Source organism: Bos taurus, chromosome 4 (assembly GCF_002263795.3).
Source record: "Bos taurus isolate L1 Dominette 01449 registration number 42190680 breed Hereford chromosome 4, ARS-UCD2.0, whole genome shotgun sequence".
Classification (NCBI taxonomy): domain Eukaryota; kingdom Metazoa; phylum Chordata; class Mammalia; order Artiodactyla; family Bovidae; genus Bos; species Bos taurus.
The window spans coordinates 51,601,184-51,862,062 of NC_037331.1; the positions used below are offsets into that span (position 1 = coordinate 51,601,184).

The following is a 260,879-nucleotide window of genomic DNA, read 5'->3' on the forward strand; positions in this document are numbered from 1 at the left end:
GGCTCCTCTATCCATGGAATTCTCCAGGCAAGAATATTGGAGTGGGTTGACATTCCCTTCTCCAGGGGATCTTCCCAACCCAGGAATCAAACCTGGGTCTCCTGAATTGCAGGTGGTGGCTCAGATGGTAAAGCGTCTGTCTACAATGCAGGAGACCCGGGTTCGACCCCTTGGTCAGGAAGATCTCCTGGAGAAGGAAATGGCAATCCACTCCAGTACTATTGCCTTGAAAATCCCTTAGACAGAGGAGCCTGGTAGACTACAGTCCATGGGGTTGCAAAGAGTCGGACACGACTGAGCGACTTCACTTTCACTTTCTTTAGAATTTAAATCTGTCTTCCCTTGTCCATCTTCATGATGCCATCCTTATTTCTACTACCCCATCCAAAGTGGGTCTCTCCCAATCCATCTTCTTACCTATGGTGTTAATTTCCTTCTAGCATGTAGGCCATGCTCTTATCACTTGGTTTAATTTTTTGTGTATTTGTTTATCTTTTGTTCATATATCTCCTCTAGAATGTAAGGGCTTCCCAGTGGCTCAGCAGTGAAGACTCCACCTGCAATGCAGGAGACTTGCAGGAGATGCAGATTCGATACCTGGGTTGGGAAGAACCCTGGAGGAGCGAATGGCAACCCACTCCATTCTTCTTGTCTGGGAAATCCCATGGACAGAGGAGCCTGGTGGGCTGCAGTCCATGGCATTGCAAAGAGTTGCATACAACTAAGGGACTAAACAACTGGAATGTAAATTCCATCAGAACAGGGACTTTATTTAGATTATATTGTATTCCCACTGTTTATTATGAATGCCACAATGCTGGGCATATGGCAGATGCTCAACAAATATATTGGTACTTGAATGAAAAAAAGGAATGAAAAAATAATTTCCATGTGATTGGCAGAGAATCAAGGCAATAGCCTCAGCCAACTGTGGCTGGCAAAATAAAATATAACAAAAGCCACAGTCATCAAACTCAGGCTCTCCCTGTGTCTCACAACAAATACTCACTGGCTACCTATTTTACATATGGTAATGTACATGTTTCCACGCTATTTTCCCCATTCCCCCACCCTCTCCTTCCCCTGCTGTGTCTCCAGTGTTTTTGAGCCACTGAGGCAATTGGGGTTGACTCCCCACTAGTGGCACCCTTTCCTTCTTCTTGTTCTGAGTGAGCTACATGTATATTAGTCTTCCTTGACATGGCAGTAATACAAACAACAGCTTATTGTTTGGAAGGCTTCCCTGGTGGCTCAGAGGTTAAAGCGTCTGCCTCCAATGCGGGAGACCCGGATACGATCCCTGGTCGGGAAGATCCCCTGGAGAAGGAAATGGCACCCCACTCCAGTACTCTTGCCTGGAGAATCCTATGGAGGGAGGAGCCTGGTAGGCTACAGTCCAAGGGGTCACAAAGAGCTGGACACGACTGAGCGGCTTCACTTTCACTTTCACTTCTACAAAGCACATGCAGGTATGCTACTTTCATTACCTGTGAGATAGGAACTATGTTTTACAGATGGGAAGTTTGAAGAATAAGAGCGTATGTCACAAAGTTGGTAAGAGGTCAAACCAGTGTTGGGTCTGAATCTCTGATTCGAGATTTCCTATGCATTCCACATGCTATACTTATATTCTGTATCTAAAGGTCATCATCCCCACTTTTAAAGTACAGTTGTCTTATAAGGTCAATGCCAGGTGATTTTATCTAACTATAAACACTTCTGTTGAAAAGATACATCTACTTTGGAATTTAACCTAGGATGCATCTTACTCGGGCTTCTCTGGTGGCTCAGTGGTAAAGAACCCACCTGTCAATGCGCGAGACATGGGTTTGATGCATGGGTTGGGAAGATCCCCTGGAGAAGGAAATGTTAACCCACTGCAGTATTCTTGCCTGGAGAATTCCATGAATAGAGGAGTCTGGTGAGCTTCGGTCGATGGGGTTACGAAAGAGGTGGACATTGCTAAGCAGCAGCAGCAGCAGCAGCATCTTTCTCATTTCTGAAAACCAGAAAAGAAATTGAAAACTGTAATGATTTATAACTTACTGAGACTTTTACATATAATGATCTCACTCCTCAAAATGACCTAGGGAAATAGGTAGAATAGGTTTATTATCCTCATGCTTCAGATAAGTTATCTAATTCCTAGGAAGGAAAGGGCTGAAGGTTACCCACTTATAGAACATTGATTAAAAGCATGGATTCTTGGAGTAACACTGCCTGTGTTTGATTCCTAGTTTAACTATTTATTAGCTATGCAATCCTGGGCAAGTTCTTTAACTCTCTGTGCTCCAGTTTCCTCATCTGTAAAGTGAGGATAATGATAGTATGTACCTCATCAAGTTACTGTGAAGAGTGCATCTGCTAATCCATGTAAAGCGTTATGTGTTATGTCTGGCACATAGTAAGTTCTCAATAAACACTGGCTATTAAAAAGTGACCCAGCCAGGCCTTTGACCTAATTCTCTGACTCCAAGTCTAGCGGTCTTCCTATCATTCAAGTTAGTCCTCTTCTCAGAAAAACAAGTTGAAATAACTTTTTTTTGAAATGCTCTTTTCAGGAGTAGCTGAGCCAAGAACATTTTGTTTAGATTTTTACTTAACTCATAACGGGATTACAGAGCAGTGATAAGAACTTAATGTTGTTGTATCTTCTGAAATCACTTCATAGAATGTAATTTTGGGAGAGAGTACATTGAGGATCCTAATATCAACATAAAGATTTGTTTTTTTCCATTTTAAACGTTTTCTCCAGAACTTCAGATCTAGAGCAAATGTGTCATGTCTTTTTGTTATGAAACATGCACAGATTTATTGTGTGTCAAAAGAGAAAACTTCTCTTTCAACTGCAAATATTTTACATGATATTAGAGGCTGCCCAATTAGGGCTGTATCCTAGAAGGATAAAAAGCTGGTATATATGTGTGAGAATTTTTTTGCATTAGTTTGTAATGCTAAATAAAACAAAAAACCTGGAAACCACCTGAATGCTTAGGAAGAAGCGTATGATTAAGTGAATTTGGAAATACCCATTCTAAAAAATATCAGGCAATGAAAAAGACTGAGCTATATGCCAGAAGAATACCTGTGTTATACTGCTAAGTGAAAAAAAAAGTCATGCTGCAGATTATGTACATAGCATAATCCTATTTTTGTTTAAAAGCTCTAAAATCAACATAAATGTTTATATTTCTATGAAAGGCATGAAAATATGGAAGTGAGAGCATCTATTTTAACAGGGTAGCACTGGAGAGGATTGCTAGAATCTGCAAGAATGCTACCTTTTAAAAAATTACATCTTGAGATTATTTTACACACAGAAAGCATACATTACTTATGTAATAAATGTTGAACAACAACAAATTAAAAAGTTTTTCTTTAGCAGTGGCCAACTAACACAATCACTGTCCCAAAGCCCACTGAGGAAACATTGATAAGATGCCTAGAGGGACCCATCATTGAAGCTGTCTATTTTGTTTAGAAATCAAACTTCTGACTTTGGTTGCAAGAGCAAAAAGCTCCAAATGAATTAAAACTCCCAGTCTACAAATAATCATAGCAAACTCAGAGTCTGCTTGCAAATTGTATAAATATACACTGAAACAGGATCACACACCTTCTTAATTAAGCACGATTCAATTATTTGTTAGCCTCTCAATTCATAAATGTTATGATAATCAATTTCAGTATAAAGTGAAGCTAGCACTGTAAAATCTCAACCTCAGCTATAATAAATGTAATTGCCCTTTTTCCACTGATTTACCGGTATTCTTTAAAATTTGTGTTTGATGTCATCTAAGCCATATCTGCTATTGTCACAACCGCCTATAGGTTTCAAATTAGTAAAGGCTTTGAAATATGACTCTGCTCAGCAGAAAGGAATCTGCAGCACTTGGCATAAAGATTATAATCTTTGGCCTTTCTGTGGCAAGATTTACAACTGTGACCTTGGGCTCTATTTCACTTGGAGTGTAGTCACTTTAAGTTACCAGTGATGATTGCTTTGAGTTACTAGGTCAGTGTGAATTGCCTAATATAATGTCAGATTCGTGCTTCCCAAGGGCTGGGCAGTATTAGGGACATGAAACAAAGTGAATTTTAATGTCTGCAAAAGGCAGTGCTCTGATATATGAGCCACCTCAGTAACAATGAATTTCCACAGCAGGAGACTTTAACACCAGTTCTTAACCTCTTCCGTACTATTCATCCTCTAATTCATGAAATATTATGAGTTCACTTTTAATTAGGTGAAATAGTCTGAAACTAGTTAAAGATAAATGGTCTTAAACTAGTTTGAAACTGGCTAAAGAGATGAAGAGTGAAAATCTAGCTCTATCTTAGGGCCAACTTTTTCCTAGAAAGATAAAAACAGAGAGTTGTATGAGGGATGATACAAAGCTGCAAACTGTGCCCTCCAGTTCTATTAACACACCACTCCCTGGAAGCTGAACTGAGGCCTTTGTCACGATGAAGTTCCAAAATGAGTATTTGTTTAAAATTGAGAACTATATTCAGACGACAAGCAGTAAAGGCAGTGGAAGAATTTGCTCTTTTAATAGTCAGACATTTGTTGCTGTTTGGCAGAAACCAACACAATATTGTAAAGCAATTATCCTTCAATTAAAAAAAAGTCAGATGTTGCCTAGCTTCTAACAGAAAGAAGCTGCACACAGTACCTGAAACCAGACCTTTCTTGGATTCACTGTATTTAAATATATTGTGAACACTAGATGGCACTCTAGGGTCGCTTTTCCTCTTCCACTAGCAGGAAGGTGCTTCAACATTAATTCTCTCCTTTAAATAGAGCAAACATGCTATTTAAACAAAGGTCCCTCTAGTTGCTCTGTAGTTCTGTTTTTATATTTATAGTCATGTAATCAATATGTTGGAAGAGTAATTAATTTTTAACCTCAGTCCATGGGGAGATCAAATGTTAGTGGAGTTAATGGATTGAACAGGCTTCATTATTCTAAAGTAACACTAATGATAAGGCAGGGAAGAAAGCAGCGGGTTGTAAACAATTGTGCCATCAAACACCGTCATAAAGCAACAGTGCAATGTGATCATGGGCTGCTGACCTGTTGTCACTCTCCTTCAGTACAGCTGTAGCTTCTGCTTTAGTTAACTAGACAAAATGGAGTCTCTTAACAGAGTGAATACATTTCCTTTTCGAGTCAATGCTGTTGGAATTATTATTACAAGTAATGGTCCTGATTTTGTTGCCCCTCTGTTTTGAAAGCCTTTTGTCACTCCCCATTTCCTAACTTAAGGTGTCATTAAAGGCCTTTGATGATTTGAGTCCTCTCTGGAGGAGGCACCTTAGCTTCACGCGAGTCACGCGAGTCTTTATTCACAATGTGTTTGCAATCCTATGTGCCTGACTGTGTACTGTGTTCTTCCGAGAGAGAACCACCGTGTGCAGCGTCTGCAGCTTCTGTATTGCATCACATCTATGGGCATGGAGGGTTCTGGATGGGCTCATTCCCAGGACACGAGTTGGGGAAGGGAGCATGGCCAGAGGTGAGGGGCTGGAAGCCAAAAAGGACAAAGGATGCCCCACTCCTCTTTTATCCTGATTGTATCCTCCCATCACCCAACCCCATCTTGCAATTTCCAAACACTTCCCAGAATCATGAGAGAATAAGAAAGTTCATTATGTTGAAGGCAAGGAGGCTCACAGTAGATCACACATCAAGGCTTATTATTACTAGACATAGTACTATGTCTTGTACAAATACTATTATGTTCAAATTAATCTCTCTTGTTCCTTAAGCATTCTTGTACTTTACTGACATGACTGTCTCCGTTTGAAATATCCTTTTCTTGTCCATCCATCTGGGCCCAATTCATATGTATCTTCTTTTACTAAACCTTCTTTAAAGCCTTCTAGAATAATGAATCTCATTATGTGCTGAACTCCCAGATTTCTTAATTTATATGCCTATTATAGCAACCTATTGCAGTTAGGATTTCTGTCCTTATTTTTCTTTTCTAATAAAATTGTAAATTAGGTGAGGATTTGTAAATCTTTGTATCTCTTACTTTCCTTAAGCAATGCCTCATACAACACTGATGGTGCATAAATGTTGAATTTACTGAAATTGGTAGAATAAAACTTGATCAAAGTTGGCTGTGTATATCAAAGTATGCCTGTGTATATCAAAGTATGGCTGTGTCAGGGATAGATCTTTTTATTGGATTAATCATTAAAAGAGAAAGATGAAATGGTTTATTCCATAAAAAACACTAGTTGATACTGGTCTTATAAACACATTGTGTAGAGACTATTAGTGGCCTATCAACATCCATTCTCTCCTTATTCCTTAACAGAACCCTGGCTTTTAGCTGGGTATACTGGGGACAAAAAATTAAAGACTACATTTTCCAGTCACTCCTTGCATCTAGCTGTGACTCTAAGACTACATAATGACCAAATTTAGCAGGTGAACAGGTTTGCAGGCCTTTAAGGAAGGTTCTTAAAGAATGTTGATTCACAGGGACATAGAGAACAGACTGGTAGTTGCCAAGGGGGAGTGGGAGGTTGGGGTTAGCAGAGGTAAGCTTTTATATATAGAATGGAAAAGCAACAAGGTCCTACTACATAGCACAAAGAAGTATATTCAGTATCCTATGCTAAACCATAATGAAAAATAATATAAAAAATTAGATATATCTATAACTGATTACTTTGCTGTATAGCAATAATTAACACAATACTGTATGTCAATTTAAAAAATGCTGATTCAGCTTTTCCTCCTTCTTCCTGAAACTCAGGAAGCCATCTGAACCACAAAGGTGACCTTGAGGAGAGAAGCTGTGCATTGGGATGGCAGAGCAGAAAGATGGGAGTCTGGGTCCCTGACAACATCTTGCAGCCTCCATCCCAGGCCCCACACTACCTGTCTTTCAACCTGTTTTGTGTAAAAGAAGGAAATTCTTTTCTCATTTAAGCCACATTGTTTTGTGCTTTTCTGAACCTAATTCTGATGTACAGAATCTAGATTAATTGTGGACCATTACTTTTTTTTCTTTTTGTTTCTGGGGATTTTCTCTATGTATGATAATGATCGTATAAACTTGTCATCTAAGGAAGAGCAGGAGTTGAGGTGCTCAAGATGAACAGGTAGGTGCAGGATGTATAATTTCCCATTTCAAAATGAAAGAAGAGAAGCTTGGATATAATTTGTTAATTATATCTGGATGGTGGGAGTCATTGAATGGGGAGAGGATTAAAAAAACGGGAGAAATTACAACTACTGAGTGTCTTTATCAGGTAGTTACAAAACATACATATTTTTACTTAATCTTTCTAGATAACTTTGCATTTTATAATGAAGTAAGTAACTCTTTCTCAATCTCAGCTTCCTCACCTTTAAACACTGTGGTGCCCTGAGGTTCCATCCCTGGCCCTCTCTAGCTTCCATGCCTAGATGATCTCATCTGGTTCCACAGCTTTATACCACCAAAGATTGATGCTTTTGCCTCTCCATGATTTAGACTTACATATTCAAATGTCTACTTGGCATTTCCACTTTTTTTGTCTAAAACTCACCTAAAATTGACATGTCCAAAGTAGGACTCCTGATCTGACCTGTGACTTTCCCAGCTTTCTCTCTTAGTAAGTAGGGACACTATCCATCTAGTCGTCTAAGCCAAAAACCCAGGAATCATTTTTTGATCCTTCCCTTCCCCTTCTTACCCACATACAACTCAGGACCATGGTGCATTAATTTTCCCTTAAAACTCATCTCAAATCTATCCACTTAGCTCTACTTCCAGTCCCTCTATGCAGCTTCAAACCTGCCTTGATTTCATGCCTGGAGTTACTCAATAGCCTCCCTGCTTCTCCTCTTGCATTGCTATATTTTCACTTTGCAGCCAGACTAAACTATTAAAAATAAATCAGGTCCTCTCTTACTTAACTCCCTTCAGTAACTTCCCACTGCTGTCAGAATAGAAGTCTAACTGGCTCTTGCTTTCATTTCTAACTTTGCCTCACACCTTGCTTCTCCTTTAACATATTACTACTGTGAAGGCTGTTTTACTGGGTCTCAAAAGACAAAGCCCATCTCTCCCTCCAGAAGCAGGCTTTGCACTTTGTGTTCTCCCTGCCTTGACTGCTCCATACCAGCTCTTCACACTGTGGGGTCCTCCTCATCTTCAGGTCTTAGTTCATGTTTTGCTTTCTTACAGAAGCCTTTCCTGATCACTCTGTCCAAACAGTCATTTAACCTTAATCGTTATTATCCTATTTGTTTCTTTTGTAGTATTTGTAACAATTTGAAATTAACTTTTATATAGCTAGCTCTTCTGTGTATCTATCAGCTACACACCCATCCATCATTTGTTTATCTGTATCTATCATTTTTCTGCAGATGACACCACCCTTACGGCAGAAAGTGAAGAGGAGCTAAAGAGCCTCTTGATGAAAGTGAAAGAGGAGAGTGAAAAAGTTGGCTTAAAGCTCAACATTCAGAAAACTAAGATCATGGCATCTGGTCCCATCACTTCATGGGAAGTAGATGGGTAAACAGTGGAAGCAGTGTCAGACTTTATATTTTGGGGCTCCAAAATCACTGCAGATGGTGATTGCAGCCATGAAATTAAAAGACGCTTACTCCTTGGAAGGACAGTTATGCCCAACATAGATAGCATATTCAAAAGCAGAGACATTACTTTGCCAATAAAGGTTCGTCTAGTCAAGGCTATGGCTTTTCTAGTGGTCATGTATGGATGTGAGAGTTGGACTGTGAAGAAAGCTAAGCGCCGAAGAATTGATGTTTTTGAACTGTGGTGTTGAAGAAGACTCTTGAGAGTCCCTTGGAGTGCAAGGAGATCCAACCAGTCCATTCTAAAGGACATCAGTCCTGGGTGTTCATTGGAAGGACTGATGCTAAAGCATCCAGTACTTTGGCCACCTCATGCAAAGAGTTGACTCATTGGAAAAGACTCTGATGCTGGGAGGGATTGGGGGCAGGAGGAGAAGGGGACAACAGAGGATGAGATGGCTGGATGGCATCACTGACTCGATGGACATGAGTTTGGGAACTCTGGGAGTTGGTGATGGACAGGGAGGCCTGGCGTGCTGTGATTCATGGGGTTGCAAAGAGTCAGACATGACTGAGCAACTGAACTGAACTGATCATCTTTCTCTCTACTTTGGGATTAATGCCCTGTGGGGGCAACAGTCCTGTCTAGTATATTTGTTGCTGTATTTTCCCTTCTTATAACAGTGTGTGTTATGTAGAAGGCTCTTAGTAACATTTTAACATGGAATAAATGGACAATCATATTTATTTATAGGCAAATAGTGAGTAGATGGCAGAGATGGGACAAAAACCTGACCCTTTCTTGCTTTAAACACTTATTCATTCATTATAAGATCTCCCTAAGTAGGACTTAAAGAGTTCTTCTCTGAGCAAGACAATTTTATTAAAGCAAGGACTATTTTAACTAAATATACCGAAGAAATGCAGTAATAGTTTGGTTGACTTGTGTTCCCTCTAAATGAGTCTACCTAAATTCCACTGGTGCTTTAATCACACATATTTTATTTGAATTATTTAAATAATTGCCTCATCTCTCACTTTTTTTGGCTATCATTTATTATTCTTTCTATGTATGAAGAACCATTTCCTTTTAAAAATAATGTTGTCCATACCCTTGTGAACTGGTTAATTTTCTTTCCAACATTTTCTTTTGGGCTGTGTAGATATGACCAAACAGTCACCACAATAATGCTGTTGTTTCAAAGGGTAAAGACTTTTTTCTTATAAAAAATTGAATGTGAAAAAAAAATCCACCTCATATAGTGTGAGAATGCCTGTTTTTCTTGGTCATATTTCATTTCCTTAGCAAGACTATTTTCTTCTGCTTTCCATTGTCAGCAGACAAAAAAGATACAATTAAATCAAGGAAACCTGGCAGAGCCGATTTTGGAAAATAAAGTGAATTCAGTTTCTGACTTGAACAAAGAGTAATTTATTATGTTGGAAAAATACTGCTGTGATGAGATTCAAACTCACTGTGTCTGTTAGCTCAGGACACCACTTTAGATCTGCATTTGTATTATCTTTGAGAAGGGGCAGTGATTTCACCCCTAAACTTTAAACACTGAATAGGACGCGGAGTTGTTTAAGGGTCAGCAAGCAATTAGCACCCAGAACTTCTGTCTGGAGGCTGGGGCCAGATTTGCAGACTTTTCCAGTCTTGAGCACTTTGATTCTAAGTATAGATGTCTGCAAACAACCCCAGACATTCCGTTGGAGCAAATGAAGAACTAGAGTAGGTTAGAGAGAATTTTACGAATCAGATGAATTCCAAGATATATTTAAAATTAAAAATATATTTTGATGTGTCTAACAACCATAATAATACCTTATAAAACATATTAAGTCATTTAATATTTATATAAAAACATTATTTAATATTTACAACCAGCATTGTGAGGTATAATTATTCTCATTCTTTATAGACAGGAAAAGTACAACTTGAAAAATTAAGCGACATTGAGAGTCACACAGGTAGTAAAGTCAGCCAGGACTAGGTTAGGACCCTGTTCTGGTATTACTAAAAAGATGAAGAAAACCAGTGTCAGTTTTCATGAATTTTTCCTTCACATATTTCTGCTGCTGCTGCTGCTAAGTCGCTTCAGTCGTGTCTGACTCTGTGCGACCCCATAGACGGCAGCCCACCAGGCCCCGCCGTCCCTGGGATTCTCCAGGCAAGAACACTGGAGTGGGTTGCCATTTCCTTCTCCAATGCATGAAAGTGAAAAGTGAAAGTGAAGTCGCTCAGTCGTGTCCAACTCTTAGCGACTCCATGGACTGCAGCCCACCATGCTTCTCCATCCATGGGATTTTCCAGGCAAGAGTACTGGAGTGGGTTGCCATTGCCTTCTCCGCACATATTTCTAGATTGTGCTAAACTTTTTACCTGTTTGGTAGTAATTTTATCCTAGCATTTTCCACATAGAATGTTTTTGTGGGACAGGTAGGTAATTAACAGTTAATTATAGTAAAAATCAAGGTCCCCAGAAATATTACTGCCACTTATTATTGAGAGTTTTATATGCATCATTTCATTTAATCCTCACACAGTCTTATAAGAAAGCCACTATTCATATTTTCATTTTACAAATGTGTAAAATGAGGCTTAGGAGAGTTAAACAACTAGTCCAAAATCTCACCACTGTTAAGTGGTAGAAATGATTAAAACCTAGAGTATCTGATTCCAAAGTGTGTCCATCCAAGCTTTATACCATAGTACTTCTATGCAGAATAAGATGGGGGAGGCTGTGCCTGCCAGGTCACTGGACCCTGAATTATGACTGGATTAAGTCAGTAATATGATGTCAGCTGATTCAGGTTTCCACATGTGGCTCCTTATGTAATGGACAAAATTAGGTTTGGTAAGCTTATGCCAAAAGGACAGTTGCAGTGAAGTAAAGTAACTTGCTACAGTAAACAACCCATCTCTGTGGTGTATGTTTACCACACGTAAACAGAGGTCGAGTCAGTTAAAAGTTGTGCCCTGAAATTCTGAAATAATCCCCCGCAGAATGCTTCTTATCAGGAATGGGTGGTTTGGTTTTTTTTTTAGTTTTGGGGGATATTTGTTTTTATTACCTAAGTTTAAAACTCTTTTAATTTCCAAGCAATTTAGTTTGGAATACTGGGAGAACTAGAATTTTAGAAAAATACAGTATTTTGTTGATCTTTTTAGTGCATTGATTCTGCTTTGTTAAATGGAAATAAGTAAATTTGTTCTTTAGATTTTTTTTATTATGAGAAAATCATTTAAATCTCTTCTCTATTTAAATAAAAATTGAGAAAACATTTAAAGAATATCAGTTTGAAGGGACACCAAATTAGAAGCCAGCTACGGAGTAGGGGGAAGGTGTCCCCAAGAGCACAGTGTAGGCCCTCTTTGCATCAGAAAGAGGATACAGTTAGTAGAACTTCAGTCACAGAGGTTGAGAGACAGCCACCTTGACTGAGGAGATTATGCTGAGTAGTAGTTTGGTCAATAAGTGTTAGTTGCTCAGTCATCAGTCGTGTCTGACTCTTTGCGACCCCATAGACTGTAGCCCACCAGGCTCCTCTGTCCATGGGGATCCTCCAGGCAAGAAAACTGGAGTGGGTTGCTGTGTCCTCCTTCAGGGGATCTTCCTGACCCAAGACTGAACCCGGGTCTCCTACATTGCAGGCAGATTCTTCACTATCTGAGTCAGCAGGCAAGCCCCAATAAGATGGGGACTTCTGAATGATGTTCTGAAGTGTTTGGCTTAGTTGAGAACTAATGCAGGGTGGAAATTTCTGGAAGAATATACAAGAAAGTGTTAATATTGATTACTCTTAGGGAGTGAGAATGGAGAATTGGGAAGGTGGTCAGAGGATATTTCCTGTACTGTGTATTTTTTAGTCTAAGTAAAATATTTTTCCACGAGAATATATTTTGTAATTAAAAACAAAACAAAACAACAAAAAATATTAATGCAGAGACCATCTAGGAATGGGCAGAGGTTTTCAAGCAGGAAGATGACCAAGTCAGATATATAATTTTGGCAGATGGTTTTAGACTAGTGGCTCAGACAGTAAAGCATCTGCCTACAATGTGAGAGACCTGGGTTCGATCCCTGGGTTGGGAAGATCCCCTGGAGAAGGAAATGGCAATCCACTCCAGTACTCTTGCTTGGAAAATCCCATGGATGGAGGAGCCTGGTAGGCTACAGTCCACAGGGTTGCAAAGAGTCAGACACGACTGAGAGACTTCACTTTCTTTCACTTTCATACGAGCCAATATAGAGACAGCAGAATCAGGAGGTCAGTTGTTAGAACAATCTTGGAATCAGATATTCAGTAATAACTCCTAAGCCAACTATACTTTGGAAGCAATATTCTAAAGCCCACATGGAGCATCCATTTTCTTCACATCAGAATACTTAAAATGGTTCAAAGTAATCATAATTTAAAGTTTGATATGTCTGCACTAGAGGGAGTTACATTTTTATTAACAGCTTAAATCTCTGTCAGTATAACAATCCTTAAGTAAACATATCCTCAGAGTAAAAGTAGGAGATAGATGTATGAAAGAAAAAAAAAACAAAGGATACATTACAAATGAATAGAAAAAATGAGTAAGAGCAGCACATGACACATTAACTTTTTTTTCCCCTGTGTATCAGGCAGGCTCGATGGTGGCAGCTCTGGTTTTTTACTTTCTGTCATTATAAGCATCCGTTTACTAAACTAACAGCATTTCATTAAGCAAGACTAATTCCTGAGAGCATTACCTTAGCCCATTAGCTTCCAGACAGTCATTAATTCCTCTGACATGTCTTGGGATGAGATCATTATTATTATCATTATTGTTTTTATCAATTAAGTTCATTTGCAGAAAAAAGTATCTATGTAGTTTCAACAGTGGGTATTTTCCTTCTGAAACATGTTTTTAAAAAAAAATATTTTATTTTTTAAAATTAATATTGGAGGCTAATTACAATATTGTAGTGGTTTTTGCCATACATCGACATGAATCAGCCATGGGTGTACATGTGTTCCTGATCCTGAACCCCCCTGCCACCTCCCTCCCCATCCCATCCCTCAGGGTCATCCCAGTGCACCCACTCTGAGGACCCTGTCTCATGCATCGAACCTGGACTGGCAATCTGTTTCACATGTGGTAATATGAATGTTTCAAAGCTATTCTCTCAAATCATCCCACCCTCGCCTTCTCCCACAGAATCCAAAAGTCTGTTCTTTATATTTGTGTCTCTTTTGCTGTCTTGCATATAGGGTCATCGTTACCATCTTTCTAAATTCCACATATATGTGTTAATATACTGTATTGGTGTTTTTCTTTCTGACTTACTTCACTCTGTATAATAGGATCCAGTTTCATCTACATCATTAGAACTGATTCAAATGCATTCTTTTTAATAGCTGAGTAATATTCCATTGTATATATGCTGAAACATGTTTTTATAGTATCTTTTTGATAGTGATTTTTTGCTTTACCCATGTATTTCCATAGATCTTTTGGCTACCATTGAAGCTAGTTCAAAATTCTTATGTTTAATTCTCATAGTCTAACAAAAAATCAGAAACAGCTTTTCAAAAGTATCCCAACAAGATATTTTGGTTCCTCTGTAATTTTTCTTTATTGGTAACTTCTGAAAGAATCTCTAAAGGTGATCATGTGCCTGATATTAGAAGTGCGAAGCAAGATTTCACAAGGGTTCTGAATTTGAATTTCTTGTTCACAAGAATTGTTGCCACTGATGCATATGGTGGTTACTGAGCCACAGTTCCATGGAGTGGGTGGGGGGGGGGGTGGCGCAGCTTGACTGTAATGGAAAGAGCAGCCACCGGAACACAGTGGCAAACGTCAAAGTGACTGCTTGGGCTGGCAGACAGTAGTCTGTCTGTTACCACTTTCCAGCACTTCCAGAATTAGGGACAGAAAGACAACTCATAAAACAACTGGGGAAGTATAAACAACCAAGAAAGGTAAAGGAAAATGAGATGAAATAGAGTGTTTAAAAATTCTAGGCTGCCCAATAAAAGTAGGAACAGACATTAGATATCATGGACCATAGTGGGGAACACAAATGATTTGGGGAGTCAGTGAAAAACAGTTCTGACATGTTTGGATGCCAAAGATTTTTAAAGTTGATCTCTTTTGGCCTGGTAAGATTTTATGCATTTTTGTCGTTCCAGTCCAGAGGTCTAAGGATTAGTGGATGTTTCTGCCAGCCTGGAACTCATGTGGTGAAAAGAACGTATGCCTGTGACAGTGAAAGGGTGAATACATAAAGACAAAAGGGCTTCTTTTCAAGAAAAGGAAAAAAATTAATTATCACTGTAATCTGGGACCAGTGCTTCAAAATAATGTTAAATTAGCACTGTACTTAAAATTTTCCATTTATATATCCTAAATATGGCCATTTTCATCTCAGTTGATTTTTTTTTAATGCTAACTAGCTTTCAGAATGCTTAACCAGGTAGGGTTTAACTGCCCAGAAGAGTGGGACTTGAGCCCTATTCTAAATTGATCTATATGGGGAACTAGCTCTTCATTTAAAAAAAAAAAATTTAAAAAGGATTAGAAGCTATTTGGATATCTGATGCTAATTTTATATGGAACTAATGAACAAACTAATTCATGTAAGTTTTTAAATAAATCTATAATTTCATTGATAAGAAGGAAAACATGTTTATCAGAATAGCTCAGAAGCAAGCAATGGAAATAAGTGTGAACACAAAAGTACTTTCTGTTTTTAGCATTAGTTAAATATTTGCCTTGAAGCCAACACAGTACTAGTTGGATGACAGGATAGTAAGTTCTATTAATGATGGACTTTTCATTATCATAGATATGCTTTTGCAATTTTCCTGGATTTCTGTTCCAGGGTCACATGGTAAGTCAATAGTAGTTATAAACCTCTCAGCATTGTGATCAATACCTTTGGCTGACGTAATCTAGACCTCTGGTGTAATTTACAACAAAGGACAGTTTGGGCAAGCCTCTGTTTTATTACCTTCAATTCACCAACTGAAATATTTCACTGGTTTATGACTGAAGTTATTTCCAATTTTTGATAGATAGGGAATTGAGATAGTCTTGAAGAAAAATGTCAAGTATGAAATGGAAAAACACTTTATGGAATTAAAAGCAATAAGCATTTCTTCCTTTGGGGCATAGTGTCTGCATACCTATCTCCTGAAACTGTCTAAAGCACCACAGGAGTGTAACCTACTGTGTCTGTGTAGTCAGCCATGTATGTCTAGTCATCCAGATGGACTGGAATATTAATGAAGTATTCCTTATCTTCCAAACACACCCCACATAACATAAAACACCATATAACAATACTGCACGTAGTCTACTTTTCCTGAGTCTGAATAATCATTAACCATCCACTTGAGCAAAGTAAGGAACAGTCATACCCTAGACATGAATACTGAGAATTGGGATTCCTGAAATTTGTGCCTTCCTGCAACCTTCCTGTAATTTAGACAGGTTGTTTTTTCCCATGTCTGTTGTTAATTCTAGGTCTGAAGGCTAAACAAGAAAAAAGGAAACTAGTCATTGAAGAAGTAATTAAAGAAATAGTAGAGAGTCTGGAGAAACAAGAAGGAACAGAGGTAGTCTTTGGGTGAACCGCACAAGAGGAAAGATGCCACCATCTTGTCACTGTTTTGTCACGCTTTTCAACCCCCACCTGTACTGCAGCATCAATACTCAAGGACGAGGCAGAGAGCCTCGTCCAATAAACAGCAGCTTTATTTCTACTATATGAAACTGGTACGAGGTGATGGATGGGGTAAGAATTTGTATTTAAGCATCTATAAGGTTCTTTCAGGCTTAATTTCTCTTTCATCAACTACAGGCTACATTTACATGGGCTTTTATTGAAGATAATAATAATAATATCACAATTACCGAGCAACTATGGTATCTAGGTGAACTTTACACACTATTTTTAGTCTTTATACAACTTGCACAGTAAGTAGGATTGACCTATGTGACAGATGAAGCTTAGATTGACAGAGGTTCAGTATTTTTTCAAAATAAGTCAGAGCTTGATCTTTTTGCTTTATGAAGAAGCTTCACTTGGTATGTTTAATCTGTGATGCCCTCCTTGATTTCAAACTGTTTTACAAAGCTATAGTAATCAAAGCAATATGGTATTGGCATTAAAATTAGACACATAGACCAATGGAACTGAACAAGAAATCCCAGAAATAAACCCACACATAGGTGTTTGGTTAATTTTCAACAAAGGCACCAGAATATTCGTGGAGAAGGGACAATCCTCTCAATAAATGGTGTTGGGAAAACTGGGCAGACATATACAAAAGAATGAAACTGGACCACTATGTTATACCATTCACAAAAATCAACTCAAAATGGATTAAAGACTTGAATGTAAGACCTGAAAACATAAAACCCCTAGAAGAAAACATAGGTAGTAAGCTCCTTGACGTAAATCTTGGCAATAACTGTTTGAGTCTGACGGCAAAAGGGAAGGCAACAAAAGCAAAAACAAACAAGTGGGACTATATAAAATTTAAAAGTTTCTGCACAGCAAAGGATACCATCAACAAAAGGGAAAGTCAAACTACTGAATGGGGGAAAATATCCACAAATCCAAAATACATAAAGAACTCACACAACTCAGCAAAATAACAATCCAATTAAAAATTAGGCAGAATATCTGAATAGACATTTTTCCAAAGATGATATATAGATGGTCAACATGTACATGAAATTGTGCTCAACATCACCAAACATTAGGGAAATGCAAATCAAAATCCCAGTGACATGTCAGCTCACACCTGTTAGGATGGCTATTTATCAAAAAGACAAGAGGGGTAAAAGGCAAGAGAAAACAAATGCTGATGAGGATGTTGAGAACAAGGAACCCTTGTGCCCTACTGGGAATGTAAATTAATGCAGCCACTATGGAGAATAGTATGGGAGTTCCTAAAAAAAATTAAAAAGAGAAAACTTGCATACAATCCAACAAGTCCACTTTTGGACATTTATCTGAAGAAAATGAAAATTCTAACTCAAAAAAGATATATGCACTCTCATGTTCACTGCAGCATTATTTATAATAGCCAAGACATGGAAACAATCTAAATATCTATTGGTGGGATGAACAGACAAAGAAAAGTATATATATATAGTGTTACATGTTAGTCATTCAGTCGTGTTAGATGCTTTGTGACTTATGAACTGTAGCCTGCCAGGCTCCTCTGTCCATGGAATTCTCTAGGCAAGAATACTGGAGTGGGTTGCCATTTCCTTCTCCAGGGAATCTTCAAGACCCAGGGATTGAACCTGGGTCTCCTGCATTGCAGGCAGATTCTTTACCATTTGAGTTACCAGGGAAGCCCATATAAAATTTAGCCATAAAAAGAAGGAAATCTTGGCATTTGCTACAACCTGTATGGACCTTGATGACATTGTGCTAAGTAAAATAAGTCAGACTCTCTTATATGTGGAATCTAAAAGGAACAAACCATCAAAACACCCAAAACCAAATCACAAGATAACCCTACAAAAATTGCTCATAGATACAGAAAACAGATTGGTGATAGCCAGAGGGGATAAGACAGTGAGAAAAACAGGCCAAGGGGTCAAAAGCTACAAACTCCCAGTTATAGACTATGAAGCCTCTTCAAGATGGTTTACAGATCTAAGAAAATTCAATTCTAATATTCACTAACTGTGTAATATTGTCTCTTCGATTAAATTTCTTGGGGTGGGAAAGTGTTTATTTGTATTCCCATTACCTAGTATAATGCCTGACATATGTAGATGTTCACTAAATATTTAAATGAATTAAAAATCACTGTGGAATAAAAAAATCTTGTGATAATTAAAAATTCAGAGTACCCAGCAAAAATCTGCAAAGGGACATCTTTTTATCCCTCTCTCCCTAGAAAGGTTCCTTTCCAACCGCCATGTCGGTGATTCACTAAATATCATGGGACTTGCATACGCAACTCTGTTATCTATGATGGCTTAAAGTGACTGACTGAAGACAAGAAAATCCTGTTTCAGTTGAGCAATTGTTTGAAGATCTGCTACGTGCCAGATACTTGGGATGTAAGGATGACAAGTTATCTTTCGGGGGTATATGGTCTGACAACGTCCTATGGAAATGCATCTCTTGGCAGAGAAAGAGTCTGACTGGGTATGGGCATTAAATTCTCTCACTAAAGAATCAGCCCCCACCACACTTTGTAGGCATTGGTTTAAACCTGGACCTTTTTTTAAAAAAAAAAAAATCAGATTGCCCCAAGACTTAGATGACTGAAATTTCACCTCTGAATTCCTTTACCATTACAACAATACTCACAGATATAACCTGAAGATAGTTTCGCTAATCCCTGGGGACACCTGAAGAGTGGGAACTCTCCATGAAAAGTGAGGTTTTCAGGCGGTAAGAAGTTGTCTCTCCTCCAACACCCAACTGGGTATCTTTGTGCCAACTGCAGGTTGCAGTTCCATTGTCGTTATCTTCTGGTACAAGGATGCACCTTACTGGAGAAGAGCATCGAGCTGAAGTAGGGGCCAGGTGCTCTGGCAGCTGAAAGACTGTTAGGGAAATGCTAGGAAATGCAGCAGGTCAGGGGAAACATGGTTTAGAAAGGCAGAGACTTCCTGAAACTCAGGGATGCAAATTCTTTTAGGTAAGGATGCATTAACTTGTGGAGAAGGCAATGGCAACCCACTTCAGTAGGAGCCTGGTAGGCTGCAGTCCATGGGGTTGCTAAGTCGGACACGACTGAGCAACTTCACTTTCACTTTTCACTTTCCACTTTCATGCATTGGAGAAGGAAATGGCAACCCACTCCAGTGTTCTTGCCTGGAGAATCCCAGGGACGGGAGAGCCTGGTGGGCTGCCGTCTGTGGGGTCGCACAGAGTCAGACATGACTGAAGCGACTTAGCAGCAGCAGCAGCAGCAGCATTAACTTGACTAACAACACTCTTCTAATGGATGACTTGATGTAGCCAGGTAAAATCAATCTTAGGCTTCCCCTGTCCTTATGTAAACGGGCAGGTAATCAAGCATGACTAACAATAACCAACTTTCAGTATACAAGATGATACATCACTTTAATTGTATGATTTATCCGAACAACAACTATTAACATACAAAGTACCATTCAGCTCAACTGCAGGTATAGGCAGTGACAAGTATCTAATTCTTAGAAGAATCACTTAACTCCCACAGTCTGTCTAGACATATTAACCAAAGGACACGTTTATAAATAGCAAACATGAAATTCACATTGTAGCTTTTTCAAGCATATATACAGGTGTGCAGTCTTGTTGATGAGTTGTTTCCATAAGCTCTATTCTTGATGTATTCATTCTCCTGACATTAGTAGAAACGGTTTTTTCCTGCAGAGCAGATTTTTTTCTTCCTCATCCATTATTTACAATATTCTGTAATTAGTATCACTCTATACACTTCTGAAATAATAATATTTGAATTGGAATATCTCTGCAGTACAATTCCTTGGGTCTTCTGGTAAGTTCCACCACTGTCAAAGAACTTTCAGTTGTAATCACTGTCTCACAAAAAGAGCTTAACTCTACTATTGGGTTTTAACTCAACTCTACTATAAACACACCCTCTTTATAGCTTGCTGTGTTAACCCTTGGCTTCAAGTCCTGGTGATGTAATGAGGGTGGGGAGTTCTGGCAGTCAGTACATTTCCTTATCACTTATTCACAGCCATTTAAAATCATGCTGTTATGAATCCAAGTTCGACATACCTTTTCTGAAATGTTCACAGTGCAGTATTTTTGTGGCCTAACAAAAGTTTTCTCACATCATTAAAAATAAACCTTTTTATAAAAATATAATACTTTAAATGTTTACATCAACAAAACCAGTTTGAGTATCCTGTGCCACATGCATTATACAGTAGTAAGCACAAAATCCCACAGAACAAAACATCACAAAAGTCCTGACCAGAGTAACTGTTCATCCAGGCGAAATGGTCAGAACTTTCAATCAACATATTTTTTCTCTAAAATATGTTTTGCTTAATAACACATAATGTTCTAATACAAAACTGGATTCCCCCTGATTTGGTTGTTTCAATTGTCTGTGGGGTGGAAAGCTGCCACCTGACAAAGAGGCTGACGTTTCCAGTCCATTGATTCTTTCCAAGGCTCTACATATAAGCCATGGTTGGAACCAATAATGCTTTTAGTCAGAGGTATTCTGCTTCAAAAACATGCTGAGTTACCTTTAAAAACAACTGTCATCACAAATTACTTGTTTTATTTTCAGAGTTGTCATTAAAAAAAAGATAAAACTTCTAAGTGTCCACAACCAGATTAGCAAAGTATCATTCTTAAACAGTTGATTTTTAAATGACAAATATTTCACTGCGACTAAGCTATTTTATGAAAACGTAAATGTTGTTTATGTACAATATGTAAATATTCCTATAAAGTTATAAACATATTTCATGTCCTGCTGTTTTGAAATGTTGACTGTATTGTCTATGGATAGTTCTCCAATAAAAGGAATGTGTAGACAAAAATTTAAAAGGGAATGTTTACCTAATGAGCAAATGACAACATCGGTGATAAAAAAATGTGTTTTTCATACAACACATAAGTTCTTTGAAACATTTTAATTCTAAATGAGTGGTTTGGTTCCAGGGCTGCCATGCCCTGTTGGGACATTACCATTTCTTTTGAATTTTCTGTCATTAAGAAGTCTTCAAAATGCATTGCTTCACTTTCCCATATGAAATCAAGTGGGATCTTGATTTTAAAAAATTTCAACCCAGCATTTGGGTTTTGGCCTGAATGTGACAGAAGCATTATCACAGCTGCAGAATTGCTGTTGGTCACTGGTCTGCGAGACCAAGCTGCTTGCTCTGATGCTTTGTCAGATGAGAAATTCTGTAGAATCCAGTCATTTTAATAACAATATAAGGTCCTATAATAGTGCAATCTTGGCAAAAGCAAAAAGTACCCGGTGGCCTTTCAGTGGCCAGGCAGTGAAAAGAATGTTAGACAAAGGGTGGACTGTTGTTCAGGCAGTTCAGTGATGTTTCTCAGAAGGGGACTCAGTGGCACAGGTGCCTCCATCCATCATGTGTCATCATCATCCTCGCCACTGACATTATCTTGTGATGACAACAGAGAAGGATATGGAGCGACACATTTGACGTTCACGTAAGTAGCATTCACATGGACATAGTGCTCCCCAATGAAAGTAGAGAATATCACGGATATCCTGGAGACCAGTTCAGAAAAGGATGGGCGCAGTTCAGCTTTAGGGTGCCAGCATTTCAGCATCACTTCATACCTGTTTCAGAAAGGATGCAATGCTGTGAGGACTCTGAAGGCAAGCACTTCTGCAAAAGTAAAGAACATATGAGCTACAGAAGACACTGCTGGAATTCTTACTTACAAGGGATCTGGGCAGTATTCAGGTTGTAGGAGCCTTCTTCCTTGCAACAAGTAAACTGTTATGTCAAAGGTGTTGACGTCAGGATAAGGTGGTGCTCCTCTTGTCATCAGTTCCCAGAGAAGCACGCCAAAGGACCACTGGTCAAACAAGGGAAGGGAGAATCCAGGTAAGGGAAGAATGGCCGCACAAATATGAAAGGTGATCAGTAGGTCTTCATTACAAAACTTGGTTTAGTATTCAACACTATTGCTGTTTTAGGCAAAGTTTTCCTTGAAGACAATTAGTAACATAAGTTTATGACTTGTTTAAGCCAGAATTAAAATTTAGATTACAAGTAAATGTAAAGTTTTCAAAAAGGATGCCTGAAATCCACATGATGATTACAATTTCATCATGTAGTTAGCACAGTGCGTTTTCCAAGTTCTTTCTTATGGAGTCACAGCATTAACATGTTTCTATCCTTCTTTATTCAATGGCTTCATTACAATTTTAGACTATTAGTAAAAAAAAAAAAGAAGACAAGGCTTCCAAAATTTAAATCTGTGGAATTTCCAAATGAATGGAAATACTCCTTAAGAAATGTAACCATATCTAAAAGTTAATGTTAAAAGGTCTAAGTCAGTAAAAATAAAAATCTATATTAAAAATCAGAAGTAATAAGACTGCTCAGCATCAAGGCTCTTGAATGAAAATGAATTTCAATAAAATAACTATATTTTGAAAATGTTATAGGAGGAAATTAATATAAAACAGCTGTAACAGTACTTTATAGGATGATCACAAGGACACAGAGAGGTTGACTGATCTGCTAAAAATTCCTCAATAAATCTGAATTCACACAGGGATAAACATTTCAGAGTTCATGACTCTTGGGTTTTGCTTGGTCTACCAAACTTCACTAAATATGCAGTTTCTTGATTTGGAGCACTCTCCTTGGAATAGATCAGGTCACGCATGTTATCTCACCCTGGACATGTGCCAAGGTGAGAATGACACAATGAGAGTAAATCAATATGTGTGGGTCACCCCCCGGGCAGAGGACCCAGGAAATCAGTTCTCTCACCACACTTCCAAGACACTTGCACACAGCAGCATATAGGGGCAGAAATGAGGCCCTGAGGAAAAAGAAGCTTGGAGGGGAAGGAGAATATAGCCCAGACATGAAGAGCAGAAAACATAAAACTGAGATGCAAGTGTAGCTCATAACTCAGCAAGGAGACTAAAGCATGTGTTTCTGAAAGGAAGCAAGCAGGTAGACATGGTAGTTGCTGATACAAATCTCCATGAATGACTTTTTCCTTTCGTCCAAGTTTAAGAATGCTTTAAGGCCACTGACTTCCTTGATCCAAATAGAGAAAACAAACTCCTTGGGTGGGTGGGTGGGGGGAGACGGGGCAGAGTACTAGATAAATTTGCTGTCTTCTGGAGTCTTTCATGGAAAAGGCAATGGCACCCCACTCCAGTACTCTTGCCTGGAAAATCCCATGGATGGAGGAGCCTGGAAGGCTGTAGTCCATGGGGTTGCTGAGGGTCAGACATGACTGAGCGACTTCACTTTCACTTTTCACTTTCATGCATTGGAGAAGGAAATGGTAATCCACTCCAGTGTTCTTGCCTGGAGAATCCCAGGGACGGGGGAGCCTGGTGGGCTGTCGTCTATGGGGTCACACAGAGTTGGACATGACTGAAGTGACTTAGCAGCAGCAGCAGCAGCAGGAGCCTTTCAAAGTTTTCAAAGCCTCAAAATCTTCTGAGTCACTTCTGATGACACCACTGTGTTAAGTCCCAGAATTTGCATTAGAATTTAAATCAGTTTAACAAGTATCTATTGACCCTTGAGGGCTTCCCATGTGGCGTGGTGCTAGAGGTAAAGAACTGGCCTGCCAATGCAGGAGACAGATGCAGGTTCAATCCCTGAGTTGGGAAGACCCCCTGGAGAAGGAAATGGCAACCCACTCCAGTATTCTTGCCTGGAGAATCCCATGGACAGAGGAGCCTGGCGGGATACAGTCCATATGGTCACAAAGAGGTGGACACGATGAACGTGACTTAGCACACACTGACCTTTGATGATGCACAGGTAGGTTACTGTCCAAGTTACTGGACAGGCCCTGAAGCTGATTTAACAGGGTTGAGAGAATTATGCAATTAGTTATGTAATTAACTGTCACGTAGAACAATAAGATCTAATAACTACAATACAGAGCTATTATAGAAATGAGGTACAGATGTTGTGAAAAGGCTAAGGGATAATGGGGTAACTAAGAGAGGCTTCAGGAAGAAAGTGACAGTATAGTGGGTCCTGAGGAACTGCGAGAGTTTGTTCTGTAGATACATGTATTGTGAGGGCAGAAAGAGTATTCTGGATGAAGGCAGTGGGCCCAGGGATAAAGGGTAAGACACTCAAACGTGTTTTTTTGAACTGTAAGGACAACAGGTCACTCTGCTTGACGTGTGGAGCAGATGAAGGGATGAAGGACAGATAAGGTTGAAAGGGGACCGTGTTTTTGAATAAGGTTGAAAGGGGACTGTGTTTTTGAATGTTAATCATGGGTTAAACTGAAATCAATGGGACGTGACTGGGGTTGAGCTCCAGGAGATTGCATCTGTAAACACTGCTTTAAACAAACAGGGGAAGCTCATCCACAATATGGAGACCAGTTAGGACACTTTTGAATGGGGCAGGTGAGGGCTGCTACTGAATACTGGCAACATGGAACCTTATGAGACTGAACTCTCTCTCTCCTGGGAGAGACTGAACTCTGCCGGGAGAGCGAACTCTCTAATTTGCTTTCCCGAATTAAAGCGGTGGGAGAGAGCACGTGTCACCAAATGAGCTTGGCATGGGTGGGCATCATGCCCTTTAAAAAAAGATTGTCTTATTTAATCCTTATAACAAGTCTGTAATGTATTCAGTTTTGTAGATGTTTCAAGAATGAGGAACTGAAGTTCTGAGAGGCTGATTACTAGTATGTGATCGACCCCATGGACTGCAGCACACCAGGCTCCTCCGTCCATGGGATTCTCCAGGCAAGAGTACTGGAGTGGGGTGCCATTGCCTTCTCTGAGTGTGTGATCAGGTCTCCCTAACTGACAGCCTAGGTTACAGGAGGTCTGGAGGCAAATTTGCAAAAACAAGGGGGAAGAGTTGGATAAATTTAGTCCTGTAAGGAATTATAGTGAAAGTCGTTCAGTCGTATTCAACTCTTTGGGACCCTATACACTATACAGTCCATGGAATTCTCCAGGCCAGAATACTGGAGTGGGTAGCCTTTCCCTTCTCTAGGGGATCTTCCCAACCCAAGGATTGAACCCAGTTCTCCCCCATTGCAGGTGGATTCTTTACCCAGCTGAGCCACCAGGGAAACCCAAGGAATTGTAGGATTTAGGCAACTGATATCAGCGGAGGATTGGAGAAATCATGGGACAGAAGAGGTGAGAGGGAGGCAGTTTCATGAACAGTCTGCATTCCAAATTCCCCTTAACAGCTTGGACTGACTGGATGGTAGGGGGTGGGGAAGTGAAGGAAGAGAATGATACTGACCAAGAACAGAAAGTGGGAGTGGGGCATGTGAGGGAGGGATAGAGAAGGACAGAGAGAGACAAAGGGGTGGGGGAGGTGTATGATGCCTGTGCATTAAAAATGATTAGAAGCAAGTCAGTTTTAGCTTCAAGACAGGAGAGCACAGTCATTCATGCTTATTGTGTGAATGATCAAGGCTTTCTGAATATCTGAGCACCAGCAGTGAGCTCATCTGAAGAATCTCTGCCTAGTTTTACCAAAGACGAAGCTGAAAGCAGTTATTAGAGGTAAGAGACTATTATAAGCTATAAAAAGTGATAGGCACATTGCTGCAGCAATCAAGGAATAGATATAGCCAAATTTGAGCATTCAAAAAAGCAATTATCCTTCAATAAAAAAATAAATTAGAAAAGTAAACTGATATAATACCTTTATAAAAAAGCATAACTGATTTAAAAATGGATTAATTGATAAAATTGAGCAACTGGTAGGTTGATAATCTTTTCAATAAAACTGAAAACTTCTGCTCTTTGAAAGATACAATTAAAAGGGCAAGCCACAGACTAAAAAGTATTATTTGTAAGAACACATATCTGATAACATGTACCTATAACCAGAACACATAATGAACTCTTAAAAATAAAATAAAAAATAACCCAATTTAAAAAACACTAGAAAATAGAATACATATGATCCAGCAAACCTACTTATGTGAAATAAACCAGTTACAAAAAGAGAAATACTATGATTTCACTTATAATGAAGTATCTAAAATAGTCAAACTCTTAGAAAGTAGAATGGCAGTTGCCAGAGATGCTGGGGGAGGGAGAAATGGGGAGTTGTTCAGTGGATATAGAGTTTCAGCTTTGCAAGTTCTAGAAATCAGTTGCATAGCACTGTGCACACTGTACAATACACTTAAAATGGTTAAGATGGTCAACTTTATGTTTTTTATCATAATAAAAAAAGAATAACTGTGGAAACATTGATACTACTGATCCTCTGAAATGCATTATGCTATGTGAAGGAGACAGACTCAAGGGCTATCTACTGTATGATTCCATTTATAGAACATTCTAGAAAAGGTAAAACTACAGAGAGAAAATGAACCCGTGGTTTCCAGGTTTTAAGGTTAGGGTATGTTACACCATCAAGAGGTGTAAGGAAATTTTCTGGGATGATGGAACTGTTTCACATCCTGGTTGTGGTGATTTGGGTCATACAACTGATGCAATCTTTAAAACCTACGGAACTGCACAATAGAAAGGGTGAAGAGTTGGTATATTGCACAATGGTGATACCATTAATAGAAATAAAGAAGTGAGGCATCAACAGTTGGCAGAAAAGAACTTGACTTTGAACACAGTAAATTTGTGTTGCTGATGAAAACATCTCGTAAGAGAGATGCAAAGGTGACTGTTGATGGAAATGGTTGAAACTGTTGAGAGAGACTGACACCTTAAGACCAAAATCCTGGGGGACAGTTGTATGTAGGCTGTGAGAGAAGAAAGAGAAGCTGTCAAGGTAAAGAAAACACAGTCTAAAAGCAGGAGGAAAACAGGATGGTACAGTGGCCCTGAAAACAAAGGAGAAGGAAATTTCAAGAGCAGGACAGCTGATGATATTAAATGCAGCAGAATGATGAAGCAGGATGAGAAAGCCAGTTGGTTGAACAAAGAAGTCAGTACTGACTTCAGTGAAAGCACTTGTACTAAGCACAAACACTATGCAACACTGGATATGAGTAATTACATGTATAGAAGATACTTCAGTTGTTGGAAAGGCTTTCAAGAGTATTTAGATTTTAGCTGAACTGCATCTGGGCATTTGTGAGAAAGTACACCTTCCTACAAACAGGCAAGTTTTTGTCTGTAGGTCTCAACATAATACAGGTTATTACAGGTGCTTGGATATGTTCCATGTCAACATTCAAAAGATTGTGCTGTCCTAGAAATGAAAACTTTATGCAAATTTATAAATCCATCAATAACCATCAATAACCATCCAATCAATAACAATTTGTCAAAGCAGCATGGTATGGACTACTCAGGTTCACCCTTTATATAGTACAGTATAGAGTCTTTCAATGAGAGGGAGAAAGACATAGCACTTTGAATCTATAGAAGCCTGTGTAAATTTCCTAAGTATCTGAGTGACAGTTGCTTTACAAGAAGTGCTAAACTCTTGCTGTGCATGTGTATTTTTGTGGAGACAGTGGTGAGTGGTACAGGACTATCAAAAAGCTCAGAATCCCAACTCTTGCCTTGAGCATCCAAAATTTCATCACACTTGTATTAATAACTTTGCTGAGATATGATTTATATGTCAAAAAATTTGCCAACTGTACGTGTATAGTCAATGATGTTTAGTAAATTTATATAGTAGTGCAGCTATCATCACTATTCAGTTTTAGATCAATTCTAACATCCTAGAAACTTCCCTCATGCCTGTTGGTAGTCAATCTTTGCTCCCACTCTCAGCCCCAGGCAACCACTGATCTGTTTTCTGTCTCAGCTTTTTGCCCTTTTCTAGAAATTTCACATAAATGGAATTACTCAATGTGTAATAATTTTGAGTCTGCCTTCTTTCACCTGACATAATGTTTTTGAGGTTTATCCACATTGCAGCATGCATCAGTGGTTCTTTCTCATTACTGAATACCATTATTCTGTTGTATAGATATACCACACTTTATATACCCATTTCCCAGTTGATGGACATCAAAATTGCTCCTGGTTTTGACTATTCATAATTGACTATTATGAATAACACTGCTGTGAGCATTCATGAGCAAGTCTCTGTGTGGGCATATGTTTTCATGTGCTTATTAGCTAGGTATTCATACATCTCCTTGGTAAAATGTTCATTCAAATCTTCTGCCTATTTTAAAAAAATGGGTTATTTTGCCTTCTTATTGAGTTCTAAGAGTTGGTTCTCCTTCCTCCTCCTCCTCCTACTACTAAGTCGCTTCAGTCGTGTCCGACTTTGTGCGACCCCATGGACTGCAGCCTACCAGGCTTCTCCGTCCATGGGACTCTCCAGGCAAGAACACTGGGGTAGGTTGCCATTTCCTTCTCCAATGCATGAAAGTGGAAAGTGAAAGTTAAGTCGCTCAGTCATGTCTGACTCTTAGCGACCCCATGGACTGCAGCCTACCAGGCTCCTCCATCCATGGGATTTTCCGGGCAACAGTACTGGAGTGGGGTGCCATTGCCTTCTCCGTCTCCTTCCTAGCGGTAGTCAAGTCTAGATGAAATGTGTATGCTTTCAGGATGGGTTAAGTCTCCTTACCTGATGCCTTTACCTGTCACCATCACTAATGTTTTCTCAGCCTACCTCTCTAGCACCTTTTTATTTCCTCTTTTTCACAATCTTTCAGGATCAAAATCCAGGCAATAAGCTCTAGCATGGACTATCACATCCATTTACCAATCTTAACCACCCTGAAGTCCCATTCCTCCACTATGTCCTGTGATACATGTGTTCACTGAAAACAGGCTCTCAGTCACCCTCAGCTTATTCTCTAATGACTCTTCCACTTCCTCAGGAACCGAAACTCTACTTTCACTTAAAGACCACAATGTCTTCAAAACTCTTACCAATAGAGGCCACACCTCTCTCTCTTGCTGACTCTCAGGGAGGAGGGTAGACAACTTCTCACCTCCCAAAGCCACACACAGATCCCCATCCCATGTTACATCTTAATAGCTGCCAATCCTTTCTCTTTTGCAATCTATGTCCTCCATTAATGCTATTTCCTTCCCACCTTGTTTGCTGATGTCACCAGTTAATGCTTTTCTTGTTATCGTCAAGGACTGAGGCATTGCTGTTTTCCTACCTCCACATATCATAGTCCTCTTGATTTATGAAAGGCAAATAGAACATTCCATTCAACACCCAGGCTCCTCCACACACTCGCTCCTCCACACACTCTAGACCAAATCATTCAGGTTCCAAGACCCTTCTTGTGCTCTGAGTAGCAGGAGCCTCTGCTGACCATACCCCATTTCTTCTTGACACTTTCTCTTCCTCTGGGTCTCCCATCTCTCTGCTTTTCTCCTTCATGGCATGTATGTAGGTTCCTTTGAATAACTGTATTGGAGTCTCAAAAGCCTATTTCCAGCCATGACCTCTGCTATGGACTGAATTGTGCACCATCCTTTTCAAAATTCGTATGTTGAAACTCTAACTCCCAGTGTGATGGCATTTAGATGGGGAGGCTTTGGGAGAAAATTAGGTTTATATGAGGTCATGAGGATGGGATTAGTGCCCTTACAAGAAGAGACCCACAGAGCTTACTCTTGCTCTCTGCCCAGCATAAGGCATAGTGAGAAGGTGACCATGTGCTTGCCTCGCCAGAATTTGACCACACTGGAATCCCCATTTCCCACTTCCAGCCACCAGAACTGTGAAAAGTAAACATCTGCTGTGTAAGCCACCCAGTGTATGGTGTTGATTAAGACAACCAAAGTGTTTGTACAAGCTGCAGATCCACACTTCCAGTTGCATGAAAGACACCTCTGTCTGTATTTCCTACTCCCAGGTCAAACTCAGCATGTGCAAGGCACGATTGCTATTTTTCCTCTTAAACTGGCTTTTGTGCCTCTATCTCACATAATTGTAATTACACCAGTATATAACTTCGCTCAGCTATGCCTTTCATCAATTTCTTGCTAAATACTGATGTTTCCATCTCTGAGATGCCTTCTCTTCCATCTCTTCTGTTTTGACAGTACCTATGTTATTTCATACTCTACCTCTCACTTTGTCTTCCTGTGTCTACTCCTCTCAAAACATTTTGCAGAATGAAGAAAGGCTATAGTGTAATCTGATTACATTTTAATGTTTCCACATGGCCAGAGAATAAATTCCAGACTCCCTAGTTTGCTTTCCAAGGATCTCTATGATCTACTATGAAAATATTTTTCTCAATTTATTCTCATAACTTCCCTCTGTGCCTTCTATTTTTGCCAAATCACCAATGCTTATTGTTTGCTTAGAACTTTAAAGAAGTGTATACTTTCCTGCCCCTTTATCTCACCTGGACTGGCATTTTTTATTTTACCGTCCATTCCATCATCCTTACTTTAAAGCCCATTTCAAGACTCACCTTCTCCACCAGGTGAAAGGGCAGTACGGTAGATTCAGCTGCCCAGGTGAGTGTCTCCCCCACCCTCAGAGCTCTGCTGCACGCCCTCAGATGCTTGTTCTGTGAGAGGAGGATGACCTTTGCAGATAAAGGAGGGCTAGGCAAAGGAATAATGTCTTCACTGCTAGATGTGCCTCAGAGACAGCTTCCAGGTTTCTCTAGGTAGAATTTTTCTGCCCTTGAGCTACGAGTGACTAGATTAATCCCAGTCTACTTTGTGTGAGTTAGTGATGAAATGGCTTCCCTCTCCTGCTGAACAAAGCTCTTGGAGAGCAGGGCTTACACCTGGTTCCCAAGGACCTAACATGCTGTTCTGTTGGACATTTATTCAAACATTTTTTGAATAAATGAATGAATTTATGAGGCCATAGTATGGGTACCTGTTAGACAATCAAGCCCATTTTTACTTATTAAAAAAGCTGAAATTATGGTGTTGAAGATTTCTTTTTAAAAAAAATTAAGTTCCCATAAAATTAATATAAAAGTTGGCTATGAAAGTAAAGAGGAGGTTGAGGTGATGAATACATTACCACATCTGACTTGGTGGTAAATTTCTGAGTCTGCAGGCTTTCTAAAGCCATCCATTTCACTGGCAGTTTTGCACCTGTTTTGTTGTGTACGCTATAGTATTCCTTATCATACACGTCTCTGGCAAGACCAAAATCAGCAACCTTGACGGTGAATTTTTCATCCAGCCTACAGAAAAAACAAAAATTATTACCAGTGGCTAAAAGAGAATAATTTACAGTGATTCTGAATCTCTATTGATTAGAACAAGCAGCTTCAGTATTTGAAATCCATAATTTCTGCAGGAAGGGCTTCATCTGGCCTGTACTGACTAGCGCTAAATCACAATGGAATCCTTGAATAAAAATGCTTGACATTTACATTTCAAATTCAACAGGCCAAGGGAAGAGATTGTGAATGATGTGGCATAAGAAAATCTTTTTTGCTTTAATGTAGATCTGGAGAAGTAGTAAAATTGGCCACCCTCCCAGCTTTCTTTGGTTGCTAAATCGAGTATGCCAACTGACTATCCAAAGCAATCAGTAATTACCACTTGTCAACTTATTAGCAATACTTAGTTTTATGGGGGAGATATGACAGGGGACTGTTATTTCATTTTTTCCTTCTCAAAGGGCTAGGTAGTACCTACAACTCTTTTTACCAGTGAGGTAATAGAGAAAACGGATGCACAGTAAAGCATCTAGGAAAACAGCAGGGTTCCAGGAAAATCAATTCTTCTATCTGAGGCTATGTATCCTTTGTTTAAGATGGCTTTTATGTTGTCACACTGACCAAAACCAAGGTAGGAAATTAATAGCACAGTTCTTTCTTTCACACATACCATAAGTCATGAATCAGTGCTATGGAAGGGAAAGCACTGAATCAATTACCAACTGTTGACTGTTGTATTATACAGCCCAGGCAGCCAGACACAAATAAACCTCTTTGTATATTCATTCTCAAATACCATTTTTGGTAGGGTTTCTGCAGGCTGACTTCAAATCCACTCTTGGGAAGTTACAATATGTTGGTATTTGTGTTACCAGCCCCTCTCCGTTTCACTGTAAAATGCTGCAGATCGAATTGTCCCTTCCAAACACTAATGCAGTGTGAAACCACAACACTGGGGGCTATGGGCGGGAAGGAAAAAGAAAAGCTAGGGCCACAACAGCTGTTTAAGACCCCCCTCGGGAGAATTCCTTTTAAATTCTGTTTGATAAAGCCTGAAAGCTCCACCTACATACCCAGTGCTTACACATCGATTTAGAACTGTGATGAAAATAGAGGACTTTTACGTGAGAAGAGAAAACATCCTCACTAGCCTTGAAGAGTGGGAAACAGGTTCCACCCTGTCACTTATGGACTGCAGGCACAGAGATTCTTATACTTACATACAGTTTCTTGCAGCCAAGTCTCTGTGGACAAACTTTTTGCTTGCAAGATATTCCATGCCTTTGGCTACTTGAAGACCAAAGCCAATAAGATCTTTTACAGTTGGGTTCTGTAATCAAAGAGAATTGGAAACCCATAAACAATAAGCATTTACTGTTCTAGCTATGGTCTTAGAATTCTGAAATATTGATAAGAATTACCTTATCAATTTCTTATCAACAGCAAAGAATTACCTATTTCAAATAATAACTTGTTTCCTGTTGATAATCATCATTTACTTAGTATCTGTTATTTGTAATATACCATGTTAGAGGTTTTTTATAAATTTTGATTAATCCTTATACACTCACTTCTGTCCATTTTCCAGATGGGGAACTGGAGTTATTTTAAAATGTGGAGTTTATTATTATTCAGGTAGGGTACAGCCAACAGATGGGAACAAAGGCCATCAAAAAGACTGTTACTCACAATTCCCAAGAGGAGGCATGGCAGGTCATGCAAGGCCACACAGGGAAGCACCAGGGTTGGTTAGGAGGCAGAGGAAACAAGGGGAAAACATAAGCAAGAGCCTTTATGGTGATTTCTGTGGGAAGGAACAGGCGAGGCAGAGGAAGCAGCTTAGAATCAGCTGGTTTGAATAATTTCAATGGGTCTGGGGTGTAAGGACTGTCCCTAGAAGTCTAGTACCTGGTCTTGAAGTGATGAGGGCAGGTAGATGGTGGCCAGGGTGTTGGCACCCTTTAAAGGAGGTGGTTGGGGTATGGGCTCTGGAGTGGTTGGTTTAGTGATGAAAGGCATGGTCTCTGAAGGTGAGCTGTTTAATACCTCTGGGAATTTGCCAGTCCTGTGGGAACTGGGGAAAGCAGTCCTTCCAGGGTCGGCAGGTCTCCAGAAATACATGGTTAATACAAGAAGCTTTGAGAGAAATAAATCACTCTAAATCTCTCAGATGGTAAGTTGTGGAGTTAGGATTTTAGCTTATATCTGTTAAGACTCCAAAGCCTATATCTGTTAAGACTCCAAAGCTTAGTGAAATCAATCATATTAGAAGCCCTCCTACTGGTATTGAAGCAACAGTGGCCTGAACCCACACAGAAAACAGGAGATCTCATTCTCCATATGTTCAACCCACAAACTTGGATGGACAGCATAATGGCTTTAGTAACTATAAGAACTGTATCTGAAGTCACCCAGATGTCACTGCAGTGCCTGGTCATCAGGAACAGGATAACTCTTCTTCAGCAGCCACAGTGAAGTTTGTGAGGTAAAGAGGCAGCCAGTGGGGACCCTGTAAGGAGGGCTACAGCCCACCTTAATGCACCCAGCACGTAGAGAGGCCATTTCCTGTGTTTTTGGCCTCTCTTTAAGATATATCTGTTAGTGGTTGTAATAAGTACAGACTCCCTGGACTATAAAGGCAATGGTATTTTGTAAAGTAAATTCACCTTATTTGCAAAAATTCAGAGCTAGAGAGTATTCTCTTTTGACTGAATGCAAAATATTTCTTTACTATCCTAAAGCTCATTTCTCTAAGAATCTGATCCCATGTTTATGAAGTTTTTTTGATCCAGAGTAAAACTACTCCATAATGTCTAAAGAGGTCTGTTCACAGAAGCCAAAAAGCAGCCTGGGGCCATCTGTGACTTCAGTTCTGGAGACTTCTTCTTCCCTCCCTACTCCTGGTCTAGCCATTGTTTGCTCAGCCTTTTTGGAACTAGCATAAATGTCACTAACAAAACTGTCATTTGGAAACATCTAAGAATCTCTTTTGTAACCGTGAACTCATTCATTCAGCAGATATCTCCTGAGAGTTTATGTACTTAACTTTATTTTAGGTGTTGGAGCTATAGCAGTGAACAACATACAAACAAAATTACCTACCCTCATGTGCTTATACTCTAATAAGATACGTGTGTATGTGTGTGTATATACACACATATATACATATACACAGCTATCATTTATTTATTACCTAGTAGAGTACTGTTCAATAGAAATATGAGACAAGCCACATATGTAGTTAAAATTTTTCTAGTAGTCTCATTAAAGAATTAAAAAGAAACAAGCAAAAATTATTTTCAAAGTATGTTTTTCAACCCACATATCCAAAATAATATCATTTTAACATGTAATCAGTATAAATAATTACTGATATTTTACCTTCTTTTTTTATACTAAATATTGAAAACCTGGGATGTATTCTACACTTACAGCAAATCTCAATTTACACTAGTCACATTTCATGAGTGGCTTATGGCCACAGTTTTGGACAATTCAGGCCTCAGTATATGAGGGAGTGATGGATAGAAACAAAGCAGCGGAGACGAGAAAGAAAGAAGGCATGAGAGTGTAGTGGTCAGCTGCAATTTTAGACAAGTTGGGGAAGCTTTATTTTGAAGATGACATTAGGGCAGAAAGCTGAAATTAATAACCAAGTGAGATATGTGGATATTTTGGAGAAGAGTAGTCTAGGTGGAGAGACTAGGAAATGCAAAGGTCCTGAGGTGGAAGAGTGGGCAGCAACTTTGAAGAATAGTGAGATTCATTCATAATTAATTTTCAATATATTTCCTTCTAAGGTTAAAACTGCCTTTAGGCTGAGGCTCATTCTGGCTCTATGTCTCCTGTGCAGTGCTTTTTGTGGTGTATAGTAGGCATTGCAAGATGTGTACCTGTCTGGGGGATGGCAGAGCAAGGCTGCCTGCAGGGCAGATAAGAATCACCATCCCTGGAAACCCTTCTGTGTATCACTATCTTCCCACTAGGACACAGGATTTTGAGAAACCAGAGAACTGAATGGGCCTCTGTCCATTTGAACGGTGTCAACATTTCACATGGGTTTCTTTGGCTAAAAATTTTAAAAAGGTTCAAAATAGCACCTTTTGGAAGGCTGGCTGGCTTAAGGCTAGTTCATAAGTTAGTAAGCTTGGCAATATACTTACATGAGTCTCATTTCTAATGAAATTTCGAAGATCCCCGTGTTTCATGTATGGTAGGACCACCAGTGGAGACCCCTCACTTCGAAGGCAGATTCCCAAAAGTGAGAGAACATTGGGATGACTAAAATCTTTCATGATGATTCCCTCAGTCAGAAATTGGGAAACTTCTCCTATGTCAGTGATTCCTGAGAAAGCCAGCAGTGGAGACATTAACTTCATTACAGGGACAATGATTACTTCATCAGGTTCAGGGAGAGACAGCACAGAATATAAAGCCATTGGACTACATCTTGCCCTGATGCCTCATCCTCAGAGTGTTATTTTACAATACAATTGAGTGAATGATGTCACCTGTGCTGCACTTTTGAGTCACCACCTGCCCTTGTTTTTGAAAGAGTCTAGCAAGGCATGGGTTGGCAAACTTTTCTGTAAAGGACAAGACAGTAAATATTTTTGGCTTTCTAAGCCACATGGTCTCTGTTGCAAATACACAACTCTTGCCATTGCAGTGCAAAAGCAGCCACTAATGGCTGATAACAGTGGCTGAGTCTTGATAAACTGTTTACAAAAACAGGCAGCAGGCCATAGTTTTCCAGTCCCTGGACTAGGAGGATTTGAAGACCAAATGTCGCCTATGCTATCTAAGTAGACTCTTTTGTTATAATAGTTTCCAAATAGAGATCCCAAGGGCCTGATATTAGTCAGCACTAATGAAGAGTTAACATCCTTTAATTTATTAATCTGATTAGTATCAGTGTCAGTGATGATACTCTTTTACAAATGCAGTGCATCCAAGGCCTGGACATCCATCTGGACCAAATAGAGATCAACATACACCAGGGACAGAGAAAGATTTCTTGGCAATAGGACTTCTTACTACAACTGGCAGTAGTGCTCTTTATTGAGGCAAATTTATTGACAATTATACTTAATCCATCACAGTTTGTAGTTAGATTTCATATAAATTGTTGCTTTAATTATCTTGTGGTTAGACTTCCAACAAAATGAACCATACAGAACACTGTTCAGCATGCAGATTTATGTTCAAAAAGGCTGAAATATTTCTGTTGATAACATATCTTGTAGGAAAACCTTTCACACATGCATTGAAAACATTAATTCCAATATAAATTTGTAATGTATCTTGTTAACATTTTTTTAGGCTGCCTCAAACTATGAGCAGAAACTTAGAAATGAGGGTAGAAAAGGCAAGCACATTGACTTGACATGTGAGGCCTGTCAGCAAAGGTGAAGCCAGGCAAACTCGACTATAAGGAGTACGGTGGGTTGTACAAGATAGTAATTCATGCCATAATTATGGCTCTGGGTCAGTAATAAAGTCTTAGTTTATGTTTGGAAGCATTCCATATTTCTTCTCTCTTTTTTTAAACAGGAAAAAATTTCAAACTAAGTTTAATAACACATATACATGGGAAAGACCCAGGAAAACTGAGTAACTCTAGCATTCCCTGCTTCTTAAAAGGAGTATGCATTCCATTTTAAGCAGATTTTTCTCAATAGTAAATAATACTAAAAATATACATATTCTAGCTTTAAAAGGGGGTAAGTATCACTTGCTAAGGAAGTTCATTTAATTAATGGATTATCTCATTCATCAAAAATGTGGATAAATGAGGTATTACCACATTTATAATTTTTCAATTTTCTGCTGTTTTCTCTTGTTTGACTTATTTCATTTTTTATCTTTTTGATGGAAGTTGTGGTTAAAGAAATAATTATAGTAATGCCTCTGGGTACAATGAGTCATTACTACTGTATGCGCCAAAATGCTTCCAATAGTTTCCATAAATGTCACTTGCAAAACAAATATTATAAGCCAAACATATTTAAATGATACTTAGGCTCATCCAAGAATCTCTTTCATTCTTACTTATGAGAGCTCTGAGGGATAATTTCTGGGGAAATATTTCAATAAGAATTTCGATCACACATTTTAGGATTAGATCCATCGTTCCAGCTAGTCACTGATTTTTCCACAAGGGAGAGTGTAAATCAACATTTTATTATGAACTGTTTATTAGTCTGCAGCCACAGAAGTGTACTCCACTGTTAAATAAAATACAACTTACTATTCAAGGATTTCACAGCACAGTGAATTTTCTTATCATCGTTGTCCAACAAAGTTCCATGATATACACACCCAAAATGTCCTACGTGATAGAGGGAACTTGGTTAGTGCTGCATTAGTTTTATTTGTTTAGTATTATTTATTAAGCTCTTCATGATCTTCATTTCTTGTTTGTTTCCTACGTGGCAAAAAAGTACATTGTTTCTTATGCTTTTGATTAACAGTACCACTACTTGTGTTTGTAAAATATGTAGATATATTTTACTCAAAGATAAGAGCAGTATGATTATTTAATACATGGTAAAATATTTAGGTGATGTAATTGTTATTAGAGGTTAAGATAATAAACTATTCACTAACAGTGGAACCAGTGAAAACAGGAGTAACATCTGCCTCATATAAGGAACATTATTATTAAGGATCAAAAAATATCTTTTAAATATAAAAATAAAGTTTTATCCACATGAAGAACTATAATAAAATAAGGTCTCTATATTCCAATAAACTGAAATGAGATAAAAATGTCACCATTAGAAATAAGATGAGCATTATAGAATAAGGATTTCCCCCATTAGTCACTGGTTAATATGTAATCCAGGCTGGCAGAAACTGAAAGACAAGGGCCTGAATGAAGCAAATTCACTCTGAGTCATTTCATCCAGTTCTCTCTGGTTTTAGCCACATCACTTTCCCAATGGTAGCCTTTCATCCAGTGGCAGTAATTTTCCCCAGAGGTTCCAAATGTCTGATAGCCGTGTAAGTCACTAAGAAATTCATCCAGCTGGCTAAGACTCCCCGAGTGCCTAGCATGTGAGTGTTGGGCATTAGTCTACCCTCTGGTAATGCAAAGATGAATAAATAAAACCTACACTCTTGAGGGCTCACATTCTCTTGGGGAAAGCATATAAATGAACAGTAGTATTCACAGAATCATTCATATTACTACTTTATAAGAGAGATAACTGCCATTTTAGCACCTTTCATGATAAAAATACAAAATACTAATTTTAGAATATGTAGAATTAGAACATAATTAGTTTAGTCACACATTCTAAAACTGGTAGTTACTGAGATTTATAGACTGGTAAAAGAACTATGTATTACTCTGATGTGAAAGATGTCTGTTGACAGTGAGGCTGCTATTTGTGAAGGGGAGCATGCTAAGGACTAAAATCTGGAGTATATGATAGAGGAATGTGTTGATGCTATCACAGGAAAATGGGAAGGCCTAGTGAATGTCCCTTCAGCCTCCTCTGCATCATGCTGGCTGACATCTGTGCTATCTCTTGCAGCACATACTGAATAAAAGGATCAGAAGCCATTTGGTATTAAAGGTAAAACCTTTTTAGAAAAAAAAGGGAACAGTGGATTTCATTTCCTGGCTTCTGGTTGGTTTCTTTTCCTGCTCAATATTTCCTCCAGTACTGTATATGCTAGCTGTTATTGCTGCTCTGGCTGGCTTAATTCAAATATTCATTCCTCTTTGTATAAAGAAATTGGAGTGCATTGTAGAGATGATGTATACTGCTTCAGATCAAGGGAAGGCTATAAATTCCCTTTCTCCTGATGCTGTCCAGCAGTGTACAAACTGCTATAAACCAGGACTTCATAGAGTTAGTCAATATTCTCAGGGTAAAGAAAGACTGGAAGGAGATATGAGTGAAAATATTAGAATTTAATAGAATGATTTTTAGACAGAAGTAAAAGGCACTTTCAAGAAATTATAGTTGTCATTATGAAAAAGGTGAGGAAGGAATGTGATTCATTAGTAAGATGTCTGGGTGATTATCAAGTTGTCTCCATGCACAGGGGCAAATCCCCATGGATGTGATTTGCAGGGTTGTATTTCTGCAGAACAGAAATCAAGCGCACTTGTTATCACTACTCTGTCAGTTGCTTTCACCATTGTCTCATTCCTAATCTGTAAAGGCAGAAGATAAAATGCTTACTGGAAAATTGTGTTTAACAAAAAGCTGAGTGGAAATACTTACCTCTTCCTATGACTTCATTGAAATGTACAATCAGACTGCTCGGCCCAATTACTACGTGCTGAACTGCCTGGACCAGCTCTGGATTTAGAGCACTGAGGTCGATGTGGACGGTATTTTGCAGTAATGGACTGGATATATCAGAGTCCCCACTAGTTAAGATGGGGGATAGATCTGTCAGAGGATACTGCACTTGTCTGCATGACCCATTCTGAGATGCATTAGGAAACTGGTCTGCAAGATTAAGCAAAATTATTAGAGACAGTAGCAAAACCTCAATTAGTGGGGACTGCAACAGGAGAAGCAAACTGAATTAATAACAAAATCAAAATTTAAATGTAAATGTAAAGAAATAATTATTGTATCACTACATGAGGCTAGGAAAAACCTTTACAAAGGAATTGATCTAATAAAATAGTAAATTGGGAAAAGATATGGGTATGTGTGTATGTGTTTATAAAAAACATTTATTGATTTTCTTACATTAAGGAGTAACTTTGAAAGTTGGTTTTTTCCTTTTCATTTCCTTAGACATTTTCTTTTATATAGCAAAAGTCAAGCTTGAGGGTTGTTTTTTAACATTCTATACTCATAAGAATGAAAAGTGGCAAAAGTAGTCAAGCAACTGCCTTGTCCCACAAAAATTCAACTGAACTCTAGGAAAAGGAAAAAAGAAGCCTTTTGAGAGACTAATGTTTATTAATGGAATTAATTAGTATTGCTCAAATGTGGATTCCTGGTCAAAGAAAAATATGTATAATGAAATATATACCTTTCTCTCTCTCTCTTTCCTCTCTCTCTCTCTCTCTATACACACACACACACACACACATACATACAAACAACTAGACATGTGTAATGGTTAAACTTTTAGAAATGAAAACTTGCCATATTTGTGGTAAGTTTTCCATCCTGTGGTGGCGGCAGCAGATCTAGTATTATCCTTGTTTAGAGGGAGCAGCTAAGGACTGGGTTGGTGTGCCATCCTCATTGCTTAGAGGGCACTTGGAAAGGGATCACATCAACATTCCTTGTAAGTTGATCTTTATAACGAGTCTCAGGCAAGGTTCCCTTTTACTAGGTAGGAAATTGTGGGGCTGAGAGCACATTTCTTAATGTCAAATAGGGCAGAGAAGGCAACAGTTGCTTTGCCCTTTCCAATGGGAATCCATATATGTCAAGGAGAGGGTGTTATATTGGAAGCAACTGACTTGAAGATAAACTAGGTTGGGTATTGAAATGTATTAGTATATAACACAGAGAAGGGAGGCCTATGTGGGGGAGGGTCCTCATTAGCATCAAAAGAAAATATTGTTTGCTTGCAAATGATCAGGAGAATGAGAACTTAAGAGAGCGGCATAAAAAGAAAGTTGATGGTACCTCTGATTATTCTTAAACCCACTTAAACATGTTTAGTGTTTGCCACACTGGACAGTTTGGGTACTACATCAATTTGGCCAGAGCAGTAAACTCAGCAGTGGTTCCAGAAGAGCTTTGGGATCACCTGTAGTTATGAAAATTGTAAGTTATAGTAATCATTTGCTAGAAATGAGACAGATGCATTCTATATCCTTCTTTAAAGGATGTAGAACATTAGGGGAGTGCTTGAGATGTTAGATGGATGAGGGATGGAAGGAGCCTAGCTGGGTGTCTGTTGCTTTAATCCCAGAGTCAGGATTTTCAAACCCTTCCTAGGGGGGAAATGCAGATGAGCCAGATGATGGAAACTATAAACTCAGTTTCTCTGCCTTCACTTCTCAAACTTTTGCACCTAAAGATTAGGGTTCTAAATTCTCAGAGGTGTAGAGATGGAGGGAAATCCTTGATGAGGCACAAGAAAAAGTTCTCTGGCACAGAAATTGTACTGACCTTTCCGTTAAGTTCAAACATGTGCACAAACCATCAGTGTGATTCTGGTTTGACACACAGTGTATTCTAAGTCTGCAGAAAAGACTCATAAAGAGGCTGTCCCTACCACACACACACAGAGAAGCTCTCTAAGTGCCTCTTTCTTAGGTACTGGCTGTGCATTTCCTCATTCTTCTCTGGGTAACCTTCTTTTGCCTATTTTACTTTTCCATGTCTCCAAGGAGTAGGTTCACTGTAGGAAAGAGGATAAAACTCAAGTTCCTTAGCAATGATGACAGAGGTCTGGTGAGCAAAGAGGCTGAAGGAAAATTAAGTATACTTCTTCAAAAGAGTCACTTGTTAATTTTAAAGATCTCAAACTTGAGCCATTAAATGTGAATAAAAAATAATAAATAGGTCTACATTTCAAAACTATAAACTGGATTTGATTTTCCCATGTTGTTAAGAGCCTGGATTCTTAAAGGTGAATGGAGTCATGTGGGAAAAGACATTAATGGCATCTGTAGAACTAACATAAACTTGAAAAAGTAAGAGGCAGTAAGTGTTGAAAAAATTAAAATGTTAAGTGCCTCACTGCTCTTGTACTTGTTTTGATGAGCAACTTCTAAGTTCTGCAGTATCTTCAACAATCTGTGACTCATTTTATTTGTCCAGTGGTAAATATTCAACCAGGAAAATGCTTGTACTTGACTCACGTCCTGTAACTTCTAAAGATAATGGAGCAGATACAATACAGACATTCTGCCTTTACCAGGAGAGTTTAAATAAAACAATGTGAAATACTGTGCTTAATCTGACAATTATTAGGCCTAATGTTAACTCTCCTTTTTAAACAGCATAACTGGGTTCCTGGTGGCTCCGATGGTGAAGCAGGAGTCCTGGGTTTGATCCCTGGGAAGATCCCTGGAGAAGGAAATGGCAACCCACTCCAATATTCTTGCCTGAGAAATCCCATGGACAGAGGGGTCTGGCGGGCCACAAAGGGTCAGACATGACTGAGCAACTAAGCACACACTGGTTAAGACTCAAAATAAATTCAAGTCCTGGGATGCTGTGGATAAAAGACTGGGTGCTAACAGTTCATTGAGACTCCTTCAAAGGAGTGCTAAAGGTATAATTTAAATGTCTGAGGATCAGCAGGTAAAAAAAAATATAGCAGTACCAACTTCTGTTTCAATAAATATGTCTTGTATCTTAACTCTTCCTGGGTTGTTAAAGAGAGCTTCACAGTTTCTTAGCATTGCACTGAGATGATAAACAGCTTACCTTTGCTCAAATGATTTTTAAAATGAACTTTTTTGTGAGAATAGAGCTTAAAGACTCTAAAAAATCTCATATATGAGTTCATTTAAAAATAAGAGTCATGTAACTTTGTGTCAAATTAAATACTTCTTTGGCCAAAGAAGAGGTGACTACTTCTTTTATATTTTTATAAAAATATAAAGGCAAAACCAAAAATAAACAACACTGCCACAACCCACTGAGGTGTATGTATAGGTATTTTTCAGAAAAATAAACTGAAGTATACCTTCTGGAAAAGTAGCTCGGTAGTCTACAGATTCATTGGAAACCATTTCTGTAGTTGGGCTTACACTTCGGGCACTGACAAGCCTATCCAAATGTGGAGTGTGTACTCTTGCATCATAGCGAACTAATTCACTGCCCAGATCTTAAAAGAGAGAGAAAGACCTCGTTAAAGACTTGGCTATCATGGGTCCCAATAGACTTTGATCCGGTGACCAGAACTCATGGCTTTTATGGATTGCATAAGACCACACACATGAATCTATGACAATTTTAAACTGTAATGATTGTATTGTTAAGGCAACGCCTTTAAAACAGACAATAAAAAAATTATGCACCTTTAATTTGCTTCCTTTTTTTCAGCCACAGGAAAAGCCCGAGTAACAGTAAGAGTATTATTGATATTGAGACAACACCAACAATCAATCCTGTGAAATTCTGATCTGGTTGAACTATCACTTTTCCAAGAACAGTTGAAGAAATTGCTTGCTTCCACTACAAATGACAAATAAAAGTCAGAAATTAACCATGATATGTACAAAATACACTACACAGTTGAATTATAATCTCTCTAGGCTCAAAATAATACCTGGTTATTACTGTTCTAGAAGTGGAATAATTGCCTCCAGAGTATTAAGACATTCTTCAATTCTTGTTCAGTGTTCAAATAATTAGGGGCTACTAATCACTGAAATACTTACATGATGCCTAGCTGTTTGTGCTTATAACTAGGTACTAGGAATAAAAAGATAAAAATCAGTCTCTGACCACGAGGAACTAAAGTGTGAAAGGGACACAAACACAAAAGTAAATGATTAAAAAAAATAAAATAAATGGTTATAGTTCATGATGATATGTACTGTAGAAGTACGAACATATTGTAAGAAGCAGAGACAACAGAACATTAATTCTGTCCTAGAGGATAGGGTAGAGGGCACAGGAGACTCCCCATAAGAAGTGAATAATTATGTTATTATTATGGGATAATAAAATCTCAGAGTAGTTTTATTTGCTTTGTTTTGATACACAGAAGAAATTCTGATGCTCCTTCCAGCTCTAACACGGTATGATTTTTTGGATTTATGGTCCATTTGAACTCCAAACTCTGATCTCATGATTTAGCTTTTTATTTTTAAATTTTTTATATGTTCCCATTTCATAACTGTTTGAAAACTTCAAGACCCCTTTAAAAACCACATATATTTGGGTAAACAAAATGTGGTATATCTACATAGTGGAATATTACTCAGCCTTTTAAAGGAATGAAGATAGCTGTTTATATGAAAAGGGTTGCTATAAAATAGTTTCTTACTTCACTTCATCCAGTGTATACACATTCTTTTATTTATGGGACTATGCATTTGAGATCACTGTGGCTGGCAGTACTGTGTTGGCTCTGGCCTCCTAGGGTGGTGAGAGGTGGGAAAAGACACCATTGAATGTGTCCTCATCCCTCCTGAGGATTACAGCAAATTTCAGCAAGAGTGTGGCATGATGGAGAAGAGTGTAGCCAGCAAGGACTTTTGAGACCTACCTTTTGAAGCTTGGGAAGGAGACAGTGCAACAAAAACATCACTATTTCTAAAATAACAATTAAGAATCAAGCTGAACTGATGAGCTAAAGCCTACACACAAATGAGCTTTAATGATTTATTTTAAGCCTGCAAGTGACATAATTACACTGGCATCTTTATTTACATCATGAGAGGAAAGCAGGAATCCCACCTCTATATTTAGTTCGCTGTTCAATTTCAGCAGGTCACTGGGGACCGTACATAAAACAGCTTCAGAGTGTGAGTGTATATTTTCACAGCTCTTATTTCCAACTTTTAACACCTCCCCTTTAACTGCTTCAGGGTCAATATCATTTCCCTAGAAGGAAAAAAAAAAAAAAAGGAGCTAGTTAACACTTCACAATTTTGAAGGAATGCAAACAATTATGAAGGAATATAAATATACTGCAAACACAGGCCATGTTGTTTATCAAGGCACATGATTATCTGACACTCATTTTCATGGGGATTTGGATGGTTGAAATAGAGAGTGACCATTTCAGGGTACTAATTAGTCAGGAATCATAGGATCTAGCTTTTCCATCAAATTGGATTTTAGAGAAAAGGAGAGATTCTTGACTCATACCCTTAGGTCAAATGATGTCTTTTTCATAATCAACTTATTAATGTTTTCAGGGAGTACTGATGGTTGGCAAAAGGGAAATAATTTAGAGATTTAGTTTGAGCTGCCTAATGCAGAGACACTTAGCTCTGGCTTCACTTTTAGAATCACAATGAGGGCTTTATATAAAATACTGATGCCCAGGTCCTATCTCCAGAGATTTTGATGTATGGATATAAAAGTCAATGTATTTCTTTGGTGTTTGAGTTGGGCAGTTTCTTTTCATTCTTCTTGACCGTTGAATCCTATACAAAATGAATCCACTTTTAAAGACATTCTTGTAAGATGCCATAAGACCCTCATTATGATGAGAGCATGATTATATTATTTTGAACAATTATATAGTTACATGAGGACATTAAAAACATTATTCAATTTGACATATTTAGTTAAATGAAGTCACCATTATGCATTTAAAATATCACTGTTTTGTTTAAGAAACCAATAATTACCCTTGGGAAAGAAATGAAAACAGAGGTCCAATTTCTCATATGAAGACTTAATGAGTATGGTTACAGTATTTATTAAAAAGCCATTAGCCAGAGGAGAAAGGTATCAAAACATAATTGTATTTTTCTGAGGGACAAAGAGCAGCCAGTAACAACTATAGTACTGCTACCTTGTTTTCCACTTTATTTTACAAGATCTTTAATACCTGACAAACTAGTCTTATATTGCCTCATATAGATCTCGATAGAGTGCTAGGTAAGATATCCTGGGAAAAGAAGTTAGAAGAAAATTCTTCTTTCTAACATGAATTTGAAGTTTAAAAAAAAATTGATATAGACAAACTCTATCCTTACGATACTTCCAGAGGCAGTATGCGTACTCCATTGAACCAGGTCAGCCACACAGGGCAAGTCCATGCAGAAGCACATAAATCTAACAGGTCACCTTGCGGCTTCAAATGACAACTTGTTGGTTAGGACTGAGGAGGACAGCCCTGGACCACATATTGGAGGGAATTCAGGAAATGACAAAGGAAAGAGATTAAAGAGCTGGAGGGCTTGATTTATGAGGGAATGACTAAAACGTGTCTTGCCAGCTTAGATAATGATGAAGGCTGGGGGAAGGGATGAACATACTGCATCTACATTTCCAGTACTCCTTTAGGCTCAGGGTTGCCTAGGATGTTGCATAAAAGCATCTCCAAAACAAAAACAGATGACAAAGCTGAACAACAAAACTCTCTCATTTGTGCCTCCTAAGAAATGCACAATGATTAGTTTCTTATGTTAGAAATTACTATCAGCTTTGTATGCATAGTGATTATTTTAAAAGTCTACAATCCAAGATATAGAAAATGTGATACTGGAAGTCCACTACTATATAACAGAGCGGATTGAATCAGGAGGAAAAAAAGAAGGTATAGGCTAGTTTTTGTCATTTAAAAAAAACATAGCTTTATCAAGCTATGGGAAAAAATGTATATGTTTAGAAATTTTATTTACTTTTTATTATTTAATATTAACTATTATTAAATAGTATAATATAAATAGTAGAACAAAGTTGGATTAGTTGACCTTTCAGTCATTATATATAAGGTTTTTTTGTTTTTATTTATTTATTTGGCTGTGCCAGTCTTAGTTCTGGCATGCGACATCTTTAGTTGTGGCATTCAAACTCTTCAGTGGTAGCACATGGGATCTAGTTCCCTGATCAGGGATTGAACCTAGGCCTTCTGCATTGGGAATGTAAAGTCTTAGCCACTGGAACACCAGGGAAGTCCAATAGGTTTTTAAATAAAGCAATATAAAAGGAGATTTCTGGTCTTCAATCCCTTACATATATAGAGCAATCTAGAGTTGTAATTATCTCATTTTATCCTGTAAAGACACTTTCCTGAGGTAGAGATTATTGTCATTACTGCTTTACACATTGAGAACTAAGGTTCAAGAAGAGACTTGGTCTTGAAGCAAATCAATTCCATTTGATACAAAATTAGGCTTCCCTGGTGGCCCTGTGGTAAAGAATTCGCCTGCACTGCAGGGGCTGCAGGAGATGCGGGTTTGATCCCTGGGTCAGGAAGATCCCCTGGAGAAGGAAATGGCAACCCATTCCAGTATTCTCGCCTGGAGAAACCCATGGACAGAGGAGCCTGGTGGGCCACAGTCCATAGGGTCTCAAAGAGTCAGACAAAATGCTAGTTACTGAGAATATAACGATGAGTAAGAGTTGCTTTTTCTCACTGCAATGTTAAAATGAATACATTTTTAAAGTCAAAAAACTATTACTCCTAATGTGTCATATTAGTAAGTCTCTTGCCCTTTCCTCTGCAACTCTGGCCAGGTATGACATGTTTCTACCTAGGACTCAGGCCTGGGAACCCATGTCTGAGCTGGTTAAAGAACAAAGTAGATAGGAGTAGAAGCAGGACTTGAAAAATAATATCATTACACAAGGGATCTTACAAGTTTTCACGTGTCCAGGTGGTCACAATATTGAATCTGGGCAAGTCAGCTAAGGCCATGTAGGGGGATGGCAGTAGGACTCAGCCATGGTTCAGGGAGGCTGGCAGCAGAAAAATCAGTGAGGTGGTGGTAGAGGGACATTTACACTTTACCGAGAGAATATGAGCCTCCTCAGCTTGGGAATTAGGGCAAAGAACCTTGATGGGAAGCTTCAAAACTAAGTGCACCGGACATTAACAGGCATTTGGGGAGAAAAGTTCCCAGGTCATTTGAGAAAAACTGGGGGAACCAAAATCAAACTGGCTTCTTCACTGGCTACTTGGGTCAGTAGGATACCACAGGTGCTGTCTATAAGCCCTGGAATATGGCTTCCCCTACCTCAGAATGCATATTAAAGTGTATAGCACAAAGAAAAACAGTTGACCCCTGAATAACATGGGGGTTATGGGTGCTGATCCCTGTGTATTTGAAAATCCACACATAATTTCACAGTCAGCCCTCTGTATCTGAGGTTCTGAAACCATGGATTCTTTCAATGCTGGATCACATAGGACTGTAGTATGTATTTATTGAAAAAAACCTGCATGTAAGTTGGACCTGAGCAGTTCAACTTATATTGTTCAAGGATTAAGTGTCAGCTTATGAAAACCATCAATAAGAATAGGTCCTGACACTGGGCCAAATGACTTCTAAGAAAAGAGCCCTTCATTTCTACCCTGTTGTAGACAGAACTGGCCTCACAGTGGTTGTGAATGGGTTTTGGGCCTGTAATTCCAGGTTCATCAGCCAGAAGTGGGAGGAAGACAAAATCTGGTGGCTCTGGGCAGGAAGTGGACTTAGCGAACGACTCTCCCTTCTAAATCCTTCTAATGCCAAGACACTGACACAGACCTCCATCTGAGTGAGCTCTACCTGAGCTTTGTTCTTAGGCTCCTTCCTAGTATCATAGCCCAAGTTCCTGTTCCTTGACTTAGCTGATCTTCCTGCTCCTTTTCATGTTTTAATCAACTTCTCCAAACTGAATTTCTGAAGCATCTCTATTACCATGTATATCAATATGCTCTGGAATATGATATAGCCCCAGGGCAGTGTCAGGCAGTTCTAGTTCCAGCATTAAATACTGTGTTTCTCTAGTTTCCACAAAATATGAATAAAAAGTCATATAATAGGATAATTAGGAAATATCGGGTTTCTTTTCATCAGAATTGACTTTTCAGGTATTTGTAAAGAGTTTAGAGCTATTTTACTTAAAGGATTGCATAGACATCTACATACCACATGATAGAAAATTTCCCTATTATAAAAGGTATTTTGGTATACATTAAATGAAAGTTAATATGCAAAGCTTTGTAATGTAGTAGCTGCTGCTGCTAAGTCACTTCAGTCGTGGTCCGACTCTGTGCGACCCCGTAGACGGCAGCCCACCAGGCTCCCCCGTCCCTGGGATTCTCCAGGCAAGAACACTGGAGTGGGTTGCCATTTCCTTCTCTAACGCATAAAAGTGAAACATGAAAGTGAAGTCGCTCAGTCGTGTCGGACTCTTAACGACCCCATGGACTGCAACCTACCAGGCTCCTCCATCCATGGGATTTTCCAGGCAAGAGTACTGGAGTGGGGTGCCATAGAAAGAAGACCAAATATGGAATCAAGAAATTTGATTGTGAGCCCAAGTTATACTGTTTGCTCCCTACGTGACCCAAGACAAACTATCTAATCTTTCTAAACCTCTGTTTACTTATCTATAAAGGGGGACACTACTGAAGTGACTTAGCAGCAGCAGCAGCAAAGGGGGATAATCATCACTGACCTCCCAACCTCATATGTCTACATGAATCTCTAATGAAACAATATTTGTCAAAGTACTGTGTTAACTAAAATTTCACAAAAACGTGAGCTGTTGCTGACATGAACACTGTGCCTTCATGTGTACTCCCAAAAAGATGTTTATTTCTGATGACCACTGTCCACACTGGTGCCTAAGCCTTCGATACAAACTACCACACACCTTATGGAGTTTCTGATTCATGCTGAGGAAGACCGATACTTAGTCTCTATTATGTTCTCTTGATCCAAACTTGACTGACCCTCTTGGCCATGGTGTAATCACTGGGCTAAATACTGACTAAGGCAATTCTCACAACTAGGGCTGGAAACTATCACAATCTCTTTTTAGCCAAATAATTCTTATATGCATGGCTGCTTAAGCAGCACAAAACTCTTCCTGGCAAAAAGAAGCAAATCTCACTCTAAATACAATTCTCTCCATGGTGCTTTCACTGATGGAACACAAATATATTTCACATTCATGTTTTGAATGGTAATTGAACACGAACAACATGAAATAAAATAGCACCCTTTCTTTTGCTAAAAACAGTTTACTGTTTGTCCAGAAGAGACCTTTTCTCTTCTCTTGCTTTATGTTCCTTATTTCAGAGAGGCAGAGGTTTTAATATGGTCAACTTTAGAAACTGATAAAGGGTTAAACTGCTGTGACACAAAGATTCTCGTATAGCTTAGATTTTCTCTTACATATACATAAAATATGGGAGATGACTAAATCATGACACTCCCAAAATAGTCCCCCTAAACTGTTCCTATTTTCCCCAGATTGCCACTCTGTGACATGACAGGTGATAGACCATTGTTAGAGAAAAGAGTCATTCTGCATATAGACAAGAAAAGAAAGTCTCTTGTGTCTATTTCCAGAGACCTCTTGGGCCAGGTTGGGAACAGCATTAAAGGCTGAGGATGATGTCAAATCATATTTTTCTTGGTCCAACAATTTTGTAGGACATTGAATAATGGGTATGTAATTTATAGAAAAAGGAGTTTTCTCCTCCTTGTAAGACTATTAGAAAGGGTAGATAAAGAACCATTATTCTCTAATCCTTCCATGACAGATACAGGAACAGAAAAATAGAATTTATCTGGGTGTAGAAGTATTTGCAAATAAACCTTTGTTTTCATCAAGAAAAACCAAATGGAATCTTTGAAATGGCAAACACAGTAATTGTTGAAAGCAAAAGGTCACACTAGATTAATTTTATTGAAAAAAAAAAGTGATAAAAGCTCTTTTTCCCTTTCTAAAACTAATTAAAGAAGCAGATGAAAGAACTTTGCTATGGTAAACATGCTGTTCACTGAAGCAGGCTTCCATTTAATTTCATGCTGGGCTTGCTTAATTATTGTGCAAAACACAATTGGGAGGTTAGTAAACTTGTATGAGTGTGAATGTGTACATGGGTTTGGCTGTAGACAAAGTCTTGTTGAAAAAGCAGAACAATTTTAGTAAAAACATACTCTTACTTATATGGAGATGATCTATGGGAATTTATATTACATCTAAACAAGGACTACCCTATTACTTTGTGTTTGCTCATATTTGCATTCAGGCTATCTCTTGGGGAAAAATACTGCATGTCTAAAACATCATGTTGAAATATAAATATTTTGCTGTTTCTAGAGACTGAGACTATAGATAATTAAACTTTTGATCATATTGCCTCTTTTATTACTATTTGAGGTAAAAATGACTGAAGCAACATAAAAGAGTTGTATTCTAGTCTTTGTTCTGCCTCAATCTGATCACTTGTCAAACCATGTAACCTCTCTGGGGTTTTGGTGTTCTTTATTTGCAACAGGCTGGTTTAGAAAAGGTGATTTGTTATTGTCCAATTAAATTATATTTAGAGGCTTATATATTCCTGAGGTAGAGGAAATTCAGCTCCATTTATAAATCAGCTTAGAGGTGACCACACCCAAATGCAAAATTCCAAGTATTAGAAGGAAGTACAGAATTACAGTTGATGTCTTTACTTTTATGACTTTTACCTTTTATGTTGTAATGAGCACATTTAGGTGTCCAGGGAAATATGTAAGTAACATCGGCAGAAGAATAAATCACAGGCAACTTACTTAAAGGATTTGTGTCCTACATTTACTACTCTTTATTATATACATTAAGAAAGAATTTTTAAATGCTTCATTAAAAAGCAGTCCATGATTATGCATACCTTTTAGTCCTATGTCAAAAGATTTGCTTTTCAGAACTTAGATATTAGCTAATGTAATATAAGATAATGACCAAGCACAACAATTTTATTCACATAGCTATGAAGTCAATTAAGTGCAAGTTGATGATTTAAGAGAGCATTTTAAGCATTTCTTACCTTAATTTCCAGTACATTTTCATTGCCTACTGAGATCATCACTGGCTTTTCAAAAGGCTTAAACACAGGATTATGTACATAAATGAGATCAAAGTATTTGGAATGGATCCCATCTAACATGAAAAAGGCTTTGGTTTTCAGGGGGAGTTGTAGGTTCAGCTGTTCTATTGAAGGAGTTGTACAGCAGATTATCTCTGAATTAGAGCGATGTTGACATGCCTATAGTAAGACACCAATTATTCACTGTAAACAGAACACAGCTTGACATCATCAACAGCAACTTTCACATTTCACTGTTTCAATCAATTGAAAATATACATTATATGAAAAAAAATCTCCATTTAAAAACTCACTAATATTGAAGAACACATTTCTGGAAACGACGGATGTAAGATTATCTAAACAATCCAGCCTTAAAGGAGCTACAAAGCTTCACTTGCTGGGAAGATGTAAGCTATTCTATCTGAAGCTGTCTCGTTCCTCTGTCACTTTATCTTCCTTAAGAAGACAGGAGTCACCAGGAGGGTGGCTGCTTATGAAACAGCTATTGCAGAGTGGGAAGCTGAACTTTGTACAATTTAAGTCCTGTTCGCATCTTAGCTTTAAACCAACCTTTACGAATTAGGGCAAAGCCCTCACTTGGAAACTCAGTTGCCTCATTTAGAAATTAACATTAAAATGTTATTCACAGTGTGGAATACTACAAGGTAAAGTGCTTTGTCAACTGCCAAGCACCATATGGTTCACACTGTAATTAATTATGTAGCAAGATCATCTTATTAGTGTGTTTTAAGCTATCAATTACTGAGTGCCAGGTTCTGTGCAAAATATTTTACAAGGCTGGTGTCATTTAATTCTCACAATAATCCTATGAGGTAGGTGCTAGAGCTTTTTGAGCTGATATCATCAGACCAGGTCACAAAGCTCTGAGTAGCAAAGTAAAGAACATAAATCCTAGACCACTGGCTCTAAAATTCACATGACTCCCATGCTGTGTGGTTTCTTGTTCACTGTATTCTACATTGGTCAAACTTTTCCTATCCTATTTTACAAAGGTTCTGCTATCATTATTTCATGTCCTTTCATCTTTCATTAAAAATTTTCCCCTTTGTAATTCTGATTTATAGAAGTTTGGAAAATGTAGTTTCCTCTTGATTGTGCTTAGACGAAACCAGCAACACAAAGTGATGCATTTAAGGTTAAATGGTTGCATTTTTCCCTCCAAGGAAAAGACAAACAAGCAACAACATCCCTTAGATTTCCTTTTCTTTGACAAGTAGAGTTGGAGATAAAACAATTACTTATGTCCACAATAGAAAAATACTCAGGATATACAGAAAAAGCACAAACAAAACTGGATATTTGATATTTTCTTTTAAAAATAATTAAAAAATTGTTCTTTATTGAAAAATGTGTGCTATATGCAGATAAAGAAAAATGATATACAGACATAATATGTATAAAATATTACTTAGTTTTGTATCAAATTCATATTACAATGCTAAAAGCTATCCTATGATCTTGAAAAAAGGAAATGAACAACTTTACTGCTATTACAATAATTTTCTATGTAACAAGAAATTTGAAAATTAACAAACTTCTGGCTTCTGGGGCATAATGTATGTTAACAAATTAATATGCATTTTGTTAAGAAGGTGATCAATATTTTTATTTTAAATGATCTGAATTTGTTAGACTGGAAATTTACTCTGGCTGGATCAGTAAATCTAAATCAGACCTGACCAAGAGTTTTCATCTGTTAAATAATGAATGGCTTCAATTCATCATGGTCAGCTTCAGATTCTACAAGAATCAGGGAATATGGAAAGAACACGGGTCTCTTTATGAGATTTTTTGCAAACAATAGTCAAATAGACCCACTGAATTTTTCATTCCTGTCCAAATTGAATCCATTGTTCTATTTAATATCTTTGTGGCTAAAATAACAAAATTTACATTTCCAGATATGCAAACAGATAAGATTCTAATCTTCTACTGTTGTTTCAATCTTCTTTGTCACACCTAGGAGGTTTTTAAAAACTACATATTACAAATGAATGAACGATGTCACATGTCATCATAATGTTGGTGAGGCAGAGGAAAGAAATCTTAGGCATGATTTTAATAATGTAACCTCAGTGTGAATTAGATAATAATAATTTCTCAGACTTCTACTTTAAAAAGTTGCATGCCAACACCAAAGGGGGTTATTGTTATTTTTATTGGTTAATGAAAAATTGCTATGCCTGGTTGTGGAGAACTGATGTCCTTTAAATTAATAGTGGTGGTATTCTAACTTTGTTTGTGGCCATGTGCAGGGATTGGTTTCAAAGCTCTCTACTTCATATGGGGACTCCCTAGAGTATAATCTCTCAGGAATATTATAAAAATCTAATAATACTCTTTAGAGGTGATGCAATGTGGCTGATTGAGAAGGTCAAGAAAAATCTTATTTGAGATGACCTTATTGTTTGGTGATTTGGCTTGACATTTTTAGCCCCAAATTGGTTTTTGTAATTAAAGCACACTGCGGCCTTAGCCTTCAAGAAATATTGGATGGGAATCTAAAAGGAAGTGCTGTAATTCAATCTATTACCTCCCCAATCAAGACCCTGCCTGAGAGGGGGCACTTAGAACTTTCCTAAGTTGCGTGTACAAGTCTGACTAGATTATGGGTATTTTATATCAGAGAAAAACAACAAAATATATAATCTTCAAAATAACTCCAAACTTCCTAAAGTCTGAAGTAAAACTGCCACTTCAATGTGACCCAAAACTGTCAGAGCACAAAATAGGTCAATTTAAGAAGGAATTCAGATAAATTCTGATGGACCTTGCAAATAAAAGAAAAAAGGTGAAGAAGTGTTACACATCATACCCACTCTAGGACATAAGTATTTTAATGTTCTTTTTCATTATTTGATAACATGCTAACAAAAGGACAAGAGGCATGGTTAAGAAGGGATATGAAAGAAAACACCGTACCACTTAGGAAGACATGGATGCTTTGGCAAGATTAAGGGCTTTACCCAGGGGTTTTATTAGACCAAAAAGGTTGATGTTCTATGGGGCATTATAAAAAGGAGGATAGGGAAATGTTTTGGTTTGAATGTTTGCATCCTCCTCAAATTCATATTTGGAACTCTAATCCCTCACATGATGGTATTTGGAGATGGGGCCTTTGGGAGGTAAGTAGGTCATGAGAGTGAAGTTCTCATGATGGAATTAACACCCTCATAAGAGGAGACACAAGAGAGCTTGCTTACTCTTTCTTTCCCCTCCATGTGAGGATACAATGAGAACATAATCAGCTACAAACCAGGAAGTGGGCCCTCCTCAGAAAGCCAGATCTGCTGGCACCCTGGTCTTGGACTTCCCAACCTTGAGAACTGTGAGAAAAAATAAATGTTTGCTGTGTAAGCCACTCAGTCTATGGTATTTTTGTTATAGAACCCTGAACAGACTAAGACAGGGATGATGTAGTTTGCATTTGTACTGACTGTTTTTTAAAAAACACTGCCTCAAGTTGATAATCATTATTTGTGTCTAAACATTATGTGTGAGTGTGTTTTATGTTAGCCTGAGACTAGATATTTTTAGTTGTTGAATTAAAAAAATCCTATTGACTACATGCAAGTAAGACAAATAGCAGACATTAAAGGCAAAACTGAAATGTCTCTGGTACCCTGAAAGCTGGCAGTAGAGGCAGAGATGCAGAGTTCTAAGCACAACTATCACGTAGAGGACTTACCACTGTAAAGTTCCTTCCGGCTTCATGCACATTTATTACCATCCTTAGGACACTAACTGAATTCAGGTTTTTTCCAACACCTGTTATTGTACTCCCACCACTGGGAGCAAAATAAAATAGAAAAATAGCTATGAGAGGTTCTTTCTCTATCAAGTATTTTAAGAGAGAAATGAAATTAAATCACATGTAGTAACTACAAGTTACAGCCACAACTGAAGTCAAATGAAAGTTCAGTGGTAAATTTTCTTTGGAAATAACTTATTTAACCTGGAAATATTTAAAAAATTCATTATTTCCTAAGCTGAAGGAATGAATTTCTTTTTATTCACCAAACACACAAAAGAAATATTTTTTCCTGTCTGAAAAAAAAACAGAGAAAAATGAATTTAACTACTGTTGCTAGACTGATTGAAATAACAGAAATAAGGCAGACTGAAATGGGTCCAATGAGATACTGATTTGGAGGGAGTCTGGTATTGGCTCAGACAGTAAAGAATCTGCCTGCAATGTGGGAGACCTGGATTCGATCCCTGGGTCAGGAATATCTCACAGAGAAGGGAATGGCAACCCAATCCAGTATTCTTGCCTGGAAAATTCCATGGACAGAGGAACCCTGGCAAGCTATAGTCCACGGGATCACAAAGAGTCGGACAGGACTGAGTGATTAACACACTGGTATAGGGAAAAGCTGTGTGTAAATTAGGTAAGGAAAAATACACTGTAAAATGGACAGAAAAAGGTGATTCCACTTTTAGGCACTAAGGTTAGTAAAGAATTAAAATGTACATAATATAAGTGCTTAAATACTATGATGTTCAGTTAAATTGTTTTAACGAAATCTATTTAGATTAGGATAAAATGGCATGAACTAGCATTGATAAAGTCAAATTGTACTCAGAACCTGACTATAGTTTTCACTCCTGAATTGGAAAGGTATCCTTCAAAAGAAATGCAATAGTATCAAATCCAGAAATAAAACTATCTTCCTTTTGACTATTTGGCAGCCAATCACCCTCAAGTTCATTATTTTCTTATACCCGTCAGAAACTTTTACTTACCTAATAAAAGATTTGGTGGGATGTATTTCATAGACAATGGGGTCTTCCCGGTAAATGAAGCTGTTCACCTCTCGGTTGGCTAAGTCAATTTTCAACTTAACAGAAAACTCAGTTGGAGCACTTTGGGCTGGGGTATAACATTCGAGAATACTATGTGAAACACTGAACAAAAAATTAAGAAAATGGATCTTCATTAATAAGACACACATATATTAGAATTATATCCATAAGTCAAAAAGGACATGAGTCAATAGCACCTAAATGGGAATTTCTAGGGGGAAAAAAGCTCTTTTTAATGTGGGGTGTTTGCATTTGACTAGATCCCAGACTTAGCTTTGTTGTAGGCAAGCCATCCAACTTAAAACTATTTGGGATTTTAAGCAATTTTTAAAGTTTTGGTACTTGATTTAAGCTTTCCCATCTCTTAAGAAGCAGAAACGTAACTTCCTAACCTAGTCTCCCTCATGGCTCTCACCACCCCAAAGTGATCTGATCTAATTGTAAATCTTGATGGAAATGTTTATTGTCAATTAACAGAACCTCACAGCTTATAGCATAGGTGGGATACTAAGTATAACAATAAAGAAGGTGGATGGGAAGACAAACTTACAAGTGGAATTAATAAACCATAAGGGAAGGGTAGAAAAACAGCAAAAAGGAGTAGAGGGATTCGGGAAGGAAGAAGTTTTTAAAGGTTAGGACAGTAAATAATAAACCTCTTGTCTTTTTGCCACAAAATAACAATATTTTCTTGATTTGTTAGGTACAAATATTAATCCAACTTGACTGATGAAACAAAAGATAAACTACAACACCTTTTTAAAGTACATGTTTTTCCACCAATTGAAATGTGTCTTGAATTTCCACTGTTTAGGTGCTTTCCAGTTAATGTAAGTAAAGTGCCACCAGTTTTTGGACCATAATTTGGAGAAATACTTGTTATTATAGGATCCTGAATAAGAGATAAAAACAAAATAAAATAACCTGTCAATTTTATAACTCTAAGTAGATTAAGTAATAATTTAATATCCTAGTTCATGAGAAAATGAATGCCCAGACTTACCACATAGGAAAACGCACTATACTCTACTGACCCACGGCTGTTTGAAATAACTATGGACATATTGAAATGTTCATTCATTGCAGGACCAACTGTGCATTTCAACCTGAAAAAGCGAAGTTTTATATAAGTCCAAAGGCATTTTCTGGCTTGGTGTTTTATATTAAGAGTTATTATCTCCAAATACTGAGCTGACTACTCTAAATAGCAAGCAGAGTTTCCAAGTAAGCATCAAGACTGAAAATTGTATAGCTCTATTTCTGTACTATTATGCTAAACTTTATATTGACTGTCTTGTATTATTCATGCAGACAAAACAGGAAATGTTAAACATCATCGATGTAGAACTCACCAATCGAAAAGTTCATAATAATCTCAGTCTAATCCTCTACAATTGTAGGCATAATGTTTGGCATACTCATAGAAATGGTATTTTGATAGCATACAAAACAATGCGCTGATTACAACTAAGCAGAAATCTCCCCTTCAAAGTATGTCAAAAGATGCCTTTTTGTGGTTATACACATTTATTTAATAACGATAATGATAAAATAAAAATAGGCTTTCCACAAAATTACTTTTAAATTAATATTATTATAATCCTAAAAGTATAATTTGCTTTATTAAGAAACTTTTAAAAATGAGGATGAATTGTGTCTCACTTTTATAGGCTCTAATTTATAAGCAATGAGCAAGAACTTACAAGGGGGATTTCTTGAATGAATTTTTTTGCCATTAAGCTAAACAAGTATGACATTAATTGATGTTTTGGCCTCAGTAAAACAAGATGAGTAGATTTAGATCTTTGCATAACCCTGGAAGGAATTCTAGTAGGTATAAAATAACCACTTGAAAGAATAGGTCAAACTATAAAACGTCAAATGTTTGGTTATTGTTACTACATACTAAAAATTTCTGGGTTCTCTGGTCATTATGGGATTCAGATCTTATATAAGTTACAAGTAGGATATAGTAGAACAGGCACAGGTCTTGGATCAAGAGAGCTGAGTTTGAAGGCCTATTCAGCTTTTACTCTCTGAATTACCTCTACTAATCTATCTTTCTGAACTTCAGTTACCACTTTGTAAAATAGGGATAACATTGCTATTTCCTGAGATTTGGGAAAGACTACATGAGATACACTCCTTTCTGGCAAACCATTCCAGTATTCTTGCTTGCAGAATTCCATGGACAGACCATGGGGTCGAAAAGAGTCAGATACGACTGAGTGACTAACGCTTTAACTTTCCATTACAGTGTCAATAAAGATCAGCTAAATATAAACTCATCAAAAACAAGGAGTCTCAAAAGTGTGATACAGCCGCTTCACTATTTCTGAGATTCAGAAAGTGAATTTAGAAAAGAGGGTCCATATTGAGCTCTTCTCTGATTTTTATAGAAAAAACTGTTGGAAAGAGTCTCCCTATTGAAGACTTTAGATGGACCAACTCCAGCCAGTGCTACACTTTCAAATCTACCCAGACAATTTCTCGAGTTGTTACAAAAATGGTTGAAAAATTCCCAGATGCTAGATTTTTCTTTTCTTCATCTGAGTAATGTCACTTTCTCCCTCCTTAATCCTAGTGAGTAAATAGTTTTAAAAACAAAATAAATCCACAAGGGGAGTGGTGGGCCAAGACATTTTTTAACTCAAGAGATGGACTTTTGGGGCAAGTTTTACAAGTATTCATTCAAAACTAAAACCTGTTTTCCAGCCACACCCTGGCCAAGTGTTTTTAGGTCCTTACATGTTTGTTGTGCTCTCAGTTAAGGTTAAGGTGCAGCTCTCATTGCCAAGGAGAACTCTGGTTTTCTTCAAGTCAAATTTATTATTCCTCTTGAATCCAAAGTCCCAGCCACAAACAGTCAGTGTTGTCCCTCCTTCAAGGGGGGCACTAGTTGGAAAAACCTATAAGGACAATATAGAACTTAAAAAGAGCGAGTACATTATTATCTTTCATATGTGTGGAAAACAGACAGACAAAATACGTATCCTCAAAGAATCTGAAATCCTTCCTTCTCCCATTATCTAAAAAAACTGAATTTTCACTGAAGGAAAAAGGGACACAAATCTCAGAGTATCTGGAACAAACATTAAAACTATCTGTCAGGTTGATGAAACAAGTTGTTTTCAGAAAATTTAGAGATGAGAAAGAAGCCAAATTCAGCCTAGGTGGGGATGAAAGGCCTTTTTGGGATGAAGTAGACACACTTTGGGCCCAAACTTTACATTTTATATAACCCATACTTTTATATGCTTATATAATCTGGGCCTCCAGATTGAACTCTGATGAAAACTCCTTCATGGGTCCTAGAAGCCAAGCACCAATATATGCCTTGTTCTGAGTACCAGCTGGGTATATGCTACATGCATATTGTTGCTATGGTATTCCCTACCCAGAGGAGAAAGTCATGCAGTAAAAATACTTCTTTCTGTACCCAGTGTTTTCACAGTTGCATTTAACAGCTTTCAGAATATCAGTCACGTATATGGTATTTAATACATATATGCCATTCATTCATTCACTGCTGCTGCTGCTGCTGCTTAGCCACTTTAGTCGTGTCTGACTCTGTGCGACCCTATGGACTGTGGCCTGCATGGCTCCTCTGTCCATGGGATTCCCTAGACAAGAGTACTGGAGTGGGTTGCCATGCCGTCCTCCAGGGGATCTTCCCAACCCAGGGATCGAACCTGGCTATCCTGCATTGCAGGCCAGATTCTTTACCACTGAGCCACCAGGGACGCCCCTATTCATTCACTATTTATTTATAAATCATCTGCTATGTGCCAGGCATCAATAAATGAATAAGTGAACTTATTTTACTTAATAATTACTTATTCTTAATTCACATTTATTACTAACTACCATTTTTTTCCTTTAAATATAGTCACTATTTGATATATACCAGCTGGTTAGTTAACAAGCTAAAAATGATGTAACATTTAATATAGTCAACATATTCTGTTAGAAATAGATAAAAACAGAATTGGAGAGGGCCTCAAGTGTGATCTGTATTATAGCAAAGTTTCTAATTATTTCTTTTGGCATCATTGTATATTTCATTTCTAGGATTGACTTATTTACTTCAGGCTCAGTATTACATAATAATAGGTTCCTTTTATTATTGCAGGCTTATCTTTGGTGTATTAAAAGTAAAACAAATTCGTTAATAAAAATTTGGCAACTGTGATATAAGATAGCACTAGGCTCTTATGAAGTCTACAAGACAACTATTTTTAGGCTAAAACTATTAAAACAAAACAAATTTCCATGTTAAAAATAAGCTTCTCCTCAGCAGCTTTGTGACAATTGAGAAAGGAAATACTCTTTTGGGGGGACATATTGTAAATTGTGCTGTAAAGTACAATGGTGGGAAAACATAGCACTGCTATACAGGCAACTCAAAAATCAGTAAGGGCATTTGCTGAAGACTAGTTAGTGAAAGTGTAAAAGTGATTCTTTTACACTTTAGAAGAGCTTTTAGCAAAATTCAAATCTGCAAATGTTACCATCCCTCCCAAGTAAATAACCGCAAACCAATGTCATACCCTTGTTGTCAAACCCCTGTAAAAGTCTTAGCCTAATGCCTTTATATAGCTACTTTACCCATGAAATCCATTATACAGTTGTGCCTTTCATGAAAATTTACCTCGTCCATGTCTAGCCAATGAGAATTGCTAGAAAAAAAATCTGTTTATTATTATGTTAGAAATTCAGTAGGAGAGAAAAAGACATCTAACCGTCCAGGGCTCTCTTCAGCCTGAGGCAGGCACACAGCTGTTATTTCCTCTTTTAATGAGGAGTCTTCCCCACTGAAAACAGCTGCCTAAGGCTGATGTTGGCCCGATCCCACTGCCTAGATCTCCCCTTTCTATGTAAAACCTGAGGTCTGTCACTCCACGTTCATCATCACTTTCTATATAAGACAAAGGGATTGTGTGATGATTTCAGAAAAGACACTGAGAGTTGGTCAATTGGTGTGCTGGCAACAGATTTGGGTGCTATTAATATAAAACCTCTGTGAGATCATCAGGATTTGAAAGGCCAGCTTTTCTTAGCTTTTCTCTCCTGGCTGAAAATTAGAGGCAGGCAACTGAGCTATTCTGCCTTAGCTTACGGGGTAACGTTCACTCTTCCGGGGGAAAAGGAAAGACACAGTCTTGGACTACACACCCTGGGACAGAACCAACAATGGGCTGGCAAACTGTGTTATCCTGAGGGTAGAGAAACTCTGTGAGAAGGAAATGAGTGTACGGCATAAAGCCACAGAGGCTGGGTCTGGATAGGGTAGAAATAGCCACAAAAATAGCTATTGTCCTTAAACAGGTGAAAATGATTTAAATGATCATGTTTTCAAAACCCATCAGGATAATACATGAGAAAATTAAAATAACAACAACAACCTTGGAAAATTAAAATCTGTCTCTTCAGTAAATGTCACAAATATATTGGTGGCAGTGTACTGCAGAAAAGAGATAAAATATCTCATGTCCCTCATAAGATATCACTGCTGCTTCTTATCTGAGTCTTCTGATCAATTAATAAACTGTTTTACTGTCTCATGGGACTGAACTCTAATCCTACAAGATATGACAATTTTATCCTAATAAATTCAGAATATATTGGAAAGTGCTCTTTCTTTTCTGAAGCATTTTCATTGCTCTTTAAGTACAAGATCAGATAACATGCTTGAAACAAAATAATGGGCTTGCACTCCTGAAATATTTCATACGTGGGACTGCAGAGAATCTCAGCCACTGAACATCATGTACCTTGAAAAGCAGGTTGACTTACATTTATAGGAAAGTGAAACTCTACATATTAGCTGGGTTTTGTGCCTGCAGCATTTAAGACAGATAAGAAAAAGATGAATAATCTGTCTTATTCTTTGCAGTAAGAATGCTAAATGTCATGCTCTAGTGCAGCATGAAATCTTCCTAACAACTATGAACCAAAAGGGATTTATGGACTCAGCTGCACTACTTTCTTTCTAACTGTACAGCCCAAGCCTCAGTGAATTGTGTGTGATACAACCCAACCTTTTAAAAATTTCCAGTTAGAGTGCTGGAGTTAGGGAAGGTGGAGGAGGGGAGATTCAAACATTATGAGAGAGTCTAGTTCCAGAAAATTCTAAAATATTTACTGTTTTTAACCATTTTAATGTAGCTTTCATAAATATTAATAACAAAAGGTGGTAAACTGGTCAAAATTAGATGTTTCATTTGTATAGGTTCTCAACCTGCTTTTTATTTAAAACAGCAGGTTGGTTGTTTTTGAAATGAAATTGTTGTGATTTAATTGCATACGCATACATGCACACACACACACACACACTCCCCATGCCTTTCATGGAATAGCTGCATTCAGATTCCTGGTGTCTCAAACTGCCAAAGCTATGTGTTTTTAAAAGTATAAAACTGCATGTGGTTTTAAAAGTGTATTAAACACACAAACAAAAAGTGCATAAACACTATAGATTTAAATTTGTTGTAATATCTTCTCGTTTATTCTCTAGCTGATCAAGCTGAGGCTTAATAATTGTGTCACACCTAACAGAAAATGATTTGGCTTAAAACCCAGTCACCCAGTACAAATCTTTGCCCAAACCGTAGCTAAATGAAAACAGCCATGTGCTTGGGGGCAGATCCTGTTCTAACTTGCACACTCTGTTTACTTGGGCTTGAACCAGGCGACCGACCAAGATCTTTAACTCGATTCTTTCACATGCATCATTTATTATTACCGAAGTCCAACTGTTCCACATGCAGGCAGAGAAAACACACACTGAGTCCTTACCAGGTTAGTAGCTTCAAGCAAAATGTGTTTGAATCAAGAAAGAAATTTTTACAAATTGCCATGGAGATTTTCAGAGCACCAAATACATGCTTAAGCAAACAAGGCAACAGAGAGAGACTGTGTCTACAATATCATGGCTGAAGTGCACTGCTAGAAGCTCAGTTTTCTAAGAGCAGGAGGTACGTTTGTCTTGTTTGGGAATATGTCCCCCCAGTGTCTAGAAGAGAGACAGCTGTGTGGTAGGCACTCAGTAAATGTTTCTGGAATGAATTAAAGAATGAATTGGCTTGCAGAGTATAGAAGTTAGTGAGGTTATCAGCTGTGTCTTTACTTCTCTTCCATGAACTTTGAGAGAAGGCACACAGCTACCTATGTGTCCACCATCCACTTGCCTCCCAACTTGCCCTGAGAAGTAACCTCTACTCTCATCAATGATGAGACAGCCACCATCTATGCGTTGGAAAGAACAAAACCCCGTTTGCCTGCTCCAGCATGGCTTGGACCTCTAGCTTGCACGGTCCAGGTTAGGGTTCTGTGTTATGATGACTAGATCCCTATGTATGATGGAGGCTTATGTCTGGGCACCTGGTAGATAAAGTAGCTGGTGAGGAATCAGAATGGGCAGGTCAGAAGGGAACAGGTCCCAGTGTGAGGAAATGCGGAGCAGTGTTGCTCTCTAGCCACTACTCTTCTATTCACACATCTGCTAAGGGAGAGCAACTGCCTAAGGAGAGTGTGAAGCACGCACTTCAAGTTCAGGGTCCAGGGGCTTGTGCCCAAAGACACCCTAAAGGGAGAACCTGGAGGGAGGGAGGTGGTGCTTGGGCTGATGCCTCACAGACAAATGAACACTTTGATTTTGAATTTTTTAATCCATGGGATTTATGCTTTCCAAAACAAAACACATACGACAGTTGACAGAGACTCCTACCTTGTAGATTGTTGGCAGACAGGTCTCTTGAGTCCACGTTCCACTGGAGCATTCCTCCAATCGCACACATTTATCATGGCACCAGCCACATTGCACAAAGGAAGGGGCTGAGAGGCACTGACTGCAGGACTGGAAATGTTCACAGCCCAGGCCATTCAGCGGGATCTTGGTGATCTGTGAAGACAAGTGATGGAAAGAGCTTCCAGAGGAGGGTTTTGTTTCCTTGTTAAATAAAAACTAAATACATCAAAGATACATACAAATATAATTTTACAGAGTCTAACAGAGATGCCACTTATGTGTGCACATCATGTAATAATGCTAATATGATTAAACTTAAAAAAACTTTTTTTCCTTCCTTCCACTTTTGGCACATATGTGATAAAAGTAACTATTACTGTCCAGTGAACACAAGCATTATCACGCAATGTTAGAGGTTCTATTTAGTGGGGAAAAGTTTGAGATGATATACTTTTCAAAAAAATTTTTCTTGGAGTATAGTTGATTTACAGTATTGTATTAGTTTCTGCTATACAACAAAGTGAATCAGTTATACATATACATATATCCACTCTTTTTTGATTTTTTTCCCATACAGGTCATTACAGATTATTGAGTAGAGTTCCCTGTGTTATACAATAGGTCCTTATTAGTTATCTATTTTACACATAGTAGTGTATATATGTCAGATCCAATCTCCCAATTTATTCCTCCCCTGCTGAGATGATTTTAAAATAACAAGAGAGTATAATTTAAGCTACTGGAAAACACACTTGAACCTCTGGGAAATTCTAAGTAAGGTTACATATCATTCTGGCACCAAAATGCACCTCCTCTCAGGGAAAAGGGATTATTGGCCAGCATAATCTCTTCCAACATACACTTCAGGAGTTATCTGCCTGCACTAGAGTTCTGCCCTTAGGACTGTAATTCTCATTTTGTGTGTTTGTGTTTCTCATTGAGAAATATAGGACAAAAGGAGAAGTTTACCTCATGAAGATGACCTCCCATAGGTCCAATTTTCCCCAAGTAAAAATTTAACTTGATTTTAGGAGATGTCTGGAATACTCAGGAAAGAGCTTCATAGAAGAGAGATAAATCCAGATGAAGGGAGAAGTTAAAAAGGACCATGTGACAATGGCTGTAAATATCCACTCAGGAGGAACCACATTGATGGAACCTTCTTATGGAACAGGGCTTACCTTCTTCCCAGTGACAACCAGTGTATAGCCATTCTGGTTTAGCGGGTGCTCCACAATCACTTCTGGAGACACAGGGTGGGAATCCAGGTGAAAATTCACATGAGGAGTTAATGATCCTGATCGAGAAACCACAACCTGAGAAACAAACCAGAAAGCACTCTTAGTCCAACAGTCCAACAAGCTCAGTTTAAATATACTATCAGGGGAAAACGTGGATGATAATGGTAATACCAGATTAGATGAGCTCATGGATGTTTGAACGATATGCCCAACAGTTTATTGCACTGTAAATCAATACATCTTCTAATCTCCTGCCTTGAAGACAATTCATTTGAACCCCCAAGACAGAGTTTTGCCTATGATCTTTTAATGATTTCTAGGAAAGGAGATCTTCCAGCCATTCAGCCAGCACATGCAGACACATGCTCACGATTGTACTGGGAACTGGAGGAGCCAAAACTCACCCCAGAAGACCTCACTTATGCTATAAGGATTCTGGATTATTTTTAAATCTATCCTCCTGACCCTCCCACCAGGCAGCTTCCCTTGACGTACAGGAAAGTGTAGTGAACAGGGAGTCTGGAGACCTGGAACTGGTTCCAGCTTTGCTACCCTTTAGCCATATTTATAGATCTTTTGAGGTCGAAATTGGCCCTCAGCTAACTTTGAAATGATGTGCTGTCATTTCTTATAAACCATTGTCCCATCGTACATTATTACTTTGGTTATAAATAAGGTTCTGCTTCTTGGCCTGGTTTTATAATAAGACCTGATGGTTTTAACAATGTCTTGGAAAGGAGATTTGATGAGTGGTGTCATTCTTGTTGTCAGGTATTTCTAATTTGGGATAGTTCTCAGCTATAAAATTCCATCAGTCCAGTCGCTAGAACCCAGTAATAATGAAGTCCAGGTATAAGATCAGAAGAAGGTGAACACTCAGACTACAGGAGAGCTTAGACGCACTCTCATTCTTAAATAGGCCATAACATTCTATCCACAGGAAGGTGCACAATGTTGAGCATAGCTCTGGGCTTGAAACCAACTTTATGAAATTGCTTGACATCCAAATACCCTTTTACATTTCACTGAAACGGCATTTGTTTGCCACGTTTGAATCATGGGACAAATGTGGGCATCTGTGAGATTGAGATTAAATAATAAACCACTTCTACCTCAGCTTTCTTATCCATAAAATGGGAATGAACTGCTTAGTACTCTAACAAACACACAACATAAAAATGTTCTGGGGAACCAGTAGTAAATTTTTTCTTCAGCACAATAAAGGAGCTATTTACCCTGAAACAATTTGGGAAGATTCCCCAAATCCCTAATTTGCTCCCACAGACTGGATTGTTGATAGAGAAATGGACCAAGTTCACACAGGGCTGTAAAAGTTAAACATCATGACTTTTTTTTTCAAACATTTGCTCTACACCAAACACTCAACACGTTCAAAACAACTCCATTAAGCAGGGTGGCTATATTTGCACAGAAACTAAGTGATAGACTGAAGGTCATTTGGTTGGAATGGAAAAGAATGGAAACTACTGTTATTCCTAAATTTAGGGCCAAATAGTTATTTGTGACTTTTGTAGGGAATGCAAAAAAAAAAAAAATCAGTTACCAGTGCTACCTCCCGCTGGTGCTGGTTTCAAGCAGAATATCAGAACACCAGACGTCTAAAGCTTCTACACCAAATTATTTCAGTTAACCATTTTTTTCTATCTTGACTTATTTCTGGTGCTCATCACCTCTTGTTTTTCCTACCCCTCATGCTCCCCTGCTCCCCATTTAAAAAAAAATATTTCTCTGATTGTTGTCAATCACTTCAAACTGCAAAGGGAAAAAAATTCCTTTTCTCACACACAAGTAAAAACCAAAACAACATAACAGCCTCTTTTAATAAACTGATTCTGTTCTCTGCCTCATTCTGTGCTTTCTACTTCAATGGAGATTATTCATCCTTCTGAACCTTCCTATAGATATTTGAATTTTGTGTCTGTTTCTCTTATACCTTCCCTTCTATTCAGACCTCCTACATAACGATCAGCTCCTACTTTTTTTTCTCGTATCTTTTTGATCTCTTTAATATCATTCCCCATATCTACAATAAGCAATCTCTTCTTAATTTAATAGGTCATCATCTTTGACTTTGGGCTTCCCTGGTGGCTCAGATGGTAAAGAATCCACCTGTAGTGCAGGAGATCTGGGTTTGATTCCTGTGTTGGGAAGATCTCCTGGAGAAGGGAATGGTTATCCACTCCAGTATTCTTGCCTGGAAAAATCCATGAACAGAGGAGCCTGGCAGGCTACAGTCCATGGAGTCCCAGAGAGTCAGAGACGACTCAGTGACTAACACTTACTCTTGACTTTATCAAATATGGAAGCCCAATCAAATATCCATTTCCCAGAAAGAATTAATATTTCTCTTTTCACAAAGATGTTCTTTGCACCACTGGAACTTGGATAGATTGATTTGGTTCATTACCTGTTAAGACTCTTTATCTGGAGAACACCATATATGATGGTAACTGAGCCAGGCATTGTGTTAAGTGCTTTAAATATGTATTTTGTTTAGTCTTCACTATAAGCCTACAGGGTAGGTACTATTATTTTCCATAAAGAAAATATGATAGAGAATTTTAGCTAGAAAGTACAAGTCAGGTTTCCAAGGAACTTTCTCTCATGCCAGAAACTGTTTGCTTGACCTCTTCTTAAACACTCAAATATACTCTTGGAGCACCAGAGTAAACACCAATAAAAAACTTCAACTCTGAGCTCCCAAGAGCCACTTGTGAGTCAAAGCATTAAAACAAATTTCACAATATGTTTGCCTTGCCAAATACTCCTTGTTTCAGTAATCTTGGCTGTACAAGTTAAGTGTGCTTAAAGAGAAAGACTCCACATCTAGATAGTTTCTGATAGCACAGAGGAAATGTTATTAGTACAGCCGACAAGTTCAAAACTTTTGATCATGAACTAGGATGAGTGTGGCTTGGTATAAAAAATGAGATGAAACAGAGAAGACATGAAAGCTGGGGAAAAGTGAGATGACTGCGTGGAGTCTCAAGCAGAGGTTATGTCACAGATGCAAATACCTTTTCAGTTGATCATTAGCCCTTTCTCTGGAAGGATACCTATTGCTATAAAATGCCAAGAATGTGTTTCTATCATTAACTCCTCACTTTCTCTTCTTGCTAAAATTCTAAGTAATTGGGTAACCACTTTAACTCTCAAAATACTCCTGAAGCAATGTTTGCAAGAAATAAGGAGTTCCTTTTGGTTGTCATGGAGATATTTCTAAGGACAGAACAAAATCCAGCTTTTAAATTTAATTCTTATGATAAATCACCTGGCATTCTTAGAACAATCAGTAAGAAATAGAGACCAGCAATTATATTTTGAGTTTCTACTGTGTTGACAATTAATGCCCTATAAACGGGATTCCACAGAGTTCTCTTGCCCTCTTTCCACCATGTGAGTACCCAGCAAAAAGATGGCAATCTGTGGACCAGGAAGCAGACTCTCACTAGACACCACATCTGCTGGCATCTTGATCTTGGAATTCCCAGCCTACAGAATTCTGAGAAATAAATGTTTGTTTTTTAAAGCCACCTAGTATGTTAATTTGTTACAGCAGCCCAAACTGACTAAAACACCAGCAATAGGTTTATATCTTAAGTATGTGAAAGAAATTGATATTTGTCTAGAAAGAAATCAGATACGAAGAGCTTTGTTTCAACCACGGTAAACATCGAGCTTTCTAGAACTAAAAAAATGAAACATAAGAAGTGGAAATCACTGATTGGTGCTGACAACTTAAAATTAGAAGTAGTAATACAAAGTACCAGGCGGCAAAAGTTGAATTAAATGAAACTTTGCTTTGTTCTGTCACTCTTTTTGGTAAAGGGGCATAAGTGTTTCTATACCAACCTGATACTACAAAGGCCAGGATATGTACAAATAGCAATATTCTTTATGATTGTAGTATCAATGTGTGTGTCTCAATTTTTTGAAATGAGTCAAAGTGAGTCGAAATGAGTCAATACCAAATTGAGACCTCTGTAAAAAAATTCAAGCATTTAAGAAACATATAAGCTAGTAACTTTGTAACAATTTTAAAAATCCAAAACTTTCAAATCAGTATTTCAAATATAATGATTATAGGATTAGTCAATCTATACACAGAGTATATCTGTCTGAATTTCAAAGAGGCTACTGATAAATATATTTGGTTTTAAAATGCCTCTCCATTTCTTTCAAGTAAGCACCTAAATAAGAAATTCCAGTTATTCCCTGCTACCAAAAAAAAAAAACCCAAAAGGTTAGCATTTTTCAATGTTTCAAATACTTATGATATTTTAAATTTCTATGCTATAACAATTTACAAGATGTATGTATTTCAAGATCATGCATTAATTCATTTTTGGAGACTATATATGAACTGGGCTTAATTTTTTGGTATGGACATAACTCTGTAATTATTATTTACAACAGATGTTTTTTTCCTCACAGAAGAAATCTCAGAATCCATGAAACATATTTTCTTCTAAAGAAATATACCAAAGTTACTGTTCTTTATAGACATAACCAAATTAATGATGTATGCCTTTAAAACAAAGGCAGATGATATTTTAATTTGATCACTTTATAAAGGAGATAGGTAAGTCAGCAATCTCTGAAGAGAATGTGGAAGTTCAAACTTCGTTTGGCTGTGTCCCTGCAGGCTGCTCACAGCATTGATGAGTTGATGATCTGTGTCTACATAGTCTAAAATAGCAGTAATCCCAAACGTAACATGCTGCAGGCTTCAACACAAAGCACTGAAATACCATGATGGTGGCACAGGAACCGAAGGAATTTGGAGACAGGAGGTCAATAAATAAATTGACTTTTCTTACTGGAAGTGAGTAATTACTCTCAGGTTCACTGATTACTAATATAATCCTTTAGGTAATGGTTGTAAGTAATGACCATGAGCTAAGGATGTCTTTTTAGGTGATCCCTACCTCTTGAACTTTCTTGCTTAAGACCAACCAGTCAAGAGAAAAGGGCTTATGGGTGGTAACAGCATCTCACAGAAAGGGGGATGGGGGAAGAGAAGGATGATACCAAAGAATTGAATGACATCTATGACAGCGCTCAGGCAGCGGCCACTGTATGCAGACAAGCCAGTGAATGTGGAGATGAACTTGCAAAAAGTCTGGAAAGTGTGTGCCCACCCCCACCCCATCCTCATCCACTCACTCTCCCTGGTCTGACAGTCATGCACAAATATTTTAATAGCAACGCTTGCATCTAGAGATTAAAGGCCTTATATAAGTGCTGTAAAAAAAAATCAAGCAAGCATTGTTTTTGGATGTAGATTAGACGAGGAGCTCAGAAGGGGAGATGTGGGCAATCCCTGTGATTAGTCCTGTGATCTTCATGAGTATCCTGCTTCCCTCTCCCACGTAGCCCTGCACTCTGTGCTCATGTTCTCCAGCCTTGTTCTTTTCTACATCCCCACCCCCTCCACAACTTGTAAGAAGCCCTGTTCTTACTGTTTACTTACACTATCTCCAACAGTGCTTATCATATTATTTTACTTTAAAGCATCCCAAGAGAGCAATCACACAAATAAAAACTGTTTTTCAAATCTAGATCTACATTGACATGGCTCTACAGATAGACTTGAATATATGTACACATTAGTATATTTAGACATAGCTGCACCTGTATGAGATAAGTTACATGCTTAAATGTTAGAAACATGTCAAAAATGTCTTCTCTTCCATACATATAATATTGTTAGCTAAACAATATAAGTCTTGCTAATCAAATAACCACTGTGAAATACCTGATTCACTTTGCACCCAACAGCTGGAGCTGAAGCTTGTATTCCCAGCTAGAGCTGAACATAAGCACAATAGGAAAGGCAGAAACAGCTGCAAACTCTTGGGAGAAAACATTTGCAAAGCAACTTTGCCTTTAGGCTTCAGGGTAGGAAGGAAGTAAAATCATTCTTCTGTTCCTTTTCATGTATGGCAGCTGTCTTTGGGGAAAAAAATTATGTCCCTTCTATTTTGTAACAGAAACTTCATAGTATTATTGAAACATGGGTTGTAGAAACTTAGGCTTGGCCACAGATTCAGCACTTCAGTGCAGTCAAAACATTTACAGAAGTTAAGTCACTGCTTGGATAGATTAGGCTGGATGGTCCCCAAGTTTTTGCTGTACTTCTGACTCCATCTCCAACATTATTTGCTGTAAACAAACTGGATTTTAGTGATGGTGATTCTTTGATCCTTTAAATGGTTTAGGATTATTTACATAAAATTTTACCAAATGGAATTCTTTCAGGCAAGTGGCAGAGAAACAGATCCTCTCTCGGTGAGTCTCAATAGCCTTGTGTTTTTTATGTCTTTGTTTTCTCTAGGTATCAGGTACATGTTTCTATCTCCCCTACTAAAAATTTAGTTCTTCAGAGGAAGGTTCTCTGTCACAGGTTCCTTTGCCTCACTTATTTGCCTAGTAAAGCATAGTTAGTATGTTCCTGATATATAAGGAATGAATTGAGAGTTACCTGGTTTCAAAAAATCAAGGATATCAGTGCTTTTCATAAGAAAAGTAATTATTTAAATATTTATTTTCATCTTTGGTGTTATGGATGCACAGATATATTATAGCTTCTTTGATGAAAATGCTGGGAGATAAGAATAAAACATTTGTTACAGCATTTCTATTCTAATGAAACTGATATATATAACATACCACTTGGTGAAATCTGAAATCTGTCACACAGCAGAATTTACTCAGTTATTAAAGCATTCTATACAAAAGTGGAATTTTATTAGAACTTCAGAATCTGGAAATAGGCCAGGAACCTTGTGATGTGAAAAAGTGTCAGACCTAAAGTGACTGTAGAAGAAAGCTTATTAATATGCAACCGGATTGGTGAGGTAATACACAAAATAAAAAAACGAAAGCAGAAAAAAAGATAACACGAGGAAATGAACATAGGAAAGCCAGTGAGAATTCAACAGATGCTAGGTTCAGTCATTCTTCTTCAGATTTTTCTTGGAATTCTCTAGAATAACATAAATATCAACTAAAAACACATATAAACACCAGATAACAACACACATTTTACAAGGATAGTAGATATGACCATATTTCAAATTTGTTAGAGTGCTTGTCTGTGTTGGATGGGGCTGGGCATCTCTCCTTAACATTTTGAGGACAAAATTAAATGGTTTGAAGTAGGTAAATAGGAACACTGGACTGAGAGAGAGGGAGCAAGGAAGAAAAAGCATAGCTAATTGTGAAGCAGTGGGAGCAGGGGAGACCAAGTGTGGAATCATTTAGATCTGTATGATTCGTTGTGAAGTGGGAAAGTTTTATTTACACGTTTTATGATTTTGCAAAAATTCCACCAGGCCCGCTAGTACAAGAAGAACATCTGATGCATATCCAGACTGCTATAAAGACAGTGGTGGTTTTTAAAAATATGTTTTGTTAAAGAATACAGATAGAGAATGTACAAATGAGCAAGTCATAGGAAAACATCATCATCCTCAATTGCTTTACTGAAAGTCATTTCCTGACCAGGATGTTAATTATGTCAGATGATCACGAAATAAATATCTCCCTTTTAAAGAAATTTCTAGTCTTTGTGGAAAGTCAACATTTCCATAGATACCATCGTCATTGTGCATTAACCAAGAATCTACTAATGAACTCATGTTGAAAGCACTACCAATAACTATTAAAACAGTAAAACAGACCCAACATGAGAGCATCTTAATTTCTGCAAAGTGCTAGGGGTTTTGTATCTAGGAGACACGATAACTGCGACTCTGAAATGTGAACTTTTATTGTATGGGAATACTGTTGCTATCCATTAAAAGCATTTCTTAACAAAATCTGGATCTTTTTTCCCCCAGTGTTTGTACTTCTTTGTGTCTGACCCCATCATTTTGCAGAATCAGAAGAGCTGGAGTTACAATGGGATTCTGATGATAACGTCCCTTCCTAACGCCTGCCAATATTTCTCAATGATGTGAATGTTTCTTCTCATGGAGACGCACAGCTCACACAATAGCTCTCCTTTGATCTGTAGCTTCTCCTGAAATAGGAAAACATCGCCTGGAAGTGCTTTAATTGTTTCATTTTATTTTCCAATCATGTGATTTAAATCATGAATGGAAAAAAAAACCTCAAACTGTTCCAGGCAAGAAAATTAAAGCAACCACATTTAAACTGAAAGCTTTAAGAATTTAACAAAAAAAGGCCATACACTTCAAGAAAGGGACTAGGCTTCATTGTTTTGCTTTCAGTCTGTGTCTCTAGCTTCCACTGTGATTTTCACTTTACAGTATTTGCCAACACCTTACTGTAAAAAGAGAAGCAAATTAATTGTATGACACTGGATAAAACAGACACAGCCACTCTCAGAAAGTATGTACCTGCATGAATCGACCTTCTGATGTCCCGAGATTAGCGATGGTGAGATCTCCTTTGATAAAGGTGGATATAGATGTTAAGAGGACTTGGTTGAACTGGCCCGTGAATAAGTCAACGCGTGGCAAAGCTGTGGTAAACTCCGTTCGATATTCATCATTGCGCACTTCACATCCTGATGAATTTCTCAAAAGTGTCTGGAATAAAATATGGTCATAGAATTAATGTGAGTCCAGATGTGAGCAAGCTGTTAAGAAACTTTCTGGTGTGTCTTTTCAGAGGTTAGAGGGAATGGCAAGGATAACAGACAATCTGAAAATGGACATATAGCCCCAGATAGGCAGAAACAGTTCCCGTGATCTAAATGACTTCAGTATCAGTAAGTGCTGTTGTATATACACAGACACTAAAATTAGGGCTTCCTTGGTGGCTCAGATGGTAAAGAATCTGCCTGAGATGCAGGAGACCCTGGGCTTGATCTCTGAGTCAGGAAGATCCCCTGGCAAAGGGAATGGCAATCCACTTGAGTATTCTTGCCTGGAGAATCTCATGGACAGAGGAGCCTGGTGAGCTACAGTCCATGGGGTCGCAAAGAGTCAGACACGATGGAGCGACTAATACTTGCACTTTCACTTTTTAAAACTAGGGTCAGATCTTATCATCACAGTTTGTACCACGGCTCCACATGTTAAGTACATAAAAACGGCCACATGTAAGTACATAAAAATGGAATTCAGCAGGCGCTAGTAGGAGAAAAACAAAACTATGAATGTCTCAGGCCTGGACATAAAGGCAATGCTTCTAGCAGGCAAGTCCAGTGAGATGGATATCAACTGGAATAATCACAAATGTGGGAGTCACACTGGGACACTATATTTTAAACTGTGTGCCTTTGTGCCTTTGTGTACCGTGAGGTGGTGCGGAGTGATGATTTATAGATAATTCATGAGAAAGCAGCAGAGAACCAACCCCAGACCCAGGTGCCTGCATCATACAGCAATTATCTATATGTTTGTGAAATTCAAGTTACTTCTGTTTCAGTTCTTCCATTTGTAAAACTGAGAAAATTACAGAAATGCACCTACCTTACAGAGCTGCTGTAAAGATTAAATGAGCTAGTTAATAGAAATCTCTTATAAAAGAACCCAGTACACAGAGAACACAGAGAAGTTGTCCTCATTATGGTGAAAGGCTCAAAAAATGCAAAAGTTATACATCAAATGCTTTATTAACCAGCTAACTAAAAGGCAATTACCACCCAATCAGGTGGTAATTTATCGTTTAGTTTTAACTTCAAGTGAAAGGATTTAAATAATATTGTTCACTAATATATGACAAGCACTTGGATCCCTCCCTTCTCCTTGACTCTTCAGTCTCCTGCTTTTCCTTCTCAGTCAGTTCAGTCACTCAATCATGTCCAACTCTTTGCGACCCCATGGACTGCAGCACGCTAGGCTTCCCTGTCCATTATCAACTCCTGGAGCTTACTCAAATTCATATCCATTGAGTCAGTGATGCCATCCAACCATCTCATCATCTGTCATCCCCTTCTTCTCCTGCCTTCAATCTTTCCCAGCACCAGGGTCTTTTCAAATGAATCAGCTCTTCGCATGAAGTGGCCAAAGTATCGGAGCTTCAGCTTCAACATCAGTCTTTCCAATGAATAATCAGGACTGATTTCCTTTAGGATGGACTGGTTTAATCTCCTTGCTGTCCAAGGGACTCTCAAGAGTCTTCTCCAACACCACAGTTCAAAAGCATTAATTCTTTGGCACTCAGCTTTCTTTATAGTCCAACTCTCACATCCATACATAACTACTGGAAAAACCATAGCTTTGACTAGATGGACCCTTGTTGGCAAAGTGATGTCTCTGCTTTTTAAAATGCTGTCTAGGTTGGTCATAACTTTTCTTCCAAGGAGCAAGAGTCTTAATGTCATGGCTGCAGTCACCATCTGCAGTGATTTTGGAGCCCTCCAAAATAAAGTCTCTCACTATTTCCATTGTTTCCCATCTATTTGCCATGAAGTGATGGGAACAGATGCCATGATCTCAGTTTTCTGAATACTGAGGTTTAAGCCAACTTTTTCACTCTCCTCTTTCACTTTCATCAAGAGGCTCTTTAGTTCTTGGCTTTCCACCATAAAGGTGGTGTCATCTGCATATCTGAGGTTATTGATATTTCTCCCAGCAATCTTGATTCCAGCTTGTGTTTCATCTAGTCCAGCATTTCTCATGATGTACTCTGCATATAAGTTAAATAAGCAGGGTGACAATATACAGCCTTGACATACTACTTTCCCTTCTACTACTTCTCAAACTGTAGCATTTGTCTCCTCTGCAGGACCATCCATGCTTGCCTATCAATGTTAGGGTTCTTCAAGGCTCCATCTTAGGGCTCACTCTGCTCACTCTTGATACTCTCTACCCAGGATATGTTTTATTGTTTTTAGTTGACACTCATATTTGTGCCTCCAGGCTACACTGCTCCTCTGAGCTGACTGTACATTTATCAAACTGCCTACGAAACTGGCATTCAGATGTCTCAGAGACCTCAGGCTCAACATGACCAAAGTAGAAACAACAATCCTCCTTGCCTGATCTCATGATACAATGCACTCCAGCAAATGGCTCCACCATTTCTCCAGTTGCACAAGTCAGAAATTTAAGTGTTATCCCTGATTCCTCCCCATAACAGTCTACTGCCAAGTCCCATCAATTGTACTTTCTAAATATCTCCTGAGTCCATCCACTTTTCTTTATCTCCACCATGGCAACTTCATCCAAGGTACCCTCATCTCTTTCTTGGACTATGAGAATGGCTTAACTGGACCTGACCAATCCAATCTCATTCAACCTCCTTCTAGATCCATTCTCCACACTGCAGCCAAGTTTTCTTTTTAAACCACATATCTCATCATGTCACTCTGCTTAAAATGCTTAACATTTCCCCACTGCTCATAGGATCAAGGACAATATTTTTAACATGCCCGGTTGGCTCCTGCCTCATCCAGCCCCTGTTCAAATTCTCCAGACTCAGCCTGCATTGTTTTCTTCCTTGCTCCCTATGCTCCAGTGAGCTGGCCTTCTTTCAGTTCCCCAAATAAGCCAAATGTCCTCCTTACAGAGTCTCTGAACATGCTGTTCCTTCTGCTCCTTCCACCTCCATTCACCTTGGTAACTCCTATACCTCCTTCAGATCTCAGTTTGTCATCAGTTTTTCAAAATGTCTACCCTGATCTCAATATCGAGGTCAAATGCTTCTATGATAGACTGCCATAATACCATGTACCTATGTGAAATGGCACTTATTGCTGCAACCATTATTTGTTTTTGTGATAATATGAGTCATGTGAGACTTCCCATGTGGCTTCCTATGATCAGAGACTCTGCTTGTTTACTACTATATTGTTAGTAGTAGATGAAATGCCACACACAGTAGATGTATAATAAATATTAATTGAATGAATGAACAAGTAAGTAAATCAATTATGGGTAGATGGGGAATGAGAGTAAAGATACAAACCGAATTACTAAAGCTATTTTTTTTTTTTTTTCAGGAATGGGGGTAGTTTAAGAGTTTACAAGAGACAAATGTAGAGACCGACTCTGACTATCCTGACAAAATGATTGCAAACTGGTAACTCTGAGGCAGATAACTGGGGCAAAAAGTTGTATAAGTAAAACAAAGCCTAACTTGGAAGAAAGAGAGAAAATTTTCAGTTTTACACATCTTTATATGTAGCAGAAGTCTGGAAAATGATTTAGAGATTATAGAGATTTTCTATTATTGTCCTGTTTTATTTGTCATAATCAGAAAGTTGTTATAGTATATTTCAAACCAACTGAGTGTTTAAGAACAAACTAAAATAAAAAGTTTAAAAATTAAATAAAATTAAAAAAAAAATAAAGTCATAATCTCCAGGAAAAAAAAAAAAATATCCTTATGTAAAATAGGCTTCCCTGGTGGCGCAGTGGTAAAAAACCTGCCTGCCAATGCAGGAAATGTAGATTCGATCCCTGGGTTAGAAAGATCCCCTGGAGAAGGAAATGAAAAACCACTCTAGCATTCTTGCCTGGGAAATCCCATGGACAGAGGAGCCTGGAGGGCTACAGTCCATGGGAGTTGCAAAAGAGTTGGACATGGCTAAGCAACAACAACATATAAAATAACCTTACTCCATAATGTCAAACTTATGTCACACAGAATGCAAAGTTCTTACATCTATTAACTTTTATGGTTAAATATAACCTAACATGCTGTTTTATACAGCAACAACTACTTTTTTATTTTAAATAGTGAAAAATTAGTGAACAGAAGGTCTCAGAGATGCTAAACTTATGACTTATAATTAATAAGATGTTCTAGTTCTAGACATTTTTGATATACATTAGTGAGTACTCTTTTACTATTTAATTAGAAGCTTTTCTTCACTAAAGTGCTATAGATTGCTTTGAGTAGCAAATAACTGAGATGTACGATCAGTTCAATAGTAACTGATTAATTGGTAATTAGGTTTCCACTGGTGATCAGTCATCCATTTTGAACAGGGCTGGAACTAGAGAAGCTTCTTAAAGGAACAGAGGCCAATTTTAAATCAAAGGCCTTCTCAAGTATTCTGTTATAGAGGAGGCTGCTCTTCAGAGTCAGCTTCTCTGATTTTGTTCATTTCTTGTTCTACTTTTTTCTATGTCTAGGAGGCATTCTGGGAACTTTAAAGGCTCAGACTTGACTTGGGATTCTGTGCTGGTGGAGATATGATGGATTCATCAAGATATAAAACAATTGGCAAATTGTGGAGCAGAGTCTTAGGTTGTAAGCTAGCAGCAGCAGTCTACTAGATGATACCACTCTAGTGGCAGAAAGAGAAGAGGAATTAAAGAGCCTCTTGATGAGGGTGAAAGGAGAGTGAAAAAGCTGACTTAAAACTCAACATTCAAAAAACTAAGATCATGGCATCTGGTCCTATCACTTCATCATGGCAAATAGACAGGGGGAAAAATGGAAATAATGACAGATTTTCTTGGGCTCCAAAATTACAGTAAATGGTGACTGCAACCATGAAATTAAAACATGCTTGTTCCTTGGAAGAAAAGCTATGACAAACCTAGATGGCATATTAGAAAGCAGAGCTATCACTTGGCCAAAAGTCCATATAGTCAAAGCTTTGGTTTTTCCATGTATGGATGTGAAAGTTGGACCACAAAGAAGGTTAACTGTTGAAGATTTGATGTTTTTGAACTGTGGTGCTGAACAAGACTCTTGAGAGGCCTTTGGCCAACAAGGATATCAAACCAGTCAATCCCAAAGAGAGTCAACCCTGAATATTCATTGGAAGGTCTGATGCTGAGGCTGAAGCTCTAATACTTTGGTCACCTGATGTGAAGAGCCAACTCACTAGGAAAAAACCCTGGGGCTGGGAAAGACTGAGGACAGGGGAAGGGACGACAGAGATGAGATGGTAGGACAGCATCACTGACTCAATGGATATGAATTTGAGCAAACTCCAGGAGATAGTGAAGATCAGGGAAGGCAGGCATGCTGCAGTCTATGGGGTCACAAAGATTCTGACATGACTTAGTTATTGACTGAACACCAACCAATAAGAGTCCAGGAACTATCTCATTCATCTTTTAATCTCACTGTTTACCCTGCCTAGCATATTGTATTTAACAAGTCTGCTGAAAAATTAATGCATTTGCAGAGTAACCCAGGGTTAAAGCCCATTTTCCTACCCAGCTTGCTTTGTGATCTGTGTTGCTGAATGGGGCAACCTGGAGAACAGAGGTTAGATGCATCTCAGATTGTTTGCAAACCTGCAGGACCTCATTGGTCTTTCTAAATGAAGGCAAAAAAACAGGACCAGAACCTTAGCGTCTATTTGTCTGTTTTCTCATGTGTAAGGCTTTTTTTTTTTTTTACCATTAGTTAATAACTGATTTAAAAAATGTACAAAGCAAACATATGGTATGATGCTTTAAAATAGTGAAATTTCATTTGCTTATTGGCTTTATCACAGGTAAGGCTTAACAACTGTAGAACTCTGCATCAGAATTAACGTAACATTTACACTGCACACTTCAAGGCATCTCCTTCAGGAAATATAAGTTCTCTAAATGGTAGTTCCTCAGGAATGAGAGGATTAAATTATGTCTCTAATCCCTCTTCTCCCCAATCCCCAGCCCCCCAACAAACTCCAAAGTACAGAAACTCTGTACAATGTTGGAATAGAATGTACAGAATTCCTTGATCTTGAAAAATTGTGTACTTTGGAGCCAAAGCCAACAGACATCATGTCTGGTTTGAGTGGCATTCAAATTTCATAAGCCAGGGGACCCCAACCCAACCTTTCTCCTTTTCCTTTTCGCCACAGCTGAGATCTGCGGGAGAGGGACTACTTCTTGTCTCTTCTTGCTGAGAATCCAGATAAACTTGACAGCTGTGGTCAGGGTGGCAGGAACTGGCTTGCAGAGCTGCAGGCTGTCTTTGAGCTTGAACAGTAGATTTTTAACTATTAAGGAGCCTTGTTTTAAACTCTCAGCAGTGCAAAGGTAAAGTATTGTGTAAATACGACAAGATATCCATCTGATTCACTCTCTTACAGATAACGAGTGAATGTGTTCCTTGCTCATTTGCTCAGGGAAGATGGGGTGACTTCTCACCACTTTACAACAGTTAGTTTCTGGATGTGACATCTGGAGTGGGATTTGCGTCTAACTGGAAGAACAACTATAGACCCGCTGCCAGGGGTCTCCTTGCCACTTGTGTTCTTGTGCTTCTCTTGAACCCAGAGGTCTTGTGTTTTGGGGTAAAAGTGAATGCAGCGTGTGGAGAGCAGTTCTTTGGTACAACAGCTGCTTTGGGGCACCTTGTTAGAAGAGTCTAACAAGAAAGGTTCACCCCAGCACCAGTTGAGGAGCCAGATGAAACTCTCTTTTTGGTAACAAAGGGAGGAAGAAGGAAGGAAGGGAGGGAGGAAATCAGTCTTTACCCTGCACCTACACTGTGCCAGGCACTGAGTTGGGCATTTTCACATATAAGCAGAGACACAGTAGCCCGGTGAGGTTCTATCACATTGAATTTCAGCAGGAGACTCAGGACAGCCAAGGGTGGCCACAGGTTCACAGTGGAACAGGCATTCAAATTTAATTCTCTCTGATTCTCAAGCTCAAGAACTGCTTTTGCTACTGTTAACTATTCTGGGCAAAGTTCCTAGGATTTCAGAGTTACAAAAATGGAAAGGGTCTTAGAGATCACCTTACTCCAGCCCCCTCATTTTATGTACAAGAAACTGAAAGTTAGGGAAACTGTAATTCTCAGGAGTAAGAATCACTTAACAAAAGTTACCATTCAACATGTAAACCCACAACTCTTCAAAGTAGGAAATGTAGATTTGCCTTCTATGATTCCTTTTCTGGGAGAAAGGCTGGAATTAATCATTATTTTCTGGATCATGGGACAGAGATGACCTCCAGCAATTTGGGCTGTTCTAGTCATGTGACTCTCAGACCTACCTTTTTATCACCTGTTTTGGTTAGTGAACATTATGAGGTTTCCATCCTGGTAACTTGAAATGTCAGCCATCACCAACTTCTCTTTCTCTAGCATCTCTCACAGCCAAACAGTTACTAAGTCTTGCTAAACCCTGTCCACAGTGTCTCTTCAGTGCTACCTCCACCCACCCCAGTACCCCTGCCCCAGGTGAGGTGTTCCCCTTCCATCTGTGTCCCACTTCATCTGCCTTGAAGCCGTTATGAGCTGTCACTTCATCCTTCAATACTTCAGTTGCTTCCCAAAAGCCGTATGACATCCAAATCTGCCTCTATTTACATTTCTAGTCTTTTTTCCATTTAAGGCATTAAGATTTCTCATTAAGATGGTCAAGTGACCATCTAGGACACCAAACGAATCTCAAAGTGGCTATAATGACACAAGAGCCTTCCCATTATTGTATTCTTGCACTTGCTTTGGCAGCTGACATCCCCCTCCCACTGGCCACTGATACCCACTCCCTGCTCATGTAAACCTGAACCCTGACTCTTCCAAAGTCTCTCTTTGCAACATCTTTTCAATTAAAGAAGTAATGTGTTTTATTGGATGGGGGAGGGGAGACAGTGACAAAGACTAAGATTAGAGGATAGTACAGGGCACGGGGAAGATACCATACAACTTGAGATATTTGAGTCAAGAGAGAAAATCACCCAGTACAATACACTGTCTAGGGATTTACACATGTGTAGCACAACTAAAGGCAAGGGGAAGATGAACAAATAATTCACAAATTCCATTTACCCAATTTTCTGGGGCAGGAGGGGAGGGATGTGACTGGGCGGGGGGCTTCAAAGGCAATGGTAATATTCTCTTTTTAAGCTTCATGGTAGAGAATCAGTATTTATTTTTCACACACATAACACATACATGTATACATTATTCTTTTGTGTATATGAATATAATCATTAAAAATAAATTTTAAAAGAAAACAGTGAATAAATGGGAAGTAACAAAGTGGAGTCTATTAAGTATTTTCTCCAACCCAACTTCTTGATGTCTTAAGCAGGTTTGAAACATTCTCATAGCTTTTCTCAGCTCACAGAAGCTCACAATACTGATGTTAAATAACATCTGCATGGTGCATTATGGTTTTCAAAGTACATTATCTCATCTGATTCTCTCAACAAGTCTCAGCTGGGTTTGTCATGATTATCATATTTCTACAGGTGAAGAAATTGAGGTTCAGAGAGTCGATGCTAAGTATCAGAGCCTGAGGGCTTCCCTGGTGGCTCAGTGGTAAAGAATCCACCTGTAAAGCTGGAAATTTGGGCTCAATCCCTGGGTTGGGAAAGTCCCCTGGAGAAAAGAATGGCAACCTGCTCCAGTATTTTGCCTGGGAAATCCCATGGACAGAGGAGCCTGGGGGTTTACAGTCCATGGAGCTGCAAAGATTTGGACACAACTTAGCGACTAAACAACAATTAGAACCTGAATCCAAGGTGTTGATCTAAATTCTGTATTCCCTATATTGCATTGTGCTATTTATTTATTGGTTCTCACAGTATTTCTGAGGCAAACCCACACTCTTAAGGATAGTCTAATAAGGACCAGGGAGGAACGAAAAATGAGAACAGGAGAGGAATGGTTCTACCCTAGCTAAGATTTGATGAATCCCATGAACTCAGGCAAATTGCTTGATCTATCTTGGTCTGAGTTTTATTTATATAACAAACATTTGTTCATAGTGTGTATAATGTGTCAGGCATTGTTCTAAGCATTTTTGAAATACTCATTCACTGAATCCTCTTAACAATCCTAGGAGCAAGCTGAAGGACTGAAAGGTCACATGCTCGGCTGTAGCAGGGCTAAGATTAAACTGAGGTCATTGTGCCCCAGGGTCTTCACTACTCTCCTAGGCTGCCCGCTCCTTATCTATAAAGGGAGAGGTGGAGAGAACTGATTTCAACTTTCTCTTCCAGCTCTACCATGCTGTGGGTCTACGGGTGACTTTCCAAAGCTTCCCTGGGCCTGGAATCACCAAGCTGCCACCGGCCCACTGTTGGAACAAATGATTGCTTATGATGTTTAAAATGCCATGAGTGATCACTGTCCCCCAACCCAGAGGCTGCTTCAAAACAAACATAGATTCTGGATATATACACCCATTTTATAAGGTTTGAAAAGCATTTAGCTTTTAAAGGTTTATCGTCTTCTAAAATAATTATGTGCTGTTAATTCTGAGAAACAATGGTAAACATCCTGTTTTGGTTTTTCTTTAAGCTTGTTAAAGCCTTGCTTCTTTAACCTAGAACCTTATATACTGTCATGTGCATGTGTGCTCTGTCACTTCAGTTGTGTCCAGCTCTTTGCAACCGCATGGACTGTCGCCCGCCACATTCACCTGTCCATGAGATTCTCCAGGCAAGAACACTGGAGAGGTTGCTAAGCCCTTCTCCAGGGGATCTTCCCCACTCAGGGATCGAACCTGTGTCTCTTGTGTCTTCTGCCCTGCAGGTGGATTCTTTACTGCTGAGCCACCAGGGAAGCCCATATACTGTCAGAGTTAAATAACAGGAATTACTCAACAATCCGTACTGTCAGAGTTAAATAACAGGAATTACTCAACAATCCGTAAACAATCCCTTTAATTTAGTCTTTCTTTACCTTTTCATGAGTACTTGACAAATATCTCTAACCTGACTGAAACATATACTATTTTATAAAGAAAACTGAAATGCTATATACTTCAATGTATTTGATTCAAAATGTTTCCCCTAATTAACATTATGATGCATGCAGTGAATATGCAATTACATTTAATTCAGTATAATTAAGTATGTGATATATTTAAAATAGTGATTCTTCTAATTGATCTATAGGACAAATTTAGCTCATCTATAGATAATTTAAATCAGTCTTGCAGAGAGATTTTTAAAAATGTTCTATCTTGTGAGATCTTTGCCAGTTCACTCATACCAGCTCTCTTCCCTCCTTGCCCATGACTAAATTAACAGAAACAATTTAATATTGTTTATTCATAATTATATTTTGGATACATTTTATGGACATGTAATAATGTTTTTCAGGGGGATACATATTTCAAAATAGAAAGTTTTTCTTTGTCTAAGCCTTTTAACAGAGTTGGCTAAAACTCAACTGCTTTAATTTCAGGAACTCCACTTCGTTTGTTTCCCTAAATTTTATTCATGTGCTCTCTTATATTTGCTACATTGGACTGGGAGGTGGGTGGTATTGAGAGCTGACCACAGGCAGAGGCACAGAGCTTTGAACTTCAGTGTCTGCTTATGCTTCTTTCAGATGTAGTTCAGCTTCTCTCAGTCTGTTCTCAGATGTCTAAGACATCAACAAGATGGGATTCTCTGAAAAATGCTGAAGAGTCAGCTCTCTGGCAGAGCAGGCCCTTCCTGTTGGGGTCTTTAATGCAATGCCAGACTATCAGAATCTGCCTGCAACGCAAGAGACCCAAGTTCAATCCCTGGGTCAGGAAGATCCTCTGGAGAAGGGAACGGCAGCCCACTACAGTATTCTTGCCTGGAGAACTCCATGGACACAGAACCTGGTAGGCTACAGTCCATGGGGTTGCAAAGAACCGACACAACTGAGCAACTAACACTTTCACTTTCAGGCTATTAGGATGCTGTGGTCAAACCCTAAGAATGTGACTTCATTGTTTTGAGCTAAGAAGGGGATATCTGATGTTGGGCTCAGTCATGATTTAAAAGAAAGAAGCTTCCTTAGTATTTTTGCTGCCACAAATGTCTCTTGATGAAGTGATCCTGCCTCATGGCTTCAATAACCTAAAACTTCAGTTGGAGTTCTAGCAGAGGAGCAAAATGAATGAGCAGAGTTAAAGGTTGACCATCTCTAGGAAGGAATAAAGGGCAGCTTCTTCAGTCAGTCATGAACATAGTATAACCAGACATCTGGCCAGCCAGCTGCTGGCTCAACTCTGGTGATTCATGAGGTAATGGAGCTGTCTTGTGGTGATGACTTAACTTTACACACCCAGGCGCATTCTCTGTTCTGAGGACCAGCCCCGTCTCTGCAATTGCCTTAAGGCCAAGTTTGAATGTACCATTGATGACATGGAAACTCATCATTTTTTCTTTCCAAGCTGATTCCCTTTCCAGTTTCCTATTTCTATACAGCATCATAGTCACTCTCTCCCTAAGCCTGAGGTCTTAGTCATCTTTAACTCTTCCTCTTCCTTTATTGTTTATGTCTACCTATCTACTCACATTTTTTCTACTGAATTAAAGCAAAGTTCATAATAAGACTCCTACAATCTGATTTCCTTGATTCCATAATCTCCTTCCTCAAGTCCACTTCTTAGTCATGCCTAGTGGCAATCACACAAGCCTAGTGGAAAAGAGTATGGGTTCAGGGATGACTCTGCCTTCATTGTCTGTGTGAACTAGGGGGGATACTTAGATCTTGAAACCTCAGTTCTTCACTTGAAAAACAGAAAAACACATACCTAATAGAATTGTTTCAAGGTTTAAATGAAACAACTCCAGTGTCAGCAATATATTAAATGGTCACTTCCTTCATTCAAAAACATTTATTGAGGTCTGTGGCAGGGTGAATAGAGTTCCGCCAAAAGTCATATAGCCACCTGGAACATCAAAATGTGACCTTATTTGGAAATAGGCTCTGTCCAATTAATTAAGAATCTTGAGATGAAACACTCCTGGATTTAGTGTGAGTCCTAAGTCCAATGTCTGGTGTCTTCCTAAGGAGAAGACACAGAGAGACACACAGGGAAGGCGGCCATGTGAACATGAAGTCAGTGATTGGAGTTATGCTGCTACACCCTAAGGAATGGCTGGGACCCCCAGAACTGTAAGAGTTGTACACGGAAGGGTTTTCCCCTAGAACCTTTAGAGGGAGCATAACCTTGGCTGACATCTTCATTTCAGACTCCTGGACTCCAGAACTACAAGAGAATAAATTTCTATTGTTTTAAGTCACCAACTTTGTGGTCATTTGTTGTGGCAGTTCTAGGAAACTAATACAAAACCAGGCCATGATATTGTCCTGGATATTGGAGGATATAAAAGCAAACAAAAAAGGCATAAGTCTATGCTCTTGTGCTTAAGAACACAAATAGTTGTTGTTATTATTACTGTTGTTGTTGGTTGGTCTACTGAGTCTTCATTGTGCCTAGAAGAAAAAGTTCAAAATTCTAATTATTTAGGTTAAGAAGCCTGTAAAATGGAAACACTCACACCTATTTCATAGAATTATCTATATATAGCAAGGTCAGACTTATTATCTATCCACTATTATTTTTCATTATTCTTAAAGCGGGGCTTGGCACCAGTTTTATGTACAGGGTTAGGGAGCAAAAGCTGCTTTCCTAGTGGTTCAGACTAAAGAATCTGCCTGCAATGCAAGAGACCAGGGTTCAATCCCTGGGTTGGGAAGATCCCCTGGAGATGAGAATGGCTAACCACTTCAGTATTCTTGCCTGGAGAATTCCATGGATAGAGGAGTCTGGTGGGCTATGGTCCATGGGGTCACAAAGAGTCGGACACGACTGACTAACATTTTCTTTTTTCAGAAAGCAAAAACTTGGCTTTTGAGTGCCATTGGGTTCCTATAGCATATTCTAGTTTAGTCTGTGTATTTTTTTAACCTTTTAAAAATGTAAAAACCATTGTTAACTTGCTGGGTACACAAAAACAGGTCACAGTTTGACAACCCTAGCAAATGTTTCCAAAGTCCAGCCTGTTCCCTCAGTATCACTTGAAGGCAGTGTGCACGAAGGAAACAAGAGGTAGGCACATTTTTTTTGTACTTTACATTATAGCTAATTAATAATATAAAGTACAAAAGTTACTGTTGATAGCTAAGTTCTGAAAACATTGGTATAGGTAGTAAATGCTGTAAAATTAGATAAGGATGAGATCAGAGTGGGCTTAAACAGCTCATGGCAGAGGACAAAGTTGAGCCTGGCCATGACAGAAGTTGAATTAGTGAAGAGGGAAGAGAGAAATACTTGGAGCAGAATATATTTTATGTGTATGTGTATATGGATTTATATATACATGTGTACAAATGCATTTATAAATAAATGAAATAAATATACATATTTATTTTCCTCTTGAGACATTGTCAGGATTCAAAAGATGATTCAATTTTACAATGATACGGGCTTTGGAATTTTGAATGTTAAAACGTTTGCTTCTTTATCATCGTTTCCTAAGGTGATTCAGATCTGAAACAGACCAAGGCCATGTGGTTTAGGTTAGCAGCCTTCATAGTGCCTTTCAATCACCTTCATGAGTGAGAGTGATTCATTAAAAAAAAGTTGTTCCAAGGGAGGCAGATTTTAATGCTTAGTGCACAGAGATTTTCTGCTTTTATTAACAGAAAAAATTCAATGTATACTTACCCAGAGAAGTATAAGAGATATTCAAAGACAGAACAGCAGTTACCCTGCATTAACCAATAAAACAGAAGTAGTTCCACCTGAAGAATAAAAGGGCCATGGTCTGTTTATGTGTCTAACAGAGTCATGCTCAATAGAAACAGGCTGATGAACGTCTTCATGGAGGGCCAGGAGAGGTGAAAGATGGATGAAACCAGAGTCCTTCAATTATGCCCCCAAATGTTGTTTAAACCCAGAACTGTATTCTAGCCTGCCATCTCTGTCATTATCTCTTATAACTCCTTTCCATCTTATCACTGTGCAGTGAGGCTCTTCACTCCTCTTTTCCACTTGTTCCTGCCTAAAATCTGTGGGCCACCCTTCTCACTGGCCAAGGTCCTTGAGACCCTGACAAAACTCTCTTCTAATCCGACTGCAGCTATATCAAGGCCAAACTCAAAAAAGTTTCTCTCTGCACCAAGCATGTGCTTAAGTGCCTATGAAACAGTGCCACTGTGGAGTCTAATCCTGTGGCCATGGTAAAGGAGGTACTGAAAAAGATTTTCATGTTCAAACTTCTTTTCCTTAGCCTGTACTTTCAACTTGAAATCACAGATTGGTGATCAGTGGTGAAAAATCTATGGATTCCAAAAGCAAACTTCATGGAAGAATGTTTCTACTGGTACCACTGCTTGAGCAATAACCACCAGAAGGCTTTGCAATAAGGTCCCTCATAAAGACCATGTCACCCACACAAAGAAGATGCTCTGTTGATAGGCGTGAGAAAGCTTTAAGGAGCTCAGAGGTTACACTGTCTTTATTTTTAAATGGCTTTATTATGTCTTCCCAATTTTGGTTAAGTACAAAGTTCTGGAATTTCTGTCTATTCATCATCCTTATCTTGATCTTTTCTTTTTTCATTTTTCTCCTTTTGTTGTTTGATTCATCTTCATCTTAAACTGGTAGATGGAGGAGGGTGTGTGCATGTGAGTATGAGTGTGTGCGTGTGTGTGTGTGTATGAGTGTAAGGAAAGGGCATAGGTAATAGTGAATGGAACTTTCCAGAATTTCTTCAGTGTTCTTTAACTCTTGGAAAGTTTCCAGTTTTATCAATTAGTTTTGGGGGAAGAGAAAGAAAGCTGTTTTATCTACAGATAAGATTATTTTTGTTAATCAGCATTCTATTACATTATTTGAAATATGAGGTTTTGTCACAACTAATTGTTCTTTTGATAAACATATATTTTGTTCAAGCTATTTTGGTAGGTACTGAAGGTATGGAGGTAAAAGCTATAACCCATATCTTCAAGGAGCTATAAGGGACCAGCAAACACATTACTATGAAATATGATTAAAGATATCCTAGAAATAAGCAAAGAGTGCTACTGGTGTATACAGGAAAGGCAACTTACCTAGAATGATGAGTTGGGAAAAAGTTGGAGGAGGTTTTCTAGGGAAGGAAATGCCTTAATAGAGTTGTAAAAAACACGGAGAAAATGTTAACCTGGCAAAATAAGTGTCAAAGGGAAACTGAGGTAGGTGAAATAATATGAGTTAAGTCAGGGTTCTGAGAGAGACTGATGAATTCTGGAAACTACAAGTATGATAAGTTGACACATATCCAATAAGGGGTTAATAATGCAAAAAAAGCATACAACTCAAAAGCAAAACAAAATATAACTTAAGAACAGGCGAAGAACCTGAATAGATATTTTTCAAAAAAAGACACATAAATGGCCAACGGGCACATGAAAAGTTGCTCAACACCATTAATCACCAGGGAAATGCAAATTAAAACCACAGTGAGATACCACCTCATACCCATCAGGATGATTATTAAAAGACAAGAGATAGCAAATACTTATTAGAATGTGAAGAAAAGGGGATTCTTGTACACCTTTGGTGGAAATGTAAACTGCTATGGTAAACAGTATGAAGGTTCCTCAAGAAATTAAAAATAGAACTATCACATGAGCCCACTTTTGAGTATATATCCAAAGGAAACAAAACCATCATCTCTAAGAGATACTTGTGCTTCCATGTTCATTGCAGAACAAGTCACAAAAGCCAAGACATGGAAACAACCTAAATGGCCATCAATGGATGAACAGAACAAGATGTGTGTGTGTGCGTATACACACACACACACACACACACACACACACACACACACACACATATACACACAAATGGATATTATTCAATCCTAAAAAAAAGAAGGAATTCCTGTCATTTGTGACAATATGTATGAACCTTCAGGGTACTATGCTAAATGGAATAAGTCAGACAAAGAAAAACAAGTATTTCATTGGATCATTTATATGTAGAATTTTATTTTAAAAGTTGTATTCATAGAAACAGAGACTAGAAAAGTGGTTGCCAGGGCCGAGGGTGGTGTGGGAATAGAGAAAGTTTGGTAAAAGCATACAAACTTTCAGTGAAAAGATAAATAAGGTCTGGGATCTAATGCATAACATGGATACAATTGATAACACTGTAATGTAAAATTGAAATTTGCTAAAAGAGTAGAAAAAAGGAAAATATAAGAATGAGAGAAAATAGAAAGTTGAGAGTAGGGCAGAGTGGCAGTGGTATGCTTGAGGCATCTTGTACCAACTTACAGAGACAATTGTGAACATTTCTTCTTAATTTTTATTCAGTGACTTGAAATTGGCTTGCTGCAGGTATTTACGCAACCCAACTTGATAAAAGATCACAAATCAAGGACTTCTACTCCTCCTGTGGGTGTATTAGTTGCTCAGTTGTGTCCAACTCTTTGAGACTCCAAGGACTGTACCCAGCAGGCTGCACTGTCCATGGAATTTTCCAGGCAAGAATACCGGAGTGGGTAGGCATTCCCTTCTTCAGAGGATCTTTCTGACCCAAGGATCGAACCTGGATCTCCTGTAGGTGATTCTTTACTGCTGAACCACTGGGAAAGCCTGGCCCGAGTTAAACATTTGCCAGACCACCACTGAGTGTGAAGGAAGACAAGGAAGACCAGGAAATAGCCAGGGTCAAGGTAAGAAACCCCTTGAATACCACACTGGAGAGTGTGGACCTCACACTGAAACCACTGGGGAACCCTCAAATTACTTTTAAGGGATGCAGTTACATACATGGGTTGGCTTTCAAGAAAGATTACTTACTCCAAGAGCAGTCTGGAACCATTCAGACTACTTGGGGACGAAGATGGAGCCAGGGAGATCTAGTCTTATCTTATTGGTATCATTTTCAACAGATGAATAAAAACAAAACCTGTACAGAATGACAGTATACACTTTTCTGTTTCTGCTTTGGGTATACACAGAAGGAGAGAAGAAGTAAAGATTTTCAAAGTTCATGTTTACTATGACCAGGTTTTCTTCTAGAGAAGGCACAGAAGAAACAGACTTAATTAGGTCATGCTAATGAAGACGGTTTAGATAGGTGAAATAATTTCTTTGGAAATATTATTTCTTGATTAAATAGGTGCTGTTAGTTGCACCGGAACCAGCAGCTGGTTATGGTACTTAAGAAGGTCTTAAATAAGGTTAGTGCACTGAACGAGAATGTCAACATGGGTTAATGAGTGAGAGAGGCTGTGTAAACTATTACTTAATCTCAACAGAGAGTTTCCTGAGCCTTCGGGGACTGAGCTGAGGTTGATAGACAAGAATAAGGTTAGAAGGAAACAGAACATTAAACAAACAATAGTTCAGTTAAACTTGTGATTCACCTGGAATTTAGAAAGCTGTGCTAGTAGCAAAAAAAGGTAAGAGGAAGCTATGTCAACATTGTTATTAAAATAACTGTCCAGTAACTCACTGGATCAGAGATTTTATTACATATTGGCAGAGAAAATAGAAAAATTGACTGTTTCTTAACCAGTTCTTGAACACCAGTTTATAGAGTATTAAATAAGGCACCAGGAGCTCTAACAGCTGGCTGTAAGGGCCCAGAGAGTACAGGGAGAACTTTAATATCTAAAGCTCACACAAATACTAAATTAATATTTACTTATGAAAATTTAGGTGTTTACTTTTCAAATCTTTAATAATCCTTTTTTCATGAGTTCATGTTCATTCAACTGGCTTGTTATTTTATCATTAGTGTGATAAGATACTCAATATCACATAGTTCACACCATGGCTACCCTAGATCCTATAATTTGGAGGGTTTTTTTTTTTTTTTTTTAATATAGAATTTTCTTTTGTTAGGTATGGTGAAGTCCTGGTGTATATTTTCCCAGGATCTGTAACTGTGTCATAAAAGATGAACTTCAAATTTTCAACACTAAAGTGACTATGTTTTCCTGTGTGCTGCTGCTGCTGCTAAGTCACTTCAGTTGTGTCTGACTCTGTGCAACCCCATAGATGGCAGCCCACCAGGCTCCCCCGTCCCTGGGATTCTCCAGGCAAGAACACTGGAGTGGGTTGCCATTTCCTTCTCCAATGCATGAAAGTGAAAAGTGAAAGTGAAGTCACTCAGTCGTGTCCAACTCTTAGCGACCCCATGGACTGCAGCCTACCAGGCTCCTCTGTCCATGGGATTTTCCAGGCAAGAGTACTGGAGTGGGGTGCCATTGCCTTCTCCAATGTTTTCATGTGTAGAATCCACTAAAAACAAATGGACATAGGACAGGAGGCCTGCAGTCAATTACTACACCACCAAACCCCATACCCAGGATCATAAAAAGTGTTGTTTGCCTAAAAATCTGAAACTGCTGTTTATGTTTTCATAACTGTTTGATTCTAAAAGAGTAGATAAATAGATACCATTACTGTCAAAATTTACCATATCATTTTTAAAAGCAGGCACATATTTTAGTCCTTCCACTTTGTACATGCCAAAACCCTGAACTTTGACATTTCAATATTAATTACAAGTAGTACTTACTATTGTTAAACCACCACTTAAATACTATTCATCATTCTGCAAACACTGACTAGTATCCCTATTAGTCAGTAACAGAATTGATCTTGTGCTTTGTCTGCCCAGTTCTACTTGGAATTAGTACTTTTCCTCTGACTCTTCTGAAATGAGAGTGAGTTTAGTTGAGAGTATAAAATACTGTGTATTTTTTCCCCACATCAGCTCTAAATCCAATGCAACTGGTGTTTTTCAAATTAGAGATATTTCTCAATTACTCTTACTAATATATTTACTGATTCTTGTTTACCATGATGTTGGAGCCACAGATAAATTTATATTTGATGAATCATCAGGAATATTATATTATAAATTCTTCTTTATTAATTTAATTCAGTTCCTTTAGTACCAGGATCACCTAACTTGACCTCATATTCACCTCTGTTATTGCACTGTAGAATATTTCAGTGTCTTAGACCTTCTCAGATTAGTGAAAACATGAAGAAAAATAATTTCACATCCCTAATATTTTCTGAGGTTTTGTATAAACCATACTCACAAGGTACTCTTATAAACAATCTCTTAACATTCAAAATTCTGGTCACTTTACTGGAAAATAAACAGTCCTCTGCCTGTAATTATAGCCTTCAGGAAGGGGCAAGCCAGTGACCTCTCTGACTTGTAGGCACAGGAATAAGCCCTAAAGAATAAATGGCTCCTATTCCCTCATCTTTTCCCTTGGCAAACTCCACTTCATTCAGGGCCAAACAAATGTGAACAAAGTGAACAATGCAAAAGTGAGAATTTCTTTCTACTTTTCATACATATTTTTTCACCTGCATTGCAAATATTTGCGATTTGCAGAGATGACAAAAACAATGCTTCTTGTGATCCAGTCACAAAAATGTATTTGTTGATTTTACCAGGACTTTTATCCAAACACTGTAGCAAATCAGATGGTCTCTCTTTACTGTGCAAATTTTTTGGAAGACAAATTTTTTGTCAAAATCAACACTATTGTCTATGATCTGCAAGGCACATCCTTAGGTACAAAAAAGCATGACAAAGTGCCTAAGGCAAACTTATTTAGATATTTGCAGAATTAAATATATACAGATAAACATGACTATCATGAAAGAAAAAGGCAGTATGTGTCTGTAGCCAGAGATGCATTAGAACTACAGCACATGCCCATGTACATGCTCATGTACACTCAGCAGGTGCCCATGATATCTCATGAGTCCTTGGGAACACTTGTCTCTCACTTGGCCCTCAAGGCCACATTATTCTCATGAGAAGGAAATGGTGTAAAATGGATGTAGTTGTGTAGAGGACAGTCCACAGATGCAGAAAGACAATGAGGCTCAGCATCACATTCCTTTCAATTCCATCAACTTTTACAACTTTGACAGTCTCAAAAGAGCTTATTTTGTGTATTTTCATAATTCTATGACTATTTTTTTTTTGTCATAGGACTTACTGGTAACAGGACAATCCTATCTGTCCCTAAGAAACATGGATTTTTCTGATGAATAGGGTCCTAAATGTTGGCCACAGAAGAAAGAAGAGGGGGAGAAGAAAGAAACAACTTTGACAGATACAAGAAATTTCTGTTTTCAAAGAAGGTGATTAAAGTGATAGGCTATGAGAGGCAGTGAAAATAAGTGCTATCTAAATTATGTCCTTAGCTTCTAGAAATCCACACATTATCTTCTTCATAATAAGAATTATTAATACTTAGCAAAAAGTGACAATTTCTTAGAAACCAAAGAAAAGACAAAGTTCGGAAACACTGACAACTTTTTTTAAAAAAGAGAAAGTGTTTAAAAAGTTAAATTCTCCAGCACAGTTTTACTTCTTGTGATAGATTTTTCTACGTTTAAAGTAATATGCACTTACAGTCAGAACCCATTTCAAAAAGCCACAGCATGTAGTTAAGACCACAAACTTATGATATAGGTAATGGCTATCAGTTTGTTAAAAACTGGCTATGTACTTGACCATGCAATAAAGACATAATTGCTTTTTCTAAAATTCTGAGCTTTATGTAAGTTAACTTTTAGTTTCATGAAAAAGTAAACTTTCACCTCTTCAAGCTGGCCTTTTGTGACTATACTACCAAATTTAGATCTTCCTCTTCATTTGCATTCACAGATGCCTATTTCCCTTACACTGTATTTCATAAATTATCAATATGTATTTGTTTGCTGGTATGACTGTTTATTGTCATCTCCTCTCCCAGCAGGTTTGCTTCATAAAGGCAAGAACCAGGCCTATATCACTCATTATTTTAAGGCCAGTAGGGTTAGACAGTCAGTAAATTTCTGTTGAATTTTTTTATTGATTCTTAGTTGTATGAATAAGTCCTTTCCTCTGTCTCTTGAAGAAAACAAAGATTACAAGTTTTCGGCCGTTTTAGGCATTAAATGAAATGGTTAGGCTTCTGCTACTTGGTTTAAACTAATAAAATGAATGAACAAGCATGTAATGTAATTAGCTTAAAATAAATGGAAAATGTTGCACATTTTATTACCAAGATAATTTTTAGAGATATTCATTTTTACTATTGACTGCCATTGCATTAGTGCTTGGAATCTGCTTAGTGCATTAGCACTAAATACTATTGATTCACTCAGAGCTAACATACCAATTTAATCTTTGTATTTTTCCCATTTCCTTGGGTAGCACTTTTCCTGTAGTTTAGTTTGTAGACTAGTTGCTAGAGGCAAGTGTTAAATGGATTTTAAATTTGAAATGTCATCAGAAAATTTAGTATCATATGGATTTACATTTTTTGGTACATGGACTCAAATTCTAGCAAATCATGAGAAAGCCATATATTTTGAGATGACAACTCAGCAACTTAATTTTTGTAGTATCAGTTCTAGAAGAGAATGCTTTACAAATCAAAACTGACCTCAATTCACGCCTTTACCTACAGCATCATTTGAAATATCACCATTTTAATGTCCTTTGATTGATGAACATTTTGGTGATTTATCCAAATCAAACAACTGAAGTCAGACTTTAGTCTGAATTAATCATTTTTTTGTTTTATAGTTAGATACTGTTCATAAAACACCTCCACTACTGAACATCAAGAATAGTTAAAACAAGCCTTATTCTATATTAGCAAGCATTTATAATATATTTTTCTGTTCTCTTGTTGAGAAACAAGAGAGTATGAGGTATTTTTGCAGTATAGAAGGAAGACACACTTTATCTGCTCTACCTTAGCCTAGGTCTAGGGTGAAGTGCAGGAAGCCTCTTTTCCAAGGCTTTTACTTAGCAAGTCATTCATATGCAAATGAACAATTTTAGATAGAGGAAGAATGCATAATGAGCAGACTGGAATGTATCCAGGATCCTAGAATCATTTACCACATTCACTATTATATTTTTTAAAAAATAAAAGGAGTATTAATGATATCAAGAGTAGCTGAACACTTGGTTCATTTCCCTGATAAATGAGCCCTTTGCAGCCCTCTCTGGACACTGGAGATGTGACTTACAGCACATATCTGGGCACTGAGTCATCCTGAACTCCGGGTGCCCACTGACTCAGTATCTGTGCCAACCTATGAATAAGCAACGGCAGAAATTCCTGGTGGGTCTTCTATCCAATTTATGACAGCTCCTCATTTTTCTTATTAGAGGAGATAATAATGCAGGATGGAATGTCATCAATAAGACAGAAGTCTGAAGGAAGGATGTAACATTCAAAATTTGATACATTATGTGGAATAAAAAATCCATGATTACTCAAGGAGGTGAATATTCTTATCAAAATGTGAAGTCTCATATGCTTTTAGAAGTCTCTAATCATGTGGTGGTATGGCAATAATGTATGTACCACAGCTGTAGCTTCAGAATTTTATTATCACTTCAACTTTTCAAAGACCAACTTTAGGATTTATTTTTTTGCCCGAACTCCTTATTGTTTGCTCAATTAATTTAATGAAGCGAATCTCCACGTAGAAATCAACTACTTAAATAAAAGATCACACAACTTGCTTCAAAGGACATTGAGAAAAATGAAGAATTAATTTATAATGCATGTCGCACAGTTAACGCATAAATACCCATGTACAGGTGGGAAATATTGTCGGTCACATTCTGAATTGATATAATTCACAGGTTAAACCTATTTACAGTTTTGGTGATAGTCTCAGTGTTAACTGTGTTTCTTTGTTTAACTTATTTCAAACGTCATGTCTTTGTTTTTTCATTCTTTCCTAGGGTGTGCTCCCTGTGCGACCCCACAGACGGTAGCCCACCAGGCTCCCCCGTCCTACCTGCGAATAAACTACAAAATGGTTTAAAGAAGGGTTATCAGGAGGATGAGAAAAAAGCAAAGATCTTTAATGGCTCACTCTGTAACATGTTTTCTAATACCCCAATGGTATGCCCTGTGATCTCAGTGTTACAAAATTCTGGAAAGAAAATAATTTTAAATTCCTCTTAATAAAATAATGCAATGTAGTACATTTCATGTGACAGACAACATGGAAAATTCAACTAAGTCAGGGAGCAGCAACTCCCTGAGCCTGAGAGACAATAAAGAAGAGTTTACAGAAGGAAAGGAATCAAGTGTATAGAATTTCTACTTAGATTTTTTTTTTTTTTAAAGTAGATTGAATCCTTAGATGTCAAGGATTTTCTTTCTTGCAAGATTTTGCTTTGGTAATCTATTACATTTGGCATATGGCCAAGACGTTTAGTGTGTTTAGAATGAAGAATCCTCAATAGCATTTTACATATAGGATAACATTCTCTCATTTTGAAGCACAGGAAGTAAAAAAACCCTGAAATCTGACTTCACATTTTTCATCCCTAATACGAAATGTGTTCTCTTGAGAGTGCTAGACTGTTTAAATAAGCATGCCAAACCAGTATAATTATATGGATGTTACTTGTAACACTGACTCCACATTTCCAGTTCAAATGGTGTGGTATGGGAGATAATAGATATATAGCCTATAAAGAGTTATAAATCTTTGTTTATTTTATTAAATATTATGAGACATGCCCTGAGGATGACAGATCAATAATGGTCCTTGTGGTTTCCTGATGGAAGGCTGCAATTATTTTCTTCCATTACAACTTAAATGTAACCCAATTTTACTCATCTATCATCTTTATAATAGTAATAAAGAAACATCACCATATGTTTATTTTTATGCCTATTCCTATTACCCCTTGTTTGCATCTTGTTTTGATTTTGTTTTCATTCAAAACTGTTCTAATCATTTTGCTTTCTTCCTTTGATGCCTCTGAGTGGTGACCCTTTAACTTTGGCACTCTGAAACGGAGATGGAAAATTACTACTTTAAGTTTCCTTTATTTTGGGAAGCAGTTGGCTACTCTTTGAATTTGAGTATAAATGATGTTTAAAAACAAGGAAGCTTGGTACAAACAACCTTGAGGTTGACTTTTTCTAAAATTTCATTATCTGCAAATTCTTGAACATATAACTTAAGCATAACATAAGCATTGTACTTTATAATGCCATAGGAAGTTAGAATTAAGGTCAGGGAAAGGAGCACCTTATACCTTCTAGACTGACTACACAGCACAATTCTGATCCAGTTGTCCTTCTCGTCACCCTCTAAACCACCACCACTCCCATATCTCCTTTTTGCCTTTTGAAACTGTTAAGTATTCAGGAGGACTTACACAAATTAAACATTACAGAGGTGGTCACTCATAACAGTCAGCCAGGGAAGTAAAAGACTCTCAAGAGCAATAGAACCAGAATGTGCCTCTTCCAGAAAACAATCCAGTCATTTGAATTTGACTTTCTTTACACAAATACCCCTTACAATGAGAGCTATTACTTATAATGTACCAAGGACAAAGTTAGAGCCTCTTATAAACATTGTTGCACTTGTCCATACCATAGTCCTGCATGGAGGAAAATGGGTTCATTGGATTTAAATAATGCTCTCAGGACAGGCTGGAGAAGGCAATGGCAAACCCACTCCAGTACTCTTGCCTGGAAAATCCCATGGACGGAGGAGCCTGGTAGGCTGCGGTCCATGGGGTTGCAAAGAGTCAGACACGACTGAGCAACTTCACTTTCACTTTTCACTTTCATGCATTGGAGAAGGAAATGGCAACCCACTCCAGTGTTCTTGCCAGGTGGGCTGCTGTCTATGGGGTCGCACAGAGTCAGACACAACTGAAGTGACTTAGCAGTAGCAGCAGCTCAGGACAGGCAGATAGAAAATCATGGGGTACAAGTTTGAATCCAGATCTCTTGTTCCATGAGATTGTGCTGCCTCCCAACTAGCTAAATTTATGATTATCTTATGTGCCAGGTACTTTATATTTATTATCCCATGTTTTTATAGAAAGCCTGAGAAGTAGGTATTGCTATCTGCATGTTACAAATGAGGAGACTGAGGCTCTAAGAATTAGGTAATGTGGAAGAAGTTACACGGGTGGCACATAGGAGACGAGGGCTTCCAACCAGGTGACTCTGACACCAAATTGCATGCTTTTCCCATTTAAATGATCAATCACTGGTCATTAAGATGACCAAGATATTGGTAAAAATATTTGCTACAAGTCTATTTATGTTCTTTCAAATGCTTATATGTAAAATAAAACTTTGATATTGGTATTGCAAGAGAAAGTATAATGTCATAACTATTTTTTAGATAGGTGAGAGATATTTCAAAGACCCCTTTTTCATTTCAACTTTGATTAAAAATCTTTCAAAACACATAATTCTACTTCTGTTAATAAGTATACTGTAATTTAGGGAACAGGATCTTTGCTGATTTGAGGACAAAACATTCCTTTATTCAATATTGATTATTTGGAAGAAATTAGGCCAATGTATACTGATCCTAGTTTTCTCCCTGGAATAACTGTCATGTTACTAAATCTCTTATATGACACTGTTGGATATCCAATCAATGTGCTTAGAGTGAATTTTTAATAGTTTATCCCAAAATAGAAGATGAGGGGTTTTTTTTAATGCCCAAATTTGGGGATTTTCCAAGTCTCCAGATTATGTAGCATTTTCTCAGTTACTTTATGTTGAATAACAATGTACCGTTTAGGGACCACACATTAACCTAAAACAACTTCAATCAATACTAATTTAGAATGCTTACAGTGGTTGAATGATGAATGCGTAAAAAGGGCAGTAAAGACTTTTAACCAAAGATTTAATTATTTGTGGATGTGGAATCTCATAATTCTAAAAGGTAGAAATCACTGTGAACAAACCCTTTAGCAGTCACTTTGAAAAGCAACAAAGAAAACGGTTACACTATAAAGATGAAGAACTAATAGTCAACGCTAATAGTACATGAATGGATATCTGTGGCGTGGGATAAGTTTCCAGAAACAGCATCATATGAGGAATCAACGAGTTTTGAAGTACAAATAACTAAGACGTGAAGACGACCTGCTCTGGAAACTATCAGATAACTCGAAAGAGGGTTTTAGTGATGTCATCAGTATGAGAAGATGTATATGAAAGTCTGCACATATACTTTTATAAAATGTGAGAGTGGAAAAAGCAACATAATACATGATCTAAAATAAGCAACTCAGGTCTGATACTGCTGCTGGACCCTTAAAACCTAAAAGACCCTTTCCTGGTGCCCTGTCTGATCCTGTGATAGAGATACAGTTTGTACAGGGCAGAAGCTCAAGGAGAGCCAGAAAACCCCTGCTGCTGCGAACATGCTCTCAAAGCCTCAGTGGAAAGTTAGCGCTGCAGCTTTCTTTGTCCACAGAGCACACAATGGTTCCTCTATAAAGATCTGATCGATTAGACATGTTAATAACAAAACTATAATATATGTATCTATTCACTAAATGTTATGCCAAAATAAAAACTCAGTTCCAGGAAATTGTTGGGTCACCTGATATCTCTGCCAAGTAAATTTGCCAAGACAAAATGGAGTAGTTGTGTTGCTTAGAGTCTTTCCAAACTAATTTGATCCTGTAAATCATTTGGTTTTGTGTGAGTAATGGCTCTAGGTGCCTTCATTTTAAGATGAAGCTGGGAAATGTCTGTATGCTGGTTACTGGAACAACCTGAGGTCCTTCTGTGGTGGGTATATGAAAACTGAGAACGTGGGTAGTTTCATTCTTGGAAGAATTCTGACCTTCAGTAACCAGAAAAGATAAACAGGCAAATAAATGAAGAGATTTGAAGGTATTTGTCTTTATGGAATTTGGCTAGTATTAAAGTTGGCTTCCTTTGTGAGAAGACTATGTTGGCAAGTTTCATCTTGTTTCCCACAAGAATTTTTGCGATGGGAGTGATAATAGTTTCAGGTGTGGTTGGTGCATTTTGGGCATTTTTCCTGGGTGATAAAACTGACCTGAATTTCATTGGGTAATCCTGCCTTTTTGTTCCTCTTGGAACACTAAAAATGTCAAACGGGTAGGATAAAGTTCAGCTGTGTTTTGAGAATTTCTAGAATTGATAAATACTTTTATATCTGGGGTTTGAAATGTACAAAATAAAGCAAAGAGATAAGATATCAATATATCCTTGTAAGGTAAAGTCTCTTTAGTTTTCAACAAATTTACACAAGATTTAAATAACAAAGTCATGTGCTTTAGAGGCCCTGCAGGAATTTCCAGTTGACTCATTTCTAAACTTGTGTTTCTGAAGCAATTTATTGGATGCAGGAAAAGTGTTTTCTCTGAAATACTATTAATATTACACTTTTATTTCCTAATTCCCAGGTTTCTGAAAGTTTTTTTGTTTCCTTTCATTCTTTTGCATTTTCTAGTAAGGAAAAGGGGTAGCCTCATGAGCAATCCCATTGCTTCTCACAGATTTTGCCACACATATTAAAATGTATTCAGGGAGAAATAAGTCTTAGTTGGAATTTATATGTATGTATATTATGTATATTCATAGACTTTCGAGAGGAAAGGAAGTAAGTTATGGCTTTAGTTCACTGAAAGATGGATTCATTTTCTCCGAAGCATTTTTCTAACTTTATAAATAAACTACGTAGAGTTTCCATCTGGAGAAGTATCCTAGACATTTCAGCAAAAGTAAAACAAACGTTTCTGAATTCATATGTCCTTGGTACCCATCTGCAAATTATATACTTCCTTTTATCAAGGACATGTGTAATGTTCTTCCTGCTTGCAATTATAACCTTTACCACTTAGACTGAAAACTGTTAAGAGTAAGGGAGATGTACATTTTCAAAGTCAGGTGTCTTTAGAAAAGCTATACCATTTTTTCATCCAATTATGATCATAGTGGTCCTTAGGTTAGGAGGCATAGCAAGTCTGTAATGTTCAAATCTGGGTCCCCACCAAGAAAGCGCAAGGCCACAATGGACTCCCAATTTGATTTCTTCCTCTCAATTTGATGCTAGCCCTAAATGATCTGATGACCAGCAGGATAAATCCTCTGGGTATAACTGGTAGCCTTTACTATATTTAAATCAAAGCAACAAAGAATTTCCCTAACAGTTCCTGTGAAAATACCATTTTATGTTGTATAAACAATCATCAATCAAAATATTTATATCTATAGACATCGAATGTCAACCAGGTGAAAAGCACCAAATCAGAACTTGGTAGATACATGCCCATTCAAGTAGGACTTCAGGCATTGAAGCCAAGATCCAAAGGAGGAATCTGAGAGCAAAAATTTCCTCTATAGTTTTCTAATTAATTCAGAGAAGCATATTAGTGCACTTAAAAATGTTTAATGTATCAACATTCTAGAAGAGTTTTCTGTTTGTTTTTAGTTAAGTTTCTTTAAGTAAAGCCAAGAATATAGACAATTCATACATCAGTAAGAGAATGGGACCTCATTAAAAAAAAAGCCTTTAACACCTACAATTAAGCATCTTGTTCTAAATGCTATTAATATTACACTTTTAGGCTGGTACCTATTCTGACATGTGCCTCATAATTTGCAAGTAGGAAACCTGTGTGACTTACCCTATTGAAGCAGTGTTCATGGTTGGGGCCATAAAAGTGCTGGAGACATCTCACATTGTTTTTGTTGACGATTTTGTTGAAGAACTCATTGACATATTTGACAGGGAATGCACAGACAGCAGAACGATTCATTGGTTCTGAGGAATCTGGCTTGCTTTGTGCAAACACCCCGTACAGAATGTCATCATTCAGGCTGGCACCTATTTGCCTAGCGAGCTGAGCCCCAGGCTTACTGACATATGCAGCTTGGAGAATATTAAACACTTCCTGCTTTGTGGATCTCTTTCTTCTCTTTTCCGTCAGAATACACTCCAGAGGCATTTCCATGTACGAATGCAATCCAGAGTCTGCGGAACAGAACCTGATTATTCTTGTGTGAAAAGTCTGAGCATCTAGAGTTTCCCGCTGGACCGTCAAAAAGTAAATAAAATGGTTGCTTTCAAAGGCGTGGACATACTTAATGGGGTAGGAATCTCGGAGTTCAGGTAGAACATCAATATAGGATTGGTCTGTCAAAAACTTAAAACCATCTTGTGTTTCCTTTAGCCTTCTCACTGATATCGAGTGCAATATATAATCTGGAAGGTAAGAAGAATTTATGGTATTGCCCACGAAGAAGTTGATGAATCGATCCTTTTCAGACAGTAGGACTTTGGTTCCCAGGGCACTCACCACACAGTCAGGACACTGGTTGGTCTCTTCGTCTGCCTGAGGAGAGTACATGCAGTGAACCTCCGACTCTATGTCTGCAGTATTGTTGGGTGGAAGGACGTGTCGCTGGCAGGTCCCTCTGTGGACACTGCCACAGCTAATGAGTTGATCATCATAGTACGTGTCAACAAGCAGAGCCATGTTGATGTTATCTTTCCAAACACCACCTGATAAATTGGCTTTATGGCTGCAGTCCTGACATGGGAAACAATCTGGGTGTTCCAGCACAGGCCCAGTCTTGTACTCAGCAACCTTCTGAAGGTCTTTGTCATTTAAAACGTAAATGTAGTTAATGGCACCGAGGTAAATGTGATGTTTGTGCAAAACAACATTCTGAATGGATGTTTCTGCAGTGAAGTTAGGAAGCTGATATTGCATGTTCACATTCATCCTGGATTTTACTAGTGCCTCTTTACACTCCCCATTGCTCTTCTGCACGAAGGTAAACAGAAGCACAAGAATGCCAGGTGCAAGCACAGCAGGGGCCTTCATGGTGAGAATTTTATCTGCCAAAAGACGTTCAAGGCGAGAGCAGTTTAGTTGTCATTAGAAACAAAGAAGAAGAAACTGCGAGAACTATACCAGTTAGACTGTTAGAAACAAATCTTCCTAACTGGAATTTTTACATTGAGTGAAAACAAAAAACTCTAGCTGACTTCACATAAAGATGCATTGTGCAGTTGGACATGACTTTACATAGTTTTAATTTTAGAACTCAAGCCACAAACAAGTAATTTTAGAGAACCATTATAAGATGCAAACAATGTTCTGTATTAAGAACGATACAACAACTAAGTTAGACTCATTCAGCAGTGAAGTCAGAAAAATAGCACATTTCTTTCTTAACCCCTTGCTGGTTGTTTCATGTGGTTTAATATCTGTGGTTAATGACTAGGGTGATATTTAAACTTTCTCAGTTAGTCAAGTAAAGGAACTGTGGTTCAGATTCATTTACTCTACAAATCACAGCAGGCATTGTTTCCTTGGGAGCATGTAGAATTACTAAGCTAAATTTAGCTTCCTTTTGGAAGAAAACAATCATAAATTCTAGAAGCAATATGATCACATGCTGTTTATAGGATTTTGTGTGCAGAGAAAAGGTATGGTTATAATTTGGCTATAATTGACCTATTGTTTTGGATAGGCAAATGCTTAACTTAATAATGTAAGATCACTGGGAATGTAAAAACAGCAAGCTTAAAATGTATAAAATATAATCTTTAGGACTAAAATGCTGGAATTATTTCTCAGGGAAAAACAACATATTGTTCATTACCAAGTCAAAAGCTATTTAGTTAAAAGAACGTTATTTTAACATTCCATTTTATGTGCACGGACAGTATTTCTACTAGGAAGCATGAGTGGACTTGTTATTCAGGTTTTAAAAACTGAAGGTGCACATTGTGAGTTCTACTTATAATAGTTACAGGCAGGTTTGGAAAAGAGAGGTCTTAGAAGCAGAAACCAAATGGCTACTATTTCCTCTTCATTTTAAAAAATGTGAAATTCTGACAGGACAAAAGGAGTCTCCAAAAACATACTGGGCATTGTAATTATGCCAAAGACTAACTCGAGGTCCATAGAAACACAACAGAATTCACTGTGCATGGCTCTGTGCTTGCAGTTTGGGAAATGGGACATGGCACTTACCCTTCAGTGAACTTACACTGAAGCTGAGATATGATACACATATGAAAATTACTATAGTGCATGCTATTATGATTTTCTGTATAGCAAAAACCAGAAGCTAAAAGCATCAAGAGAGGAAAGTATGGCCTGTACTTGGGATGACTATGATCATGAGAAATATGGACAAGTCCAATATGTTTGAGATCCAGAAGAAAAGGACAATGCCTGTTTGGCTCATCACTCCATCTCATGGGCTCATACAGAGCCTAGACCAAAGAAGGTGTTCAATAAATATATGTTGAATAAATGAGTGAATAAAAATTAAACAGTAAGTTCAAAGTCACAGAACAGATAAGTGTAGTAGCCAGAACCTGAATCCAAATCTTATTGATTCCAAAATCAAAGATAATTTTATCTTACCAAATTGACAGGAATTACAGGCATTATTTAGGAGATAATAGAAAGTCACTGAAGGATTCTGAGGTAGAGAGTCATATGAGCAAGGTTTTACTCTAGGTAGATTGATCTGGAGGCAAAGTGACTTAGAGCAGGTAGAACCTGGCAATGAGGAGGCCAGACGACAGGTATTATAGCCCACAACCAGGTAAAAAGGGCCAGAAGCAAATGGTGGCCCCAAAAATAGAAAGGAAGGGATGAGTGAGAGTTATTTGAATAAATAAGATTTGACACCTAAGTTGGTGGAGCACAAAAGACAAGGTAAAGGATAAGCAGTGTAATCTGGGAAAAAGTGGAATGGAACAAGTTACAAAGCTAGGGTAGTCAGCAGGAGGAAGTTAGGCTAATGATCGAAGAATATGATAAGCTGACTGTAAACATGTTGAGTTTGTTGTGTTGTTGAGAAATGAGTGAAAATGATCTACTACAGGGATGACTAATAGGTTTTACACTGTTTACCAGTAAGCAGGTGAGTAAGTGAAGAATGAAGATTCCAAGCAAGATAGCATTAGTACCAAGCGACAGAGCATTAGTACCAAGCGACAGAGGAGTATAATGAAAATTCTGAGAAGCCTGCTCATACTGAGAAAGTAGTGCAACTGGTCTTGGGTGAAATAATATCCCTCTTAGACGAGACAGAGGCAAGCAGAAGCATGGGTGCCAAGTATCTGCCATCTCTGCATTAGAAAGAATGAAACTCCAGAACTTGATCTTAGTGGGATAAATAGGATTGTGATTGGAACAGAAACAAACTCTGCGCACAGAGGTGATGGTTAATAACAAGAATGACTATGTTCCTGGAGGGACAAGGTGAAGGAAGAGAAGACAAATGAACCACGTCTTGGCAATTTGCACACTGGAAAAACTAGGGAAGGAGTCAAGGGAGGTAAGTTAGTTCAGGGAGATGTCAAGACAGCCAGTATTGCACTGTGTCACAGACAGTGGGTGAAAGGGTCAGGAAAGTGGATATAATCATACAAAGGCTACTTGTTGACCTTCACAAGAGTACTTTCAGTAGATTCAACAGTGGTGTCAGACACTGAATTGAAAGGGAATGTGTGATGAGGAAGTAGAATGCTTGTCAAAGGAAGGACAGTGAGGGTTGAGGGGACTTTAATTTGTAGGAAAGACACTCATTTGTAGGTCTCTTTTCCTTCTAACATTTGTTAGGTATTTACTAAAGGCCAGACACTGTGGTAGATGCTGGGAATACAGAACATGGTACCTCCCCTGCAAACCTCACAGTCACTTGGTAGAGGCACGAGGTTGACAGAAATTATGTCAGTCTGTAGGAAGGGCAAACAATCATACTGGAAATGATGCTGGAGTTGAGTCCTGAAGGACAACGAGGAATGGGAATTTCTAGTGGGAGAGCCATTTGTACAAGAGAGAGTATGTGACACAGTCAGGAGAAAAACAAGTAGTTGAACCTAGAGAAGTAGGGAAAACAAGAAGGGCAAATGAGGGAGATAAAAGTACTTGATCAACATTCCAAGAGAGCAAAACGAGGCATTTCCAAGAGCCCTGAAATGTAAGAGAAGACTCTCTTTCTGAGACAGCAGGAGAGGATGAGATGTCAGATAAAGATATAGGGACATTTAAGGAGTTTAGGGCATATGATCTCAATATCTAAAAATAAATTAGGGTATATGATCATCTGCTGAAATTGATGGATACAGAGGAGTTACCAAGGACTGACTTCAGGGTGTAGGAGAAAGTTTAGAATATCTACAGCAAGGCATGCAATCTGAGGTCAGCAAGAAATGAAAGAAAGGATTGTATAGTAGCTTTTAGGGCTTCCTGAAGATAAGACACAATGTATATGACTTCCTCTTCACATTCATGAGATATGGAAAAAAAACAAGAAAGGTTAAGGATACAATGATTTTCAGGATCCAAATGAAGGCATCTGATTAGGGGATATAGGCTTTAAAGGCTACAAAATTACAGTTGGACCAGAGGGCAAGGCAGAGCTTCAATAAGGAATAAAACATGTACTAGTAAAAATAACAATAACATGTATTGAGTGCCTACACCACGTGCCAGGCATTCTGCTGAACCTCTGATATACTCTTCATAAACACCCTGTGACGTAGGAAGCATTACTATTCTCCATTTCTAGGCAAGCAAACTTGCCCAAAGTCACACAGTCAGAACCAGATTCAGTCCCACATCTGGCTGACAAGAACCTGTACAGTCTGTTGAATGCTTCACTAACACTGAAACAGCTTCCTGAGCTAAGAGGGAGAGTGCACCGGAGCAGAAGCGAGACAGAGCTCTGGTTCTGGCCCTTTCCCTCTCTAGTTGTGTGACTTCAGGCAATTCATTCATTCACCTCTGAGTCCCAGGGTCCAATGGCCTCACATGACTGCTCCAAGTATCAAAAAGAGATCTCATCTTTGAAAGCAATTTGCTCAGTTACATAGCATATGTGTGTATGTGTATACATATATATATATATATATAACTATATGATTCTGAAAACTATGATCATGGCATCTGGTCCCATCAGTTCATGGGAAGTAGATGGGGAAACAGTGGAAACAGTGTCAGACTTTATTTTTTTGGACTCCAAAATCACTGCAGATGGTGATTGCAGCCATGAAATTAAAAAGACACTTACTCCTTGGAAGGAAAGTTATGACCAACCTAGACAGCGTATTCAAAAGCAGAGACATTACTTTGCCAACAAACATCCGTCTAGTCAAGGCTATGGTTTTTCCAGTGGTCATATACAGATGTGAGAGTTGGATTGTGAAGAAAGCTGAGTGCCAAAGAATTGATGCTTTTGAACTGTGGTGTTGGAGAAGACTCTTGAGAGTCCCTTGGACTGCAAGGAGATCCAACCAGTCCATTCTCAAGATCAGTCCTGAGTATTCATTGGAAGGACTGATGCTGAAACTCCAATAATTTGGTCACCTCATGCAAAGAGTTGACTCACTGGAAAAGACTCTGATGCTGGGAGGGATTGGGGGCAGGAGGAGAAGGGGATGACAGAGGATGAGATGGCTGGATGGCATCACCAACTTGATGGACATGAGTTTGAGTAAACTCCGGGAGTTGGTGATGGACAGGGAGGCCTGGCGTGCTGCAATTCATGGGGTCACAAGGAGTTGGACACTGAGCGACTGAACTAAACTGAACTGATGTGATTCTTACACGTGTACATATATTTATAAACACACATAAATGTGCTGTTTTTGTATGTAATTTTAATTGGAAATTTACTAGAAAAATTTTTGCGCTGGTGGTGGGAATAGCAAGGATTGTTAAGAAAAGGATTCAAGACAAGTGGTCCTATTAGAAGATAATACAAACTACAAATATGTGCCTAAACCTTGTAGAATATATTATGCAGAAAAATTAAAGGCACTTCTCAAAATGGTATCACTGTATCTCCTGAAAATGGAAATATTAGTCTAATACATAATTTATCACTGTATTTTCTCTAGAAAAACAATAAGGGAAGAATATAAATGAAATATCACTGTTAAAAGAACAAAAAAAGCACTACAACCAAATTGCATCTTAATTGATGCCCATTAATAGTGTGGAGTGAGAATGACTTTTTTCTTCTAGGCTTTTTGAGGGAGCCTTCAAAACTTTTTTAAAAATCTGAGGTATTATATTATGTTTAAAAAACAGGTTCATATCTTAAGGTTGGTAGGTAAGTGTTTCACGATACTAAACCTCAATCAACTAGAATCCAAGAAAATATACAAATGCATTAACAGGTTTCTTTGTTATCTTGCTTAGTGAGATGGCAAATCATAAGAAAACCAGTAGGGAAGGAGGAAAAAAAAAATCTATTTAAGGAAAAAACAATGCAGAATTCCCCTGGAGTTAGTAACTCAGTCTCTTATACTCTCTTTACATTCTCTTGATAGCAAATAGTGACGTGGTTTTTCAGGTTGAGAAATCAAAGAAAGGTTAATTTTTTTAAAAATTTATTAAAGCAAAAATACAGGACTAGGGCCCATGTCAACAACAGAATTTTAAATTAAAATATGGGTTTCTGTTTACTCCTCAGATAAAAAGAAAACAAACATCCTGTTTTACTGATCATTCCAATTAATTAAGGTCCCCATTAACAATGGTGTGTATTGGTCAGATTGGATCTTCTCTAGGAAATGTTTGTGTCCTTTACAAGTAGTCGAGGAATACTTCTGGAAATATATGTTGCCGAGCTATACACCCTGATGATGCTGCCAGTTAACTGACATCTGAGTGAGTGAGTGCATAGGCTCTGGAGACAGACTGCAGGGTTTGAGTCCATTCACCGTCTGTGTGACCTTGGGTAAATCTTTCTGAGCATCTGTTTTCTCATCTGAAATATCAGAGTGATTACAGCACCTGTCTCTTGTGATGGTCACTCTGAGAGGGGGATTCAGTGAATGAATGCTTATAAACCCCTACAAGCAGTGCTTGGCACACAGTAAGCCAATAAATATCTCAATTATTGTTTGTTCATGTGCTCAACTAATACTTTTCGACCATGTAGTGTATTCCAGATACTGTGCAGAGCGCTGAAGATACAAAAATAAGTAAAACACTTTCAAATTGTCAGTGAGATCTCAGATTAGTCAAGGAAGCAAACAGGCGACAATTTAAACTCAACATGGAAATGTCTATGGGAGCCCCACAAGGGAAAATTAACCAGGTTAAGGGAGTCAGGCAGGTCTATCAATCAATCAGTCATGGTCCTTTCCTCACAATGCATTCACAGTAGTGAAGCTCAGCATGGGGTGGGGGGGCATTACCCTGAGTTTTAGTTGTGGCAGTACAGCTACATAGTTGTACGACCCCAAAGCATTCACCCAGTTCCTTTGGCTTTAGCTGCTTTCTTATTTGCAAAATTATAGTGTTTAACAAGTTGTGTAATGGAGTCCTCTGGAACCAGCTAATGGGAGCTTATCATGTGCATCTCTTCACAACTCATGTTCAGTGACCTCATCTTGGTAGCTTGACATTGGCCGTGGTGGAAGTATTTACACCATAGAAGTTGGCAAACACTACAAATCAGAGCTCTCCCCCCATGGAGGGATGGTTATTAAATACCTTCAAGCATACCCCTGGGTTGAATTGATGAACTTTTGAAGTATATTCAACTCTACTAATATTAAACTCTGAGATTGTTTTTCTACATTTTACTCCAGTGCCATTGAATTGGCATTTCTTTTTCTTCCCTATCATCTGCCAGATCAGGCTGTGTGAGCAATTTTAATATTTATGTTGGGAGTGACTCCAGAAATACTTTCATCTTCCATATATTTTTGCCTTGATATATTTATTTCCTGTGATATGCTTGGATCAGGCTTTCAATATAAAATGTCTTTTTACTGTTTGTTTTTTCTTTCTTTCTGAAATAGTGCTGGCCATTTAACCAACTTTGAGATCCTTACTAAAAGGAACACGTAAAGATGATTCAAACAGACTGACTAATTCATTCTCTTAAAATGCCATGCACATAGCAGGTGAAACTGAATCATTCATAAAACATTTCTTTATTCCTTTTTAGTTGATAGTTAAGATAATCTCACTGGCAACATATTTCCTGGGAGTGATTATCTCAATGGTACCTTTGTCATTAAAGTTTTGGTATTTAGGGGTATTTCCTTTAAAGAGGACTGCTCTATTAGCTACAAATACTAGCTTAACCTAAAGGTAATACCACCTACTCAACTCTGTATGCCATCTATCTACCTCTAGTTTTCTCATATATTGTTAACGTGCTTACATTGGGCTTTTCATGCCCTAGAAATCTAGAAATACACTTAATTCTCTAAGAATTTATTAACTACCTGTGCCTATCACCATTACCACCATCACCATCACTGTCCTCATCAACAAAAACTTGTCTCAAAGCATATGCCTGTGTTATGAAAGTCGCTCAGTCATATCCGACTCTGCAACCCCATGCACTGCAGCCCACCAGGCTCCTCTTTCCATGGAATTCTCCAGGCCAGAATACTGGAGTGGGTAGTCATTCGGTTTTCCAGGGGATCGTCCCAAGCCAGGGATAGCCTCCAGGTCTCCTGCACTATAGGCAAATTCTTTACTGTCTGTGCCACAGGAAGCCCCTATGTTGTAAGCAAGTAGTGATGCCTCATGAAAAAATATGACAGGAGTTATGGAACAGGTTTTGTAAGGGAGACACTTTTAAAACACTGAAATGGGTAAATTTGCTTTCTTTAGGAATTTTCTTAGAAATCATAATATAACTATATAGTCAGTGCTTTATAGTTTATAAGATTCGGTCCATTATATAAATTCTTCTAATCTGAATGTTTTCTTAGAAGATAAGCATTGCTCACATTTTTTTAAGGAAAATGGAAAAATCCCATGTTTTTATGAAAAAAAAAAAGAGATTCAAAGAGGATAAAATATTATCTAAAATATGAAAAACATGATATCTAGTTTTTATAAGTGTATTTATATATTTTTTTAAAATATGATGCTTATTTGGACTGTTTCAAATTATTTGTATTTCCTGGAAAAGACTTAAAGGCACAATATTTTGAAAAAATTTTCTGTATTTACTTGCACAGCCCCGACTCTCTCTACTACTGGCAACTCTTTTGAAAACTCTCCCCTATCTAATGGGGCTGTCAATCACCTCCTCACCTGAAGGTGAGCTTGCAAACCAGGCTGGTCTGTTAGTGAATTCTATTCCTCTGACCCAGAGCCTGGTCAGGGGTGAGCATGTGACTAAAGCAAGGCAGCCAGAGTCTTTTGGGGCTTAATATAGATACTGGGCGGAGAAGGCAATGGCACCCCACTCCAGTACTCTTGCCTGGAAAATCCCATGGACGGGAGAGCCTGGTAGGTTGCAGTCCATGGGTTCACTAGGAGTCGGACACGACTGAGTGACTTCACTTTCACTTTTCACTTTCATGCATTGGAGAAGGAAATGGCAACCCACTCCAGTGTTCTTGCCTGGAGAATCCCAGGGACGGGGGAGCCTGGTGGGCTGCCGTCTCTGGGGTCGCAGAGTCGGACACGACTGAAGCGACTTAGCAGCAGCAGCATAGATACTGGGAGGAGATCTCTCTCTCTCTTAAAGATCACCAGCCCTAAGGATGATGTTAATTTGTAGTGTTTGATGACCATTTTGTCACTGGGTGGAAAAAGCCTGCCTTGGCATGAAAATGACCCAAGGGATAGAACATCCTAGACATGGAGAAAGGCAAGTCACTAGTGCAATTGCTGAAGTATCCATTTCTACTGGGTCTTCTTCAGCTAATGAGAACCAGTAAATTTTTCCTTTCCTCCTTTCTTTCTCTTTTTTTTTATCAGCAGTTTCATTGGGATTATTTTATTTCTTGTGCCTGAAGAAGTCTTGACCAAATAATGTCCACTTGAAGATTCTACAAACTTGTGAATTCAAACTCAAGTGCACAAAAGCAGCCTTATATAAAATATTCAAGTAACTGGAGTAACTGGAAAAGATTGTTTATTTACTTGAATAATTAAATATTTCAATCTGCATTTGGAAAGTATCTTCTAGTTAAAATTTCTGAGGTGCTATAGTAGCTTTTATCCTGCTCTATAGTTTCAAATTCTACCTCAATATTTCAGTTCAGTTCAGTTCAGTCACTCAGTCATGTCCGACTCTTTGCAACCCCACGAATCGCAGCACGCCAGGCCTCCCTGTCCATCACCAACTCCCGGAGTTCACTCAAACTCACATCCATCGAGTCGGTGATGCCATCCAGCCATCTCATCCCCTGTCGTCCCCTTTTCCTCCTGCCCTCAATCCCTCCCAGCATCAGAGTCTTTTCCAATGACTCAACTCTTCGCATGAGGTGGCCAAAGTACTAGAGTTTCAGCTTTAGCATCATTCCTTCCAAAGAACACCCAGGGCTGATCTCCTTTAGAATTTAACATAAAAATAGAAATAATGTATTTGATAGAAATATTTCTATCAAAGATAGAAATAATGTATCTAAGTGAAGAGTCAGGATATAAAAAGCTAGAAAACACTTCAATCCTGCTTTTAAGTGTATAAAAGGGATTTATGATGATGGAAAATGGCTGAAGTCCCGTATTAAGGAAATTGCAGTCATAAAAACAGTCATGGCTAAATTCTCCAGGATGACTTACCACAGTGAAATACTAGGGAAAATTCTTAGCCCTTTCTACATTTATATATTATTTCCATTAATTTAAAAGGGTGCCCATAAAAACAAAGTCCAGGAAAGAAGATCCTAATAGGAGATTCCTGATGACATTTAAAATATTATATTTATAAACACTCATTACTTATGAAGTCATAGCTTATCAAATATTAATCAAATATTTGTGAGCTCCCATTGTATACCATGCCCCTGTATAAATAGAGAGTTTCTATCCCCAAAAAGTGTACAGTCTGTGGATTTGAAGACAGTAAAATAAATGCTGAAAATCTAAATGTGCAACCTAACTTGAAAAGTGACATCTACTGGATTGTTGAAACAGCAAATTTTAAAACATGCCTTGTGGAACATTTAATTCTTAGGTCTAAAGTTTTAACACTTAAGTGTTATTATCATCAAAAAACCTAAAACTGACTTCAGAAAGATAAAATAATGCATGTCAAAAATCCTTTCTAATGTAGCCAGACACTACCTTGACGATGATTTCTAATAGTAAGTCAAAGGCACATAAGGAGTCTTCATGATTTTTCCCCACATGACTACTCTTTTATATGACCACATTTAAATGAGTCAAAACACACATGATTTCATTTTATGTCTAATATTTACAGACTATTTTACTTGACAACATTGTTCCCAATAACTCATAAGCCTTCTGGAGAAGAGGGCATGTGTAGTGGAGAGAGTACGGGCTTCAGTGTCATCACACTTCAATGTGATGTGAATCCGGGCTTTACCATTTACATACTTTCTGACCCCAAGTGTCAGTTTCTTCATCTAAAACATGGGAATAATAAGGGTACACATCCATGGGTTGGACAGGAGGGTTAAAGATAAATTATGAGACACTGGAATTTGGCATTCAATAAATGCTGCTTTTATGCTCATCTTCCTAAGCTGTGTAGCCAGTTTCTGCTTACCCTCATCAAAAATGAGGAACTTGGCATAGTCCACTGGGTGAGCCCACTCCAAATACTTGCCGACTCTTTCATCACCTTAGCCCTCTCATCCACAGTTTAAATAGTATTATTTCTTATTTTTCTACTCTTTGGCCATCTTGCGGTTTTCCTCTCAAGCTATTTCAAGTTCCTGAAGTCCTTCTTAAATTGTACTCTAAGACAAAGGCCACTGTAAGGGCTTTCCACACTAACATAGAACAACAAACAAGAAACTATTGTGTGTGTGTATGTGTGTTAGTCGCTCAGTCGTGTCCGACTCTTTGCGACCCCATGGACTGTAGCCTACCAGGCTCCTCCCTCCATGGGATTCTCCAGGCAAGAGGACTAGAGTAGGCTGCCATTGCCTTCTCCAGGAAGGAACTATTATTTTACCTCTTTAAAGAAAAGTAAATCCACATCACCACTGAGGCTTAGCAAATGAGTATACAGAATGCTTAAATTGAATTTCATATTAAACAATGAATAAAATTTTAGTATAATTATGTCCCATGAATGTGTATTACATGACAATATGAGTTGTAAGCAAATGGAGAAAAATAAGGGAATAATTACCGCTTTTATTAACAGAACTTAGATTGAAACTATTTTGGCCAAACCTATCTATCAGTTGGAATAGAACAGTACTTTTTAGGTTTTTATAGCACACACATGTTGCAAAAGTGCATACTTTTTTGGGGGGTTGTTGTTGATGTTTTGATGCTGTGTATCTAAAATATGCTGTTTTCAAAGTGATTATCAAGGTAACCTGTTCATAACAGGTGGTTTTAAAGATCCTATGAAAATATAACCATATAAAATAGAGGTTTTTTCCCCTAAAAATCAAGGAAAAGATTTGCGAGCTCATTACAGTCTATATGGCAACCTGTCACTGACATGAAATTTCTGAAACAGAAAAAGAATTCCTATATTTATTTGCATACTTTATAATAAAAAGGTTATTAAAATTCATATGTAGGTTTCTGTAGGAGAAAAGAAACATGGCACAAAATGATTTTAATGTGTTATAAATATTATTTTGGTGGCTGCTCTAAACAATTACTCCTGATTATTACACAAATGTTGTTTCTTTGAAAGAGACCCAAATAGTGCTCTTACTCAGATTTTTATCTAATACTGTATCCCTTCTTCCAATAAACATTTTAAAAGTTGAAAATGACTGAATCATTGCACAAGAAAAAGCCAACTTGCATTTTCCAGCTGTAACATATGATTGAGATCATTGTTCAACTCTGATATGATACTAGTAAAGATAAAAAGAACTGAATTCCATTATATTCTCAAGACTATCCTTCACATAGTCTTACTCTGTTAGTAAATATCTTTGTCCTTTTAAGAATGGCTGAAAGTATTCAACTTCTGGGAATTAAGAATAAATGGACATTTGTTTTATCATTGTGCATATCATTAAAAGGTCCTGTTCAGAAAATACATTGAACTGTCAGTGTCTTAATTGATGGACAGCCTTTGTCCCATTAATAAGCTGTAGGTCAGGTAAGAATGTTTCACTGCCCTTGAAAATATGAAGATTAAGCTTTCAATATTAAAGTGCTAAGATTCTTGAAATTCCATAAAACTATTTAAAATTATTTTTCAGCCTAATGGAAAGATGCAATTTTATAGTTCAGATTGTGCAGAAGTGCTATCAGATTTTGTTCAATTAATCCAGAAATCCTGAATAACTCAAACCCCCAGGTCACATTTGAGAAACATCTAAGTACACGAATTAAATTTTAAAAAAAATAGCCTCGCAATCTTCTCCAGTTGCAGTCAATTACAGGATTTGATTAGGATGAACCTGACTGAATGGTCTGAATGTGAACCACTGAAGGGAGACACAGAGAGGAAGCTGGTACATTACTCATTAATGAATCAGACATTTCCCTCCCTCGGTGGTTGAAAATGCTCTCAGTATAAGACAGTGAATTCCAAATGGGGAGAACTGTGCTCACGAGTGAGTTTATATAACTGATTAATCTCTTCCGGTGTTACCTAGAGCAGAAATCAAATGCCTACAGAGGAATGCTGGTGGTAAGTGGACCTATTTATGTCATGGCCACTGTCACATAAAGAGAGAGCAGCATCCAGGGGAAAACAGAAAAAGAGGAGACACATAAGGATGCCAAAGGCCAGGCTGCGACCCTGAAATACGGAGTGGTCGAGCGAAGAGGTGCCCTCCTTTACCACTATTTGCACTTAGTTCTTAGGGTAAGCCTGAATTTTATTTTGTTCACACATGAGAACTTTTCTGGAAATCAAAGTTACCAGGTAGACTCTCTGGTGGTGAAGTGAACCAGGGACACTTTTCAAGGTGAATTTTGTCAGTATATAACATTTTCTTTTCAGGCAAAGTATAAAAAAGCTTTTAGAAAATAAGAAAATAATGTGAATAGAAGAAATAACAAAACTGGCCACATTTTGTATAAATGTGGATTCCTTGTGTAAACGTAACGCAGTTCTGTGTTGAGAGAAAAAAGCATGTAAATATCACTACATTGAGATCAATAATCAGAGAATAAAAGATCCAAATAAAACCTTCTACAGAAATCTTAAATACTTTTAAATTAAGAATGCCAAACAAAGCAATCCTCGTAAAAATAGAACAGAACAGAAAAGTAAGAATTGAATCCAATATCTGAACCTCAGTAAACACTCTGCATCTTTGAAAAGTCAATAAACCAAAAGGTTAGGACAACTTAAAAACAAGTGTGCTCAGGATTGCATTTATATAACTGATCAAGGAAAAATAATTCAGAGCAGTGTATGTGTGTTTGAGGGAGAGAAACAGAGAAAAGAGGTCAAGATATCAAAAAAACTTGCTAACCATACAGATGCTGCCCACTGGTCGGCAGTTCCAGCCTCCTGTCCCACTCACTGCCCTCTAGTTTGTGCATTCCAGATGGGTGCACATCTCTGGAGGAATATAGGGAAGGAGAGCTAACTACGGTAAAGGATGGGCCACAGAGTATTTCAGAGTGAAGATATTACTATATCGGATAAGCTGGAGTTGCTAAGGCACAGTCAAGGCAGGAGACAGATACTCTGGACAGACACAACACCCACGCAGGTGCCATGTGCAGGGCTGTTTAGGATGCTGTAACTGGCACAGAAGCTGTGTGGGCTGGGCCTGGGTGTGGATGAAGTTGGAAGGTTAAGTGGGGCACATCACAGAAAGTCTTACAATCCTGCTGAGGGCTCTGCACTCTTTTAGTAGTGGAGAACCCCTGGGAAATTTTAATCAGGACATGGAAACCAGCCTACTTATAACTGTAATTAGACAACTTTGGTGTCTGTGGTGAATGGATTGGAGGGGAAAGAAACTAGAGACCAGAAGATGTAACAGAAGGTCACTGCATCTTCCCAGGCAATAGAGGATGAAGACTTCCAATAAAGCACAGACTCCTCGATCTGTATCTTCACCTCTTTATGTCCAGAGAGTCCAGAAGTCCATCTCTCAAGCATCAGTTTTGTATGTTCAACAGCTATTTTTTAGAAAGTACTTATTTATTTATTGGCTGTGTCCTCATTGTTGTGCGGAATTTTTCTCTAGTTGTGATGCATGGGCTCCTAGTTGCGGTGGCTTCTCTTGTTGTGGAGCATGGGTTCTAGGGCACACGGGCTCAGCAGTTACATTTCTTGGGCTCTAGAGTACAGGCTCAATAGTTGTGGCTCACAAGCTTAGTTGCTCCGAGGCATGTGGGATCTTTCTGGATCAGGGATTGAACCCGTGTCTCCTGCACTGGCAAGTGGATTCTTTACCACTGAGCCACCAGGGAAGTCCTGTTCAACAGCTATTTAAGACTAAATTTGACCAATATTTATTGAGCACCTAATATATGCAAGATGTTTGGGGATATATCAGTAAACAAAACAAACATGCCTGCTGTTGTGGAATGTACTTTGTGGCAGGTGGTTCCAGACAACAAATACATAAAACAGTTACATCAATCATGTAGTATATTAGAAGCTGATGAATAAGTGTTGAGAGAAAATGCAGGGCTCCATGCGAAAAGTATTTATATTGTTTGTTAAGTGTTCTCAACAAGTAAAGCAGTTTCAGAATGTGAATAAAAGAAGTTGATGAATGTTACTGGCAAAAAAAAACAAACCAGCGTCAAAGGATGAAGAATGCACAGCACAGGGCCAATAAGCCTGTACCTCAGTGACTAAGAGATTATATCAAAGACAAAGAATCAGAGCAAGCAGGACCTTGTAGTCTTGAGCTTTTATTGGAGAGTGAAATGTGAAGACATTGCAGAGTGGTGAACAAGGAAGTGATTATATTTTAATAGAATCACTTTGACTAGGTGTGAGGGATTTCCCGTGGCAGGGGGTGGAATAGTGCTAAAACAGACATGATGCCGGTTAGGGATTGGGAAGCTGCCGTAATGTCCAGGTGAGTGATGGCAGTCGCCTAGGCCAAGAGAAAAGAATAAATGATGAGAGGTGACTGAATTCTGGTCATATTTTGAACACAGAGCTAAAAGGATTTGCAGATGGATTTGGAGATGAGGTGTGTGAGGAAAAAAAAGGAGTCAAGAATAAGCTAAAAGATTTTGGCTTTGGTAAAGGGAGAATGACTCTGCCAGTCACAGATATTGAGGAGCAGGAGGGTGGAGCAAGTTTGGCAGGGCTGTGCGAAGATCAGAAGTTTAGTTTTGTTCATGCTTGAGATACTTCTTAGGCACCCAAAATGAGATACTGAGTTTGCAGTTGGGTATTTGAGCCCTGGAGTTAAGGAGAAAGATCTGGACTAGAGACTTAAATTAGAAAGCTGTCTGCATATTAATGGTATGAAAAACCATGACATGAATGAGACCACCAGGGGAAGGTGTGTAGGGAACGGAGAGAGAACTGTGTGCTCGGGCACACCAGCGCCAACAGGTTGGTGAAAAGGGTGACTACAAAGGAGCGGTTGGATAGACCTCTGGCACCTCCATCTACTCCCATGATACTTGTTCTGCCGTTCCATATCCTATCTCCATTCCCACATTCCCATCATGCCTAACTCCTCCCTTCAGGTATTTTAAATATGTCCACCTGTATCTATCCCCAGGGCAGTATCACTTCTTGCTTGTATTTATTACTTGATCTTCCATCTCCCTTCTTATCCCTGATCATCCATTCCCCAATGTAGCAGAGATTTCTTTCTAAAAAGATGGTCTGATTATATCATTTTTTATGTTTAAAAACAGACCAACTCCTTAGCACAGCTTAAAAGCCATGCATAATGTGGCTTCTGCCTAATTCTCCCACCTTGACACTTGCCATCACCTCCCTAGAAATCCAGGCTCCAGCCATCCTGTCTTTGCATGAATTGTTGAAGCTAGCCATGTGTTCTCCTACTCTGGGTTTCAGCATGTAGATCTCTTATGGAACACCTCTGCCCTCACGTTCAACTGGTTAACTCTTACCGTCTCTTCAAGTCTCATCTTAGGAAACACTTCTTCTAGGATGCTTTCACCAATGCCCCTCTTGCCCTGTAGGATGGGATTAGGAACTCTCCCAAGTGCTAATACATCAAACCTGCCTTTCCCTTATCTAGATTTTATAATGCTGTATTGTAATTTACTTATTCTTAACTCCCGCCAGGCTACAAGCTCCATCTTTAGCCCTTGGCATAGTGCCATTAGGGCTTCCCAAGTAGCACCAGTGGTAAAGAGCCTGCCTGCCAATGCATGAGACTTTAGAGACACAGGTTCTATCCCTGGGTTGGGAAGATCCCCTGGAGGAGGGCATAGCAACCCACTCCAGTATTCTTGCCAGGAAAATCCCCATGGACAGAGGAGCCTGGTGGGCTACAGTTCATAGTGTCGCAAAGAGCTTGACATAACTGAAAGCACAGCAGATAGAGTCATTCATGGCACTTGATAAGAATTTGTTGAAGAATAGATAATGGAATAAATTAATAAATGAAAGAATGACCCTGAACAAAAACCCTGGCAATATGGACAGGACAGAAAAAAAGGACTAAATTAGAAATTTATGTGACAGTGATTCAACATGGATTTTGACCATAAAGGAGATGAGAAGTCAAAGATGACTATACAATGTCTATCTTGTACGTAATAATCAAAGGTAAGGAAAACAGGCAGAGAAGAGTTTTGGGGCAAAAATAATACTTCAGTTAATAACTGAGGTATCTGTTTGTCATTCAAGTGGCAGTGTCTTTAAGGTGGTTAACAACATAGGCATAGTGGTCAGAAGAAAAGAGGGAGTCAGAAATGACCCATGAGAGTACTTGAGGTCATGGAGGTAAGTGATATCACCTATGGACATGTTCAGTAAGAGAAAGGAGGTATTCAGATGAAACCCTGAAGAGGACCAGAATCTAAACTTTATATCTAAAGGCAAAAAAAAAAAAAGGTTTAAGTGGCATTTCAGAAGCTTGAAGAGAAATTTCAAGAAAGGAAAAGCAAGGTGTACAGTATCAGATCTCATAGAAGGGTCAAATGGTATAAAAGAACTGTCTGTCAGATTTGGCAATGAGGTTTCCAGTGTTTAGAGGATACTTTCTTGAGTGCGGGGAACAAACTGCTTGAATTGAATGAGTTAAAAAATGAATGGCAGTAGAAAAAAATGAGATGGTAAAGTGTCTGCCTATAATGCGGGAGACCTGGGTTCAACCCCTGGGTCAGGAAGATCTCCTGGAGAAGGAAATGGTAACCCACTCCAGTATTCTTGCCTGGAGAATCCCATGGACCAAGAAGCCTGGTAGGCTACAGGCCATGGGGTCCCAAAGAGTTGGACACAACTGAGCGACTTCACTTTCACTTTCACTTAGAGATTTTCAGAAATTCTTTAAAGAATAAGGCAGAAATAGGAGTGAATACTTAAGGTAACTGTATATTACGGATCTTATCAGGTGTGTGACGTATGTGTATTCTTTCTTCCTAGAAGAAGCAAGTTGAGTAAGGGCTGAGTGAAAAATGGTGATAGAGGCTTTAAAGATGAGAGGGGTTGGTAGGGATGGTGGGACAGATGGAGCAAGGTGCTTAAAGACGTGGGGAAGAACGAGACCAAGACACAGAAGCAAGGAGGTAATAATGGGTGACATGCAAATCATTTAGGATTCTATTTACTCTTTAAGTTATAAGTGAAGATACTATACTGAAAAGGGGAGCCAAAGAGATTCAAGAACTTGAGGGAATAATGGAAGCTTGTAGCCACTAGTGAAAGTTACTCAGTCGTGTCCAATTCTTTGTGACCCCATGAACTACACAGTTCATGGAATTAACTGTTCCCTTATCCAGGGGATCTTCCCAACCCAGGGATCAAACCCAGACCTCCTGCATTGCATGCGGATTCTTTACCAGATGAGCCACCAAGGAAGCCCAATCACTGTGGTGGCAAGAGGTAAAAATGAGACTACAGACAAGTAAACAGATATGCTGGTAAGAGAAGCAGGTGCTATAGACCGGTCAAAATGAGCAATGACCAAAGCAAAAATAAAAGTTCTCAAGGTAACATTTATCCTAATGCACAATGCTCATTTTTACTGAGTATCTAAACAGGCAGCAAGGCAGATTTGAGAATTAAATGCTCCCATAATCATAATCTTTGAAGTGAATTCCTTGTCATGTTTATATAATCCATCAGATCTATGAACCTTTATTAAGAGGAAATGCCAGAATTGGACTGTTTTTATTTCAAAACCATTATTATTGAAATCTATAAGGAATAACATCAGGGAAAAGAAAAACATATTGAAATAGATACTCTGTTCTCTTCTCAATAAAACCAACAGTCTAAAGATGTTAAAGAAATGAATTAGATATAATGATTATTTAACTCTGAAAATTAAAACCCATTTAGGAATTGTGAGGGAGCCTTGATACTAAACACCAATCTTATTATTCATTCAGAATCCTTAATAACATTTGAAAAGCAATTAATCAAGTTATGACATAGATTCTAGGACTGTCACCTTTCATTGTCATTAGTGAAACTGTCCAGGGTTATATCTGCACTTTTCTAGTGATTTAAAGAACAGGTTTTTTTTGGTAAGCTATTTGAAAACCAGAAGAATGTTTAAAATCATTGAACCTTAACTTACAGATTTCAATGAACAATCCAAATTGATAGTGAGACTGAAATAAATTTAGAAGTACCTTAATTCTGATATGACAGAAAGTGAAAGTGATAATCTTTCAGTTGTGTCCAACTCTTTGTGACCCCATGAACTATACAGTCCATGGAATTCTCTAGGCCAGAATACTGGAGTGGGTAGCCTTTCCTTTCTCCAGGGGATCTTCCCAGCCCAGGAATCAAACCCATGTCTCCCGCATTCCAGGAGGATTCTTTACCAGCTGAGCCACAAGGGAAGCCCAAGAATACTGGAGTGGGTAGCCTATCCCTTCTCCAGCACATCTTCCCAACCCAGGAATCCAACCAGGGTCTCCTGCACTGCAGGCAGATTCTTCACCAACTGAACTATGAGTGAACTTTAAAAAGTCCAAAAAGCACCTTCATATCTGTTAGAACATTTCCTTCTGTCAACAACTTTTGCTTTGGCTGCTTCTTTATATATAAATAAAGTGACAGAACTTAAAATATTTATTGTATACTTTTATAATCAATTAAAAAACTAGCTAGGGTGATATTTTAGGTCCAGAGTTTCATATAGGCCCTAAATGATTCCCTGCCTGCTGTCTATCTTAACTAGATAGTAGTCAGGTCACAGGCTCACTTTGGACAGTGTTGGAGGGATTCTGCCTGAATGTGAAGCCAGAATCAAAAGAAACCCCACTCCAGTACTCTTGCCTGGAAAATCCCACGGACAGAGGAGCCTGGTAGGCTGCAGTCCATGGAGTCGCTAAGAGTTGGACACGACTGAGCGACTTCACTTTCACTTTCCACTTTCATACATTGGAGAAGGAAATGGCAACCCACTCCAGTGTTCTTGCCTGGAGAATCCCAGGGACGGGGGAGCCTGGTGGGCTGCCGTCTACAGGGTCGCACAGAGTCAGACACGACTGAAGCGACTTAGCAGCAGCAAGACTCCCAGAGGAGCATAAAGACGGGAAGTGAAGGCAGCTCTTGAGAGAAGCTTTCCTCAACTCTTAGACAACGAAGTTTAGAACATGAGAAGTACAATTCTTACACATACTCCAGCATGAATTCTGTGCAATTGAAACCCAAAGAAATGGTCTCAAAATAATATTTGCAAGAAAAGTTAATATATGTCCACTGCAGATGATATCCCAAATCTAAAAGTAACTATGGATATAGTTTTAAGGGCTATAACTCTTGATTCTAACAGTAATAGATGAATTACAATATCTTGATACACTTCCCTCATAGCTCAGTGGGTAAAGAATCTGCCTGCAATGCAGGAGACCTGGGTTTGATTCCTGGGTTGGAAGGTCCCCTAGAGAATGAAACAGCAACCCACTCCAATATTCTTGCCTGGAGAATTCTGTGGACAGAGAAGCCTGGCAGGCTACAGTACATGGGGCTGCAAGAGTTGGACACAACTTAGTGACTAAACCACCAACCACCACAGTTTTAAGGGCCATAACTTTTGCTTCTAACAGTAATGGATGCATTACAATACCCTGATATGCTAGAAAATTTTAGTCATGAAAATGGTGTAAAACATTTGTAAGTTTGGTTTTTCTTTTAATACTCTTTAATTTGTTCTGAGAACTCAGAATTTCATTACAGTGTTCTTGAGTAGCTAAAAGTGCACAGCACATGCCTCTGACATGCAGAATCAAAGTTCTTTCTTTTTCTGCTACATATTCCTGTTATTCTTACTGGTCGCTAAGAGTAGGATAGACTAAGAGCCTTGATTTAGAAATGGCTAGATGATAGTCTATCGTTTCTCCCAGAATCAAAGCACATGTGACAGAGTTGGAGGGTTTTGACCTTGCTTATCATACGCCTACCATTTTCCTGTGAGCTTCCCTTGATTCCAAATACTGTTTTGACCAACTTTTTTTCTATTCAGAAGGTCGCAGCCTGACTCCTATTGGGACACTCCATGACTTGCAATGCACCCAAATCCATGACCCTTAAGCGTATCCACCCACCTCTCCCTTCCTTTAACCTTGTTGACCCAAAGCCCTGGCAAAACTTGCAGGTCTTCTCTTTCATTATCTATTTCCTATACTTGCAGCATGAGAGTTATTGCAAAAATGTCTTAAATTGAATCACATTTTCCAAATGTACAAATACAGAAGCATTTGACTGCTCATTTATCAGGCTGTGAGACCTTTAGAGTTTAAAAAATCCCCTAAATGAGAATGTGTACAAACATATGAATATATAATTATTACTGATGGTTTGGTCAACCACTGAAATAGAAATTAAGAATGTCAAAACCATACAAATAAGTTACTCCTTATACACTGTTATCTACAAACAAATTTCAAAACAAGTTTAATGATAATATATGTAGTCAGCAAACTTTCAGATTCACCTAAAAAAGCCTCTAATTCAAGACCATAATAGCACAGATTTCCTTTTTGTCCCCACCAAAATATATTAAAAAAAAAAAACAATAGATCAAATTCTGGCACCCCAATGTCATATAGAAACAACACACTTTTGACCAGGAAAGCTTTTCTGGGAACAAAATGTGATGAGTTGTTAGAAATTCACAACATGGTATCAAGAAGAATGTCAATGACCATGATTCAGTTCTATGCCTTTGTCCAAATACCACTTTTTTTCTTTTGGAGAGAAATTACTCTCTCCATAGCCTTCAATACTCTAATCATGTGCATTTCAATTGCACTTAAAGCTACATGCTTATTCCAAGTCTATATGGGAAGTCTAGTTACCAGAAAATACACACTCATAAACAGGAAATCTAACTACAGTAAGAAGGTATTTTCCCCCCACACAATAGAGTTCAAAGATGTGACACCTATACAATTTGGAGCAAAACTAAACACCACTATTATTGTGGAGTACCCCTCTCCCCTCTTATATTATGGCAACTTATGATTATAGCATTATGTTTTCCAAGCCTGTTTGAACTTGCTGCTCTTGCTTACAGATACAAATAACCTGCCCTTTTCTGTGCAAAGCTTTCAATCAGTAAGCATGTCAAGGTGGATAGAAGGATGGCAGGAACAGTAAAAGGGGGAAAAATCAATTTTTAGAAAGCATATGTTAACAACTGAATATTTAATCAAATTAGCCTAGAAATTCCTTCCTATTTTCAGCACTCTTTGTAAGGCTGTTTCTTCATGGTACAGAATGAATTTCAATAAGTGTCATATGTTTAGTTATATGGTTTATTTTTAAAATTTGTTGAATCAGGTCACTGACTCAGAATAGATCTCATTCCAAGATATGACAGATGGATATTGATACTGAATAAAAAGATTGACATTAGCTGGAAGGTTCTGGGCAGAAGTCATTCACTTAACATTTAACAAAATATTTACTGAGCACCTACTGTGTGCCAGGATAAAATGATAAACATTTGGACTCTATATTACAATAAAAAGGAGTTGTTCCAAAACAATTTCCTTGGGGTTAGTAAGGATTACAATGGAATACCAATAGTAAGCAAGGTCTTTAAAAGCACTTACATTTTCCACATTGCATCAGAAAAATGCATTAGTACTCATTCAAACATCCATTTTGTCATGGTTGCAGGATTTTAGATCTAACTCAGATTTTTGAAGATACTGTTTACTGACCCTTAACAAAAACCAACTTCCTATTTTTCTGGAACAAAAGGGGGCTTACATTATTTCAAAGATTTCTTAGACATCAAAGAGCTTAGAGAGACATACAGTTTATGGGTAATGATTTAGGATTTAGTGAATCAAAAACACAAGGATTAGATTTCCTTTAAAAGACCCCTAGGTTTAAATTTTAAGAGCCAAAATGCTGGTTTAAACATATTTTACTCCTGAGAAAAGCCAAAATTTATTTTTAAAGATATTCTGAGTTATCTTATGGAGCTAAAACTTGGCTAGGTTTTACTTTCCCACATGATTAGGGCTCAAAGGAGACAACCTACCTTCTGCTAAACAAATTTACTCCACCTCTCTCTGCTTTGTAAAGACACATTATTTCAAATCTCTAGCTCTGAATGCTCTTGATATTCTCAAGAAAATATTAAAAACCAGAAAAATCCCATAATCTTATTGAACAATTGAAGTACATTTGAATTTCTCCAAGTCAATTCTTTCTTTTACATACCACTTTAAAACTGGACCCAAGATTCTAGGTGCTAGATTCAGATTTCCAACTACCAAGGAACAAGAGATCATTTCAAAACAGGAAAAGGCCACTGATCTTAATATGTACACAGCTTCATGATATATTATTATATTTGCATTTAAAATAGTAGGAAGAAATACAGTACATAATCTTCCGTTCTAACACAATAGCCTTCCGGAAGGCCGCTAGCCTGGGTATTTCACTGAGTTTTTAGGATTAAAGGAAACAAGTCAGTGCACAACCTATGAGCTTTTATTCCTTTGGAAAAAATAGGTTTGCAAAAATAGGAGGGCTTTTAAAAGGCTCTCGAAACCAGCACAGTGCACGTTTTGAATTTCAGTAGTAGAGGAATAACAACTGGTGAAGTTAGACAGATCATAAAAAACAGAACAAAGAAAGCACCAGTATTCCAAACAGAGTTTATTCTGAATGAGAACTTGGAAATAAAATGTGAAATATACATATAAAGTTATAATGAATTTAGATTTCAAAAAAAAATGCTGTAATTTAAGAATGAAATAACTGTACTACTCTTTAGTTCAGAATATACAGTTTGATAGAAAGTATGTGGGTTGATGAGTTTAGGAAAATAAGTATGTGCCAATATAGATGATGAATTAGGGAATATCTCTTCTTAAAATTGCTAAGCCAATTTTCCAGTGAGGTAAAAAGCCTGAGACCTCTAAAGATAAAGTACTTTACCGAGCTGTCTGGGGTTCTTTGGCCACGCATGCTGCTGACGGAGAAGGCAATGGCACCCCACTCCAGTACTCTTGCCTGGAGAGTCCCATGGACAGAGGAGCCTGGTAGGCTGCAGTCCATGGGATCGCTGAGAGTCAGACACGACTGAGTGACTTCACTTTCACTTTTCACTTTCATGCATTGGAGAAGGAAATGGCAACCCACTCCAGTGTTCTTGCCTGGAGAATCCCAGGGACGGGGGAGCCTGGTAGGCTGCCGTCTATGGGGTTGCACAGAGTTGGACACGACTGAAGCAACTTAGCAGCAGCAGCAATAGCTGCTGAATTAAACAGTATCTGAAGCTAATGCCAAGTGGGACCACTTGGCATGCAGAGTTGTGGCCAAGAACACAAGTGAGACTACCAGGAATTAAATCTGGCCTGCAAACACTTTGGCTCTCTAGGCTGCACAATTTTAAAGATATTGAGTCAACATTTTTAAACTGAGAGATTTCTAGGTTTAAAAATTCTGAAAGACACCACATGGTCCCATGCCACTCACTGAGCCTCACAGCAACTCTGATGATGCCAAGCAGTGGCTGCCCCCTCTTCAGTTCAGTTGCTCAGTTGTGTCTGACGGAGACCTCATAGACTGCAGCACGCCAGGCCTCCCTGTCTGTTACCAACTCCCAGAGTTTACTCAAACTCATGTCCATTGAGTTGGTGATGCTATCCAACTATCTCATCCTCTGTTGTCCCCTTCTCCTCCTGCCCTCAATCCTTCCCAGCATCAGGGCCTTTTAAATCAGTCAGTTCTTCACATCAGGTGGCCAAAATATTGGAGTTTCAGCTTCAGCATCAGTCCTTCCATTGAATATTCGGGGCTGATTTCCTTTAGGATGGACTGGTTGGATCTCCTTGCAGTCCAAGGGATTCTCAAGAGTCTTCTCCAACACCACAGTTCAAAAGCATCAATTCTTTGGTGCTCAGCTTTCTTTATGTTCCAACTCTCACATCCATACATGACTACTGGAAAAACCATAGCTTTGACTAGACGGACCTCTGTTGGCAAAGTAATGACTGTTTTTTAGTATGCTGTCTAGGTTGGTCGTAACTTTTCTTCCAAGGAGCAAGTGTATTTCAATTTCATGGCTGCAGTCACCATCTGCGGTGATTTTGGAGCCCCCCAAAATCGTCTCTCACTGTTTCCACTGTTTCTCCACCTATCTGCCATGAAGTGATAGGAACACATGCCATGATCTTAGTTTTCTGAATGTTGAGTTTTAAACTTTTTCCTCTCCTCTTTCACTTTCATCAAGAGGTTCTTTAGTTCTTCTTTGCTTTCTGCCATAAGGGTGGTGTCATCTGCATTTCTGAGGTTATTGATATTTCTCCCGGCAATCTTGATTCCAGGTTGTGCTTCTTCCAGTCCAACATTTCTCATGATGTACTCTGCATATAAGTTAAATAAGCAGGGTGACAATATACAGCCTTGACATACTCCTTTCCTGATTTGGAATCAGTCTGTTGTTCCATGTCCAGTTCTAACTGTTGCTTCTTGACCTGCATACAGATTTCTCAGGAGGCAGGACAGGTGGTCTGAAGAATTTCCCATCTCTTGAAGAATTTTCCACAGTTTGATGTGATCCACATAGTCAAAAGCTTTGGCGTAGTCAATAAAGGAGAAGGTAATGGCAACCCACTCCAGTGTTCTTGCCTGGAAAATCCCAGGAACCAGGGAGCCTGGTGGGCTGCTGTCTATGGAGTCACACAGAGTCGGACACAACTGAAGCGACTTAACAGCAGCAGCAGATGTTTTTCTGGAACTCTCTTGCTTTTTCTATGATGCAACGGATGTTGGCAATTTGATCCTTGGTTCCTCTGCCTCTTCTAAATCCAGCTTGAACATCTGGAAGTTCATGGTTCACATACTGTTGAAGCCTAGCTTGAAGAATTTTGAGCATTGCTTTGCTAGGGCTTTTTCTGAGCAAATTGTTGTTCCCTAGTAAAAGGGTTGGAGAAGGCAATGGCACCCCACTCCAGTACTCATGCCTGGAAAATCCCACAGACGGAGGAGCCTGGTAGGCTGCAGTCCATGGGGTTGCTAAGAGTCAGACACGACTGAAGCAACTTAGCAGTAAAAGGGTTAGTTTTATTCATTTAGGTTACCTGTTTACAAATCTTTATACAGGATATAGACAAAACATAAGTGGGGAAGAAGAAAAGAAGAAGAAAATTCAATATACTGATTTAACACTGGAAAGGGAAAAGGAAGGACAGAGAAGGCAAGAAAAGAAGTACATTGCAGACAGAAGTTGTAAACCATCAGCAACTGCCTCCTTTGCTGCGTCCAGATTTATACTATGAAAGGGATCTGTGACAAAGGCTGTTGAGTATTACTCTAATCAAATTCTATTAGGCCAGGCTCACAGTGTAGAAAATAAGAAGGGAAATTGTCTGAATGGAGCAATATCACTGATCAAGAATGAGGTATGGGAATAAATGTAAGAAAAGATCATGGTTCTCTTCTTTCATAGTCCTCAAACCAAGGGATGTGGGTCTCTCCTTCAACCTCACCCTTGAGACTGTAAGGAAGTATGGCAGGCACTGTCCCAGTACTTCCCATAAATGACCATGGAGTCCATGTACAGCTGTGCATTGCACAATTTCAGAGAGAAAAAAAATGAGAATGACACTCTCAAGGAATGCAAAGGAGAGGTCCTGCTCCAGATATCCACATGCCTCATTCTTTCATTTCCTTTAGGTTCTAGCTCAAAGGTCACCTCTGAATTAAGGCTTTCTCTGACCCACTACTGAATTTTTCAGTCACCAGTCCATTCCCTCCTATCTTACTACTCTCTCTATGCTTCCTTATAGCTCTCATCATCACCTCACATACATTTTATTTCTGTATTTTATTTAGTTTGCCTTCTTCAATATAAAACAGGGCAACATTAAGTCAGAGACTTTTGTCTGTTTTATTCTTTGCTGCATTCATTGCCAGAGTCTAGAATTATGCCTGGTAGGTGCATAACAATTTATTCTGAATGCCTAAACCCTCAAACACATTCTTAAGAGTATAAGAAACTGGCTTTCACTAGAACCTGTGATTCTTTGACCATATTTCATAATTGCTCAGGTCAAATTTCATAATTCTTTGTTATATTAGAAAAAATACTTTTCAAATCCTATAGACCATTATATAATCTACATGGCTCATAAATTTTATATAATTTCTAATTACCTTATAGTTACAGAATTTCTTATAGAAATATAAAACAACAGGAGTAACCTGTATACACATACTTGCACAAATTTACACAATCACAAAGAAATATGTATACCTGAGTATGTGATTGGCTAGTTCACTGTTGTTTTTTTATTTCACTATGCTCACACCGCCTGTTACAAATGCCACACGTGTGATTTTTCTCTCAATTACATTTTACAGCTTATAAAAACACATTCTTCATTTTGTCCCTTGAAAAACAAAGTGGTCAGATTTTACTGGATGTTTTTATTGAAACAAATCCCAGGGGGAATATACTAAACTGTTAAACACAGCTGAAGAGATATCTGAGAATGGGGTTTCTGATAGAAGTGTAGATTACAAAATTACTCACAGCTCTAATCTGATAATAGAAGAATGCCCCACACATATGAATGGAGATCTTTCTTGGTATGCTTTACTACAAAAAGAACAAGAAAGGAAAAAGAATTGGAAAAAAAGATGAGAAAAACTCCTGAGACTAGAAATGTTATAGTCATCATTTATCACTAACTGAAGAATCCCAACATACACCTCAGTGGAAAATGGTTCAAATAGTAAACCTTCCTTGATGACCAGGCAGAGGCTGTGGGGTGCCATGAAAATAGCATGTGAGCTAGGCTCACGCACAGCTGCCTTGTCGATAATATGAGGAGGTTAAGATACTGGTATCAACCGTGCCTATTTTTTAATGGTGTTGTAATATCAGAAAGATATGCTCAGAAGCAGCTTCAAAATTTTAAGTTCCAATCTTGTGATTTAAAAAAAAAAATTATCTTAATAGCAAGTAGGTTGATCTCTTTGCTATTAAATAATAGAATTTTTTTCCTAAGGTTGTCATTCGGTTATGAGATCCCCCTAACAATTATGGACCTTGATTCCATTTTGCATGTGATTGATTTTTCTGAATATTTAATTCTTCAAGGGCAGATATTTCATTTCTTCCTTTTTAAAAGTGTTCCTCTAGTACCAAACACATATGATGTTTAAGTTACAGTTCTTAGCTATTTTTTGCTAAGGCAAATGTGGGCCTGGCAGCAACTCTGTTAAGAACAGGGAATCAAAGTGATCCTGAATTGACATTAGTCAGTATATTCATCATTTATTACTAACAAGTGACTATTTTACACTGAGGAAAGCCCATGGAGAAACTCTGCCTGGAGGGCTAAGTGTCAAAGACACCAGTTTCAACACACACCAGTGAGGTAAAGATTAATTCCCTAGCACTTGAGTCTGCATATTTTCTCCCTTTAAGGTGGCACAATTAGGAAATTCAGTTTTCCATGAACAAACATTAGCAGCTCAAGAGAAATACGGGGGGATGACAGGGAAAGGAAAGCATAGATGATTCTGGTGAACCTAATGACAGTAAAGAAGAAACCATGAAATCACGAGATATGGAGGCACAGACGACTTGAAAGCAGCTCTAACCAAACCAAAGGGGACAGATGAGGAGGAAGGTGGCAGAGAGATGGGAGGTGCTCTCAATTTGCAGGGAACTGTCATCATGAATGTGTCACCAAGGGTATCGGTGCAGTCAGAGAAAGGTGTGTCTCCTGAGAGAATGGTAGCCCTTTTGATTATTCACCTTGTTGTGAGGTGACCACATTTGAGAAAAAGTTTCTTCAGGCTATTACAGAGATGTGCAAAAGGCAAATTAGACTAATGTTATTTTGGACTATTTTTTTTTTTTTTTTACCAACAGTTAAGGAAATTGATTTTTGATATGCATTTTTTAGTCTAATCCTCCTTTAAACAAATTTTAAAGAATTTCAAGATTATAGTAGGTTGTAGTCTTAACATGAATTTATAAGGGGTTTTCTCCTGCTTACAAAAGTATCATTTTTCTTCTACCGTAGGTTTAAAAGTTATGAAAATACTACTTATGAACTTTCATACTGACTGGCTGTGGTTTAATCTAATACATCTTTATCATTCAGAAAACCCTCATCCACTAATTCTGAAGGGACATAGAGTACATTTAATGTAAACCTCTATTGTGATGTATTAAGAACAAGGCAATCTTTGAAAAAGCAGTAGTCAGCAGATCATCTTCTAAATGTTATAAATTATACCACGTTAAAAATCAAAATATATTTAGGTAGTAATTATAGGCTTATGCACTGTAAAGTCTGAAACAAAGCCTGAATAGAATTTTTAAAACACCAGTAAATTTTACAAGGAATTAGCCACAGTTTTGATACTAAAAAATTTCTTATGAGTGACGTAAATCTTACTTGTATTATTCAGCAGTTCAGAAAGAGTTAACACTGAATACATCACAGACTTGCAGTCTACAACTGGAACCAAAGCCCCTCACTTTTTGTTCCATTAGGGAAGATTACATGTTAAAACAAAACCCAATAAGCTTAAACCTAGAAAGAAAAGCTATGTACCTGTAAATAATCCAAGCACCATTTACAGTTTACATAAAAGCACAATTTATATCCTAGAAGCACACAGAAACATGATGTACATCATTTTCAGATCATCCTCATGCAGAAAAAATTCATTAGTCAGCTATAATAGTTTAGCTGTAAAGGAAAATAATGTCTGAATCCATTTGCATGGCAATGTGCATGTGTCTGGTTGATGGAACTGACAGAATAAGTCTCCACCCAACTCTACAAAATGTGAACACTGTTCTTAAAATTCAGGAGAGGGTCCAGATACTCTATATTCTCTCCAACGTCAATTTTTACAATCCTCTCAGATTCATCGACTGTCTTAACTTGGCAATTAAAGGAGCCTGATTATTTTGCCTAAGAGAGTTGACAATATTTCATTCTGCTCAGGGCTCCTTTGAATATAAAACTGTGATAAGGTAAAACACACTGGGCGACTATGCATGCATGAGCTACAGGAACTCTCTCCAACTGCCAAATTAGTAAATGGCTCTTTTAAAACATAAAAGGTATGAAATGTGAAACCATACTTTGGAGTAAATTCTGCATTGGCAATAGTCTGTGAAAATACCTTCGTTTCTGGTTTAATTATTGGATCAGCAGCAGTACACCAGACTGACCTCTGGTTATAATCTATTTCACCTAATAAGACAGATGTCCTCCACAGAGCCCCAGCAAAGAAAGTAAGATTGAAAATGATGGATCACAAGACCTGTGTATTTGCCAGAAATTAAAAATTCAGCCCCTCACAGAAACACCTGCCCCTTGGAAGCTGCCCCACGTAATGTGCATAAAGCAAGGCTGGAAACTAGAAAACTGCTTGCTTGCTCCTTTCTGGTCACATCACCCTACGACAGGGTGACTCGATCCCTTTTGTAAAGGCTGAGTCAGATCACAGCCTTGGAACTTGCGGGCAGTAACAGTCACACACCATCTCCTACCCCAGCGCCCCTCTCTCCTGAGTCACACAGGTGGCTGTCAGAAGCAACTCCCTAAAACGAAAAGCCCCATTGTAGTTTCGACCTAGCCTCTGGGGCCACAACCGTTCAGTTTCTGAAGCCCCTGAACTCTCACCCACCTTTCTGATCTTGCCCTCCTGAACACCAGTCAGGTCTCCGGGGGAACAAAGAGCAGATCGGCCAGGGCCAGGGGTGGGGGTGGAAAAGCAGAAGCGGGCTGGAGTTTTACCTTGCGGCACCCAGGAACCGGCGGAAGAGAAGTCAAGCGCGCAGGGACCACCCGCGCGCTCCGCGCCTCCCTGCCTCCTCGCAGCAAGTCAGCTGTCGTCCCGCATTTGGCTCCCGCCCTCTGCTGGACACCGCATCTGGTCACAAAGCGCTGGGGGCGCCGCGGGCGGCGAAAGCCTCCGGGTCACCTGCGGCCGGGCCCAGCCGCGCACTAGTCCGCCCTCCGGCTGCGCCCTCCCTCCGCCCCGCTCTCCCTCCGCCCCTTCCCACCCTCGAGCTGCCCGGCCAGTGACTCAGCCGGGCACCGGCGCGCGCGGCCCGGGGCAGCCCGGGCACGTCCAGGAGGAAGCACGGCCAGGAGAACAGACTCGGGCTTTCGCCCGCCCGCCCCTGCACGTGTCAGCCCGTCTCACGCGAGGTCCGTCCACCTCGTCCACAGGTCCCAGGAGCGCAGAGGTGGGGACTGGCAACACCCTGAGGGGGAAATCGGCCCCCGCCCTTCCTGCCGCCCGCGCGCCGCGCCGGGCCCCGCGGGGGGTCGCGTTTCCTCCCGCCCCTCCCCCGCCCACGACAAGGTGAAACTTTCTAGGTGGAGTAGTTTTCTTGCCCTGGCCGCTCGCACTCTCCCCGCCCTCAGCTCGGGCAGTTTGAAGTTAGCACAGCCTGACGATAAGCGGCAGCGAGTCTCCCCCTCCTGGTGCCCGTGTGGCTAGCGGCCCTGAAGCACCGAGAGCACTAGGCGCGCACACGACGCGCACGAGGCGCGCACCCCCGCGCTACCGGCGCGAAAGCTCGAGGCTCTGCTCTAAAGAGGTTTTCCCGCGTTTCATCTCCGTTAGCCGCGGAGCGCTGACCCGGGGACGCGGAGATTTGGGCACCACACAAACAGGGAATTCTTTGTCAGATAAGGAGATAGGAGGGGGTAGACAAATTGTCCCAATGGTTTCATTAATGCAATGATTATCCCCTATTATGATAACTCAGATTTCTGAAGGGAGGAACAACAGGAGTTTAACCCTGAGGAAACTTGCTTCTTTAGCTCCCCCACCACCACCCTTTTACCCCTCCCCCCCTTCATAGCAGGAAATAGGCTGATTAAATAACTAGGCAAACAACACAACAGAACAAAAGTTTAATTCTTAAATGTGGAAATCACGATATTAAGAACGGGGGTTGAGGGCTTGGTGGATTATTTTTGTGTTAAGGTAGCTTTTTTAAAAATCTCAAGTTTAAATATAAAGCTTATGAAAGTTACAGCCTTGCCTGTAAGGACTGAGCAGGTCTCCTTTCCAACTCTCTCAAGGACTAGTCAGATAATGGCGGCTGTTAGTTAATGAGAGTCAAGGAACAAAACAGCATTTACTATGCAGGTTCAGGAATTATTTACCACAGAATTAAAAACAGAAAAATATAGTTGGCACACTTATCGTTTTCCTGAGAGCTTCTTATGAGGCAGGCACTACACAGAGCACTTTCAACCCTCAAAAGTGATTTACCTCATGAGTCCCCAATTTTGTGGAAAAGGAAAGTTCTTGTTATTTTAGGTAATACTAGCGCCCGGCATGGAACCATTTCCAGATGAGGAAACCAAGAACCTAAGAATTCCTAAGAGCCTCACCCAGCTGGTTAGTTAAAGAGGAGAGATTAGAAGCAGGCTCTCAAGTCCCAGCCCAGGTGTTTTTCACACCGTGCCAAGAGACTGCAGGCTGGCAAGGCCACCTAAACAACCCAGTTCTACTGAAGATTTTCTGATATCACATGACACAATTTAACAACGACTACTTCACATTAAAATAATCATATTAAAATGCTAATTTACTAGTTGAAGGGCGCTGGTACTATTGGTGGACAGGTGAATTATATATTTGGGTTCAGTACAAACTTTCAATTTCAATAAAAGAATAAATTAATGAATTTACACACACACAACTAGCCATAGCTGTCCAAGGGAATGATTAGAGTGCTGTTTCTATTTTTCTATTTCCTGGTTTCCATAGCAATATGTTAACTGGGTTTTTAGATTGTATTATGTAGTTGCTGTAACAGGTTTTCTGAGTTTGTGTGCCATGATAAAAATAGAAAAAAAATTACAATTTAAGTGGTAGAAAGACCCAGCAAAAACATTGCAAACTGGATAATGAAATAGATTATAAATCCAAATAATCTATATTTTAATCCCTGAAGTTTCCTAGTTTCTAGTTACTAACAAATTTCCATACAATTTTGAAACTGGATTAAAAATTATCATTTTGATTTATTAACCATAAATAAGGAGAAAACATTTTATAAAAATAGCATAACTAAGAATAACATGACAAAAGTATGAGTGTGTGAAAATCAAATAATCAGTTTTGCACACTACTAGACAAGTTTGATCAGAAAAAGGGTTAGAAGAAGGATTTCGATAGAAGCAGACACTTTAAAAATGCAATAGGAATTCTACAATTCCATTTTGGGTTTACGGCAAACTCTAATTGTTGCTATGTAATTTTCCTTGGGTCTGTGGCATGGGTGACACACTGTATGACAAAGTTCTGTTGGTATTTTCTGAACCAAACCAAACTCCTGCGGCTGGTGCTGCTGGCTGGCTTGACCAGCACCTGTTCCTAACCAGATATTCCCTTGCTTGCCTCCACTGTTAGTGCTGGAAAGGAGAAATTCTGCTTTCTCAAACTCCTTTGCTAGCAGACATGACTATGTGATATCATTCTGGCAAGGAGGTTAAGCTGAATTCTGTTGGAGACCTCCGGGCAAGACTTCAGTTTTCTCATTATAAGGATGTGGTAAACTTGGGCAGTGCCTTCCCACTTCTTTTTAAATTTATTTATAATACAATTATAAATAGCTCTCTCTCAGCAGAGAGCTAGCAATGGGGAGAGAAGTTGACTCTGACATTGCAGAGCTATAGCACCGATGCCAGTTGACACTTGCTTCCAGATGTCTAATTTTATGGAAAAAATACTTGTTCCAGGCACTGTTAGCCAGGGGCCACCTGTCACCTGGGGCCAGAAGCATTCAAAACTGATATACCCCTCAAATGGGAAGAAAGACATCTTCAAGACTGAATTTGGCTTAGTAGTTCAAGAGTTTGAGTTTTAGAACCAGGCAGCCTGGATTGCAATCTCAATTCTGCGGCTTGTTATGTTATTAACTGTAGGCCAGTGGCTTAAAGTCTCTGTTCCTTATCTGTAAAATGGGGAAAATAATAGTGATATTGTGAGGATGAAATGAGAACCTGTAAATAAAGCACATGAAATAGTTTCTGGTAAAATGTAAGTGCTCAAAAGGCATGAGTTACTCTTTAACATGTATTTGTCAGTAACACATAGTGCTTAACTATAAAGACAATCCCATCTCTTAATCCTGCTGCTGCTGCTAAGTCACTTCAGTTGTGTCCGACTCTGTGTGACCCCATAGACGGCAGCTCACCAGGCTCCCCCGTCCCTGGGATTCTCCAGGCAAGAACACTGGAGTGGGTTGTCATTTTCTTCTCCAAAGCATGAAAGTGAAAAGTGAAAGTGAAGTCACTCAGTCGTGTCCGACTCTTGGTGACCCCATGGACTGCAGCCTACCAGGCCCCTCCATCCATGGGGTTTTCCAGGCAAAAGTACTAGAGTTGGGTGCCATTACCTTCTCCGTCTTAATCCTGAGGTGGACCTAAAGGTAGCCATGGTCAAGAAGAAGAGGAACAGCAGTTCTAAACGTGCTCTAAACCTGCTCTACTCTAAACTTGTCACACACTTTCTGCTCTCCCTTCAACACAAAAAAAATTTCCATCTGTTTTGTAATTTGATGGTACTCTTTAAGTGTATTCACATGGTACTATTTTTGAAACAAAAATGAAAGCAGTCTTCTTAGAACAGTGACTTCTTATTGGCACTGTGTGAAAGGGCCCACAGATATGTGGAGGCTCATAAAGTGCTTTTTAAAAATGGGAATTGTGTAGACAGAGGATGTGTTCTACAGTTTGCCATTGTCCTCCCATCTTCTCTTTTAATGCATACTGCCTACCTCTGATCGTGATGTCACTTTTTTAGGCATTAGGATTTGTGACCCCTTTCTTATTCTTGGATTCTCTCTGCTCTCCTTCCTTCCCTGGCCCCAGTGCCCCTGTTATTGTGCCTATGGAAGATGTCTCCTCAAAAGGATAAGAAGAATTCAGGTTATAGTTCCTTAGATCATTTTGTGGATAAATACAATTTGGGGATATAGAACTTCTCTTACCTTTTTAGAGATACATCATGTATATTAGACTATTGAAGATTCTGAAAATTCAAGTGGAAAAACCACAACAGAAAAAAAGCAAAAACATGCCTTTTTCCCTTCTTAACATCTTTAGTAGCAATTTTCTATAAAATTAGTTTAATAGGTAACATACTTTGTAAAGCCTTGCCATAAAGAATGAAAATATGGCACTTTCAGTATGACCTGCTTTTATGTCCATTTATATTGGTCACATATTTGTGGCTGGGCTCTCTAAAACATGCAATAATAAAGTTATCTAAAAATATAAGTAAGCATATTCAATACTGAGAACAAGTACAAGACTGCTAGGCTCTTAAAGTTATAAGTATCACAATTTTAATCAGAAGGTCTAGGAAACTGGAGGCAGAAAAATGGAAAATAAATTACCATCTCCAACAGGCTGCTTTAATTTTGTTCATTTTCACATCCAGCTTATTGCCTCTTTCCCCAAATCAGGAAAATATACGATGCATTTCATTCTCATTTACTAAGTGTCTACTATGTATCTGTCATGTGTTTGAGTTCTACTTAGGTCCTTATAACAAAACTCCAAGATGAGTATCACACTTCTTGGTTTACATCCAGAAAAATGAAACTCAAAGAGATCTTGTAACTTACCCATGGTCACACAACAGGCATAAGTCTGTCTCTTTCTAGAACTCCTGCACCTCCCCTTGTTGTTGCTGTTTAATGGCTAAATCATGTCCAACTCTTTTGTGACCCCATGGACTGTAGCCCGGCAGGCTCCTCTGTCCATGGGATTTCCCAGGCAAGAATACTGGAGTGAGTTGCCATGTCCACCTGCAACTATTATAAACTGTCCCTGGTCCTGTGGTGAATGGTGCAGTCTTTTAATGTAGGGCAGGAGAAATCAAGGCTTCGTTTCATTTTCCCTTCTCTGTCTACAAAGCCAGTCACAACCTAAGACAGAGTCACCCCTCTGTTTGCCTCCGGAACTGGATGTTGCCATGCATAGTGAAGGTGCTGGCACCACCTACGTTGTCCATCTATAGAACACTATCCAGGGTGGAGCATGGGGCCTGGGCAATCAGGGTGACCTAAGTGTTGGACTTTGAGTGCTTATGACCAAGATCTCCCTGTGTGAAGAGGAACTGGAATGCTCTCTCCCCAGTGTCTCTGTTTTCACAACACCTGAGCTCTCCTTTGGAGACCCGGGGGAATTTGAGAAAGAAAGAGGAGTACCAGGTGACGGAGAGTCAGTAGGAATAGAGGGTCTTTTGGAGACTATCTGTCCCCTCATAAGACACGAAATAAAGACTAAAACTTGCAGAAAGTCCCAGAAGCCTGCTCTCATAATTCTTTCTGTCAATACTTTCCTTCCTCGAGAAAGTAGCACTGATATATATACACTGTCTTGTGCAAAATAGTTATTACTAAATTGCTATATAACACAGCGAGCCCAGGCTGGTGCTCTGTGATGACTTAGAGGATGGAGGGAGAAGAGGGAGGCTCAAGAGAGGCGATATATATTATGTCTGATTCACATTGTTGCATGGCAGAAACCAATACAACATTGTAAATCAATTTTCCACCAATTAAAAAAAATACATCAAAATACTTTCCTCCCTGAAACTGTGTTAATTTCCTTTTTTCTTTTTCTTTCCTCTCCTTTCCCCTTCCCTCCTCTCCCCTTCTATCCTCTCTCCACCCTTCCCTTCGTTTTTTTTGTCTTTCAATTCAGTTCAGTTGCTTTAGTCGTGCCTGACTCTTTGTGACCCTATGTATTGCAGCACGCCAAGCTTCCATGTCCATCACCAACACCTGGTACTTGCTCAGACTCATATCCATCAAGTCGGTGATGCCATTCAACCATCTCATCCTCTGTAGTCCCCTTCTTCTGCCTTCAATCTTTCCAGGCTTCACGGTGTTTTCTAATGAGTTATTTCTTCACATCAGGTGGCAAAAGTATTGGAGTTTCAGCTTTAGCATCAGTCCTTCCAATGAATATTCAGGGCTGATTTCCTTTAGGATTGACTGGTTTGCTCTTCTTGCAGTCCAAGGGACTCTCAAGAGTCTTCTCCAACACCACAGCTCAAAAGATTCAATTCTTGGGTGCTCAGCTTTCTTTATTGTCCAACTCTCACATCCATACGTGACCAGTGGAAAAACCATAGCTTTGACTAGACTAGACCTTTGTTGGCAGAATAATGTCTCTGTTTTTTAATATGCTGTCTAGTTTGGTCATAGCTTTTCTTCCAAGGAGCAAGCGTCTTTTAATTTTCATGACTGCAGTCACCATCTGCAGTGATTTTGGAGCCCCCCAAAATAAAGTCTCTCACTGTGTCCATCATTTCCCCATCTATTTGCCATGAAGTGATGGGACTGGATGCCATGATCTTAGTTTTGGAATGTTGAGTTTTAAGCCAGCTTTTTGCTCTCTTCTTTCACCTTCATCAAGAGGCTCTTTAGTTCCTCTTCACTTTCTGCCATAAGGGTGGTGTCATCTGCATATCTGAAGTTATTGATACTTTTCCCGGCAATCTTGATTCCAGCTTGTGTTTCTTCCAGTCCAGCGTTTCTCATGATGTACTCTGCATATAAGTTAAATAAGCAGGGTGACAATATACAGCCTTGACGTACTCCTTTTCCTATTTGGAACTAGTCTGTTGTTGTATGTCCATTTCTAACTGTTGCTTCCTGACCTGCATACAGCTTTCTCAAGAGGCAGGTCAGGTGGTCTGGTATTCCCATCTCTTTCAGAATTTTCCACAGTTTATTTCTGTCTTTACCTTGTGGTAAACTGTTAAAAATATTTTGGTAAAGAATATAAGAAGAAATCTTTCATTTTCATATAAAATAGTATGACATTATTTCTCAACTACTTTATCCATTTCATCTGTTAATCTAAACTGTTTGGCAGTAATACAAATGGATTAATCCATTTTGTGAAACAATGTACTAAAAAAGTGTTTCCTCCATTTATCAACTTTTCTTTGTGAATAACCCTTTAAAAATGTGTATATGAGTATGTTTGTGTAATTACTTTACTTCTAGGTTTTACTACTAATTAGATGAGGGCTTTGGCACTTAATCCCTGTGGATTAGTTTCGTCAGCTATAAAAGCAGTTCCAAAGTCTGATATAAATGATTTAAAAAAATTAAATATCAACCAAAATTTTACTAAACAAGTCAATTTGGAGTGAATATAGCAAACAATTTACTAATTGTTCTATATATAAAGGGACATTATATTAAGAAGAAAGCACTTCAGTGTGTGCTTCTTATTAACTACTGCCTTGTTCATACATGATAAAATTCTTTTTTCTGTTCCAGTGACTGATTGATTTAATAATTCAAGAAGAGTATATTTAGTGACTCCAAAAGTAAATTTGGCAATTCAGAAATGGCTACAAAGCATAACAGGTTGAGAGGGAATATCTAGGTTTTAGTGACGTTGAAAAGTGATAGAATGTTTGAAATGTTTAATTAGAGTCATTGTAAGTATTACACATAACTAATGTATTCTGATGTATAAGAAAGATAATTCCAATGCTTTTCCATTGGCCAGATTTTAACCTTTTGTTTAACAATTTCAGAGTCTAAACATAATTATTATTAATATATATACCTGGAAGGAAAGACACTAACTCTGCATTAATTTTGGTTTACCAACAAAGTTTTAAAAATTGAGTGCACAGAAAAATTGTGACCAGTCAGAGGTCATGTTCAGAAAGTCAGTGGTGATGTAAACTGCTTCAGAGTTCCAGTTTTTTGGTCTGTTATAAACATTCCTGCCTTTACTTACTTTGAAAAACAAAATCCAACCAAACTACCCCCAAGAGGCAATTGCAAACTAACCTCTTGACAGACCTCTTGTCAGAGCCAATAAAATCATCTGCAAATCTCTGCTTGTGTTGAAGGGACTTTGAAGGAGTATGCAACCTGAATTAGAAAAGACATCTTTTTAAAGCTTTGCCTGAAGTGTCTGGGCCATCTGTTTTGGCCCAAGCTCCCCATGTTAGAGCTGTTATCAAGTACTGTCGGCTCTCGCGTTGCTACTGTTAACAAATGGATTTGTCACCCCAAAGTTAAGAAAAACCAGATGTTTCCTTTGTTGTTCTATATCCCAACGGCAGGTCAGGAGCCTGTTTAAACAGCACCAGTGAAACTGAGATGTAGAAATTGAGATCTTATTAGTCTGGTCAGTGAGGTCATATGATTTAGGGCCATTTGAAGATTTAGACTGAATTTCAATATTTGGCCATCTACATCTATTGAATTACTTCCAAATTAATCAGTTCTTTATAAATATAAACCTATATTTTATGAGAATCATAATTTGTATAGAAGCAGTTATAAATATGGAATAAAATATTTAAACATGTCAGGTTTTGTAATCCATCAGGTAAATCTCTAACCAAATGTTTATTGAGCCCCTGCCATGTGCCAGAGAAGTGTTAGTGTCTGGGGCTACAAAGATGAATGAGATGTGTCCTTAACACTGAGGAGATTGTAGTCTGGCATAGAAAGCCATATAAATTAGCGGACCTGGTACAATGTGGCAAATGCAAAACACTGTTAGGAGAGTATTATGAACTGACTGTGGGGATCAGGAGGAGGTGAGGAAACATGGAAGACACCAAGGGAGGCCACATTTGAGCCACATGTGAAAGGATGAGCAGGAGTTTGCCAGGTGACTGTATTTACAGGGGGATGGTGGTGAGGAAGTTCATTCTTAAGAGAGGGAATAGGCACATAGGCTTAAAATAATGAAATATTCAGCGTTTTGCAAGTGGTTCAAAATAGTTGAAAGTGTGGTATGTTTGAGACTAGGACAGAAAATCAGGCTAAATAAGTAGGTGAGTGTGTGTAAGCTCAGTCACTTCAATCGTGTCCAACTCTTTGCGACCTTATGGACTGTAGTCTGCCAGTCTCCTCAGTCCATGGGATTCTCCAGGCAACAGTACTGGAGTGGGTTGCCATGCCCTTCTCAATAAGTAGGTGAGCATCAGAATATGATGGGTTTTATATAGCACACCAAGAAAGAAAATCCATGTGGTGATAAGGTGATAAGGAGCCACTAAAATATTTTAAATAAGATAATTAGAATACTACATTTTAGACAGATCACTTTGACTTAAAGGAAAGTTTATCTTTGTTGTTGTTGTTGTTATTTAATGAAATTCTGGGACATAATAACTTGTCATTTTGGGTTTTGGAGGTCTGGTAGTTAAGTCAAAATACCAATGTGCCTGATTGTTCTATTGTCTATTTCATTATGCTGAGAACTACGTTTCTTAGACTCTCCTTCTCCATCTAATTCCAGATTGGAGTTGGTCTAAACAAAAACTGTGAGTTCTGGAAGGCAAAAGAGAAGCAGCAGTCATTATATTCTGAAACTTATTATCGAGCCTGGGGTTCTGCTGAGTGCTGGTTTGTTCTTGCTCTTCCCTCCTTCCTGATGCTGGCCTTGCCCATCAGAAGTGACCTCAGGCTTCCATTAGATGCTTTTTTGACAACTCAATAGGTGGTAGAGGTGAAGAGCCAGCAACCTTCCACAGACTTTGTAGTCCCCATCCCAACAGCAGTATGTGCTGGCTCCCTACAAGTTCTGACATGTTTGTGACTTTTTTCCCCTGTTCCTTCAATTGCAGTTTTTTGGATCTTTATCTTCTCAGCTCTTCCCACAATTGGGTAGATACTAATTCTTATTATAAATTCCTTCTTCCGTATCACTCATAGTGTTTCAGGTTCCCAGACTGAATCTTTTTAAAGCTGCAACCAAAGTGTATTTTCAAACATAACTCCTTGAAAAAAATACTACATTTAATACTTGAACAATTTGACAACTGTCGCTGTTGACAGTTGTTCAACAACTCACTGCTGAATAACCATTGACAGGAGAAGGTTGGATCCCAGCAAAAAATTATACTCCATGTCCAAGAGCAAAGGAGAAGCCCCAGAAAGATGGTAGGAAGGGCAAAATCACATTTAGAATCAAACCCCATACCTGCCAGAGAAGCTCGTAGAGTTGAACAACTTGACAGTTCTTCAAACTCGATTGAGAAAAGGCAGAGGCACCAGAGAACAAATTGGCAACATCTGATTGATCATAGAAAAAGATGTTCCAGAGGAACATCTACTTCTGCTTTATTGACTATGCCAAAGCCTTTGACTGTGTGGATCACAACAAACTGTGAAAAATTCTTTAAGAGATGGGAACACCAGACCACCTGACCTGTCTCCTGAGAAATCTGTATGCAGATCAAGAAGCAACAATTAGACTGAACATGGACTGATTCCAAATCGGGAAAGGAGTACGTCAAGGCTGTATATTGTCACCCTGCTTATTTAACTTATATGAAGAGTATATCATGTGAAATGCTGGACTACATGAAGCACAAGCTGGAATCAAGATTGTCGGGAGAAATATCAATAACCTCAGATATGCAGATGACATCACCCTTGTGGCAGAAAGCAAAGAAGAATTAAAGAGCCTCTTGATGAAAGTGAAAGAGAAGAGTGAAAAAGTTGGCTTAAAACTTAACATTGAGAGAACTAAGATCATGGCATCTGTTCTCATCACTTCATGGCAAATAGATGGTGAAACAATGGATACAGTGAGAGACTTTATTTTTTGGGGTTCCAAAATCACTGCAGGTGGTGACTACAGCCATGAAATTAAAAGACGCTTACTCCTTGGAAGAAAAGCTATGCCCAACCTAGACAGCATATTAAAAAGCAGAGCCATTACTTTGCCAGTAAAGGTCCATCTTATCAATGCTATGGTTTTTCCAGTGGTCATGTATGGATGTGAGAGTTGGACTATGAAGAAAGCTGAGCGCCGAAGAATTGATGCTTTTGAACTGTGGTGCTGGAGAAGATTCTTGAGAGTCCCTTGGACTGCAAGGTGATCAAACCAGTCAGTCTTAAAGGAAATCAGCAATGAATATTCATTGGAAGGACTGATGCTAAAGCTGAAGCTCCAATACTTTTGCCACCTAATGTGAAGAACTGACTCATTGGAAAAGACCCTGATGCTGGGAAAGATTGAATGCAGGAGGAGAAGGGGATGACATAGGATGAGGTGGTTGGATGGCATCACTGACTCAATGGACATGAGTTTGAGTAAATTCCAGGAGTTGGTGATGGACAGGGAAGCCTGGTGTGCTGCAGTACATGGGGTCACAAAGAGTTGGACATGACTAAGTGACTGAACTGAATACTTGAAATTTTTATCATATGAAGTTGTTTTGATTTTGAGAGACTGTTGTTTTTACTGATGTGATAGTGATCATTAGTGCAAAATGTTGATCTTATTGTATCTAGGAGAAATTGTCAGGATAACTAAGAGGAATTTCATGAAAATTCAACATTTGGTTCTTATGCCTTCAAAATAAATCATCATTGTTATTATTTGGATGTGAACATTTTAATACAATCTACTTTTCTAGAGTTGTCTGGGCCAAAGAGAGCCAGGCATGAAGATCCCAGATGCCTTGGAGACAGGGAGGAGGACTAAGGCAGATTGTGGCAGGAAAAAAGATTTTCTTCTTGCTGGCAGATTGAGCCATTCTTGGGGTGAAGTGCACAGCATGCTGGTTTTTGTTGAAAGAACAGCTGTGGAGTAGAGTTCCTGATTCTGTTGGCTCAGTGATGATCCCGTCATGAGCAGGTCAAGAACAGGAATGAGGAGAAGGGGCTCCCATTCAAGAACTCTGGAATAAACATTTGCTTTTCTCTTCGTAGACCACTCCTACCCTGGGAAGAGGGTGAATTTTAACTTCAAGGATGATAGTGATGAGGTATTGACTTTGTTGTCAGTATTGGGAAATGAGACTTGACCTAGAAAGAGGTGTATCCTGGAGAGTACTTTGTGTGTGTGTGTGTGTTGCTTTTCTCCAAAGCCAGTAATGGAGAACACGGATGTCTTCTATTCCAAGAAGAAAATGGTGAAGGAGGCAGTGTCAGCAGCCTTGTCGGCAAAGGCAATGGTATTGGCGTTGTTTATTTCTCTGGTGGGAATGGCCTTCCTTCTTATATTTGCACAGCAAATTTTGACTCATTCTTCAACTAATGTTGAAGTGCTTCCTTGACTGGCCCTCTCCCACTACCCTCTGTCCCACACCCTGGGCTGGCCAACAGGTTGCTTCATCTATTTTCTCATACTATCTCACACTTCATCTGTTTTCTCACATATATCTCACACTATATTATAATTCTTTTGTTGTTGTTGTTGATAGTGTAACTGCATGATATATTAATTCATGTGATTTTTTTCCTGTCTTCTCCTTTATGGATCAGAAAGCAGTTAGGGCAAAGAAAACAAGAAAGGCTGTCATCGAGGATGGGCAGAGGTAGAAGGTTTTACATCTCTTAGAGTGTTGTACCTTCAGAAGGGGCTTCCATGTTGAAAATACAGTATAATCCAGCTTTGCGTTTGCTTGGTTAGGCCAGACACCAGAAATAATACCCCTTTAATCCATTTGTGTAAAATCCGTGGTATCTATGTATTTATAAAGTTTTAAAAATGCACAAGCAAGTCTGGAAATTGGGCTATATCCTCTGTAGACTTCTCTGAAGGCATAGCAAGCATTGGAGATGTGCTCTCAAGACAGAGCCTTCATATGCAACCAGTTTTATGGGTCTCATGACGTTTGATCCATGCCTTTCCCATTTCTTAGGGAAAAAATGGGATTAACAAAGGGTGCCAGTGTTGATTATTCTTAAGGAAGTCACACTGAGATGAGTATAAACTCCCCAAAGGATGTATTATATGTACTACACAAAGGGAGAACCATGCAGTGTGTTGAAAATTCTTGGGACAATTTTTTTTTTTTTTTTTGTCCAGATAATATGCTTGCTAGCTGTTTTCTATCAGTTGCTCACAAGGTATCTACTGCTTAGTACTGAGGAGGCAAAAATGTAGGGAACTGGATGTGTCCATTAGCCCTATCACAAATGAAGTAGAGTGTGTAACTGGAAGGTATCAATAAACCAGTCTCATGGGCATGGGGAAGGAGGGTTGTACTTGGATGTAACCAAGGACTCAGAGTACAGCTATCTTTTTTATGCATTTGCTGATCATGCCCATGGTCCCTGGCTATAGGGTGAGAAGAAACTCTCTTATCACTCTAAGACTAAGTGAGCCATGCTTGCCAGCGGTCCTGTACTGCTCATGCAGGCAAAATTCCATTGGCGTGTTTGTTGCTTTGGCTCCTGAAATTACTTCCTCTTTTTAATGAAAAGAAATGAAATGAAACCTTACCTAGAAAGGATCCTTAATTTTAGCAATATTCTAAAATATGTAGCAAAGGTTTGGCTTTTGAATGACAGCATAATCCTTCTGAAAAGGTGCTTGCTGTAGTCTTTCATGGTTATATGATTCAAGTCTCCTGGGACTTATCTGTAACTTGGTCACTGGACTAATGTAACTTCAACAGAAGTCCATTCATGAGGGATCACATGTAGCATAAGGTCCTGCAGGTCAGGTCAAATTAAAGATTTACTTATTTATCTGTGATGGCTATGGTAATATAGCCAGAGTATCTGAATTAAGGTTGAAAAATGAATGACAAAGTTAAAAATTAAGAAGCGGTACTATGTGTCAGGACTAAGGGATGAAGCAATGCTACATCCTAGGCACGAGCCCCGAGGGCAGAAGTAGGGTGAGTGACACTTCTGTTACCTCTCACCTCTGTACCTCTGTTACCTCTTACCTTTCCCAGGTCCTCTGTTTTCCTCTTTCTTGGTTTACTCTTTCATTTTTTGGTGGAGCACTGCCTCCTGTAGCCTCCTGAAAAAGGGTGCATGTGATTGGTGCATTCTGTATGGTGGTATGGTAACCCCAGATTGGTGGTTACTGGAGGGACAGGGAGTTGAGAGGTGGGTGAAATGGGTGAAGGCAGTCAATTATATGGTGATGGGTGGTAACTAAACCTTTGGTGATGATCACTTTGTAATGTATGGAGGTGTTGGGTTATAATGTTGCCCTCTTGAAACTTATATCATGTTAATACCAATTTTACCTCAAATAAAAATTAAAGAAGGAGAAAGAGGATGCATGTGACAGAAATTTTTTAAGACCTAGTAAGTCTGGATGTGTTTTTATTTTACCCTATTGCTTGCTTGATAGGTTGTGTGGATGTAGAAGTCTAGATTGAAAGACAAGTATCTATTATCTTCTAGCTTCATTCTTGTTGTTGAAAAATTTGATAATATTTTACATGACTTTTTCTCCTGTTCATCTCCTCTGCTGTCTCTTCTGGGCCTCCAGAATTGAGATGTTAAACCTGTGGGATTTATCATAGAATTTTTTCATATGTATACAAAATATGTATGTATATATGAAATAGATACCATGCTAGGCATCGTAGCATCTTTGAGGATTAACAAAGAAACAAATGTGAACAAAGAAACATAAGTGATAAAAACAGTCTCAGACATACTTGTCTTAATTATTTAAAATTGAAGTCTTAATTTAGTAGGTGATCTTTGACAAATAGAAAAAAAAATACTTTTTTGGCAAATTCAGTAAGTTTTCTCTCTTGCTCTGAATATTTTATCTGTTCATCTTTAGCTCTGAAAATTTGCTAGGGTAACTCACTTGGTAACTTTAGATGAGTCACACTCTATGGGTTTTAATTTCCTGGATGTTAAACAAGCAATTGGGTATGTGTAATCTTTCGTATTGGGCTTCCCAGGTGGTGCTAGTGGTAAAGAACCTGCCTGCCAATGCAGCAGACGTAAGAGATGGGGGTTTGATCCCTGGGTAAGGAAGATCCCCTGGAGGAGGCTATGGCAACCCACTCCAGTATTCTTGCCTGAAGAATTCCATGGACAGAAGAGCCTGGTGGGCCCCAGACCATAGGGTCGCAGTGAGTCAGACCTGAATGAAGAGACGTAGCACACGATCTTTTATATCACATTTGGCTCTAAGAGCTGAGCTTGCATTGGGTTATCTCAATACTAATTAATAATTCTATTAAAAGAAAGGGCACAGAGAGGAAGTCAAACTTAAGTCATTTAATACTGGTTCTCCTTCAACACGGAGAAGGCAATGGCAACCCACTCCAGTACTCTTGCCTGGAAAATCCCATGGGTGGAGGAGCCTGGTAGGCTGCAGTCCATGGGGTCGCTAGGAGTCAGACACGACTGAGCGACATCACTTTTACTTTTCACTTTCATGCATTGGAGAAGGAAATGGCAGCCCACTCCAGTGTTCTTGTCTGGAGAATCCCAGGGACAGGGGAGCCTGGTGGGCTGCCGTCTATGGGGTCGCACAGAGTCGGACACGACTGAAGCGTCTTAGCAGCAGTAGCAGCAGCAGCTCCTTCAACATTTCAGGAGAAGGGTTGTTTAGGAGAGATCGAACCTCTAAGGTTCATTTTTAGATTCTAAAGTTCTTCTACAATATATTTATATATTCAAAGAGAAAAAGATCACAGATGCTATTCAGCCAATGTAGTTCTCATTTGAAGAATATAAATGAAGTTTTAATTTAGCTATGATCATTTTAAGTGCATTATTAATAAAGCATTCAGAGCATTTACTATACAATTATTTGGCACAGCTCACTATCACAAGCATTGAATGAGTACTCTTAGTAATAAAGAGTGTATGGAACAAGTTCTCAAAATCAAATCGTCTCAGGAGTTTGTACCCACACTTTTTTTTTGGCTGTGCCACACAACATGTAGGATCTTAGTTCTCTGACCAGGGATTGAACCCATATTCTCTGCAGTGGAAGCACAAAGTTTTAACCACTGGACCACCAGGGAAGTCCCTGTACCCAGTACTTTTGAGGTACATATTGCAAGCCCAAAAGAACAGTATTGACCCTGATCTATTTTTCCAAATTTATATTCTATTACATGGCTCTCTACATTCTACACTATACCACTCAGTATGCTTTAGACTTTCATTTCTCCTGTTTTTGTTTTTGTTACTTGGAATCCTTCCATCACTGTTGTGCACTCTTAGATTCCAAACACCAAAATCTTACCTATCCATTAAGGTCCATGTAAAATATTTCCTTGGTTAATCAACCTTTCCTGAATCTTCCAAGAAACTCATTTTTTTTCCCTCCTTTAAAGTTCTCCTTTTCTAGCAATACTTATTTTATTCTCCCTGGAAATATACCTCTTCATCTTCCTTTTCATTGTATACTTCTTGAAGGCAGAACTTGTCTTGCTCATTTCCATATCTTTTACTATACACAGTAGAAGACTCTCAGTAACTGTTGTTAAAATGAATTTCATATCATATACGTAGACAGAATTTTTTTAGTTTTATTTAAAAAGAAACCAATAAAACTTTGTAATATGTATTGGAAAACATATATATGTATCTTTATTAAAAAGAGTTATTATATCCCTAGATAAAGTTATTTCCCATTCTATCATGAATTATTATTGTGTTTCTATTCCACCATTACTATTGACAGAGACTTTGCATGTTTATCAGGTTTTGATGACGAGAATTCTTTTCCTTGGGTAAGTTACTAAAGTAACTTGACATTTCTTTGGAAAAGTACTCCCCACATCCCTTCAACCAAACAAAATAAGTTTAAACTATTAGCTCTGAAATGGCTTTCATTAGTTAGCTGGCTTAAAAGTCTAATGTTTTGGGTGTGTCAGTCCATAGGAAAGGGTGAGCCAGGTGGAATGGAATCCCAGTTCCCTCTCTTTATTAACCTAGCCAGGATAAATGTCCTAGGAGAAATTTTCCAAAAATTTGTTTTAAGTTTCTTGTGATTTGGAAAATGAGCAGCTTCAAAAGATCTTTCAGGATATTCTCCTATATCTAAACTTTGTATTGCTTTTTTTTGGAAGGGTTTGAAAAAATCTATTCAAGGAGCATTTTGGAAAGATTACTGATGAAACTCTGAGCTAAAAGCTATTGGTTCATATTTCATTAGTCTTTATGCTGTTTGTCATCAGTAAATCTTGGACTGGACACTTGTCCAGTCGTATAAAAAAATAAATAATGCTCTTGCCTTTATTTCTGTATTTTAGCTTCCATTAAAGTGAGGCTTAGACCTCACTTTTTTCAGACCTAGATTAGATTGCAAGAAATAAGTGTAATGTTAAAGCTTTTATTTAGTGACTAAGCTAATCTTATCTGCCTCATTAAGGGACCATGGTTATGGTCCTACAAATCTCTGTGTATTTGGAAAATTCCCTACAACAAATAAAATCATATAATTAATTTTTTCCAATGAATAACAGTTTTGGGATCTTAAGTATTATCAATATATTTCAGTCATACTGAGAAGTTAGCTCTTTGGATAGTGTATTCACAGTAATATATTTTACCATATTTTTATTGTTTATTCATCACAATAACTCTAAGATAGGTTGAGAAAGTACACATAACATGTATTCGTATATAGTTTGGTTATTTTATTCAGAGAAATCCGATATGTACTATCTTTTCCTTACACATGAATTGAATAACATTTTTTAAAGCAAATCTGGAAACAAATTACATCAAGATTCATGCTAAAAGTCTATCTGGTGAGAATCGTTTCAATTTTATTTTTATATTTAGATTTATATGTAGAAGATTAAGTATCAGTTGCATTTAAATTCAAGTATCACTTCAAAATAGTGTTTCTTTTTGTGTTTGTTTTAGTAATGTGATTTTGCTTGAATTGAATATAGGGTAATAATCATTTGCCAGCCTAGAAATAGCTAAATACCCAATTTTCAGATTAACGTTGAGTTTCTAGTACTGCTTATTTGATGTTGTTACATGGCTGAAACTAAGTAAGCTCCATATTGCTTGATTGTAATGTTCATCTGGCTTCCTGCCATGTAAATGGATGTATTAATTCTCAGTTCTCAAGAGTGGTGTGAAGTTCAGTTAATTAATGTTTATAAAAGCTTCTTGAGATTGTCTGCTGAAAGATATTATGTGCGTTAAAATTATATAAAAAGCAAACATGTAGAGCACTCTAGAAATTGTTGCTTAGCAAAGATAAAAGTGCGGTGAATATCTATTAGCCATGTCTGAATCAATGACTTCTGGTTTCTTTATTATACTATTTTATGACTAGTACATAAAGATGACTTAAAAATGCATCATCTCATTTGATAGTTAAGAATTCTTTATGAAATTTTGGTCAGAGTGGTTTAGGTAAAGCATTTGTCTACTGTTCATTCAGGCAGAAAATTCAAGTCACTGATTTTGTATAATGTAAAATATTAGCTGGAAGATTCATCCTTCCTTCAAAGAGAGTGCACCTATGGAAGGCGTTCTCGTTGTTGCTCAACATCTAATCTCCATTTCTTTCTCATAGCAGTAGAATACTGAATTTTTTTTTTGCTGGATGCATGGCCATACCGAATAAAGCCTGCACATTGTCCACCTTTCTTTCTTTCTTTCTTTTTAAACTTAACAGATATTTATTGAACATTTCATCCAAGATCAACAGAATATATATTTTTTCAATCGCACATAGAACACTCTCCAGGGTAGATATCAAGTTAGGCAATAAAATAAGTCTCAATAAACATAAAAAGATTTAAAATATATCAAACACCTTTTCCAATAACCTTTCTTTCAGTTGGATGTGGCTGTGTTAACTAATTCCAGCCAATGTCATGTGAGCAGAATTGATCTGTGAAACTTTAGGTTGCATCCTGAAAGGGAAGGCATGCCCTTTTTTCATCCTATTGCTTGAAATGTGGATGTGGTGACAAGCCATCTTGGGTGAAGAAAATAGCCTAAAGATAGAGGAACAACAAGACAAAAGGAGTCTGGGTCCCTGAACAACTTGCAGAGCAGAGCTGCCATAGTAACATTATACTGTCTATTGTGAACATGTTTAAGACATTATTAGTTTGAGTTTTGGTCATAAACCACCTATTATATCCTAACATGTCTATTTTTATAGAAAGTGAGAGGGCAAAATGTGATTCAATTTTCAGATCTCATACCAAATTGCCCACTCATGGACCAGGTCTCATTGAAAAATCAACTGTAATGTTTATTTGTGTGTTGGGTACATTAAAAAGTTTTAATTTAGGGGTGAGACTCATCCTGAGATGGATAAGGAAAAGTATCTCTAGTTGCACCTCTAAACAGACTAGGGAGCTCTACTTTGAAATGACTTCATCTGCTGAAAACCCTGAACATTATACACGTAGTAGACTAAAAAGAAAATATGTAAGCTGAAATTATACTATGCTGCAACATTAGACAGATAAACCATTCTGACTGACCATTGCACTCTATTCTGTTGTTTCATTTTTTGTTTATCAGCTGAGTGGCTTAGTGTCAGTAACCAATCCTCTAAATAGTGAAACACAATAGAGCTAGCTGTACGTTGTTAAAAAAAATAGGTGATCTTTATTCTAAATTCTTCAGAATTCAGGAAGGTGATACTGTTACATCAAATACTTTTCAGGTATAGTTTTCATTTTTATTCCTAAATACTTTTTGTTTTCATGTGAATGAGGAAAATATCTACCCCTCTTAATTTTTAGACCAAATATTTGTGTCAATGGCTCTGTGCATATAGCAAGATAAACTCAAAGTCAAATACTAGTAATAAATACAGTTTGGCTTATTGTACTAAATAAAGATAAGTGGCATGTTCATGATGATATTTATATTCTTCACAATATTTGACTACTAGAAATTCATTTTATATTTACATTTCATTAAGCATCATTAAGGAGCTACCCTGGTAGCTCAGACAGTAAAGAATCCACCTATAGTGCAGGAGACCCATTTCAGTCCCTGGGTGAGGAAGATCCCCTGGGGAAGGGAATGGCTACCAACTCCAGTATTCCTGCCTGGAGAATCTCATGGACAGAGGAGCCTGGTGGGCTATAGTTTATGGGGTTGCAAAGAGTCAGATATGACTGAGCGACTAAGCATGCACATGAGGCATCATTCATTTCTTTCACTGAACATAATTTATTGCTGCGTAACAAACACCCAGGACTTAACAGCTTAAAAGCATAGCAGTTACATTACTCACAAATCTGAAATTTGGGCAGTGTTCAGAAGGAGCAGCTCATTTCTGCTCTATGAAGCATCAGTTAGGACAGCTCAACTGAAGGTAAAGGATCTATTTATAAAATGGCTCACTGTAAAAGCTGGCAAGTTGGTGCCAGTTCTGAGCTGGGAGATTAGCAGTGTTGTGCACTAGTGGCCTTGATTTATTTGCCTGTTGGCCTTTCCACAATGTTGTTTGAACTTCCTCCCAACATGGTAACGAATTTCCAAGAGTATGTATTTAAAAAGACAGGAAGAGGAAGATACCAGCCTATTGAGGCTATGACCTGAAAACTGGCCCAGCACTGTTTCTGTCATGTTCTATCTGACAAGCAGTCACAGTGCTCACTCAGATTCAAGAAAAGGGCCATACCTCGTGAATTTTATGAATGTAAAAAAATGGTGAATATCTTTAATTTAGTATTAAACATTTTAAATTAATAATGAAGACATAACAAAGAAAAATAAGATTAATAAGCAGTTGTGTTCATTCTTCCTATGATAAAATGACAAAGTACTGTGAAAAGAAGTAATAGAATGGATTGGTGAGTGTTCAGAAATGTTTGGAATCTTGTATTCCAGTGGTTCTAGTCTTTCTGAGCACATGATATCCAGAGAGTAGCAGAAATTTTAGTGACAATACATGGTAGAAAAGGTCAGTTTTCATTCCAATCCCAAAGAAAGGCAATGCCAAAGAATGTTTGATTCTGTACAATTGCACTCATTTCACATGCTAGCAAAGTAATGCTCAAAACTTTCCAAGCCAGGCTTCAACAGTACATGAACTGTGAATTTCCATATTATCAAGCTGGATTTAGAAAAGGCAAAGGAACCAGAGATCAAATTGCCAACATCTGCTGGAACATAGAAAAAGCAAGAGAGTTCCAGAAAAACATCTGCTTTATTGACTATGCCAAAGCCTTTGACTGTGTAGATCACAAAATTGTGGAAAATTCTTCAAGAGATGGGAATACCAGACCACCTGACCTGCCTCCTGAGAAATCCTGATGCAGATCAAGAAGGAACAGTTAGAAATGGACATGGAACAACAGACTGGTTCCAGTCAGGAAAGGAGTACATCAAGGGTGTATATTGTCACCCTGCTTATTTAACTTATATGCAGAGTACATCATCAGAAATGCTGGGCTGGATGAAGCACAAGCTGGAATCAAAATTTCTGGAAGAAATATCAGTAACCTCAGATATACAGATGACACCACCCTTATGGTAGAAAGCAAAGAAGAACTAAAGAGCCTCTTGATGAAAGTGAAAGAGGAGAGTGAAAAAGTTGGCTTAAACTCAACATTCAGAAAACTAAGATCACTGCATCCGGTCCCATCACTTCATGGCAAATAGATGGGGAAAGAGTGGAAACAGTGTCAGACTTTATTTTTTTGGGCTCCAAAATCACTGCAGGTGGTGACAGCAGCCATGAAATTACAAGATGCTTGGTCCTTGAAAGAAAAGCTATGCCCAACCTAGACAGCATATTAAAAAGCAGAGTCATTACTTTGCCAACAGAGGTCTGTCTAGTCAAAGCTACGGTTTTTCCAGTAGTCATGTATAGATGTGAGAGTTGGACTTATAAAAAGGCTGAGTGCCAAAGAATTGATTCTTATGAACTGTGGTGTTTGAGAAGACTCTTGAGAGTCCCTTGGACTGCAAGGAGATCCAACCAGTCCATGCTAAAGAGATCACTCCTGGGTATCCATTGGAAGGACTGATGTTGAAGCTGAAATTCCAATACTTTGGTCACCTGATATGAAGAACTGACTCATTGGAAAACACCCTGATGCTGGGAATGATTGAAGGCAGGAAGAGAAGGGGATGACAGAGGATGAGATGGTTGGATGGCATCATCAACTCGATGGACTTGAGTTTAAGTAAGCTGCAGGAGTTGGTGATGGACAGGGACGACTGGTGTCCTGCAGTCCATAGTGTTGCAAAGATTTGGGCACGACTGATCTGAACTGATGGTAGAAACAGATGGTTCCTTACTCTTATCTACTCTCCTTCTTCCCTACTAAGAGAAAGTGGACCTTACAGTCTACTCTAGATTTCTTTAAATGTGATATAACTAATCTTACATGTGGTTCAGTTCAGTTCAGTCGCTCAGTTGTGTCCGACTCTTTGCGACCCCATGAACCACAGCACACCAGGCCTCCCTGTCCACCACTAACTCCTGGAGTCTACCCAAACCCATGTCCATTGAGTCAGTGATGCCATCCAACCATCTCATCCTCTGTCATCCCCTTCTCCTCCTGCCCTCAATCTCCCCAGCATCAGCATCTTTTCCAATGAGTCAGCTCTTTGCATCAGGTGGCCAAAGTATTGGAGTTTCAGCTTCAACATCAGTCCTTCCAATGAATACCCAGGACTGATCTCCTTTAGCATGGACTGGCTGGATCTCCTTGCAGTCCAAGGGACTCTCAAGAGTCTTCTCCAACACCACAATTCAAAAGCATCAGTTCTTTGGCACTCAGCTTTCTTTATAGTCCAACTCTCACATCCATACATGACTACTAGAAAAACCATAGCCTTGACTAGATGGACCTTTGTGGACAAAGTAATGTCTCGGCTTTTTAACATGCTGTCTAGGTTGGTCATAACTTTCCTTCCAAGGAGTAAATGGCTTTACATGTGGTTAAACCAAGCAATAGAGTTTCTGTTGCATAAAGTCAAATCCAGTTTCTAAGGGAATTACTGCTCTAAACAATTCAACAATAATTGTAGTATAATCACTGCTAGAAATTAATAGTATACCATAGGATCTGTACAGGCAGATTTGCCTCTGTTCACTGTGTTTTTTTTTTTTTTTATGAATGGAGCTGTTACCGCTTTGACTGCTTTCTTGCTTATATTCATGAGGGAAAGTTTTTGCATGTTTAATAAGTTTGGGCTGTTTGTGCCAGCATGACATTATGACATGCTTCTTACTTCTTATTTGCAGCATATTTAACCCTGCTTCATAGTGGGCAAAAAGGTCTTCTTAGCAGAACATTCCATCTAATAGTAATATGCTTGGTTGTGGCAAAAATAAATTCGACAAAATGCTTGCAGTATGTCAGTGATGGAATCATTGTTATAACTGGTGAGATACAATTTTAGCTAAGTTTGGAAGGTATTTTATACTACATAAATTTTAAGAGCTGTACCCAAAGAGTAGAGTAGTATCAAAAGATGAATATATATTTGAAGTAAAGTGTATGGATTTGGCTGCTTTCACTTCAGTTTAGTTGCTCAGTCGTGTCCGACTCTTTGCGACCCCATGGACTGCAGCATGCTAGGCTTCCCTGTCCATCACCAACTCCTGGAGCTTACTCAAACTCATGTCCATCAAGTTGGTGATGCCATCCAACCGTCTCATCCTCTGTCATCCCATTCTCCTCCTGCCCTCAGTCTTTCCCAGCATCAGGGTCTTTTCCAATGAGTCAGTTCTTCGTATCAGGTGGCCAAAGTATTGGAGTTTCAGCTTTAACATCAGTCCTTCCAATGAATATTCAGGGCTGATTTCCTTTAGGATGGACTGGTTGGATCTCCTTGCAGTCTAAGGGACTCTCTAGAGTCTTCTCCAACACCACAGTTCAAAAGCATCAATTCTTTGGCGCTCAGCCTTTTTATAAGTCCAACTCTCACATCCATACATGACTACTGGAAAAACCATAGCTTTGACTAGATGGACCTTTGTTGGCAGAGTAATGTCTCTGCTTTTTAATATACTGTCTAGGTTGGAGGAGGCAGTGGCACCCCACTCCAGTACTCTTGCCTGGAAAATCCCATGGACAGAGGAACCTGGTAGGCTGCAGTCCATGGGGTCGCTAAGAGTCGGACATGTCTGAGTGACTTCACTTTCACTTTTCACTTTCATGCATTGGAGAAGGAAATGGGAGCCCACTCCAGTGTTCTTGCCTGGAGAATCCCAGGGGCGGGGAGCCCGGTGGGCTGCCATCTATGGGGTCGCACAGAGTCGGACACGACTGAAGTGACTTAGTAGTAGTAGTACTAGGTTGGGCATAGCTTTTCTTCCAAGGAGTAAGTGTCTTTTAATTTCATGGTTGCAGTCACCATCTGCAGTGATTTTGGAGCCCCCCAAAATAGTCTCTCACTGTTTCCATTGTTTCTTCATCTATTTGCCATGAAGTGATGGGACTGGATGCCATGATCTTAGTTTTCTGAATGTTGAGCTTTAAGCCTACTTTCACTTTCAAGAGTCTCTTTGGTTCTTCTTCGATTTCTGACATAAGTGTGGTCTCATCTGCGTATTTGAGGTTATTGATAGTTCTCCTGGCAATCTTGATTCCAGCTTGTGCTTCTTCCAGTCCAGCATTTCTGATGATGTACTCTGCAATTAAGTTAAATAAGCAGAGTGACAGTATACAGCCTTGACATACTCCTCTCCCGATTTAGAACCAGTTTGTTGTTCCGTGTCCAGTTCTAACTGTTGCTCCTTGACCTGCATACAGATTTCTCAGGAGGCAGGTCAGGTGGCCTGGTATTCCCATCCCTTGAAGAATTTTCCAGTTTGTTGTGATCCACACAGTCAAAGGCTTTGGTGTAGTCAATAAAGCAGAAGTTGATGTTTTTCTGGAAGTTTCTTGCCTTTTTTATGATCCAATGGATGTTGCTTTAATGCATGGCTGTTTTAACAGAGACTAAACAACAGGGGCTTATAGCTGATAATTTATTTTTCTCTCATGTAAAGTGTAAGAGGTAGGTAGTCAGGGAAGGAGGATAGAGAGTTCTAGTTCACCAGGAAATCCAGGTTCCTTCTGTATCATTACTAGTCCATCTATAGGTTATAAAGGTTGTCATTATCCACATGGTCAAAGCTGGCTTACCACCACTATGTCCATATTGTAGATTTGAGGAATGGGAGAAGTTAGACACAATGGCTAAGTAACCAGATAAGAATCTGGTCCAGAAATTGTCCCCATCCTTTCCATTTAAATCTCATTGGCCATTTTTTTTTAAAGAAGCTGCAACCAGTTGAATGGTCTGGTAAGAAATGACTCTAGGTGGAACCCTATGTGTCCAGCTAAAAAGAGGAAGTTCTATATCTTAAAAGAAGGGGGATAATTCACGCTGGGTAACAGCTACCTGCCACTTTTATAATGAATATTTTATCTGCTTTCAGGGAAGGGAGGGTCTATCATTCTGGTAATGTTAGACTTCAGGCTTTTATAAGGAGATGTTAAAGTGAACACACTGGTATTCTTTTAAAATATTTATTTATTTATTTGGCTGTGCTGGATCTTAGTTGAGGCACATGGTATCCTCAATCTTCATTGTGGCATATGGAATCTTTAGTTTCAGCATATGGGATATTTAGCTGTGGCATGCAGACTCTTAGCTGCAGCATATGGGATCTAGTTCCCTGACCAGGGATTGAACCTGGGCCCCCTGCATTGGGAGCACAGAGTCTTAACCACTGGATCACCAAGTCCCATACATCTGGCACTGATATCCAGTGGACCTGCCCTCAATCGGCATTGTTTTTGCTCTCCAGTTCTCATTGTAAACCAGTTGGTTTACAATTGCTTGATTTCCTTTTTTTCTTGGCTTGTGGATTCCTTGCCTTTGTCACTGTCTTGCCCCACTGCCATCTTGACTGAAACTTAACACTCTTTGCTTTCAATATGTGTATTGAAATTATGAAGTGTGCAAACTTTACTGAGGACTGGGGGTGGTGGTTGGAGAAGGAAATGACAACCCACTCCAGTATTCTTGCCTGGAAAATCCCATGGGCGGAGGAGCCTGGTAGGCTGCAGTCCATGGGGTCACTAAGAGTCAGACATGACTGAGCGACTTCACTCTCACTTTTCACTTTCCTGCATTGGAGAAGGAAATGGCAACCCACTCCAGTGTTCTTGCCTGGAGAATCCCAGGGACGGGGGAGCCTGGTGGGCTGCCGTCTATGGGGTCGCACAGAGTCGGACATGACTGAAGCGACTTAACAGCAACAGACAAGGGAGGTGGAGAAGGCAATGGCACCCCACTCCAGTACTCTTGCCTGGAAAACCCCATGGACGGAGGAACCTGGTAGGCTGCAGTCCATGGGGTCACTAAGAGTCAGATACGACTGAGCGACTTCACTTTCACTTTTCACTTTCTGGCATTGGAGAAGGAAATGGCAACCCACTCCAGTGTTCTTGCCTGGAGAATCCCAAGGACGGGGGAGCCTGGTGGGCTGCCGTCTATGGGGTCGCACGGAGTCGGACACGACTGAAGCGACTTAGCAGCAGCAGCAGCAGGGGGTGGTGATAAGTGACAAGAGATCACTTGTTCACAGAGCATTGCACCTGTTTTGTAGTTTTTGCTCTTCCTCATTTCCGTTCTCACCTCAGCTCTGAGGTGAGTTCATCTACTCATTCCAAGTTGTCCCAAAGACCTCCAAATTACTTTTCCTCTATTAAATAGAACTATATTCCTATTCCTCTGAGGCCTTCATAGCCCACACTGGATCCTTCTACCTCAACTGTTATCCCAGCAAGAGTTGTTTTCTCCCTTAAAGGAATTATAATGCCATTTTTTGGAAATAATAAATTTTCATACCTTATTATAAAACAAAGTCAACTCCTGTGTTTCCTGTAAAAATGTTGTTGAGGACATTGTCCATTGCATTACACAATTTCCCTTTATAAAGCTCTACATCAGAAAATTCTTTTAGACTTCAGAAAAGCTTTGCTTCTCCTAAAGCATGCTTCCTCCTTTCTGATAACAAAAGCTATATAACTTATCATGTTTGCTGAACCATACAATTCCAAGCCAAATTTGCAGCTCTATCATTGCAATTATGTTTAGCATACTTTAAGCACATTTATGTTTCTGTCATTGTGTGGGCCATTTTATATGTCTATCACATCTATCATCTTATAAGACATTTCAAATCGTTTTAAAAAAGAGTCAAGATAAAAAATGAGTTGATTATTAATAACTAAACAAGTGACTTAAAGGTCATCTAAGGCAATAGTGTGCACCATATTTGACACTCCCCTACCCAACTAGTTAGATAAGGGAATAGGCCCTATGGACCACTTACCCTACTCATTTCTACTTTCCAAGGGGAAAATAACCCAGTGTATATGTTCTCTTTAGATTAAGAATGAAAAATTTAAAAATTTAACCTTCGCTAACTCATGTGGTTGTCTGTACCAGACACTTCTGTATCATTTTAGATTCCAGGGTTTTTTTTTTTTGCCATCAGTTGTCCCTAAGTCCTTGGTCTCTCATTTTACTCACTCCATCTTAGTAAGAGTTTCAACCATTTTCAAGAGAGTACAGCTTTCCTTACAGTACCTCTCCTTAAGCCTTCCTGTGCACTATTTATCTTCTGCTCTGGGGCTTCCTTGCTGATGGTGAGGAAGAAGACACCATGGGGTCTGTGAGCTGCCCCCGTATTTGTGACCTAGAACTGAGAAGGTGCTTATACCCTGTAGTTAGTTCTGTGTCATGCACAGGCCATTCAAAGCTGGCCAAAAATGAGTGAATCCAGAATGGATGGTGGAAGGGGGAGGATGAGCTGATGAACACTAATTATGGTCTCATGAGACTAGCAATAGATGTAGGAACTGAAGCTGGTTTCACTAATTTTCTTACCATAAGTCTCCTGCTTTGCTGGACTGCACTCTCTAATAGTTGCACATATGCTTTAACTTCTATCTCTGCTTTCTGAGGAACCTGGCTAAGATAGTGGGTTTTGGAAATTGGCCCTTGATCCTATATACAGATGAAAATCCATAGAGGTGTGTATCATTCCCCATAAGGGACGAAGGAAAGATTTTTGTTCTTTCTTGGCTCATGAGGAGAATCCTTGTCGCTTACTCACCAGTGGACCATATACCATTCTCTGAGAATCACTGACCCATAGGATTTTATCAAGGATTGCCCCATACTGCTTTTGAAGTTCTAGAGTTAGACAGTTTATATAACTTAGTTTTCTAACAACTTGGGTTGATAAATTGTATTTGAAAAGTGTTACTGAAATATCCAAAATTCTCAGTAGAAATTCCAGGAAAGCAGGCAGCTCTGGGGCAGCATTTTTTTTTTTTTTTTAAATTTGTTTCATGTGGACATTTTAAAGTCTTTATTGAATTTGTTACAATATTACTTCTGGTTTTGGTGTTTTTTTTTAATGTTTTGGTTTTTTGGTCACAAGACATATGGAATTTCAGTTTCCCGACCAGGTATTGAACCCACACCCCCTGCATTGGAAGGCAAAATCTTAATCACTGGACCACCCGGGAAGTCCCTGGGGCAGCATTTTTATTGTTGTATTTGTTGGGAACAGTTTATCGCATTGGAGCTGGAATGATCATGGATTGGAAAGGCAGAGTTGGGAGTCTGGATTGGGTTAGTTAAGACAACAGTATAAGTGAAGTTTATGTGAATGATCACAAAAACTTGGGTGAGACTATGGCAGATGCTCTGACTTGAGATCAGTAACCAAGGTCTGTGAAACAGGCAAGGATTAGAATTCAGGAGGAGACAAGGCCACAGGCTGAGCTGATACACCTGCTCAGAGTCAGGGTAGCAATAAAGGGATACCACTAGAACACTTGGAAATTGAGACAGTATCTTCTTTAGACAGGCCAATCTTTTATATATGCTTTCTGGGTCTCTAGACTTCTATAGAATTAGTGACCCAGTGTCTGAGACTTGAAGATTCATGAAGTGCAGCAATTTAAGTTTTTATCTTCTAGAAAAATTTCAGTGACTTAAAATAGACCCTGTCAAAGGGAGGGCAATGCAGATTCAGCACAGACCATGATTTTTCATACTTTCCTTTTATCTTCTCTGGAGCCTTTGGCTTTTTACTTCCAGTTTGTTCTTTCTGGAGTGGACATTTCTTTGAGGATGCAACATGGTAATTGCTCAGCATTTAGTTAACTGATATGAACTAAGTTAAGACTGATAACTATCTGCTTTCTCCTTGGTTTATGTTATAAACTGTCATCCATCTGCTCCTGGTGACTCCTACTAATAGGAAGTAACTTGCCAGAATAAATGGGAAGCATGCAACATTTTTTAGAAGGCAAACATATCTATAGTATGTCAATTATTTCTTGTCAGAAGCAAAAACCATAGACATCCTTAGATTCTAAGGGAGAGAAGAAGTTATCTCTTCTAATCTATTCTTACCTTGTCTCTTTTAATTGTTGTGTTGTTTAGTTGCTAAGTCATATATGACTCTTTTGTGACCCCATGGACTGTAGTCTGCCAGATTTCTCTGTCCATGGGATTTCCCAGGCAAGAATACTGGGAGGGGGACTGCGGGGGGCAGGGGGAGTGGGTTGCCACTTCCTTCTCCTGGGGATCTTCCGGACCTAGGGATCCAACCTGAGTTTCCTGCATTGTAGGTGGATTCTTTACCACTGAGCCAGTGGGGAAGCCCGTTTTAATTGTAAACGTTGCTAATTATTGTCACCATGTGACAGATGAGGAAAGTGACGCTCTGAGCGGTGCACCTTGTAGAGTAAGTAAATACAGATTTGACATCAGGTCTGTCGGGCTCCAAAGCCTGAACGGTGTCACTATATCAAAGGCCCTATGATTATTTTTATAGCTGTTTATTAGAAAGCATCGCTATGAACAAAGCTAGTGGAGGTAACGGAATTCCAGTTGAGCTATTTCAAATCCTGAAAGATGATGCTGTGAAAGTGCTACACTCAATATGCCAGCAAATTTGGAAAACTCAGCAGTGGCCACAGGACTGGAAGAGGTCAGTTTTCATTCCAATCCCAAAGAAAGGCAATGCCAACGAATGCTCAAACTACCGCACAATTGCACTCATTTCACACACTAGTAAAGTAATGCTCAAAATTCTCCAAGACAGGCTTCAGCAATACGTGAACCATGAACTTCCAGATGCTCAAGCTGGTTTTAGAAAAGGCAGAGGAACCAGAGATCAAATTGTCAACATCTGCTGGATCATCGAAAAAGGAAGAGAGTTCCAAAAAACATCTATTTCTTCTTTATTGACTACATCAAAGCCTTTGACTGTGTGGATCACAATAAACTCTGGAAAATTCTGAAAGAGATGGGAATACCAGACCACCTGACCTGCCTCTTGAGAAACCTGTATGCTGGTCAGGAAGCAACAGTTAGAACTGGACATGGAACAACAGACTGATTCTAAATAGGAAAAGGAGTACGTCAAGGCTGTATATTGTCACCGTGCTTATTTAACTTCTATGCAGAGTGCATCATGAGAAACACTGGACTGGAAGAAGCACAGGCTGGAATCAAGATTGCCAGGAGAAGTATCAATAATCTCAGATATGCAGATGACACCACCCTTATGGAAGAAAGTGAAGAGGAACTAAAAAGCCTCTTGATGAAAGTGAAAAAGGAGAGTTAAAACGTTGGCTTAAAACTCAACATTCAGAAAACGAAGATCATGCCATCTGGTCCCATCACTTCATGGGAAATAGATGGGGAAACAGTGTCAGACTTTATTTTCTTGGGCTCCAAAATCACTACAGATGGTGACTGCAGCCATGAAATTAAAAGACACTTACTCCTGGGAAGGAAAGTTATGACCAACCTAGATAGCATATTGAAAAGCAGAGACATTACTTTGCCAACAAAGGTCCGTCTAGTCAAGGCTATGGTTTTTCCTGTGGTCATGTATGAATGTGAGTGTTGGACTGTGAAGAAAGCTGAGCACTGAAGAATTGATGCTTTTGAACCTTGGTGTTGGAGAAGACTCTTGAGAGTCCCTTGGACTGCAAGGAGATCCAATCAGTCCATTCTAAAGGAGATCAGTGCTGGATGTTCTTTGGATGGAATGATGCTAAAGCTGAAACTCCAGTATTTTGGCCACCTCATGTGAAGAGTTGACTCATTGGAAAAGACTGTGATGCTGGGAGGGATTGGGGGCAGGAGGAGAAGGGGACGACAGAGGATGAGATGGCTGGATGGCATTACCAACTCGATGGACGTGAGTCTCAGTGAACTCCGGGAGTTGGAGAGGGACAGGGAGGCCTGGTGTGCTGCAATTCATGGGGTCCCAAAGAGTCAGACACGACTGAGCAACTGGACTGAACTGAACTGAACTGAACTGATGCACAAATGACAAGAAAATCTTTATGGTGTTTTCTTTTTGAAAAACTCACTCTTTTATCACCATTCTAAAATGAATGTGCACTTGATTTGGAAGTTTAGAAAACACTGAGGAACTTAAATTAGGCAGTATCAGTAAAATTGTTTAAAATTATTTAGTACTGACTATTCAAATATTAATCATATTTATACAATAAAAAGGGCAAAGCCCCTTAAAAGCTAATTTGATTTCAACAGAAAGTCATGTTGTAAAGTGTAAGGTCTAGCTAAAGAAATGTCTTTTTATATAGTGGGAACATTCATTAGAATAGGGAAAATAATGAGGATCTACACGCTCAGTTTAAGGGAAGAATCATGAAAGCTTGAAACATCTGAGGGACTCTACCATTGCTGCAACTGTTGAAAATTTGATCACAAGCAAGCCCTGTCTATCATTACTGGAATTTACTACAACAAACTGACCCTAAACAATGAATATCTAGATACCTTTTGTGGCATTCTTTCTGTTCCATAAATATCAGTGGTCTGCAAATATATTGAAGTTTGATCTGAGGTGGCCTGCCGTCTATGGGGTCGCACAGAGTAGGACATGACTGAAGCGATTTAGCAGCAGCAGCAGCAGAGTAAGAATGAATTATATCAGATGCTTTCTAATCCAGAGAGACTGACCATTAAAATAAACTTGTTAGGGGAAGCATACTGATTGAAACCGCCCACCCTGGCCAGGCACTATAGTAACCACTTGCATGAGTTGTTTTAGGACAGGAGGTTCTGGTAAGGAACAGGGAACTAATAAGCCTCCACCAACCAGATGAGTTTGGGAAAGGTCAAAAGGAGACACCACCTGTCCAACCACCTCCCAGAATCCTTCTCTCCAGCATCCATCTTGGCTGAGCGATGCGTGTGCCACCAGGAAAGACTCTGAATTAGAATGATTGGCCAAAGACCGCCCAGAAACTAATCCCATCACCATAAAACCCGAGACCGAGCTGTGGCAGAGCTGTTCTCCTGGGTTCCCTTACCCTACTGCTCTCCACCCGGGTGCCCTTTCCCAATAAAAGCTCTTGCTTTGTCAGCACATGTGTCTCCTCAGACAATTCATTTCCGAGTGTTAGACAAGAGTCCAGTTTCAGGCCCTGGAAGGGGTCCCCCTTCCTGCAACAAACTTAGGAATATTATAATAGATGCATCATTATTTACCTGTTTTAAAAGAATATTCTTTTTTCCATATCTTTATAAGTAACATAGACCCCTATTTTTAACATAGAGTTAATTTCATGATTCAGTTATACCATGCAGCAAACCATATCTTCAGCTACTTTAAACTGTATATAGAAATATTTAATATTACAGAGATGAGCTGTAAGAAATAGAGGGTTTATATTTACTACTGGAAATATTTTAGTTCTAATCATGGAAAATTTCTCCCAGAAAATGTTGCTAAACATTTTGTGGTATGACTTTAAAAAAAATAATCAAGTAGAAAACATGGCATAGCATACATAAAAGGCTTATTTATTAGAAAGTTGTTAAGAGAGTTTTCTTTAAAAAAATTTTTCCAGCAGAGAGACAGCTGAAATGACCTGAAGAACACATGAATAAGCAAATGTTTTCAAGGAATTCTAGGGGGAAAAGCTAAGGGATAGGTTATTCATGTGTGATAACTATTCTGTAGGTAAAATTACTCTAAAAAGATTAAGATTTACTTGTATCCTTTTTTCTGTTTTATAATTCCTGAAGATTTTTCTTTAGTACTTATCCTGATGTAGGTTGCAATATTCTTGAAAAGTCAACTTCAAATGGCGTTATTGATATTTTTAGCCATGTCAAAAACTGGTGTTTTCTGTAGGTTTTCACAAGATGAATTACATCTATAGTCTAATTTTAAAACACATATAGGAAACAATTGCAGGAAACTAAAAAATTCCTTTAAATGATACTATATCTTAACAGAAATGTTGTACAGAAATGCCTCAATTGATGGCAATATTTGGGTAATATGCTATTTTGTTTAATTACTTTTTTATTTTTAGTTTAAAATTAAGTATTTCACTTTTAAATCTCAATGAAATTCTTTTTAAAATCTATTCATGATCTTTACTGTCACAGGAAGTACAAAAAATATATTAATCTCTTTGACCACTGAATTTCCAGTGCCTGCTTTCTGAACGTTAGTAATCATTGTCTGGTCAGAGATTAGGATGAATATATATAACTTCAGCACATTACCAGGGAATTTATTATTTGAATAAATGCTTCAAATAGAGTTCTAGTAATGGCTTGGGATTGGCATTGTTTAATCAGGGGCTTAAAATCCTAGACAGATAGATAGATGTTTGTTCCAGTAGGGTATTATGTGTTTTTGATGGGACTTTGTGAATGCAGGGCTAGACTGCAGAGGCCTAGTCCATACACTTGCAGTGATTCACTCAACAGGGTGTATCTCACAGTTGGGGATTGGATAGGAGAAAGTGACCTGGATGTGGAGATGGGCCTTGAGTGAACATAGTCTATTTAACATCCAAGAACTGGGTGAAAGAGGAGAGTAAAGAGCTGGCTTGAAATGAAACATTAAAAAAACTAAAATCATGGCATCTGATCTCATCACTTCATGGCAAATAGAAGGGGGAAAAGTGGAAACAGTGACAGATCTTTTATTTTCCTGGGCTCCAAAATCACTGTGAATGGTGACTGCAGCTATGAAATTAAAAGACACTTGCTCCTTGGAAGAAAAGCTATGACAAACATAGACAGTGTATTAAAAAGTAGAGCTATCACTTTGCTGACAAAGATCTGTCTAATCAAAGCTATGGTTGTTCCTGGAATCATGTATGGATGTGAGAGTTGGACCATAAAGAAGGCTGAGCATGAAAGAATCAATGCTTTTGAACTGTGGTGCTGGAGAAGACTGTTGAGAGTCCTTTGGATTGCAAGGAAATCAAACCAGTCAATCCTAAAGGAAATCAACCATGAATATTCATTGGAAGAACTGGTGCTGAAGCTGAAGCTCCAGTATTTTGCCGCCTGATGTGAAAAGCTTGACTCATTGGAAAAGACCCTGATACTGGAAAAGATTAAAGGCAAAAGGAGAAGGGGGCAGCACAGAATGAGATGGTTAAGTAGCATCACCAACTCAATGGACATGAATTTGAGCAAACTCTGGGAGACAGTGAGAGACAGGGGAGCTTGGCATGCTATAGTCCACAGGGTCACAAAGAGTCAGACATGGCTTAGTGACTGAATAGCAAAAACAATTGTTGTAAACTCTGGCTTGACTTTGGAAATAGGAGTCCAGATATGGCTGGATAACTACCACCAGGCAAGCTAACCAGATGGATGGTGGTTAGTTGGTTCTGAAAGACTTTTTTATGTTGGTGCTTGTGAGTGGAAGATTCAACATGGGGAAGGAAGGCTAGGGCACATTAGGGCCCATACATATGATCTGGATTTAGAAGACAGTTCCAGTGCTAAAGGAAGACTGGGAAAGTAAATAGGATCACTAGATGTAACCGAGCCAGGCTTCAACAGTACGTGAACTGTGAACTTCAAGATGTTCAAGCTGGATTTAGAAAAGGCAGAGGAACCAAAGATCAAATTGCCAACATCTGTTGGGTCATTGAAAAAGCAAGAGAGTTCCAAAAAAAACATCAACTTCTGCTTTATTGACTACACCAAAGCCTTTGACTGTGTGGATCACAGCAAACTGTGGAAAATTCTTCAAGGGATGGGAATACCAGACCACCTGATCTGCCTTCTGAGAAATCTGTATGCAGGTCAAGAAGCAACAGTTAGAAATAGACATGGAACAACAGACTGGTTCCAAATCAGGAAAGGAGTATGTCAAGGCTATATATTGTCACCCTGACTATTTAACTAATATGCAGAGTACATCATGTGAAATGCCAGGCTGGATGAAGCACAAGCTGAAATCAAAATTGCTGGGAGAAATATCAGTAACCTTGGATATACAGATGACATCACCCTTATGGCAGAAAGCAAAGAAGAACAAAAGAGCCTTTTGATGAAAGTGAAATTGGAGAGTGAAAAAGTTGGCTTAATGCTCAACATTCAGAAAACTAAGATTATGGCATCCAGTCCCATCACTTCATGGCAAATAGATGGGGAAACAATGGAAACAGTGGCAGACTTTATTTTTGGGGGGCTCCAAAATCACTGCAGATGGTTACTGCAGCCATGAAATTGAAAGACACTTGCTCCTTGGAAGAAAAGCTACGACCAAACTAGACAGCATATTAAGAAGCAGAGACATTACTTTGTCAACAAAGGTCCGTTTAGTCAAGGAAATCAGCACTGAGTATTCATTGAAAGGACTGATACTGAAGCTGAAACTCCAATACTTTTGCCACCTAATGTGAAGAACTGACTCATTGGAAAAGACACTGATGCTGGGAAAGATTGAAGGCAGGAAGAGAAGGGGATGACAGAGAATGAGATGGTTGGATGGCATCATCAACTCGATGGACTTGAGTTTGAGTAAGCTCCAGGAGTTGGTGATGGACAGGAAAGCCTGGCGTGCTATGGCCCATGGGGTTGCAGAGTCAGATACGACTGAGCAACTTAACTGAACTGAGATGTAACCATCCAGTATAAAATCAGGGATCTCCAAATATAACTAAAAGTAGTTAAAGGAGATAACAATGACCATCTTTTCCTCCTCCTCCTAGTTATGGAAATATGAGGAAAGAATGTACATTTTAAATGTAAACCAAGATTGGACAAAAGAAAATAAAAATCCCTGGTGCCAGAAATAAAGAAGGAACACAAAATCAATTTGCTAGGAGAAGCCATAGAGGCTCAGAGGGGTTTCCCAACCAGACAGATTTGAAAGTTTGGGCTAGAGTCCAGTTCAGAGACAGAAGATGGGGGCTCAGTAAGATGGACATTGTGACAGTCCTGTGCTTCTGTGAAAGTCTTAAAGGGCTGCCCCTTGTATGAAATGAGACTGCAGAAACTCCACCCTCTGGGACATGCCTGAGGTGGGTTGGAGAAAGAAATCTGCAAGGAATTGGAAATTTAAGTCAGCACAAACAGGTGTGAGTCTCGAACTTACACAACTCTTAGGACGTAGGAATTCCAAATTGAGAAATTCATTTCAATATTGGCACTAGAACTCATGAACCTCCCAGGTCTCTGGAAGAAACGAGTGGAACAGCTCTTAAAAGATCATCCTACAAAGCAGAGCACATGAGATTTAAAAAAATATTAGAAAATAAAACGCCATGAGGGTGAGAGAACAGCTGCAATAACCAGGAGAATTTGCACTCCAAGAACTAGAGATTATAGAATGATCTGAAACATAATAGGCACATTAAACCAGCTTAAAGATTTAAAAAGAAAGAATTAAAATCTATAATAAAAATAAACAAAGTAGTATGGAAAAATAAAAGGCATAGTTATAAAGCACACATAATAAGTTAAATGAAAATTCAAATGTTAAGTAGCAGATTAAGCCCAACCCAAAAGAAAATAAGTGATTGGAGAGCTAGTCTGAAAAAAATCAGTTAAAATGTAGCACAGGAAGATAAATTTAGATATTTAAAAAATGATGAAGAGAGATGCAGAGTAGATAGGAAGGGCCAGCATAGGGATTTTAGTAGTATAACACTGAGATAATAAGAATGAGTTTCTTTGATTGCAAATTTTCTAGATCTCAACAAAGATGAAAGTCCTCAGTTTGACCAAAAAAAAAAAAAAAAAACCCTAACAACTAAGTGAAATATATGAAAACAATCCAAATCTAGGCTCCTCAAGAAATAGAAAAAAAAAAACCACAAACAAACTTAAGTGACATTTAGACTGTAAGCAATTTTCTCATTGAAGAATTATATTCAGGAGACAAAGGGATGCATTTTTAAATGTTGAATTAAATAAAGAGTGGAGTTTATTTCTTTACTGCTTGAATTCTGGGCTCAACTGTGCAACTTGCTCTAGCCAATAGGATGAAGTGAAAATGATGATGTACCCATTTCAAACTGAGGCCTGAACTGTGAGTATTTTCTGTACTGATGCCTTTGCCTTGGGGAAGAACATGCTTATGCTACCCACTCGTCCTAGGAGGAGAATGAGAGACGTGAAAAGCACAGCCACTCTAAACTGAGAATGGTGGAGATAAGCTTACCCACAGATACCTGAAAATAAATCACTGCTTTTTAAGTTCTTGAATAGATTGTTGTATTATTTTCCTATTACTGATGTAACAGATTAACTCAAATTTAGTGACCTAAAACAATACAAATTTGTTATCTTATAATTCTGAAAGTCTGCAGTGTGTCACATAGGCTAAAATCAAAGTGTTATCAGGGCTGTTTATTCTGGAGGCTCTAAGGGAGAATTTGTTTCTTTGCCTTTCCAGCTTCTGGAGGCAGACTGCATTCCTTGGCTCATCCATCCTATGTCACTCCATTTTTTTGTTCTGTTGTCACATCAGCTTCTGTGGTCAAATCTCATTCTACCTTCTTATGAACACTTGTTATTACATTTAGGGCCCACCTGAATAATCCAGGATAGTTTTTCCATCTCAAGAACCTTAACTTATATCTGCAAAGCCCCCTTTTCCATATTAATATTCACACGTTCTGAGAATTTGTATGTGGACACTGGATATGGACATTTTGGGGAGCAGGCATGATTTAGCAGAACACAATTGTTCTATAGGGTTTAATTTTAATTTATTTTTTCAGGGAATCAGAGATCAAGAGATACTGAAAGAACTACTAAAGGCTGTAGTTAATAGATAGCATTAGTATAGTGATGATTAAGCACAGGGAGTTTTTAGACAAACTACTTTGTTTCAAATACAAATTCTGCCACTTGCTATACATGCAAACTTGAAGTTACTTACCTCCATGACCCCTGTGCCTGTTTCTTCAAGAGTAATAATGGAAATATTGATAGCTGTACCTACCTCAGGGGCTTCTAATGAGGAGTAAATGAATTGATATTGGTAAAGTGCTTCAAATATAAGAGTCATAGTAAGTGTTATATAAATGTTTATTAAATAACAAAAATGAAATAACCCAGAATAAGAGAGTGGAATAGATGAATCATTTCACTCCCAACCTGGTAGCACAATTTAAAATACCTGACAACAGCAATGTGCTGGAGATACTGTGAGGGAAATGGGAATTCTGAGGTGTAAGAGTAGTTGTGTAAATTGATATTATTTTCTAAAGCAATTTGGGGACATCTAATTGAATTGAAGTTAAGCTTATCCTATTAGGCAACAATTTTGGTATATACCCAAACAACCCCCTGGCAAATCTGCACATGGAGACCCATGAGGACTGTCACAGCATTTTATAATAGTGTTTATGATAGGGACCCTGTATGAGATCAGATTCCTCAGGAGCAAAGTCTGAGACAGCCATAAATATGTATGCCATTTATTATAGGTGTGCTAACTCTGAAGGAGTGAGGAAAGCAAGGGCAGGATGGAGAAAATGCCAGCCAGGATGTGGTCTCAGGTAAAAATCTCTAGTTTGGGTCATATCCAAGAAGGGCTCTGGGACACAAATCATATTGAAGAGTACCTTCCTTGAATTAAGGGGAGTGTTTTGTACCCCATATCTGGGATGTGTGTATGGGGTGAGATGCTGTCATCTCTAGGGCAAGGTAGCTCCCATCAACCAAGACAGATCTCTGGATAAATGGGCGACTGTGAGCTGTCAGCAGTCAAACCTTAGAGCAAGCAGCTGGGGGTAAATGCAGTGTCTAGAGGAAAAGGGCAGGACACTGCAAGTGCCCTAAAAAAGTGTAATTCAATAAAACCTATTATTTATTAATAGGAGAATGAGTAAAATATTATGTCTTATGCCATTTAACGTGGAATTCTTTATAAAACTTAAAAAATGAGTGAATGAAATTTACCTGTGTGACATGGTTAAATCCTGAAAGCACAGCACTGAATGAAAAAAGCAAGTTGAAAAATGGTACATATAGGTTGTATCATGTATGTATATTAATAACACACAGAAGAATATTTATGTGTTGCTATGGTTGCACTATATGTAGTAAAGATATTAAATTGTGAATTCACACTGACTTTGTTAGGATAATAGTCATCTTTCAGAATGGAAGAATAGGAACAGGGTTAGGAGCAATACAGATAGGCCTTTAGCTGTATCTGTAATGTTTTATTCAATATGACACAATGTTAATGTTTTGTTAAGCCATGAACTAGTACTTTAAAAAATATTACTATCTTTATTTTTTTGTATATTTAAAATGTTTTATTAAAAAGTAAGAGAAAAAAATCCTAAGAAGAGGACCACATCTCTGGACTGTGCCAGTCTAGAAGGGTATTCAGTTCAGTTCAGTTCAGTTGCTCAGTCGTGTCTGACTCTTTGAGACCCCATGAATCGCAGCACGCCAGGCCTCCTTGTCCATCACCAACTCCCGGAGTTCACTCAGACTCACGTCCATCGAGTCAGTGATGCCATCCAGCCATCCCATCCTCTGTCGTCCCCTTCTCCTCCTGTCCCCAATCCCTCCCAGCATCAGAGTCTTTTCCAATGACTCAACTCTTCGCATGAGGTGGCCAAAGTATTGGAGTTTCAGCTTTAGCATCATTCCTTCCAAAGAAATCACAGGGCTGATCTCCTTCAGAATGGACTGGTTGGATCTCCTTGCAGTCCAAGGGACTCTCAAGAGTCTTCTCCAACACCACAGTTCAAAAGTATCAATTCTTCAGCCCTCAGCCTTCTTCACAATCCAACTCTCACATCCATACATGACCACAGGAAAAACCATAGCCTTGACTAGACGGAATTTTGTTGGCAAAGTAATGTCTCTGCTTTTGAATATGCTATCTAGGTTGGTTATCTTTCCTTCCAAGGATTAGGAGGGTATAACTGGAGGTCCTTTTACGCATTTAACACTGGCTCCTGGCACTTGGATTGTCCGTCAAGGAGACTGTGGGTGCCCAGAAGCTGTGTTTAGGCTTTTAACCATATCTTGGCTCTAGAAACACTGAATCAGGAACTAGAAAGGCTGAGACTTAAATGGTCATTCAGTGGATCAACTTCAGGGAGCTGATTTGGAGATAAAAAAAGGGGGAGAAGGATAATAAGAAAGCTGTATAGTGACAATATCTTGAATAGAAATGTTTAGCAAATACTGAATCCTTAATATGTATCAAGCAATCTGCTAGGCTAGGGAATCAATGATAGGTGACACTGCTCCGACCTAAAGGGAGCAGAGTCAAGTGGAAATCTTATAAGAAAGGAGATCCCAGACTCAGGAACATTTTTCCACTAGAGGCTAGCAAATATATTTGTGGTTAGATTCCTTTGTTTCTGAATCAAAAATCCCTGGATGATTTCTCTGTAAACTGAGTCATCTGAGATGTTCTGTGAAAAGGGGGGCTTTATAGTCAAACATTTGAGGAAATTCTGTATATTCCATTCTTGGAGATTCATAAAGCATTTAACATTAGAAAATTGTAAGATGAACTATGGAAAAGAAACCTATAAAGAAACTTTGCATCTCTTCAAATTATCTGATACACAAATGAATTTTTTGGAGGGGGAGAGTAATGCCTATGACACTAAAGGACTCTTTAGTGTTTGACAGAATTCATTTTGGTCATACATATTTACATTATTATTTTCCTAACTTCCTTGAAATATTTCTAAAAGGTTTACTTAAAAAATAAATAATTTTAAATTATTTTAAATAAAACTTCTGTTCTAGTGTTTTTACTTAAGTGTTCAAACTCTAATACTGTTCTTAGGTTTAGTACAGTTATTTTGTTTGATTTTGTAAAGAAAGTTAAAGCTATGATGTTTTCTGCAAGTTATTTTAGGTCTTAAAATAATAGCAAAGCAGAGCATTTATGAAAGGCATATTAACCATTATGCTTTCTGAAATTTGATTTTATTGTACCTCCTTTAAATGTCTAGTATAACAGTTAGTCTTCAGTCTTTTGAACAAACATATCAATAGCCTTAAATCAGATTGCCATGCTGAAATATATTACTGTGTCACAACCATTTTGAGCTATCCACTTAATTGCATCCTATAAAATGAACCAGGAGGTATAAGTTTACAAACATAACATCTGAGGTGGTGGTAAGATTAGAGCTAAATAACACATGTAGTTTAAATTATCAATATAAAGCCATGAAAGACTGTGATTTTAATATACTGCTGACAGGAGACACTTGAGAATTAATGCACATTCCTAATAAATATTTTCAGTGTTAGAGGATATAATACAACTTCAGTTTTATATATAATGCTCACATATACACATCACATTTTGTTTTGCATCTTTTTCTGGAGCATGGGAATATACAACTCATATATTGTCTAAGCTTAAGGAAATAGTAAAAACATTTCATTCCATAGGATAATTTTGGCACAAAATGGTTGTTCCATGACTATTTATGTGGTTAAATTTTTTTTTTTGGTATGTGTTCAATTAATCTAACCCCCTCCTCCCCCAAATTGCAATGAATTATTTAAATATGGGATATGAAATCAATTTCCATTTAATGAAATGTACTGTTATTTATCTTTACTAATGTTTATTTGCTAATTTGCAAAATTATCTGTTTTCAGTAAGTCTCTCAAGTTTCTCAAGTCAGTGAAAATTTTTTCTTATATGTGTGTGACCTTGGGCTTGCTACTTATAAGCTAGTTTGGACAAGTTATTTAATCTTTCAATGTCTCTGTTTCCTTGTCTGTAAAACAGTGATGGTTGTGTCGATTAAGTTAATTTAATACTTGGAAAATGTTTAGAATACATGAAAGTGTATGGCCCATGGAAGTATACCATAGGTGTCAGCTGTTATTATTACTATTTTTAGTGTACACTGGAGAGACTGTAAATTATAAGCTACACCATTACTTCCACCATAATCTATAGTCACAGTTAGGCATGTCAGATCTATTAGACTAACTCATAAAAAATAGTCTAGGTTAGATGTTATGCATGATTGCTTTTTTGTTTATTCTCTTTTAAAGAAAAATTTATACAAAGAAATTGGGTAGGTGTTTAAGTTTAGAGAGGAAGAGAAAGCTATTGTTGGTTAGGGAACACAGATGCTAAAAATTCTTCTATGCTTTGGTTTGCTTAAAGTGTGTATATTACTTTTTTAGTTAGCACCAGAAGTTCAAGAGTCCAGTAGCTTACAGCCATACTTTTCTCATCTATCTCCTTTTATGTTTTAGCTTCATTTCTATCTCTCCTTAATAGCCCATCCTTGATTTTCTTTTATCCCATACTGGAAGATAGACCAGTAGGAAGAATCAACAAGCTTTGGGAGGCAGGCTGAGGTGGTGATAGATGAGGGCTGTTGTTTGGTGAGAGTAGAGCTGGGAGAAATAGTTTGCCTTCTTTTCATCCTCCCATTTAAATTTCTGAACTTATCAAAATATTTCTTCGTATACTTTATAGTCATCCTAGGTATATATAATTTTTTTGTATTTTCAAAACTATACTTTTAGAGAAAAAGCAGACAAGTTATACAGAAACAGCTCACTGACCTTTAAAAGAAATTAAAGTGATACTATCACTCAAAAGAGTAGAACAGTGAGGAGAAATAGTGATAGCTATTTAAAAAAAGTTTACTGTATTAGGAAATGAGTTGCAATGTACAAAAATATTAGAGGAACCATAAACATATTTCTTATATATTTTCATATATATATATATAAACATTTTCATACATATGGGAATAGGGAATGTTTTCCTTAACTAAGTGGGAAAAAAAGAAAAACTGTAAGTGGATTCGTACAATAATATGTATTTGGATATACTAAGCATCAAATTTTGTTTTTGAAGTTATAAATACATACTGAAATATACTAGTATAGTAACTTCAGGCCACTGTTCAGAATACCATAAAAGTGTAGGGCAGAGCTTGGAACAAGAGTTAAAAGAGTGAAGAGATAAAATGTTTCAATCCTTATTCTTTCTTTCCAACTTCCAATCTAAACCTGTAGAGATTAGTGTAAGGCTGGAAATATACATATTAGAAGTGAAAAATAAAGCTAGGATTTGGAGGACTTGGCCTTAACCTATAAAATAAAATATATTAAGATATTTAGATTCTTTTTCATTTTAATCAATAAATTAATTATAGGGATATAAGTTGCAAGTCTTCAGGATAGAAGATGGAGAGGTTCCTGAATGTGTGTGTGTGTGCATGTGCACACACACAATATAAGGACATATTTTACAGCTAAGGGGGAAAATATACATTAGCAAGAATATAAGTCATGGAGAAATTCACACGACAACAATTTAAAAGCTGTAATGCTGTCAGCACAAGCAGTACTGACCTAGATTCTTATTTTATTCTTTATAACCAAGCTGCTGACATGGGTACAAAGTCCTATTCAAGGTCACTGGAAACTTTGAACCTGGATTGGCTCCAAGAGGACATTGGATAACATACTAATTGTTCCCCTGAGTGCCAGAAGTGTAGTAAGACTCAAAGTTGGTAAATATTTTTTTTATAGAAAGTCAACTCACCGTTTCTTACCATTGGGCTATTCCAAAATTTACATGCTGCAAATTAAAACAGTGACTACAAAAAAAGACATGGCACAGAGTGTGCTGTTTAAAACCCTTGAGAAGCTAATTTCCATGTCCAAGATAATGTTTCAAAGAGATTTCAATGTGTTTTTTCAGGAGGGCAAGATTTCAAAGAGGAAAACTAGCTAAGCAAGGTAACTGTGATACTGCCATCTGGAGTTTTCAATTAGCATTTCTGACTAATACTTTGGCAAAATAACTCACAAATATTTCCAGAGTTGAGAAATAATCTTGTTATACTTTCTGTTCTTCTTTTGAGGACATTAAGGCATCTAAAATAATAAAAAGTTTTACTTTGCAAATTTCAGCTTTCTGGAGTGTTCTATTTTTATTATCATGTTTAGTTATTCCCTGTTGCTTGCATGTAAAACAACATACAGTATTTAGAACTGGGAAAGTATTGACCCAAAACTTGTAGTTCAATGACTAAAATTTGATTAACATATACAATTGTGTAAAAATAGACATATTGTATTAATAGATTATTTAAAGCATATTGTTATTGGATTTTAATTTTTAAAAATGAATATTAGCAAAATGAAATGAGCTAAATGGGCAAAATGAAAAACCATGAAGCTCAGATTGTGGAACTGAAAAGTGCCTTAGAGATCAGTGTTTCCAGTCACCTCATTTTAAAGGAGGGAAATCTGAGGACCAGGGAAATGAGGTGACTTTCCTGGGGTCACATCAAAAGTCAATAGCAGAGCTGTAGTGGTACTCAGATCTGCTAACCTCCTGGCTATGCTTATTCACTAACAGAGCTGCATAGAGTATTTATAACATTTAGTCACAGTTCATCTTTTGGTTAATTCCACATTTATTCCTTTTTTTTGTGGCTGCAAAAATACCCAGAGTAATAGGGTTTGCTCCAGTTCAAACTGGAAAAAAGTAAAGAAAAAAGGTAAAAGTAAAAAAGGTAAAGCTTTCAGCGGTCATACTTCTCATCTGTAGTTCTTTAGATATGTACATATATGTATGTGTGTGTGCATATGTGAGTGTGATGCACAATCTCTTATTCACCATCTCCAAATCCAAAAAGCTCTGAAAATTCGATTTTTTCCCATAAATCTGTGACAGACTCCGTGGGTGGTGGAACCTGGTGTGAATAACGTGAGACTACGTGTAGACTTTCTATATACCGGCAAGTGTGGCATCTCATGCACTTTCTCTCGGAAAGTCAGAAGTTTGATTATAGGGTACAGCTACAACTCTGGGTATGATATATAATGCAGGTGCCATATAATTTATTACATTTTCAAACCCTGAATTATTCTGAATTCTGGCCCCAATGGTTTTGTATGGGTGATGGTGGATCTTCAATTTGGCTAATGTATTATATTAGTTTAGACAGTTTTGGCTTATAGTCAGGCAACTCAGAAATCCCTTAACATGTGTGATTCCTTTTAGTTCAAAGTATAAGAACCAAAGAGAATTCTATGAGATAATCACAGTGCTATCTATGTGGGAGTAAATATATAAAAATAAAGTGCTTACTTTCATCAATATTATTTTGGTCAGAATGCCCAGGATAAATTTGGTGTTCAAGTGAGGCAACTGCCTCATCCTGGGTTTTTGATAAAATTATCTTTCTCCTTTTCCTCCATCTTTTTGTGACCTATATTTTATAGTCTTCTTTTATATATGTTTCTTTGTTCTAAGGTGTATTGAACATTAGTGTATATGTGGGGAATGAATTGAAGATTTTCTACCCCAAGTCTCACAGTAACTCTGTGTGCTATCATCTACTTGGTAGTGAAACTGAAGACTAATCAGTCAATGTCTACAGATTAGAGTTTAGAATAGTATATGCTGAGTTTAAATGAATTACAGTTTAAATGGATTTGACCACGCCTGCCATGATGCATTCTTCCTTTATATTAAATCCTTATATTTAACCAAAGTCTAGATAAGCTCAGTGTCCTGATGAATCTGTGCTCTGCCTGTACAACATTGATTGCAGAATCCTTGGTACTGGATCTCATCCCAGCTGGAGTTCCAGCTTGACCAATGGCAAATGGAAAGGAAGGGGTAGTCATTAGGACAAACTCACAACAGGGCAAGCCCTTTCCTTGTTTGCAGGAAACTTCATCAATTGAAAATTGTGACCTGTCATACGCTGTCAGGATAAACACACACATACACACACACATCAGGTGGGTAAGAGTTGATATCTTAGATTTTTTTCATGCCCCTATTCAGGATCCTAAAGTAAAATTTATAGATAAAAGTCATGCTTTTTGGTGAGCATTGCTCTGATCATAATTTTGAATGTGTTCATAAAGCTGTAAACTCAATTTCTAGGCAATAACCTTAAATGTAAGGCATTTACTGATTTCAGCATATGCATATCTCAAAGTGGAGGGTATTCCCCCTATTGTGAACTGTCCCTATAATATGGTAGTTCTTAGATTGTATTATTTAAAGAGACTTGTGTGACATAATCCAACACTCTCTCTTTGCCCTAGGATCAAACAGTAAGAGAATAGTCAGATCAAATGGAAAAATCCTGGACCAGGAATCAGGTTCCTCCCAGTTGCACCATGACCTAGCTATGTGACCTTAGACAAGCTACCAGCCTCTCTGGGCCCCAGTTTCCTCTTCAGTAAAATGAGAGGACTGTACCCTGTTCAGCCCTAAAATGTTGCAATTAGAAGCGAACATCAATAGAGTCTTTCTCAAGATCCTTTGGATCTCTACTGAAAGGAGATGCGTGAGGTAGCAAGTTTCTTCCAAGTATGGGACAGCTTTTCTTTGCCTGAGGGGAAATATTTAAGTTTGGGATTCTTAAATGGCTTGAAGGAAAGGAAGAGGCTTGTTGATGAGCCTGGTTCAAGAGTTCCTAAATGCACGCATTATAGTCTTGTAACTACTGAATGACTTGGGAGGATTCCGTCATAGAAATCAAGCCTGTGACTCTGCTTGGCTGACTGACTTACTGGATGACTGGAATCAGTATCTTGGAAGAGTTCATGGAAGTGTCCATGCTGAACCTGAGGGCTGGAGAGGCGCAGTCAGAGTGGGCACTCTGGGCCACTCCTTTGTGGCAGAGCCAACTCCGGTCTATGAGAGGTGGGAATGGGGAGCAGGTAAGTGAGGAGTCACATGAAAGAGGAATTTATGAGAAAACAGGATAGTAAGCTTTGTATAAAAGATGGGTAGAAAAATCAATGGCAGATAATTTAAAAGAGTAAATCCCTTTAAGTAAAAACTCATTTTGTAGATTTTATCAGATGTGATTGATACCATCAGGTAATGAGTAGAGATGGACTGATTATTTACTAAAATAATAATGCAGTGTTTACCACGAACTGTTGACAGTCACTCTGGAAAATGCTTTTTATCCATTTATACATTGAACCTGGGTCTCCTGCATTGCAGACACTTTACCATCTGAGCCACCAGGGAAGCTTATATCCATTAGGTCTTCTAATCATCATTAAAATGATATGAAGTAAAAGTATTATTTCCATTTTACAGATAAAGACTGCTGCTGCTGCTGCTGCTAAGTCGCTTCAGTTGTGTCCGACTCCGTGAGACCCCATAGACGGCAGCCCATCAGGCTCCACCATCCCCGGGATTCTCCAGGCAAGAACACTGGAGTGGGGTGCCATTGCCCTCTCCGACAGATAAAGACACTGAGTGTCAAATAATGCTCAGTGTCACACAGCTAATAAACTATGGGATCTGAGATTTGAATCTATGTACTTCTGTTATACTGCCTTCCTGTTCCTTGTTTTCAGGGTATTAGAGGTAGGCCATGGGGTCTATTTCTTTCTCCTCTTTTCCTCATTTTAATTCTCTCACTCTCACTTTCTCTCTCCTTCTCCTTGTTCCCTACCAGGATCATCATATAGAGGGTTGACTGTATTGTTGCAGGGTGACAACTTCTCACATTTATTGGAGAAGACTATTATGGGAAGTTTTCTTTCCTGTACATTCTTAATGACTGTTTCCAGTTGTTCCTATGGAAAATGTAAAATTAAGATGCAAAAAAATTGCTGGGCAATTAATACAAAATTCATTTTCTATAAACTAACCTCCACTGCACCCTATTCTTCATCATTATTATCCAAAAGGTTTCAAGAGCTACAGACCAAGGTTAGCTGTTATCACAATAATTAAAATATTGTTAACTCAGCATTCCTCAAAAACAAAACTGAAATTTATGTTGTCATTTATATAAATAAGATATGATGGATTATTTTTTTCTGCTTATCAGAAGAGAAAAAGAATAAAAGCCTTCTTTTCCTCCAGTTGCAGAGGAAGGATAGATAAGATAGTTCAAGAAGTTCAAGATAAGGTAGTTCTACTAATACCTTGAGTTCTCATCTTACCTAGAGAGAGAATATCCTCCTGAGATAAACCCTAGAAGCTCCCTACCTTCATAATTGTTTGTATGTTAGTTCCAGGCATCCCCACTAGTGATAAAGGATGCTGCCCCCTCTCTAGAATGAGGCTGGTAAAGCAGGGGTAGCTGAACCACGAGGGTCAGACAGCTGGGAGACAAGATGAGATCCACAGCCACAACCTTGTCCATGGTGGTAACTATATCTCCTGTAGACGTACCTCCCGTAGGCTTCATTGCTATTGGCACTAGTTCTGATCTTTCCTAGGGCATTGTGATTCTCCAAAGTGCGAAGGGAAATTTATCACCTTCCCCTACTTTCTCCCCACTCCTAAGACCTTAGGTTCATTCACAGAGCCACTTCTTTGGTCCAAGCCTGATTGATCCAGGAGGGCAGGGCTGGGCCATCTGCCCTTAGTTCCATAGTAAACCCATAACCATCATTCCATCTAACTCCCATCAGGCCAGCATATTGGGCTGAGCTTTACTCTGTTTCCAAAATAATTTTATTTTAGTTATCTGTTGTCTTTCATGTATTTGGGCCTTGATTGAAGCCATGCTGATCTGTCACAGCTTATTTCAATAATTTTGAATCTTAGGGAAAGAGATTGAGCACTAAACATTTCTTCCCAGAGTGCCCTGATCTTAAACCTTTATTCCTCTAATGTCTCTCTCAGTATCCCAACTTATTTAATAGGAATGGAAGAAGTCTCTGGGTCCCAAACCATGCACAGGCAGAAACCAAGACTCATACTTCAGGCAAATCTCCTATATACCTTTTCTCAGTGTTTCTAAGTCAGATTGGATGTGGCTCTAGGTCCATGCCAGGCCTCTTTTCCAGGTTTACAGGTGCCCCCTCCTAGGCTGCACTCAGGTAAGTGGCCTAATTGTCTCAGTGTTCCTATGTTCTCTCATTCCTTCCAAATCCCTTTCTACCAAGATTTTAGGATAGAGAAGTTAAGGTGTAGAGCATGGATTAGCTCATTTGGCCTCCAATTCCAACCTCCTCTTGGAGAGAAAGGAGAAAGTGAATAGGAACAATTAAGCAGACACACTTGTCAACAATTAAGCATTTAGCTACATGTAACAGAAAATCCTATTACAGCGGTTTATTCTTCTTGTAACAAGAAGCCTTGAAGTGGGAAGATGAGGGCTAATGTAGCTGTCTATGTCATCAAGTATCTAGAATCCTTTTATCATTCTGCTTTCACATCCTTTATCTATAGCTTACGGTCTCTTTTCTCTTCTCTCTCTCTTCCTCCCTCCCTGCTGTCTGTCTCTCTCTCTCTAATAATCTTAAGAAATTTCAGTATGCTCATATTCCAGACGGGGTTAAAGGTGAAGAAGTAAAAACCTCCTCTTGTGACCTTTTTGTTTTTAAGAAAGGAAATCCTTACAGGTTCTGTTGCATCTTTTGGCCACACTGTGTCCCGTGGCCTCCTATGACCAGATAACTAGCAAAACAGTATTTCAGTTCCCAACACTCATAGTGCAAGAAGGAAAGACAAGAGGAGGTTGGAAGTGGAGGAATTACCTACCTGGTAACAGAATTCAGGCTTATAAATAACTCATTTAGGCAAGTATAACTAATACCTTTTCCCCAAGGAAATGGTAAACTCTTAGCATCCCAAATATTTTGACTTGGTGAAAAAGTAATTTTGGTTTTGGACTGTGAATTTTAAATCATTGTAACTTGGCTCAAACACATCTTTATTAATTGAAATAGGAACCATTACCATTAACACATTTTTGCCAACAAGAAATAAGTTTTTTTCTTCCTGTAGTGTGAAAATTTGTGCTTTGGGATTCGACAGACTCTTGGAAAGCATTTTCTGCCTCTTGCTGATTGTGGAACCATTTTCCCTGCAAAAAGTTTTTGAGATGCTTAAAGAATTGGTAGTTGGTTGGCGAGAGGTCAGGTGAATATGGTGGGTGAGGCAAATCTTTGTAGCCCAATTCATTCAACTTTTGAAGTATTGGTTGTTATAACAGGCAGTTGGGCATTGTCAGGGAGCTTTGGGGCCCATTCTGTTGAACAATGCCAGCTGTAGGCATTGCAGTTTTCAGTGCACCTCATCAATATGCTGGGCATACTTCTCAGATGTAATGGTTTTGTCAGGATTTAAAAAGCTATACTGATCAGACGGGCAGCAGACCACCAAACAGTGACCATGACCTTTTTTGGTGCAAGTTTGGCTTTGGGAAATGCCTTGGAGCTTCTTCTCGGCCCAACCACTGAGCTGGCCATTGCAGGTTGTTATATAAAATCCACTTTCATCACACATCACAATCAGATTGAGAAATAATTTATTGTTGTTGAGTAGAATAAGAGAAGATGACACTTCAAAATGATGATTTTTAAAAATTTTTAGTCAGCTCATGAGGCACCCACTTATCAGGCATTTTCACCTTTCCAATTTGCTTCAAATGCTGAATGACCCTAGAACTGTTGACATTGAATTCTTCAGTGTATAGCTGTAGGAGGATCAACTTCAATGATTGCTCTCAATTGGTTGTTGTCAACTTGTGATGGCTGACCACTATGTTCCTCATCTGCAAGGCTCTTGTCTGATTTGCAAAACTTCTTGAGCCACCACCGCACTGTATGTTTGTTAGCAGTTCCTGGGCCAAATGCGTCTTTGATTTTGCAAGTTGTCTCCACTGCTTTATGACTCATTTTGAACTAGAATTAAAAAAAAAAAATCATTCAAGTTTGCTTTTTATTCAACATAATTTCTATAGTCTAAAATAAATATAAAATAAACAGCAATAATAAATCATTAGCAAAAAAATAAGGCAAGAAATGTGCATTAAAATGATGTATAACATAAACACATTTATTTAAGAATGTATTCCAATATCAAATGGCAAATTTCAACGATGTAAAACCACAATTTCTTTTGCAGTGTGTAACCTAATATAAGTATCCACATATTACGCTTGACTTTGCTTCTTGTCTCACAAAGGCTACCTAGCCTTTTCCAGGAAATGCTTGCGGACCCCTGTCCTAAGATCTTAGGCTTATAATTGCTATTCTAAGAGATGGCTTTGTTCCACATGTCCTGAAGAAGCAGACTCGAAGGTGAGCAGAGGCTAACTCTCTTCCTCTTTCCAACTTTGACCAAGGACAGTTGTTGTTCCTAGAGAAATTATGGAAAAAAATTAATGCCAGTGTTCATAAATCTCTGTGTGCTTTTTACTATTCTTATAAAAGATTTCTTTTGGAAAATCCTAACAGGGCTCTGTCGGAGAAGGCAATGGCGCCCCACTCCAGTACTCTTGCCTGGAAAATCCCATGGGCGGAGGAGCCTGGAAGGCTGCAGTCCATGGGGTAGCTGAGGGTCGGACACGACTGAGTGACTTCACTTTCACTTTTCACTTTCATGCACTGAAGAAGGAAATGGCAACCCACTCCAGTGTTCTTACCTGGAGAATCCCGGGGACGGGGGAGCCTGGTGGGCTGCCGTCTATGGGGTCGCAGAGAGTCAGACACGACTGAAGCGACTTAGCAGCAGCAGCAACAGGGCTCTGTAGTTATTCGTTGGGCTGATCCTCACACTGTTCTGCTGAATAAGTTAATGTGCACCCAGCTAAATCATGGTTAGAAATTAAAAAAAAGAAAGAAGCTCCAACTGCTGTCAGGTGTGGTTTAGTATAAATAGTTAAAAGAGCACCTGAACTAATTTACAATTGGAATTAAGTTCTTTAGCTTAATATTTCTCATTATCGCAACATATAACTTCAGGTAATCTCTTTTGTGGCTGTGATTTTTTTCCTAATCATTGCTCATATTTTATGACTTCAGTTAGTTGTAGTGATTACTAGGTGTGCTCTACTTTAATTTTTCCTTAATTACTCATATTTCCTTTTAGTACTCCAAACAGTGAAATGTATTTTGTTTTCACTTTTAACCTCATACATCGGCCCTTGTGAATGTACTTGGTCTTTATTGTGATGAAAGTAATTTTTTTGTTTATCCTTTTAAAAGTATCATTAGTTATTTCATGGTTAATATTATATAGATTGGTTGTACTGATTTGGTGTGTGCATAATCAGGGAATTTCTTCACATTCAAGATTTAAGTTTTTTACTTAATAAATATTGTTAAAGTTGTTTTTATTTTCTTACTTGGACCTTCAAAAGTCACTTGTGATGTATATTTCATTTTTATTATTTTACTTTGTTAGCATCTGTTTGATAATAATAGTAATACTTTCTATAATAAGATTTCAGTCATTCCAAATTTACTCACTACTCCAAAGTCAGACTGGGAAAGTCTACCAGTCATGCCAAGAAGTCTCTGTTAGAGGAGAGAGTGGCCAGGGAGTGGAGGGTGGAGAGGGAGAGGCGGGTGGAAGGTGAAGTGGTAAGCCTGCCCTGACATTTCCCAAGACCTCCTCAAGGATTCTGAGCTCTCAGTCTACAGAGACTGCAGTTTTCATCCAAAGGGAAAAATTGATTCAACTCTTTTATGTTTTTATGATTGTGTCTTTAAAACCTATTACGTTAATAATATCTCCCATATGCCCACTACTTTTCAGAGCCAGCACTCCATGCTTGTATTTTGTAATCAAATTTTCTTTTAGATTCCCATCATTTTTGTGGACTGATGACGTTTTCAACATTAGGGAAAGCTTATGCATGTAAGAGTGCTGAGCACAGAGTTTGACACCTAACTAGTGCCCAATAGATGGTAACTGTTGTCAAACTTTATTTTATTTGGCTTAAAATCCCTAAGCATTTTTACAAAAATTGATTGAGATTATTTTTCGATTGAAATTCAAAAGTCTTGTTATAAGACTGAAGATCTGTGTTGGTAAAATTCTGTACTTGTCAAACCTTCTGCCTGGAGATGCGCTAATATCACTCTAAGCATGAAAGAGAATTGTTCTGATCCATGTTAAAGGTATTCTTGCCTGGATCTGTTCTACAATAAAAATAGATTATTTTCAAAAAGTTGCTTGTTTCGAATACTGACTTCTTGGTCTCAGTGGGTAGCTGAATAGTTTAATGTGTATTCATGTTGTGTGGGTAAGTATTAATTTGGGGGAATCTCTGTGGTATTTTTGAAGGTTGCATAGAAAGGCCCAGAAGGAGGATTATGGATGAGAAAAACATTTTCCAAATATTTGTCTACTTGTGTGAAGTCAATACTGGAATCCCAGGAATCCTGGATCTCTATTTATTTATTAATCACAAGTTCACATCTCCCTTTCATCAATGCCTAGCCTGTAATTAACAACTTCAAAATAAAAAACAAACAACTTAAATTGCAATTGAAAAAAAGTATCTTAGTTAATGAAAATATTCTGCTAATAAAGTTACAAGGTCAAATAGTAAATTAATCTCAAGGAGTATAAAGAGTTTGGTGACATTATCTTTTTTTCCCCTTTGTGGTATCAAAACACTTCAGCAGATCAATCCCAAAGAATACTTGCTAAATTCACTATTTTGGTAAACAATTGACTCTACTTATCCTTTTTAATTAAAGTATAATTGATTTATAATATTATATTAGTTTCAGGTGTAAGCATAGTGATTCAGTATTTTTATAGATTACACTCCATTTAAACTTATTACAAAACAATGGCCACATTTCCCTGTTCTGTAAAATATATCTTTGTAGCTTATTTGTTTTATACATAATAGTTTGTACCTGTTAATCCCCTACCCCCATCTTGACTCAATCTCCTTTCCTTCTCTTCACTGGTAACCACTAGTGTATTCTCTGTGTCTGTGAGTCTGTTTCTGTTTTGTTATATTCATTTGTTGTTACATTTTTTAGATTCTACATAAAAGTGATAACAGAGAATTTGTCCTAGAGAGTCTGACTTATTTCACTAAGCACAATACGCTCTAGGTCTACCCATGTTGTTGCAAATGGCAGAACTTTACTCTTTTTAATGGCCAAAGAGTAATCCATTGTGCATATTTATGTATGAAAGTGAAAGCAGCTCAGTCGTGTCCAACTCTTTGTGACCCCATGGACTACAGAGTTCATGGAATTCTCCAGGCCAAAATGCTAGAGTGGGTAGCCATTCCCTTCTCCAGGGGATCTTCCAAACCCAGGGATCGAACCCAGGTCTTCCACATTGCAGGTGGATTCTCTACCAGCTGAACCACAAGGGAAGCCCTAGAATACTGGAGGGGGTAGCCTATCCCTTCTCCAGTGGATCTTCATGACCCAGAAATAGAACTGGGGTCTCCTGCATTGCAGGCAGGAAAGACCATATTTTTTTTTGAGGACCCTCCATATAGTTTTTCATAGTGGCTGCACCAATTTCCATTCCTACCAAGTGTCCTATAGTTCTCTTTTCTTTATATCCTAGTCCACATTTCATATTTATAGACTTTTTGATGATAGCCATTTTGACTGTGGCGAGGTGATATCTCATGGTGGCTTTGATTTGAATTTCTCTGATGATTTGTGATGTTGAGCATCTTTTCATGTGCCTATTGGCTATCTTACAAGTGAGATGTGGTTATATTTGAGTTCAGGGGGTACCTAGCATGCAACCCAGTGGTCTTCAGCAAGGTTATTTTCAACAAGATTAACTTTGTCTTAGTCCATAAGAAAGCAATTTATTTAGCAGTCAGAAAACTCTACATGACAATTTTTTTTTAAATGGCCATAAACACCATCAGAAACTCTCTGTGGGATAAAATTCTCAGTTCAGTTCAGTCGCTCAGTCAGGTTTGACTCTTTGTAACCCTATGAATCACAGCACGCCAGGCCTCCCTGTCCATCACCAACTCCCGGAGTTCACCCAAACTCATGTCCATTGAGTCAGTGATGCCATCCAGCCATCTCATCCTCTATTGTCCCCTTCTCCGCCTGCCCCCAATCCCTCCCAGAATCAGAGTCTTTTCCAATGAGTCAACTCTTCGCATGAGGTGGCCAAAGTATTGGAGTTTCAGCTTTAGCATCAGTCCTTCCAATGAACACCCAGGACCAATCTCCTTTAGAATGGACTGGTTGGATCTCCTTGCAGTCCAAGGGACTCTCAAGAGTCTTCTCTAACACCACAGTTCAAAAGCATCAGTTCTTCAGCACTCAGCCTTCTTCACAGTCCAACTCTCACATCCATATATGACCACTGGAAAAACCATAGCCTTGACTAGATGGACCTTTGTTGGCAAAGTAATGTCTCTGCTTTTTAATAAGCTATCTAGGTTGGTCATAACTTTCCTTCCAAGGAATAAGCATCTTAATTTCATGGCTGCAATCACCATCTGCAGTTATTTTCAATTCAGTTCAGTCACTCAGTCGTGTCTGACTCTTTGTGACCCCATGAATCACAGCACACCAGGCCTCCCTGTCCATCACCAACTCCCAGAGTTCACTCAGACTCATGTCCATCGAGTCAATGATGCCATCCAGCCATCTCATCCTCTGTCGTCCCCTTCTCCTCCTGCCCCCAATCCCTCCCAGCATCAGAGTCTTTTCCAGTGAGTCAACTCTTCACATGAGGTGGCCAAAGTACTGGAGTTTCAGCTTCAGCATCATTCCTTCCAAAGAAATCCCAGGGCTGATCTCCTTCAGAATGGACTGGTTGGATCTCCTTGCAGTCCAAGGAACTCTCAAGAGTCTTCTCCAGCACCACAGTTCAAAAGCATCAATTCTTCAGCGCTCAGCCTTCTTCACAATCCAACTCTCACATCCATACATGACCACAGGAAAAACCATAGCCATGACTAGATGGACCTTTGTTGGCAAAGTAATGTCTCTGCTTTTGAATATGCTATCTAGGTTGGTCATAACTTTCCTTCCAAGGAGTAAGTGTCTTTTAATTTCATGGCTGCGGTCACCATCTGCAGTGATTTTGGAGCCCAGAAAAATAAAGTCAGCCACTGTTTCCACTATTTCCCCATCTATTTCCCATGAAGTGATGGGACCAGATGCCATGATCTTCGTTTTCTGAATGTTGAGCTTTAAGCCAACTTTTTCACTCTCCTCTTCCACTTTCATCAAGAGGCTTTTTAGTTCCTCTTCACTTTCTGCCATAAGGGTGGTGTCATCTGTGTATCTTAGGTTATTGATGTTTCTCCTGGCAATCTTGATTCCAGCTTGTGCTTCTCCCAGCCCAGCACTTCTCATGATGTACTCTGCATATAAGTTAAATAAGCAGGGTGACAATATACAGCCTTGACGTACTCCTTTTCCTATTTGGAACCAGTCTGTTGTTCCATGTCCAGTTCTAACTGTTGCTTCCTGACCTGCATATAGGTGCTCATAAAATGATCCTCTAGTTATTAACTGTTGCAAGGACAGCTAACATACAGTGACTTGGCAAGTATTTCTGCCATATTACTGAATAAAAAGTAGCTCAAGTCCCATGAATTCTTGAGTTTCTTAAACTGTGTTGCTTGTGAGAAACAATTTTTGTCCACTGGGACAAGCACAGGTTATTGCTTATTCATTTAACAAGTATTTATTTGAAATTTGTTCTGTATCAGACATTGTGATAGAGTTTAGGAAGACAGCAGTAAATAAGTCAGATAAAAATCCCTGCTCTCGTGGAGCTTACAGTCTGATTGGGAAGAGTCAGTAGTGTGGTATATGCTGTGATTGAGGAAGTTCAGGTTATTGTATAACCACACTTGTAATTTAAAAAGATGGATCTTCTCTGGCGAATGACCAGATCCAGGTGTTGGGTGGTTGAAGTGCTGGCCAGCTGGCTTTTATTGGCACTGATTTTTCCAAGAATTTTGATTCTAAGTGTGGGTGGAGACAGTGTTTCCAAGATTTTGGTGAAAAAGGAAAAGTGACTGCAAACTGGTAGCTAATAGATTAGGTAGCAAAATGCCATGAACCTCAAAGAAGCTGGAAAGTTCTCAAGGACACTAACCACAGCTGCCAACTTAGCTTGAGAGGGTGTGGGGAAAACCCTGTTCTCTCTGACAGGCCTGGATGTGGAGGGAATGTTTAGTGAGGAAGCTGTTGGAGTTTGTTAACCATTGAAATGAGTTCTAAGGGTAACCATGGAAGATGTGGGAGGAGAAGAGCAGTGGAAAGTTGGGTTGGTGGAGAGGAAGGAATGAGTATTTTGGATTGTATTCTTGGGCAGACAAGATTGGAGAAGCTTGTATCTTGGAGTTTGACTATGGTTTGCAAGAAAGAGGCACAGGGACCCTCAGATACCTCTGGAATCACTGTGGAGGATGGTGTCAGTTGAATTGCACTTTTGAGAGACATCGGTCTTATTTGGGAGACTTTCTAATTCTTTAAACTGTCAACCATGGTCTAGATGGATTGTGTAGGCATAGTGAGTGGTTAGGCAACTTATATATCTGGTCTCATGTGATAAGAAGCTTGGGGGCAGTGAGAGTCATCCATGATAGTGTGCAGGGTGGGGATGAGAGCACACTATCCCCACACTATTGTAGACAGGATAAAAATCATGCTTAAATCATATTAATATGGTAAAGTTCAATCTGAAAAGACAACCATTGCTCATGCTTTTCTTATTTGTGCCTGTTTTCAAAAAAGGATTTAGAAGAATCTAATAAGTTTCTCCAAAATTATGATCTATTAAATAATTAAGGGTATAGAGGAGAGTCTGTGAAGCAAGCATTGGGAGATCAGGAAGAGATGGATAAAGGCTGTGAAGGGAAAGACCAAATATTGGCAAAAGGAGAATAAGGCTAAGGTAGGAGAGCAAGCAAACTGCAGGCTACCTGTATCAGTCATACAAAAAGTACTCTATGTGAAGTTCAAATTGGTGCAAAGCTGTGGAGGAAATGGAGGATTAGGGCAGATTAGTTTATTCCCAAAACTTCCACCCCCTCCTGATGCTGCTATTCAGGTTCATGTACCATAGGTTGCAACTTCTTTAGAATGTCCCAGAAGTTCTGTTGGCAAAGGTAGAATCACTCAGGATTGGATCAGTCTTTTTGTCCTGAGTTGAATTTTTGACATTTTCGTCCTTTCTTCCCTAGACTTTTGTGAAGTGGAAAAATGCATTCTGTGATACTCAATTGCTAGTGCTAATATTAAGCATCTTGAAGTAGATGGTACTCTGCCCACCCCCGTTCTTCCCCTTCCCTCCAACTCAGGACATGGCTTGACTGGGCAGTATTTTACAACCTTTACCCAGCAGCCTCGTATGACAGGCTACAGAGACATAACTTGAGATCATGAGCAATTGCTTAGGGACTGTATATACTTACCAGTGAACACATACTTACTTTCTGGTCACAGTTTTAGTATTAATAATGGTAATAATAATAGTGATAACTTCTTCTATATGCTTCACATGCAAGGCATTGTTCAAAGTCTTGCTCATTTTAGCTACAAGATAAGCTCTATGAAGCCAGAGATTTTTGCCTGTTTTATTCACAGTGATTGGCATTTGATTCACAGAAGGCAATCAGTAAATATTTTTGAGTGCAATTTATTACTTTATCGCCATGATTGTCTGAAATAGATACTATTATTGTCCCCATTTTACAGATGAGAAAACTGAGGCACAGAGTGATTAAGGCTGCACAGCTAGAAAATGACAGAGGCAAGTTTTGAACCAGGCAGAAATGTGAAAGCAGTTTACTAATTTGCAAAAATGTGAAAACAGTTTACATAATAATCACAAAAGAATGGTTGTGTCATATGCAAAATGAAATGCACTTGGATAACCTCACTTTTGGATAACTAAATAGTCAATAAATTATACTGAATCCTTTACCATATTTTTTGACACGTGCTGAGTCTTTAGTTGTTGTTTTTTGAAGTAACTTACATTTTCAACACTAACATTTTGAATTGTGAGCTATTTTTCAGTTCTTAAGAATATACCTCATTTTGTTAATCCAGATGGCATTTCTTGAGACTGCCAAAATACATAAGCAACATAAAGATATTAACATCTCATTTTTAAGGGAAAAATATCTTCCTCCTTCTGAAAACTCAAAATTCAAATTCTGGAAGCCTAAAAATGCAAATCATCAGCAAGTTCACCTGTTGGTCATTAGATCATTTAAAAAGACATGCCCTTTTAAAATATCATATGGCATAAAACACACCTGATTTTCAAGTGTGGAGAATGAGAAATTCCATGCTTTTCCATATTTAGAAGGTTCCAAAGACTATATCATAGCAGATGTTATAAGTAACATTGAAAAGATGAAGTAATTACTTTGCTCTTCTTTATAGCTGAAATTAAAGATGAGTTTAGTGTGTTCTTAGAAAGATAAAAAAAATACTTGACATCTTAGTTTTGGTTCCTCATGGAAGAATGCATCTTTCAGGTCACCCTGATTTCAGATCATCAGGTTTCTTTGTAGCAACCCAAAGCAATTTGTAAAATGATTTAAACAAACATGCTAACATTCAAAAACAATCTTTATTCTTTGCTTTAGGATATAGAGATCAGAAGTACTGTGTCTATCCTTCAAAAGTAACTCATAATCTAGAGGGGAAAGCAAAAAGGAAAAGTGAACAGAATGTAAAAACAAACAAATAAAAAAGCAGATCATAATAAACACAGTGCAGAATGTGGAATGCACAGGGTATGAAGAAGCACACTGAAGGACTGGCTGATTTAGTGGGAAAAATGCCTACAGGTTTTTTGGTGGAGATGTCATCTGAACTGAATTTTAAAAGACAAATCCAGGCATTTCTAAGATGCAACATATTAAATAGTAAAAGTACAAGGCAAGGTGGGGGAAAGTGCTAGCAGGAAACTGGCATACCTAGGGATTCTGGAGAAGTCATCAGGAGCCACACTGGGAAGGACCTTGCTCAAATGCAGGGAGACTGAATTTCGTCCTGAGGATAACTGAGAAATAGTGAAGGATGATAAACAGGGGAGGACAAGTTAGTTAAATTTTTAGAATGATTGTTTTTTTTTAATTTTATTTTATTTTTAAACTTTACATAATTGTATTAGTTTTGCCAAATATCAAAATGAATCCGCCACAGATATACATGTGATTGCTTATTTAATGTTTGGTGGGATAAAATGAGAAACCAGCTTATGTTTTATTTTCTTCCTGTAGTTTCCCTTTCTCTACTGCTTGTCTGCCTCAACCTCCCAAATTCAGACTGCGGCCTCTGTCCTCATTGCCTTAGGGTTGTAGTGCGAAATAGAGTACCAAAAATCTAAGAAACTTTGCCTCTGAAACCTAAACCTTTTATTGAAAGTTTCAGAGGATTTGTAGAAAAGATAAAAAGAGTTTAAGATGATACAGCATATACTCAATATGTTTTGGCCAGAAACATAAAGAGCTGAAAATTTTTTCTAATAAGATCATAACCCTCTGTGAGATACTAAGGTAAGTCTTTTTTTCTCCATATATTTCTTTTTCCTCTTCTATTTATTGAAGGTGGCCAGGATTTTGTATTTCTTGGCCTTAGGGAGTTTTGGGTCTTAGTGTCCTAAAGTAGGGCTGACAGAAGAAATAAACCTTACTGGAATGACACCTCACTTTGTTCAGTGTGGGGGCAGGGAAAGAGGAGCGAGGCAAGAGGTTCTCCAACCTGAGAAGGGATGCAGCTCTTCAGGGTCCATTCATACCTGTGCTCCACTCTTTTATAATGTCCTAGGAAGGCATGCGGGTTAGCAGGGGATAGGGTAGAGTGCCCTTAGAAAGTTGAACTTATGGTAATGAGTCTGGCCAATGGTTAATGGGCCAGCTTTAGCGAAAATCCTATCCTTTGAGAGAACTAGCTATGTCACTCACCATCAAGAGATCATATTTTAATCTACACAAGACTTTTGGAATCCTCATATAGTCCTGGAGTAAATGTTAGAGTAATTAGGAGAAACTCAGTAAAAACTATAATAAAGATTTTTTTTTTGATCAGAGTTAGATTTAATAAAGTTTTAGAGAAAATAATTTGGTATAACATCTGTTTTTGAATTGGTGGGTCAAAATTCACACCTGTTGCACATTATAACATGATTTCTCTGGTTTGGAAGAAGTACTTGAAAACATCTAAACCAGAAGTAGGCAACTACTTAGGGAGCTTATACCAAAACTATACTAAGGATGACAGGGGTCTAAACTCAAACAAGGGCTCTGGGATGGAAGAGAAGTCAAGATCTGAGAGATGCTCAGGAGATGGAATTGAGATGGGTAGGGGTTATTAATCAAGCTCTAATCAGGAGACAGAAACCACACAATGATTTGAACAGAGAGAGTTTTATTAACTAAGAGGTAAAGAAAACTCTAAAGAATACAGAATACAGGGAGGAACAAAATTGGAAATGCTTCCATTCCTCCAGGCTGATTTAGGTCTTAGTAGAGAGGGGTTCTGTGGCCCACTGATAATGAAGAAGTCTGCTGAGGTACAGAAGCCTGAGGCTGGCAAGCAGAAAACCGTTTGCTAGGATTTTGATAAAGCTTTCCGTAAAGCTGGACTCTGGTGAAATTTGTTGGGGTGCTCTCTGGAGGATTGTTGCCTAACTTGCTGGGGAGCCACCTCATGGCTGACCTCACTGGGAAGCTGATTGTGGCACCAATGGAAATTACTAGAAAACTGTCCACATAGAGCTACTGAAACTCTTGGGGGTGTGCACCACTGTGTGTCATTCACACTGGACAGGCAACACAGGAGTAAGAAGAGAGAAAAGAACATTGGAGCCAGGGAAAAAAGCCCCTTCCTTCTGCAGTGTACCTCCACTTCCCTCCAATGATGAAGTTTAACTTTGGGCCAACATTTCTTCAGAAATATTCACTGAATCCAGCTTCAGTATCATAAGCAGCAATGAAGGATGAATTTGGAACTTGAAGGCAAGAGACTGATAGCTGGTGTGGAGGGTGGAGGAACCTCTAGGATGATGTATAAGTTTTCAGTTTGTGTGATCGAGTTTATGTTGAAGATTTTCAATAAGGAAGGAATAGGATTGGTGAGGGATGAATTGGATGGATTCAGGTCAAATTTGTGTATTAGTAAGACTGCATGTAAAATGAAAAGGAAACACAACTGATCATTGAAACGTGAGAATATCAGTGTTTTAGGGGTAGGCATGGAAGTGACTCCTATGAAAGAAACTGGAAGAAGAAAGTTTATAGTGGGTAAGATTGAGAGGGAGTAGGGTTATGGAGGGCTTCCCTGGTATATCAGTGGTAAAGAATCCACCTACCAATGCAGGAGCTGCAGGTTTGATCCCTGGGTCAGGAAGGGCTAATAGAGAAGGAAATGACAACCCACTCCAGTATTCTTACCATGGGATTTCCCATGGACAGAGGAACCTGGCAGAATACAGTCCATGGGATTGCAAAAGAGTCAGACACGACTTAGCAACTAAACAACAACAAGGGTTATGGAAGCCAATGGAAGAGAGATTTAAAGAAAGAAAGGAGGAGTGAATAATGCTAAGTGCTTCAGAGAGGCTAGATAAAAAAAAAAAAAAAGTAAAAATAAGAACCTATATGCGTCATAGGGTTTAGGAGCTAAGAGAAATTGTGTAGAACCTTATTATTTATAGCATTAGTGCTAAAAGTAGGTAAAGGAGTAAGGATCCTGCAGGTTGAACCAGTCATTGCTCTAGGATTTTGTAATACAGAAAAATATATAAGATACTATGACTATTTTCAGACAATTTACTTTATAAATGGAAGAAAGGCGTATACAAATAACTCCAATACAAAGTGTACTTCAGTAAATGTTTTATGAAAATACAAATGAAGTAGATCAGGGGAGCTCATTTCATGCTGAGACTAGCATAAGAGGCTTGATTTGGAAGATGTATTTTAATTGAACTTTGCAGGACAGGCAGAGTTTCAGGGGGCAGGTGAAGACATGGAGGTGGAAAGATGCAGGACGGGTGAGGGGGTGGAGGTTGTGAAGCTTGGCCTACTTGTGATATGTCTAATGGCAAATATTGAGGGTACTACAGGAAATGGAGGCAGGAAAAAGAGGGATATTGATATAGTTGTTGATTATTTACCGTGTACTAGAGTTCCAGAAAAACATCTATTTCTGCTTTATTGACTATGCCAAAGCCTTTCACTGTGCGGATCACAATAAACTGGGAAATTCTGAAAGAGAAGGGAATACCAGACCACCTGATCTGCCTCTTGAGAAATTTGTATGCAGGTCAGGAAGCAACAGTTAGAACTGGACATGGAACAACAGACTGGTTCCAAATAGGAAAAGGAGTACATCAAGGCTGTATATTGTCACCCTGCTTATTTAACTTATATGCAGAGTACATCATGAGAAACGCTGGACTGGAAGAAACACAAGCCGGAATCAAGATTGCTGGGAGAAATATCAATAACCTCAGATATGCAGATGACACCACCCTTATGGAAGAAGGTGAAGAGGAACTAAAAAGCCTCTTGATGAAAGTGAAAGTGGAGAGTGAAAAAGTTGGCTTAAAGCTCAACATTCAGAAAACGAAGATCATGGCATCCGGTCCCATCACTTCATGGGAAATATATGGGGAAACAATGGAAACAGTGTCAGACTTTATTTTGGGGGGCTCTAAAGTCACTGAAGATGGTGATTGCAGCCATGAAATTAAAAGACACTTACTCCTTGGAAGGAAAGTTATGACCAACCTAGATAGCATATTCAAAAGCAGAGACATTACTTTGCCAACAAAGGTCCGTCTAGTCAAGGCTATGGTTTTTCCTGTGGTCATGTATGGATGTGAGAGTTGGACTGTGAAGAAGGCTGAGTGCTGAGAATTGATGCTTTTGAACTGTGGTGTTGGAGAAGACTCTTGAGAGTCCCTTGGACTGCAAGGAGATCCAACCAGTCCATTCTGAAGGAGATCAGCCCTGGGATTTCTTTGGAAGGAATGATGCTGAAGCTGAAACTCCAGTACTTTGGCCACCTCATGTGAAGAGTTGACTCACTGGAAAAGACTCTGATGCTGGGAGGGATTGGGGGCAGAAGGAGAAGGGGACGACAGAGGATGAGATGGCTGGATGGCATCACTGACTCGATGGACATGAGTCTGGGTGAACTCCGGGAGTTGGTGATGGACAGGGAGGCCTGGTGTGCTGTGATTCATGGGGTCGCAAAGAGTCGGACACAACTGAGCGACTGATCTGATCTGATCTGATCTGTAGGCAGTTGAAAGCCAGTGAAAGTTAAATCAGAACTTGACCAACCCTGTGCTTAGAGAGATTGCTGGGAACGGATGCACAGAGGACTGATTGGATTCATGGCAAAATGGAAAGAAATATATTGTTTCAGGAGGCTACTAAAGTAGGCAAGAGACTACCCCTGCCCAGGAATCAAGAGCTTTAATTGAGGAGTAGCTGAAGAGATGGCTCAAAGGAGAATTAAAGGGGTTCTTCAAGAGAACTGACAAGAAGTAATATTGAGATGTTGGAATCCGGTCAAGAGGAATGTAGAAAAAACACAAGAGTTTACAGAGATTGATTCAAGTAATGGTGACACTATTAATTATCATTAGAAATGGAGAAAAAAATATGGGTAGTTTGGATTGGGAGAAGCTTTAGTTCTGGACAAATTGTGTAATTTTATGAGAATAAAATATAGTCATTCTTATCTTTCTAGTCTTTAACATAGTAGCTACAATTCATTGGGTGTTTATATGTCATCAACTGTGTGGAGGGCTTTGAGAATGGGCTCTTATCTAGTGTCAGAACTTCCTGTGATAGTATTCTTTCTGTTTCACATGTAGGGATGTGGACTCTTAGAGAATCTGTTATGTTGTACAGCCAATAAGTGGCATGGCCAGGTTTCAAGGTCAGGTTTCTCTGTCTCCAGGCCTAGGCTCTTAACTATTAATATTGCTTAAGTATTAATAGTACATGAGACTCTACTTGTGCATATATCTCCTTCCCTTAATCTACTAACTTGTAATTCCTGGTGACCAGGAACCACGTCTTGCGCTGCTTGATAGCTCACAGATTGCTGAGGACAAATTGCTCAATTTAAGTATTCAGTTAATATCTGTTGAATGAATAAATGTTGAAGTCCACATAATGGTCCCCAAAGGGCTTGAAGAAGTTTGAACTCCTGTGTGAACCAAATAAATATGTACTTGGACTTAAGAAAACACAGCTGGTTAACTCAGTTGATTTGAGAATGATACTAATGAGGCCAAGGTCATAGGTTTAATTCCCTCGTGGGCTAATTCACTTTGCATTGTTTTCATGCTCTCAATCTTAAACAGACTTTCTAGCAAATGTGAGTATCTGCACATGGTCCTAAGGGAACCAGCAAAAAAAAAAAAAGAAAGAAAGAATGAATCAGTGCAAATCCATCACTGCTGTTGGAAAAACACCTTGAATAATATTACCTATTTATGGCTGGTCACCAGTGTCCTTTATGTTTACATATGAAGAATTGCTCATAAATATTTTGTGCCCTGCTAAAATTTGTTATACTGGAGTCCAAATTAGTACATGTGCCTTAAATAAGAGGATTTAATAATATAAATGAAGCATTATTAAAATTATTTGTCAAAGAATTTATAGCAGAAAAAATCACTCTTGGTTATAATCAAAATTAATTTAATTTATATGTAAGAACACCTTTACTAAGTTAAGTGATATATCCATGAATAATTTCCTAGTAATTGTGATACAAGAAATTTGCTTTTGGAATAAAAGAGGAAAGGTAAAAAGACAACTTTGGGGACTGATGTATATGCTGGAAAGTTTATAATGGCTGTTCAGGGCAGATATTCCTTGGTTTAAATCTTGAATGTACAACTTAATGTCTGTGTGATCTTGGACAACTTATTTAGTCTCTCTGAGTCTCAATTTTTGCCTGTCAGGTAATCCTATATAGACCTTACATAGTTGTTTTGTTCGTGTATCCTATGTCTGAAATATGTAAAGCACCTTGCCTACAGGCGATCTTAAAATATACCGTACCTTATTCTCTTTATTTTCAAAACTTGTCAGAGTTTCTCTGAATTATAAGCAGTGTGAGTAATTAGATTGTTGTAAATAAAATGGTAGTATTTTTTAAAACCTGCATTATCATATTAATATGAAGTATAACTTTTAAGAGGTTGATAAGTTTTTCCAAATAACTTTTGTTTTAGTTTTATGTTTTCTGTGTGAAATATTTGTTTTAGAAATAAGGAAGTACAACTTCCTGTAATGGTTTTGCTTTTATTTGGGAAGGTGTATTTTATTTTTTTCTGAAGTAGTGTAAATGGAATTGCAATTAAAATTATTTGGAAAACAATAACTCTTATCAAAAGGGACTGTGAAATACAGAGGTATTCATGCCATTATCTACTGGAAAAAATATCATTGTAAGCCATTATACAGTGCAGAGTTTAGTTTATTCCCTGTAAGTAAAGAACAGACTAATGGATCAGGCATTATGTTTGCTGGGATCAATTATCCTCTTCATAGAACACCAGTATCATTTTCCCAACAGGCAAATGGGCTTCTTTATAAAACTAGATTGATCACAAATGCCAAAGAAAATGCTGATTAATGTAAGACCCAGTGCTTCCTAAATAAGATATTTGGGAGGATTTGTAGAAAGGAGGAAATCGGCCCACATCTACCTTTGGTCCTAGTCTCTCTAAGGTTTCCAATGTGCTTCCATTTTTAACACAGAAAGTCCATTGTACTGAGCCCATAAGCTCTAAGAGGTATCTATTAATCTCTGTTACTCATATTCTCATTTTTTTCTAACTGACGTTGTACTTGTCTAAGGAAATTTACCAGAAGAAAAATAAAAATGTACTAAGTGGAGAGATTCAGTTCAGTTCAGTTCAGTCACTGTTGTGTCTGACTCTTTGTGACCCCATGAAGCTCAGCATGCCAGGCCTCCCAGTCCATCACCAACTCCTGGAGTCCACTCAAACCCATGTCCATTGAGTCAGTGATGCCATCCAACCATCTCATACTCTGTCGTCCCCTTCTCCTCCTGCCCTCAATCTTTCCCAGCATCAGGGTCTTTTCCAATGAGTAGCTCTTCACATCAGGTGGCCAAAGTATTGGAGTTTCAACTTCAACATCAGTCCTTCCAATGAACACCCAGGACTGACCTCCTTTAGCATGGACTGGCTGGATCTCCTTGCAGTCTAAGGGACTCTCAAGGGTTTTCTCCAGCGCCACAGTTCAAAAGCATCAATTCCTCTGTGCTCAGATTTCTTTATAGTCCAAATCTCACATCCATACATGACCACTGGAAAAACCATAGCCTTGACTAGACAGACCTTTGTTGGCAAATTAATGTCTCTGCTTTTTAATATGCTGTCTAGATTGGTCATAACTTTCCTTCCAAGGAGTAAGAGTCTTTTAATTTCATGGCTGCAATCACCATCTGCAGTGATTTTGGAGCCCCCAAAATAAAGTCAGCCACTGTTTCCACTGTTTCCCATCTATTTGCCATGAAGTGATGGGACTGGATGCCATGATCTAAGTTTTCTGAATGTTGAGCTTTAAGCCAACTTTTTCACTCTCCTCTTTCACTTTCATCAAGAGGTTCTTTAGTTCTTCTTCACTTTTTGCCATAAGGGTGGTGTCATCTGCATATCTGAGGTAATTGATATTTCTCCTGGCAATCTTGATTCCAGCTTGTGCTTCCTCCAGCCCAGCATTTCTCATGATGTACTCTGCATATAAGTTAAATAAGCAGGGTGACAATATACAGCCTTGACGTACTCCTTTTCCTATTTGGAACCAGTCTGTTGTTCCATGTCCAGTTCTAACTATTGCTTTCTGACCTGCATAGAGATTTCTCAGGAGGCAGGTCAGGGGGGTTGGTATTCCCATCTCCTTCAGAATTTTCCACAGTTTAATGTGATCCACACAGTCAAAGGCTTTGATGTAGTCAATAAAGCAGAAATAGATGTTTTTTGGAACTCTCTTCCTTTTTCGATGATCCAGCGGATGTTGGCAATTTGATCTCTGGTTCCTCTGCCTTTTCTAAAACCAGCTTGAACATCTGGAAGTTCACAGTTCATGTACTGCTGAAGCCTGGCTTGGAGAATTTTAAGCATCACTTTACTAGCATGTGAGATGAGTGCAATTGTGTAGTAGTTTGAACATTCTTTGGCATTGCCTTTCTTTGGGATTGGAATGAAAACTGACCTTTTCCAGTCCTGTGGCCACTGTTGAGTTTTCCAAATTTGCTGGCATATTGAGTGCAGCACTTTCACAGCATCATCTTTTAGGATTTGAAATAGCTCAACTGGAATTCCATCACCTCCACTAACTGTGTTCGTAGTGATGCTTCCTAAGGCCCACTTGACTTCACATTCCAGTACATCTGGCTCTAGGTGAGTGTTCACACCATCGTGATTATCTGGGTTGTGAAGATCTTTCTTATACAGTTCTTCTGTGTATTCTTGCCACCTCTTCTTCATATCTTCTGCTTCTGTTAGGTCCCTACCATTGCTGTCCTTTATTGAGCCCATCTTTGTATGAAATGTTCCCTTGCTATCTCTAATTTTCTTGAAGAGATATCTAGTCTTTCCCATTCTAGTGTTTTCCTGTTTCTTTGCATTGATCAGTGAGAAAGGCTTTCTTATCTCTCCTTGTTATTTTTTGGAACTCTGCATTCAAATGGGTATATCTTTCCTTTTCTCCCTTGCTTTTCACCTCCCTTCTTTTCACAGCTATTTGTAAAGCCTTCGCAGATAGCCATTTTGCTTTTTTGCATTTCTTTTTCTTGGGGGTGGTCTTGATTCCTGTCTCCTGTACAATGTCATGAACCTCTGTCCAGAGTTCATCAGGCACTCTCTCTATCAGTTCTAGTCCCTTAAATCTATTTCTCACTTCCACTGTATAGTCATAAGGAATTTGATACAGGTCATACCTGAATGGTCTAGTGGTTTTCTCCACTTTTCTTCAATTTAAATCTGAATTTGACAATAAGGATTTCGTGATCTGAGCCACAATCAGCTCCTGGTCTTGTTTTTGCTGATGGAAGAATCAGAAAAAAAAATCAAAGTGGAAGCATTAAGGTGAAGAATTTATGGAGTATAGTTTGTCATGAGTTGTATTGACCAATAAAGAAAATGAGAAGTTTGTGGATTAATATTTTAAACTCATACCCTGAATTAGAATCTAGCAAATCAATGCCAGGAACCAGCAAATGTACTTAGCAATTAGCAGAAGGGGAAAAAAAAGTGAGCTAGTTAATCATCTTTGGAACCTGCCGTGGTTCAGTTTTGTATTCAGATTAAACAGTTTCAATCTAATTGTCATTTACTTTTAAAGTTCTGGTACAAGGAGTTTGCTGTAAATAGCAGTACTAATTGCACAAACTGAGCCAAGCACAGATACTGCACGCTGTGTGTATTTGTCTTTTGTTGTGTAGTTCTGCCAATGGACCTGTTCCTGCTGTTCCTACCCTTTCCTTTCTTGGGCATAGCACACCAATTTCCTAAGTTCTATGTACGTAGGTGTGAATGGATAAGTGAGTGAGTGTGGGTGTGTGTATGGTATGTGTGCACATACTTTTATAAGTGAATAATAGCACAGAAATTGAAAACAATTTCCTTTCATTTATTTCTAGGTCTTAACTCTTTTTTCCTAAATGTGAAAATCCATTGTGCTAGCCTAATCAGCCACTACATCCTGGTATTACTTTCATTCTTTAATAGATGGCTTTCGTTTCTCTTCAGTTTCATTACTTTCCCTAAAAGTATAAAAGGATTAGGCACTGCATTGCTGTGCATTCCCACCTCTCTCAAACTGCTGTTTGTCACTGAATAACTGAGCTGTACCTGAGAGAACACTTTATGCTAACTCAATGGAATTGCTGATAATTGGGGACTGGCATGTCAGTCTCAGGTTGGGACAAGACAGAAACCTGAGCTGAAAGTGAAAATGGCATAATAATCCAAATCTAGCTGCATGTATACTTCTAGGAAATTCTTATAATGTGAATTTGCTAAGTTATGAAAAGAATTATAAAGAAATGGTTTATACACATCACATGCCAACTGGCAAGAGATGATTTAGCATTCTTTTATTTTTTTAAATTGAGCTTACTGAAAGTATTTTCATAATGTGGGCTAATTGCAGCCCATTGAAGATGAACAAACACGTGAGTAAATTATTAATGACACCAAACCTCATTTTGACTATTGACAAGGAAGGTGCCCCTGTTCCCGTTCTCCATCAGGGAAAAGGTTAAATTTACAAAGCAAATGCATTAATTACTGTTTATTTCAAAAATAGTTTATTTTATTATGGTGTGTAGCATTCATCACCTAGACAACCAGCTCCTTGGGAAGGCTGTGCCAATAAAAGAAAGTCAAGATAAAGCTCAGAAGTCAATATTGAGAGTATGGCATCCAAATCAAATTAAAGAAATACTACTGAGGTTGCCAAACATTTGATTTGTCTATGGTGTGGGTTTCAGACACTAGGGAATGACATCACAGAGATTTCTTTTTGATATTCATGTGTGTCTGCCTTAAATGAACTATCTGCGTAATATTTGCTAGGCCCAGAATTGAGTTTTCCCCGGTTGTTAATAACCTTTAATCTTGACACTACCATCATCATTTAATTGTGTTGTTTCCCCTTAGTGTATCCTGGGTCATAGAGGAGGCTCCCATCAACTGTGTCTGGGTACGAAGAACACACAGGGCTCACAAAGGACACTCTTGCTATTCTGCTCTGTGGTTCCCCTGCATGAGCAGCCTCTACCCCTGCGACCTCAGCTGGGACAAAGGAACATAACTTTTCTCAGTTCATTTGTTACTAACTGGCAGAGAAGCTGAAACGTGGGCAGTATGATAATCTAAGACACACATTTAGGCAAATGAAATACAGTCTCGCATAGTTTTCTTATCTAATTGAGACTGCTAGGTAATCCTTTTCTATGTTTCTGCCCTCACTCTAAATAAACGTTATCTGAGAGAATCACAAATACATCAGAAAGTGAAATCAGGGCTGAAGATTTGTTTCCCATCCAAATCTCACGTATGATTTGAATATGAGTCACTGGACACAGAAGAGACAGTGGTATGTGTTCTGTTGGACATATCATCATTTATCAGCAGTCTTCTGGCTTACGTTTTTTTTTTAGTTGCATTTGAGATGTTATTATTTTGAAAAATTTGAGCTAAGACAAGGGCAGAGTTTTTTTGAAAAACAGTTATTTAGGGGAAAGCTGTGTTTTGTGACTTGGGACTCAGTAATTTGAAAATAAAAAAAGTACCCCCCAACCATTCCTATTTGTGATCAATGTGTGCAGTTTTAGCAGGAATTTCATGTCTTCACATGAAAGGGCTCCACAAAGATGAACATTCAGGAGAGCACCTTGGTTTCTTTTCATTTTATAGAGCTATTTTCATTATGATGTTCTTAAATGTGCAAGCCCGGCCTGTGTACAATTGAATGAATTAATAACTCTTACTTTTAAAAAGTCAAAGCACTTAATTTTACTCCTTTTAATTCCTTCTTTTAAAGATTATCTATAATATTTTTCTAAATTACCTACTACATTTAAATAATCCTCATTTAAGATCCTCATTCAGAAGCAGTTCTTTCATTGCTATCCATTAGCTTTATATATATATATATATATACATAAGTCATCAAAATGTATGACATAGAAAAAGTAAAGTCTTTTGTCTGTGCTCAGGTCTGATGGCCTCAGTAGTATTTTACACAGTGGATACCAACCCTCTGCTTATTTAACCATTAATTTCTCTGTCCTGTGGCTCTATCCTTATTCTTCCTTTGTAAAATTATTTTGGCTATATACAGTGGTTCCTTACTTGATGAAGAAGTCCAGGGTGAAAGTAAGCAGTAGGGTGGAGGGCACTGGATGGTCATGGAGCTTTACCAAATCTTTATCATGGTGGAATGACCATTGCTCAGACTCATATGGGATGAGAAATCTGGTATCAGCTTCCAAAATTGACTTACCAAACCTTACACCCAAGGAAAGTGTCACCAGAAACCGATGCTTATAACCTTGATTCGGAGAAGGCAATGGCACTCCACTCCAGTACTCTTGCCTGGAAAATCCCATGGACGGAGGAGCCTGGTAGGCTGCAGTCCATGGGGTCACTAAGAGTCGGACACGACTGAGCGACTTCACTTTCACTTCTCACTTTCATGCATTGGAGAAGGAAATGGCAACCCACTCCAATGTTCTTGCCTGGAGAATCCCAGAGATGGGGGAGCCTGGTGGGCTACCGTCAATGGGGTGGCACAGAGTCGGACACAACTGAAGCGACTTAGCAGCAGTAGCAGCAGCATAACCTTGATTGAGTCAAACTGCAGTGAGATTTGGAAGAACACTGAGTGCTGGATACTCTTGTCTTTTGGTCAATGTGTTCTCTCTTTTAAAACAAAGTGTGAGGAAGCCAAATTATCATCAGCAGGTTGTATAGTTAGCCTGGAGCAGGAAAATGACATACACTTGATCTTCCCGATGGGGATATATAGTCTTGGTCTGGGTAAAGGATGAGTTCTGGGTAAAGGATGGGTCAGTGTCCTTTCTCCCCATAGGTAGTGCTTAGAGTTGTATGAGCACAGTCACTATTTGTCTCTGTAGCTCTTTTTCACCTCTGCTTCATTAGCTGATTCCCATCATACCATGTCCCATTTTATGTCCCTCGTACACCTTGTACATATCCCCACACTATCATCGTTTCTTATGAATGCTCTTTCAGTACAATCATATCTTAACATATATGGAAATCCTTCTAGCTTCTGAGTTATTAGAAGTAAAGGATATCCAATTTAACTTTTAGAAATTTCATTTGTGATCTTATTTCTATGATTTCCAAGAGAAATAATCATGGTCATCGGTCCCCTTTTCCCTTCTTTGTGGTGTCCTTAATGTGATGTTGTCATTGTGGTCAGAGGAACATAGATTTTCAGTCACAAGTTCTCAGAGGAAAATAATCTTTCTGTCTCAGGTTAGCTATGAGATCTTGGGTAAATTATTTATACTATCATACTTCAATTTTTTCATTAGTAAAATGGATTATAATAATAACTACCTTTTAATGACATTGACATTGTGGCTAATTTCCATGTTCTTCTCTCTAGCTCTAATCATCCCCCTGAGGTCAAGGACTCTGTTACCAATTGCTTACTAGGAAACCCTACCTGGATATCTCACTAGTAATCCTAGACCTGTCACTGGATGTTTTCAGAACATTCTGAAGGTAAATCTTCTCTCTCTTCAGACTGCTTCTTCTTCTCTGTAATAGGATGGTAAAATGTGCTGAATGGGACTTATTTCAAAATTGTGATTAAAGTTCAAAGCTGGAAACAGAGGATTCTAAGTAGTCCTCATTCTAAATGCAGGGAGCATACTATTGTAGGAGTCAGGCACTTTTCCTCAGGGCTTGAGAGATGGTTTCAGCTGAATCTGTTGTGTGTCTAGCCCTCTCCAACTCCATAATCTCTCACCTGCCTCCTTTTCTCTCGAAGATCTTTCTCCATCTTTGTCCTGGAAGCAAAAGAAAAGTGTAAGGTTTGGACTGGAGCCATCAAGTAAGAAAACTTCTGTCTCCTCTGTCCCTCCTCCCCACTGTAAGATCAGAGGAGAAACATGGGAGATGAGGGGTGAGAGACATATGTTAAAGAGACCATGCACCAACCTCCACCCCAAACTTACAGAGTTACAGATCTAAGATGGATAGAAGGGGATATTCAAAAGAGCTCTAAATCCATCTGACATTAAGGTGTCTAAATTACCAGGACTGAATTTAAAGAAGTAGAATGAAAATTGATGGGGAAAAATCAGATACCAAGTGTTAGAATATGAAGCAGCAGTATTTCTAATATCTTGCTAGAGGGAAGTGAACTGATAAACTCATTTAAAATTATCTCATGATGTTGAAGATATGCACACTCCTATGACCCAGTAATTCTGTTTCTGGATATTTAGCCAAGAATCACTTGTGAATATGTGCACCAGGACACAGGTACAAAAGTGATTGTAGCAATACTTCAGTAGTAAAAGCAAACAAAACTCTGGCTAACAAAAATATTTATGGCAAAAAAGGGATAAAGAATGGCAGTTGTTCACACAAAAGAATATTATACAATGAAAATGAATTAATTAAAGCAATATCTCAAAATTATCATGAATACTAATAATATAATGTTGAGTAAAAGCCAGACCTAGAAGACTGTATATAGCTTGATTACTTTGTTCTAAACTATCATTTGCAATGCATTATTTTTTTTTTAATCAGAGGGATAATAGTTGTATCAGATAAGAGGAGGCAAGAGGTAGAATGGGGAGGTGAACATAAATGTAAGTTTTGTCACTGTTTTAACTCTAACTGGGTGGTTGATTTATGGGTATTGATTATTTTATTATTAATTAATAACAGATGAAGAAGAAGAGGGCTATAAATAATGATACTATTTAATGAAAGAAATATTATGCTTTTTCCAATGTTGTACTCCTGAAGTCCATTAAAAATATATAAAAAGAAAAGTTATGAAGTTAGGTGGAGATGAATTCAGTGAGAATGAAAGGTGAGTGACAGATCATGATAAAGGCATTTATTGGAAAAAATTAAATTGTCATACGTTCATTCCCCAACAAAAGACTTTTTCAATAAAATATTTTCAAATGTATGAAACCAACATTCTTCCAATTGCCCAGGTTTTAATCTGAGTCATCTTTACTACCATTACCCAGTCTGTGTGAAGTTGCTCAGTCATGTCCAACTCTTTGCGACCCCATGGACTGTAACCTACCAGGCTCCTCTGTCCATGGGATTTTCCAGGCAAAAGTACTGGAGTGGGTTGCCATTTCCTTCTGCAAACCAAGGTCATGACCCAACAGATTATGAAATCAGATTCTGGTTTATTCTCAGCTTTTAAATAAAGAAAAGAAAGAGAATAGAAAATAGAAAGTATTAGTGTGCATTAAACATAATAAGGGGTGTGTTTTTGTGAAACTTTTTTTTCTCATTTATGCATATGTATATGTGTTGAGTTATGATATAATTAGAGGGTACATTAAAAATGGTGGCCAAGTTCTATAGGCCTGTTTGTAACAATGTATTCTCTCCTTCTCACTGCCTCCAACTTTGGGCAGGTCATTTACTACCTCACTTGAGTATAACAGCCTTCTGTTAATAATTTATATCTTCAGTTCAATTCAGTTCAGTTGCTCAGTTGTGTCTGACTCTTTGCAATCCATCACACCAGGCTTCCCTGTCCTTCACCAACTCCTGGAGTTTGCTCAAACTCATGTCCATCGAGTTGGTGATGTCATCCAACCATCTCATCTTCTGTCGTCCCCTTCTCCTTCTGCCTTCAATCTTTCCCAGCATCAGGTTTTTTTCAGTGGGTCAGTTCTTCGCATCAGGTGGCGAAAGTATTGGAGCTTCAGCTTCAGCATCAGTCCTTCCGATAAATATTCAGGACTGATTTCCCTTAGGATGGACTTATTTGATCTCCTTGTAGTCCAAGGGACTCTCAAGAGTCTTCTCCAACACCACGGTTCAAAAGCATCAGTTCTTTAGTGCTCAGCTTTCTTTATAGTCCAACTCTCACATCCATACATGACTACTGGAAAAACCATAGCTTTGACTAGATGGACCTCTGTTGGCAAAGTAATGTCTCTGCTTTTTAATATGCTGTCTAGGTTGGTATAGCTTTTCTTCCAAGGAACAAGAATCTTTTGATTTCATGGCTGCAGTCACCATCTGCAGTGATTTTGGAGCCCAAGAAAGTAAAGTCTCTCACTGTTTCCATTGTTTTCCCATCTATTTGCCATGAAGTGATGGGACCAGATGCCATGATCTTCATATTTTGAGTGTTGAGTGTTTTTTTTTTTTTTTTTTTTTTTACTTTTTTTAAATGTAAGGATAATTGCTTTACAGAGTTTTGTTGTTTTCTGTCAAACCTCAAAGTGAATCAGCCATAGGTACACATATATCTCCTCCCTTTTGAACCTCCCTCCCATCTCCCACCCCATCCCAACCCTCTAGGTTGATACAGAGCCCCTGTTTTAGTTTCCTGAGCCATACAGCAAATTCCCATTGGCTATCTGTTTTACATATGGTAATGTAAGTTTCCATGTCCCTCTCCTCCCCTCTCTCCATGTCCATAAGTCTATTCTCTATGTCTGTTTCTCCATCGCTGACCTGTAAATAAGTTCTTCACTACCATTCTTCTAGATTCTATATATATGTGTTAGAATATGATATTTATCTTTCTCTTTCTGACTCACTTCACTCTGTATACTAGGTTCTAGGTTCATCCACCTTATCTGAACTGACTCAAATATGTTCCTTTTTATGGCTGAATGATATTCCATTGTGTATATGTACCACAACTTCTTTATTCTTCATCTGTTGATGGGCATCTAGGTTGCTTCCATGTTCTAGCTATTGTAAATAATGCTACAATGAACAATGGGATACATGTGTCTCTTTCAATTTTGGTTTCCTCAGGGAATATGCCACGGAAAAGGCAATGGCACCCCACTCCAGTACTCTTGCCTGGAAAATCCCATGGATGGATGGAGGAGCCTGGTGGGCCACAGTCCATGGGGTCGCTAAGAGTCGGACAAGACTCAGTGACTTCACTTTCACTTTTCACTTTCTTGCATTGGAGAAGGAAATGGCAACCCACTCCAGTGTTCTTGCCTGGAAAATCCCAGGGACGGGGGAGCCTGGTGGGCTGCCATCTGTGGGGTCGCATAGAGTCGGACATGACTGAAGCGACTTAGCAGCAGCAGCAGAAAGAATATCCATTGTTACAAACAGGCCTATAGAACTTGGCCACCATTTTTAATGTACCCTCTAATTATATCATAACTCAACACATATGCATAAATGAGAAATGTCTGTTTAGGTCTTTTTCCCACTTTTTGATTGGGTTGTTTGCTTTTCTGGCATTGAGTTGTATGAGCTGCTTGTATATTTTGGAAATTAATCCTTTGTCAGTTGTTTCATTTGCTATTATTTTCTCCCATTCAGAGTGTTGTCTTTTCACCTTGCTTATCATTTCCTTTGCTGTGCAAAAGCTTTTAAGTTTAATCAGGTCCCACTTACTTTTGTTTTTATTTCCATTACTCTAGGAGGTGGGTCATAGAGGATCTTGCTTTGATTTATGTCATCAAGTGTTCTGCCTATGTTTTCCTCTAAGAGTTTTATAGTTTCTGGTCTTACATTTAGGTCTTTAATGCATTTTGAGTTTATCTTTGTGTATGGTGTTAGGAATTTTTCTAATTTCATTCTTTTACATGTAGCTGTCCAGTTTTCCCAGCACCATTTATTGAGGAGGCTGTCTTTGCCCCATTGTATATTCTTGCCTCCTGCTTCCCTGGTGGCTCAAATGGTAAAGCTTCTGCCTGCAATCCAGGAGACCTGGGTTCAATCCCTGGTTTGGGAAGATCCCCTGGAGAAGGAAATGGCTACCCACTGCAGTCCTCTTGCCTGGAAAATTCCATGGACTGAGGAGCCTGGTAGGCTACCGCCCAAGGGGTCGCAAAGAGTTGGAAATGACTTCACTTTCACTTTGTCAAAAATAAAGTACCCATAGGTGCATGGGTTTATTTCTGGGCTTTCTATCTTGTTTCATTGGTCTATATTTCTGTTTTTGTGCCAGTACCATACTGGCTTGATGACTGTAAATAAGCTACAGTATAATCTGGTATAATCTGGAGTCAGGAAGGCTGTAGTATAATCTGGAGTCAGGAAGGTTGATTCCTCCAGCTCCATTCTTCTTTCTCAAGACTGCTTTGGCTATTTGGGGTCTTTTGTGTTTCCATGTGAATTGTGACATTTTTTGTTCTAGTTCTGTGAAAAATGCCATTGATAATTTGATAGGGATTGTATTGACTCTGTAGATTGCATTTGGTAGTATAGTCATTTTCACAATATTGATTCTTCCTACCCAGGAGCATGGAATATCTCTCCATCTGTTTATGGCATCTTTGATTTCTTTCATTAGTGTCTTATAATTTTCTGTATACAGTTCTTTTGTCCCCTTAGGTAAGTTTATTCCTAGATATTTATTTCTTTTTGTTGCAATGGTGAATGAGATTGATTTCTTAATTTCTGTCTCTGATTTTTCATTGTTAGTATATAGAAATGCAAGTGATTTCTGTGTATTGGTTTTGTATCCTGCAACTTTGCTAAAGTCACTGATGAACTCTAATAATTTTCTGATACTATCGTTAGGGTTTTCTTTGTACAGTATCATGTCATCTGCACACAGTGAGAGCTTTACTTCTTCTTTTCCGAGCTGGATTCCTTTTGTTTCTTTTTTTTTATCTGATTGCTGTAGCTGGGACCTCCAGAACTATGATGAATAATAGTGTTGAAAGTGGACACCCTTCTCTTGTTCCTGATCTTAGGGGAAATCCTTTCAGTTTTTCACCATTGAGAATAATGCTTGCTGTAGGCTTAACATATCTAGCCCTTACTATTATGAGGTAGGTTCCTTCTGTGCCCATTTTTTTGAAGAGTTTTAATCATAAATGGCTGTTGAATTTTGTCGAGGGCTTTTTCTGCATCTATCGAGATTATAATATGGTTTTTATCTTTCAGTGTGTTAATATGGGGGCTTCCCTTGTGGCTCAGCTGATAAAGAATCTGCCTGCAATGTGAGAGACCTGGGTTCAATCCCTGGGTTGGAGAGATCCTCTGGAGAAGGGAAAGGCTACCCAGTATTCTGGTATCCCAGTATTCCAGTATTCTTGCCTAGAGAATTCCATGGATTGGTTGCGGAGAGTCAGACATGATGTTAATGTGGTCTGTCACATTGATTGACTTGCATATATTGAAGAATCCTTGCATCCCTTGAGTAAACCCAACTTAGTCATGGTGTATAAACTTTTTGATGTGCTGCGGAATTCTGTTTGCTAAAATTTTGTTGAGGATTTTTGCATCTATGTTCACCAGTGATATTGGACTGTAGTTTTCTTTTTTTGTGTTGTCTTTGTCTGGTTTTGGTATCAGGGTGATGGTGGCCTCATAGAATGAGTTTGAAAGTGTTCCTTCCTCAGCAGTTTTTTGAATGAGTTTTAGAAGGATAGGCATTAGCTCTTCTCTAAATGTTTGATAGAATTGTCCTGTGAAGCAATCTGGTCCAGGGCTTTTGTTTTTTGGGGGAGGTTTTTGATCACAGCTTAAATTTCAGTACTTGTGATTGGGTTGTTCATGATTTCTATTTTTTCCTTGTTCAGTTTTGGAAGATTGAACTTTTCTAAGAATCTGTCCATTTCTTCCAGATTATCCATTTTCTTCCAGATATATCCATTATCCATATAGTTGTTTATAATAGTCTCATATAATCCTTTGTATTTCTGCATTGTTCATTATAACCTCTCTTTTTTCATTTCTAAGTTTGTTGATTTGATTCTTCTCTTTTTTTCTTGATGAGTCTGGCTAAAGATTTGTCAATTTTGTTTATCAACTCAAAGAATCAGCTTTTCAGTTCAGTTCAGTTCAGTTCAGTTTAGTCGCTCAGTTGTGTCCAACTGTTTGCAACCCCATGAACCGCAGCACACCAGGCTTCCCTGTCCATCACCAACTCCCAGAGTTTACTGAAACTCATGTCCATTGAGTCAGTGATGCCATCCAACCATCTCACCTCTGTCGTCCCCTTCTCCTCCTGCCCTCAATCTCCCCGGCATCAGGGTCTTTTCAAATGAGTTAGCTCTTCACATCAGGTGGCCAAAGTATTGGAGTTTCAACTTCAACATCAGTCCTTCCAATGAACATCCAGGACAGATCTCCTTTAGGATGGACTGGTTGGATCTCCTTGCAGTCCAAGGGACTCTCAAGAGTCTTCTCCAACACCACAGTTCAAAACCATCAATTCTTCAGCACTCAGCTTTCTTTATAGTCCAGCTCTCACACCCATACATGACCACAGGAAAAACCATAGTCTTGACTAGATGGACCTTTGTTGGCAAATTAATGTCTCTGCTTTTGAATATGATGTCTAGGTTGGTCATAACTTTCCTTCCAAGGAGTAAGCGTCTTTTAATTTCATGGCTGCAATCACCATCTGCAGTGATTTTGGAGCCCAAAAAAACAAAGTCAGCCACTGTTTCCACTGTTTCCCATCTATTTGCCATGAAGCGTTGGGACCAGATGCCATGATCTTCGTTTTCTGAATGTTGAGCTTTAAGCCAACTTTTTCACTCTCCTCTTTCACTTTCATCAAGAGGTTCTTTAGTTCTTCTTCACTTTCTGCCATAAGGGTGGTGTCATCTGCATATCTGAGGTTATTGATATTTCTCCCGGCAATCTTGATTCCAGCATGTGCTTCTTCCAGCCCAGCGTTTCTCATGATGTACTCTGCATATAAGTTAAATAAGCAGGGTGACAATATACAGCCTTGATGTACTCCTTTTCCTATTTGGAACCAGTCTGTTGTTCCATGTCCAGTTCTAACTGTTGCTTCCTGACCAGCATACAGGTTTCTCAAGAGGCAGATCAGGTGGTCTGGTGTTCCCATCTTTTCAGATTTTCCAGAGTTTATCGTGATCCACACAGTCAAAGTCTTTGACATAGTCAATAAAGCAGAAATAGATGTGTTTCTGGAACTCTCTTCTTGCTTTTTCAGTGATTTAATGGATGTTGGCAATTTGATCTCTGGTTCCTCTGCCTTTTCTAAAACCAGCTTGAACATCTGGAAGTTCACAGTTCACGTATTGCTGAAGCCTCGCTTGGAGAATTTTGAGCATTACTTTACTAGAGTGTGAGATGAGTGCAATTGTGCAGTAGTTTGAGCATTCTTTGGCATTGCCTTTCTTTGGGATTGGAATGAAAACTGACCTTTTCCAGTCCTGTGGCCACTGCTGAGTTTTACAAATTTGCTGGCATATTGAGTGCAGCACTTTCACAGCATCATCTTTTAGGATTTCAAATAGCTCAACTGGAATTCCATCACCTCCACTAGCTTTGTTCGTAGTGATGCTTTCTAAGGCCCACTTCACTCCACATTCCAGGACGTCTGGCTCTAGGTGAGTGATCACCCCATCGTGATTATCTGGGTCGTGAAGATCTTTTTTGTACAGTTCTTCTGAGTATTTTTGCCACCTCTTCTTCATATCTTCTGCTTCTGTTAGGTCCCTACCATTGCTGTCCTTTATTGAGCCCATCTTTGTATGAAATGTTCCCTTGGTATCTCTAATTTTCTTGAAGATATATCTAGTCTTTCCCATTCTAGTGTTTCCTCTATTTCTTTACATTGATTGCTGAGGAAGTTTTCTTATCTCTCCTTGCTATTCTTTGGAACTCTGCATCCAAATGGGTATGTCTTTCCTTTTCTCCTTTGTTTTTCACTTCTCTTCTCACAGCTATTTGTAAGGCCTCCTAAGACAGACATTTTGCTTTTTTGCATTTCTTTTCTTGGAGATGGTCTTCCTCCCTGTCTCCTGTACAGTGTCACAAACCTCCGTCTACAGTTCATCAGGCAGTCTGTCAGATCTTAATCTTTACTACTGTTTCTTTCTTTTTCATATTTTTCTGCTCAGATCTTTATGATTTCTTTCTTTCTACTAATTTTGGGGATTTTGTTCTTTTTCCAGTTGTTTTAGGTATAAAGTTAGGTTGTCTAGTCAATGTTTTTCTTGTTTCTTGAGGTAGGATTATATTGCTATTATCTTCCCTCTTAGAACTACTTTTGCTGCATCTCATAGGTTTTGAGTTGTCGAGTTTCATTGTCATTTGTTTCTAGAAAATTTTTGATTTCTCTTTCTATTTCTTCAGTAACCTGCTGGTTATTTAGAAACGTGTTGTTTAATCTCCATGAGTTTGTGTTTCTTACAGTTTTTTTCTAGTAATTGACATCTAGTTTCATAGTGTTGGGGAGAAGGCAATGGCACCCCACTCCAGTACTCTTGCTTGGAAAATCCCATGGACGGAGGAGCATGGTAGGCTGCAGTCCATGGGGTCACTAAGAATCGGACACGACTGAGCGACTTCACTTTCACTTTTCACTTTCATGCATTGGAGAAGGAAATGGCAACCCACTCCAGTGTTCTTGCCTGGAGAATCCCAGGGATGGTGAGGCCTGGTGGGCTGCCGTCTATGGGGTTGTACAGAGTAGGACACGACTGAAGTGACTTAGCAGCAGCAGCAGCAGCTCATAGTGTTGTAGTCAGAAAAGATGCCTGATACGATGTCAATTTTCTTAAATTTACTGAGGTATGACTTATGACTCAAGATGTAGACTATCCTGGAGAATGTTCCACATGCACTTAAGAAGAAAGTGTATTCTTCTGCATTTGAATGGAATGTCCTGAATAAATTAATGAAATCCATCTCTTCTAATGTGTCATTTAAGACTTGTGTTCCCTTATTAATTTTCTGTTTTGATGATCTGTCCATGGGTGTGAGTGGGATGTTAAAGTCTCCTACTATTTTTGTGTTACTGTCAATTTCTCCTTTTATATCTGTTAGTGTTTGTCTTATGTTTTGAGGTGCTCCTATGTTGGGTTCATAGATATTTACAATTGTTATGTCTTCCTCTTGGGTTTGATCCCTTGATCATTATGTAGTGTCCTTCCTTATCTCTTGTAATATTCTTTATTTTAAGGTCTACTTTGTCTGATCTGAGGGTTGATACTCCAGCTTTATTCTGCTTCCCATTTGTATGGAATATATTTTTGCATTCTCTCACTTTCAGTCTATATGTGTCTTTAGGCCTGAGGTGGGTTTCTTGGGGACAGCATATTTATGGGTCTTGTTTTTGTACCCATTCAGACAGTCTGTGTCTTTTGGTTAGAGCATTTAATCCATTTACATTTAAAGTAATTATTGATATATATCTTCATTTTCTTAATTGCCATTTTGTTCATTGTTTGGGGTTGATTTTGTAGATCTTTTTTCTTCTCTCATATTTCTTGACTATATAAGTCCGTTTAACATTTGTTGTAAAACTGGTTTGGTGGTACTGAATTCTCTTAACTTTTGGTAGTCTGAAAAGCTTTTTATTTCTCTGTCAATTTTGAATGAGATACTTTCTGGGAACAGTAATCTTGGTTGTAGATTTTGCACTTTCAGTACTTTAAATATATCCTGCCATTCCCTTCTGGCCTGCAGAGTTTCTGCTAAAAGACCAGCTGTTAAGCGTATGGGGTTTCCCTTGTATGTTACTTGTTGCTTGTCCCTTGCTGCTTTTAATATTCTTTCTGTGTGTTTAGTCTTTGTTAGTTTGATTAGTATGTGTCTTGGCGTGTTTCTCCTTGGATTTATCCTGTATGGGACTCTATGCTTCTTGGAGTTGATTGACTATTTCCTTTTCCATGTTGGGACATTTTCAACTGTAATCTCTTCAAAAATTTTCTCATACCCTTTCTTTTTCTCTTCTTCTTCTGGGACCCTGATAATTTGAATGTTGGTACTTTTGATATTGTCCCATAGGTCTCTGAGATTATCCTCAGTTCTTTTCATTCTTTTTACTTTATTCTGCTCTTCAGAATTTATTTCCACCCTTTTATCTTCTAGCTTATTGATTTGTTCTTCTGCTTCAGATATTCTGCTATTGATTCCTTCTAGAGTATGTTTAATTTCAGTAATTGTGTTGTTTGTCTCTGTATATTTATTCTTTAATTCTTCCAGGTCTTTGTTAACTGATTCTTGCATTTTCTCCATTTTGTTTCCAAGATTTTTGATCATCTTTACTATTATTAATTCTGAATTCTTTTTCAGTTATTTTGCCTATTTGCTCTTAATTTATTTGGACTTCTGTGTTTCTAGTTTGTTCATTTGTGTAGTATTTCTCTGCTTTTTCATTATTTTTTTAAAGTTTGGGGGTTTGAGGTCTCCTTTTCCCAGGCTTCAAAGTTGAATTCTTTCTTCCTTTTGGTTTCTGCCCTCCTAAAGTTGGCCCAGTGGTTTGTGTAAGCTTCATATAGGGTGAGATTTGTGCTGAGTTTTCATTTGTTTGTTTGTTTGCTTGTTTGTTTGTTCATTTTTCCTCTGAGGGGCAAGGCTGAGTGAGGTGGTAATCCTATCTGCTGATGATTGGGTTTTTATTTTTGTTTTGTTTGTTGTTTAGATGAGATGTCCTGCACAGGGTGCTAGTGGTGGTTGGGTCATGCTGGATCTTGTGTTCAAGTGGTTTCCTTTGTGTGAGTTCTCACTATCTGATACTCCCTCAGGTTAGTTCTCTGGTAGTCTAGGGTGTTGGAGTCAGTGCTACCACTCCAGAAGCTCAGGGCTTGATCTCTTAGTCTCAGCTTCTTCACATCTCTAGCTACTGATTTGAAGTCTGGTGTGTACACAACTCAAAGGTCAGGCCCAGGTCACATGTCCAGGTCACAGATGCAAGAGAGCTGTGCTGGAGGCCGAAAGTCTGAGATCAGGGTGCCCAGTATGGTCAGGTGAAGACCCTCTTTCAGGCCACAGATTTGTCACTGAAACCTCCCCTTTCTGAATCGAGGTCCTGGAGGGACACCCCAGTGTGTGCAGCAGATGGATCTACAGGCAGGAATGTTGAATTTTAAGCCAGCCTTTTCACTCTTCTCTTTCACTTTCATCAAGAGGTTCTTTAGTTCTTTGCTTTCTGCCATAAGGGTGGTGTCATCCGCATATCTGAGGTTATTGATATTTCTCCCAGCAATCCTGATTCCAGCTTGTGCTTCATCCAGCCTGGCATTTCACATGATGTACTCTGCATATAAGTTAAATAAACAGGGTGACGATATACAGCCTTGACGAACTCCTTTTCCTATTTGGAACCAGTCTGTTGTTCCATGTCCAGTTCTAACTGTTGCTTCTTGACCTGCATACAAATTGACAGGAAAGCAGAAGACAAATATGTGATGGGAGCCTGGTTTTGCTTGGTGAAGAGCATGGCCATGAGCCTTTTTCTATAGCCTCTTTTCCCAATTTGGAAGCTGTCTGTTGTTCCATGTCCAGTTTTAACTGTTGCTTTTTGCCCTGCATACAAATTTCTCAGGAGGCAGGTAAGGTGGTCTGGCATTCCCATCTCTTGAAGAATTTTCCAGTTTGTTGTGATCCACACAGTCAGAAGCTTTGTTGTAGTCATAAAGCAGAAGTAGATGTTTTTCTGGAACTCTCTTGCTTTTTCTATGATCCTATGGATGTTGGCAATTAAGAGATGTTGATCTCTTAATTCTAATTAAGATATTTATTGATACCTTATTTGATATAAATTGATATTGATATGTTAATTGATATCAAATTGATATCTTAATTCTAGGCTATCTTCTTTTCAATATGAGATAACCTCTGGAAGAGTCTAGCTAAAATGTAATCCTGGTCATCACTTCTTTGCTCAAAACCTTTCAGTTATTTCCTTCAATATTTGCTGGAGTCAGTAGAGAGCCTCCTACTCTATTAAAACCCTCTGAAATGTAGTCCAAACATACTTCTGTAGACTCATCCACTGATATTCTTTCTACTGAGGCCTCTCGAGATAAATTCAGTTTCAGATCATTCTTGTGGCATTTCAACAATAACCTGTTTGCAGGTCAGGAAGCAACAGTTAGAACTGGACATGGAGCAACAGACTGGTTCCAAATAGGAAAAGGAGTATGTCAAGGCTGCATATTGTCACCCTGCTTATTTAACTTATATGCAGAGTACATCATGAGAAACGCTGGGCTGGAAGAAGCACATGCTGGAATCAAGATTGCCGGGAGAAATATCAATAACCTCAGATATGCAGATGACACCACCCTTATGGCAGAAACTGAAGAAGAACTAAAGAGCCTCTTGATGAAAGTGAAAGAGGAGAGTGAAGAAGTTGGCTTAAAGCTCAACATTCAGAAAACGAAGATCATGGCATCTGGTCCCAACGCTTCATGGCAAATAGATGGGAAACAGTGGAAACAGTGGCTGACTTTGTTTTTCTGGGCTCCAAAATCACTGCAGATGGTGATTGCAGCCATGAAATTAAAAGACGCTTACTCCTTGGAAGGAAAGTTATGACCAACCTAGATAGCATATTCAAAATCAGAGATATTACTTTGCCAACAAAGGTCCATCTAGTCAAGGCTATGGTTTTTCCAGTGGTCATGTATGGGTGTGAGAGCTGGACTCTAAAGAAAGCTGAGTGCTGAAGAATTGATGGTTTTGAACTGTGGTGTTGGAGAAGACTCTTGGGAGTCCCTTGGACTGCAAGGAAATCCAACCAGTCCATGCTAAAGAGATCAGTCCTGGATGTTCACTGGAAGGACTGATGTTGAAGCTGAAACTCCAATACTTTGGCCACCTGATGCAAAGAGCTAACTCATTGGAAAAGACCCTGATGCTGGGGAGATTGAGGGCAGGAGGAGAAGGGGATGACAGAAGAAGAGATGGTTGGATGGCATCACTGACTTGATGGACATGGGTTTGGGTAGACTCTGGCAGTTGGTGATGGACAGGGAAGCCTGGCATGCTGTGTGTGGTTCATGGGGTTGCAAAGAGTTGGACACGACTGAGTGACTGAACTGAACTGAACTGAACTGAACAGTAATAATCTATGTACATAGTTTGTTCTAATGTTGGATTTCAAGTTCCTTGATATCAGTACCTAGAACAGTGCTTTATACATAGCTGTCTAATAAATATTTGTTCATGTGAGAAATGGAACTTGTAATGAAATCTTAGATTTCTATGTATTTATTTATTTATTTTATTTTTAATATGAGAATGTCCATAGCAACTTTATTTGTAATAGCCAGAAACAAACCAGATATTTATCAGCAGGAGAATGTACAAGCATACTGTGGTCTATCCATACAATGAATTGCATCTCAATAGCAACACAGAATAAACAACTAATACATGCAACCACATGGATGAATCTCCAAAACATTACAATGAACATATGAAGCCAGATACAAAGTTGTGGTACATATACACAGTGGAATATTACTCAACTATTAAAAAGAACACATTTGCATCAGTTCTAATGAGGTGGATGAAACTGGGGCCTATTATACAGAGTGAAGTAAGTCAGAAAGAAAAGCACCAATACAGTATATTAATGCATTTATATGGAATTTAGAAAGATGGTAATGATGACCCTATACATGAGATGGAGAAGGCAACGGCAACCCAGTCCAAGACTCTTGCCTGGAAAATCCCATGGATGGAGGAGCCTGGTGGGCTGCAGTCCATGGGGTCACTAAGAGTCAGACATGACTGAGTGATTTCACTTTCACTTTTCACTTTCCTGCATTGGAGAAGGGAATGGCAACCCACTTCCAGTGTTCTTGCCTGGAGAATCCCAGGCACGGGGGAGCCTGGTGGGCTGCCGTCTATGGGGTCGCACAGAGTTGGACATGACTGAAGCGACTTAGTAGCAGCAGCATGCATGAGACAGCAAAAGAGACACAGATATAATGAACAGACTTTTGGACTCTGTGGGAGAAGGCAAGGGTGGGATGATTTGAGAGAATAGCATTGAAACATGTATGTTACCATATGTGAAATGGATGACCAGTCCAAGTTTGATGCATGAAACAGGGCACTCAAAGCCAGTGCACTGGGACAACCCATGGGGATTGGTTGGGGAGGGAGGGGGAGGGGTGTTTGGGATGGGGGACACATGTACACCCGTGGCTGATTCATGCCAATATATGTCAAAAACCACCACAATATTGTAAAGTAATTAGCCTCCAATTAAATAAATTAGTTAAAAAAATAAAGCCAAACACAAAAGAATACATCTTCTGATGATTCTGTTTTCATGAAATTCTTAAAAAAGTGAAACTAATATCTGGATGAAAAGAAATCATATGAGTAATTGCTTCTAGGGAGGAGAGACGAACTGGGAAAAACAAAGGGGAACTCTAGGGTCATATAAATGATAAACTTTATCAATCTGAACTCATTGATAAAGTTCAGATCACATAGTTGAATACATATGTCAAAACTCATTGAAAGGAAGGCAAAACTAGTAGAAAGATCAGTGGTTGCCAGGGACTGGGGAGGAGGAAGGATGACTAGGTGGGGCACACAGGATTTGTAGGGCAGTGGAAATACTCTGTATGATATTATAATGATGGATACACATGATTATACCTTTGTCTAAACCCACAGAATATACAATGCCAAGAGTAAACCCTAATGGACTTTGGGATAATTATCATGTGTCAGTGTAGGCTCAATTGTAATGAATGTACCACTCTGGTGGGGAAAATTGATGATGGTGGAGGCTATGCATATGTGGGGGTAGAGGGGATATGAGAAATCTCTACCTTCTTCTCCATTTTGCTATGAACCTAAAACTGCTCTAAAATATAAAATCTTTTAAAATAATAGCAACAACAAATAGTGTCATCAAATGGTACACTTAACATCTGGACATTTGTTTTATATTAAATCTTCCTTTAAAAAGTTATAAATAAATATTCAGTTGTAATTAATGATGTAGATGCTGAAGCACTTAGGGAAAAGAGTGTTTGTGTCTGTCACTTAATTTGAAAGACATCAAAAAATAAAGTGGATTGATAGGTGAGCAGAGGGATACATGGATGAATAGATAACATATGAAGTAATTGTAATAAAATGTTAATATGTGTGTGTGTGCATTCACTTATGTCTGATTCTTTGTGACTCCATGGACTATAGGTCATCTGGGTCCTCTGTCCATGGAATTTTCCAGACAAGAATATGGAGTCGATTGCCATCAAAGCCACATCTGTTGTGTTTCCTGCATTGGCAGATAGGTGGGTTCTTTACCAGTATAATGTTAATAGTAGAATCTAACTTGTACAGGTGTTTACTATAAAATTTTTCAAATATTCTATAGTTTGAAAATTTTTATAATGATATGCAGGTAGAAGAATTAAAAATGGCTTCTGGTCTATTTCTTTATTAGTGGTGTATTTCTCTTTTTCTATGATATGTCTGCCTTTATGGTGCCAGGGACGACCAGAGAATGGGATATAAGGAGTATATTCAGAAAGGAATAGTGGGAGTGGGGATAGGGTAGGGAATTTTGAATGGGGAGGGCTGGGGAGTTGTTAGCAAGAGTATTGCGGCATGTATCAGTCAGGGTTCAAGCAGAGAAACAGAACCAGTAGAAATATTTAAGGAGGCTTATTACAAGGTATTGATCTAATGAAATTGTAGGGACTGACTAGGCAAATCCTAAATCAGTAGGGCTGGCTGTCAGGAAGGGTAGACTGGAAATTATTAGGCAAAAGCTGATGCTGCAGACCATGTGCAGAAATTCTATTTCTGTCTAAGTTCTTAATGGTCTAAATTTTGAGTTATTTAATTAATGAGAACAGTGGCAAATCTTCAAATGAATTTACCTGGTTATATATTCTCAAATATGCTTTTAAATCAATACAGTTTTATTAAATGATTTAAATGCAGTTGTCATCTAACTTTCCCAATTACTGATAATTTTCAGTGCACATTGCAAAAGTTACTAAAAATGAGAAAAACTTAAAAAAATTCATAGTATGTATTGTATTTGCTTAAGTAAAATTAAGTACAGAAAACTGGCCAGGCAATTAAGAGGAATTTTGTGGTAGTTGGAGTCAGAATGAAGAAACTAGAGAATTCTTCAGTCTTGTGGAGACTAGTTTTCTGAATATGCTTAGCTATTTAGTGATGTAAGTTCCAGTAAAATATTCTGATTAACATACGTGAAAGGCAAATATACACAAGTTTTAATGTAAAAACCACTTTGTATCATGCTTCTTTTGTACTCTATTAGAGATACTCTAGATTTGGATATTCTAGAAATGGAATCAGCATCTCTCCAAGCTAAAGAAATAGAAGTGTGCTCATAAATTTAAAGGATCAAGCAGATGTTCAGTGAATATTCTGTTTTCTAAATATCTCTTTTAAAAGTTTTATTTATATTATTTTGTTGTTCATATTTGGCTAAGAAAAGTCTTTAAGTGATAAATTTCATTAAACATACAGTTCTTGGATGCTCCTAAGTTACCTATTACTTAGACTCTCTAATTTCATTGCTAGAGTTTGTTTTCCCCTTTCCTTAACAAGACAAAAGATGCGTTCTATTTCTGATATGAAGTGGTGTCTGTGGTCTGAGACATAAAAAATAACTTAGAATTTTACTTGCCAAAGCCAAAGATTGTCTGTTTACTAATTTTGCCATCCATTGCAGGATGAGCATTTAAGGTGTTATGTACAGGTCTGAATCTCACCTCTTGCATTTTCTCTAGGGGAGAACTGTAAAAGAATGACATGATCTTATATATAACAGATCTCAGATATTCAGATATTTATGTTCTAACACATATGTAACTTTAGCTTGTGGTACATAATGGCTCTGTGCATGCATGCTGAGTTGATTCAGTTGTGTCAAACTCTTTGGGACCCTATGGACCAGAGCCTGCCAGGCTCCTCTGTCCATTGGATTCTCCAGGCAAGAGAACTGGAATGGGTTGCCATGCCTTCCTCCAGGGTGTCTTCCCAACTCAGGGATCGAACCCACATCTCTTACGTCATCTGCATTGGCAGGCGGGTTCTTTACTGCTAGTGCTACCTGGGAAGTGCCCATGGCTCTGTAAGAATGTTTATTTTTTGAATCTATTTCCACTTTGATGAATCAAACTTTATTGTAATATGTCATAAAATCACAGCTTTCTCAAGCTTCAAGGGATAGCTCCTCATCTCATGTGCCAGAATTTGATGAAAGCTAATCATTTCTGTGTTCACCAGGTTCACATAATTATATATTTTCAAAAAATAGTTAACAAAAATAAGATATAGAACGAAGACAAAATTACAGAAAAATTCAAGTATTAGAATATTTTAGGTGAACTAGCATTTGCATTGAGGCACTTGTTTCTTTTTAACTTATCCTGATTGACTATTTGAGTAAGTTATTTGAACATCACTTTTTTTTTTCATTTTGCCTAAGTAGGAAAATAGCTAAGATTTTTCTTTGTAAAGTTATTACCAATAACCCCAACATTCTTTTCTTATCAAACAGTAACAGAAGAAGAGTGAAATAATATGAAATAAAGAAACAGAGAATCTAAAAACCCATGCTAGTCCATGGTTTGGACTTTTCCAATCAAGTTACTAAGTAATTAAATAAATGCTGAGTAGGAAATTTGAACTAGGTCTTGCACTCCTTATTCAAACTCAGTGGTTGTGACTAAAAGCAGTAGAATGCCTCAAAATGCAGCTGAGAAAAGAAGATTCCAGAGAAACAAGGCCTTTAAAAAAAAAAAAATCTCTGAATTATCAATTACTAAATCACCAAGAACTTACTGTATTTAAATTCTATGAATTGTGAGCTTAAAAAGAATTAACTATGCAGTTTCCTTGTTTTTTATAAATAATTATCAGTTCTGTTAAGTAAGATTTTGCAGTTTATGTGATAGTATTTCAAAAGTCTTTTATTTTGGTTTATATGAAAAATTTCTGAATAGTTTCTAGGTACCAGGTTTTTCAATTAGATAAATTATTTAGCTAACCCATCTTCCTTTTGTCTTTTGAAGAAAAACATAATTGAAAGGCTTTGTAGGTATTTTTATACAGACATTAAAATTTTTTCCAATTCTGTATTATAGGCCAGCTATAAGTCAAGTTATTTCAGCTAATGAGATTTGCTTTGATCAGAGGAGGCCAATCATCCTTCAAAGCATTGCTGTGTTTTGAAATGCAAGCAAGTACCTAATAAATTGAGGGTGCTGCAGCAGCAACAGATCAAAATAGAGGTTGATGTTTCATTAGATCACATTAATACCTGACAAAAAGGATGGCTACAAATCAATGGGGAAGCCTGCTTCTATGTGGGCTAGTGTAAGGGGAAGGCAGACTTTCTCCTCCTTCCCCTTCCCCAGCTCTCTCCCACCATGCCTCTGTCTCTTTCTTCTTTTTTCCTTCATCTATTAATATTTCACATTTTGTCAATTTATTTTAGACAGAAGTGGTGACTTAAGGCCAAATATTCTTTATTTTTTATAGATATTTAGAGTGCTATATATTTCAGTGGGTGATAGGACAATAGCTGGTAGAGAGAACACTTTAAAAAGAAATACTGTAATAATTTTCATAACTACATAAAAGCTTTTATAAACCTCTCAATATATGTATATCTGTTTTTTCATGAGGAGTGAGTCTTTAAATAGATGTTTTCAGAAGATGCACATTCCTCGTGGAACATAGCTTTAATAACAGATGATATGTCTTCTCATTGAAAGAAGGGTCAGATGAACTTGGCAAATGAGACTGGGGAAATTCCTGTATTGTCATAAATAAGAATTTTCTGTTTCTTTTTTCTAAATGCTAGAAATACAGGTTACTGTAACTTGTTACTCTACAAGTTACAGGGCAAATTATACCACTTCATTTTAGTTATCCATCTCTGCCACTGAGCTTGATTTAGCCAATTAATTAGTCATTGGGGATATTCTTTGTTTTTTTTTCCAACAACAACTTTCTACTTTTTTGACATCAATCATCTGTCCCAGATTTCAATTCTGACACTAACTATAAGGAATTATCACAGTCCCACATTCTGTGCCCTGACTTCAGACACCAGCTGTAAATAGAGTCCTCAGGCTATCTACGCTTCTGCTCAGTTAACTACAAGTTCAGAGGTTCGTATGACCGCTACTCAAGTTCAGTAATATATTAGAACTACTCACAGAATTCAGGAAGTTTCTATACTTACAGTTTTATTTTCAAAGATATCAGTACAACTTAGGAACATCAAATGGAAGAGATACACAGGGCTAGGTATCAGGATGGATAGTCTAGAACTTCCACACTCCTCTGGGCATGTCACCCTCCTAGCACTTCAATGTGTTCACCAACCAGGAAGCTTCCCAAATCTCATCGTTTAAGAGGTTTTATTCAAGGTTCATTGTGTAAATGTGATCAATTAAATCACTGACCTGATTAAACTCAGTCTCCAGCCCCTGTCCCTTTCCTGAGGGGTGGGGCTGAAACTTTAAATCCTCTAGTCATGTCCTTGGACTTCTGGTGAACAGCTCTCATTCTGAAACTATCTCAGGGCCCACTCTGAGTTACCTCCTTACCAACTCAGGTATAGTAGAAAAGGGCTGGCTATGAAAAACAAGACACTCCTATCACTCAGGAAATTCCGAGGGTCTTAGAGTTTTGTGTCAGAAACCAGGGGCAAAGACCAAATTATATGTTTTTTTTATTATACCACAAACATACATTTTGTTTGTAGAGTCCTGGTGCTGTTTTCTCTCTTAGATTTTAAGGCCTATTCCTTTAGCTGGCACCACTTGAGATCAGCTTCATATATTTACAAGAGGTGAAGTTGGGTTGGACTAAGACTTAAAGCCATAGTGGGAAGGGTGGTGGGGAGGTGCTGGGGTGAGTGGTGGGGATAGGAGGGCCATTGATACCAGTACCTGCCTCATAGAGTTGTTCTGAGTGTCAAGTTATACCTATGAATTACTCAGAACAGTGCCTGGCAGATAGTGGCAGCTATATAAGTGTTGGCTATTACTATTATCTTTTTGTTATTGTTACCACTACTCTCTTTATTTTGCTCATAAAAGCACTGAGGTTCGAGAGGTAAAGTTAGTTGTTCAAAGCCTCAGTGGCTCTTACATACCTAAAGCCCAGGTATAAGCCCTACTTCTTGGATAAGAATTGGAAATGACACATTAAAGATCTTGATTTCTTTGAAGGCCTCTTTTTGCCCATGTTTTAAGCAATTACAGAAACTCACATTGTATAACACTTATTAGGCACTACATGCAGAGAACTGTTCATGATGGGGTTTTATGACTGCTGTTGATGTGTACAAGACATTGAAATAGAGTAATCACCATGTTTGGAGCTCTGTAACAGGACAAGAATTTTCCTATATTGCCTATTAGAATCTCATAGTAAAAGCCAGTAACTTGGATTGTGGTGAAAATGAGTCCATGATGATAGTAATTTAATGGATAAGTTATACTGGAAGCCGAGTTCCCTTTCAGCTGCCTTAAATTTTACCTTTGTTGTCTCATAGCCTTTTGCATTTGAGCTTGGTGGTTAATGGTCTCTGTAATAAGTTTGAAGAAGAGAGTTTAAAACTACGGGAGCTGAATTTTCCTTTTTCAGTGGCTACATAAGACCATCATACTATTATTACTTAGGCTCTAGCCTAGCAATTTTCATCAACTTGATCCTTTTAACTTTATGGCCATTATAATTAATAATTTACTAATTAAAATTTGAATTAGTTGCCAGTAGCAGATGGCAATAAACCCTTAAGAATTTGAAGTTTCTTAGCTGTTTCCTCTTTCTTTGCTGCTTCCCCTTACCAACTTCTAAAACTTCAAAAAAATACAAACAAGAGTGGGACTCATATCTACAACCTCTTATTTTGTGATTCTTCAGCTTAACTTCAAGCTCATAAAAATCACTGAGAAGTGGGAGCTGCCTTGGGAACATTTTTGCCTAAATAGGAATACTTTAAAACTACAGTTCTTAAGAGGAATTCATAAAGAGGTCTGCATTATTAGTGTGTTAAATATCACAACTTAGCTGTGTTCAGCCTATAAACCTTTACCACTTGCCTCAATCCTTTATCTGATTTCTTTAATGCACAGCAATACATAATTGGAGCGAGCAAGATGATGCACTCAGTCTCCTTTTGGCATCTTTGATTCTGTCTCTTGACCTTCTGAATGGATATGAATAGCTTTAATGCCCTTCCCACTTTCTGTTCTCTTTCCTCTCTCTTTATCCTTTCACTGTCAGTAAGGGATATGTGGGCAGATATCCCAGTTTCTTTTCCTATCTTCACCTCAAATGTTGACAAAATGTAGTCTCAATGAAAGAAAAAGGCTATAGATAATCACACAGGCAAACAGCTTAAAACACAGCTTACTAAATATAAGGACAATTGTAGCCTTTTTCTCAGATTACTTTTAGCTAACTGTGTTCCTGGAAAAATCATTGCAATGTTTTGTCTTTATTGGATGTCTGTTTGTAAATAACTTGCTAAAAAGTTATTTTCATGCATGAAATCATGTGCTCAGATGTTTAGAATTCACTGGGACAAAGATGCATTTTCAAAGTGAAAGCTGGTCTTTCATTCAAGCATTGCACTTCCACCACCTCAAGAAACCGTTGCTGGAAAGCCACCATGGGTAAGATCTTGAAGGATTGCCATGGGTGGCATGAAGGGTATATAACATGATCTCTGCTCTGAAGGACCTAGCTGGGAGACAAAGAAACCTTTTATCTTTACACAGAATTAATGTGAGGATGCCAAAAATGTTCTAAGTAGGGATGTGATTTACTGGTATGAGGAGACTTTTTCAAGGAAGATAAGGCAAATGATGTTAAGCAAAAGATATTGAAGAGACCACAAGCTGCAAAAGTTACAATTTTCCTGCATCAGCCAAGGTACATAGTAGGAGACAGAGAAAGAGAGATAGAAATCTATCTATCCAAATCTCTGTCTACCTACCTACCTATCCACCTATCCAGAGAGATTTATTTTAGGGGATTGACTCACATGACTATGGAGGCTGGCAAGTTCAAAATCTGCAGAGTAGGCCAGCAGGCTAAAGATAAAGGAAAATATTGATGTTGCAGCTTGAATCCAAAGGCAGTCTCCTGGGAGAATTCCTTTGTCTCAATGGGAGGTCAGTAGGCTTTCTTCGGGTTAGGTGAGGCACACCCACATTACTCAGAGACTCAGAGTGTTCTAGCTTAAATATTAATCTCATCTAAAAAATCTCTTCAGAGAAATATCTAGGATAATGTTTGACCCAGTATCTGCTACCATTGCCTAGCTAAGTTGACATAAAATTAACCATCATGAATGGCAAAATCCTCTTTACAGATGTGGCCTGGTTAGCCTGCCACCCTTGAGATTTGTGAGTAATCTGTCATCAAGAATCAAAGTCTTGATTGGCAGCACCTCAGTAATACACCCACCTCCCTGTTACAACAGGGTGAGGAGAGGGAGGCTCTTGACCATTGGTTTCAATTGTGGGAGGCGGCTGTTCCTTCAAGATCAAGAGGTTTCACTTAAATGGAAGTCAAGCTGCTCAAAAGGAGGGAGGTGATATTCTGGACAGGTGAAGAACAAATACCTACTCTACTTCTTTGCTGTGTGACATCATGTTTCAAAAGTTTTGTATCTAATCTGCTTTTTTCTTGAATCCTCAGCAGCCATATATTTATTCACTTATTTATAATTTAACTCTCTCCTCTAGAATGTAAGGTTAATGAGGAGAAGGATCTTGTCTCTTATTCACCACTCCAGTACTACCTGACACAGTTGGTGTTCAGTATATATTTCATTAATAAATAAATACATGAATAAATGTTTGACTATGGACAGTAGACAGTCTCTGCTATAGACTGAATGTTTGTGTATGCCTCAGATTCATGTGAGGAAACCTAACCCCCTTTATGAGGGTATTTGCAGGTGGGACCATAGGGGAATCTGATAAGGGCACTAATCCCCTCAGGAATGAGATTAATGCCCTTATAAAAGAGACCCCAGGGAGCTTCCTCTCTCCTTCCACCATGTGAGGACACAATAAAAAGATAGCCATTTAGGAACCAGGAAGTGAACTCTGACCAGATGCCGAATCTGCCAGTGTCTTGATCCTGGACTTCCCAGCCTTTAGAACTATGAGAAATAAAGTTCTATTATGAACTCTCCAGTCAATGGTATTGTTATAGCATCATAAATGAACTGAGACAGTCTGTAAATAAATGCATATGGTTACAAGTCTATAAATATATATATATATAAAGTTATACGTCCTGCTTGACTTTAACTGCTTGCTACTATGAGAGAGAAATGATGAAAATAGGGCTATCAACAATTTTATCCTTATATTTTAGTTATACAGAACCAAGAGTTTTAATAGCAGAAGTTGATTTTGTTTTGTTTCAGTCATAAATTCATGCACATATTCAGCACATGTGATATATGACACTCTATATATGCTAAGGAAACAAGAAATATGAAAGTCAATTCCATATTTATAGGTCTTTGTCTTATACTTCATAGATTTTTCTAATCTTTTCCGCAATTTGGACAGTTTCTCTTCTTTTATTCAGTGTTTTCTGCACAAAGGGTACTCTTCATTAAGAGTTATGAATGTCATATAGGCCTAAGAGAAACTGTTTTTGCCTCAAAGAAAGTGAAAAACATCAGTAAGATACTGATAAAGCTTTTTTCCAGACGATCAGTGTTTTTCACTGAAGAATGGTTTTTCTATTTTCCATGGCAGAGAATTCCACATTCAGATGTTCCACTGTTGCCAGTGAAGGTTTTCCCAGCCCAGCATGAACAACACTTCGTTAACAATACCTAGTAATGTGCATATTGAGTCCCTCAGCCAAAAGTTATAATGGAGAGATTTGTGCTTGGATAAATTACATGACAGAATGCACTTTCCAGCATTTTGATGCTGTTTGTTTAGGATGATCTAAAACCTTACTTTTTAAGGCCTTTGATCTCTTAGTCCTTCTGATGATTTTCCCAGTTACCTTTTGCTGCATAATAAATCTCGCCAAACTTTGGGGTTGGGGGTGAAGCAGCAGCTATCTTACTGTACTCACTGATTCTATGGTGGTTAGTAATTCATAAGGCACAAGCAGAGATGGATTCTTTATTCTTTTGTGTCTGGAGCCTTAGCTGGGAAGACTCAAATAGCTGAGGGTGACTGGAATCGCAGGGGGGCTGGAAGACTGAAAGGCTAGCCTCAGCTGGGACCTTGGATTGCAGTACCTACCAGGGGCCTCTCCATTGGCTTAAGCTTCTCATGGCACGGTGGCTGGGTTCCCAGGGTGTGTACCACAAGCATGAATGGTACACATTGAATTTTGAATCTCAGAGGATTGTTTTCTTTGAGGCACATGTTACTGTGGAATCAGACACAGGTTTGAATCTCTACTAACTAGCTGAAAGGACTTGGGTATGCTTTTTTCTTTCTCCTTCCTTTTTTCTTTCTTTGTTATAACTTCAGTTTTTTTCATCTATGTTTGGAGAATCTGACAATATGGTAGGCCAACTTTTTTTCTTCTTGACTGAGATGAGATGAAAAATGACTATTTGGGAATAGAGTAGCTCAGTTTGTAATTTTGCATAAGGAGCACAGAAGACTCCAGAAAGAGAAGAGACCAGGATAACTTTCTGCCTGTGCCCTGTCGCCACTCAATTCCAATTTTTCTGTGATTCGAGTCAGGAACTCTATCACAGTGGACCAGGGTTTCCTTGAGCAAGACCCAGGGATGGGAATACATGATACAACTCCTAAAATAAAATAATGATGGGTGAAGAAAGAGAGGACTACTGGGCAGGTCATGATCAGTGTTTCAGGGAAGTGAAGGGAAACTTACTTTAGCTTTGGCGAGATTTCTCTGTGAACCACTTGAAAGGGCTGCAAGGTTGAGCCCGAGGTGGTTTCGCTTGGAGTCTCAGTGACTGTAGTACTTTGTACTAAAGGCAAGGAGGACAAATATCTTTTCTTCTTCCTTGACAGAGCTTAGGGATGTGGAGCATCCTGCAGTGGCAATACAAGCATGGACAAAAGAAGAATAATGCCCTCTAGGGGTGGAGGAGAAGCCCTTGGTCTGCCTACTTGGTTCAGTGGCCTCTCATTTTTGAGGCAGCACCAGGAGCCCTGGTTTACTCTGGAGCAATGTGCTTCTCATGTCACTTATAAGATTCCCCAGCCTAAAGATGGCTCTTTTGAGTTGTAGCGAGAGACATCAATAGGTCTGGGCCTTTGACTATTTTAGCTACTGACCAGAAACCTTGAGCATATCAGGGGAGAGAGTCTGGGGGTGAGTGGAAAGGGACAGGAGGGGATTAATGTGCTGTCAGACTCTCAAACTTACACAGGAGACCACAGTTACAAATGTAAAGCAGAACAAAAATGCCAACTATATCTGTTGATGTAAAGAGTATATAATAAAAATAAATACATGTGTAAAGTGCCTAGCATAGTAATTGGTCTACATTAGTCAATCCTAAAGGAAATCAGTCCTGAATATTCATTGGAAGGACTGATGATGAAGCTGAAACTCCAATACTCTGGCCACCTGATGTGAAGAACCCACTCATTGGAAAAGACCCTAATGCTCAGAAAGATTGAAGGCGGGAGGAAAAGGGGACAACAGAAGATGAGATGGTTGGATGGCATCACTGACATGATGGACATGAGTTTGAGTAGGCCCTGGGAGTTGATGATGGACAGGGAAGCCTGGCATGATACAGCTCATGGGATCACAAAGATTTGGACATGACTGAGCAACTGAACTGACCTGAGGAACTCATTTAACATTTTTTCCTTCCCATTATCCTCTCTTCTTTTTTATGGGAAGAAAGCATTAATTTGGGGGTCAAACAAATCTGGGTCACTCTTTTACCTTTCTGAGACTCAGTTTTTCATTAGAAAAATGATTCAAAACTGATTATTTTGTAAGTTTACTAACATTAAAATAAAATGATAAAAACTGAATAAAATGGTATTTCCACCCCTTTCCTAAATATTCCTTTTATCTTCCCTTTACTACACACTCAACAAAAATACATGGTCATTTTATAGTTCCAACTTCCTGGGGAATTTCAAATGTATTCCTCTCTACCTTTCCTGAGTGACACTGTCCTTGACAAGGATTTCTTTGGGACTGTCCACATTTCCTAAACTGAATTTCCCCAAATCTCCCTGAACACAAGAGGCCATACTCACTTCCTTCCTTTATCCAGGAACAGGGTCACCTCCTGTAAATTTTGGAGTGTGTCCATTTGAGGCTTGCTCTGCCTTTATATTCATCATTCAACTTCCACCTTGGAGGAACTAGATAAGTTTAGAGGTTAAGTTTGAGGGTTTTATCTTGTTTTCATTGGTTGGTAAAGTATTACTACCTCCAGGGAAACAATGAGGTATCCCACAAGGAGCACCCAAGTTCTCAGCATATGCCATAGTCAGTATTTATTGGGTGACCAGGAACTAAAGGGCTCCCTGTGATCAAAGTGCTTAAACCTAAGAGCTCAGACTAGCCTCAGAGTTTACCTGGTCTCAACCTCTGCACTCAAGAGTTTCCTTGAACTTAAAGCAGCTCCACTCCAGACCCTAGTGCCTCATAATGATACAAAATCCACTCAGATTTTTGATCTCTATTTGAAACCCTTGAGTTGTTTTAGAGCTTTGTCTAGTCATCCTACCCTTGGACCAGATTTGTTATATAGCATGAAATTGAGGCTAGTGGGCATTCATCTTCTGGCATTTGTTCTAACTCCTGACCAAATGCAACTACCCTAAGATAGTGCAAATTGCTGACTTATTCATGCAGATGGAGGTGGTGGTAGTTTAGTTGCTTAGTCATGTCTGACTCTGCGATCCCATGGTCTGTAGCCTGCCAGTCTCCTCTGTCCATGGAATTCTCCAGGCCAGTATACTGGAATGGGTAGCCTACCCCTACTGAAGAGTAGATCTTCCCAACCCAGGAATTATACTGGGGTCTCCTGCATTGCAGGCGGATTCTTTACCAGCTGAGTTACTGGGGAAGTCCTATAGGGCTTAAAATTAAAAGAAATCAAGGGTTCTTGAACTGGAAAGAGAAAACTCGTAGGCATGTTAGTGTTCCAGCCAAGAGACTGTTAATGTGAATGTTTAATTTTACTTATTCTGCTTGGCTCCATATGCTTGATGATGACAAATGGATAAAGCTTCAAGGTGATAAATATTTGGTTTACTTAAGAAAAGGTGTTTCATAACTAAAGATGGAATGGGTAATCTGAGAAGTAGTAAATTTTCTGTCATTGGGAGGATTTACTCATAAGCTGAAAAAATCAATTACAGTAGGGATTTAGGCTTAGTAAGCATTATTGGGCTAACAAACTCCAAGCTCCTATTGAAGCTGAAAATCCTAAATACATGATTCTAACATTTACTTGCCTAATTAAACGTTTGTTTACTTGTGAAATGTTTGAATCACCATGACAAAGATGGTCCAAATTCAAATTTTTACATATGAGATTTAGACATTGATCTGGGTAATTTTAGCCCAAGATTATTGGAATGTGTAACAGTATTGTGCTTTATTGTGATGGTTCTGAGTTCCAATTCTGATCCATTCATTAATGAGGTGTATAGAAGTGTATTGGAACTGACTCATACCAGCTTGTGCAAGCTGACTGTGTGCATTTCTTCCCAAGTTTGCATTCAGAGCCTTCATGTTGGCAGCTTGAAATTGGCCATACTGGGAGTACTTACAGCATGAAAAATGGAAAAACACTAAAGATCAGGGTTTTTTGCACTCTCTGGAAAGTTGGCTGTTAAACATTTACCTGTAGAACCGTTATAAAAATTTTTTTTAATGTGAACTTCAGTGCATAAAACAAATAAATGAAGAATAAAGCTAGGGGAATGGGGCCATAAGCCATACCCACTAATCTTCCCTTCTTGCCAGGGTACGTCCTTCCCCAGTAAAAGGCTCTAAGGCTTCTCTGTGGCACCCTGTAACTCCATGGGATTTAAAAGCCTCTGGGAAGATAATCCTTTTTACTCACACTATGACTGCATTCTTTTGGCCATTATTTTAATTTTCCTAGATCTAAGAATACAGACAGAAAACAGCAGGGTTTCCTCCAGTTTTATAAGATTGTCTTTAAAATGCAAAGCCAAAGGGATCAGTCTGAGAACACTGGAAATCTGATTCCTATAAATACAAGAAGAAATGCACATAGGAAACAATGAGTTTCCTAACTTTGTAAGTGTTCTCAATGTAATTGTGGTTTTTCTCTTGTAATGCAGGGCTAGCCCAATGTGTAGTCATAAGTTTACATGTTATAAACCTCAGACCTAATGGTAGCATATTACCTTTCTTTTTCTTTGTTAGACTAGAAACTTGATACCCTAAGGGAATAAGATTTGGTGGAATGTTGTAATGTGTGGAGTAGGGGCTATGGAAAGACATTTTCAAATGATCCACAGACTTTTGGATGGGCTCCTAAAAAAGGTGAGAGGGCTTTAAAAGGATAACTCCCCAAGGGCAAACTTTGTCCACTTGTTTTTTTCAGGTGCATGACCTGTTTCCTACAGTATCTGAAAACTCTCCTAGGAGGATCATTAGGGTCATAGGATCATAGACTGTCAGGCATAAGTCTAGGCATCTAGAATGATATGCTTGAGTGTCCATACATCAGAAAACAGGAGCATGCATGGCATTATCTGCTGTAAAACTTACCAAGTCAAGTTAACTTTATCACAGATTGTGGAATTCCTGTTCTCAAATGCTAAAGTGATATCACGTGCCCATATTTTGGTTTTAATATTTTCATCTGAATTTCTCTTGTGATCTGAACTCTGATTTCTTTACTCTCACTCTTCCCATTTCCCCCAGAATTACAGTGAGTTCATTGGTTCATTTTCCTTTCAAGGTTTTCTAATTCTATTGCTTCTTTCCTTGACTTTGTCCCCTAATTTCCCTTATATCAAGTTCTCATCTTCAGAGGGAGGAGCAGAGTCATGGCTGGCTAGATTGTACCGCTTATCTCTACCTACACTCCTTCCTGTTTCCTTCTCTTGCCAGGTTTCCCTCTTCACTCTGCCCTTCAGACCCTGAACTGGCTTTGGACTCATAACCTTTTCTGCCACATGCCCTGCATGTTAAGCCCACATCCTAATCTGCTTTGCCATGGATTGTCTCCTTCCTCTGCTTAAATCCTTCCCTAGTATCCCTGGTCTTCAACCTGCTATCTTGTCTTTTGCCAGCTGGGGTTAGAGCTCTATTTATTGACTTATATTTGTATCTGTTTCTGTAAATCATCTAAAAGAAAGACTTTCTATGTTTGCCCTGGAGCTATGCTACCTTTCAGATATTAAGCACACAACATAAAGGTGAATTATTATGCCACCCTAAGTCTCTTTACAGTTAAGAAGCATTAGATATTTTTGTTTCTTCTCAAATGCAGAGAACAATTAAAGATGTTCCCAAATAGTTAACAAAAATCAATTTAGTAAATACTAATTCTCTTCTAAGAACACAAATCAGAGGTAGGGACTGACTGATTATATTGGCCCAATCTGTAGGGACAACCAAGTCAAGCAAATCTACTTTACCATGCAATATATATAATTTTGTAGTGAGTTTTGGAAGACATCTAATTTTTGATCAAATATATTACTGTGTTCATCAGGTTTAGTTTTTCAAATCTAATGATATGACACCTAGTGTTAGTTTTGAGTACTGCTGAATATTTCCATACAAAGTGTATTGAGTCTCCATTTTAAAAATTTCATTTAATTTCTTTATATACCTTGTGAGATTTATTCAGGTTATGATATAGTCTCAGGAAAGATATAACTTACTCTTTGGTATCCAAATTGTAGAATGTGATTTGAAGTCAGAAGGCTGGATTCTAGATATGGAGCTGGGTAGCTCCTGTGTGTGTTTTTTTTTAACTTTTAATTTTGTGTTGGGGTACAATGGCACCCCACTCCAGTACTCTTACTTGGAAAATCCAATGGACGGAGGACCCTGTTAGGCTGCAATCCATGGGGTCACTAAGAGTTGGACACGACTGAGCGACTTCACTTTCACTTTTCACTTTCATGCATTGGAGAAGGAAATGGCAACCCACTCCAGTGTTCTTGCCTGGAGAATCCCAGGGACAGGGGAGCCTGGTGGGCTGCCGTCTATGGGGTCGCACAGAGTCGGACATGACTGAAGTGACTTAGCATAGCATAGCCAATTAACGGGCTTCCTAGGTGGTGCTAGTGGTAAAGAATCTGCCTGCCAAAGCTGAAGACGTAAGAGATGCAGTTTCAATCCCTGGGTCAGGAAGATCTCCTGGAGGAAGGCATGACAACCCACTCGAGTATTCTTACCTGGAGAATCTCATGGGCATAGGAGCCTGGTGGGGTACAGTCCATGGGGTCCTAAAGAGTTGACACGACCAACTTAGCATGCATGTATAGCCAATTAACAATGTTGTGATAGCTTCAGCTGAACAGCAAAGGGGACTCAGCCATACATAAACATGTGTCCATGCTCTGCCAAACTCCCCTCCTCTCCAGGCTGCCACATAACATTGTAGCTCCTGTGTTCTTATGCAAACTGTTTTCCTCTTCAAATCTGTCTGAATAACCTCATTGGTAAAATGAGAGGGATGTATCTTATGTATTTCTCAGTTCAGTTCAGTTCAGTCGCTCAGTCGTGGCCGACTCTTTGCGACCCCAAGAATCGCAGCATGCCAGGCCTCCTTGTCCATCACCAACTCCCGGAGTTCACTCAGACTCACGTCCATCGAGTCAGTGATGCCATCCAGCCGTCTCATCCTCTGTCGTCCCCTTCTCCTCCTGCCCCCAATCCCTCCCAGCATCAGAGTCTTTTCCAATGAGTCAGCTCTTCGCATGAGGTGGCCAAAGTACTGGAGTTTCAGCTTTAGCATCATTCCCTCCAAAGAAATCCCAGGGCTGATCTTCAAAATGGACTGGTTGGATCTCTTTGCAGTCCAAGGGACTCTCAAGAGTCTTCTCCAACACCACAGTTCAAAAGCATCAATTCTTCGGCGCTCAGCTTTCTTCACAGTCCAACTCTCACATCCATACATGACCACTGGAAAAACCATAGCCTTGACTAGACGGACCTTTGTTGGCAAAGTAATGTCTCTGCTTTTGAATATGCTATCTAGGTTGGTCATAACTTTCCTTCCAAGGAGTAAGCGTCTTTTAATTTCATGGCTGCAATCACCATCTGCAGTGATTTTGGAGCCCCCAAAAATAAAGTCTGACACTTTTTCCACTGTTTCCCCATCTATTTCCCATGAAGTGTTGGGACCAGATGCCATGATCTTCGTTTTCTGAATGTTGAGCTTTAAGCCAACTTTTTCACTCTCCACTTTCACTTTCATCAAGAGGCTTTTTAGTTCCTCTTCACTTTCTGCCATAAGGGTGGTGTCATCTGCATATCTGAGATTATTGATATTTCTCCCGGCAATCTTGATTCCAGCTTGTGCTTCTTCCAGCCCATCTCTAGGCTCTTGCAAACTCTAGTACCCTGTAAGATATCTTAAGCATTGGATATGTATGCCAGCCAACTCCATTTGGAAGCTTGGAATATGTCTACCCAATAAACTAGTAAATAAAACAGTTGTTAATTGGAGGAGTATTGTTATTCTTTTGCTTAAAAAAAAACTGATGTTACACGTTTTAACAAAAACTAAGATAGAATTTTAATGATTTGTAGTAACACTGTCTAATCTATATCTGCTTTGCTTAATATTGAGATGGCCTAAAAGTTTGAGTCTTTCTGTACTATCTTATGAACTTTTTTGCCAACCCAATACTTGAAACTTGAAATGTAGCTAGTGATACTGAGGAGCTAAATTTTAATTTTAAGTGGCTCACTGGTAAAGAATCTGCCTGCCACTGCAGGAGACACAGGTTTGATCACTGGGTCGGGAAGACCTCCTGGAAAAGGAAATAGCAATCTGCTCCAGTATTTTTAGATCTTCCTTGTAGTTCAAAGGGTGAAGAATCTGCCTGCTATGCGGGAGGCCTGGGTTCAGTCTTTGGGTTGGGAAGATCCTCTGGAGAAGTGCATGATAACCTGCTCTAGTATTATTGCCTGGAGAATCCAATGGACAGAGGAGCCTGGCAGGCTACAACCCATGGGTTTGCAAAAGAGTCAGACACGACTTAGTGATGAAACAACAACAAATAACAAGTTTGATTTAAATTTATATAGTCACATATGACTAGTGGTTGCCATCTTAGACCATATAGATTTATAGAGTGTAGGAAATATGGGAACTTCTTGATAAATTTGAAGTGATGCTCACCAATATACTTAAATTGGTGTTTTGTATGCTGATTGACTATATGTGACTCTTGTTATTTCATATTCACCACTCCCATTTTTTTGCGGGGGTAGGGGGGCAGATTTCACTATACAAGTGCTTTAGGATTGATTCCATAATTGAATTCTCTCTCATGGTTTCAGCTATGTAAGTCTGATTTAATAGAATTAAGGTAAAGCAAAGATTTTTCTTTTCTTCTGGTTCACAACAAGGATGAAAACATGCAAAAACAGAGAACACTTTGTAACAATTAGTAAGCACGAATTTCAATGCCCAACCCCTATAATTATTTTTCTAAGCTAATTTTTTATGTTTGAAAGTTCAGGTTAAAAAAAAGCTCAGGAGTCCCATGAGATATTGAAACATATGCTTTTCTTTTTATTATAGTGTCTGCAAAGAAAAATGGACAGTTTTTTAAAAATGTTGATTAAATTTTAGCTTTCTTGAATTCTTCTCTGAAAATACTAAAGGGTTTTAAATAGAAACTTCATCCCATTTTATTCATTCCAAATTATTTATCATTAGGTATACTTTCTCTTGTGCTCTTGCAGTTAAAATTTAACCTACTCATCTAACTCTTTCACTAGTGTATAATATCTTGATTTCTATGGCATCATAGAACATAGAACATATTTTAATTTAACCTCTATTGCCGGATAAACAACTCCTCCCATAAACAATACACAAACACCCATACATACAGACATACATATTACACACGTGCATGTTCAATCGCTCAGTCGTGTCTGACTCTTTTCCACCAGATAAGCAGGCTCCTCTGTTCATGGGGTTTCCCAGGCAAGAATACTGGAGAGGGTTGCCATTTCCTCCTCCAGGGGATCTTCCTAACCCAGGGATCGAACCCACATCTTCAGTATCTCCTGCATTGGCAGGCAGATTCTTTATCACTAAGCCACCTGGGAAGCCCCATATATTATACATACATATTCACAAACACATACACATATATACACTCATATACACATTTTTCTAAGACTTAGGATGACTGGGAGCAACTTTCTATATTGTTATTTAAAGGACTCTCTAACAAGGTACATATGCATGGGAAGATTTGCTCCAAAATAAGTAGAAAAATGATATGTGACTTATAAAAATTGGTTGTAATATCTATAAGTTTTATGTTTCTCATTCCTAAGTCTGCCCTTTCCCAAATTTCCCTCTTATTATAAAATTACTGTGCAAAAAACCCACCTTGCTACTCCCATTTGTATGCCAAATATTCAGAACCCACCTTGTCACTCCCATGTGTGTGTACTTTGAACATTTAAAGATGCAAAACTCTTGTATTTTTCTGCCATCCAATCAGTCTAGCACTTATCCAGAGTAACAACAGGTCAAAGCTCAACTAAATGTATTTTTTGCAATATTATAAAAAATAATGTTTTTAATAATGATCACAAAGCATTGCAAAACCCAGAACTGGCTTCTGAAATGAAGGTTGAACTTATGAAAAATTCAGCATTGTAAATGTGATTTGATTTCAATTTCTTAGAAAATGGTAAGCTTCTGTAAATTTCTGTGACTGTGTACACACTTATAATGTACATTTTCAGAATGTATGATTAGACAGAATGTCCTATTCTGCAATCATTTTGGAAAAAAGGGAAGTTCCACACATCTACTTTTACTTTACCACAGGAAGCACGAAATGAGTTATCTCTGCTCTCTGCCTTATCACATTTGAAAGTCATTTTATTAGCGTGAACATTGCTATTCTATTTTCATCAGATTGGCAAATGAAAACTCCTTAGTAACAAGTATTTCCATATGGAATGTTGCTGTGATTGCATATTCTACTTATTTATTCAATTCAGCCATTTAGATACTTACCTTTGTTATTAAATTAAAAATATTTGTGACATATTTTTCTTTTACAAATCCTACTTAAGTTATTAAATCCCTTGGTCCTAGATCAGTTTAGCTGCTGCTGCTACTGCTACTAAGTCACTTCAGTCGTGTCCGACTCTGTGCAACCCCATAGATGGCAGCCCACCAGGCTCCCCCATTCCTGGGATTCTCCAGGCAAGAACACTGGAGTGGGTTGCCATTTCCTTCTCCAATGCATGAAAGTGAAAAGTGAAAGTGAAGTCGCTCAGTCGTGTCCGACCCTTAGCATGGACTGCAGCCTACCAGGCTCCTCTGTCCATGGGATTTTCCAGGCAAGAGTACTGGAGTAGGGTGCCATTGCCTACTCCGATTAGCTAGTTTTTTTAAATCATAAATGCCCAGTAGATGGCAGTCTATGCACTAACATTCACAGGACACCATCGTCTTAAACCCTAATTGCAGCTTGTTAAAAACATGCATTTTGGAAATTTTGATGAAGTTTCACATAATGAAGTTGAAAGTTAGCTTTAAGCTACCTCCTGATTCATTTTTTGCCCTTTAGGACCAATATAAATGGAACATATACTTGCTTTTTTGTTTCACTTTGTTTGAAAACAATTTTGACATAAAAATACAAGAGATATTATTAAATTAAAAGGACCATAAAAACTGGAATGATAAAGTTAATAAGCATATTTTCTGAGTTTTCTTGATTTTTTAGAAAGGATCAGACTAGAGAATGTGATTCCAGATCAAGATGCTCTCCTTTTGAATGTGACCACGAGCATACCACCCAATGCCCTATCTGTTGAAGACACAATTCATAGGTAATTGTAGGAAGAGTTATTTATATTAAATACTGAAAATTGGCTTACATAAGGTTTCAATATGATTTAATAAAAGGGAAATTTGAAAAGAGAGAGAAATGATAATGGAATGTTTTCTCCTAAAGGGACAGGAATTTCCAGGGGGACCTTTGCCTTAGGGGCTGTTCTTGTCTATCTCAAAAGACTTGGGAAAGATGAAGAACCTATCCCAGTCCACTGGAGAGCAGAGAGGAAGAATCATTGTTTCCAGGAGTCAATGCGTTCAGAACATCTGCTGTGAGTTTTGTCGAAGATAAGCAGATATGAGGCTGCTGGAGGTGATGAGGTGGCTGCAGCTGGTGGTGAGGGTCCAAGGAAGGTCAAGAAGGAATCTTTCCTGGCCAAATGATTAGGAAGGTACTAGGTGAGGCAAACTGTATGGAGCCAAAGAGGGTGTGCCCTGATGTAGAAGAGTAGTAGAAAATCAGGGATGGTGAGAAAAGATGTATCAGGTGTAAGTCTTCACACATGATGTTTGCTTGACTTCTAATGCTCTTCTCCCCTCTACTTTTCACTGGATGTTATCTTGTCAGTCTTCATGTCTCAGCCTTACAGTCAGTATTTCTTCAGTAAATGAATGAATGGATGAGCATGCAGAAAAAATTAACATTCCAGTCCCAAGAGTTTGAAAATACAGCAGAGGGAGCAACTACAGCCTTGGTAACAGTAACAGGGCGGAGCTGTTCCATGGGAAGGGTAGCAAGCTCTTGTCACCCTGAGAAAAGCCACAGAGATTCTTAAGGAGATGTGGAGGTCAGGTTGAGAGCTTAAGAAGAGATCAAAGGAATTCCATGTGTCGGTTTTTATCCAAAAAAATTGAAAGCAGGGTTTCGAAGAGATATTTTTACACTCATGTTCATAGTAGCATTTTTCACAATGGACAAAAGATGGAAGTGATCCAAATGTCCATTGACACATGAATGGATAAACAACATCTGGTATGTGCCATAGAATATTATTCAGCCTTAAAAAGGAAGTAAATTCTGACACATACCATAACATGGATGAAACTTGAGGACATTATACTAAGTGAAATAAGCCAGTCACAAAAAGACAAATACTGTTTGATTCCATTGAAATGAAGTATCTAGAGTAGTCAAGCTCATAGAAACAGAAAGTAAAACGGGTGATTGTGAGGGGCTGGGGAAGGGGGAAATGAGGAATTGTTGCTTAATGGGTACCTAATTCCAGTTTTTAGGGTGACAGAAAGATTGGAAGCAGGGCAATGTGAATATGCTTAATGTTATTGAACTGTACACTTAAAACTGGTGAAGAAAGTAATTTTTATGTGTATTTTATCATAATTTTAAAAGTGTTAAAAAGAAAAAAAAGAGGATGGTGCAGGGTAGATTGCTTCACCCAGCATCTGCATCTTTGTTTTGCTTGGGGCTGAGATAGTTCAGCCTTGTTGAAATAATTGAGATTTAAGCATTTATAGCACAATACTCATGCCACCTATGCTCTAGTTGGGCCTTGACCTTATGACATTGCCTTCTTGAATTTCAGTTTTTTAACTAGGTTCTTGCTTTCCTTAAAAAGCATAGGCCTAATGTCTCTAGGGCTGGGGTTTGCTTTATTCTTTCCATCCCTTCTCTTCTTAAACCTAATTTTTGTCCAGAAGTGGAGCCTGACCTTGAGATCCTGACTTCCTGCCAATTGACTTCCTTAAAAATAACTCTTGCCTGCATTGATTTCCCAGATGCTCCAGCTAGTGTGACCAACCACCCAGGGTAGCCCAGACTGTCTCTGTCTTAGCAGTGCAACCCCCATATCCTGGGAAACTCCTTGGTTCTGAGCAATCCTGCATGTAACTATCTTCAGTCTGTTGGTGTGTTCTTTGGCATTGGGCCTTCCAGTGCCGTCTAATAGCCCTTAGTGGAGGCAAGTGTGAGCCTGGCCAGAGTGCCAACTGCACAACCTAGAGTGAGAGGCAGTGCAAGAGCCATGCCTAAAGCGACTTGATACAGAAGAACACAAAAGATGAGGAAAAGCTTAAGTGTTTGAAAGGTGCGTGCTTGTGCTAAGTCGCTTCAGCCGTGTCTGACTCTTTGAGATCCCATGGACTGTAGCCCTCCAGGCTCCTCTGTCCATGGGAATTCTCCAAGCAAGACTGCTGGAGTGGGTTTCCATGCCCTCCTCCAGGAAATCTTCCCAACCCAGGGATCGAACCATAAACTCTTATGTCTCTTCTGTATTGGCAGGTGGGTTCTTTATCACTAGTGCCATTTGGAAAGTACAAATGGAAAGTTCAAAACTGAGAACTCAAGAAGAAGATAATTGGTGCTAAGAGATAATGTTTAAGAACTGTGTTGAGATTTTGGTATTAATTAACTCATTGAATCCTTATAGCCTTATAATATATATACGGTATAGGTCCTGATCTCTTTCATAATTCCTATTTTATAAAAATTATTCTGACTAAAAAAGAAAAAGGCCCTCCTCTTTTCTCATTCAACTCCATGCTTTTTGCCTTATGAGAAGAGACAGAACCAAAACCTAGATTTTGAGATTTTATTTGGGATGGTAAGAGTTTACCCCTTCCTTGGGGAAAATGTATTAGTCATACTTGCTTAAATGAATTATTTATAAGCCTGCATTTTGTTATCAGGTAGGTAATTATTTTTGTTATTTTGCTAAAGAACCTCAATCAGGTACTATGAAATTAGAAATGACCAGACTTGGGTGGACCACTCAACCATTCATTAATATTTTTTTTAATACAAGAACTAATTAAGTCTCCCATGTGCTGCATGCCACAAATATTCCTTGCACAGCTCTGGTGTCAGTCCTTCCTGGAAACCAAATCTTATATTATGGCCCTGGAACTTGGTCTAAGCCAGGTCTTACAAAGGCCCAACCTCATAGAAGTTAGTTGGCTTAAAGTCCAATTCCTGCTGATGGATGCAGGAGTTGCCAGAGATTTCATTCTCTTTTCAGGTTCAGACTTAAAAGAATATATAGTTATTTCAGATTTCCAGTAACTTTCTGTTTCCTACAAAGTTAGAGTTTGAGTGATAATATTGTGGTGCTGATAGAAAAACAAGGATAGATTCACTTTCTCTCGCTTGGCTTTCTTGACCAGGACACAGTTTTTGAAACAACTAACTGGGGTGGGGATGGGGGAACATACCCGGCCATAGGACCGAGGGTGAAGCCCTAGGTAGTATTTGTGAGTCTGGCCTCATCAATGGTGGCTCTGAGCATTAAGTCAGAGATTAGTAAACTATGAAAGTGAAAGTGAAGTCACTCAGTTGTGTCCGACTCTTTGCAACCCCATGGACTGTAGACTATCAGGCTCCTATGTCCATGGGATTTTCCAGGCAAGAATGCTGGAGTGGATTGCCATTTCCTTCTGCAGGGGATCTTCCCAACCCAGGCATTGAACCCGGGTCTCCCTCATTGCAGGCAGACGCTTTACCGTCTAAGCCACCAGGGAAGCCATAACAGACTATGGCCACAGGCTAAATTCAGCCTGCTGCCTACTTTTTCCCAATAAAATAGTGTGTTATTGGAACACAGCCAGTGTGTGGAATGGCAAAGTTAACTAGTTGTGACAAAGACCGTATGTCCTGCAAAGCCTAAAAATAATTACTATCTGGTCCAGAAAAAGTTTGCCAACCTCTGCAGTAAGTTGCATAGATTTAGAAGAGATTTGATTGAAAAATATTCAGTTTGTCTCTAACCTTTTTGGGGGGTCAAGATGAAACCAAACAGGCCACCACTTGGCTTGAATGTGGCACCTCTCACATTTGGAATCAGCCTCTCAAAGACTATTGGCAGTGAGACACGGTGCTAGTCTGTGGTTGGTGCTAACAGTTTTTTTGTTTTGCAAACACTCATTATAAAAATAGTCTTATGTTTTTCAGACATCATTGGAAATTATAAACTAGTGTTTGGTGCAGTTTGAATTTGTGCTCTTAATGATAAAAGAGCTTGCTAGAGGCCTCTTGGAAAACTTCTAGGACCATCATGTTTTTGTTTTTTTTTTTTTAATTCAGCCTACAGGGAATGCTCAACTGTTTTTTTAATTATTATTTTTTTGAATTTTCTTGTCCCCTTGGGTCTTATTGTTCTCATATATTTTTTAGAACTAGTGAGTCAGAGCCTTGTTACAATGAGAAAAATGATTGGTCTCTGGCCTTTGCTAGCGTGAGAGATGGTGTTGAGGTGCAAAGATGTCACTGGATAAACTAAATATAGGCTAAGCAAGGCACTCCCAGCTTAGCTGTTTCTCTGCAAACGGAGGCCTGCTACATGTCATGAGCCTCCTCCCCCATTCTTTGCCCTGTGCTTTTTACACTGCTCTGAGCAGTCTTTCTTCTCAGGGTAGGGCTGAAGCAACGTTCCTAAATTCTCTGAGGACACACAAAACTGCGGGAACTTCATGAACTCTTTTCTGGAGGAAACAAGCTGGTCCTGGTGACCAGACCCAGAGTCCAGAGCCTCAGGAACCCTGTTAGAACATGTTTCCTTCCCAATTCTTAAACTAACTTGCTTGTACATCTTGGTGGCAGCACTTAGCTGCTAAGTGTGATGACACTATAGGGTAGAACTTTCAATTTTCTTCTTTGTATAAGTGAATCAGACTATGTAGTTTAGAGATTAAACAATGAGAATATGCATTTCTAATGACATGAAGATACTAATGGGATAAAGTCACGTGGGAGAGGGATTGGTGCTATATTTAGACCAAAAAGGGATTTTCCAGATGATTTAAAACTATTTGAGGCTGGTAGGCTTAAAGTCTTCTCATTAGTCTAAGACAGAAGGTAGAATCCTGATTTCCTGACCCTTATTGTAAATTGATTCCCCACATCTCACAGCACAGAACCTAGACCCCATCCTGGAGGTGGGGAGATGCCCTAGCAGGCGAGAACATGAATCCTTGCTTTGCTTCTGACTCACTGCATGGCCATGGAAAATTCTTGTCACAAAACATGCAAAAATGAAAGATTTTCCCTTGAGAAACATGTCCAAGACAGTGTCTCCTAGCCATCTTTTCACCCTGTATGTCTAAAACTACCTCCTTGGGCAGTGAAGAATCCTGGAACAACTGTGAGGGAGAGGGGAGCAGGCAGCCAACAGCTGGAGTGACCAATCTTGCTGCGAGCCTAGCCTCTGTCATGGGTGGCTGTGTTGTTTAATCTAAGTGCAGCTGCTGTAACAGATAAACCCTGAAATTTTGGTAACTCAGATTTTACTCATGTAAGAGCCCACTAGTGCTGGAGAGTGGAATGGGGTAGGGGATGGTGCTTTCCTCTGCACAGTCTTTGGAGGACCCAGGCTAAGAGATACTCTTGTTTCAACATGTGGTTTTCATAGATGCCCTTAGTCTACAGACATCCAGCTAAAAAATGGAGGAACATGTGAGAGTTTTTATAGCTCAGACCAGGAAATAGAGCACATAATTTCTTCCCACATTTCAGTGCCAGATCTGAGTCACATGGCCACTGCAAGAAAGGTTGGGAAATTTGGTCTTGCTGTGGGTTCAGGAGGAAAGGTAAGAGAGTCTCCTGCACAAACTAGTCCAGACTCACATACACCACTTGATGGAGAGGAGTCTCTGATGCTCTATCAGATTCGATAGAATTAACCCTGCAGCTGACTAGGGCAAAGGTGTTGAGTTTCTTCAGTTAGCTGGAGTTGAAGAATATAAAGTTTCTCTCTGAATCTAGTTGACATTGTGGTTAAGTCTCCAAGGTTTATTTTGCTACAGATCTAAACCCATCTTGGTTTCCATTTATTTACCTGGCCAGACAACTTGGCAGAACCACCTTGTGAATCTGTAGCTGAATGATTGATGAGAAAGTATGAAATTACCAGTCACCCGGGTAGCCCTGAGGAATTATTCCACACCTGTGAGTAATACCCCCTGCAGGTGAGGCCTTTCCCTGCACAGGATTTGGAGATGCCTTGAATCTGTCCATTTTAACTCAGGGGAATCCAGGTGACTATGGAACTTCAGCAAATTCCCCTTCCGTTCATGGTGGCAGATTCCCAGTATCTGCATTTTTTTTTTTTTTTTTCCGGTGGGAAAAGTAGAAACTTCTCTGGCTTGCTCTGCCCAGGAGTAGGGCGGACTGGAAGTGCCAGGGAATTAACACCTGCCACTTCCACCTCCCAGCCCCAGAAGCAGGCTTCAGCAGAATCGGAAATTAAATAGAAATGCCTATTCTCTAGTCTAGTGGACCATTTCCCTGAGTTTTCCCATGTACATTAAACTGACCATGATTGATCACTCATAGCTCCCAACTGATGGTTCCTGCTCTTCTCAAATAAACCGTGTGGATTTTTGTCTCAGTGTCTGCCTCTGGGAGAAAGCAAACTAAAACTCGACTATTCCAGAAAATAGCCTGGGCTGCATGAAGGGTTTATTCTGACACTTTAAAAATAACATTTTTTTCTCCAGGCACATATTTTGGGATCATGATGGTATTTACCCCTAACCTTCCTTCCTAGCTAATTTCAGTAGGTACGTAGAAGCTTCACATTATAACTATCTTTCATTTTATTTGAGACCCAAAGAAAATTTATCTCCATGTAAATTTTGATAGTGGCTTAAAATACCTTTTTGGTATTATCCTCAGTAAGAAATATGTTCTAATTTGCAACTCACCACACACACAAACATACACCCACACTCATAAAACTGAAACAAGTAATATTAAAGTCATTATATTACCCTTGCTATCTGTGATCTGTTTTGTTATTTCTATTCTGTCCTGTTTTATCCCATCCCATGCCATCTCATGCCATCCCATTTCATCGCATTCTGTTCTGTCTTATTTTTATTTAAAAATGAAAACCATTAACCATTAAATCAATTTTAATATGCTGTTAGAGGTCTGCATCCACAGTTTAAGAAACACTAGCTGAAAGAGACACATTCCAAAGCAGATACTGGTGTAACAGGATGAATGTTCAAGAAGAAGATTTGCAGAACTGTTATTCTCTGTCCCTCAGGATAGCTGTGCAGTGACCTTTGTCGATACAATCCAAAATTTATTAACATCCTCTGTTCCTGGAAGAAAGAAAAAAATCAATACATGGCAGGCATTTTCCTGTGAGAATTTTTCCAGGTGTCCACATTCCAATAAGAACAAGCACTGTGGTGTTAAATGGAACAAATAATCGGAAATTGGGAGACTCTTGAAGCTTTGGAATGGCACTTGCTTTTAAGAATGGCTCCAGTGTTTTGACTGGAAAAACCAGGAACAGGGCATACACAAGCTGTCTAATCATAATTGTCTCACACAGATGTGGTTATCAATAGCCAGCTCTGTGATTCACCAGAGGCTTATTTGTATGGGAGTCTTAATGGAAAGACATTGAAGGGAAGGGAAACATTGAACTCTAAGGTGAAGCCCTATGACTGGGAAGAAGCAAGAGTTCAAACCTCTCAACCATTCAGGAGAGAACTCTTCAGAAGAGAGAGCAATACTATTGTATTATCTGAGTTACTTTGTTATTCTTTAGTACTAACAGAGTGATGTGTGTGTATGTATGTGTGTTTAGAATGGATTGTGGTGGATAGTTAACTTCTGAAATACTGGACTAAGGAATTTACACCCTGGGGTAGTCAGTTAGCATTGAAAAACCATAACTTGCAATCCTATTAAAACTTTATCTCCAATAAGGACAAGAAGATTTACTAGTTTGCATAAGGGATACTAGAATAATTGTTCACTAGTGAAAGAATGATGAATAAGTTATGTAGACTAGCTGGAAATATTATACATGCCTCTGTATGAACATCAGAGAGTAAGAATCTAGAGAGAGCCTCATAGGAACCTTCTTGGACAGACCTTCATTCAGGCTTTGTTCAACAGCTTAGCATGGGATCCTATGACTTGACTTCTGACTGGAAATTTAGCTGAATTTTTTACTAGGACACTGCCTTGAGTGACCATTTTATACCTGTATAATAGTTCCTGGGATTTTGCACATGTCTTAGTTTATCTAGATGTTTTGGGGCCTTCTTGTATTAAGTATTTGAACAATGGCTTTTTTGATTGAAATGTTTTCAGTGTAATACATCACTTGGTACTGAGATTGTGGGGGAGGATAATTACAATTCTCACCCTTAGCTACCGGAGGTAACCGATATCTGCCAGAATAATTTAAAACTCACGAGCAAAACAGTTTGCTTATCAATATACTCTCTTGATCTAAGGAAATTGTTTGAGGGTTGAAGAAAAACGGGCTTCCCTGGTGGCTCAGTGATAAAGATTCTGCCTGCAATGCAGGAGCTGCAGGAGACTAAGCTTCAATCTCTGGGTTGGGAAGATTCCCCTGGAGAAGGGCATGGCAACCCACTCCAGTATCCTTGCCTGGAGATTCCCATGGACAGAGAGGCTGGTAGGCTATTATAGTCATTAGGGTGTCAAAGAGACAGATACAACTGAAGTGACTGAGCATGCATGAAGAGAAATGGTTTTTAGACACAGTCTGTTGAGTATAACTGGGCTTGTTTCCAGCTCAGCCCTCATAGTTTTGTGGAAATAGAGGCTTGACAAAGGATGAGTCAAAAAGCCACCTAACTATGGCCTCTATAAAAAAATGTGGAGTGCAAGGAAGCCCTGCTTTGAGACATAGTCATAAAGTTGAAAGCAGCCTGACTTTTCTTCAGAACACAGGATGTGAGTAATATTACATTTTTTCCTTTCTCTAAATAATTTAATATGCTCCAAGCTTCCATTTAGCCTGACTAATAGAAATATCAAACCTTGTCATGATAGAGTCCTTTTTCGTTCCATGTGAATGCCCCATGGGTCTCTTGTATTTGGTCTCTAAAGATCAGAGCTGATGGCAGTAGTCAATGTTCAGATATGTACCATTCCTCAAGGTTGGGGATTCTTCTAGGGGACTAGGATCATTAGCCAAGGCCAGGAGCCAAGTGCTCAGTGTCCTGCTTCCTTAGAATCTATAGGTAGTTGATCCTTTCTGAAGAGGTCCTACCACATGTTGAAGCACTGTAAGACTTCAGAAGAGGAATTCCCAGTTCTTGTGGAGTCCACACACCTCTGCTAGCTCCCTAATCTTGAAGGATTTTCTCCAAATTGCCTTCCAGTGTTTCTTTCTCCATTTCTTTCATTTCTGAGAGAAGTTCATATAATTACTTTGCATGAGGGCCTTCAGAAACTTCTCTGATAGCTCAGTTGGTAAAGAATCTGCCTGCAATGCAGGAGACCCCTGTTTGATTCCTGGGTCAGGAAGTTCCCCTGAAGAAGGGATAGGCTACCCACTCCAGTATTCTTGGGCTTCCCTTGTCCCTCAGCTGGTAAAGAATCCACCTGCAATGCGGGAGACCTGGTTTCTATCCCTGAGTTGGGAAGATCCCCTGGAGAAGGGAAAGGCTACCCACTTCAGTATTCTGGCCTGGAGAATTTCATGGACTGTATAGTCCATGGGGTTGCAAAGAGTCGGACACGACTGAGCGACTTTCACTTTCACTTCACTTTCAGAAACACAATATGAAATTTTCTCCTTGGGGGAGTTGTTGCTTAGTCACTAGTGTGTGTTAGTCACTAAACAGTGTTCAGCTCCTTTGCAATTCCATGGACTGTAGCCTGCCAGGCTCCTCTGTCCATGGAATTTCCCAGGCAAGAATACTGGAGTTGGTTGCCATTTCCTTCTCCAGGGGATCTTCCCAACCCAGGGATCAAACTTGGGTCTCCTGCATTGGCAGATGGATTCTTTACCACTAAGCCATTGGGGAAGCTCCCTTATGGGAGTTGTTGGGGAAATGATATGCCAATACAATTTTTTCCCCTACAAACACAGATCCTATAATGCAACCCTCTTGTGGCAACAGCCACATCCAACAATGCTGAGCGATGGGTGAGAGGAATAGCTGCAGAATTTTCATCTGAAGTCACCCAGCAAGTAGGATGTGACCTCATGAGATAGGAAGTGGCAGAAAAAAAGTGGAAATCAAAGTGGAAGAAAGTAATTTGACCTTTTTTGGAAGGCATATGTGGGTTTTTCCTGTGTAAGAAAATACATATAATCATTTGCTCATAGCACAAGATCATTACTATAATAATCATTTTTAAATGTTACTTAATTCAAAATAAGTAACATAATCTACCCTTGTTATTTATTTTGAATTAAGTAACATTTAAAAATGATTATTATAGTAATGATCTTGTGCTGTGAGCAAATTAAAAGACACTTACTCCTTGGAAGGAAAGTTATGACCAACCTAGATAGCATATTGAAAAGCAGAGACATTACTTTGCCAACAAAGGTCCATCTAGTCAAGGCTATGGTTTTTCCAGTGGTCATGTATGGATGTGAAAGTTGGACTGTGAAGAAAGCTGAGCGCTGAAGAATTGATGCTTTTGAACTGTGGTGTTGGAGAAGACTCTTGAGAATCCCTTGTACTGCAAGGAGATCCAACCAGTCCATTCTAAAGGAGATCAGCCCTGGGTGTTCATTGGAAGGACTGATGCTAAAGCTGAAACTCCAATACTTTGGCCACCTCATGCGAAGAGTTGACTCATTGGAAAAGACTGTGATGCTGGGAGGGATTGGGGGCAGGAGGAGAAGGGGACGACAGAGGATGAGATGACTGGATGGCATCGCTGACTCGATGGACATGAATTTGGGTGAACTCCGGGAGTTGGTGATGGACAGGGAGGCCTGGCGTGCTGCAGTTCATGGGGTCGCAGAGTCAGACACAACTGAGCGACTGAACTGAACTGAATCTACCTTTGTTTAGCATTATATATTTTCACACATTTAATCTTATTTGCTGTTGACCACATCCTGGGATGCAGGCAAGGCAGATAGAATTCCCTCAATTTACAGGTAAAAAAACAAGTAAAGTGCTTTTTATGTTAGTGAAGTGAAGTCACTGAGTCATGTCCGAGTCTTTGCGACCCCATGGACAGTAGCCTGCACCAGGCTCCTCCATCCATGGGATTTTCTAGGCAAGAGTACTGGAGTGGGTAACTGAGCTCCAAAATCTTTCAGCCAATAGACAGTTCAGTAGGATTAGAACCCAATAGGTTGTTTTTCTACATGACCACTCTGCACAAAGCTATAAGACTGGAAGTGAAAATAGGGTTTGTAAATAACTTATTCTTACACCAATCAGTTACTTTTAAGTCTGTCTTTCAAATTAGCCATTAAAGACTTTCCTCACAATATCCAGTGAATGATCAAATTGGCTCTTCCTTTAGATCAAACACTTAATCCCAACTGAGACAAAAGAATTGTACACAGAAAATTATAAGACACTAATGAAAGAAATCAAAGATGACATAAACAGATGGAGAGATATTCCATGTTCTTGGGTAGGAAGAATCAATATTGTGAAAATGACTATACTACCAAATGCAATCTACAGAGTCAATGCGATCCCTATCAAATTACCAATGGCATTTTTCACAGAACTAGAACAAAAAATTTCACAATGCATATGGAAACACGAAAGACCCCGAATAGCCAAAGCAGTCTTGAGAAAGAAGAATGGAGCTGGAGAAATCAACCTTTCTGACTTCAGATTATACTACAAAGCTACAGTCATCAAGCCAGTATGGTACTAGCACAAAAACAGAAATATAGACCAATGGAACAAGATAGAAAGCCCAGAAATAAACCCATGCACTTATGGGTATTTTATTTTTTACAAAGGAGGCAAGAATATGCGATGGGGCAAAGACGGCCTCTTCAATAAATGGTGCTGGGAAAATTGGACAGCCACATATGAAAGAATGAAATTAGAACACTTCCTAACACCATACACAAAGATAAACTCAAAATGCATTAAAGACCTAAATGTAAGACCAGAAACTATAAAACTCTTAGAGGAAAACAGGCAGAACACTCGATGACATAAATCAAAGCAAGATCCTCTATGACCCACCTCCTAGAGTAATGGAAATAAAAATAAAAGTAAGCAAGTGGGACCTGATTAAACTTAAAAGCTTTTGCACAGCAAAGGAAATGATAAGCAAGGTGAAAAGACAACACTCTGAATGGGAGAAAAAAATAGCAAATGAAACAACTGACAAAGGATTAATTTTCCAAAATATACAAGCAGCTCATACAACTCAATGCCAGGAAAGCAAACAACCCAATCAAAAAGTGGGAAAAAGATCTAAGCAGACATTTTTCCAAAGACATACAGATGGCTAACAAACACATGAAAAGATGCTCAACATTGCTCATTATTAGAGAAATGCAAATCAAAACTACAATGAGATATCACCTCACACCAGTCAGAATGGCCATCATCAAAAGTCTACAAACAATAAATGCTGGAGAGGGTGTGGAGAAAAGGGAACACTTTTGCACTGTTGGTGGAAGTGTAAACTGATACAGCCACTATGGAAGACAGTATGGAGATTCCGTTAAAAACTAGGAATAAAGCCACATATGACCCAGCAATCCCACTCCTAGGCATATACCCTGAGGAAACCAAAATTGAAAAAGACACATGTATTCCATTGTTCATTGCAGCACTATTTACAACAGCTAGAACATGGAAGCAACCTAGATGCCCATTGACAGATGAAGGGATAAAGAAGTTCTGGTACATATACAAAATGGAATATCATTCAGCTATAAAAAGGAACACATTTGAGTCAGTTATGATGAGGTGGATGAACCTAGAACCTATTATACAGAGTGAATTGAGTCAGAAAGAGAAAGATGAATATCATATTACAATGCATATATATGGAATCTAGAAAAATGGAACTGAAGAATCTATTTACAGGTCAGCAATGGAGAAACAGACATAGAGAATAGACTTATGGACATGGGGAGAGGGTGAGATATATGGAAAGAGTAACATAGAAACTTACATTGCCATATATAAAATAGATAGCCAATGGGAATTTGCTGTATGGCTCAGGAAACTCAAACAGGGGCTCTGTATCAACCTAGAGGGTTGGGATGGGGTGGGAGATGGGAGGGAGGTTCAAAAGGGAAGGGATATATGTATACCTATGGCTGATTCATGTTGAGGTTTGACAGAAAACAACAAAATTCTGTAAAGCAATTATCCTTCAATAAAAAAATAAATTCAAAAAAAAAAAAAAATCCCAACTGAGCCAGGCTAATGTTTAGGTATTTAAATGCTCCCAGTACTCTGGTAGGCTGCAGTCCATGGGGTCACTAAGACTCGGGGACGACTGAGCGACTTCACTTTCACTTTTCACTTTCATGCATTGGAGAAAGAAATGGCAACCCACTCCAGTGTTCTTGCCTGGAGAATCCCAGGGTTGGGGAAGTCTGGTGGGCTGCTGTCTATGGGGTCGCACGGAGTCGGACACGACTGAAGCGACTTAGCAGCAGCAGCAGCAGCACTCTGTAGCTGCCAGCTGTTTGGAGGGATGTGGTCTTAGGAAGGATAGATATGTCATTCATTCATTCAGGAACATTTGAATAGTAACTACCATGTGCAATGCATCATACTAGGCTCCAGTGCTGCTCTGTCCAACATAATAGCTGTGAATCACAAGTGTCGACTTAAATTTAAATTAATTAATTACAATTTAAAATTTCAGTTTCTAGTCACACTAGCCACATTTCAAATGCTCAAGAGTCACATGTGGCTAGTGGTTACTATTGAACAGTGCAAATAAAGCTTTTTAGAGGGAAAACTTTCCTTTTGTTGCTCTCCATTTTTTGTACTAGAAATAAAGCATTTCTCTATTCGAATAAAGTTCATTGGATAGCACTGCTCCAAAGTGACAGAGATGTAAAGGGATCAGACTGAGGCCTACCATTTGAAAAACTTATTATTATTGTTTGCCTATGGCTGAACAGAGTACATTGTGGTAAGTTCAATCACAGAGTGTCAGTTTAACAGATATTTATTATCAGTCCTTTTGCTGAGCTCTATGGCCATACTGATGGCTAAAAATTGGTCTCTGCCCCATAGTAGCTTACAGTTCAGTGAAGATACGAATAAAATGTCCCAAAGCCTTGAGGGCAGAGCAACTTTCTCTGCCTGGGAAAGTTACAAGAGGAAAACAATTATGTCCATTTTCTTTCGGCTTCTCTATCCATGTACATGCCCCATTTTCTGAGCAACACAGAAAGTACTTTAATAACTGTATTATGTAATAAGCAATTATTATAATTTTGCATTGGCATTCTCAAAGCACTGGCCTCCCTTTGCTTTATTTTACAAATAATCCTGAACTATAGGGTGGGAACCATGACAACTCCCAAATTGGCCTGGCGACATTATTCATAAGGCAGGCAGTTAGACCTCATGCCAGTGATGCTTCTCTTTGTACTCTGCTGCTTAAAGCTGAGAGAACCTTCCTCCCATCTTCTCTTCCCACTACGAGTCAGGTGCAGAAGGCATTTATGTTTAACATGGTCCCAGTGTTCTAAGAGTGGCCAGCGGTGATTTTTTATTGAAATTTCTGAGAGCTGCTATTTTGTGTCTCTTCTCCTTTTTTCATGTGTTATTTAAATTTGCACAAATAATGAAATCATTATATCTTTTAGAGTAAGATAAATCCTCATTTAATTTGAGGGTAGTGGCTGAAAATTAACTGTGTTTTCTGAGATTTATGAAAGAGACATCTATTCACTGGCTGAATTATTGGATGGGGTTGGGGAAGTTCTCCATTGCCCTCAGGGTTAGTGCCAAGGATTTAACCCTAGGTTCTTTCTGACTGGCATGGATATTCCTCTACAGAAAGAAGTTGCCCAGGAGTGAAAGCACAGCACTGTCAAGACACAAGTCCATGTCAAGCTGATTTTTTCCCTTACTTTAGTGACTTGGGGTAGTTCCTTCTAGTTGTACCTGTATTTCTGCCTGTACAATTGGTACTGATGCAATTGGTACTATACTTGTTGCCCTTGCTGTATTTAGAAATCTTTGCAATCTTAATTGTTAAAGAGAAACCAGGCTTTCTAAGCTCTCAGAAAATCTGGATTTATTTCCTGCTCCATCAGTCACTCATAAGTGACCCTAGGTAAGTCATTGGTCCTTGGTGTTTTATTCTTCCCATATGTAAAATGAGACTATGAGGCTACTTCCCTTCCTATCTCATGGGAACATGGAAGACACAGATGTGGAAGAGTTCGGAAAATTATAATTTTACAGATATTTAGGTTATAAGAGACATTTGGCTAGTTTGCTGGTCATACCCCTATTTCTAATTAGCTTCCCCTTCCTTCCATTACATCTTAAATGGATAACTTTTCAAACCAGCTGACAGTGATGCTGTAGAGACCACTGATAGGTTCAGAATGGACAACTAATGTAGGAGAAGCCTATCTATGATCTAGTATGAGCCAATCAGATGTATGAATATAGAGACAAGAAATGGAAGTCGGACAATGACAGGTTCTTGAAATAAAATGTCAGGTATATTTGGGGCACTTTGACTCAGTCCATTTGATAAGCACTAGAGGAAATACGGTCCATGAAGACAGGCAAGAGGGTGGCTCGGATGTATTAAGAAAAATCAAGTGACCCAGAGGCACTGGAAAGAATGAAATTGGGTGGTGGATTGAGAGACTGTTTGAAACCCTATTTCCCATGAGGTTTGGCTCTATTTTAGTCATTTTTCACATTTTTATTTGAAGCACAATCTCATGAGATTGGAGACATTATGACTGCTGGTTTAAGAGACTGTAGTTATATGACTTACCCAAGGTCTTATAGCTGTTTGGTTGCAGATTTGGTTACAGTTCCCCGCTTCTGTTCCAGGTTTTTTCTGCTACAGTATGGCTTATTATTCACATTCATTATTGTTTAAGGTTGATGGTGAAAAAACAAGGACTAAAGAAGTTTTTCTAACCCAGTGTAGATACTGAAGGCTGATTTTTTTTTTTATAAGTTGCTTGAGCAATATTTGACATCATCTCGGATATTTGTCCTAATATCATAACCTCAGTGTTAAATTTGTTTCCTCCTCAGGAATATAAATGACACTCCCAGTTTTTTCCTACTCATCCCACTCAAATTCTCAAATTATTATTCATTTCTGTTAGATCTGGAGTATGAGATTTTACAAGGCTATTATATATTTATTATGATTTTGATAGATCTTGTCTGAGTTTTGTCTTTTCAGTTGAGCCTGGATTTTCAAAGAATATTGTTAGGACATATTTGAGTAATAATCACAAAAGCAAGCACCAGTCTTTCATAAGATCTAAGTTGGTATAAAAGATGTATTTATTTCACCAAGGCAGAGGTTTTCAAATTTTCTCAGTGATGGGACTGTTTAATCAAGCAAAATATTATGCTGAAAACTCATGAGAAAAAAATTAAAATGGAACTTGTTTGTTTGAGAGAAAGTATTTGATACTGTTCCTCTTGTCTCTACTTCTAACCCAACCTTGTTCTCTTAGGAAAGCTATCAGTGTTTATGGATTCTATAGTTCTGTGTTCTACAGTTTTAAAGCCATTGTACTGAACCATAAAATTTATTGTTAGTAATTTTATTTTACAAAAAACTTATTTTCTCAGAGAAAAATAGCAAAATATCAATTCTGTTGTATCTTAGAGTTGACTTCATTTGGTGCTTCACTGAGCTTCCTTGAAGACAAAGGCCTTTGTCGTACCCATCTGTGTCTTACTTATTTTTCTATTTCCTACTACACCAAAGAGTTGCTTCCTGCTGAAGGAATAAAATAAATAACTATGTGAACAGATACTTGGATTACAGAGTATATTATTTGCATGACTTTTAACCATTTACTGTCTTTTTTTTAACCTTCAAGGACACAAAATGCTATTTTAATACTGCCAAATGATGCTCCACTTTAGCATTTTCTCCCAAGATCATAGTGAATTTCTCTATAAAGAAAAGCTTTGGAACTAATAGTTATGGGTGTTAAAGTGTTTGGGTAACCTTGAGCATTTAACTATTTAATCCATCTGAGCTTCTGTTTTCTATCTCTAAAACAGAGCAGTGGCAGCCACTTGGCCTAAAGAAGGTCCCATAAGCCATAGGGATGTCATTAGGAATATTTATAAAATGCTTAGCATGCTGCCTTGTGTGTGGCGGTGGTTTAGTCACTTAGTGATGTCTGTCTCTTTGTGACCCCGTGAACTGCAGCCCACCAGGATCCTCAGTCCATCGAGTTTTCCAGACAAAATACTGGAGTGGGTTGCCATTTCTTTCTCCATCATGTGTGGTATATGCTCAATAAAGGAAAGGCAACGAGCAAAAGGACAAAATCACAGTGAAAATGCAAAGTCAGTCTCAAGCCAAATTATATCCATCAGTGTGAATATTGTGTTGTGCATTTCACAGAGTACTTACTTGTGTTATGCAGTTGATAGAAATTTATTTTAGAGTTGACAGGTAACGAAATCTTACCTTTTCCAAAAGGTTGTGTAATGTGATAAAGAGTTTAAGAAATGTCCTCTCAAGAAGGACTTTGACTGATACCTGGGACAGTTACTATTTTGTTAATATTTGGCATGATAATAATACAAATGAAGTAGAGGAGTAGATTTCTTTGCTGCCCATTCATAGAGTGGCTCAGACTGGCAGCTGTTGCCTTTTTAAATGACCACCTTCTTCCTGCTGAAAGTACTTTCCCTACTTTTTATGCTAGTTTCCACATGTTTTCAGTTGTTCTATTAAAGTACTGGGTAGATTATAGTTTTTTCATTTTGACATATAAATTACTTAATTTTCTTTTAAAATTTATTTTTTAATTGAAGGATAATTGCTTTACAGAATTTTGCTGTTTTCTGCCAAATATCATCAATCAGTCATAGGTATACATATGTCCCCTAATTACTTAGTTTTCTATAGCATCAAATCCTCATTTTTGTTGATTTTGTTCACTTTCCCCATGTCTAACTCTTCCCACTCCTCTCTGATCACAATAAGAAATCCTCTTTCTTGCATGTAACTTTCTAGCTCTGTGGAAGTTTGAGTGACTCATCACATAGTGGAACTGATGAAGTCAACAGCTGCTGGCAAATCATCTTTTTTCTTAATAACTGTATCAACATGTGTTTTCCATTATTTAAGTAAGAAAAAAGTGTATATCAAATATCCATGGTAGTCCTCATTAGATTTTTCATTTGGGAAACTCATGTTTTGACATATAAAAGTGTTTAAATGGGTACAATAGAGAAAGTTTCAATGGAGGAAAATCATGGAGAAAAAAAAATGAAGTTGGGGAATAAAAACAAATGGCAAGTATGTTTTGATAATGCTGTACTTTACTTCAGAATGG

General features: G+C 38.6%; 1 protein-coding gene across 3 annotated transcripts; it reads right to left on the reverse strand.

Annotated features, from left to right (window-relative positions):
* Window positions 1–19,609: 19,609 nt before the first annotated feature.
* Window positions 19,610–134,383, reverse strand: MET (MET proto-oncogene, receptor tyrosine kinase). Of its 3 annotated transcripts, none has more exons than XM_024990407.2 (21): window positions 134,122–134,265; window positions 102,618–103,834; window positions 73,945–74,136; window positions 65,498–65,632; window positions 64,296–64,469; window positions 59,315–59,475; window positions 57,570–57,672; window positions 57,322–57,458; window positions 56,507–56,668; window positions 55,449–55,548; window positions 51,698–51,916; window positions 44,668–44,814; window positions 43,281–43,437; window positions 42,947–43,087; window positions 39,553–39,783; window positions 37,563–37,643; window positions 35,476–35,657; window positions 32,533–32,642; window positions 31,165–31,330; window positions 21,963–22,099; window positions 19,610–21,857 (listed from the first exon to the last, which is right to left on the reverse strand). In XM_024990407.2, the coding sequence occupies exons 2-21, from the start codon at window positions 103,818–103,820 to the stop codon at window positions 21,641–21,643; spliced, it is 4,155 nt and encodes a 1,384-aa protein (XP_024846175.1). In that variant the 5' UTR covers window positions 103,821–103,834; window positions 134,122–134,265; the 3' UTR covers window positions 19,610–21,640.
* Window positions 134,384–260,879: the final 126,496 nt, after the last annotated feature.

Coding starts and splice junctions, on each gene's coding strand:
- MET (XM_024990407.2), bottom strand. CDS start 103,820: ATGAAGGCCCCTGCTGTGCTTGCACCTGGCATTCTTGTGCTTCTGTTT. Junction 35,658..37,562: donor TGCTGTGAAATCCTTGAATA/GTAAGTTGTATT, acceptor TGGCTTTCTCAG/GAATCACTGACATAGGAGAA. Junction 22,100..31,164: donor TTACCACCAAGTCAGATGTG/GTAATGTATTCA, acceptor TTGTTTGACCAG/TGGTCCTTTGGCGTGCTTCT.